The 288,358-nt window shown below is 40.4% G+C and overlaps 5 protein-coding genes across 10 annotated transcripts; 3 read left to right on the top strand and 2 right to left on the bottom strand.

Annotated features, from left to right (window-relative positions):
* Window positions 1-2,137: 2,137 nt before the first annotated feature.
* Window positions 2,138-18,217, bottom strand: METAP2 (methionyl aminopeptidase 2). Its single transcript, XM_065742665.1, has 11 exons — window positions 17,976-18,217; window positions 17,460-17,561; window positions 14,343-14,408; window positions 13,921-14,023; window positions 8,823-8,984; window positions 6,995-7,176; window positions 6,817-6,911; window positions 6,637-6,733; window positions 6,063-6,166; window positions 3,851-3,966; window positions 2,138-2,938 (listed from the first exon to the last, which is right to left on the bottom strand). The coding sequence occupies exons 1-11, from the start codon at window positions 18,133-18,135 to the stop codon at window positions 2,686-2,688; spliced, it is 1,440 nt and encodes a 479-aa protein (XP_065598737.1). The 5' UTR covers window positions 18,136-18,217; the 3' UTR covers window positions 2,138-2,685.
* Window positions 18,218-64,345: 46,128 nt separating this feature from the next.
* Window positions 64,346-109,841, bottom strand: VEZT (vezatin, adherens junctions transmembrane protein). The gene is made up of 12 exons (XM_065742664.1): window positions 109,715-109,841; window positions 95,205-95,339; window positions 89,190-89,279; window positions 87,425-87,600; window positions 84,612-84,887; window positions 80,064-80,201; window positions 75,612-75,759; window positions 74,546-74,877; window positions 73,860-74,053; window positions 69,216-69,316; window positions 67,878-68,085; window positions 64,346-64,981 (listed from the first exon to the last, which is right to left on the bottom strand). Exons 1-12 carry the CDS (start codon window positions 109,748-109,750, stop codon window positions 64,395-64,397), a joined length of 2,421 nt encoding a protein of 806 aa, XP_065598736.1. The 5' UTR covers window positions 109,751-109,841; the 3' UTR covers window positions 64,346-64,394.
* A 154-nt stretch (window positions 109,842-109,995) lies between these two features.
* Window positions 109,996-174,798, top strand: FGD6 (FYVE, RhoGEF and PH domain containing 6). Its single transcript, XM_065742662.1, has 21 exons — window positions 109,996-110,172; window positions 118,714-121,153; window positions 136,859-137,000; window positions 140,279-140,346; window positions 140,439-140,469; window positions 148,326-148,477; window positions 149,289-149,445; window positions 150,604-150,691; window positions 156,692-156,742; window positions 158,900-158,958; window positions 159,077-159,148; window positions 159,481-159,549; window positions 160,918-161,001; window positions 162,119-162,198; window positions 166,645-166,747; window positions 167,249-167,395; window positions 168,507-168,609; window positions 170,105-170,232; window positions 170,913-171,041; window positions 172,409-172,557; window positions 174,475-174,798. Exons 1-21 carry the CDS (start codon window positions 110,160-110,162, stop codon window positions 174,509-174,511), a joined length of 4,302 nt encoding a protein of 1,433 aa, XP_065598734.1. The 5' UTR covers window positions 109,996-110,159; the 3' UTR covers window positions 174,512-174,798.
* A 4,989-nt stretch (window positions 174,799-179,787) lies between these two features.
* On the top strand, window positions 179,788-270,558 carry NR2C1 (nuclear receptor subfamily 2 group C member 1). 6 transcript variants are annotated; one of them, XM_065742691.1, is made up of 17 exons: window positions 179,788-179,872; window positions 188,323-188,510; window positions 190,748-190,823; window positions 195,753-195,860; window positions 201,376-201,606; window positions 204,733-204,814; window positions 207,180-207,359; window positions 207,920-208,067; window positions 208,149-208,236; window positions 209,228-209,412; window positions 213,413-213,575; window positions 214,495-214,616; window positions 217,398-217,537; window positions 218,559-218,696; window positions 222,210-222,315; window positions 222,833-223,001; window positions 270,546-270,558. In XM_065742691.1, the coding sequence occupies exons 3-17, from the start codon at window positions 190,770-190,772 to the stop codon at window positions 270,549-270,551; spliced, it is 1,920 nt and encodes a 639-aa protein (XP_065598763.1). In that variant the 5' UTR covers window positions 179,788-179,872; window positions 188,323-188,510; window positions 190,748-190,769; the 3' UTR covers window positions 270,552-270,558. The 6 variants fall into 6 exon arrangements, with proteins under 6 accessions (XP_065598763.1, XP_065598761.1, XP_065598764.1 ...); XM_065742689.1 differs by lacking the exon at window positions 270,546-270,558 and having other exon boundaries at window positions 222,833-223,392; XM_065742690.1 differs by lacking the exons at window positions 179,788-179,872; window positions 270,546-270,558 and adding an exon at window positions 187,397-187,411 and having other exon boundaries at window positions 222,833-223,392.
* On the top strand, window positions 230,990-238,684 carry NDUFA12 (NADH:ubiquinone oxidoreductase subunit A12). Its single transcript, XM_065741215.1, has 4 exons — window positions 230,990-231,108; window positions 231,642-231,724; window positions 232,469-232,556; window positions 238,403-238,684. Exons 1-4 carry the CDS (start codon window positions 231,020-231,022, stop codon window positions 238,581-238,583), a joined length of 441 nt encoding a protein of 146 aa, XP_065597287.1. The 5' UTR covers window positions 230,990-231,019; the 3' UTR covers window positions 238,584-238,684.
* Window positions 270,559-288,358: the final 17,800 nt, after the last annotated feature.

Genomic DNA, 288,358 nt, shown 5'->3' with positions numbered 1-288,358 from the left:
CTTCCCGAGGGAACAGCAAAAGGGGCCTGCAGGTATGGGCACCAGGAGGGACAAGAACTAGCCTCCATCTTCCTGCTACATTTAGGAAAGAGCAGCTGGACACCAGAGGAAGGCTGGAATTAACAGGCAAGTGGCTGAGAACTAAAGTGTATTCAGATTCCTCCTCTGAAGCAGCACATGCAGTAACCAAGCTTGTTACAGAAACAAAGCGAGCTGGAAACACCGTGCAATATCAGAGCTGGTTGTAGAGTCAAAAAGCATCAACAGCACGGTCCTATTGGCACAAATAGAGATAGCATCAGCCACCCTATCCTGCAACCCTGTTGATCAGAGCTCCTTTCACACTGCAACACGCCAAGTGCATACACACTTGGTTGCTTGTTTGGAAGTTAGGAGCCCACACACTTCCAGTTCACTGCTGGGATGCCAGGACTCCCAAAGGGTGACAACAAACACGTGTCAGGATTCTGTTTCATCCCTTTCCACAGATTATGGCGAGTTTCAAACAATATACCAAGAAAAAAAATAAACCCAGGCACTTAAATCTACTATGCTGACAGTACCTGACACCGCTCCCCTCTAAGCAACCACTCACATACTGGGGCTTTAAAGAAGCACAGCTATTACCAAAAGGCAAAGTGGGAAAGAACTGATATCTTTAAATCAATATGAGCTCTGTAAATAAATTAAGGCTGTCACTACAAAGGAGCAGGTCCCCCTGCTTCCTCAACAGACACACTTCAGACACTGTTACTGGTCTGTTAAAGCAGCTGTCGTTTTTGTTAGCAGTAAGAATGGAAAAAAATAAAAAGGATATGCCAGTCATTAGGTGAATATACAGTGCTGGAAGACGAGCTGTGACCTAGGCCTGACCCATAGGGTTTAATTCAACTTCCCCCTTGAGATTCCCCAGCTGTTCAGCACGTCAAGGAAATACCAAATATTCTGGGTTAGTTATGGGAGATCTTCCAGCGGTTGGAAAAAAACCCAATAAAACATCACATTTTCATTACCCTCACAACTTGACAAACCTAACACATTCTTTAAGGGGACTGGGAAACACATAAAAGCAATTTCACACTGAGCAAAAGGACAAAGAATACGAGGAGGTAGAAAATAATACTCACAGGTTGGTTTCAGTCTGAAGTTGCATGCTGCTCATAATAGCAATGGAGTCCACAGAAATCATTTGACATATTCCAATACATAGGAAGTCAAAACTGAAGACTTGGCATACTCAGAACTGAATCATATCATGTATCTCTACTCATGTTATCCTATTGTCCTGGAAAATGGTGATGACTGATCACTCTGTAAATCAGCACTGATGCTGCTACTAAATACTGGTGCTCTGGCTCTGGGTATCCATCAGGTGGCTATAAAGCAACACTCCCCTCCACCAGCAAGGTACAGGAAGAGAGATGAAAACCAGAAGCAAATTAAAACCACTTTCCCCCCAAACTCAACTCCAATCTTGCTTCTCTTGCCTCTTCCCTCAAGTAGTGCAGGGGCACGGAGATTAGAGCTTCTGTCAGCTCCTAACACCTTATCTCTGCCATTCCTTCTTCCTCATCCTCTTCTGATCCAGCGTGGGGTGGGTGCCTCCCACAGTATGCTGTCCTTCACAGCTGCTCCTACACAGGCTTCCCACAGGTGGTAGCTCTCAAGCACTACTCCAGTGTGGGTCCCCGGAGACCATAGTTGCTAGCAGACAGCCCACAGGCTGCAGCTTCCTTCAGGCCATGTCCACCTGCTCCAGCATGGGCTGCTCCTCCTGGGGCCGCAGGTACAGATCTGCTGTTCCTCTACGTGTTACACATAGGGACAGGCTGCATCACCATGATCCTTGGCTGCACAGATCATCTGCTCTGGCACCTGGAGAATCTTTCTTCCTTCGCTGACTCTGGTGTCCACAAGGGTTTCTCTCACATTTTCTCACTCTCTCAGCTGCTACACAGCATTTGTTATCCTGGAGGTACAACCATCTACTGCTGCACAGCAGGGTCTCTTTCCAGCAAGGCCACCCCTTCATCCCCCACTGCTACCAGAGCTTTGCCACATACACAACACAGCAACAAAATCCAAGGTTTCAAACTAAGGGTAAGACAGCTCCAGTTTCAAGACAAGAAATGGCAAATCAAGTTTGTAAAATATTTAATAGAGCAGTTTCCCAGCAGACTCCTGACCAGAATCGTAACCAGACTTCTAAAAAGTATATATATTTTTAGATCTGAAAATTTGTCTTTATTTTTTACAAAATGGATTCCAGGAAGTTTAAAAGGCAATACCATAGAGGACTTAGGCGCAGAAATCAGGTGTAGTCATTCAAAGCATTCAAGTAGGAATATGGTAATATAAATATCTGAAAAGCATCTTTTTTTTTTCCATAAATGTTCAAAACAAAATGTATATAACTCATTCCAAACTAAAAATTGAGCTTTATAGCACGTATTTCCCTGAACAGAAAAAAATAAGTAACTTTTTGAAATATTTCTAAAGGCCTGAAAGCTTTTTTCCTTGGTTAGTTACATTAGAAGACTTGCCTTTGATTAAATTACTTCCTTTCCAAATACGGAAAGTATTACATCGGTCCACTGTTAAAACAGACAATACGTTGCAAATTAATTCTGGCATAGTAGGTTCCAACAAAGCCTAGTGTATAAAGGTGCTGAGGTGGCTTTGAGTTTAGTAGTCATCGCCTCTGCTGACGACCTCTTTGCAGGTGGGGCGCAGCAGGATGGTGTGCTCGAACTGCGCCGTGTACGAGCCTTTAATGTCGCACAGGGGAGGATAGGGATCCACGATGCCCAGGTCGCACAGGTTCTTCAATGCCATCAGGTATTTGCTCTCCCCCAGGCGATCCAGCCATCTGCGGCAGAAGGCAAGAGTACCAAAGTTTTCATTGATGACGTTTAGCAAGTGCTTGGCCCTCGGAAGCCTGAGGGAAGGAAGAAGAATGCATTTCAGACAAAGGCAGCGCCACCAAGCATTCACTGCAGAACTTCCAAACAGTAACTGAGAAAAAAAGGTTCCCATTTCCGAGTATTTCAGGGCCGCTGAGCCTTGTGATGCCCTTCTACACTGATCACATTTTGTGCTCGCAAGAGAAAGTGCATTTTCCTGTTGCAGAAAGACATCCTTCCAAACAAGCCTGCATGCTCCAAACACAGCGACCAGGCATTCCCAACAGAGGAAGTTACAGTGGGAGCACATCGCCATCTAACTACTGATGCCAAATGAAACGCAGTGACAGGAATCATTCCTCCAGCCCTTATTTTAAGTCTGCTCACACTCCCCCTTTTTTCACATTATTACACCGTTCCACGGAGATAGAACAGAAACCCCAGAGACCTACTGTGTTTCTAACATAATGGAAAGGGCCACAAGTCTCAAAAATGCTTCAGTGAACCCCAGAAAGCAATGCCCTGTTTCATTTCAGAGCAATACACCCAAAGTGGAACTTAATAACCACTCAGTATTTTCACAACACGAGTGACCCTGAGTAACTGATAAACTCCTGGAACAACAACACGACAAGGATTACAGCACACGGCCGTAATACAGACACTGATTTTATTAATTAATCAATGCATTTTATATACAGACTAATAGACCAAGAATGCCTGTAAGTCATTATAACTATCAAAATCACCCATGATCACGGACCTTCTCCACTTCCAGATACTCTGGAATAGCTCACGTTGTTCCATGTACGATCAGAGCACAGATGCTCATTCCAGAGCACATTTCCTAACACACCAACTTTGACAGCATCATTAATCAAAGAACCTGTACCATACAAAATCTGAGTTCAGAGAGGGCAGTACAATAAACTTAACAGCAACCCAACCTTATTGGCACATGCCCCACGTCGAAGTTCTTCATGTAATGGGAACACTCCATATCATCATGAACAACACCTTTTCCTGTGCTACCGAAGGTTTCTATAGCATATACTTCACCTTCCTAAGAAGGAGAGACAGGGAAAAAGAAAGATAACATGTTACAATGCAAAAGTAAATGACACCAAGCCACTCTGCTGTAACCATCTCAGTATAACCTATGAACAGAAGCAATTAAATGGAAATAGATTCAATCACCAAGTTAGAGGAAAAATTCAATATTGAGACTCCACTCAGTGAATTCACAGACATCTCAATAATCAGCTATTTTCATTAATACAATTTTATTTCTTTCAACCATAAATATCAGCATGTTTTTAGCCAGTCTGCCAAAGTCACTGGAGTTGAATGTTGCCAAAGTGTACATCTAAATAGCTAACAAAGGACATCCTACTGTGAAACATTTGCTGGGTGAAAGTAATTCTCCTTTCTTATTTACAGAGAAGTCCTCTTGGAAATGTACTACCCAGACAGAGCAAGTAGATACTGATGGCAGACTTATCATATTGAAGAACTTTCTACCCAGCTTCTGCAAGAATTTTGTGTTAACAGCTGCTAGTACAAACCCTTAACCTGCTCATTCCCACTCTACCAGATGAAAGTCACAACTCAAAAATAAGAAGTCGTATGAAAAAAAAAAAAGTAACAGCCTTCAAATTAAGGGCAAGCTCTTAGAGATGTCACTGAATATTCAGCTGCTCTAATCAAAGAAAAAAGACAAAAACAACCAACCAACCCACATACAAAATATCACCACCAAAACTCACATCCGCTTTTCAGAATAAAGACTCAGAGGCAGCACTCCTCTGTCACGAAGAACTCACGAGGTTGCAGTTTGGTGCTATACTTAGCACAGTACAGTAAAAGCCTGGCTATGCTCCACATCCTTCACTGGCAAAATGTACTGTCTTTAATGGTGCAAGGTTGTGTCCTAAGTAACCTCTAGAAGCTGAATAAATTAAAAGAGCCTTCTCCCCAGTGTCTGGATGTTCAACTAAAACAGACTCAATGCTAAGTTTTACACCAGTAATACCATTGATGATGATACAAGACATTGACAATGCCATAGTAAGATGGCTATGACACATGCAAGTGCTTCTCACACCTTGCTTTCTCAGTACTCTGTTCTTTCTGCACATCCTTACAGACAAGGAGATAACAATATGGATGTTTTTTGTTCATATTGTTAACAACATTCATAATTTTTGGATAATGTGAGTAAGCCTTATCTATTATAAAAAAAACTAACACCATTCAGCCCATATCTCTGCCTACTCAGCTCTCATTCTCTTCTGATAGGCTTACTAGTGATTATTGCTTATTGTTGGTCAGGCTTAAAACTAAATTGAAAGCTTCTTATTGTATTAACAATCTTTTAATTAAGTCTTCTCATCTTATTAGAACACAAGTTTACATCAAAATAGAGTTATGTATTTCAATACTGTCTTTGTGATGAGCATAGTCTGCTGCATCACGTAGAGCTATTTCTCTTCCCTTGACCCAAACTCCTGTCCAAACAACACCATCCACCTATCTCACATTAACTAAAAACAGGCTTTGCTATTTTGCAGCTGCAAAGAACACCACACTGGAAGCTTTCCAATAAAGGTACTGTGGTAACTTTATTAGTTATTTATTTATTTATTTATTTATTTACTTTATTTATAACTATATTTAAGGGTAGCTATAGACTAGATATTAGGAAGAAATGCTTTTCTGTGAGGGTGGTGAAACACTGGAACAGGTTGCCCAGAGAGGCTGTAGATGCCCCCCCTCCCTGGAAGCGGTCAAGACCAGCCTGGATAGGACTTTGAGGAACCTTGTCTAGAGGGAGGCATCACTGCCTATAGTAAGGGACTGGAACTAGGTGATCTTAAGGGTCCCTTCCAACCCAAACCATTCCATGTTTCATATCTAACTGTATCCACAAAAAGTCTTCCATAGCTACAACACGACATAGATATTTCCCAAGAATTAACTGAGCAACGAAAATGTGAAGGACCATCTTTATTGGAACCTCTGTGGTCCCTCTCTCAAGGTCACCCCAAAAATCTCACCTTCTGTCCTTTTCCCCCTGCATCAGGACTACATTACACAGGACAGTTATTCTTTCAGGGACAGTTGAGAAATAAAGAAAGAAGACTTCATAACTCCACTGACCTCCATTCTCGTGGCTTCTCCTCCTTTCACAATGGGCACAGTCTTTCCAGCATGTATCCTGTACGGTCCAATTGAGTGTCCATTCAAATTGCGAATTGGTTTCACTTTTGAAGGAAAACATTAACATTACAGGCAACCTCCTAAACACTGCTAAACCTCTCTGATGCAATTTATTTGATGAGTCCGTACTAGAAGCACAGCAGCGACTCAACATATTGCAAAGGGGCAAAACAGAATTATCCATTCACCTTGTACAAATTTCAACCAAGTGACATAGCTGTGTATGCTATAAATACAACTTTATCAAAGATTAGCAACTTCAGCAATGAGAAAAGTAATTTATAAAGCAAGAATCAAGTTATTTGTGAATTCTGAAACAGCTTTTTCATGCTTCATCTTATCAATTATAAATACATCACTTGGCAGGACGAGCAAAGAGCATTCCTTTGGAGTGCAGCAAGCCAGACAAGAGTGTATTTATGTGTTACTCACGTTACTTCTATTACAGAAGTCTTCTCAATACAAATACACGTGTTCTGAGAATCATTACTCTCACACAAAGAAAAGAACTTGCCTTGGTATGTTTTGCCATCAATTTCAACTTCGTAAGACTCCATAACTTCTTGTATGGCCTCCCCCACATCACAGAGACGTACATCTATTCCAGCACACTGAAAAGAAAGCGTAAATACAAACAGAAATTTGCAAGGCTCATTGAAGAAGACTTGCTAGATGATTTGCAGAATTATCATACCTTTATTCCTGTATTAGTGGCATCCTTTACAGCTTCTAATAGTCTGTCATATTTTGGATTGAACGTGACTGTAAAAGCGCAGTCAATAATACGACCTGAAAGCAACAGAAGCCACTTAACTCCAAAGTCTCTGCACTGAAACAGGTTTACAAAATCATAATCATACACGAGAACTAACCACTAATGTGTGTCCCAAAGTCTATTTTGCAAATATCATCATACTGCAGCACTGTTGGATCTCCGGCATTGGGGGTGTAGTGGGCAGCACAATTATTCAGAGAGCACCCGGTAGGAAATGCAAGACCTGCATTCAAACCATTTTCCTTTATCAGCTTACGCGAGCAGTCTTCTAGCTTTTCACTGAAGGGCAGAGGGTAGAGAGAAGAAAAAAACAGTTTTCATTAATACTTCTTATGGCAACTTCAAATAAACAAGAACAAGACCCCAGAAAAAAATAGAATAGTTTCAATCTGAAATCTTCAGGTACTTATGGGCTAACTACAAAGAGGCTCCAGACTGGAAAAATAAGCACAAGATAACTACCTCCAGTTCTCTATATGGTTTCTTCTACCCTTTAGCAGGCAAAATGCAGCACTTTACTTCATTTTTAATCTAAACGTAACTCATTCTTCCAGAGTAACAGAAGCCATACAATTAAAAGTTCGGGCAAATTAAACGCCTCGCTGTTTTTCCTTGAAGTTATATCCTGGTAACTGTTAAAACAATGCAACTCTCTCATTTCCTCATTAAAATCATTTTAAAGAAGGACAATATATTTTAAATTGAAAGATTACCTACAATAAAACAGCACCTTTCAAGACCAGCCTTTGCTCCTGGCTTTTGTCTATTCTCAAGCTTTCAGCCACTGGAAGACTACAGATGCATATCTATCAGTGCATACCCCTGTAGTCACAGTGAATGATTTAAAACTGCAAATCACATCAGTGCAGCATATTCTGACTTCATTTAAGAATTCTATTCACTCAGAGCAGTCTGGAAAAAAGAGTTTATGTTAATAGGTAAGTTCCCACAGATCTAAGTATCCTATGAAGAAAAGTCATGTTTTGAGAAAATTATTGCTTATAACTCAAACAGTCAAACTATGTAACTCAACATGACAGATTTGTTTCAGCCTGAATAACAATTACTAAGGTAGCTGTTTGTCTCTCAGTTTCCCTGACAGCATATTATTTCTTTCCTTTACCCTCGCAGTTACCTTAGGGGCTCAGCTCTAATAAGCTTTCTTTTTATCTTACTCTTGTCAGCACAGCCCTCAGTTATATCAGGCTGAAAGCACCTGACTTTGGTAGCTAAACTGCTCTGGAGCTGTGTAGTACTTGGGACTGTAAACATTCGCTCCAGATAAACTGAAGAACAGGGAAAGGAAAGTGTAAAGAGAATCAGTCTGGGCAAATTGTTTCTTTAAACTTGACCTTCACCACATTTATTTTAAGTAATTCATTCAACTATTTCTTATCAGCTGAGAACATTAGTCAGAGAAGACAGAATATGGACTGTTTCTACCTGCTCTGGACTGCATGTACACCCATACAATTTTCAAGTCTGTTAACCCACTCCAGTCTCAGACTGCAGCTATACTGCTTGTCTACACAGCATCTCACTTACAATACCAGCAAAGCCAGAATATCTACTGTTATCACTGCTTCTCTCTGAGCACTGCTGCCTAACTTAGGCACAAGAGTGGCAAGAGTACAGAAGACTAAAAAACAACTCATGCTCATAGTAACTGAAGATATCTGAAAGCTGTTTGAAAATCAGTACAACCCCAAGCCTTGTAAAGCTGTATAAGTTAAGAATATGACATAGGAAAAAATTAAGAAAATAAGGAGGGATACTGGTTGTGTATTTCAAAACACAAATCCCCACAACGATCCTAACACCATCAATTAAGTACAAATAGAAGAAATAGAGACCAAATTCCCCCCTGCGTGAGATAAAGACGAAATATCAACAGCACAGGGCTTTGAGAAGAATTGTGTCCTCACCAGATTTCTATCATTGTCATTCCAGGTTTTATCCAGCTCATAACGTATTTCCTCACTTGTCTGTGTGCCTCTGCAGCCTCCCGAAAATCATTCCAGATCTCCTCACTAGCCTGGTCCAGTGCCTTCTTCTCTTCGCTAGTTATTCTCCATGCTGCAGTCCGCCTTCAAAATAAAACACATCGTGAGAAGTTACTATAAACATCACCACAGTAGCAGTTATAACTTCTGAAGTGCAAAGGGTTTAGTTAATCAGACAGGCCTACACTTCCACGCAACAGAAGAGACCCTCTTTTATAAAGTCTTCAGAATAAAGGAGGCCTATAAAAATTAATCAGCACCACAAGCTGGCACCTGTACAAGGTGATAACCTTGAGGGAAAAAATTATGTATATGTACAAATTTAACCTATTTATGTTGTGAACAAAATTACTCTTTTACATTATCAAAAGCCTTACTTCCAAACCTTTTAAAAACCTCACAGTACTCCTGAAGGATGCACAACTGTCCTCAGAGAGATGGAAGAGACCTATAAAAATCAGTATCGATGCCCACAATTCTACCTTGAGCTTGACACTTTCACCCAACCTCATCATACTCAAGGAACAATACTTGATGCAGCGTGGAGCTGCTGTAAGAAACACCAGAAAGTCACTTTCCACATTTGCTGGACCACAAATTAACATGGTGAGAAAAAAAAAGAGAACTTAACACACAAAGTGAACTCCAGCTCATTGATGATTTGACAGAACAAATACAAGAATCATTCTGAAGACTGAATATAGTTTTGAGGGTTTTTTCTTATTCTGCAAGAGACCATACAACTACAATTCCAAGAGAAAAAAGGTAATTTCAGCATTCAATCATCTGTCAGAACCCAGGAAAAGGGCCACTCTTTTGACTACAAAATACAAGATAACCTTCAAACAAAGCTGAAGGAGTGCAGAGAGAGAAATTCCATGATCACTGTTCTCAGTGTGGCACAACAAGATGGAAAAGGCATGCTGCAGAAAAGTGTAGGGAGAGGGACTCACAGGTCCTTGCATGCTGCTCCAGACTGCAGCAGGGATCACCCTCTGGTATAAGGAGTGCAGGCAGTACTCCATCAGCAGCAATGGACTGCAAACTGGCAGGAAAGCTTCGCACTCTATTTTGGCACAGTCACTTTGTGAGAAACAACTAGGGGATGAAACAGCCTTTACATTTCAAAATACTTCATCAGACCCAAAGCCAGAGACCCTGCTGCAACAGATGCGCCACTTTCATCCAGGAGTTCAAGGAACGTAGCTACCAGAAGTCCTGCTTGGGCCTAGGCCCTTAGGACATGTGCCAAGGGGGAGGTGAAAGCCTAAAAATAAATACCAACCAACCAAAGGTCTCACACCAAACATTACATCTTCCAACAGAAACAGCGGAAGATAATCCTTCCTGAGGAGCTTCTCATTGTTCTGGCTACCACATAACTCAGTGTAAGAAGTCCACCTCCTGCTCCAAGCCATTTGTTGCCACCTTTCCACTTGAGTTCACAGTCTCCAGTTTACATGAGTGCAACTCTTTACAAGACTGTGCTGTAAATTAACAATAGTGGTATGAACCCTAGAAAGCAATTCCCTCAGATTATTTAAACCCAGATATTAGCAAAGGGACAGAAGCAAGGAAGCAAAGACAAGAACTTCTGCCAGCTTCACCAAAAATCAGTACATCATGAAACACTGCTCACAACTTCTCTGCCCTTCATGTGATCATTTCAGATTTTTAACAAAACACAAGCCTTTAAACAGAGCTCAATATCTAAGCTACAAAAATATCAAAGCTTAACCCACTGTCCATACAAAAATTGACTTTTTAAAACTCTTCCTCCTGAAAATTGAACGATTCTCATTTCTAGTTCAATTTCTTGTGGAATATATGCAATTCTAGACGGATGAGGAACTAATTTAGAAAGCACGTGACACCAGGAGTTCAGAGTAGAAGCACAAGTCTTTTTGAAAGCAAAAACAAAAGTCTTTCAATCTCTGCATGAGTAGCAGAAGCTGCACAGAAATGCCTTAACAATATTAAAAAACAAAACTGTTATTCAGAATAGGAAATATTCTGCCACTAGTATAGGAATAGGAAATATTCAGCTACTAATATAAACAATTGCTTACGGACCCACTTCCAAGTCCAATACTACAGCAGTGTGAAACTGCAGCCTGAAAGGCCAACAGTATCCTGGGCTGCAGCAAGAGGGGCAGCTGGCAGGGAAAGGGAGGAAGGTGTTCCCCTCTACTCTGCCCTTGCGAGGCCCCAGCTGGAGTACTGCATCCAGGTCTGGGACCCTCAGTGTAAGAAGGATGCAGAGCTGCTGGAGTGGGCCCAGAGAGATAATCAAAAGGCTGGAGCACCTACACTACAAAGAAAGGCTCAAGGACTTGGGATTGATAGCCTGGAGAAGAGAAGGCTCCAAGAGCCTTCACTGTGGCCTTCCTCTTGAAGAGTTTGTAAGTAGGAGAGGGACCACTATTTACACAGTCTGACAGTGACAGGACAAGGGAGAGTGGCTTTAAAAGAGAAGAGATTTAGTTTAGATGTTAGGAAGAAATGTTTTACTCAGAGGGTGGGGTGAGGTGTCGGAACAGGCTGCCCAGAGAAGCTGTGGATGCCCCACTGCAGGAGGCATTCAAGACCAGGTTGGATGGAATACTGACCAACCTGATCTCTAGTGGTTGGCAACCCTGCCCACAGCACTGGGGTTGGAACTGCATGATCTTTAAGGTTCCCTCCAACCAACACCATTACACAATTCTATGAGAAAAAACAAACATATTTTCCTTAACAAAATTATATATGGAAACTAACTTAAGTTCCTTAGAAGACTATGTTCTTCTTTCTCTCTTTTAGTACAGAGGAATATAATATAATTATGATATTCATACTATAATTTCCCAAATTGCTTACACAACATCTCTCTGAATGTGCCATATGCATATAAAGACACTGCAGTCTTAAGCATGAAATGTCTGTTCCTCAATTATCTCTTCAGGACTACCACGTGAGAGTCCTATCATGAGCAAGCTAACACTGTGCACATGAAGAACACAGTCATTTATAAATAAAAGCACACCTTGTGATCACATTGCAGTCATTAAAGGGAAGGCTGCCTCAAAAATTAACTTCAAAGAAGCAAAGCCATACTTTCTGTGAGTCCCTGACTGCAATGTGCTGGACTCCTAACTGCACTGCATACACTCCATGAGAAACTGGCACTGGCTTTAAGCAATCAATAAAAAGCATTTCAAAAATGTTATTTTTCAAATACTGTTCATCTTCTCCCCTCTCTCTGAACTTCTTTCTCCAGAGTTTTGTTCCATGGTTTCATGGAAAGTTTTTAGAATTATACTTGGGTGTTTTCATTCAGATTTTCCTGCAATTCAAGCTAACTCCCTCTCCCCACAAACAAGTTGGAAACCTCACTCAACTGCTATATCCTAGTCCCTAACAAAGCATAATAAGGAAAAGGTAGTAGCTTATACAAATATGTGAATCTCTGCTGTAGTAAGCCAGTAGAAGTTACTGCCTGTTTTATGATACTGCACATAATTCCTTTGTCACTAAGAACTGTAAAAAAAAAAACAAAAACTAACAACAGTGTAGGTTAGAGTATCTACATAAATAAGCAAAGAGCAGCAAAGTGCAAAAGATGCCACCCTGACTTCCACCTTTTCCTCTTCAGTCTAATCACAGATCCATTTGGGAACTACAATTATTTTTACTATCTCAATCAAACATTCAGATTAAAACTTAGTTTTAGTAGTAAAAAAACCATTTGTAATAACTAACTCTTCTTCTTTGGTCATTCCAATAGTTTCAGGGAATAAAAAGTTATACTTTAAGAACTTTTATTCCCTCCCATTTCTGAAAATATAATGTAAGAGGTATAACACAAAGGTAACAATTAAAAGGAATAAAGAGCATTAATGACAAAATACTACTTAGTGACATAAGAATAGAAGTCCACAAGAGAGCAGGGAGCTTGCAGCATGCAAATGCACTGCTCTGTATCTGTTACCACCTTTAAGATCTTCAAAACAGGAACTAAAGAGGCCAAGAGAACGACTACAGGACACTTGCATACAGGGAAAGTTCTACATATGGAAAAGTTTATGAAAGCTTTAGAAAAGTAGAGGTGAAAGGCACAGCACTTTTTCCCCATCTAAGATTATGCTTTACTTTCAGTTTTCATTTATGAGCTTCAAAACAGTCCCAACCTGAAAAAGTCAGATTTGAAATGTTTTCACTATCTATCTCACTCTGTTTAAACACTCTGCTACTCCAAACCTCAAGTTAGCAATTTGATTTGTGGAAAGACAGGCAGAAGTAACTAAAAAGAAGAAAAAAAATCCCCTCAGTAACAGTTCACAGCTAAGAAAAATACTGAGCACTGCACTATTCAGACTATCTAGGGGGTTTATAAAAAGGAGCTCATTTAATTGGGGGAAGATTAACATGTAGGAAGAATCTTGTTAACCAGGGAATTGGCTTTCATTTGGATCAACTCAAAGATACTGAAAGCATTATGTAGGGGAGGGAGGAAATAAAAAGCCTTAAAAAATAACAAAACACATAATCGTGTTCCCAGTCAGTTAACAATACTGTCTATACATTTTCTCATTCCTCAGGGTACACTCTACTTCAATAAACAGCAGGAAAGGGGGAAAGAAAGGAACGAAACAAAAATTCATCTGTCATGCAATAGATAAACTGCTACATAACTATCTCTCATCTCACTAAACTTCAAACCTTCAGCCTGTCCTACTTCATACTGGAGAACTGCAAGCTGTCTACTTACCTTCCTGTTGGATCCCTGGTCTCAAGGATCCCTGCCTCAGGGCAATTCTGTTCATAAAAACTGTACCTTAACTAAAGGGATGGGGATGAAAGACCCTGAAGTTGTGGCCTGCAGACTTTTATTCATTGAGCTGTTAGATGGTTCAGTTTAAAAAAAAAAAACAAAAAACACACAACTCACTTTTGAATTCGTCCATTTAGCTGCACATCGAAAGTCTGCAATCCAATACATGCAGATGACATTATAGCGTCCTACACTTGAAATACTTACCCATCTTGTGTTGGTGGATATTGGCATTCTTCTCCCTTCGGGTAAACGTTGCTGGGAAATAGATCACATATCGGAATAGAAGGTGGATCTGTCTGAACCTTAGCTGTTGAGTACAATTGTTAAGAGCATTATTTCTGGTTTGCCTTGTATCCTAAGTATGTTGTTTCAAACTTGAAAATTCAACAACACACATTACTTAAGATCTCCTTTTCAGAACTTGGGCTTCTACCCAGAGGATATCACGTCACGATGACCTCACATAATCTTATTTGGCCAACACTCAAGGTGGCATTCAGGGATACTGAAGAGAAGGAAACAGCCAAACTTAGCCTACAGACCCAAATCTGTTTCAATCGTCAAAAACAGTACAAGCTTAGCAAAAAAATGCAAAGTCTATCCTTCATTTTCTGTTTGATACCTACGTCCTTTCTTCTTTTTCTTCTTCTTCTTCTTTTTCCCTGCTGCTCCATCTCCTTCACCCTCCCCATCTACAGAGAAACAAAAGAGCTCAGATGAACGTAAAACAAAGAACCAATTTCAAACGACAAACAAAACCACCTGGACAATCCAGAAACATTTCTTCCGCAGTAAAATTTAAGAGATTAAATAAAGACATTTAGAAGCTGCCATCAAACCATTAGCATTTTCAGTCCCTACACTAAACATGCATGTAAGAAAATTCTTCAAAAAATGACTTGAACATATCACCAATCACGGAAAGAGCTTTCAGGAACTCCTACTTCAAATAATCTCTTCTTCATCCACCCCAAAAGATGCCTATAGGATTGGGGAAAGGCATGTGAGAACTGTACTAGGCACAGCTAACAAAAAACTGAGAACCACTGTTACAAACACATCTTCACCATTCTTCAGTTAAAGGAACTTTACCAACAAAAAACAGTTAAAAAGATAGTAGTATACAGGTCAGAAGGGGGTCAGTCTGGAGAGAACAGAGTGACCACAAGCACTGAGCGAAAGCACTGACTATGGAATATGTATCTTTTAGAGGCATTCACACAACACAGCTACAATCAACCAAGCCACATTACATTCACACTTGAGTGCTAACAATGACCCTATGGACTTCACATATGGTTGCCTCTAATGCTTAGTTACTTCATACACAAGGAGGCATTTATCTAACGTGCTACTGTCTAACTAAACCTTCGTGGGTAGAGTTCTAGTTATCCAAACAAAAAGAAAAGCTCTATGTGTGAAGTGAAAAGTAAAATCAGGAGAACTTCCGGAGACAAGCTAGTCCAAGCACTGCTGTTTGAACACACATATACTGAAATTCCTATTTGCTCATTTATTTAAAATAAACACAACAACAAAACTGACCAGCTGTAGCCACTACACGTCAAGCCTCTTGTGATGGTCAGTGTCATTCAAGTCCTTACATGACAGTGATTGTTGTAATCTTGCAGCTGGGGTAAATTTCAGAGATGCACCTATGCCCAGCTCATTTTATCATTAAGTATTTTTTTAATTAAAGAAACAACAACAAAAATGTGAAAGCATAAATACTTTTAACAACAGTGCAGTCCAGAAAACCAGGTTCTCCATCAAACCGTATCACACATGCAGCTGACAACACTTAATAGTGCATATATTAATTTTCTATAACATGGTACCTTTGCCACATTTCTTTTGACCTTGAGTCACATTTTAGACATGACTCCAGTTAATTCCAAGAGTGAGATTTAGATTTATTTCCCTGCCTACCCACAACCCTTAGGCCTAAACTGCAAAAAAATAAAATAAAAAAATACAGCATTCCTCTCTTAAATGTTCTCATTGTTGCCATTTGCTTATCATGGCTTTTTTGTACATCGCTGCACAGGAATTTGTCATTTGTAAGCAAAACTAACCAGGCCTATGCCTTCATGTCCTTGAAGACTGCTGCAGACTAACTGTGCTGCCAGGAACATCACTACTGCCTCTAACCAACATCCATCTGCCTTCTGCTTGTTTAGCCAGGATTGAAATAACTCTTCACCAGAAAAGCAACTGAAGATCATCGTGAAACTGAAGCCCTTCCTTATGCCATTGTGGTATAGATATTAATAACTTACTACCATGCATAAATGTTATCCCTCAGTATGTTTTAACACTGCTGCAGAAATCTGAAAAGCACTTCCTAATTTGCAGATTTCAAGAAGCACAGTCTTATTTCTGAGGCCACAGGGCTCCAGGCTCATAAAGAAAATAAAAAGGGAAGGGGGAGCATTGCTGGCTTTTATCTAAACATAGCATCACACTTTTAAGTAACACCTCTAGGATTACACATTACAATGGCAAATTGTGAGTACAGGCACAACACAGACCTGTTTTATAAAACAGCGTAGTCTTCTCATGAAAAAAATATCATTCTTCTTCTAAAAATATACCAGAATTTTATATGAGGAAAATAGGAAGCTTACTACTTCAGCAAGAGCATCACTTCACATTTTCAGTTTCTTAATCCTTTCTAATACAGTAGTGTGAATTAAAATAGTATAAAGAGCATAAAAGAACACAGCATTGTTATTTGTAGATGAAATCTTATTTCTCCTGAGATGAAGCTCATTCTCATGTGGAATTCTTTTAATGATACAAAACGTTCACCAGCCTCCTCAATACAGCCTACTTCAGTGGCAATAAAGACAAAGCACATGTTGGATTACCTTTCATTCCATTAGAACACGCTAAGGAAATCAGTAACACAGAACTGAATGCTGTAAACAGTTTAATAATATTCAGAGCACCGTTTATTTGTAAATTTCTGCACCTAATTTATTCATTTAAATGGCAAATCCCAAAAACAGCCTATTAAGTTTCCTCAGGAGAATGACAAGGGACATTTTAAGATGTCGAATGGACTTTTAATGCTAATTCTCAAGAAGGAAGCTAAACAACTAACTTGAGAAATGTATTTTTAAAACTCCTATTTCCATTTAACATCATTCATTAAAATAAATGAAGTACAGTATTTTTTTAGCTGATGATCCACAGAAAAGAGGCGTCCAGCCTGGAAATACTGGACACTCCAAGGGTACTTGGTTAGAACACCAGCTGTGCAGCATTGGCAGCACACGTGTATGCCTTGCTTACATATTCATCTCTCCCCAGGTCAGTTCTAATGACAATTCAGAACAGCACGTTTAGTCACCAGTAAAGACTCTAAGATGTCAACTGAAGAGCTCCCATGTAGTTTTCTATTTTTCTGTTCTAAATCAAGAATAAGAGATGTAAACTGGAATATAACTTTTTGTTGCCCCCAGTAATATAAATGAGAATACAGTACGCCTTCAATTTCTCTGCAGTAATAAGATCCTTGCAAACAAGCAGCTTTAACAAAGCTGTTATCCTAGATGTTTTTTGTTTTCTAATATTTATGGATGCCTGACAGCTCAACTGTAGCAACAGACGTACAAACCTAAACATACAAGAAGTATACAAATGTAAACCACGGGCCTCTGTAGGTTTGTTAAGACAGAGTCTAGGAGAGGGCTCAAAGTGGAAACGCTGAGTGAAAGAACTGAATGAATGCCACTTGCCTTCATCATCATCATCTTTGTCCTTCTCCTCCAGCACTTGTTTATCCAACTTCTTCGCTACATCATCAAGATCGCCTTCCATTTCTTTATCTGCTTCTTGTCCTGTCGGTACGACAAAAGCACAGCTCCACATTAGTACGCTAACAGCCCCCAAACCTTTCCTAAGCCAGCGTGCTCCGGCCGCCCTACAGACACCACAACACACGCGGGCGGGTTTTCGTCATCTTTTTTAAGCAGATGCGACGCGTGATTCCGCGCTCCCTCCGCGCTACGCAACCCGCGGCCGCGCTGTTCCCGAGCGATACAGCGGCCGTGCAACCACCGCCCTGCAGCCCAGCCCAGCCCAGCCCAGCCCAGCCCGCGTGCCCGCAGCTGCTACAGCTCTCCGCGCCTCCACCACCCCGCGGCCGCCCTTCCCCTCACGGCACACGAGCGGCCGAGGCACCCTCCCTCTCTGCGCCCTCCCCCGGAGCCCGCCAGCCACGAGCCCACGGCTCCCCTCGGCCCGGCCCCTACCCGCGGGGCCCACTTTGCCCTTCTTCTTCTTCTTGCGCTTCTTCTTGGCGCCATCCTCCGCGCCCGGCCCCGCCGCGCCGTCTCTGTCCTCGTGCTCTGGCGGCAGCTCGCCGTTCAGGTGCTCGTCCGCCTCGCCGCCCGCCTGCCCCACGCCCGCCATGTCGCCGCGGCCGCGCCGCCTCCACGCACGGGGCGAGCAGAGCGGCGGGGCCGGGCCTCGGCTCTATGACGAACGCGGGGCACGCCGGGAACGCTGGAGGACTGCGCCGGGAGCGGGGCGGAGCGCGGATCCCTCCGTGCCTTCCTCCTCGCCCCGCCCCGCTCGGGGCGCGTGGGGCTGAGGAGGTGGTTTATTGTACTTTCTATTAATGGATGCTGCGTTTTCCCATTTCATGCCCTACCGAACAGCGTGACAGTATCAAACAGCGGGCAGAAGTGATGCGTGAAAACTACCCTTAGCTGGAGGAAGATACTGATTTTTGTACTCCCTTACAGTGTCTGTTGGTTGTTTTTAAGCACCTGCCTCACGCAGGCACTGGCTGTGGGAAAGGTTGAGTCCAAAACACACGGTAACTAAGCAGCAGGACTTGAAGCACTGTCCGCAAAAACACCCTCCTACTATTTTCATTCCACGGAAGCAGCTCCCATGGCACCGTTTTCCAGGCAGAAGAAGATCTGATCTTCAGGAAAAAAGCTTCTTTCAGAGTGGGTTATGTTTTAATTTGTTGTTGTTGCTGCTGTTTTCAAGCCGTATATATGTGAGGAAGTGGCATGGAGTGGAGGGAAGACTTATCTCTGACAGCTGCAGGTTCATTGTAGAAAGAGGAGGAGGGAGAACTGAAGTGCACCTGTCTGAACAGAAGGAGGTTGTATTTGTTTTTCTGTTTGTATTTCTGGAGATGATGCCATTATTTATGTGTTTACAGCACTTCAGCTCTTCTTCCTAGCTTAGGCCCAATGCTCATAGCCCTTGCTCAGCTCCAAAAATCAGTTGAGGTAGGTGGGACAGTCGTTCTGACACACGGTTCAATATCAGGCCGAATTCCTTCATGTGGAAAAATTGGCACCTGCTGACATACACTGACACTTGCTGGAGACCAAACTGTGGATGTGAGCACTGTGAGGTGGTGGCTGGTGCAATTCAGCAGTGATGACAGTGGCAGCGAGTGACCTCTCCTAGTGCAGATTGTTACGAGCTCAGCATGGAGGCTTTTGTTCATTTTGTTCTTTATTTACAGCTAGTTGTGGTGACTGTGTTGAAAAATTTTGTAGCTGATAGTTTTCTCTAGCCAGTAGCAGTGTTGTGCTTTTTAATCTGTTGTAATTTCCATGGAAATAATTAGCAGGCATTACTTTTGGAGCAGCCTTTGCGGCCCTAGACAATTCCTCTTCACTCAGTGCAGTCCAGACAAGCCAAGAGGTTGGACACCCATTTGTTAGCATGAGCAAGATAAAGGGCACCCTTTCTTCTGAAACTATTCCTTCTCTTAAAAGCTTGATGAAGTAGTTTGATCAAATTTGAAGGTAACAAAAGCAGACGAATTATTCTCATCTAATACTGTTTACTGTGGACTTCTTTCCACACCCCATGGTGTTCCCTTTTTTCTATCAGTTTGATTACAGCCTTTCATCAATAATCCAAACATCCTGGCATGCATCAGCTAGTGTCACAACAGTGCCCCTGGGAGGCCAGACATTGCATCAAAGGATGCAATGAGTGCTTCTGAAGAGAAGCAAATTTCATGTCTTAAAGCTACCTTGAGAATCACAGAACATTGTTTATACACTCACACTGTGACATAGTAAATGCTCTCCATCTTGCATGAATTGAGATATACATTACCAATATATATAAAGTAAGTCAGTTAGTTGCCTCTGGAGTTCATTTTAAAAATTATTTCTAAATGACAGGATTCAAATAAACAGAGCAGTCTGATGTCTGAACCTGTGCTTCAAAAAGACATCTTACATTTCTGTGACAAGGAGCTTGTACTAAAGTTTGTTGGTGAAAACTGGAATGAATTAGGCATGTGTGCAGGTAGATTCATACAATCATAGCATCGTAGAATGGCCTGGGTTGAAAAGGATCTCAAAGATCATGTAGTTTCAACCCCCCTGCCAAGGGCAGGGTCACCAACCAGGCTGCCCAGAGCCACATCCAGCCTTGCCTCGAGTGCCGCCAGGGATGGGGCATCCACAACCTCTCTGGGCAACCTGTTCAAGTGGGTCACCACCCTCTGAGTGAAAAACTTCCTCCTGGCATCCAACCTATACCTCCCCTATCTTAGATTAAAACCATTCCCCCTTGTCCAGTCACTATCAGCTATGTGCATTAGAATGTGCTATAGTGAGGGATGCCCCAGATGACAAAACCCTGTGCCTTTGTGCACAGAGAGTGATGGAAAGTTGCACAGAATCAGAGTTTGCCACAGTGGTATCTTTGAAATCTGCTTTTAATATTCATGACAGTCATAAAAAATGTTTTTGAATAAAAGCATATTTAATGACAGTCACTGAGTCATACCTCTGGACAAAACCAGTCTTCTTTTTCATGTAACAAACTAACTGAGACGTTATCTGTTCTATAAAGTCACAGTTAGCCATGTCTCATAAAGACACTGTTTTGGAGTGGTATACATCTAAATGAACAAAAACTGATACTCAGGTTTTCAATTTTTTAATTGACTTCCTATAATTTAGTCCCCTGACATGTGAATGCATTCCTATTTGTACAAGTAGTGTTTCATATAATATTTGAAACAGATTTTCAGTACCTTACACAGAAAATAATGGCTCAGCTTCACTGCTAGTGTAAAAAGAATGAACAGTTTCTTGCTCACAGCCTGCTGATGTAACTGTATTCCCTTAGAGTGTTTCAGCCCTTGCTCATCTTTGGGCTAATGGAACCTACAGTACCTATAGCTGCAGTGCCAGAGGCAGGACCCATACTTCTTTGACTAGGTGATTTCTTTCATTTCCAGGACATTGTTCTACTTCCCTCCTCCTCTTCACTCATCCTCCAGGGATAAATTGGAAACATTTATTTTGTTTTAGATGAAAGCTAGAATGAAAGAGAGGGACAAGGAGATGTCAGAAATGTCCTCATATTGCAACGCACTCACTACAAATCCTCATCCCACCAGCTTTACTCCCAGGTAATGGTATCGCGCCAGTAGTGGTGGGAGCAGGCAAGTTTCTGTAAACTAGTTTTTCAGCAAAGATGCAAATGAGTCCCAAGGTAGATGTGGCTAAGGCAGAATGGGATAGCTGGGGAGGCAAATGGCCAGAGCTGACACCCCACCATGCAGTGGGAGCAGAGAGGGACGAGTGGGAAGGGGGTAGTGTCCGGTACAGACCCTTCACTGTTTGAGGTGTGTTACCTAATATTCATTTCTGCTGTCAGCATTTCATGAGTTTAATATATTTAACATAAAAATCTTGAACTAAGAGTCTGGAATGCTGCATTTCAGCAGGCATAGTCCAAAGTGTACATTGTCGGTGCAGATGCTCCTGGTTTGGCAATGGTTGCACTAAATCTCCTGCTGCTCTGCAAAGGTATTTCAGTGCTTGATCTAGGAGTGTCCTTGGGAGGAAATGTGGTGCAGTCTCAACTGTGAAAGGGGCACTGCCAGCCTGTCCTCATAGGTCTGAGGCAGCAAAACTGTTTTGTTTGCCCTTTGATTGTTATTACTCTCACTAAACTATTCATCTGTTTTTTCAGCCTGACTGAAGGCAGGAATCCCTTCTGCACAGGAAATTATACAGAAAGGCATGAAGATGGTTTCTTAAATGATACTCAGAAAGAAAAAGATCCAGTTTTGCATCAAATATCTTGTCATTCCCTGTATAAAACTGCAACAGAGGACTCAAACCCAAAGATCTCCCAATGTACTCTGATCCCACAGGCAGACAAGGATTCACCACTTAACATGTTGAATAGGTCTGCATCTGCCAACATGTTACAGGAACTTGGGGAGCTCCTGGATAGGTATGAGACTGGTCTCCCACGGGAACATGTAAATATGCTTACCTACAGCTGGAGGAAACTCATCGAGGGGTCTCATTTCTGTAAACAGCAGCGAAAGTTGTTATCATACAAAAGTGTGAGGTCCAAGAGAAGCCAGAGCTCGGAGATTAAGAATGATACTCTGGCATCCAAATGTAAGGAGCGTGAAATCACTGCCATCAGAAAAGAACAACACAAGAAAGGCTTCACTCTACCAGCCTGCACTACAAACGGAGAAAGAAATCCTGAGACCACATCAAACGCAACTCTAGAAAGTGAAGGTAATACAGCGCTGCACAAATGTGCTGTGTTGTGATGTATGGCCAGAAAAAAGAAAAAAAAAGTGCTTTCTGTTAAGACTACACACTCTATTGGCTGGGTAGGCCAACGTGCTCCAGCTTCTAACTTGATATATTGCAGTTCTTTGTAAAACATTGGTTTAGGACATGATGAAATAGCTTTGCAGCTGAAGCAAGAGGTATACTCAGAAGAACAAAGCCAGTGAAACTGGGCAATGTGTCAAGTCATTTAGCAAAGCATTTTTAGTCTCCTCTTTCAAGGTGAGTGATAGAGTCATAACATATTGCACCAGTAGAGAACATTTACATCTAAAGCACTTCATTTCACAAGTGTCGGTGATTGTCAGTGCTGAACCTAAGGTTGGGAGCAAGCCTGTTCCAACTCTTCAGGTGATACTGCATCTCGTTAAAAAGAAATTAATATTAGTTTCTAAAAGCAGACTTACCTTTCCACATGTCTTCCTAAGCACTGCATTCTGCTTTCCTCATGTCTAGCTCCTGTTGAGCAAAATGATGCTGACCAGTCACTCAACACAATCAGCTTCTCACTGTCATCCAGTGTTTGTGAGGAAGAAGGTAAGAGAAGCAGGCAGCTGCTCTGTAAAGCTAGCATTTAGCAGAGGTGGTTAGAATTATAAACTACTTGTACATGCTGCTACGGATGCCTGAATTAATTAAAGCATGGATTACCATGAGAAAGGAGAGATTTTCAAGTAATAATACTCTGCTTTTTCAATACAATCTGGTTTTAAATATTCAGTCCTCTGATTATCTGTCAGTAACATTTCCATACCTGTCATGTGTAGCCACTATGAGTCCACTACTCTATGCTAGCAAAATGCAGGACCAACCACTACTTTGGGATATTACTTTAATCCTTCCCTGCTGGGAACTGTCTGACCACATGTGTTTGAGTTAATAACTTCCTCTGAATGGCAATACTAATGCACCCACTGAAACGTTCATCACAAGGCATTATGTAAGCTCTGCTTAAAACGTATGGACAATACTGATGATGTAAAGGGAAGGACTGCTTATTCTGCACCTTTTATTTTAGTTATTATCTCTTTGAGAACATTGCTATGTGAAAAAAAAAAGCATCAGTGCATTGTTGGAAGTGCTGCAGAGACATCTAGCATTCTAGCATGGAAGAGTAGCTTTGTAAACCAATGTTTTGAGAGAGAAAGGATTTATAACTTCTGTTGTTTCATGAGAACGTGGCACCTGATTTCCTCTGGTTCTTACAAGGAAACAGCACACCTGAACCATCTGGAAATGTGTTGCTGTAGTGTTGCATGTCCTTGGTGTCACTGTGCTGCTGAATTGGCAAGATCATTGAACCCACCTTAAGCTTTTGTGTTCCCAGGCTGCCTCTTTATTCTCCTTGGTGATCTCAAGGTCATTGGTCATCTTGACATTGTATACTATCCTCCAGCACTCCACCAGAGGATCTGCCAGTGCACTGTACAGTCAGGCAGCTGTTGGAGATTTCTTAATCACAGATGAACGCCTGAAGGGTGGAGATAACCAGCTCCCACTGAACTGTCTCTACCCTTTCGTGTCTTATAGGAGAATTACATTACATCCTCTCCAGTGGCAATCCTGTACCTGTCTGGCTGCAGACCAACTAAACAGTGACACCCAGAATACATATTCCCTCTCTTTCTCCTTCTGTGTTCTTCAAGGCAAAGAATCTGCTTCAGAAAACAATTCCCAAAGCTACAGCACTATATATTCATATGAATGAACTTTACTTTCTGTAGAAGGATAACGTGGGACAGGGCTAACATAAACATTAGTCTTTACATATGCATCTATTTATAATCTCTCATTCTGCTTCTCTAGGTTTGATTTTCCAACTTTCTGACTCAAAGTCTGAAGATGTTGATCAGAAGCTGCCTTTTGTGTGGACACCGGAGAAACCTGAGCAAGTTCAAAAACAAATGTAACAGAAATTTTTCACTTCCATAAGCAAAACTAGAATATGTGGTGGTGTTTTTATGAAGCAGCAACAGACTATACAGGGGAGTGTTACTGCCCTGAAAACTCGCAAAGTTCAGCTTAGCAATTCACTATTCATGAGAAGGAAACATACTTTTACTTTTGTTACTGGTAATGGAAGATAATAATTATCCCAACAGAAACATTTTCAGGGATTAGTGGTGAGACTGTACTTTTGATTAATCTGCAGATAAACTTCCCAGTAGTTGTGAAAACCTGATTATATATCTTTTGCAATAGAAATCATGGCATATTAAGGCTATTTAGCATTGAGATATTAGTGCAGCCTGTAGCCTGTTGTCTTGTCAGGGCCTGAGAGATGGCTGCCATAAGATACTGTGGCCAGAATCAGGCCTTGAGACTTTGTGCTATTTACACTTAAACCTACTGTTTTTATGCAGCATGAGATGGACTTATAACCCTGAACACTCACCATAGTGAATTAAGCGTGTGTTAAAAACAGATGATGGCTTCCAAATTAGTCTGTCATTTTTTATACTGGTTATATTGCTAAAATAGTTTCAAAGTAAGGCAAGAGATGTCTGAAATAGCTAAGACCTGTCCTGCCTGGATCAGTTATATGAAGAAGAAGTGCTGGCATTTTATAAACCAGGCAAAGTTTAAATGAGAAAATATTCTCTGACAACTAACTATAAGCATTAATTACTTACATGGGCAGTTATTAAAATTTAACCTGTATAATTTATCTACAGCACAGTGCCTGAATTATGATATGTTGTACTAAATTGATAGTTCTTGTACAACAGCAAAAAAAAAAGCAATTAAAAACTTACTCAGACTGAGTGAAATCAGCATTGTGTTGCAGGTGAAAATTGGTGAGAATAGGTTTAGCAGCTAGTGGCTGTGTAAAAACTAGCACTTATAAGTAAGGATGTACATGCTACAGTGTATATAGCACATTGTGAAATACAGTAGTGTGCTGCATATTATTCCTGGAATGGATCATTTTCACTGTTTTATTCCCTGGGCGACTGAGTCCCAGAGTTCAAGCTACTTGATTCTGGAGCATAAAACAGAGTTTGCTTTATTTGACCAATCTCTATCTGCCTCCAGTAGCTACATAATGTGATTGCAAAACAAAGCAAAGCAATGCAATGTGACAATTAAGCTTAATATTTGTGGCTTATCCTGGAAACATTCCATGTTCAAATCATTAAAATAAGCATTGTTTTCTTCCCACTCACAAGACATACCATGTCCTGAACATGTTCTCTTTTAGAGAACACACCAAAATGTATCTGTTATTTGTTCTTCTAAACCGTGGGCTTTGATATAGCCCAGCCTGTAATTGTTAAGAACTGAGAGAGCTCATGCAGGCATTGAAAATACATTTCCTTACCTCTGGCACAACTATTCTGGAGTCTACCATATCACTGTTCCCAAAAGCTCTGCAGTCTGTTGATTTAATCATCTAATTGAAGGCAGCATTTATGCCACAGATAGAGTGGTAGGGTCTTCCAACAAGCAAGGTGTTCCCTTTCACAGGATCTGAGCATGTTTTCTTCTCAGCATTTGCAGACTCTGTTGGCCCGTTGGGTTGGAAGTAAAACAGTGTCCCTCATATTGCAGTACCCTGATGGTGTCAGTGCCATGGAAGTTGGCTTTGTGTTCCTGAATAATTTTGCTTAGCCTAGTCAGCAAAGAACTACATTCTGAGCAATATTTAATGGCAAAATTTAAACAGCAAGAAATTTTGGCTCAAAGACAAAAGTATCCCTTTGATTTCTATCAGCTAATGTTTTACATAATTATCTTTCCTCAAAATTGACTGCATTTTTTGCCCATTCTTTTTCTTTAATCTTTTTATTTCTCTAGTGCTACTACAATGACCTGCATGTTTTTGTTTTTTTTTTTTTGTATTTTTTTGTAACTGCTTAAAGAGCAAAAAAAGGCATGCATGGACTCATATATACATGTGAAACAGTACATATAGAAGGTCTAATTGCTGGCAGGACTAACGAGCTGTCTGCTTGGGGTCATTCAGCCAGCCTCAAACTCTGTCTCAGTGCTTCTTTATTGATCAGGGACTGAAATAGATACAAAGGAAATCTTGATGAGAAAAATTTTAAATATTTTAGTATTGTTGTTTCTCTGAAAGGTGAAATAAACAGTAGTAGAAAGGAATAGCAGAGTGGGTGCACATGATCCAGTACGGTGAAAGTGGCCTGTTGAAGCAGATGGACATATCTGCAGCAGAGGTGCCAGCCCTCGCTGTCAATGGATCTCTGCTATGTGCATGAGTAGAAGGTTGGTGCAGTCAGTTCTATTGCCAGCTTAACCACAGGTGACTTGTGCCATCTTGGGCAACTTGTCTGACTCCTTTGTATATGAGAGTAATATGTGATATTTATTGTGGAAGGGTCGTTAATGTTTACAGGTCTCCTTGAGGTTTTCATGTGAAAGGCAGTATAAAAGACTGCAAAGCTGTAAAGAAGTCCTTGTGAAACGTTATTGAAGAAACTAAACAGAAATCTGCAACTTCAGGCTGTGTCCTTGGGGAGGGAAATGTGAGATCAGCAGATTCTTCTGCATTAGATATAAAGGAGGAGATCTAGAGAACAAGTATTTGTGCATGCTTTACCCACAGTGTAGCTGAAGATACAAAACCAATGACTTGCTAAGTTATCTGTAACTGTACAATAGCTGGGACTTTAAACCAGATTTTTTTCACCTGTCACTCATGCTGGCCATGCTAATCAGTAAGAAATCTTAATGTCCACACTTTACTGCATCTCATGGGCTGAATCCACTGAGAAGGCACTGAAATGTCTGTAAAAATCTCAATAGCCAATGAGTCTGTTGGCAAATGTTTGTGAGCTTGCCTGAATTCCTACCTAAATTAGTAGACTTGATTTCTGTCTTAGCTGAGAAATTAATGCATGTTTTCTGCTTAGGTCAAACTTCATTCTAAATCAACTGAAGCCTTGCCCAAGGATTTCACTTGGCAATAACTAATCAGAGTTATATTTTTTTCCTCCCTCATGTAAACAGAAAAGAGCAAGCATCCAACCTGAACGAAGTTGGGTTTGACAAACAAATTATTCTACGGCATTATGGTGATTACAGAGAAGAAACTTTCCCCAGGACATGGAAGGTTCAGGCTGGTGAGACTGTCGCCTCAGAGCTGTCCTATGACAGACCTCAGACTCCGGGGGTCAGGAGAACAAACACAGCACAGAGAAAACTGCACTATAGACTGAATGATGGCTCATCCTTCATTTAATATCCTTTCTGTTTACATTGCTCTCCTGAATTCTGGTAATAGTGTGAGAGGCAAGGGGAGGACTTCTACAAGCAGAATACTTGGTGTGTAGCTGAACAGCTTCCAAAATCCAGTGACATGTAAAAGAATATGACTTTATTCTTTGGGCTTCTTATCAGAGTCTATTGACATTGGTACCACATCTACAGTCAGGTAGTCAGGCTACAACAGGAAAGCCCAGTATGAGTCAGATAGGCTGAAAAGCCTTCCCCTCCCCCCCACCCCCCAAAAAAAATCAGGATGAAAAATGCAGTTGTAAATTAACAGTATCAGACTGCAATCTATTTAGAGTATAGCCTTGTCTTGAACAAAGATCATTTTATCAGTCACAAACATCGGATTGGATTAGGAGCAGTCCTGTGCAAGTATGCTGTATTACAAGTCTGCAGAAGACACTACGCTTCATAAACATACTTCCGAGTCATACATTGCTCCTGCTAAGGACACTTTTGACCTGTACTAGCATGAGTTTCCTGCTACCTTGTATTTAGTAAGGTGAACTTTGTACTGAGAGTTTTGTCTGTCCATCCTCTATCCCTCCCAGTCCACTTATTCAAGGAAGGAGATGACTGAGTTGGCAGCTTCACTTTCTCTTATGCACCTGGACCCAATACCCAGTTCTAGAGCCAGTGATGTTAGTCCACATGTTCTCTGCATGGGCAATTAACAGAAGCTACAGAGTTGGAGAGTGATAACTTAACTCCTTGACTCTCTTTTTAGCTATCCGTCTGAATATCTTGCAGTTTGCCAGAGCTGCTGCAACCTCCCTTGTGGGGGGATGTATACCAACATATTTAGCCCTTCTTCAGATCATTCTGTTGTTGGAACTTTCACCCCTTTTGGACACGGCAGCATCTATCTTCCTAACAGGTAGGCAGATGTACTACAGGCTGTTGCTTGATTCTGCTGATTAAGAGCCAAGGGCATGAAGCTATACAAGGATCTGAGCAATGTTCAAAACCAGAAAAAAACATGGAAATGGTGATATGTTCTGCAACACAACTTTTTATAGCTCAGCTGTGTGTCTGACAGTGAGTTGGGTTTATTTTGGTTGGTTGTTTTTCATCTACTCTTTTTCACTAAAAAATTAAGGACCAAACTCTTGCATAGGCAGACTCATAGTCCATGGGGAGTCTGGCATTAGAGGAGACTGGCATCTACAGGTGTGGAAAGATGGAAGAACACCCCTGCCAGCTCGTTCATGTCTACTGGAGGTGAAGAAACCTGTCCTCACTGATTCCCCTCTAAGAGTCAAATGCCACCGGATGTTCAAGAAGCCCAAAAGCACTCTGCTAACTAAATTGCTGAGCTAGACAGAAGTCACTCAGAAAAGAGAATTCCTAATTTGTAACACCAGTGCTGTGAGGACAGGATGCACTTCGGCTTACTAGAAAATTCCCACATACAGAGGAGACAGTGTGCAAAAAGGAGCCAGCCTTCTGTGTGCCTTGAACACATATCATGAGGTGTATGTGTGGATGGCTGTTGCACACTGCCAAAATGCAGACATCCTCTTCCTCCACCACCTCATCAGCAGTTCTCTTCTGGATACTGTTATCTGTTTCTATCTCCCTATGTAGTTCTCTGCACCTGTACATGACGTGAGCAAGGGTTATCATTGATTCCTACTTACAACATGGTCTTTGCCTGATTTTCCTCTTCTTTCCTCTTTTAGTTGACTGCAGAGTATTCAAGATGTCTGGGATCAAAATTTAATGCTCTGCAGAGAGAAATAGTAGCTAAAAATGAGGAACTCTTTGATTTGAAGCTACCTTCATGTGTAAGGAAGTGAGGATCATTGGCTGAACTTTCAGGACTGGAGTTGGGTTTAATTGATTTGGATTTTTTTTTTTATTTGAATTGAATTGGATTGAATGTTTTGCTGGAGGTGTATGAGCAAGGATTTGTCAGGTCTGACAAACTCCTCTGAAGGGAGTTCAGTGCCATCACAGCAAGTGGAAGGAGCTGGCCCTTTTTGGCAAAAACTGTCTAGGTGTCCAAAAATACATACTTTAAACAATTCTCATTAAAGAATTTAAATCACACCTGCCCAACTTACCTGTACCAGGCAACTTTACATTACAGAAGAACAAACAAAAATTATAGAGAATATAAAGTGCAAAGCTAAAATCTCAGGATTCCTCATGCTTCTTTCTTTGTTCTTATTATGATCTATGTATTCATTTTCCAAAACACAGTGAAAACTCTATGTCTCCTCTATTAAGGCCATAAATTAAGCATTTTTTCAGTTAAGATTTGAGAGAATGCAGTAAACTTTGAACCATCAACTTTAAACCCATACAGTCTCTAATCCACTGTGCTCAGGGAACACCTCTTCACCAACACGTAGACCTCACAGAAAAAAAAAATGTTTTGATGGCAAAAGGGCATTTCTTCACTATTACAAAATTTGTGTCTTCTCTGTTGCATGCCATGTGTCATTTGCTCATGGAGGGACACAAGTTGTAAGTATCAGAATACATATTATTGTTAATAAATATGGAAGATAAAGAGACAAAAACATTCTTGAGACTTATCAGCTGAAGGCTAATGCATTTATACCACCTATGTGCCATTTTAGTTCATTTGTTTCTTCCTTTAAATTTACAGTCAAATTTGAAATGTTTTAGAACTTCCAGGATGGTAGCAGTAAGTGGAAATGGCAATTAAATCACACTGTTTGACCCCAGCTTCTTTTTGCTTTGAGTTATTAATACAAGAATGTAACCCTAACTTTTGTCTGTAGCAAAAGGACAATGATTTATACCTTCCTCACAAGCCTGTAGCATGAGAAAAGCTGGGTGAAGGAGTGGATATGCAAAGCGGTTTTTTAATTAGAGACTCCTAGATCAAAGAGAGATTCTTGGATTGTTTAAGGTTTTCCTGAGATACACCAGGAAAAACAGGTTTCACATTTCTGCCTATTTACAGCAACACTGTAACCATGATGTTTAATCAGGAAGGAGGTCTGGTGACTAATGAAGATGAAAAAATGGTCAGAAAATGGAAATGGCCTCAGGATGGCAAGCTTGCCCAGCCAGTTATAGCACAGGTAATATTTAAAGCTTTACCTTTGTTACTGTTGTTCTTACCTCTTGCTTTCTTCCCCCATATCCTTTAGTCTCTCTGAGGTGTCTGAATTGTACTAGAGCTTACAATACTTCTTCTCTAACAGGCTTTAAAATTAATAGTTTTCCCATCAGTCCCTATGTGAGTTACTTCTTTTTTGACTCCTGTTGCTCCTTTGGGGTAAGAAAGAAAAGCGGGTTGCCTACACCTGTTGTAATTCAGGATTTCAACAAGCAAGAAGCCCATCCTCCCTGGATGCATTTTGGAAGAGTCTTTTCTTTCTAATCAATATGAATGAACTATTTCTCTGGGGCATGTTCAGTAGCAGGTAGTTGTTTGCCCGACTTCAGTCCTGGTCCTACTGAGGTTTGTGAAAAGCCTCCTACTGCTTTGTGGTTACCAGATACCAGCCTAAAATGCTGCAAAATTACCAGAAAGGTAGGTAAAACATTTGCATCCAGGTCAGTAAGTGTGCCTTCAGGGACAGAGTTGGTAAAGACATATTATTTGGATTGGGTTGGGAGATTTTTTCTTTCTCTTTCTACTTAATACAGGGCTACAAGCAGCACTCTTGGTGCTCTGTGCAAGGCACACATAAAACTGACAGAGTGACACATAACTAAACACATAACAAGTTTTTGTCACTTGGCCCATACTGCCCAGGCTGCTGCTTATAGGAAGGAGTAACTTCAAATGAGCAAATGGCAATGGAAGTCTTACAGCTGCTATGGCTGATATAGATACACTTCTTTGGGTTTGATACTTTTTATATACTGACCTCTTCTCTGCAGTATGTGGTGATAGAAGGAGGGGAAATGGCCACAATGAAGCATAGGAAGTTCTGCACAAATGTGTGTGGGAACTTCTTCACAGTGCAGTGATGGAGCACTGGCACAGCTGCACAGAGAGCTGGTGGAGTCTCCTTCTCTGGAGACCTTCAAGACCCACCTGGATGCCTACCTGAGCTAGGGAGCTGCTTTGGCAGGGGGTTGGACTCGATGATCTCTAGAGGTCCCTTCCAACTGCTACAATTCTGTGATTCTGGGATTCTCTGTTTATTCTCTAAGGTCTGCAAGAGTTTGAGATGTCTGGAATATCATGCTTTATCTTCAGCTTTGACTTTGATAGAGTCTGTAAAGATTATAATTATTGAAACAGTTTGAAATATCAAGTACAGATTGTGGAATATTGCCATAAACTACATGCTGTAGCAAATGGATGTATTTTAGGAGTCACATGAAAACATATGTGAGTTTAGTAAAGCTGTTCGTATCTGCAGTACACTTCTTACATTGTTTGGATGAGTAGGAGTGTCAGAGGCTGGAAACAGGTGATGCAAGCTGGCCTTTGGATTAGATAGAAGATAGGAAAAGTGGTTCCTAGTGCCCTGCTTGGTGTCACTACACTTTTTCCATGGATGGTGTGTACAGACAGTGCTAAATGCTTTAGTGACCATTATTTCAATAAATTACATCATATGTGTCAAAATGCTAATTTTTTTCTCCTGACTGAACAGCTCAAACACTGCCTACTCTCACCAACAACAGCACTTACAGGGCAAGCACAGACTGGCTTCTCCTGAGTCTGTCCTTGTCTGACTCCACTGCTTCTCTGCCTCAGAAGATGTGAACACGCTTTCCCAAGTGGTTCCAAAAGCTTCTCGTCCCTTTCTGATATACAGCATCACCTTCCAACTCATGCACAGTCTCAGGATGTTTGCTCTGGACAGGAGTTACCCGGACAATGGGCTGGGAGCTATCTCTATCCTGAACTCATGTGCCAGAAGCTAGCTTTGCAAGATTCAAATGGAGTGTAACAGAACTGAAACTTGTTTGTATAGTAACTCATGATCAAATGTCTTAGATAACTAGCCTGCTGTGACTTCAGTCTGCCTCTTCCATCCACATAAATATGAAAACATGGTGGAGTTGGAAAGTCTCCTTTATTGTTCTTTCAGGTTAATGAATTCATCACAGTGAGGATTGCAGGACGCTTTGCAGTTAGCTTGATCTACAAGTGGCAACATGAAAGTGTGTGCTTGTCTTTGTCACCACCACGGGGTGCGGCTCTTCTGCAGTTAGAAGAATCGGTATGTTGTAACTGCTGTACTGCACTTTATCAAGTTTGCTCTGCAGATTCTGCAACTGATGAGCTTTCCTATAAAATATGCTTTCCAGTGTAAGCACTAAGAGCAGTGCTACAGAGTGATCAAGTTAGATCTTCCAGAGAATGAATAAACTCCAGCAGATTTATGCTGATGTCCACTTACTAGAGATCTGGCCCAAGGGGATACAGCTTGCCGTGTGCTGAGATTCCTATTTATGCTTTTTTTTTTCCCCCCAGGCTTAATTATGTAGTGTATTTGTTAACTCCTTTTGGTGATTATGTCCTTTTCAACTATATCCAGTGTTTACTCTGTAAGTGCAGTTGCATGTTCTAACATTTGCATGTTCATTTTTGCTCAGAAAGGATGGTTAAGTATTATCTGTAACTTATCTAGAATTATGTTGCCTACTAGATAGAATACTAAGTGCATGAACTCAGCCCAATACATTGTGCTGCAGATGGGGTACTGAATGAAGCCCTAAGAAATCCTAATTCAAATCTTCTTTTTCTTCACTTCTTTGTAGTGAGCTGGATAATTAACCAGCTAGGTTAATTATCCAGCCAAAGCCCAACATCTTCATGGCGAATACCTGGCTTCTCACTCATATACATTTCCACTGATGTGGGAAAGGAAACATTCTAAATGAGGGAAGGTAGTAAATGAACAAATACAAAAACTTATCTGTTTTTCATTTGTTTGGAAACAAAAATCATTCCATCTACGTTTCATAAGATGGACTGTTGTTTTTTTAACAGTTGTCAATTCTTTGATTAAAGAAAATGAGAGACTCCTAATACATCCTACAGTACCTTAGTAAAGCTGGGATGAGAAACAAATCTTATTCCTTCTAGTTCCAGAAAGCCTGGGCCATAACAATCATAGAGCTACCCTAGAGTTCTTGTAAGACTTCCATCTGAATTGCCACCAAGAACAAGGCTCTGCATGATTAATAGCTCACTGGATATCTTTCCCTGGTGGAACTGGAAAAGTCACTGCTCTGAGGGACTACAAGGAAATGGGAAGAAGTGGAGTAGCAGGAGTGTTGGACTCATTCACAACTCTGAATGTGTTCAGGATTTATTCAGTTACCAGTTCTGACCTCTTTACACTTAAAACATTCCTTAACACATTACTGAGGTGGAAAATTTGACCTTAAGAGGATGTGACTTGAAATAGCTTATGTAGCAAATTCCACCTGAAGAAATTTTATAGAAGAGATATGGCTGATAGATATGGTCTGGGTCAAACTGACTTCAGTTACTCTCCTGGCATGAGGGAGGGTCCATAAAAACCTAGGAAGAGGGAGGCATCACCAGGAGCTTTTACTGAGTCAGTTTAATCTGATTATGAGTCTTCTCTCTCTTAAGACTCAGCACTGACTCATTTATAGACACCTTGGTCATATACACAAGATGTATGTGGTACTTCACAATCTTACTGTCCTCTCTCATCCAAGCACAATTATTTCTCTTTAAACACCATTGGGCCAAAACAACTGATTATTTTGAAAGGTCAGAGTTTCTTGAAATAGGAAAAATAGATATAAGGTAACATTTGCTTACATCAGATTACTGGCTGCCATTGGTGGCATTTTAAATACTTGCATCTATCTGTACAGCATGAAAAAAATAATCTAAAATTTTAGGTAAATCAGCATTTGCATTTGTACCTCACCCTTTGTTTCTTATTCATTAAAATTATCTTTACCCTAAATTAAAAAGGGTTTTGCCGTTATAGTCAGCAAGAATCTCTTTATATGTATAATGTATATAAATCAATCATTTTCCCTTCCAAAAATTGAAGTAAGCACTCTTAAAGCAATTAATGTTGTTCTACTTTTTCCAGTTGTCAGCAATCCAAATAATTAAAGGCACTTCACCATAAAACTCCACCAAACAACAAAAATTTAAATCCCCAAGAATGAAAACTGAATCATCATCGCAGAAGTGATGAATGCTTTCTTTACAGCCCATTAAGCATGCTGGCTACTTGTCTTTCTTTGAGTAATAGATTTTAAGACTAGTAACTTTTTTTTAGAGTTGAGTTTTGTTAGTGGCCATTTTCACATCCCCATACACCCTCCATATTTAAGGTACGAGGAGGGAATTCTGTGTGGAATTAATTTTATATTAATTCAAACTTACATTTATATTTTTCAGACAGGCCTAAATCTTTTGGTGTCCATTTTCTTTTTCTGTAGTTATCAAGGACTCTTTCAAACATGTACCAATAGGTGATTTACTGTTTGTAAAATGTAATTACATGTGTTCAGCTGCTACTGTGCTGTTCAGAGCATTTGAGATCACAGAAACACCAGCATTTGTTTGCTCTGCCTTTCAGTGTATGTAGTCTCCTTTGCCCAGGATAGAAGAATTCAGAATTGCAACTATTTCTAGTGATGGCTCAGTCAGTTAAAAGTATATATTTTCAAATTACACTTCACTCAACAATTTGTAGTCAGGAGGTGTCTGTATCTCTGATGCATTTGATAATGTTGTGTTAGTGCGAGCACCACTGAGCACCAAACGGAACTGTGATGTTCTTCATTTTGTTTTTACACTGATATTTTTTGAAGCCAAAAAGGACAGAGCTGCTGCAGAGAAATGAAGTTCCAGAGGTCACCACCAGCCATGCGAATGACATCGATGTAACCAGAGAGCTGAGACGTTTACAGAAGAAGATCTGGAGCATTATGAATGACTGGCTGCAGTATTACCGGACAGCTCTAGGTCAGGCACAGTCAGAGAACAGCTAGGCTTTGGTTGTATGGACTTGGTTCTGTCACACCAGGTACTGGAGTAAACTTAAACAGCTCTCTGAAAGTCAGCCCTGGTCTGGCCATCCAAGAGCCCCAGCACTGCTGGCTTGAGCACCAAACTAGGCAGGAGGACTAAAAGTGGCCTGTTTCTCAAACTGGTGAGCAGGTACTTTGACATGTGGTTCCCTGAGGTCAGCAGGTATTTCTATGCTGAGCATTTCCATACAGTGTGGCATTAAAATTGCAAGTGCTGAAGTAGTCCCATCCAGTGTTAGAGCAGCACTGGTGCCACTGCATGTGAACTGGTCAGTCCAATGGGGATTGAGCAGCTTAACATAGACACGGCGGCACACTGATGAAGTGCTATTTCCAGAGCCACCTCTGCATGGTGCTGCACTGAGCCCAGTGCATCCACCTATCAGGGACCTCTGCAGTGAGGTACAGTGCACAGTACAGGCATACCCCGTGTAGAACCCTGAGATTATTCATGCTGACCACAGACAGAGAATTTCAGCCCTATATTGAGGCAGTTACTGGGGTACTGAGACAGGTAACGAATGACCTATCTGCTTTCCTGCTTCTCTGGTACTGGAGCTTCTGTTAGACTGAGATTGTGGAGAAAAGGACAAAAGGTTTGGAAAAGCAGAGAAAAAGTGTGCAGAAACCACAAATCTCTTTTGAAGACTGCTGCTCTATAGAACATGTATATGAACTGTCTGGTAGCATAATCCACTGTAAGTACATATAACCCCTGGCAGCATGAAAGCCAGGCCTGGGCAGAAGGCTAATGGAAACTTGATTGCAGCCTTGAAAGTGAAGGAACTAAAATGATTTAGAGAGCTTGTGCTGGTGCATTACATGTCATAGGAATTATTCTGTGAGTACTTGATACATAAAAGTCTCCTTAATAATACAGATAAAAGCTATATGCACGTGCTTTTGTTTACTGAGCATGGTTCAGTAAAACTGTTGCTACTTGAATTCTGTATCTTTCCTGATTAATTTATCAAAATACATTCCAAATACTGAAACATTTCTATGAGGAAGACAGATTGAGCATCACCATATTCCTTATACAGGATTCATTCTCCCTTTTCTGGATCATTGTCACTAAGTCATTTTGTGACTTATTTGTATGTTACCAAATCAAGGTCACTGATTTCAGCAGTGGTGGTGTGTTTCAGGAATCAAGTGCACACACATTAGGAAAATATCCGACCGTCCTCTTCGACCCTTAAGGAAAGGCACAGTTCAGTCTGCAGATTCTCGCCCAGTTACCTCAGTTATGCAGAGATCACAAGGGAAGAGGAAAAAGAACAGCCAAGCTCTCAAGTCAGAAAGTCCTCTCCTAGATCAAATGAAGTTGACTCCTCCATCTGGCATGCAGCGCAAGCCATGCTCTTACCCTCTCAGGTAATTACAAGGAGAAGAGAAAGAAATGAAACTATTCCCCCAAGCCACTAAATGGTTTTTTCTTGATTGCTTACTTATGCCATATAGAAAGAATTTACATTCTTTTTCTATATTATTAGTAGTACTTTAAAGTTTTCATGTGTCCCTGTATGATACGGTAAAAGCACAACAGCAATGACAAATAGCAGTTGGGAAGGTTTGGAAAAATGCCTAGAATAGATATTTAAAAACTCTTTCAGCAAGGAAGATTAACTTTTTTTTTTTTTTAATTATCTGTTACAATTGTGATAGTAGCTTCCAAAAAAGTCTGTTTGGGCACAGAGCCTCCCTGTATCAGCATTTATGAAGACACAAACCCTGCGTGTCATGCACTTGAATGATGCTTGCTCTTAGTTACAACATACAGAAAATCTGAGCTTCATACTGGCTTTCTGAGAGCTTGCTTAGATTTGTAACTATGCTATTTCATTTTGCTTCTTAAAAATACTCAAGGGAACTCACAGAAATTGAGGAAATGTTATTTCCAGCATCTTCCCAAAGTTTTTTCAAGTGCAAGACAGTTTGTATTTCACTTCAAATTATCTGCTACTCTCTGACAAATATTTTTTATTCAATCCATTAAACCAAAGAAGTTTGCATCTTTCTTTCCAATTATCTGCAATCTGTCTTCAGGCATCCAGACATATTTTGCTAATATTAGACCCTTTTCTGCTTCGTTTTGTCATTAAACTTTTGCTTATTTGCTGTTATTCCTTCCTACAGGTTTTCTGCTTTACTAAACAGCAATATAAAGGTAGAGAGGCTGCATATGACTCGGTGCAATTTAAGTAGAAGGAGGAATATACTGAATGTCAGTAATTCATGGTAAGGAAATCTATGTTAATATTGGATGGTGATGGCTTCAGTGTAAACATTGACAGTAACAGTTTACTAACAACTCATTTCTAGAAATTATTAGACATTTTATCCATGCCTCCAAGCCTTTACACCATCGTGTAGGATACATGCAGTGGCACGTGAAGGAAAAACAGAAATAACTTTTCAAACCTAAGTAATCCACAACAGCCATTCATGCTGTGCCTGCAGGTTTTTTTGTTTTTTGTTTTTTTTTTTTTGCAACAGGAAAACAAGGTGACACAATTTCTTACTGTATTTTTGGCTCAAGGCTCCCTTCTGTCTTTGAGACAAGTTTGCATTTATTGATAACTTTTCTAAACAAGCAAAATTAAAGGATCAAAGTACTTAATTTCATGTGACTAGCCAGTAGCTCAACTCACAAAGAAATATCAGAAAACTCAAGCATTTTATGATTGCTCCTGGGATGCTGAAACTGTTTTACATACACGTAGCTGAAAACCAACATTTTCCATGTTCTCCTGTTGTCCATGAGATCACTTATGTTCTTTTCTCTGGTCCATTTAGTTTGGATTGACTTCCTTTCTCCTTCAGTTCTCTCCAGCACAATAGATGTACAGCAAATGTTTAACACAAGGCTGTACTCCTCTGTTTTAATGCTTTTCTCTTGGCACAGCCATTAAGGAATTGATCCAACGTCTCAAAATACAGCAACAATCCTTCCATTAGCTTCAGAAGGCCTCAGGGGAGGCTTGTGGGCTTTATATTCTGTTTTTTCCCCTTCTCCCCTGGTTCTAACCTTACACAGGGTTTGCTCTCACTATGAAGAAGTGTTTAAAGATGCTTTACCAGAGCAGTGTGGCAGGGACTTAATGATGAAATTATGTCTTCACTAGCTGTGTGAAGGTAAGGCTCTGGGTCCTGGCACTTCTGCTGTGTGCCTTGGTCTATCAGCCCAAATAACTTAAAGAATCCTTCCCCCTCCTCAGAACCAAAGGACTTCCCAAGTAAATTACACACTCCACAACACTTCTTCACAATGCTTGGGAAAGATAAACAAAACCAACACACGTATGTAGCGCATAAAAATGAATATGAAATGAGTGTACAACAGTCAGCTGTTGTTTCCATACGCTGTTGGAGGTAAGAGGTGCCTATGAGACCTTAAATAATAAGGGAGTATCCTTTGACTTCTGTTCTTGGCTGCTACTGAAGCCTGCCAGGCTAGCTCTGCTGATTACAGCACACCACTCTTGTCTTCTGCGCTTGGTTTCAGAGGTTGGGCTTTTGCAGAAGCCAGCAGCTTCACAGAACTCATGGTTGCATCAGACCTTAAGAAATACCTGAAACATTTGGATGTCTGCACGCCTTAGGGCCTGGGCCTAAGAGATGATTGAAAATGATTCCTCAACTTATCCTTTATTTATTTGTCAATCTGACTTGCTAACACTTCCCCCTGTATTTTTCCCCTCTGTGACAGGAACAAGCTGTGGGTCACATCCCAGACCGCCTGTCCTGCAGTGCTCCGAAGAGTTGTGATGGGGGAGGAAGGGAAGACATGCAGGTGTAGCAATCGTCACATTCCCTATGTGTCAGACCTGGAGTACGACCACCTCATTAACAATACAGTGGCCTTCAAGGAGCAGATGATTGTGGTCTGTATCTCATCTCCTTCACAAAGAAAAGATCCCAGTGAAGATGAAATAGAGCAGTTATATGAAAGGAAGAACAAACACAGAAGTATGCCTTGTGCTCAGGTGGGTTTTTTAGACAGTTGCTTGTTTTTCCAACTTGTGGTAAACTTCAAGATTCTTTTTGGAATAATTGTCTGTTTATCTGGTTGCTAAAATATCTGAAAAGTGGTCTCCCTGTGAATTACTAATTGGCACCGACTCCAAATGTGTGTCCAACAGGAAATGTAACTAAAAAACAAAAGGAAAAAAATTCTATCCTCAGCTAAGAGAAATCCCTCACATTTTTCTCTGGAACAGCTGAAGGAAGAACCCTGAATAATCCCTTGATGTAGATCAGGAGTTTCAAACCTTACTGAAAACGCCCTACAACTGAGTGTAGAGAGGCTTTCCAACTCTGGAGCAGTACCAGGAAACCCTGAGGGAGTGTATCTGGTAACATGGCTGTGGCACTGTGGGCCCCAAGGACTGGATACCACAACCACTTTGCATCAGTTGATCAGAAACTTGTGAATTGGAGTGTGAAAAAACACCTTTTTTTTTCTTTTTTTTCCCCCAGACATTCTGGGTTCCAGGAATCAGCACTTTCTGACAAAAAAAAAAAAAATTCAAAATGCTCCACCCAGAAATGCAGTGCTAGAAAATTTAAAACCAGCTCACTTTCATTACCATATAAACTTATTGAGAACTGATTTAATGCAAGAGTGTCCTCACATTCCCACAGCTAGGAACTAAGGAAACATACAGCAAAAAGTGTCTATGTAAGTCAGTATTCGACGAGAAGTAAGGAGTATAACATTTGAAAGGGCAAAGTAAAATATAGGTATGGAATGCTTTTTGTTTCAGTCCCCAGGATACTGTTTTTTAATAATAATTACCTAAAAATGTCCCAGTAAAGCCAGGAGTGGAAGTGGTAGTATAGACTCAAGAGGCAATTTTATCATCTTTACTTAGTGGGCACAACAGTAAACATCAGTGTCTGCTGTAATCCAGATCTTGCCACTAGACATTAGTGGAATTTCTCCACTCAGATCAGTGCATTGCCTTTTTGTCTCAATGTGGTCCTGTAGGTGGCTCCAGCTTGCTGATGGTAGGAGCAGAAGAATTCTGAAAGACAGAATTGCAAAGGACTATGGCAAATCCATAAAGATGTTGCATGTTGAGTAGCTACCACTCCTGTTCTCCTAACTATAATTTTATAAATCAGGGGAGCAGTTTCTTTAGAGAGAAAACTCATGAAGAGAACCTGAGAAATTTAGAAGCCTGTCACCAAGTGTATATGGGAAAGAACAGCTGCTACTGGTTCTGAAAGAGAAAAATAAAAGCAATTGAGTTCATAAGGACTTGTTTGGAAGGAAAGCTGCTAGCTTAATTGGTCATGCAAAACTTTCAATGTACTTAATGACACCGTTGTACCTCCCTTGTTTTTTCAGGGCTGTCTGGATTCCTTTCGCCTCCTCAAATACGACATCACCTCTGCTGATGCATTTACAGATCATAAAGGTTCCTTGCTGGAGAAGAGACATAATGTAGCTCCTGGCATGTTTTTGGTATGTTAAAACAGTCAGTGATTTAACTTTGAAATGCTGTTACTGTTATCTGGTTACAAACAAGGGACTCTGGGATTGCCACATGCCACGAGCTTTTGAGCCAACAGGAGAGCAGAATGCTACTTCTCCTTCTGCAGAAGTACAGGCTGTAAGCACGGCAGCTCCACATTTGTCTCTTAGCAGTTCATGGTTTATGGTGCATCAGGTCACTCTCACTCCTCCTGCTAAGGGCAAGAAGCCCAATAACTTGCCACAGCATTAGCAAAAGAACATGATTTCTTCCTGCGAACGTCAGTAGATTCATAGATTCATAGATACATTAGGTTGGAAAGGACCTACAAGATCAACTAGTCCAACCATCCTCATATCACCATCCCTACCCACTGAACTACTAAATCAAATCCCTTAGCACCAGTAAGTAGTTAGATGTAGCCGGCTGTGCACTTAATCCCATACGCCACTTCATCTGTGGCAAAAAGTTTCAAGCGTATCACATGGAAGTGTGTTTCAGTATGTAAAAAAGGAAAAAAAAAACATTCTTCAACCCTTTAGAAATCAGGAAAAAGTCTAAGGTGAAGAATGGAGTGAGGCTGGTTTTGAAGTACTTTCATTGTTTTCATAGGTGGTCTGAAAGTGTTAGAATTTCTTGCAGGAGATGAACTGATTTTTCATAGGTGGTTTGTTCTATCAAAGCTTTGCGTGCAAGACATGTGTTGGGTGTCTTGCAGTACTCTGAAGAGAGGATCCTCCAGGTCTTGTTCACCTCTGTCACAAGCTATCATTAGGCTAAGACAAAGCAATCTTGTTTTGCATTTCAATCGGATGTTAAAAATCCTCGCATCTTTCCACAAACACTGCTCTGTTATTTTAGTCACTTTCTCCCAGTAGGAGAGAGCTCCCACAAATTATTGTTTGGTAAGTCTTTGTCCACTTCCTTAATAGTGGTGAGGAACAAGTGCTGCATCCTGTGTTTGCTTTGTACATTTTTAGCAGTGACCATGGCACTAGAACAGAAGAGCTTTCAGATATCCTCTCATCTCAGCTACTCCAAAAATAGGGCTATTTCTGTCAGTTAGAAATGAGCTATTCCTGCAAAAAGTAAAGCTCCTCTACATGACATCCATCTGTGATCAGCTTCTCTGTCCACTGGGTGACAACAGCAGGCTGCCTGACATTGTGTAGCAGGATATGAAACCATGGAACACATACGTGAAGAAGGTGAAATTCCAGGCACTCTGCTTTTTTTTATCCTCATAATAACATTTTCTTCCCTTCTTGATGGCACAGTGACATAAATAAATAGGACAAGCAAAATGCAACAAAAACACCCAATACTTCCAATGCCACTTCTTGTAGTTTACAGAGTTGAGGGATACAAAGCAGGAAAATACCCTGAAAAGACACAACGCACTGAGGGCCTGCTGCAAAAAAAAAAAAAAAAAAAAAAAAAAAAAAAAAAGACTGAGATGACAGATATTAGTACAAATTACCCACAGCTGATGAGACTGATTGCTAATGGGTCTGAGGAACTAAGTTAGCCAGCTACAGAGATGCACTTTGATTCTGTTCTGTTACCTTTTGCATTCCCACTTATAATAGCATATTACTTTTGAAAGGAAAAATCAAGATAACAAGCAGTGTCTTATGACTGATGAACAGACTATCCTTAGAACAGCTTGTAGCCTTCTTTTATTTTAAAAAGCATTTACAGACAGTAGATGGTATGTAGGCAGCACTGATTTTTTGCTATTTCACCCTTGACCCACTGCTTCAAAGGTAAGTCACTGGTACAAGCTCAGTTTCAGCCAATACTCAGGTACACACAGATAGGAACAAAACATTATGAGGAGCAACCTGAAACTCAATTAGCCTGTCAGCATGGCCTTAATTATGGCTATTTAAAAACTGAATGTAAAGACAAGATGGCCACTTCTTTTGCCTGAACAAAGCACTGTTATTTGAGGAAGAACAGGGTTTATTTTTAAAAGGAATGTACTCATTGTCATTTCTATCAGTGCTCGTAATGTTTCTCATATGACAAATAATCAGCCCAAGCAACTGAACTGTCCCAGGAGTGTGAGCCAATTTCACCTGTTACAACCCCCACAACCTTCCAAACGTTAACCGAGCAGTGAGCACCCTAGGCAGATGGAGCTGCCTGTGCTGTTTCCAGAGATTCAACCCATTCTCAAGCAATTCCCAGTCAAACTCACCCAGCTGCTATGGCACTCAACTGGAGCAGATTAATCTACCAACAAAATCTCAGCAGTTGCACAGGACTGGATTGAGAGGGCAAAGCTCAACCAAAGGCATACTGCATGAGCATTCCCTGGGGACCAAAGGAAAGCGGCCAGAGGCGGCAGCTCCATCTCTCCTCACATTACCTGCATAGCATGGTGTATGAGGACTGCTAAGTCACAGCCTGAAACACCGATTGAGTTGAACACTGAAGGAAAGACCCAGTCAGCCCTGTGAGCACAGGAGAAGGCAATTCACCTGTGTGACCAGAAGACCTCTTACACCTCATTTAAGGTCTTTCTGTTACGGAGGAAGGATCTCTGGTTGGAGATCCATTCTCTTGGAGTTCTTTCCTTGTGAGCCTAGATCCTCAGAGATGGGTGAGCATTCATTTTCCTTATTTTTGTAACATCTTGTTTGCACAAGTTGCTTTGCTTTTACGCGTGGTGACTTGCAAAGGACAGGAAGAAGACAAGAAGCTCTGAGCTGCAACTCTGCCAGAAGTCACCAACTGGAAAGCACTACAGCATTTTACATAGATATTTCCAGAGTAGCTCAAAAGTAAAAAGATAACATGAAGAAATTATGGATCCTACAATGGGCTATTGCCTTTTTCTGCTGGACTATGTCTACCAAAGAACCAGCATCAGCCTGCTTGAAATTTAGAAATAATGACCAGTTATGGAGAAAGTCACTGCATCCAGGGTAGAATACAGTTCTTTTTTGTAGTTCTGAAAAATCAGTAGTGTGAAAGACATTAGGATTCCAGGTCACAGACAGCTCCAGAGAGATTGTGCAGAGCTCAATAACTGCTGATCAGTTGTTGTATGAAATTCTGTTGATAAATTTACACGGGAGAAAACAATCGTAATTACTTATACATACATATAAAGTGATGGACGCAATAGCTGTTAATGCTAAACAAAGAGATCTGGGATTTGTTTGTAGACCTATCTCTTAAAACTCCAGATCGGTCTTCTGCAACAGACACTGTTCATGTTGAATGTTTAGTAAAAGGGTAAATACAGAGGAAACACTCTTCAGAGTGTGATATACAGCATATGGAATGTTTGTTCACTTAGGGAAGGACTAAGGAGGGTCATTACTGAAGAAACAGATGAGATACAAGAAAGCTTAATAATAAGAAAAAAAATTGTGTGGCAAAGGAATGAGAAATAATTGTCCATTGTTTCTTAAAGCACAGGAATGACCAAGCACCAATGAAGAGATAAGCAGCAGATTTAAATCAAAAGGAAATTCTTTTTCTCATGGCACGTCATTAAGTTGTGGAACTATTTGCCACAGGATGTTGTGGAAGCCAAAAGCATAAGTGTATTCAAGATGGAATTAGATACATTCCTGAAGGTTAGCTCCATCAGCTGCTATGAAACACGATGCCAGTGTTTGGTTAAAGGAATCCCATGGTCATTAATTCCTTATGGCTGGTATGGATCCAGGGTAGGACTTTCCTATAAGTGTTCTTCCACCCCTTGTTCAGCTCCTGGACACTTGCAGGGACAGGATGCTGGGTGGCCTCGATGAGCCTTTGACAGAGTGCTGTGCAGCTGTTCTTGTATCAGCACACACAAGGTTGTTGCTTTAATTTGGGTAAAGCTTCAGTAAGAGGATTAGGGGGCAAAAATGCACAGAGTTCACAAGAAGGTTCTCTGCCTCATCTTCAGCTGCACACATCAAACATTTCATTTTTGCATATTCTTTACTTTTGCTTTATTGAAGCTTGGGGAAGGTCTCTTTCTAACTGTAAAAGTAGGATTAAAAATTCACTGAATTTTACATGTTTTCTTTTGGAGGCAGGTAGCTTATTTCATCTGGTCTGACAGCTTTGGGAATCTCCTCAAATGACTGGGTAAAAAAACTTCTAGATAAAACATAATTGTCCTTTGTGCTTAATGAATCAAAAGGGTACCCCTAGGTCACTCCAAAGGACAGAATCCATCCTTAATTTCCCACTAAAAATAACCATTGTTCAGTTAAATAATACAAGTGAGTTTAAGAGAAGGAATTCATGGCTTCAAAGAAGAAGGATTAAGTTCACATTTTAATCAATGCATTAGGCAAGAAGGAAATGCTGGTTGATATTTCCCATTTGCTTTTAGTTCTGTGCAGCCTTAGATGCCTCGAGGAAATCATTTTGCAGAAGCATGACGACAACACAGCTGCTCTCAGGGGTAGCTGCTTTTCTCTGAGCATGGTGTGGGCTTCCTGCCACTGTGACAGTCCTCTCTCTCTTCTGCCTTACTTTAAGGTTTTCAGGCAGGACTCAGCTCCTGTGCCTGCAGAATGCTGTAGACTTGTGGGCAGTAGGCAGAAGGGAAACAAAGATTTGTTGCTGTTGGTATTTATTATTGTTTTCAAAAAAAAAAAAAAAAAAAAAGAAGGGTTTCAAGAGCACTTTTTTTTGTGCTGAGTTAAAACAACACATTCCAGTTAAAGATGAAATTTAAGCTGATACACTTGCTTTCATTCATTAGTACCATAATACACGGAGTGATAGTTAAATACCCTGAGAGCTAGCTGGGAAAACAAGCTCTGAATGATTACTTCTCTAATTACCTCTGGATGTGAGTGAGGCTCAGCAGCACCATTCTTACAGGAGAACAGTTTCCTCTTTCCAGAGCAGTCAGACTGAGAATGATACAACAGAGAGAAGAATGGAACTTGCATCTAAAAGCAGACCTGTAGGGCTGGGAACATGTTCCTGCACTCCAAGAATGCCACAGGAGATGGGAAGTTGCTTGCACTGGGCTACAACTTTCACTGGCACTGCAACCCTGTGGCCACAGATGGAAGGCAGCTGCTCTGATTTTAGGTCATGTGTCCATGCTCCTCGCTTAGCCCAGACAACCGCCTATGTAGCAAGAAGCCGTGTGCCTGGCAACCTTCCGCTGAGTGTGGAACAGGGGAATAATATGGAAGACAGAAGAGGACAAATAGAAAGGAAATAAAGCAGGAAGGGGACAAAGGTAGCCCTCAGAAACGCCTGGTAGATTTTTCAGTAGTGGTGAGATTCATATGCACAGACATTTGAAGATCAGATCATCAGCCATCCAAACATGGATACAAGGGCTAGGGTGAAGTACTGGGGAACCCACGTTCCCCCTTCCCACCCTTGAAAATGTAAATATGCACAAGACTTCCAGAAGAAGTCAAGTGAAGCCACAGCCTGGCCTTAGCATCTCCTTATGTCCCCATCCCCAGCTAGCATTCAGACACGCATGTCTCATAGAGTGGCTCGGGTTGGAAGGGACCTTAAAGATCACGGAGACTCGACCCCCTGCTGTGGGGGGGACAGGAGATGTAAGGAAGATGTCATGAAATTCATCGTTGACATGGTTGCTGCCAATCCCAGACTGCTGCAGGTTGTTAGCGTAGTGATAAGGGGCATTACATGTTTCTAAGTGGTTATACAAGGCAAGATAAACTATCGCTATAAGGAATTTCACAAATGAACTTTTCACAATTCTTACCCCATGGAAGAAAATAGCACTGCCCTGGAAAAGGTGAGGGAAAGTCACAGCAATCCATTTCATTATATCAGATTTCAATATCCAAAGCATTTAAAGGAAGACTGGGTTCTGTAATTGCATTTGCCTTGCAGCTGACTGAAGACTTGCCAGCTTCTTAAGTGCCCTTACTACGACACAGGCTGAATTTTTTGAGCTGACTCTGCAGCTTATCGACAGCATGAAAGGAATTTGTGCTGTTTCAGGCCATTTGGTGAATTTGAACTTCTCCGGATCCAAGAGTTGAATGAGAGTCTTCTGGGGACACCATTCAAAATCCTTTTGGCCATTTTCTGCTGCAATCAAAATGACACTGTTTTTGCTAAAGTAAAAGTAATGCTTATGAGATGAGCCTAGGAAGTGGAATCTTCTGTTTATACACAGAGCCTGACTAGATGCCCAATAACAGTTTGTGGCTGCTTTCAGTTTCACAAAAGCTATTCCTCAAGGGCCATAATCAGAAATTTACAGGATAATTGTCCTCAAAGCTTCTGCTACTCTTGATCTCTGATAATGAGGCCAATTTGCTCATTGATCAGACAGTTATTTGTTTGCTAAGTCACAATTAATTCTTCAATATCTAATTGCAGATTATTCATCCATTGAACAATAACATTTTTTTCATTGTTATCCAACGGAATGAGCAGCCCTTCTGTTCAGCTACAGTTAGGCAGACCTGCAGCGAAAGTTCTTAATTTCTGTCAGAGACAAGTGACAACTGGAGCCATCTCCATTCCTGTCAGCACACAATCAGCTCTCTGAGCCATTAGTGACAGAGAACTTTAGCCCTGAATGAGTTTTCTAGAGTCTTTCACAGCCCCTAGAGGGAATTGGGCATTCTCCACCATGCACCCCTTCTTGTCAGGGCATGGTGGAAGTAGGTCAGACAGATCACATGCTGGAAATGCCAGTTTCTCCCCTGTGGGATTCAGCAGTAGGTGAGGTGATTCCATTCTTGCTGTTTAACCTGTTTGTAAAGACACAGTTATAGAGCAGCTGCAATATCCTACCAAAAATACATCTCGTATTGCTTGATAGGTTATCCTATTTCATTTTTCTTGCTGCAGTTATAGCCCACTGGTCCTTGCTTTGTTTATCATGGCCATGGAAAAGAGACTGTTGTCTGTCTTTCTGTAGCAAATCATCTTCATGTCCCTCCTGTGCCCTGTAACTGTACTCCCACACTCAGCCTTCACTTCTGTATGCTAAAGAAGCAGAGTTAACCTATCCTTAGAGGTCATCATTTCTGGAGCTCCGCATATCCTTGGGGTGAATTCCTGTTGGTTGATAACCCCTTGGCCACGCCAGCCAGGTGGAGCTTACAAGTCATACTCTGCATTTCACAGCTTAAATACCTATTTGCACATGCCACAGTAATGTCAAAGTCATATGTCTCCATCAGCACAGGTAATCTGTAACATGAAAAGGACAGCTCAACCCCTTGTTGGTACACAACCAGCCCACGAAGGGTGGTACTACAAAACTTAATCAGATAACAAAGCCTTAATTAAATGTATTTCATCTCTGGCAATTACATTTAAATGAACTCTAGCATGGTAATTTTTTTTCCCTTGAACGTGTGAATATATGCATACAAATTTGTCAAGAGTTTGCTCTAAGGGGGCAGTCTGAATCAACAGAATTATTTCTGTAGTATAAATATGGGAGGTTTGCTAACCTGCATGAAATGTTCTTAGACAGAAGGAAAAAGGAAATTAACCTCGAGAATGACCATCTCAGTCAAAAAGTAGGGCAAGAGAGAAGTTACAGTAACTCCATCAGTCAGCTGGAAAGATGCAGAAGGGCACAGAAGGGGAAAAGTATGAGTTGAACTCCCCAGACCCTACCGTAGATTGTTTAATGTCTGTGCTTAATATTTAAAAGTTCCCATTCTCCAAAAGGTTATGAAGAATCAGGACTGATATATATATCTGTGCTTAGAAAGCCAACCTACTGTTGCCAACAAAAATTTTTTTTATTTTTATTTTCTTTATGTTCTGAAATATTACTGCTCTGAAGTTCAGGATTTCATTAGTATTAATGTTCATCTTTGACCTTTCACCCTTTTATGTGGAAGAATTAGTTGGGGAGAAAAAACATTCCTCTTTGCCCTAGCTTGCTTGTCATAGCTCCCTCAAGAATTTCAGTCCAAGGCCTTTTGCCAGAACTATGTTGAACCCTGAGAGGAGAAAGAACCTCCCCCCACTCCAAAATGCAGCCATCCATCCAAGTTTCTCTCTTAGCTTCCATTAAAAGCTAGAGCTTTATAACACTCTGGATTCAACACGCTCTGGTAGGGGTAAATAGGCTTTGCTACACTAGACTTATGCCGTGTAGAGAAGGCACAACCTGACTGCTTTTGATGGCAGGAATAACAAAATTCATCCATGTCTTAGCTCCACAGAATCAACCAGGAGAATCATAATGGAAGGGGGCTGCATTCTCCTGGCAGCAATGGGCAGTGCCAGAGGCAGCCTTCTCAACTGTGCTCTTAGAACAGTTAAAGGCCTTCCACGCTAATGTATCAGATTTTGCATCTTTGCAAGAGATTTATCCACCACTTCCATCAGCCTCTTCATTTTGTACAGTTACAGAACACGCCTATCAGAATGTAGCAACGCTATCTGTAGACTTTTAATGTAATTTGTGGGCAACCTGCAGTAGCAAAAGACTCCCTCTATCTGCTTGATAGTTTTCACCTTAGCCATGCTGAAAGGGAGTCAGAGCTCTAAAGAAAGTAACAGAAATGGTGCATGCCCAACAGGTTCTGGTAGTGGGAGGATGCCAGTGGCCTAACCACTGGTAAGGAGATGAGCCAAGGAGAAGAGTGTTGGGTGTTGCACTTAGGAGAACACAATGGCAGCAGGAGGAGAAAATTATTTCAATCATCACTATGGGGAACCCAAAGGCGAGAACAGACCAAGGAGCAATGAGCACGACAAAACAAATTCCTGCCTTGTGAAGCAGAGGCACAAAGCTGGGCTATGGGCAGCTGAAGACGACTTCTCTTGCACTCCGTGATTCCACCATAGACAAGGAAAGAGTGTGCAGAACTGGGGGAGAGCAATAGCAGAGCTATGGAGGAGAAGAATAAGAACCTGGATGTCAGATCAGAAGGACCTGTGCAATGAGAAATAGGAGACAGAAGGGAAGAGCAGCCTAGGAGTTGGTTATAGGAAGCAAGATGTGACTGTGAAAAATGTAATAAGCATAGCAAGAAATGTATGTACAAATAAAGTATGAGGAAGAAACTAAAATGAGGATAGGAAAACCAAGAAAGAGTCAGAAAAGTCAGAATGTATGAGTGCGAAGTTCATCTCAAGGGGAAAACTGACAGAACAATGACAACAGGCCATCGTGCCATTGTTCCTACACTGACCAAGAAAAGGCTCTCACCTCCATTCACACTATATCTAAAACTTTGACAGGCTTTTCCTCATGCCCTAATTTTGAGATCATCCACGAGGATATTCTACACATCACACAGCCGTGTGGAACAGTCTTTGCAATGTGTTGAAAAAGCTTTCATTCTGTCTTTTCTCTAATTTGCTCTGGGGGGCAGGGGGGAAGTGTTCTTTTTCCTATGCCTACCTTAATTGTCTGTTTGCATCTTCAAATACGTCACATTCCACCATACCTAAACTGAAATATTAACAGAGTACTTAGCGCTGTGTTTTGGCAGTCAGCAAAATGTTGAGTTACACACTCTAGTCAGTGGGGATTAGCGTCAGTGTTTGGAAAACTCGGAGAGACAAGGAAAGTTTTACCTTTTGATTTCCTAAATGAAATCCAATATTTTATTTAACAGAGTAAGTCATGAAAGGTGAAAGCTGTAAGCTGTAATAACGTTGTAAGTCAGACCTGCTAACAACTTTGCCTGTTTGTTTCTCAACCTGTCACTTTCATTTAGAACAAGTGGTTGCCTCTGCCAATTCTGCATTATTTTCTTCTCTTTGGCAGATGTACATTCAAGGAAAGCTCCTCTTTGCCAACTATATTTTCAATGGGTACAGCAAGTCAACTAAAGATCTCCAAAAACAAATAGCTAAGACAAGAAATGATTACCGCATGGGTTACTGTCTTCCGGCTGATTTCAAGTTCAGGTATTTACTTTCCATCATTTTTATCACTTTTAATCACTTCGTTCTGAGACCTTGGGCACCTTTCTTCAATGTCTTAAATATAAAGCACTGTGACCCAAAGTAGCAAATACAGCAGTTTGGGAAATCAAAGTAATTTTGGTGCACTTACAAGTTCTCCATCTTGTATATTCTTTCCTGCGTCATTCAGCAGTTAAGCCCATAACTGCTGAGCTGCAGAAACATTCTGAGCCAATCCAGACAGTTACTGAATGAAGGAAATAAGAAAATGGAGGTGAAGGCCCTAGGCACATCCTTCATTTCTTTTGCAGTATGGCTGACAGACCTAGTTGTTTTAAGGGCTGTTGTATTTACTTCTTGGCACTATCCATAAAAATTAAATTGCTATTAAATGACCAATTACTTTAGTCAGATATCTTCCAGCAACGAGCTTCTTCGTTTAAATAATAGTTGCAGGGAAGCTTTAGAGGCATAACCTGGAGAGACAGCAGCTGAGGGTTAAACATTTCACATCTGCATACTGAGCACAGTTCAGGAGGAGCACTCCCAGTAGCTAAAGCTGCAGCAGTTAGCTCTCTTGCAGCAAAACAGTTCCCAGAGAAGAAACAAAGACGGGGCAGAAAAGGGAAATAAGAGCAGCTTCTGCAATGTATTTATTACAGAGCTTCTGGGAGCCATATCATTATTTATAAGTTGGTGGTGCTCCAAACAAGTAATCAAGCCCAAACTGTAGAGAGCCCGGTATGGGTGCAAAGGGCCCCACATTCCACCAACCATTTAACCAGTATACTGGGTGTGATGCTGATGAGCAGTACTGTTAATAACTGATAAGCAACGATTTCAAATGCATTAATCACAGGCATGCTATGCTTTCCCTCAAAGTCAGTGATTAGCTGCAGCCAGATTAGCTTTAGGCTGTGTGTTTTTGCAAACGTTCCTCTGAATGACTGGAAAGGCTGCAATGGTGTGTGCAATTCCACATGCAGGTTCTTGTCTACATGAGAATTTTCCAAATGCTTCCCACTCTGACATTTTCCTTAAATGCAGCTTTCCAAGGGAGTGCATGCAGTCACAGACAGGCATTTGTGTAACCTACAGCTGAGCGTAACTGAAGTCACAGGTTGACCAGAGCCAGCACAGTTATTTGGTGTGTTTCTGCTCCTTGCTACCATAGCTCCATGACAAGAAATCCTCAAATGCCACCACTGGGACATTCCACAAGGGTCTTTTATGTGCAGTCTGTGAAGACGTGAGCAGGTGCAACTGGAAGCACAAAAACAGTCTAAATGAAGGAGAGGGTGATGAAGAGCCAGAGAGAAAGCCAAGGCTAGGTGACATAGCTGTTTCCATATGCTCTACTATATAGGCTGTGCTAAAGAGGTGATTAATTTCATCCTTCACTAAGTGCCTAATTACAGGCAAAAAAGGTTCTCCAAGAGAGGATGCTTATGGTATTTTCCTTCTTGTCAGCCAATACATGGACTTCAATAATTGCCAGATACTCAGCATATAGGTAGGCATACGTGCACGTTCTGTTCAACTGCTTACTTGATTTCATTGCCTCAAACTCCTTCTTCCTCTATACTATGCCATGAAAACAATAACATTGAGAGTAGGACAGCAAGCCAAGGAAGATCTTGCACTGCTAACTGGGGATTAGCATCAGTGAAATACTGAAGATTCTGCTTCTCGCAAGGATAAGCAGAGCTGTATCATTTCTCTAACAGTTCACAGACTGATTTATTGGTGGATGGCACTTTCTTCTTTGTGAAACAGTTGTTCCTCTAGTGGAAGTAAGCAAACAGATCCCGATATGGCCTGCTTCTTTTTTCTGCTTTGTATGCTTGGAAAATAAGTTAAGCATGGAGACAGCACAGAGAACTGACTGGCTTAAGTTGAAGGTCAGATTTCTAGAAACAAGGTGCCCTTAAGAGTCCTCTCTCATTCACTCTTCAAATCTTGCTTCACTCCATGACCACAGCTTTGCTGGCATACACCATCAGAAACCACCAACAGTGAGACTTAGCACATTTCATCTCTCAGTACATTTTTTTGTGTACTGTCCATTTGTTTACCCTGTAAGCAGCCCATTATAGATTTCCTCTTTTCCATCTTATAAAAGTGTGGGCTGCAAAACAACCCTAGGGAAGCTTAGCACAGTACACTAGCAGTGACAGTGTAAATGATTACCTGTTGGGATCAGTGGGACAGTATGATAGAGATCTGGATGACTGGCTTTTTGAGACTGGTTTGGCTCCAGCTCAGCCAGAACCAGTAGAGGAGACCAGGTCACCTGAAACAATACTAGTATTTCCAATATGAAGCAGCACAGGAGGAGAAGAACAGGTTTTAATGAGCGAAAGGAGAAACACAGAGGTACAGCTGATACAAAAAAGTACACAATATAACACAAGTGTCTAATAAATCAGCAGAAAACTGGAGAACAGGAAGAAAGTTCCAGATGGTTGAAGAAAGAGGCATACTCAAAAAGATACAATCTTAAGTCTTCATAGATATATATATACATTCGTGGCAGTATAGGAAACGTACAGTTCTTACATAGAAAATATTGACTATCTGAAGTGGTCATATCAATTCCTGAAGAATATTTGCATATGGTACAATTATGAAGAACACACAGAGGCAATTTAGCATTCAAAAAATCTCCAAGTTAAGAAAAACATTGCAAACTCCTCTTGGTAGACAGCTTCTCTTAACAGCAGCAATCGGATCTGTTCTGTATCACATGTGAAAACAAACAAGCAAACCAGGAAACAGACAAGAATAAGCAAGACCTTTCGTACTACCCAAAAAATAAAAAAAAACCCAAAACAACCCATGCACCAATTAAGCATCAATAGTAAATATGTGGGAATAGATAGTCCTGCCTCACTAAGCATCCCCTTCCCTTTCAAGATGAAACCACTTCCCTTCTTCTCTGATCATCTCTACAGATTCCTTCTTGGGGATGTGAATTAGGTGAGGGCGAGTCATACCAGTGGGAAGAGTGGTCAACAGGAGTTAACCTCAGTGCCAGCACAGGGAAGGCTTACAGGAATAGATGGGCAGCATAGCTCCTAACAGCAGAACCTATCTAGCATTCGCTCTGCTCATAAATCACACAGAATTGCAGGGGTTGGAAGGGAAACAGATCACTGAGTCCAAGCCCTGATAAGCAGGTTCCCAACAAAAGGTCATGCAGGTATGCATCCAGAAGGTCTCCATAGGAGACTCCACAGCCTCTCCAGGCAACCTGTTCCAGTCTAAAGCCTAAGCATTACAAGTGAGCCATGATGTCTGGCTAAGAGGAGCCAGTCTGTTGTCGCTATTTTGGCACTTCTGGAGCATACAGAAAAAGTCTGTTTTTCTTAGGAATCATACAGACAATGAGAAAAAGCATCTCCTGTAGGGCACCTAAGCTCAGTTCCTAGGTTAAAGACCTACCTGCTACTGGTCTTCCACTATTTTCTTCCCAAAGCTCCATGTACAGAGCCACTTACATAACGCCAAAAGGGATTTTGGTAATTATTACCACATGGTTGCACAGCATATAGGTCTCTGAAAAATTATGGGAAGGCGCAGCCAGAAGCATAGGACACCCAGAAAAACATCCATTCCTCAGTCAGCACTTATTCAGACAAGTGTAACCAGCGCTCATTACTAAAGTGCTTGTACTAACGAGCCAGCAAAATACATTGCAGAAACTAACTAGAGCCAAGACCGCTTAAAATGAACTTCATCTTCAGGATGAAAGTGGCATTACAAAGAAACTTCCGCGTAAGACACTGAAGAACAGTGCTGATGCAGCATTCATGCGTCCTGTAAAAGCATGCCCTCTTCCATTCAATCATTACTAATTGAAAGATAGGTAAACAATATTCACACCACCAAGACAGCTGTCAGGGATGAGATAAGGAGAAAGGGTCACACATGCAATAGTGAAGCAGACTTTTATTACAGATCCTGAAGAAATAACAGAAACAAAAAAATATTTTCAAAATGATTAACATCACAATTGAGAAAATGCTTTCTGAAACTGGGGCAGGACCTCAGGTCCTGTTTCACATCCTTGGGAAAAAGGAAGGAGGTAAAATGGGAAAGCAAGAAAAAGGGAAAGATGAGAATCTGGAAGAATTTCACAGACAGGAAACATTGTCACAACGGAAGGACAGAAGCCCAGGAACACAAGTGGGTCATGTCTTCCTGCTCTACAGGTATCCGACCCAGGACTTTAGTTCTCAGAGCCCTAGCGTGGACAGCCCCTAGGCTTCACACCTGCTTCAAAGTGCTGCTTATCTAAACCTGGTTGAGGCTGATCTCAACAACACTGTGCTTAAAGCAGTGCCAGCAACTCGCAGGCTGTGTGCAGAAGAGGCTCCCAGTGGAGCCAAACCAGATGGGTTTTCAGTGCAGTTTAAGGAAAGTTACTGACATCATACTCAGCTTTAAAGAAAGAAAACATGGAGATAGATTTACATACAACTCGATACAACAGCACAGCAGGAATCTTTCTGTGGCAATGAAACATTGCTAAAATATAGCTCTTTTTAAAGAGCTGCTGAAGACTACCAGTCTGGTGAGTATTTCCTGTCTCCACACTGAAGTGGAATTAGATCCTTCCCAGCATCTGAACTTCAGAGTGTATCATGTGTGAACTCCCTCTGTAGCCCTGCCAGAAGTCTCTTGTTGCAGTTTGTTCTTTTAAACATTTCCTCTTATAGCTTAGCTTTCATTTATTAACCAATTAAGAAGCAGCTTATCAAGATTCTTTCTTTTCCTCTGACTTTCTTGGAAATCTAGGGTGCCCTCAGGCCTCATTTTGGGAAATGCTAAGACTTAGGCAGGAAATGCTGAGTAATGTGTATTTGTTTAGAGGCTTAAGACAGGGCAGCTGGGATTACAGGCACTCACAGCAGCTCAGGTACAAAGCCTTGACAGAAAACTTGGCTAAATAATTTTTCTAACTAATGATGTAAAAGCAAGGGCGCATTTTAAGTAACTCCATGCAGCTTACTTGGTAGAAAATTTTTCCATTAGATGAACAAGAATTATGCTTTTGTCCATCTTCTGAGTAGTTAGAAAGTTCGATAACTTAAAAATACAACTTCTTCTCTAGACGAGACTTCCAGTGTGATAGCTGGCGATACACGTGTACAGTATGAAGTGTGTGTGTGTGTGTTTAAGTACAAAACCCTTTAGCAACAGTCCATTAAAACTGCTCAATAAAATTCCAGTACAGTCTGATTCAGAGGAGATTCAGTAGCGACTGTGTTCTGAAAACGTACGCTGTGGCAGTGGGAAAGGTTTAAGCACAAGGGCCAGATTCAGAGCTTCTGGACAGGCAGCTGTGCGGCCAAAGCACACTGGCACAGCAGCTGAGAGCGTGTTCTCTCCCCTGTTGCAGGAAGAAGTGAGTTTGTTTAGAGGAACTCCTACTCGGCCTAAACTGTGCTCCCTTCCTGTTGGAAAGAACAGGTAGAGCGCACATAATGATGAAAAAGTTAAAGGATCAGGCGTGCTGGGGAGACGTTACCATCTTATGATCACTGAGGAGAGAGGAGGGAGTGCTCTGAAGCACAGAAGGAATAGGAGGGCCAAGCTGAAACACAAGGAAAACTCTGTGGAAAGAAAGTCAGCAGACAAGTAATTAGCCATAAGAAACCTGTTCATGAGCTTATGACAAGGAATGCATAGCAGCACCTCCATGTGGGTTCCTTCTACTCTGCCGTTTCATCAGGTTTAGACCATGTGTTTAGGAACAGAGAAGTGCCCAATTTCCTAAAAAGTTTGTAGCAGAATGCTGGAAAAGAGCTGCAGCCTGCTAAGAGGGACCACTGGAGGAAAGAAAACACCTAGCAAAAGCTGGAACTTGCAAAGATAGCTGCACGATTATCTCAGCCCCAAGTCCTTCATATCAGCACAACTCTTCCCAGAAGTGGTCCAGCCAGGAGAGCTCCTCTGGCCCTTGCAAACCTTGACCCTATGCTTTGCAGTGTGGTGACTAATGTTTATGGTTCCATGGGGACGATACAACTTGGCGCATCATAGTGTAGTAACTAAGGTGGGAAACTGAAAAACAAAACAAAACACCATTGGTTTGCATGGCCTGTGGAAAGCTGAGAAAGGAATTTGATTGGAATTGCGTGCAACATGGATGCTGAAACAGAGACAGTAAGGCTCAAATGCTTCTGAAGGCTCTTGCCCCTTAACAGCATTCACTGAGTGCTGTTATGTGATGTGTGCAGAGCTCCACAACCTCTGCAGACCTCAAGCACACAGGTGCATTCAGACTGCGTGCATTCACTTGGGAATACTAAAAGCCTTGAGAACAATGCCATACTGAGCAGCACAGAAAATGACAGCATGAACTTGTTTAAGTTTGACCACCTGTGGCTTTGGATGAAAGATCTTGAGGACAATTCATAGACTTCTGGTTTTTATCCCGTATTACATTCAAAGCCTTTCATTATTATTATTTTTAGAAACACACATCAAACATTATAAACAATCCTAATTTATGGTGCTTCTCTTGAGATCAAATGCATAACTGCTAATAAAGACTACTGAAGAATTATATTGAGCACTAACATTTTTTTTCCTTTTCTATTTATATAGGAATGGATGCCTTTCTAACAGCACAAACTAATGCAAAGCATGGGCCATTCTGGATTTGGAAATTTGAGATTATTTTCATCTCTTCTCTGTGCAGCTGGAGAAGGTCAGGAAGCAGTCTTTAAATATATAAAGATTTGTGCACGGGTCAAGCCAACTCATGACACTTATTTTGGGACCTTGTATTAAAACCACTATTATTTCCAAAGCACAGCCTGGCAAGCCAGAATTACTTATAAAAGCTTGTCAGTGCATATTGACTTTGCTATACATCATCACTTCAGTTTTGACTGTAGTACTCCCCTCATTAGGGTGTCCATTTTCTATTTCAGATCTCCATTCAGCTGAGAAAGTCAGCATGCACTTCTAGATCTAGTCATTCCAACGCTGAAGATACTCACAAAAAAGATTTTGTATATTTTAAAACCTGAAACTTTTAAGAATAGTGGTATAGGGAAGGACAGCGGTTGTCACAGGGATCAGGACAGTGAAAATAGTAAGCAAAAAGGACTCAGATGATCATTTTAATTTCACTGGCAGAATAATAAGCATTTCATAGAGGCTCTCTGGGGTATGTGTTGGGTAGCCTAGGCCTTAACAAAATAAAGGAGTAGTCAAAACAAGTGAGGAAATGAATGAGTGCCATCGTCCTCAATCAACAGAAGATATGGAGATAAAGCAACACAAGGAGTTGAGTTTTTCCCACCTCAGTACAGACACTAACAATGTAATTTGTGGCACGTAAATAATTCAAATTAAAGAATTCAAATTCAATTCAAACTGATTTAAATTTGAGCTACAACATTCCAATTCATTGACGAGGCGTGTATTCCCTCCAAATCCCCTGAGAAGCTACCAGTGCTCTTTCAAGCACACAGTGAATTAGCTGAGGGGGCCAGCCATACTAAAAGTTAAAGCTATGGTACATTTTCAGCCAGGCTGGGCTCCTAGGTATCTGAGGGGTTACAAAAGCCAGACTAAAGCAGGCACTGAGATCACAGCCATGGCAAGACCATGACAGCCTGGACCTAGATTGGTTTAAACTGCTATAGAACAGCATCCCCTAAAGCAGATTGTCTGTGAAGCCTTTAAAATTTAAATTTGAGCAGGCATACAGGTCAAGATATGCTGACTGTGTGAAAGTATTCAAGTTTTGGTCCAATTCAACCCTTTTAAAATAAGCCACTTTGTAACAGAGAATCAAGCCTTTTTCTCCTGCTAATTTACAGTCACTTCTCCAAAATCCTGTGGTAATTTCATCAAGTGTGAAATGGGCTAACAGAGCGTGTAAGCTGTTGGATCAAATTTTATTCCTACAAACCTGCCAATGACTTAAGAGTTGGCAGTGTGACAGGTGAGGCAGACTATCTAAAACCGAGCATCTGTAGCTCAAACTGTACTGTTTTATCTGTACACAAAGAAAAAATTCACAGAAGGTAGATTTTACCCTACCTATGGTCAAGCCTTATCAGCACAGCTCCAGTACCAATACCACTTACCTGGTTACTGCACAAAATTTCCAAGTCAAATAAATCAAATTATGTATTTTTTTGGCATTTAAAATTCAAGGTGGCAGAACAAAAGCATACAGATTAAAGAATTAAATATAATGAGAATAAGAATAAAGCACACCTCCAAGCAGTTTACAAATGAGTCAGAAGCCTTCAGCTTGATCTCTGGTATCTACATATTCTCTGCCACATTTTTCTGTGATAATGTAGCCTTCTCATCAGAGATCAGACTAGCTCTGAAAAAATCAAGCTGAAATTAAAACAAGTGTTGTTTGGCATCTTTAGTTTGTGTTAGACCAGGTGGCAGCTGTTGGAAGATCATTTTGATTTAACAACTCCTTGTTTAGTTAGCAAAGAAAAACACTGTCCAACCAAATCCTGCTGACAGTGAATAAATATTTCTCCTCCATCAGACCAAATATTTTCATTTGTCATCATAGTATCTAGGGGTAAAAGATCTGAAAAGATTTTGTTCCTAGATGGACTCAGAAATACTTTAGTGGTTCTATGTTTTATGGGAGGAGATTTTTACTCCAAACTCAGCACTGCTGAGGTTACATCTGGAGTACTGTAGCATACTTTGGTCATTGTACATCAAAGCACAGGACAGATTTACTGAGGAAAGCAACCAAAAGGTGGAAAACAGGACCTCTGTGGATGAGCCAATAGAAGTGGGCTCGCTCAATTAAAAACCAACCAACCAAACATAATACTGACAAATCTAGCTCGTAGAAGACCATAAAAAGATAAGCACATATTGGCTTTGGAAGTAGTAATAATCAACCAAATGTGAGACTGAACAAATTTGTCCAACTGTTTGCAATAAAATTCCATCATGAGCTGTTAAGCTGACAGCTACCTCCACTGGCTCAAGAACTCCCTGAGAACAAGTAGTTGAGAAGTAGCTCATCACTACATAAGCTCCCTCTTTCCTGCCCTTCTCTCAGCATATTAGTCCACAGCACAGATGAGATATGAGAGTGGTCCAACCCTCTGCACTGACCAAGCGCATTTTCCATACTCTGCCCTTTTCAGATAAGACACTACAAAAAAACCTCTTGTCTGATGAAAATAGTTCTTAATTCTAAAGAGTAGTTAACCATGGGAACAAACCATTTGCAAGGCAGCCCTTCACTAAACGCTTTAAAAGAAGGCCAGGTTAGTATACTTGAGCCCTTGTTCCAGTTTGAAAAAGAAGGCAGATAACAAGACTAAAAAGTTCAGTGTAGGCCACCAACTCTACACATCTATACTTTTTTTTTTAAGTAGCAGAGACATTAGTAAGACAATTGCAAATTCTCCTATTCAGATGCACATAAAATTTCCAGTGCTGTAAACATAAATACACTCAGGGCAAAGTCTGAAATGCTGTTAAAAACAGACACCTTTCCAAATGTCATCTTGTGGTTTTATAACAAACTGCAGGGCTCAGTGACATCTAGAAACCCTCTGTCAAGAGTAAAACTGCCTCACTAGTGCAACCAGAAGACCACATATTTGCCAGTCTTGCTTACAGTACACAGGGGCACATACCGCTCCATCTGAAAGAGTCTGTATTGTCTGTAATTCTCAATATATGCTTCCATTATATCAGTGTTACATTTATGTCACAAAGACATACACTTAAAAAAAAGAACCATTGATGTCTTTATTACAGATCTTTGTCCCCATTTAAGCCTTTACCTACCTTTATCCTTAGCTGTGAAGTTATGCTACATAGAAGATGTAGATTGCAATTCAACGTAAGAAGCCAATACCATCTTTGGAATGCCTTCCAGGTAGACAGGATAAAAAGAAATTATTTAATTCTATGACATTGCTTGTTTCTTTACAGCTTCACAAAGCTCCTAACTGGGAATGGAATACACAGTTCTTGTTAGCTCTGTTCTTCAAAAATAATTTTGGCTGCAATATGCTTTGGCGTGCCTCATTATTTAGTGTGGATTTCCTGATTAACATATTTCAAAAAGCTACAAAGCTCTAAGAAATAAATGTTCTGTTTTTACAAAAATCCCTACCTACACTCATGAGCTAAAAAACATGGGACAGCACTCAGACCTTGACACACTCAATATATTAACACAACTCTTTAGCTCTAATATGTGGTTCAATGTGTTTACACATAATTTTAAATGCAGCAATATTACAGAAAAAAAATCTGTCAGGTTCTTAAAGGGATCTACAGCATGTACACACAGTCCTGTTAGATGACATTATCCTGAGGAACTCTGGATCATAATAGATTGTATGTAGACATAACCTATTCATGAAATAAAAGGAAGCCATGCTTTGTAAGCTTCATGCCACATTTTTATGTAGGAAGAAATTCTATAAATTAAAATGAATGACCTGATGGCAGTTACATATCATGCAATTAGAGGGAGAGAAAGCAAGTGAGCACAGGTGTTCATTTACACAACTTCTAAGACTCCACCAAGTAAGATCATACAAATCAATTAATTTTCTTGCAGAAAATATATCTGTTCAAGTAGAATCAAAGTTTGCCCCAAAAGGTCATACTTTCAGCACGCTCATCTCTAATGTCAAAATATAATTTCACAGTACATCGTCTCTGCCAACAACACAAATGTGAACAATGCTGAGCCTCATGATGCAAGTAACAGTGTATGCCAATACAGCTGTTTGGAGATGAATGCTGTAAATTGCATCATTGGAATAAGCAATGTAAAAGTAAACTTTAAAAAGGATGGGGTTTTTTTGGACCAAATTGACTCAGTAGGCCCATCAGTAACAAGGACACAAAAGCTCATATTGAACCCAACTGATGGGTGAAAGTGAACAACCAATAGAGGATGGGGTTTCTTAGGCCAGTTCCATCACCAAGGCCAGCACATTACAAAGCTACGTCCCAAATAAGCTTGCAAGGTCTGTTTTCCATCTTTTACTAAGTACTGCAGCAAAGGAATGAAGAACTAGCAACTCTAGCAGATGTAAAATCTGACATCTATTTTAGTAGTATTGCAAAGAACTCATGTGACTACTGATTTCATCCAAAACTGTGAAGAGAGTTGTAATTCATATCTTAAATTTGATTATTTTTCCAAGTTGGTATCACAGCCACCTACACTGTGAACTAAGATCTGAATCCTGTGAGAAAAGGTTAGGTGAAAAAACTGTCAGTTTTGGGAATCACAGTTCCAGATAATAAGATGTTGGTGGGTGACCTTGTGGAAAAGTATTAATGGAACATACAGTTAGGCAGTCAGAACAATTAGCTAGGAACAAAAAAAAAACCATCTGGGCACTTAGTGAAGGATCAAGGACATCAAGTCAAGGATGAGGAAGACTTATTTTTCAGAAGCATGGGCACTGCTTCAAACACCACTTATCCAAAGCAGTTGTCCTAGACTCAACTGCTTACCACAGAGAAAATAAAATAGCATTTCATCATTTTATTAACTTCCATGGTCATAGAGAAGGATATATCCTACCACTTAAGGAGGCTTAGCTTCTGGATATACTGTGAGAAGCATCTTCCCAATTCTACTCCCACTACCAGTCACCCATCCACTCAGCTTCCAGTTGCACTTAATTAGGGGTACAAAATCCAGCATTACTGGTTAGTAAAGTGAGTAAAAACATTCTTAGACCCAAATTTGTCTGTGAGGAAGAAGACAGACATTATACTGTAAAAGAATAGCTTACATCACATACAACCTTCTCTGTAAATTTATATTCAACTCTATAGAAACTACGGAACAAAATATGTACATACTTGCAGCATTTACACAAAATTACTAACAGACAGAGAGTGAGACTGAAAGAAAGCACATTTCCTGACAAGATCAAAAGTCCCATCCTGACCTGCTGACCTTAGTTAGCTTCCCCACCTCCCAAGGCAGCACCCTAGGAAAAATACTGCCCTGAACCACTTGCATCTCCACACCCTCTATTCCAAAAAATCAGCAAGCACTAAGAGGCAATAAATAAGTAACTGCTGAGGCATTCTGTAACTGGAAATTTATCCAGGTCCACACTAAGAGGCTGTTCTCTCACCGTCACAGACATGAGTCCTTCATTTTGTGTCTGAGAGCAAAAGGAAGAGAAGGCAGGGAAACCATTAACCAGCTCCTCAGAGATGTGACCACTGCCATATCAGTTTGCTGCTCTTCCAAACACTACTGCAGAGAAAAAAACAACATATGTAACCTCAAATAGAATCACCAAGGTTGGAAAAGACCTCCAAGATCATCCAGTCCAATCATCCACCAACCACCAATACTTCCTCACTAAACCATGTCCCTTAGCACAACATCTAAACATTTCTTGAACACCTTCAGGGACGGTGACACTTAGAAGTCAGCTAAGTTACAAGACAGACCTTAGAAAACAGACAATTCTTGTTCTCTCATGGATCTTAATCACACAGTTGTGATCTAAGGGAAAATGAAAGAACATTAGGGAAAAGCAAATATGTTATTTTAAACATAATACCATACAAGTTTACAGATAATTTTGCTTTAAGAAAATTACTTCCAGACAAACAAAAAAAGTACAAGCAATCATTATATCAAATCAAACATTAAGGCTCAATTTATAAAAGGTTAACAAAGGATTAATAGCTGTTTCATTAAATAGCTATTTAATTCTCACAAATCCAACAAACAGCTTCTACTTGTCTACAGTACTTTATACTGATAAGCTCAAAACTTTCCCTAACGCATACTACACATTTCTCTAACATGAATTACAACATTTACGAATCATTTATTAACCTTTCATAAAATCCAATATAAACCTTAACATGGATGATGACCAACTTCATACATTTCAGCCCCTGTGCCCCAAGACACATAGAATATAAGACCTTTCAAGTTATTACTCTAAGACTCTACATTTTAGCGAGGCGCATCACTACCCACAGATTCACTAATGTCTACGGTGGCTTAGCCAACTCACTGTGGACATGAGAAGTGGTGGGGGAAGATCACGGGGAACAGTTCAGCTTCTTCAAAAACAAATGTCCTGTTTTTTTAATTTTTATTGGAACTAACATTTGATATCAAGACAAAATCAGAGAGCAGAAGACAAATCTGTTGTAATTCAAAAACATTCTTTTTCATTCTTCTTAGGAAAAACAACAACAGCACTTCATGATATAAATAAATAAACTGGAAAACGGTATGGTAAACTCCAAAACTCATCGCTAAGATCTTAAAAAGGCAACAGCCAACTGTTTAGTGGTTGCAGCTTGAAGTTGTCTTACCTGCACATTTTCAGTACGCTTATAAGTCCCATTTAGTGTCTCAGACTTAGGGAATAAGACGTATTACACTTAGGTCTCCCATTTTTTTTTCCCCATTCAGTATTTTCAACTCCAAACCAATGTTAGTTATTTTTTTTCCTACCAAATTGTCTTTGTGGGTTTTAAAAAGTTCAGATCAGACTTGTATTTTTCCTTCACTTTCAGAGCCACTACCTTCATTCTCAAAATCTTCTGTCAGTTCTTCATGTTCTTGCCCCTTCTCTTCTTCCTTCTCTTCCTCTTCATCCTCATCATCATCTCCAAAAGTCTGTTCCTGCATTGTAGTAAAAGAGAAGGACCTGGCAGCAGCTTGTGCAGCCAGACCGGATGTGAAGTTAAAATCTGTAGATATGTGAAGCTGAGCCAGCCTATGCTTTATTTTTGAATGCAACGCATCCACAGAGGGAGGCCGTGAAACTTGTACTCTGTCCATATCACCTGGCTTGAGATCTTCAACTTCCCCTTCGTAATGATAACATATTATTTCTTCAGCCTCTGTAGAAATACCTTCTTCACTGGTACCGTCTTTGTTTCTCTCCGGATCTTCATACAAATATTCTGTCCTGCTTTTATCAGCAGCATTCACTTCTGAATTAGAGTCGTTTTCTTCAGATTTATCACAGCTTTGGCTGCAGTCCTGCTTTTCTGTATTTGAATTCATGTGTGATTCCAAATTATTTAGGAGCTTCAGTGATTCTACAGGAGACAAGGGTTTCACTGCAGCTTAAAAAGGGGAAAAAATGAATTGATAACTGAAAGCAGGCTGCTATGTATAAATAATATCTGTGTCTGAAAAGATGCAAGATTGAAAGTGTCAAAATGGATGAAAGAGCAAACCAAACTAAACAAAACAGTAATAATAACCACCACCAGCGACAATGAAAAAAAAAAACACCACAGAGAAAACCTAAAGCAAATCAGTGTTTTCTAATCACAGAGCTAAAATGAAATGTGACAACTGCTTGTTAGAACTAAGCCTTAACATTTGTGATAGAAAAAGATGGCACAAAACTGATTTTTGACAGTGGCATCAAGTGTGGACGATGCATTCCGTGATCAAGTTAAAAGCAGGGGAAACTTCTGCACTGGATACAGATTTGTTGTAGACAACGGTGTACCTAATCCAATAAAGACAGCTGGTACAGAAAAAAGTCCTCACACGCAATATCTGATCTCACATCACAACATACAGACACAACACATATTCACACAGCCAGGTAAGATGTCCTCACAAATTAAGTGTGGTTTAATTTAGCCTCTCTTGAAGTTAGTAGCAGCAGCGAGTCCCATTGCCAGCAACGGGATGCTTGCCAGGAAGTCTCTCCTCCCAGTGTTAAGGGTTAGTATAACTTGGTACAATCACTTCTCGAAGAACAGATGTCTTTCTTTTTAAGAAAACGATAAATGTCCATTTCCAAGTAACAGATTCCCTAAACTGCAGTAGCTCCATTAGAGTAGCAGCACGAACATAAATGAGCGGCAACAGCAGATTCCCAAGTAGCATTTCCCTTTCTAATTCCATTCTGACTTTACCCCTGTAAGCAGAGATGAAAATAACTCTGGGAAATAAAGGAAACTTTTCACAAAATGTACGGTATTAGGATTCTTTCATTGCATCCTATTGAAGTCATATTTATTTTAGCTAGTTGAAGTGTATCACTACAGTTGTCACATTGATAATTATTTTCACTAGCACACAAAGACTATAGATTAGAATTTGTATTCTACTGTTTGTTTTAAAAATTCATACACTGGAGGAGCACTGCACCAGACTCTTTTCAATTACAGAGTAGCTAACTTCATGATGTGCTCTTTAGGCGTATCAACGTGCTGAGGGCTGACCTCTTTTGTGTAGAAACCAGCCCCTGCCATCAATGAACCAAAAACCTTAATAAATGGCTTAGTAGGCACCTTGATTAAAGCCTCAACATCTCAAGCATCTCCCAGGGTTTTTTTGTTTGTTTTTGTTTTTTGTTTTCCCCAAAACAACTGCAAATTAGTTTCAGAGCCAAAAGAAGACAATATTATTTTCACAAACCATCCTCGTATTTTCAACTTTTCCACTATTTAGAAGAAATCTGGGATAAGTCCTAAGCAGCTGAAGGAAATCACACTTTCCCCACTCCCCATCATAAACCTTCTAATCCTAAAAAAAACAACCTGTAACATCTGTAATATGTGAAAAGGAAAGGAACTAGCATGAGCCACGAAGGCTTTCAATGGAATGGTTACTCAAGATTACAGGAGTAGGCTAACTCTTACAGGTGTTACAGCTGCCCAGCTAAGCCAGTCCATTGATTTATAGAAAGCTGTAACCACAAATGACCTAAAGAGATACTAATATGGACATGTATCAGCTGCTAACTTAGATAAAGAAATTTCCTATGCAAGCTCTCCTGGCCAAGAAGTCTTTCGGTAAGTCACTATATCCATGAAGACTTGAACTGAGGGTAGGACTTCTCCCTTCTGCTTCCTCTGGGAAGTTGTGTGATATCCCATCTAACATCAGAAGGATAATATAGAAATCCTACTCCTGAGCAGACTTCGATGCAATTTGATGTCTTTGTTTTTTTAATTCATCTAGAAGAGAAGAGCAGCCAATACCAGTGGTCGAGGGACTGCTTTTAACACAGTTATAGCTAAGTGGACATAACAAAGTTGTGAAGTACATTTTTGTGAGTTTGATGTCAAAAAAGTCTCATAAATAGGTATGGTCTGTTACTGTGCATTCGCACTAAATTATTGAGAGATGCAATCGATGGCTGGTTTTTTTTCTCTGGCAAAAACTGCAGAGGCAGAATCCTTGGATATGCTGCCAAACGTGAGGATTGGCTTTTCTTAAACTAGAATATGACAGTTTTCAGAGGGTTCCTCCTAACCCATCATGAAGAGGAAGGAATGAAAATAGAAAAAAGAACGGACAGAAGTAAATACAAATCACTCCCTATAATAAAGATAATAAATCAACAGCTCAAGCAGCAAAAGCAGACAAGCTGTATCGAGACTTGGTGGAACTGAGATAAATCGTCTTGCTGAGGTAAAGTCAATTTTCATATTTTTGTTTTCAGGTTCAAGTGGCTATAGCTACCCAGCAGTCCCCAGAATTAGTAAAGGTTACTTTGCAATTTGTTCTTTTTTTTTTTTTTTGTAAAACCTATTCTATATGCTTCCTCTCTCATGGAAACAAAAGCCTGTCTTAGTCTTTTATGAACCTTTAATTGTTTCCAAGTCTAACTCTTCACTTTAATCTCTCCATTTCTGTTTGTCTGGGATAAATTCTGAAAAATATTTATTTATGAACCCTCATTAAAATTCATATTTGCAAGAAAGCAATGGGAGAAAGTCAGTGTATTTTGTGAGGTTTATAGCCTGACAGTTCTCTCTACGCTGTGCTTTATATTTTGTGTACTTATACTTTGGCTTTCAATATTTTTGTTTGGAGCCAAATGATTGCTACAAAAATTTAAAGAGATGGAATAAAAAAAAATGAAGTTACACAGCTCTATCAAAGACACTGTTATCGCTGAGCCCTATTTAAATTCTATAACAGTCAGAACTTGATGGCAAACAGACGCCTACTCTTTCTGAGAAAGGGATTAATTTTCAAAGCAACGCTTACCGTGGTCACTGAATAGGAGCTGTTTCCATTTCTGTCTTTCTGCTTCTGAAGCTTTAAACCCCAGCACAGACTTCAATTCTTGCAACACCCTTTTAGATTCCTCTCTCTCTCGTTTTTGTCTCTCTCTCTCTTCCTGGGAAAAGCAGTCAAAAGCTTCCCTATTATATTCATTGTCCATATCAGAATAATCGACATATGCTTCCAATTCCTGAAGAAAGAAAAAAAATATTTTTCATTTTCACTTTCAGCATAGACCCTGCTGTAGAAGCTAATGCATGATCATGTGACCTTAGCACAAGTCAGCCATGGTGGAAGGATGGAGCATTGTTTGAGTAGAGCCAGTGGATCTGACACTCTTTAAGTCCACTCAATTTAAAGTTACCCAAGATTTACTCAATATTTACCTTCATATGCAAGCATGACCAAGTGATATAATTTGAAAATTGAGGGCCATTTCTTCACAAACACTGGAAATAAGCAATGCTGATTTTTTTTTAATATTTTAAATTTACACCAGAAGCAATTACTCCACAGTCAGACATCCTGCTAATTTACGTTACGTCAGTGAATCCTTATCAAAGGGATGCTAAGAACAGTGAACTCCGCATTCAGATTTAACAACATTGGTTCACAAAAATGAAAGCGTTTACGTTAGAATAGATGGTTGGTGAATTTATTAGTGCAAGCTCTTTGATATGGAGAGAACACAGAGAGAAAACAAGTGAGGTACGCTTGGGAGAAGGAGTATGAGAGATAGAGAAAACCACAGGTGTTCAATCTCTGTGTAGAATGTTTATGCCACTCAGCTTTGGGATGGACACAAAGCTCTCTTCAGGACAGCCCAATCATTACACAGGACTTCCCATGAAGTGAGGAAATGACACAAAGCTGTTCAGCACCACAATCTGTTTTAGGTACCCAAAAATGCATACAAATCTGAAGACAGACTTGTTTGCTCAGGTGCTTCTCCTGTGTCCATCTCTGTCAGCATGAAAAAAGGCATCGATTTTATATACTGCCTTATAGCAGTTCACACATTTTTCCGTATCACTCTTCACTGCTGCTGTTATTTTGTCAGTTATTTTTAGTAATATATAAAAATGAGTACTAGTGCTCTTCCTCCCTCCCTGCAAGGATGGGGAATACTTTCTCATAGAACAGCAGAAGGAAAATGCACCTATTTTTTTCCTTTCTTTGACAAGTCCATTTATGAAATGGCTCCTGCTACCTACTTGGCTTGCTCTGACAAGACAAGAAAGTCACTGCACAAGCAACTGAAAAAGGAATGGATATAGAAAATAAACCCAATTTTTATTTTGAATGACCCTATTCCTTTACCTGTTCTTCAGGGATGGGATCTCTGTCTTCTATGTATACAGCAGGCTGTACTAAAGGTGCTGAAGCATGCTGCAGGTTGTCACAGGAAGCTTCAAGCTTGCCTTCAGGGGAAAGAAAAAAAAAGGGATGAAGAAAAAGAAGAATTTTGAGTGTTCAATGATATTTTTAATTCACTCAGGCAGGGAAATACTGTGTTAAAACAGCTAAGACATTTAAGGGCTTTTTTGATATAAGCTGGGTTTCACAAAACTCACCGTGAAATACTTCAATAGATTTCGTATTTTTAATGGACTTTGAAACCTGCAGTTGGCAGGAGAAAAATCAGTAAAACGAGAAAACAGACTTGGTACCCAAAATTCAAGACAGATAAAAAATACGTAGGAAATTATATGCAAATCAGCTTCAAATAATTGGAAAATACAGGGAAAAATAATCAAGCAACAATTCTAGGCAGCTACCTGGAAAGCAGCAAGGAAGTGCCAGCCAGTGTGAGTTTGTTGAGAATAGAAGATGTCAGACCATTCAAACTTCCTTTTCCAACATAGTAACAAGTCTTATAAAAAGGAGTAAAATATTCTGCATTTTTTTTCACTATGGCTTTTGACAATATGTTGTGACATTGACTCAAGAAGTTGCTTCCAGGTGCATCAAATACTCTCTTGGATAAACAGTAAAGTTAGGATTTTCAGACAGGAATAATACATTTAGTGAGGATCTGTCCCAAGTCAAATGCTTTTCAATATTGCCACTGGGTGAAAAAAAAAAAAAAAAAGTATTTAAGCTGACATTGTGATAATCTGCAACAATAATGAAAAGTAGAATTAGAAAAAAAAGTTCTGGAAAGTTGCCCCAGGAAGAACTGGATTTCAGATACAGCAGTTCAGTGACAGCAGCTGTGGCATTTTGTGCTTTTGAATAATCAAATACATAAATATATGCTGACTGACCAGGCAACACCACAGAGAAAATGTTTTAATAAGGATCTGAGGAAGCCAGACAATTATACCCTGCTATAAGAAAAAAGCCAGACTACATATAAACAGCAGCACAGATTGCTAGACACAGGAAATTACTTTTCTGCTCTGCTTGGCACTGATCAGGCTGTGGATGGAACACAGTACTCAGGCTGGGACTCCTCCATTCAATGACACTGCACACCAGCTAAAAGATGTCCAGAGGAAAACACTGGAAATGGTCAGAGGGCTAAATAAAGTACAGCCATTATAGAAGATTTGAAGGATATAGGGTTATGCAGAGAAGACAGAAATGTTCTTAGCTGCCTTAAATGTAAGAGAAGGCTACAAGGAGGAAATGGACTTACACTGTGTGTGGTCAGAAACACTTTTTTTTTCTTTTTAATTGCAGCAAGTGATATTTATATTGAGTATCAGAAATAACCTTTTACTGGTAAATGAGATTTAAGTGCTGGAACAGATACCTGGAAATACTGTAAAATATCTCTATACAGATGTTCTTAGAACAAAAGTACAGATTTGCCACTGAGAAGAGAAATGGGCAAGACAAACTTAACAAACCCCATTCATCTTTACTTTCAATTTCTAATCTATATGCCAAATATGTGGAGACAGTATTCTTAAGGTAGGCAGTTCACACTGACAGTGACTGTAATGGTGCTCAGTTACCTGCTTTTGCAAACAAGAAAAAGCACATGATTCCCTGATTTCTTGGACTGAGCTACAGATTTGAAGTTCCAGATGTATTTATATGCAAAATGATAATTTAAAAGCAAGGTGAAGCACAAAGTGATATCTGACACAAGTGGAAAACTGATGTCCACTACACAACTGCGTCTTGGCATAAAAAACATTTTAGCAATAATAGCTACAATAAAAATACACTGCTGAAGGTATGAGAACAACTTTGGAAGTGTAATACGAAGTTTATCAATGAAAAGCTTGGTTTCCCAAATTAGAAGAACAAAACAGCTGCCATCTGTTTGGGGGTGATAACATTGCTAAAGAGATGCTTCAAGATCATGAATTCAGTGTTTTCAGTAAAGCTGCTGTGGCTTTAACTCCTCTCTGGTGGATCAAAAGACTGCAAGATCAGGGGCTTGCAGCAGGTTACTATGGTTCTATGGGAACATTTGAATATTCAACTGGTTAGACCTAAATGTTTTTTATTTGAGTTTAACAAAACGAGCTATTTAATATAGCTGCAATAAATCTGCTTTGACATGCACTGACTTAGGGAAATGTGTATGTAGTTCTTAAAATCCAGATGTTTATATAGAAAACAAAGATATGCAAAACATGGACACTGCCCTGCATGACATCCAGGTTGCCATTATTTGGGGGAAAATGGATTTGATGGATGGTCCACTTGTTGGATAAGGAACTAGCTGGATGGTCGCATTCAGAAAGCTGTGTTCAATGGCTCAATGACCAAGTGACATTTCCTGAAATAGGAAATGGGTGAAGAGTGGCATTTCTCAGGGATCTGTGCTGGGATTGGTGCTATTTAACATCTCTGTAGGCGATATGGGCAGAGGGATCGAGTGCACCCTCAACAAGTTTGCAGTTGACATTTATGAAGAAATTCTTTACTGTGAGGGTGGTGAGACACTGGAACAGGATGCCAAGAGAGGCTGCAGATACCCCCTTCCTAGAAGTGTTCAAGGCCAGGCTGCATGGGACTTTGAGCAACCTCATCTAGTGGGAGGTGTCCTTGCCATTAGCAGGGGGTTGAAATGAGGTGATCTCAAGGGTCCCTTCCAACCCAAACCATTCCATGATTCTCTAAGAGTTAAGTGCTACGCAGCTACCTAGGATGCCACAACTAGCACAGACCACAGTTCAAAGCAGTTCTTTAGTGGCTGGATTATTCTAGTGAATAATTCAGCAAAAGCATTCTGGTAAGTACCAAACTAAAGGAAAAAGTAAATTTAAACAATGGATACGCTCTGCATTTACAGATGAAGTGAAAAGGAAAGACGTTGTAATACTAAGCACAATTGGAAGTTATTGCTAAAATATTTAATATATACAGCTTTTAAATTATGAAATATTTCTTCTCAAAACCAGGTCTAAGCCCTTAACAACAGCTCCCTCCCTCAGCTCTGCTATGGTTAGTTGAACTAAACATCTACTGCACCAAAAGTACTGTTCATCCACTCTGACAACAATTAGGCTTTTAACTACAGCTTATGTAAAAAAAAAAACCAAAACATTTGATTTTACATAACGGTGAATAAAGACAAAATAAAGACATGTTTATCTGTAATATTATTTCAGCAGGAAGGTATCTTCTTTCAAAGAGCTTTCAGGAAGTAGTGAAAAAAACAGCCCATATATATTTCAATGAAGTAATTCACATAATCACAACTGACAGATGAGCTGTTAAGATGCATACAAAGAGATCAGAAGTTAGTAGACGGGTTGGACTTGATGATCTCCTGAGGTCCCTTGCAACCTCTGCGATTCTGTGATTCTGTAACAAGACTTGATTTCATGCATAGCTTGAAAAGTTCAACTCACTATGCTGAACTGCATAGAAATATGTTAGGAAAGTTGAATGTAGTCAGACAGAAAGTTATGCCTAAATTATGTTAAAGTAGTTTCTGTAGAGTGATTCAGTAAACTTACTGCAAAATAGAGATTCAAAACACACACATTTCCAGGTAAGTTACCAGACAAAACTGAAAGTGAAGGCCCTTGAATAAAATTTCTCCCGTAATCCCTCTTCTCTAAGTAATTTTTTACTTGATTTAAAAAAAAAGAAAGCAAATTTGAAGAACAGTGTCTTCTTTGAAATTTATACATGAAGTAAAAATATCACTAAAGTAACTAAAAATATTATGACATGCAATCTAGAAAGAATATTTAAGAAAACTGGGGAAAAACAGATCTGTGGAACTGCTGGTGGTAGAAGGCATCAACAAAACACAGCAGGCTAACACGTGAATGTACCAGACCACATCCTACATCCTCATGGGTTTTTTTACACAGTAGTGAATGGGAATTTGTAAGACTAGACTATAAGTCAAAGTACACATAAATTTTATGGTCAACTTCACGTCAAGAGCATTTAAGCTCACTTCAATCACTTAAGCTGTGATTCACAAAGATAACAACATGGACAGTACAGGTCACTAAGGTAAAATTTTGGTACGTGCTTTTTTAAGCACGCAGAAGATTCACTCACGGTCTCTGAGAGAGCAGGTAAACAGGTGTTATACACTCAAGACATCGATCTAAAATATTTCAGGAAATGCCATTATCAAGAAAGTTTCATGACAAGGTAATTGTCATTTCAATTACCTATCTAATTTTTATGCAATAGATAAAAGAAAATCTCCAAAATATTTCACCAAAATCCTACCCCCTCACATGCTGTCCACTAATTACAGGGAAAAAGCCACTACTGGGATAGACTTGGAAACATAACATCCAAAACCACACGCCTAGTAGACCGAGTTAGCACTTTTATTTTTACTGCAACAAAAGGTTCAAGGCTATCCCAGTAAAGAAGTCTGAAAAATAGTCAGCTTTTCAAAGAGAATGGTTTATAAACCTCTCCACCCAAAATTCAGAATATACAGTCTGAGTGCAATTTTTGATACATTTGACCATTCCAACTGTGAAGCATAACCCATCAGTTGCTAAATTAACCTCTCATATTTACCTTTTTTATTCGGGTTTCTTCCACCCATTCTCTCCACCTGAGAAATGGCTTCTTCCCAGCAGCTGTTGCTTGCCTGCATATGAGGCTGAATAAACTTTAGTTTTTGTTCCAGAACCTGGTGGGCTTCTGTTGTTAATTCAGGTGTCTCCTTGGTGCTAATGAGTTTTTCAAGTTCATCCTCAAGAATTATTACCCTAATAAAATGAACAGGGTAATGAAGGGTCAGACAAAAGTAAAGATAGAAATGAAAGTACTGCTTAGGTTTGAATTTTCACTGGATACCAAAAGAATAATCAGGAAACAATATTGGATTCCCCACTGTACCAAGGCTCTTTGACCTCATGCTATATGAAGATATACTTAGATGACAGCTGAGAGATCAGACAGAGCAATGGGAAGAGTGTGAGAATGTAAGTGGTGAAACAGAATCTTTCAAGCTTTTCTTTAGATAATTATACTGTCAGAGAACATCTTTACTACTTTAATTCAAAGTAGAGCTGCTATCGTAGAAACAGACACCTTTAGAAAAATCAATGAGGAACAGATCAGGCATGATGTACTTGCAGCGACTTTTAAGTATCTGCCTTTTTGGTTTCTAATCTGGGACATAAACTGACAACCCAAAGAACTCAAGTCTGAAGCCTTCTTCCCGCAGGCGTAGCCTCTTAATTCATCTGTAAACTTACTCATTCAGCAATGCCTTGAGATGAAGCTGCAAACTGCGTACTGCTGTTTGAAGGCTGTTCAACTCTCTTGACTTCTGTTTTGTTCTGGTTGGTCGCTCAAAACCTGACTGATGCTGAGTTTCGAAGTACCGATAAAACTCATAGCTTCTCTTGAGCTCCTCTAAGCAGGCAGCATGAGTATGAGGTAGGCCTTGAGTCACATCAGACAAGATATGATGAGGCAACCGTTCAGGGGAGATCAAGGGCTTGGGGGATGCGTTGGCTGGGGAGAGGAGCAGTACCAGTCTCCTGAAGAATTCTGAACTCTGCCCTACCCAGAGCTGAAAGAGAACCTGCAAAATAGAGTAAGGTTAGCTCTGTGCACCTGGAACACAGCCAGCGTCCAAAATAAGGGTACGCATACAGAATACAAAAATATTCCTCAGCCTACCACAGGAACACTGAAAAAATGAGAAAATCTACTGACTATTTTTGAAGGGTAGCTCTGACCATGCAAATTCAGATCTTGTGAACCTCAGATGACCATTAATTGTCTGATGAAGTACACTATATGCAATTATGTTCAAAAGCTTGACAGAGACCTAAATTTTCATACTCTCATCACACAGTCTCATTATTTCAAATACCCTACAGCTTAAAAAGAGCTGCCAAAATTCCAGAGGCAGCAAAGACATTTTTTCCTTTATTACATTAGGCTATAATTTCTATGATCTACTTACTAACTACTGGATTGGCCCATAACCAATCTTGAAACAGGAGTCTAATTGCACTCTACTTCAACAAAAAACATTCTACTCTGGAGAAAGCTGACCTAACTGCTTTCTTCAGCCAAAGTGAGAAATTTCTTGAATGCCATTAAAGAGCTTTAAGACACAAATCACAATGTTTTATATGGTACAAAAGAGGTTAGGCAAACTGGGAAGAAGCAAACCCACAACTTAACTTCTTAGGATCTTCCACTTCAAATGAAATGAACAGTTTTCTTTGTTCAGAGAAGACAACTGGCTGTATGCACCATAGATTCTCACGCTGAGCCCACATGGATGTGTTTCCTAGGAGCAATTACCTTGAGTGCAGGTAAGCTGAAGCCATCCGTGAGATTGTGTGCCTCCTCTTCAGACACCTGCTCTTCACTCAGTCCCAGACCCAGGTCCTTAAAAGGGACTACGCAGATATAGCTGGTCACATTGTCGCTCTCAGAGTTTAGAGGGTAGGTTTAGCCAGAGTTAAGGTGTCTAGCAAACCAACTTTTGCATTAAACACATAAGGCGAAACAAAACAAAACAAAAACACCTAAAAATGACAAATAATCTCTGTTTAATTGAACTTCCTATCTTTCTTCACAGCACAGATTTTAAAGGCTCAGAGAACGATGAGAGATAGAACACTGACTAAGCTTCCATGTCTAAATGCAACTACCTTAAAAGAAACAAATGAAATCAGACTGATGCAAAATCTCACCATTCCTTTCAAGTGAGGAAATCATCTTTAATCGGTAAATTCCCAATAAATAGCTCATGTCAGCCTCAACAGAGATCATTGTAACAGAGTGAAGATTTATGTTTTGATTTACAAACTGAATATTCTCACCTCTTAGGCCACACAAAGGACTTTAGAAATACTTCTCTCCTATCCAACTAATATGTTTTCTGGGTAAGCCACAAGTTCTACTCATTTTTACTCCCAAATTTTCCATCTACTAAATTCTCTCAGGATTGTACTTGCAATGGCGCTCAAGAAGATGTTTACCACTTGAGTAGAAGCACAGTGCATAAAGGGACATTTCTGTGGCTCAGCAAATATCAATACTAAGTTTCAGGCTCTGAACAAACACGTTTCCCACTAGTTTCTCCTTGAAGTCTAGGAAGAAGAATGCCTGTGAAGTGCACTCCAGCAGCATGAAAGCGGACAAAAATCTCCAATGCAAATGACTCAGAGACATACCATCTGCTGCTTCACATGAACGTGCTATCAGTGGGGTCAGCTAGTCTCAGTTAACCTGAAAGTGTGTCCAGCAGATGGAGCACAGGGACATTAACTTCACTAGAAACTGAAAAATTAGGTCAGAACACTTCACGAGCAATTACCTTAGAGACTAATCACATTCTACGTTAATCTTTTTCTGCAACACCATGAACATCTTAGAAAGCAGTCTGAACATGTGGATTTTTAAGTCATATAAAAAAATTACAGGTAATCTCTCAAACAGATGGTTTGACCACTTATGTGTAGTGTCTCTCAGCTAGGGATTCCCATTAAACTCCCATGCTGTCTCCTGCCATGCCCTTTTACTTGCAATAATTTTTGTTAAAAATATAATGATATTTCCTCAATGCACTTTGACCTAAAACATTGGTCTTTTCCTTCACATTGTGAGATTAACTTAAAAGATGCAAGTACAATAAACAAACGTACCTTATTTCAATGCTTCTGTCTTTGCAAAAAATACTTTTTTCATGTTTAACTTAGATCCTTTATTAGCTTGGAGGAAGAGAAGGCAAAGGTACTTAATAACAAACTGTCAAATCCAGAATAGAATATACATACTGTGAATATCTAACCTCTGCCTGGAGGCTGAGCATACTTTTAGAGAAGCAGAAGTAATAATGCACCCATGTACATAACAATTTAATAGTAGTACTTTGCTCTTCAGAAGTACATTCCCATCTGAAGATCTAATGAGGTTATTGCCAATTCCACAGTCTTCCTAATAAATCCAACCTGCTCCATTGTCTCATCAAGTTCTGGAACCTGCTGGAAGGGATGAGCGCAAAGCATGTGATGAACTGGGTGGTCAACAACAACAAATCTAATTGAACAAATCTAATTGAAAAATTCTCAAGCATCTTTACTTGACCTTCCAGAAGCAGATTTCTGATTTAGGCTTTTACAGCCCCAAAAGAGTACATCTATTTATTTAGATAGTTTTAGTGTAAGGTTTTCTTGTGTAAGTTGTCTTCCCCAAGTGAAAGTGTTTTTTCTAACATGTCATGATTAACTAGAATTGTTTTTCAAAGGAGAAGGAACAAAGCTTAACTAGATTTAATGAGAGCAAATTTTCCTGATCTCAACGCATCTCAAATACATAGAATGTATTTTATCATCTACTTAGCCATAATGAATTAACATTACATTTAAAAATATAATAATCAGAATATCCCAAGTGGAACAGGACACAACAACGATCATCACATCCAACTCCTGGCTCTGCACAGAACCACCCAAAAATCAAACCGTATGTCTGAGAGCATTGTCCAAATGCTTCTTGAACTCTGGCAGCTTGGTGCCCCAGGGAGTCTATGTCAGTGCCCAGTCACCTGCAAATTATTACACAACTCAGTAGAGTGGAGTGCAAAGGTTTCCTGCACTAGTAGTGATTGGTGTGTGCATCATATCCTGTAAAAACCCAACCCAACATCTAGCTTAAGCTAAAATAAGGATATTGCATTCTGCTGTATCCTTTTATTTTTTTAAAGAAGAAATACCCTTTTCTCCTGTATGGCTTCTCCTTATATGACTTGGAGCAATGCACTTGTCTTGACAAAGACAAACAAATCAGAGTGAGGATGACAGGAAAAAATGCTGAATAGTTTCTGCAAGTAACTAACTGTCACTTCACATTAAATGTAAATAATTCATTTCATGAAATATTACTGGCCTTCTGAGTTCAACAAAAGCATTTAATTTAAGCTAAACTATTCTAGTATATTTTTTCTATTTTACATGGGAACAGATTTTATTTAGGAAGATATGAATTTATTACATTCACTGAAGGCAGTTAGAAAACAGCATACTAGCCACAAGGAAATACTGCCAAACTTCTTGTCTTATTGAACTGAGTAATAATAAGGTTCCAGGCTTATGTGATTTGTACTACATATTTGTATTTAAACAGTAAAGCTGTGAGTCAAGATTTTTAATTCTCTGTAACAACTTCATCAGTCAGATCTCCCCCTTACTCATTTGAGATATGCATTATCATTACCATCACTAAGCTATGATCCTTAGTGTATCAGCTGGGAAGATACAAATTCTACTGTCCTGGAGACTAAGATGCATTTCACATGTTGAATTTGTTTCAAGCAAGAAAACCCCAAACAACCAAAAAACACACAACCAATTAAACCAGACAAAAACCAAAACACCTGTTCTCCTACAGAGACACAAACTAATATCCAGTAAAAAGCACAAAAAATTGTTTACTTAAATAGTATTACCTTTAACTGTGAAAAAAGGTATCTATGTACCTATCTTTAAATATTATTCCAAATGCTGAATGGTTTGAATGCCTCTCTAACATATTATCTCCTCCTCAAAGAAAAGTGTTTTGTTTTGCTGATTAACAGCACTACTAGACTCATGCATTTCACAATACACACAAGCAGCAGCTTTTAAAAATGGAAATTCATTAGTTCATACTCAAATAATCTGCAGGAGATAAAGTTGAGAATACCTACTGACATACTGCAAAGCAAAGCTTACTAGAAAGAATTGTAAAAATCTGAATTGGGCTCTCATTTCCATACTTTGGATGGAAACTGCTTTCCTTTAACTTATCAACATTCCTTTCTTTTAATTCATGACACCATTCCTTTATTTGATCTCTCCAGCTCCTCTTTCTGCTTGCTGTAGGCCAGATTTGTGCTAACAACCTGCTCTGATGATGGGCAAAAAGTTGCCACAAGTGACTGTTGTGAGTGCTTTTAATGTGAAGGAATCATATCACCCTCCAATATAAAAGGAGTATCTAATTGCATAAGGCAGTGGAATCTATTTGAAAGATGCTCTTTGCCATCAATCTCCATATAATACACATAGCATTTGCAGGAGTTTGTGATACACAGGGAAAACTACAAATAAAGATAACTGGGAACTACCTTAAAGCTGTTCTTACTTGACCTGGTGGGGAGGGACCACTTACCCACTTCTCTCACATTTATATTCCTAGCTTTCAGTTTTCATGCACTGTGGATTTGTTCAAGTGTGACTCTCAGCTCACAAACTGCCACTGTTTCTTCCACTACATTCTGCATATATAGTGCTTCTATATAATGTTTCTCTTTTTGTTTGCCAAGAATTTATACACCTACAGTTCCAATCAATTTTTTGGCCATTTATTTCTGCTACCATTACTACTATGACATAAAGCATTGCTATTTCCTACACAGTACAACAAACACCTTGAATTGCTGAGGAAATACAGATGATGATTCAGATTTGATTTTGTGAAGCAAGTGTTACAGTTTGATTTGGAACAGAAACTCCACTGGAGTTACTATAGTGGATATCACTAACTAGGGCAATGTTTTCAATGCACAGGATCCTATCTCACACTGCACAGTGTAAAAAAGGAAATATGTGCACTGTTCCAAACCAAGCATAAGACAGAATTTACTATGCTACCTATATGATTAGATATTGTATGTTTCTAGTCATGCCACCTCTAAACATTGGCACGAATGCAGGTAGAAAACATTAACAGAATATCAGAACAGATGGGTTCTTACAAAAAGGATATTTTTTCAGCATGTACAGAGTAGCCAGTCTTGAAGCTCGGAAGTTGGCTCTGACAGATCGATAGACGGCTTTCCGGAGACCAATAAGATGCTGACTAGGATGTTGTCCAGCTTTATTAAGTGGGCAAGCGGCACTGACCCTGTCAAGCAAACTTGAAAAGTAAAATGTGATACAACTGTACAGATGTCCTAAAGTATTTTTAAAATCATCAGTTTTCTTATTCTATCACTTAAAATTTCTTTTCACATTGCTCAGTAACTACGACGCGCACACACACAGAGAAGAAATTCATCACATCAGTGAATTATTCCATCAGAAATGTAGTTAAACAGCTAGGATTCCTCCGAAGGCAGCCTGACTCCATTCTCACCTGAGCCACAGGAAAATTTCTGAGGACATTTGTCTTCTCCAAAGTGTTCCAAAAGAACATAGTAAACGTAGGCAGGCCACATTATCTGCTATAAAGCTACCACAAGCCCATTGTAAGTTTGTAGATATTTAACATTTACCTCTTAGCATCCAAATTTGCTCTTTAAATACCTTTCATAGAAAAATGTGCTGCTACTTATTGTTTTTCATGCAAAACACTATTTTTGATCAAACTTCCTGCAGAAGTATTCTCTAGGTCAACAGAAATAAGTGGCGAAATAGCTTTTATCAATCAAGCAATGAATGAGAGCAGCTTTGTGGGAGTCAGTCAGATAAACAGATGAAATGTATGCAACTGTACAAAGCATTTTTGAAAATGCATATGTTCAGATGACTATACAATTTAAAATATGCCATTTTCTTATTAGACTGTACTTCAAAATGTCTGTAGGCAATTTTTTACAGTTCTAATCTGGAAACAAATTGGATTATGAACTGAGTAAATGTTAAATATATCTACAGAGTCTTAAGACATGCAGTCTGATGCCAAACCTATGGCTACAACACAGAAAATGTCCTAGGTGGACAGTTCATCCTCTCTTATTTGTTGGCACTGCATTTACTAGAGCCAGCTCAGGAATGGAAGTGGTGTGGACATCAAGATTGACAAGCTGTTAGGGGACTGTAAGCCTGCTTCTGCTCTCAGCTCACTCAGAGCTAAGTGATGAGTTCATTTCACATCTGTAACAGAGGACATGCCAATCTCTAATGTTTTCTTAACTTTCGAAGGTAACAATCAGTATTGCTGAAGGATAAACTCTTGCATCAGTTTTCAGACTCAAGGTTTGGTAAACTGACAGAAGCAGGCCCAAAGAGAAGAGTAAGACTATTCTACTGGTAAAAACTATTCCTTAGTAAAAAAAAAAAAAAAAAAAAAAAAAAAGAAATTTAAGTTCCACTACAGCAATGTAAGCATTTCCAGCTTCTGCACAGAACAAGTATAGCACAACCCATGTACTGTGTGTACTGCCAGTATTCAAGAAAACAATTTGTATTGCTTCCTGGGAGGCTTGTTGCAGTGTTTGCTTTTTTATGGAATACTTCATAATTCCAGTAATGATAATACAACTAGCTATAAATTTCTGTGTAACAGGCATGCCATATCCCTAGCTTCCTTGGTTTTCACTTATCTTCTACATACTTTAACTGAACTTATGTTATCAGCTTTGGACATCTGCCACAAATAGCAAAAATTTTGAAAAAAGGGTAGAAGTGGAATTCCTCTTCTCTACTGCTCCAAATCCACTTTCCTTGTAAAGAACAATTATTTATTTCTCCATTAGTTTCAGAAATCAAGTTTTAAGCAGAATCTCTCTTTTAACAAACCAATCTATACACTTGAATAAAAAACTATTACTGCACTCCAGCACAAAAGCAGTTTTGCAAAGATGCTATATACAACAATATACACTCATAGAGTTTGGTTCTAGATGAAAATACAGAAAGGTAGTACTTTGGAAAAAAAGTTAATTCTATCAGTGGCAGACAAGAAAATAACGACTTGCTTTTTATTGCTGAGGCCTTTCATTGCATATTCCTACAGTTTTCATTTTATAATTTAATAATGAACATACTTTCATTAGCTGGGAGAAAATCCAGGCTGCAACTAGTGATCAAGTTTCATTTGTCTAATTGCAATAGAGACAGAAATACTGCTGTTCTGCCTCAGCAGAGCACTTTCCTACGTTGGCTACGTAATTTCTGAAATCTAAATTACATTGGCAAAATCTTGAGCATCGCTGCACCACAGAGCTTTTACCATGCAGGCTTAAAAGCCAACAGAGGTGTTAAACTATTCTGAAGGTAATTATGAAATCAGAGTATTCAATGCCTTTGAAGGGCAGATAATATAAGAAGACATGATAGGGTCCTTAGTTGATGGGATTTTTTTTTCCTGTAGTGGCTACTGAGGCTTTTTTAGGTGGGATTAGAACAAAGGCAAAACAACATCTGAATCAGTTGAACACACAGCAGTCACTGTGATGCAGTAGTAAACCAGTGAACCAAAGGAGGACTGACCAAAATCTCATCAAGAATAATTCAACATTTACAGAAGCCAAATATCAATTAACAATGGGGCAAAGAGAGAATAAAGCAAAGCCATAAAGTGTATGTAAATTAGACTATCAGAACATAACAATGGATGGTGCAATACAGAGACAAAAAACAGCTGTGGAACACAAGAACCTGGGCTTGCAGAGTTCAGCTAAATACGGTTAGTCAAAATCTGGACTCAGTGTTATTTAATTGTCAGCTTCATTATCCTTCATTCTAAAGATAATTAATGCACAGTCTAGACTATGCTAAGCTAACAGCATATTCCAAAAACAGCATGTGTATCAGGCAACAGGATGCTGCACTGCCCAGTTAAAATCCTATTCCCTCAAAGATATGAAACAATACAAGAAGATACTCATTAACTTTCCTACTGCCTTAAGATCCTTCCTAAACAAGCATTAAGACTTTGACAAGGTTACTACAGGAAAACATATCAAACTTGGTTCTTTCAAGATTCACTGTAGCAAAATTTACCAAAAGAAGGGGTAGCTATTATTTTGGATCACACACAAAGCATTATATCAAGCAAAGAAGTGCAGTATTATATATGGGTGCTGGAGAGGACATTTCCTCTAGCCTAAACCCACCCAAAACCTGTAAGACTCTGACTTCTTCATAATGAGTAATTATTCTGATGAGAATGCTGACACAACATTCTCCCACTCCATCCACACTACAAAATCTTTTGAAAAGCCTGCCAGAATTTTAAGGAAAGGGGCTATGAGATCGAGCCCTAGCTTAAAGATCAGTCTTTTTTTTTTGTTGATTTATTATCTAGGATACATCGTAAAAGAAAAAGAAACCAGCAGTTTTTAACATTGACCACAAGTTCATTTGCTTAAACTTAGGAAAAAATCCAAATGTTTTTCTCATCTGTTATTTGGACAAGCCCTAACAATAATTCCTTTTAAGAACTCATCTGCAAAGATAAAACTGTCTATTGCTTAATGATATACTTCTTCAGAAAACAAAACAAACAAAAAACAGCTAGGCAGACTGAAGACATGCTTATGCATTCCTAAGGGAGAATAAAACATTTAGCTAAGTATACTGAAGGTATCTCAAACTCAAAAATGAATTCAAAATGCAAAGTCCACAGCGTAAAGCTTGCATGTAACAACATGTAACAGCAAGTAGAGCAGTTGGTCTGGCATGAGCCATTTCTTGGTGCACACTGGGGAACTTTTATTTGGTTTTAGAAAGAAGTCAACAGGATTTAGTTGCTGGCATTTCCCACCTTCTTTAATTTCAAGCCTAATTAACTCAGGTAACATGTGTAGAAATAGGCTGCTACAAGGGAAAAGGATAAATGGCAATGAGAGTGAGCCTTGGAACCACTGCACACACTGAACACGTTCTTATGTCCTTCAACACAGCAAGTGCAAAACTACCCAAAGAGTAAAATATTCCAAAGAGCTGAGTAAGTAGGAAAATTTCAATACCTTAAGTGAAGAGGCAAATCCAAAAGTAAATAACAAAATTGTTAACATCTTAACAATTGTAAGCAAGAAAAGAAAAAGGGATTGTAATTTTTTTGAGGTTGAAAATGACCTCTGAATAGGCTTTGTTGATTGCTATGTTATCATTACTTCATACTATTCTTTGATAATTTTGAAGTAATCTTGTTTTCTACGATATGAATGATTACTTGCAGATCAGTTTGGTTACATGGATTTGGCAAAATGAAATACAAAAAAAAAAAAAGTAAAATAAACAATCTAAATGACTCTCCAGAATGGAAACTAAATTGGTTGTAAGTCCTTTTCTTTGGGTATTTCATTGCTAGCACTTCTGGAGATTTTCAAAGGCGTAGGTGTCCAGTAAAGATTTCTAAGACTTAATGCTCCTTCAGGATGCATACTTTTAACAATGTCTTGTTAGGATTCATACTTGCATGTTGGTGTACATAGCTATGATAATTATACTATTTTACATAAACAAAAAACTTCAAGTAGTACGGTTTTCTGCAATTTTACTTGTTATGGGAGACAGTGCAACAAGAATATGTCAGAAAACATCTGGCTTAAATGGATCTGTGTATTAAAGCAAAACGTAGACTCACAGGGTAAATCCTCTGGAAATTACTTCAGTCTCTTGAATGAGCCGTAGAGCTTTCCTCACAAGATTAGTAAAAGCTCGACTATTTGCTACTGTTTCTTCCAGCTGGGTACAGTATTTTTGCAGGGACATTTGCAGCTTGGCTGTCCTCCATGTGGCCCACACTCGAAAGCCTGCATACACAAGCAGAACCAGTCCCCACAGTAGCCACGATGACTCCTTCCACCACGAAGGAAGCATAAGCAGGGCACTTACAAAGGCAAGCAACAGTGAGATATCCCTGCAAACAGAGAAACTAGTTTCAACCACGGACTCCAGAGGACAAACAAGCAAGAAGTGCATGTAGATTCTTAAGTGAGCTGTAAACACTAGAAAATACTAAGCTGCAGATTAAATGCACATTACATTATATTACACCTTCAGTACGCTCTAAGGTTTATCCAGCTACTCAATGGCACAAGTAGAAGAAAGATGTACCCCTACAAAAGGCCAATTTATTTTATATGACTTTAAAACAAAGCAAACAAAATCCCACAAAGCCAAACCCCAATGTGACTACTCAGCATTATAAGCCGGAGTGGGTAGGAATGGGAATATCTGTATTTCCTGGTTGAAAAGTACAGTAGGAAAGGGTATGGGTTTTTGGGTAACAAAATCCTCACGTAACACTAGCTTTATTTTTCAGAGTTTGACTCACTTAACTTGGATACCAACAGACCACTAGTTCTGAGCACATTCTTATGACACAGATTGAATAATTATTTTAGATGAATTGGCAGCATCTGAAAATCCCTAAAAAACAGTAATTAGTATCTCAGTTCAGTTATTTCTAAAAAAGCATTTTCAAAATCACATAAGGTGGTTATTTTCATCTAGAAAAAAAATCTACAAGAATAAGTAACTCCTGGAAAATACACTGTGTTTCACATGTTTTAATAGTTGCAGTTTTGTAAAATTGTGACAGTCTTCACAGAGACGGATGGGATACAGATTTCAACCTACATAAAAAAATTTCAATTGGAGGTTTTGAAATATCATTTTTCTTCCTCCCAAATTAAGACACAGCTCTGGATTTTCTGGTTTCTGGACAGTACTGCAGTCATTTTTCAGTAAGCTTTACAAAAGCTAACTCTTTAGGGCTAGTAATAGACCAGCAAGGATGCAGAGTTAAAATATTACACCTAAATAACTTTAAAAAACAAACATATTGTCTGTAAATTCATCACTGTATTTGGGAAAAAAAAAATTGCACCAAAAATCCCCAAAATGAAAGACTGGAAAGGGTCAAAGAGATCAGCTTATTGATTTTCAGTTTCTGGTTATCACCTCTGACAGACCAGAGAAGATAAGATTCCAAAAAGCACCCATGCAATTATTTCTACTACTAAGTATCCTTAGAGTTCCAAAGTTTTCCCCCAAATCCAGTCTAAATCATTTGTAAATTTATCAAATTATTTCTCTTCATATCCTTCCCTTCTCCACACAGATTGCTATCACTTTCTTACTGCCTTCTACTCCCCATAAGACTGTTTCAGCCCACCCAAGTTTTCCCATGCTGGTCAAACAATCCTTCCTACCTCAAATGCTTCCAAAAGATCACATTTTCTAAACTGACTATTTTCCTTGTTCTCTACTTAACTTTTTCCTAATTACCTGTACCTCACAAAAAACAGCATGAAAAAACAGAGTCAAGATGCAGGGAAACAGGGAGAAAAAAGTTAACAGGGATTGCTAGATGAGATTTTCCATTTACTGACTTTTTCAATTCATGCTGTGCAACAATATGAAGATCCTTCTGTGAAGTAGTATCATCTATCCAATTGTTCAGCCTCGTGTTGTTAATTTGATTTTTCCTTCACAAGGGAAGTATTATGCCCTTGTCTTTATTGACTTTCCTACTGATTTCAAGATATTTGTCAAGATATTTTTAAACTTCAATCTACCAAAATACTTAAAAATTGGTGACATACATATGCTAAGCAATATTCAGAAATTTTGTCAGTGTTCTTTATCATCTGAACAGTTAAAGAAACAATGAATAGTATTAGGACCAGGAACAAATCATAGGAGAAATGGTAGTTTAAAAGTTCTTGTTTGAGAATATCAATAATGACATATATCATAAACATTTTTCTTCCTTTTTTAATCTGCTGAGAATTTACAGTAATTCCATCTATTATCCTAAGGAAACATACCACTGACCTGTGCCACAAGATATTGTTACCTACTGTTGCCTGCCCATTTCTCAGTAAGTCAGTCTGTCAGACCATCCACCATTCCTACTATTTTTCAAACACAGGTGGCATTTTGTTTAGACACAGTTGCAGCAAGATATCTTCAGTGTTCCAAGATGAATTTCGTCAGCCTCTACTAATTTCAGTGTATTGTATTTAAATGTTCTTCTAGTATTCTAAACCCACAAAAAGTAATTGCCCACCTTACAGTTAACATGCTTTATAAAGACCACAGTGAAAAAGACACTTTCCAATTCAGTCTACACAGCTATATCTCATTTAAAATCACCACTGCGTGGCTTTTGAAACTCACAAATTCATCAATGTTAAGTTTTATTTCATGGCATGTGTTAGGGTTTGTAAATACCGTCTTATGCTTACGTAGCTATTTCAAATTAAATCTCTCGATAAAATGCCTGAGGCATAAAAACGTTTATCCATATATGTGAGTAGTATTGGATCAAATACTCAAAGATTTGAGGAAAAAAGAGTTACCACATCGCCGCATTTTACATAAATAACATCAATATTTTGTTGTTGTTGTTAACAGTGAATACTGTAACAGATATTCTCTGTACAATACCAAATATTAGGAGTTGCTAGGGAGCGTAGTGTTGGAAGCTGTCCATTTTCCTGTTGCTTACACTGCCCTGCAGACAGGATACTTGGGTCAAGGAACTCAATCAGTTCCACATCCTCCTGCAGCAGAACTTCCTGTTGCAGGATGGTACGGAGCGTGTCAAATCGAAATCCAACATCCTTACCAAAAATAAGCAGAAGAAAAAATAAGTGTTGTTAAAGAATATGCAAAACTTTTAAAATTAAGTTATAGTAATAAGGAAAACATCCAGACACTCTACACTTCACTGACAGCTAACACTTCTTGAAGATTACAGAAATATTTCAGGTCTTTCAGTAGTGGATATGTCACCTATTTAAAACATGCTTAAATTTAAAAACACATTTTCTATCTATTCCTTCAGCCTTGCAGAGTATATCACAATGACTTTATGATCAGATCTAGATGGTAACAATATCTGGAAATGTGTCACAATTATGCCAACATATTGCACCACACTATAATCACAGAACCCTTCCAATAGAAAACGTTGTAGAAGAACCCAAATCCGAACACGCTGCATCTTTGCATCTAGATTACAGGAAGGAAAGGAGAGTAGAAGTTAACAGAATTTTGACATTTCACATTACAGAATCTTTTTAGTCTGCATTGACAGAATCAGATTATTTATGCAAACGTAGGCTTTCACAACCAGCTAGTTAAATTCTTTACATTGGTATCAAATCAGACAACGTGAATTCTGCATTCATGGAAAATGCTGTTTTAGGGGTATGTTCAAGAGGAAACTGCCCTCCTTCAACATATCCTGCGTCATTTCATTACCCTAAAGTAGCACACAGCAGGAGATGCACGTTCTCCATATTCTTTGGTTGTGTTTCCACCTCAAGAAATTAAGGTTAAAAAAGCTGTGAAGACAATACCTCTGATTTGAAGAAAAACAAGGAAGAATGGAATAAAAAAAACAATGAATGATCAGAAATGAGATGTCATGGAGACTCTGTCTTCCTGGAATGAGGGAGAAGTGATAGCAATTAGACTTAGAAGAACTCTTAGAAATGGAAACTCCTAACTTCTCATATTGCTCAAAACATTTTTTCCTAAGCTACATATAATGATTCCTTCTTATATCATAGTAGAAAAAGCAAACAAACTACTAACTGTTAGATTCTGGGACAGTCTAACACAACATTTTCATGATGGTGCGTTAGTTTGCTTTGCTTTTCCTAAATGCAGAAGCATTATGGAGAATAGAGCAGAAACAAAGTGCATAACCCAGGAAAGGCCCTAGAGTGGTGAAGCTGCCCAAGTGCAGTGGTATGCCTGAGCTAAGAAGCTGTAAAAGAGGGCAAAGTGGTATCAGATGATGCTCTACAGCCTTTTGCACCTTGACCTGTGTCTACAAGTCACTATCTGCAACTTAGTGACTTTCTCAGTGTCTCTGCAGTGTCTTCCACTGAATAGGGCAGTTTTAATGTAAGCTAATTCCTTTCAGCTTTCAGAAATTTATTTAATTTCTGACCATCTCATCCATATTTTGTACATACTTAAGCTGGCTACTGACAGTTTCTTTTATTGTGTGTGTGCCCAACTTGCCTGGCATCCTACCTCTGAAAACCAGAATCAATATTACCTAAAGAATACGTAAAACCCTTAGAAGAAAAAACCAAGAGAACAAAGATGGTGCTTGGAAATGAAGGTACAAAGGAGGGGAAGACTTGTGGATTAGGAAAGGAAAATATAAATAAGGAAAAAAAAAAAAACCTCTTACCAATCGGTGAAGTATGTCATCATTTTTCTTATATTGTGGAAAGGGAAACCAACTTCTGAAGAACTCAACTAGTTTTGACAGGATGCTTTGCTGAAAGGAACAGAAATTATTTTCATTAGGAATGAAAAAAAGGAAGAAATAACAGACAGACAATTTCTTCATTTCTGCATTTGCTTTCCTTGTTAACTCAGACACATGTACCTGCAAGGAAGTTTCCCTTATTCTATTTGGCCTAACTTCAGAGTATGGGAACATCTGCTTCCGCTCAGTTTGCCAGTACACAAGACTGTGAAATGAAGCTTCAATCACCCCACCTACTGAATGTAAGGAATTGTTATGTTGTACCGTTAAAAATAAATACAGCTTGAATTTGTTTGATCTCAGGTTAGCAACAACTGCCTTGGTATGAAAGAATTTCTCTCTTCTTAAGGATAATAAAAAGCAGTGATGTTAAAAAGCTGACAAGAGACTGAAGAAAAGTATAAGACTGGGAGAGGAACAAACTCTTCTTGGAAGACAAGACTCTTAGAGATGAGTGAACAGAAGCAGGGATGCACATTTTTAACAGGAACTGTCTCAGAAAATCCCTGTCACACCAGCACTTGCTATCAGGTACTTTCTAAATGTAACTTTGAACAACACTAGTTAGGGGATCCTGCTCTCTGTCACTGCACATTTCACTCCTGTGTCCTCCTAAAATACATGAAAACATCACAATTAAATAGATGCATGATTCTGTTTCACTCTGCAGATTTTTAATGAAAAAGGCAGAGTTGTGGACAGACATTATATATCTACTTTCCTCAAACTGAGCTGTCAGGAAGTATTTTTAAAATATTTAGTAAAGACTGTTTCATGAATTCTGAGGCCCTACATCTTTATCTTCAAACTGCTGACTTATAGCACAATCAATTGAAATGCAGGCCAAAAAAAGTTTGAATTTTGAAGCACTTACATTTCGTGCCACACTGTTTCAAAAACAAACAAACAAACAAACAAAACCCCAACAAAACTAAGAAACCAAAACTGAAACAACCCCAAAAACGCAACAAACAACACCACATAAACAATATAAAGATTATAAGAGCTTAACCTATACATGGTATCTGCGATAAATCAGCTTCTTCCTTTTCTTCTCTTTTTAAGATAGAGAAGTGTAAAAACTGACATTTACCACATACAGCTGAAAGGTCACTTGCCCAGAAGAAGTGACATTCAGCTTCTGATTATGGGATTCCAGGTACAGCCCTGTTTGAATGCAAGCTACAGAAATGATTATCTTCCATGGTAGTTTCTTCTGAAGTGGTGCAAATAAAACAAAATTATCTGATGTAAATTTGTGAAAAATCGAGATGAAATAAACAAAACCCTTGCCCTATATTTGAGTAGCAGACAAATACTTTGTTCTATATATAAGCAGCTGGCAAATACTTTGTTCCGAAGTATTCTTAGCACAGTGAAGTACAAAAGGAGCTGTCCACTTAGAATGATGTCTCTGGGAGCCTATCATTTTCAACTGCTTGGCTTTCTGAAGTTCTTCTGTTTTTATCATAAGCATTTAAATCTACACCAAAGACAGTTTTAAACTACTACCGTGCTCACTAAACTAGACCATAGAACTACTGAAAAAACAGACCAATGTGTTACGTGTTTGGTTTATTCACCATGTTTCAGACTAAAAATAAAAATATGAGCTTGCATAAACGCTCAACAGGCATGTCAGTGCTTGAAAATAAAACAAGGCAACCCACTGTCTTGGGCTGTGACCCAGTAGAGCACAGTAACACATTCAATTATTCAGATCCTTGGAACAATGTCTCACAGTCTGCATTCCCATTGGGAGCGTTACTGACAAGTAAAACAACTTTCATGAGCACACAAGTCAGGTCATGTTGCCAGTGCTTCTGGAGTATTCTTCTTACAACATTAGAACACAAGTCAGTAAATGGATTCCCTTAATAAGCTTAATAAGTAATTATTATTAAGCTTATTACTAAGCTTAATTTGCAGAATTAAAGGTATCCACTGCTTAACATTAAAGAAGTAGCACAGGACACTGAACATTTTAGGTTCATTCATTTTGAACCTAAAATAAAACTCTTAGAAATATTTCTCTTCTGTCCAGGGTGAACTTGAAATGGCAATTGAGCAGTACCTAAAATACCATCATTAATATTGGTGTCTTCCAATTTTGCACAGTACAGCCAGATTGTAATACCAAGCAGTAAATACCCTTCAGCTATGCCAAGCTGGCATTATGTAGGTGGAAGTCATAGACAAAGGCAAGGATTTGTCCCTCCTTTCCAACTTCTGCGGATGGCCACAACACTAAGTATCTGCCTCCAGCACCTGCCTTGTTCTAGTGATTGTCACATTTGAGCCAGGATAAGGTGTGACAGTAGGATCAGCTAAGGCATTCAGATATGCACAGTAGTTTAGGAAAAATGTATATGCAAAGAAACATATTCCTTAAAGATCAAGCAGAATTACCCAAATAATTCTGGGTTTAAATCCAGAAAACAAGTCTTCTTTCAAACAGTGCTTCTGAATATCAAGTGATCAGAACTTTGTAACTTTCTCCTGATATTGGTATAGCCAGAAGCACTGCATCTATGATTACATGCTAACTCACTTCACTGCCTCAGCCCTCAGAACACAGTCTTGAAGTACCTTTTACAGCTTTTCAGTTTAGTGTTCACTTAAGACAATGGTCTGATTAAGGAAACAAAACAAAATAAAACTAACCAACCAAAAAACTAATCAAGGTGCACTTCAAATTCAGCTGATGCCTCTACTGCCTGAACCATAGCACTGCTTTTTAGGAAAGCAAAACACAGCAATGTTAGTATCAGTCAGTAGGAATGTTTTTATCTCCTAGATTTGTTTTTCCAATTCATTAAGACTCCACAATAGATATCAGCCTTGCCAAAATGCTGTTGCATGTCACAAGATTGTACCTGAACAGGGAACCTACTTGATCGAATACAAGAGGAGTAAACAACCCCAACTCAAAGACAAAGCAATACTGCAACTTTTCTAATGGGAGCTTTCCAATATCAGTCAGCTGGCAACCTAGAAAAAAATACTATTTTACTTCTCTCTTCAGGAACATTATTTGTCTCCTTTTCTAGTCAGAACAAATCCTATATTTAGTAGGATGGGATGAAGATTGAGAAATAAAGCAGAATCAGATGCTTCCCCTAAAAAATTAACCACCTTCTTAAAGAAAAAAGTATCATTTCAGATGACAGGGTGTTTCAGATCCATTAGAAAACCAAGGAATGATAGATGGACTCTGATAACCTAAGAAAGCCAAAACTCTTATTTGTTTATGCACCTGGACTGCATTAAACTCTAAAATATCTTTTTTTTTTATTATTTAAAAGTTTAATGCATTTGTAAACTTGCTTTTCAAAACAGAAAGAAAACAATACCCACATACTAGGCATTGTTCAGCACGGAACATCTATTCCCTGTGATTTTGTTATTTACGCTATACCGAAGACCTAATTAAGATCATTTCACATCAGGAGGAGGTACACATTCAGAAATTGGGAAGCATTTGCTTCACAGATATTTTATAATTTCAGTGGACTACATCCGCAAACAGTGAGAGAAGGGAAGTGATAACAGTCTGATCTAGAAATGAGGAAATGATTGGATGAGAATGGAAATGATTTGCCTGTACATCACAGAGAAGTTTTAACGAAGCCCCAGATCCTCCTTACTCCAGTGTACTTCTTTAAATATGTGGCAAACTGTCTCTCTCCTTTTGAGACAATCAGCCAAAAAAGGGACACAAAAACAGACTTTCTCACATCAGATTACAAAAGACATTCCCAAATTACTGAAGCAACAGTTAGAAGAACCTATGAAATTTTATCACTACCAATTACACAAAGGTTTCTTCCTTTTTCCCCTACCATGCATCTTCGTCTAGACTGAGATGAGACAGTATGAATGTCATCCTGGTATTTGTAAGAAATGTGCAATCCATTTTCACATTGCCTCTGCCTTCAAGCTGCCCAGCAAACCATGATTAATTACTTTTACAGCTGACATAATACCAGAGGATTTCCTTCCAGAGCAGTAAAATTAAGGGTAAAATACTTGAGGGGAAATGAAGGGGGAAAAAAAAATCCTTGAGTTTTTTTAAAAGCAGTACAACCTCACACTTTTAAGGTTCTTAAACTTATAGCAGTTTTTTATTAAATTCAGTGAAAGTTATATATACAAACACAGCATCATACTGCTTTACTGACTTCCACAGTTGTGAATATGCAAATAAAATAAGGCAACATTTTGATAACTACCTGTTCTTTCTCCAGATCAGAAAAAAGAAGGATGTTATCCACTTCAATTCACACACTTCTGATTCCTACCTACCTAACACCCTACACAGAGTGGCACAGATTAAAAAGCCCACAAGACATAAAATGAAGGAGGAAAAAGATGGAAACATTCAAAACTCAAAGTTTTATGCTGAAATAAAGCCTAGCTAATTGTGACTATTACTTGGCTCAGTCCTTGAAGCATCTTAAGAACTATTTAAAAAAAAATCCTAAGAAAAATCTCTCTCCTCATTTACTATATGATCCCCCATCCACCACATCTTGCAGGGATCTTCAGGAGATCTCAAGGCCACTTGTAACACACTGCTCCCCAGTTCATTGCCAGCTAAGCAGAAAGGTGGAACACTGTGGAGTAGGGAAACAGCAGAGGTTACAGACAAGAGGGAAGGGCGTTGTGAACCTCTGATTTGAGAACAGCTGTAGAGATTTAAAGCAGAAACAAACATAAAAGAAAACTGAGCTCTGAAGACTAAAATCCACAGCAGATGAGAATCAGATGGCCTAAAGAGTGCAAAGATGTAAGCCATGGAATATGGTGGGGAGAAAGGAGAAAAAAATGCTAATTCTTTAGAAACCTCACTACCTCAGCTCACAAGTTGTTTTGAGTTCTTACCTGCAAGGTACGGCCCAATGACCCCCCAGCCTGTGGTGGCCAGGACAGAGGAGTCTGCACAGAGGACCCTTTTCTCTTCTAATTTGCATGTGTCCACAGCTAAATAAACTCTATGCTGCAGAATTAAAGCAGGCAGGCAGAAAATAACTGCTTATAGCATGCTCCATCTAGGTGGTGAAGAGAACACAGACTGACTGACTATGGAATTTTCTATATACTTGCTCTTTTAGGACCAACAAAGGGATTCCTACGTAAGCTGCCTCAAGACTGGAATTTCCTCCCCCACATTAGAGATCATGAACCACATGGCCTATATATAATTAATAACAGTAAAATCACGTTTATTTTAATAAGAAAAAAAATGAGTAGACCAATGTAGGTATTAAGTGCAAAATTAACAATGTAAAAAATTTTTATGGCATTACCCTATTTCAGTAGTCACCAAGCTCCTAATTCTCAAGAATACTTTTAATTCAAAAATGATCATAAAAACCATTAACCTTCATTTAAAATGATAGAAAAATAAGTCTGAGCTAATCAGCTGATGAACCTTCTCAACTGTTACTGTTACAAAATTGCCAAAACCTAAGCACTGTTCTACTTTCTCCTTCAGATTGGCTATAGTATTTGTACTTCCCAGAAATCCTCTTTCTCAGTGTTTTGTTACGTAAGTGATATTTAGGAACTGAATGCCTGAGAAGGGCTGAGACTTATAAATATTTTGTTCCAGAAAATCACAGGTGTTGCTCATAGAATATCATGCTAAAGCCACAGTAATAAAATTCAGTAAATAATATCATTCACAATGCTCTAGGAATTCACTCTAACCATCTTTCTTCCCTGATTCACATAAACACAAACACTTCAAAACATATTGGTAAATAGATATTCCCAAATATATTTGCAGACAACACATGACAACTGCTATTACTAACCTTTTAAAAATTATTACTATTACAGTAAGAATTCCACCTTCCAATTGTGCCTATTTGTGAAGCAATGTGGTTTGTTATTGAGAGAATAAATGTTAAGAAAAAGGAGAACACTCACTTTCTGGGCAGTATGCACAGCCCTCTCTCTCTGGCCTTCCTCTACTGCACATTGCTTTGCCTTCTGTGACACAGATGAACATACTTCAAAATCTGTGTGTCCCAAATCCTGCAGGTACTCGTAGAGTGGTGAATTCTGTAAAAGTTAAAAAATAGAAAAACTTGAAACAAACCAACCAGAAAATAAAACCAAAACACAAGGGCAAAAGATATTCCCTTTTACCACAAAATATGACTGAAACGTGATGAAGCACAGTTAAACCATGCAATGAGCAATGAGGTTTCTAACAGGAAAATACCCACATAAGAACAAATAAGTCAAACCTTTGCTTTCAATCTTCCTCAAGTTTTATCTTGACAGTAATGAAAAAGGTTGCAAAAGTCAATATACAAGTCAGTGCAATGAGAAACAAACATGCAACCAACCAACTTCCTCCAAAGGTGTATTTTTTCCAGGTTACCTGATGTTTCTTAGGCTTAAAATGTACATGTAATCAATACATATACTAAACACTTGGCAATATATTTTAAAATATTCTTGCGTGCCTCCAGAGCCCTTGATGACTGTTTTCTTAAGTTCATAAAAATTGAATCAATACATTTTGTGTCACTTCTGTTGTACCAAACATGAAAACTATAGCACATTTCAATCTTCAATAAATGAAAACTCAGTACAAACAGATTAGGAACCTAAGCAGTCTTTTACACAAATGAGAAAAAAATCCTTAGAAAACGGCTTCTGATCTCTCTGGGAACAGCACTAGCACTTCTGGCAACTGAGTGCCACAGTTATTAAAAGAAAAAAAAAATCAATAAAAAACAAACAAACAAAAAATACAACCCAAATCAAGGGATGCTGGCAAAACTGCTAATAGAAGAAAGAGCCTTGTGGAAATTTCTGAGTAAATATGAGATTCTGAGGTATGAGATTCACCACAGAGTGGGTTTTTACATTTTTAGATATTTACTTCTGCATTCCCTTTTAGTTCCTAACTAGATATCGAGATTTACTTAACTGTTATTTGTTAGCATCCACACATAAAACAACATTTATGACATATTTGATGAAAAGGATATTTATGCTGACTCCAGTTCTACTCAGTAGATGTAAGGAGATCACTTTTTAAGAAAACCTCTCATCTTAGTTGCTTAGGAGCTCATTTTCATTTCTGACAAACTTTACCAACCTCCCACACTAATAGGCAACCAGGAGAGAATTAAGTAGGAAGAACTGAAAACATTTGAAGAATTGTAAATAACTATCAGTGAGACAGCAAGAACAGTGTAAGAAAAAGGTAAAAGCTCTACAGTAACTAGCACACAATTGTGGAGGACTGCAGAAACAAATTGTGAAAATGGTATCTATCATGACCCACTTGGGCAAACCTCAAATGACTGCCTGTTGTATAGAAGAACTGAAGCAATCATCAATTCTAGTTTAAATGAACTTGTTGCTGGAAGGGTAATTTTTAACCCATCACCAAAGTGCTATCTGGACCACTCTTATCCACTGATAGCATGCAAACGCACACTTACGCACGCTCCTCTTGAGTTACTCACTACAGATTCAGAGTCCACTCACAACCTGAAACTCAAACATTCATACCAACTCACAGCTCTGTGCAGGTGCAGGCAGTCCCCCCACCCATGACAATGATGCTGCAAAGCACTACCCTGTGCTAATGACTCACTTCCTTGTGGGAATTTTTCTAGTGTGACAACCCCAATTAGACAATGAAACCCCAGATAGGCAGGAAAGAAGTTATGTTTCTCTAAAAGTACAACATGCCTCTTCACCAGAAGTTCTTAATTAAAGTGGAAAAGAAAACATAATAGACTAGAATACTTATTTTACTCAAGGCAGTGTTAAATAATCTCAGTAACTTCAGGACAAAACTTAAAATGGAATGGACATGTATAACCTTGTTTTCTTAAATTAGTCTGCATTCAAAGCAGGCGGCACACTGCCAGCACACCTGAACAACTCAAAGCCACACACACCAGAGGCTCTTAGGGTAGTATGGATATTTCAGATGGAACCAGCAAGAACATTTCAAGTTTAGACAAGTGGGTGTAGACAAAACTGCAGGCAATTACAGGTCTATCAGTCTGACCTTGGCACCAGAGAAGGTAATGGAGAAGGTCATCTGGAGTGCCACCACTCAGCATACACAAGATGAATGATGTGAAGCCAGCATGGATTTATGAAGGGCAGGTCCTGCCTGATTAGTCTGATCTACCTCTATGACAAGAAGACCCACTTAGATGAGGTAAATACAACGGATACTTCAATTTTAGTAATGTGTTTCATATTGCTTCCCACAATATTCTGCAGAAACTGGCTGCTCATGGCTTGGACATGTGTACAGTTCTGCGGGTGAAGAACTGGCTGACAGCTGGGCTCAGAGTCACAGTGAATGGAGTTCAGTCTGACCACACAGCATCCAACAATGCTCAATTCTGGGTGCTACATGCAATTCATAACAACCCCATGCAGTGGTATGGGCTGGAGGAAAGTGGCTGGAAAGGTGTCCGGCAGCAAAGGTCCTGAGGGCATTAGCTGACAGCTGGTTGAATGTGAGCCAGCAGTGTGCCCAGGTGGCCAAGAAGGCCAATGGCATCCTGGCTTGTATCAGATGTAGTACAGCCAGCAACACCAGGAAGCGACTGTGCCTTTGTACACAGTGTTAGTGAGAATGCACCTTAAATACTGTGTATCAGTGTGAAAACAAACCAAAAAGTTTCACCTATTTCACCTCAGTAAACTGGAAACCCTCCTTTTTTTTGCTGTCTTCAGTTACAACAATCATCTCCACCACACCTGTCACAAACAAGACACAAGACTATTTTTCTCTTTAATGATACTCACCTAAACAAAGACAGCTGACAAAATACATACATCAAGGAGTTTTTCCACTTCTATCTTAGCATGTACCCTCTGTCTTCTGCCTTCTCCACTACAAGGGCAAGGTTAGACTGAACCCAACCAGCTAACCAAATTATGCTAGAGATGCTGGTGATATTAACAGTTCTCTGTCGGGGAAATAAGGTAAAATTACTTCTCCTTCTGGGTCACAGCAGAAAGACCACACAGCTGATAGCTTGTCATTACAATGGATTCAAGCAAGCACCAACCAACTCAACGGAAATGCAAACTACATCTTTGGTAATGATCCAAAACCACCACAGAGCAAAAATTCAGTATGAAAAGCAATCAGTCAGCATTCCAGGAGAAGAAAAGAGAGTTTTTTATTCTGACTGTGTCAGGTCACTTCAAATGTGCAGGGCACAGGAGGGAATGATCCACGATGAGATCATTTCTTACAAGCTGATCAAGAAAAACAGTGTAAAGCTGTTTAGATTGGTTCGATTTCCCCACAGGAATGGATAAAAGAAGGCAGAGAAAGAGACAGACAGCGAGAGACTCTGTCCACCAAACCCAGAGAGAATCAGTGAAGTTCTGAATGCCATATTTAGTAGGTGAAATATTGCATAGATCTAAGAATGCCTAGTTCTTCTCTCTTATTTTTTCACAACATCAAAACCACACAGTTAACTTAATCAGTACAATTTATACTGCATGGAAATAGTAACAGTCAAAACAAAACAGAAAAAAAAATACACCTCTTCAAATGTAAATGAAACATTAGACTGTAGTTGTGATAATTTCATTTGTTCTTGCAATCAAGGTAGAATACAGCACCTTACTAGGTTTTACATAAAATCCTCCTGATTAACTTTTCAAACACCTTTAAAACATCTCCATTATCATTCGACTTGCAAATTCTTCATACTGCTGGGATATAGAAATATTTAATTGTTGAGTTGGCGAACTATAATTGATCAAAATTTAATTTGATTGTCTATCATCTATTCTTTCAAGTAAATGTACAATGTTTTCTGAGTTTCTTAGGATGAACTTGGGCATTGGCAATCTTCTAGCACACCTTCTCTGGCCACGTATTTCCTCGCCCCAATTTTCTTAAGAGATTATTAGCTAAATTTACAGTCCACATTGTAAAACTTCATTTTTTATTAACTCAAATGAAGAACTATGCCCTGCTCCCTATGGAGAAATGCCATTTTTCTCTTTTCATGATACCATGTAAGATGTGGGTACAGAAAGAACTAAGAACTGGGTTGAAGCTTCTGTGAAATCAGATTACTAAGAACTTAAATGAACAGATCATAAAAATCTTCCATTAAGACTGCATAGTCCACTCAACTTTACAGTTCATTCATTCATAAAATTTGAGGTTTACACATCTTCTTTTATTAGAAAGATAACTTACGTCATGCATTAGCCTACACTAACATAAACTATTGACATTATATTTCATGTCCTAGATACTGTCTGATTTTAAATGTTACTGACAAGTCTCTCACTTGCAAAGCTGTGCAGTCTGTATAACTCACTGAGGATTTATTCAACCAGTACTGTCAAAGGATTAATATACAATTAATGTACAAGCATTACCTTGCAATATGATAGCATTAAAATATGCTACACTATATACTTCTTATGTTTCAAGACAAGCAACATAAACATTATAACTAATACTCACAATCCTCAAGAAGCTTTAAAAACAAATACTTTAATCTTATAATATGTATGACTTCTGATAAATCATAGCATTAAATTTACAGTATCTGTTTTTTTGCCTTCTAGCTTTCCTTCCTAATACTCATGCACTCCTTCTTCAACAGCCCCATATTAAAAAATAAAAATTAAAATAAACAACCTCACAGTTGATTTTGACACTTATCCACATATTATAGGTGCTACAGTTTTAGTTTGAGAAATTCTAGACATAACAGAAATGTATCTTGCAATGAGTGGTAGGCTGTAATACAATAAAATGTGAGTCTTGAAAGAAAGCTTTTATGTTAGAATGTTAGTTAAAAGGATAGCAACACTGCTTCCGTGGATGGTTTGAATGGGAAATGTAAAATATGAATTTTCATTTTTCTATTAATATGAATCATATTACCCTAAAGGAATCTATTTCTGTTTATTTTTCAGTCTTTAACTTCACATTCAACCACTCAAATTGGACACTATTAGAATAGTTAGCATTGTTCATGCTTGACAATCAGGTTCATTTATTCATTTCTAGTTGCCTCCAGTAGAATGACACAGTAATTAATGATTTACAGACTAGAAGAGAAAAAATAACATCATGATTCAGCCTGCTCTATCACCATCCTAGCACGAGGCTAACTCTGCCTCTCATTCCCACAACATTCTGACAGTGGAATAAATAAAAAAAGTAGAAGTTTTGTTACTGTAAGTACATTAATTATATATATTATAAGCAGCCCATGCCAATTCCTCTTCACTCAGGATGACCCAGGCAAGCCAAAAAGTTGGACCCCTGTGATTAAAGCAGGTGAGGATACCAAGGTAGGGTTTTCAGCAATATATTCTATTTATTTCTGAAGTTTCTTCAAAGTTGTGTCTTCTAATTTACTTTCTGAGATCACCTAGATACAAGAGAGAGGTGTTAAGGACATCATTTTATTATGCTACTTGTCAAAAGCACATTCTCGAAATGGAGAACAGCTCCAGGACAGCCAATGAGCAAGAAGCCATTATTCTTTTGTACACTTCTTACAGACTAGACAAGGAAAATCTGGTTAATAAGTGAAACAGCTTGTCTGATATGGTTGATGCACTTAACAGGAATAAGCCTTCTCAGATTTTAAGAATTTGGATTTTCTGGGAACAAGAACAACAAAAACTCCTGTCTATTTCTTTATGACTTTTCTAATTCACTACTGTAAGTCACAATGCAAAGCCACCCAACTGTAAACAGAAGTTTATAATATAGCGTAGGTTTATATAAGCTCTCACTTCAAGAAAAAAATTGCTTTCCTCCTTATTCACAGCTTTCTTAGCCTATATATATTATATTTCACTCAAATACGTTTAATGACAACTGTCTTTTTTTAATGTTGAAAGCAGTTGAGTCTCATTCTAATCCCAAGATTCTGTTCTTTACCCCCTCTTCCAAGGCTTAATTCAAAGACACTTTCCACACAGCACTGACTTAGAAAAAAACCCAGCTCCTAAACTGAATCAAAGATCAAACATCTTGTTCACAACTCTAAGCCTACAGCAAAAATAAATACCCAAACCAAGACAAATATTAACAAAAAATAAAACACATAACACTGTATGTGATGGAAAGGTTGTTATCATAGAGGATCTTTTTAGCTGCAGAAAAGAGCTTATTTTTTATTGATATCTCCCCAACTATATTTTATCCATTGAGCAAGCACAAACATTGCACTTTAATACGTAAAGGCATTTTATGTACATTCTCAGAAAAAAACTTTTGTAATCACACATAATAAAACATTGTTAGCTTTCACAGTTTTGTTACAATAGCAGCTGAATATGAAAGCCACACCCAAATTGTTTTTGCTGATGCATTGTGAACTACATGACTCAGGATTTCTCCATTAGAGATGGGGTCTTCCCACACCCAAAATTCTTTACTAAGATAACATTTACTACGTGGTAACCCCCTGCTCCAGTTTCTAACCATAGCTAACGGGGCAGAATAAGCTTAAAAGTAACACTGAATGTGATTGCAAAAAATAAAAGGGTTTAAGGATCACTTCTTAAAATGCAGGTATGTTTTTCAGAGCTGAGCATTCTAATAGTACAGGATCATCATCAAACAACCTCCAAAAAGACTACAAGCTGTGAATTCTCAGTTTAAAAAAGATTCTGCTTTTCTACAAAGCTTAACAGATTAGCTTAACAGGTGGCAAAACTCACAACCAAATGAACTGTATTGAAATCTCTCCATCCCTCTCAAAACAGAACTTGAAAAAGTTGAGTTAGCACTTACAGACAGAGCGATCTTTGTCTCCTGGAAGAGGGTATTCCATTTTTCTCTCCTGTACTGTTCCCACGCATCCGACAGAATCTCGCCCACCTCCCCGTTTCTTTCCACTCGTCCCTCCAGGATGAACCAAGCCGAGGATGAAGAGAAGCAGTCAATGCAATCGCACCTGTGCTCCTGCACAGTAGCATTTTCCTGACAGCATCAGCAGATGCAGTTCGAAACTTCCCAGGACTGTGCAGTTTCTCCTGACTAATGTGGCTTTATAACTGGGGGGAGGGAGGTGAGGATGACAGATTGCCAAATGCTTTTAAAAAGATACTGCCTGAAAGAATTACTGCACATCGATCTTGCATGAAGTCATTAATAAGATTTCCCAAACAACAGTATTTAAAAGCCTTGGACTTATTCTCCTGGCTGGCATCTACCTCCTCCTTTCATCTGACTGACAAGCAGCCAGTCACTGGCGGAGCTAATATTAGACCGACTTCGACAGTAAAAGAATCATTTACATTTTCTATTCTATTTTCACCACCACAGTAGGCAGGCTTTGGTCTCTCCAATGCTACACTACCATGTGATTTAGAAGCAGTTTCCGAGAACTACTTTGAAGCCATAATGTATTCCTGGATATTTTCTGATGCACGGTGTATCTCTAATTGCATGCACTTCTGCATTCTGAAGAGCTTTATAATCCATGCACGGTTCCATGTCACTGAACTCGTGGAAAGGGAAAGCTCTTTCCTTTGCATTTTCAGCAGGAGGTGGCACATCACTCCCATAATGGAAAAGTCTTATGGGGAAGCCTTACGTGCTAAGGAAAGCTCTGAAACTCATTAATCCAAAGCTCCCGTTGCTATTTACCCAATCAAAAGTGGACCTGTGAATACAAAAGCTGAGCAGAACCTCTCTGTCAAGGGCAGAAATTAATAATAACCGAAAAACTGAAGGCAGAAGTAGTAAATGCTATCTTCTCTGGAAGGCAGAGAAAGAGGCCTACTATGGACCTACAGTCTTGGATGGGTAGTCACTGATCATGAAAGCCACCACACTGAGCTGTCACGTGAAACTCATAGCTGGTTTTATACTGGTCACTAATGCTCACAGATTTTATCTTTCATTTAAATGTAAAATGAAGTTCATGAACTTAACGTATCTGTCTGGTAAGCTAATAGAATATTTCCCCATCCAATCAAGCACAGCAAGAGATTTCATATTTTATTTGAGTGTCTCAAGGAAGTTGGTCCATGACAGAATGGTGAAAACAGTACTACAGTGCAGAGGAGGACTCCAAATCTTTGGACCAAGAGATCTAAAAAATAAATTGCTGAGGATCATCACATGCTTTTGTCTTCAAATTGCCTGTTAGAAGTAATAATGGCAATATGGGTTTGCAAACCACACGGACCATACAATATTTTCCTCTGTCTGCTTAAACTATATATTAACATTATTCAAAAATGTCTGAAGAATATACTTGGCACCCACAATCACCAGAAGGTTTCTTACACAGTTTTAAGCTGGGAGTTCCTTCTGTTTTCACTCTGGTATCACCTGCCTCCCCCCAGTGATGTGATGAAAAGAGAACACACAGCCTGTCCTCCCCTTCCTCATAGTAGACTACTGAGAGGCAGAACAAGTGAATTATTCCACTTGCCAGTGGACTAGACTCTGTGAGCACAGTTTTAACAACTACCCAAATGTAAAATAATATTTCACAAGCTTGTTAAAATATAGGACAGACGACTTAGCTGGAAGCACAAGTACAGAGCTGAAAATGCCCTTATGGAATAGCATTTGGATCACCTTCATCCCAGTGTTCTGAAAGAATGGGCACATTAGATCAAAGATCCAGAAGAAAAGATTCTTTAATACATCTATAAACTCACCAAGTGGAAAACACCAAACATACTGCCAACGAGAAAAAAGCAATATGCCAGTTCTACAAATCTGATCAAAACCTGGCATGCTACTGCAAATAATTAATCTTCCTTGAAAAATTCAAAGACTAAGAAGAAAACAAATCATCAGCAAAGATACCATATGAGTTCACCAGAGGTAGATGGCATCAAATCCTGTGATGAGACGGCTCATTTTCTAGATAACGAAAACTGAGGAAATTCACATGGACTTTTGATACCGTGCCTTGTGGGGTCTGGGCTTTCAATACTATGCCGTATCAGTTAAGATAGGAAATGAACTAAATACATAAATGACAAGAGATAACAGTGAGCTGCATGGAATGGAAAACCATCAGGTCAGACAGTTACAAATGGAGTTCCTCCAGAATCAGACTTTGATCAAAGCTTCATCTTCATACCAAGAGAATGCTAATGAAGTTTCCTGATAACACCAAGGAATATCATGTGTAGAAAAGCGATGAAATATCATACATAAATAACCAGATGACCTCGAGTGATAATGACATGCAAATTAACAGTAGACAACAGCAATATCTTACATAGTGTGATAAATAAAACTCTCTCTCCATGAATGTGAAAGCTGTTGATAAAATTAAGTACAAACATGAACAGCTACCTTAACACATTAAAACTGAATCAGTGGTATGATCACCTGAAAAAGTTGCCTGCAGGCCTTGGATGCAAGGATCAAAGTATTCCCAACAGAAACAAGTGAAGATAATTATACAAGACCCCAGCAAGAACACCAAATATCATGCTGCAGGCTCATGTAAAGAAAGATGAACTCAAGCCTGAAGCAGTAAATAATAGGAACATCTGTTTTGTAAAAGGAGACTAAATATATTGGATTAGTCAGTTAAGCAAAATCCTTAGCCAAAATAGGATTGCTTTCTGTGAATACACTGAGAGCTAAATTCCAGAGATGGAAAAGAAGGGTATATGGTAATGGACAACATTAGCAGAAGTACAACTATAAAGCAGTCATGAATAAATTTCAAGTCAGGAAGTAGATGGAAGTTACTAACTATCCAAACAATAAAGTTCTGATACAGTCCTCCCACTGGAATAATGATGTACTTAATAAACATTTTAAATTTATATATTCAAAAATAAAAAGAAATGAAGAAACAAACATTGTCCAAACAAACAAACAAACCCACCTGACCAAATCAACAATAACAACAACAACAAAAAAGCAAGTCCAGTCTCACACCAAAACACAACAATTTTCCAGAGGACTCAAGGGTTCCATGGCTCACAGTCCATTAACTGACTTAGAAATCATCACAGCACAGGGTACACTATACCTTAACTACAGCATTCTGTCTTCTATGCCACTTTAGGTTATGAAAACCTCATCTCAAGAACTTATCATCAAGTTTCCTTTATCCTATGATCTTTAATAAAATAAGAGACACAAATAAAATGTTTTTTTTCCACAGTCTGCTCTACATTAAAGCAATTTTTGATTTGCCACACTGCTGGCAAACAAATACATGCCAGGCATATCAGGGGCACTTCTGTGTCATTTGAGTTCTGCTCCCTCTCCCCTAATATTTGTAGCATTTTCATTAGAAGAGAAACTGAATGTAAAACAAGGTCTGAAGTTAAAAAGTAAGAACTGAAGTACTACAAATGTAAAAACTTGGACAGAAGAGGGCTATGCAGTCAGTGAATGAGAATATCTGGGTGCTGTAGGAATTTACTTATAAGCTGGATAGAGGATGGCAACACTTATGGACCGGTAAAGTGACCATCACTCACTATTATTCAATCACAGTGATCCGTGATGGCTTTTGAACTTCTGCATGGAAAACACTTCTTTGCCAGGGCAGTGATACCTTCCTTGTGCTTGCCTTCCTTCAGAGGTATTCAATAAAGATCAATGGTCTTCAGAAGCTCATAAATGCCTCTCAGTGAACCATCATCTGTTTGATGCTGCAAAATTTATAATGTAGACCATTGTCATTGATGCATTTAAGCCTGATGGACAGAGCTATGACTTGAAAAACGTGCAGTAAATAACACTGGACGTAAGCGTGATGTGGAACAGCTGAAGCAAACCCCATTCTGTCTGAGCACAGAAAATGCAAAGGAGCTCTTCTTTCCTGATTATGTATTTGTTAGAATACTGACAGCAACATTTCTTTGATGTAAGAATTGTGATCAAGAATACTCACTTTCAGGAACGTAGGAATTTTTTGAAAGCTGTAACAAAAAACATTTTCCCCAGCCTGGTACACTTGCATTAGGTGACAGTAAACTAATTCTCAAGGATGTATGCTACTTCTAGCCACTCTGACTTAGAATACCAGCACACCAGGCATCTAAACAGGCCCAGGGAAAGACCTGACTATTAAGCAGGAAGAGAACAGCTTTCAGCATGCTCCTAACTGGATGAAAGGCCATACTGGAAAAGCCTCATGAACATAAGTAATCTAGCACATTGAGTTATCCTGCTGCTGTATGACGGTTTTTACACTGTATGTGGGAAGGGAAACAGTAAATAGAAAATGAATGAAGAAGTATAAATATTCCCAGGCAATGTCAAGGGTGTTACAAGAGAGCACTGAAGTGCTGTCCAACTGCCAGATGCAAGGAAGCACACCAATAACGTGGCAGAGCCAGGTAGTCTGCTTCTTCATGTTTATTAATGCAAAAACACAAAATGTCAAAGATTTAAAAAGCACTGCATCCAGTGAAAGCGTTATTTTTTTCATACCTGAAGACAGTATCAATGGCACTTCACCCATGCAGAGCCCGTGGAGCCTGCAAGAGCCTTATACCCATAACACAGATCAGCAAACCCACTGACCACAAAGCTGTCTCAGCCTCTCTCCGACCGATCTACACTTAAGTGACATTGTATTCATCTTTTCCTAGGAAAATTGTCTAACTTTTCCAGGTAATTTTAGTGAAGCAAAAGAAACAAGTAACTGATTACTTCTTCTCTGGTGACAGCAACAGGACCCAAGAAACAGCATGGAGCTACATCGGGGAGAGCCAGGTTTGGGAAGACACTGGAACAAGCTCCTCAGGGCAGTGAGCAAAGCCCCAAACTGCCGGACTTCAAGCATTTGGACAATGCTGTCGGACAAAGGGTTTGAGCTTTTTGTAATTCCTGTGTGGAGCCAGGATACTCTTCGACTCTATGAGCTGTTTCCACACTGGAAGACTTTACAGAGCAGTATCAACAGAAATTATTGTAAAATGCTGGCCATTCCTGCACAAGTCACACTGAACCAGAAACCCTGTCCTCTAGCATGAGTGAACAGAAGAGATGTTTAATCATGCTATCCTGGTACCTGAGTGAAAAGGAGGAGGAGAAAGAAAATATTACAGGTACAAGACAGAGGTAGAAGTGCACTAGGCTATGAGACCATACACTCACATATTTTCTTCACAGCAGTTTTGTTGAGATTGTATGTTGTCTTCGAGTGTTGTCTAACATCTTGGCATTTCTCAGTGTTCTTCCTCTGTCAGGAGTTTCTCTACTCTTACAAAAGAGGCTTCAGACTAGGAGTCGTCATGAACATAAAAAGATGTCCTCTCTGCTTTGTCCATTTCTTCTTTTCTGCTAATTTCCACGTTGCCATCTGATGTACAAATGCATTTTGAGGAAACTGGGCCAGCAGGAAGAGGGGGGTGATTGTCCCCCTCTATTCAGCTCTTGTGAGGTCCCACCTGGAGTATTGTGTCCAGGCCTGGGACCCCCAGCACAGGAAAGATGCAGAGCTCTTTGAGTGGGTCCAGAAGAGGGCTACTAAAATGATCAGAGGGCTGGAGCACTTCTCCTGTGAGGAAAGGTTAAGGGAACTGGGCTTCTTTAGCTTGGAGAAGATAAGGCTCTGGGGACACCTCACTGTGGCCTTCCAATACTTGAAGGGAGCGTATAAACAGGAGGAGGAGTGATTGTTTACATGGGTTGATAGTGATAAGGGGGAATGGCTTTAAACTAAGGCAGGGGAGATTTAGATTAGATATTAGAAGGAAACTTTCCACTCAGAGAGTGGTGACACACTGGAACAGGTTGCCCAGAGAGGTTGTGGATGCCCCATCCCTGGATGAGCTCAAGGCAAGGCTGGATGTGGCTCTGGGCAGCCTGGTCTAGTGGTTGGTGACCCTGTCCATGGCAGGAGGGTTGAAACTAGGTGATCTTTGAGGTCCTTTTCAACTCAGGTCATTCTATGATCCTATGAAACTATCCAAATACACTAAGATATAATAAGAAAAGAACAATTTGACTTAATACAACCCAGAATCAATAAGAAAATGGGCTAAAACTTCCACAGATGTCCTCTGGAATAAGAAGAGTTCAGCTGCTTAGAAGACTATCATAAAACACCTTTCTATGGTTTGAAGGTATGTGTATAAGACAGGAGGACTAAGAGAACATGACCAGCATTGTAAACAAAGACTGATGCAATGAATAAGGCAAAATTTGTCACCACTGCTTATCATGTTGTCCAATATTCTGCTCACAGAAGTGCCAGAAGCTCAGAGAAAAGCAGCCACTCACAGTAACCTAGGTCCACATGCTGAAGGTCTCCTTGCAGCACTGACTGCTGACTTGGGAGGAAGATAAGCTGGACACTGTTATGTGAAAGCACACAAGTAACATAGTAAATTCTGTGTACTCACACACACCAATGCTTGATATAGCAATGCACCAAGAAACTCAAATATAGAGAAAGAAATGCATTGCCAACACACACAGAAAATAGTCAAGTGCAAGCTCACATGCCAGGAGATCTTTTATTTCCTACACAGCAGAACTTCTCCCTGTTTTAATCAAAACTCTAAGCACTGCCTGAACTGGGAAACTATAAATCAAATGAAGCAGTAAGTTCAGAGGGCAAGTACCACACCTGAGAAATAAATTCTCACCAAAGATTTACACCATTTGAGGCAGTGATTTAACATCGCAGCAGCAGAAGGGACATGCACTACTGATCACACTCAAGGCTGATTGTGGATAACAACTCCGTGTTACAGATCAAAGCCACGAGCAGGCAGTACTTAACAGCTCGAAAAAAAAAGTATTCCTCACGTAAGGAGCTTGTACCATACTGGTAAAAAACAAAGGCTTTCTTATAATTAATTACTTTAAAGACAGTATTTCTGTATAACCTCATTTTCTGTATGCTTGAAGAATAGTTGTGGCCAGCACGGAGATGCACTCAGTGACCTACTGCCAATCGATCCCATTTTGTAACCGAGTGTATCTACACAACGATAGCCAACGTATTTACCCATTGATTTAAATGAGGTATTGTAGAGGTAATTAAGAAGACGGGCGATGCTTGATGCAATACAATGCTGTACGCAGTGTAAGCAACACAGCCGTTAGAAAGACGGGTGCGCAGCACTTGGACACGGGTGTGAGTGTGTGCACGCACCCCTCCCCCGAGTCAGACTGGGGCTCATCGGCCGCACAGAGGGCTCGGACCCTTTGTCCGTGCCCCATCCCGCCCCGCAGAACAGCGCGCTGCCCGCACACCTCCCTCCGCTCCCCGCTGCTCCGGCTCCGCGCTTCCCGCCCCGCCCGGCCCTGCCGCTGCCGACGCCCGGCGCGGCCCTCGGGCCTCCCAGGGCGGCGCTCCCCCCCCGCGGCTCCCGGCCGCGTTCCGCGCTCGGCGGTCACCTGGGGCCGCCCCCGCGGGCCGCGCCGCAACGCCCCGGCGAGGGGCGGAGAGATGCGGGCCCAACCCGCCCCGGGTCGCCCCCGCGCCCACCTCAAACACCACTTCTTCGTCAAACTCCGGTGTCATCCTCCCGCCGCCATGCCACCCCCTACGGGCACGCTGGGAAACGGAGTCCGCCCCGCCGCCGGCGGCACCTTCCCCGCCCGGCGGCCGGCGGAACTACAGCTCCCGGCGGGCACGGCGCGCCCGCTTCCGGGCGAGGGCGGGGAGGGCAGGGCGGCGCGGAGGCGGGCGCCGGGCGGGCCGGGATGGGATAGCGCCCGGCAGGGGGCGCCGCAGCGCACGGAGCCGCGGTAGCGGGGCGCGCGGCGGGCGCCGGCAGCGCGCAGTGTGCCGCACGGCGTTATGCGGGAGCGAGCGGAGGGCGCTGCCGTGGGGCGGCGCGGGCGGACGATGGACTCCCGCTGCCAGGTCCCGAGCGGGGCCGCGCCGTGACGGATAGGGGAGCGCGGAGCGGAGCGGTGCGGGGAGCGCCATGAGCTCCGCCGGTGAGTGCCGGGGGAACTGGGGAGCGGCCGGGGAGAGAGGCGGGCGGGACGGCGGCACGCTCCGGTGCCGGACTGTCCCGTCCCACTTGCGGCGCCCCCGGGGCCGCCCCGAGCCGCGGAAGCAGCCCGGCGTGGCCGCTGTCACTGACGAGCGGGAGCGGTTAGCTGGCCGGGAGCTTTGCTGGCAGGACAGCCCCGGCTCCGGCCCTCTGCCGGGGCAGAGGCGCTGCGTAGCGCTCGGAGGGTCCCCGGACGGCTCGAGCTGCGGGGAGCTGCTGCCCGGCCGGTCCCAGCCCCTGCCGTGGACGGGGACACCTCGCAGCAGATGAAGCCGCCCAGGGCTCCGTCCGGACTGGCGGTCAATGCCTCCGCACACGGGGCACCCGCAGCTTCTCCGGACAGCCTGTGCCGCTGTCTCAAGGAAAATCATTCTCTTAACATCTAACCGATGAGTCCTCTGACAAAGAGTCCCTCCCCAGCTTTCTGCCTTAGGTGCGGGACCCGTCCCGCTCCTGCCGTGCCGACCTGCTGCCATTCCTGCCGCTTTCCTTCCCGGTTTTAAGCGGGATGGCCAAAAAGGCTGCGAGGCAAATTCCTTCTTTAAAAGCAGAGTTCCCCGTGCGGGGGAGAGTTGCGGGTGCTTTCCTTTCTCTTTGTTTATCCGGTTGTGTGTCAGTAGTACTTTTGTTCGCCCATCTGCTGCATTAGCGGGTTCCTTTCTTAGGCTGCTTCAAGATGGGGATGGGAGTCATTTCTGCATTGAAAAGATGCCCTGTGGAATCGTGATGTATCGAGTGGAAACGCAACTAATTACAGTGCGAGCCTGAAGCAGCAAAGTGTTTCCTGTAAGGATCTGGGGGGAGGGCTGTTTTAAACCAAAAGGAATACACATTTTCGAGCAGAAGCAGAAGTCAGTTTCTTAGTGTTTTTCTCTCAGAGATGTCAATTTGTTTTCTAATTTAGCATTAGCTAAGTTTTTTGGGGTCTTGTATTCAGTCAGAATTTACTGGAAAATAAAAGCAGTTGAATGCATCTTTCCTCTCCATTTTTTCTATCCCCAGTGGAACTGATCTTGGTTAGTTCTGAAAACCATGTAATAAAGCAGTGTATCACCTCCACTTAACAGCTGGATTGCATGTTCACATATTGAGTAGTGCTACTGGTAGTACAATTGGCTGCTGCTGCTGCTTTTTTTTTTTTTTTTTTTTAAGAGTTAAGCAGCTGTGCAAATAGAAGATCTGTCTTAGGGGGTGCCCAAGAGCTTAGAGCTGGGCTGTTAAAATTAAATTGGATACAGCAGTAAGTTTCTGAATGCTGGGTGGGTTGCCAGCAGCTAGCAGTCACTGCAGGGCTCGCAGGGTCTGCCGTGCTGTTAAGGGGTCGTGTTGTGATAGAGTGTGTGGGGAGGGTGGAAAGGGGGGGTATTCACATGGGCATAGTCACTTGGAAAGCAAAAGAGAAAGCAGTAAGGAAAAAGTGTGAAGACTTTTGGAAAATGTGAATTTTAGCAAGCAATTAGAAGGGGAAGGCATAGGGAGTGCTGGCGGGCAGGGAGGTGAAGGTGCGAAGCTGTGGAGAGTGTTGAAGGGGGGTGAAGAATATATGCTGTGTGATGGATTATGTGAGGGTAAAAAAAAAAATATCTGGGGAACAGGCAAGATGGGTTCAGAGATTCATCTCGCTGACAGTGCCGTGACGGCTTTTGGCAGTTTGGATAAGAAGCTCACGGGCAGGGCATGGCTCAGGAGACCTAGTGCTGAGGAGACACTTCTAACAGTTGCATGTGTGCCTGTAAGTGTTGTCACGGAATTAAGCTTCTGAAATACATAGACATGCTTTATAAGGCTAGTGCTTAAATAGAAACGCACCACCTCCTATGTTTTAGTTTCAGTCCAGTGACCTTTGGGATCTATTTCCTATATTGAATTTTTTTTAATTGCAGATTTGGTCACTTCACTGTTTCTGTGCTATGTGAAATAGCTTTCTGATAGCTAAGTGATAATGCAGATTAGATGTACAAATGTTCATGTGAAGCCTTCAGATGGGACTCGCATTGCCTTCTGCTCTTCATCCAGGTCAGCCTGGAGGTCTGCAGGGTCTGGTATCTTGTTTTAACATATTTTTACAACAAAGCAGTCTTGTAGAGCATCATCAATATTTGTAGTTATGATTTTCAGAGATGAGTGACCTTGGCTTGGTAAGCAGGACTCTGTAAGGGACAGTGATACCTGAGGTGGAGAGAGAGGTACAGAGTACTGCTTCTGCCTGTTGTCTGAAGCTGCAGAAAGCAGCAGTGTCCCAGCCTCAGCCCTGCTCTAGGTTGCCTTTTGCCTCTCTGCATGACACCATGCTTTTTCCGTATTTTCTGCTTCCTCCATAAAATTGTTTCAGTTAAATCTCAGCCCAAAGCTGGCTGTTATTCAGCAATAGAAGAAACAGTTCTTTTATAGCTGTTGTCTTCATTTACGAAAATATATATGTAAACCTGGACTTGTTCAGAATTAAGTAACTATAGCACTTAAAATACTTGTAGATAATTTAAAGCCCATCTTGCTGCAGTTGAGAAACCTGGGGATGGTTTCACCTTTCAGTAGCAGCTAATGTTGCATTGCTTGCTCGTGTGCTGCACATTGTTGTATGTGATGCTGATGAATGTGCATTCACTCATTTTCTATTGTGCTGTCTCCAAGTATGTGTTTTGCCTTTAAAAGGGAAAAACAAAAGCTGAGTTATGAGTTTCACAGTTATTATTTCTTGCTGAAGAAACAGCCCCTTATATGTAACGATACGGATTATTTAATGTAGGCAGAACATACAGCTCGAATTCAAAATCTATCTTGACAGCAGCAATGAGAAATATGTAGTGCATTTTAATGTCAAAAATGTGAATCAAAGGAAAGAAAAAAAAAAAAGCAGGAACAGAATAAACAAAACCAATGTGACGTTTCTGATCAAATCTCATTGCTTTTGAGGACTGAAGAAATGGAGCCTACAGGGTTTAATGCCCCTTTAACCCTCCAATGTGTCAACTCTTATTATAGTTACTTGGCTTTATCTCCAGATGTGATCTTAAAAGGTTGTTTATGCGTCTCTTGCACTTACCCTAAAGTTTTTCCCAACTTTCCTGTGTTATTTCAACAAGTTGTGGGACAACCTGAGATTTTCAAATTAATGTTTTCCTTCTGCAGTTTGTTTATGATGTTTTCTAAAAACGTGGTGGCTGGAAACCATCGTGCTCCCTTGTATTTTAAAAACTACATATGTTCTCTTCCGGGATGTCATGACTCATTCCTTTTCTTGTTTACTTTTTAACATTGTGACACCTGAAAAAATCAAAGTCTCTGCTTAATGAAACAAACCCACATTCGCAGGAAATAAATTAATGAACTCAAAAGACTTTTTTGAGGTGTTTGTCTAATAAAACCTTTGCGTAGATGTGAAAGTAAAGTAACTGAACTGAAATGTCTGTTAGTGTCATGAAAAATTTAAGCTGCTCAAGAGCAGAAGTTTTGCAGCACTCTGTTTCACTGTATTAACTGCCATCACACTGATCTTTGTTGAATGTATGGCAATAATGTATAGCGTTATTCCTGTCTTCCTACACGGAATATGTGCATAGGGTCAGCTATTACTGAATAGCTGATTTATCAGATTCACACCTTGGCTTACCACATGGCAAATTGACTGTGTACCTGTACCTTCATTCTAGGTCCAGGTCCCATAAAAATCTCCTTATGCCACCCTGACCGATCACTTCTCTGTCTTCCTGCCATTCTGTGGTCGAAAAAGGAAATCACCTTCAGGCAGGCTGTAGGGCCATGGAGGAAGGTGGCCTTGGGCAACGAGCCCATCCCAAGGACCCTGGAACCCAGGAGAGATGTCCCTACCCGTGGTGACCATTGCAAGCATGACAGCCTGTGTTGCCCAACAGACAGGCTACTGGGCTTTTGTGTTTATTCAGTATCCTTTTGGCTTGGCTTGTGAAGGAGGACTGGGGTAATCCATCACAGACCACAGACTTGTTTTCCTGCAGCTGAAACCCTTTGTCCCCATTTTCTTGGCCAGATGAAGGTGAACATAACTTTTTCCTGTTCTTTTGCTGTTCCCAAGTGTGGTGGCTGTTCAAAATCACAACTTGGGAAAGTGTTCCTTTAACACCAAGGGGTTTACTGCAGAAGATGCAGTACTATGAGAGCTTTTCCCAAAGTTCAAATCTATAGCTTCTTTTCCCCTGCCTTTTTCCTGCATATAAATACTGAATGGGCAAAATTACCTGGTGTCAAAATCGCAGGAGATTTAGAGCTGTTCTGTAATGTTTCTTTAAGACTGCATTATTATGCTGGCTTTCTTGCTAATTCACTATGTTGCATAGGTGAATAGATGGGAGCGTTTTTAAGTGAAGTCCTTAGTTGCCAAATTCTATAATCCGAAGGATAGAAACAGGCACTTTAAGGCCAGAGTGCTCAGTGGAAGTTGCTCCAGGGCAAAGGTAGGAGAGGAGCATGGTTCCCTCAAACGAGGCTGAGTGTCACAGAGAAACTCAGCAGGATGGGCTGGGTGTAACGTTTTCCTCAGCACACTGGAGGAGATAATTCACCAGAGGGACAAACGTCCGCTCTGTACTGTGACCTGAAGGTGGACAAAGAAGGAGTGTATGCATTGGCCCACACTACTAATGGCTATTATTGTTAGAAAAATAATGCCCCTTTTCATCTTTTTTTTTTTTTAAAGCATGGAGTATTTTGGTATTTTTAAACTTTTTTTTCCCCTCTAGTGCTGTATGTAGTGTTGGGTGTTTACAGATAAGCAATAGATTTCCTGTTGGTGGTGGCAGTTTTGTTAGTTGCTTTATTTATGGATTTCTTCCTTTCCATAGCCAAGCAGGACAGAGTATCTCTGCCCACTTCTGTGGCTGCCAACCATTTAATCCACTGGTTCACATGAAACTTTGTTTCTGCTCTTACTCTTGGCTTTCTTTCTGGTGGTCCATGATGCTAGTCTGAATGCATGATTCCCCTCTGAACACTCGGTAAGATTGGATGGGAAGAAACAGCGATTCTCTGTTTCAGTCCCCTGAGTAACACAAGCAAGGGAATCCAATGTTCAGTCTAAAGTTTCCTCTGAAATCTCACACATCTCAGAAAATGAGTTTAGGTTGATTGTGAGTGCTGCTGACTCAACCACAACCATAGACAAGATGTTCCTGAAGTCAGTTATCCTTAGGTGTAATAGTAACTCTTCTTTCTAGTTCAGCCGTGGGATTTCAGTGTGTCTTTGTTTCTTGATTGAAGAGCCATCTATTAGGAAAATCTCTAATGTTTCCACAAATATATATGCTGTCACTGTCTGTACTTCTTGGCATTTGAGGTGTGATTTTTAGACTTTAGGTATTTGTTATAGCTATCTCTTGGTTTCATCCCAAGTTTTCCTTTAAGAATGCCAGTGGTGGTATAGCATATCACATATAGCAGGTGTCAATGCCCCTCAACTTTTAATATTTATCTTTTTCCTTTTAATCTGAGGGATTACTTAACCACTTTAGCTGTAGACTTGTGTTTGTCTTATATAAAATATCTATCTACAACTATTCCTGAATTCTCTTCAGTTTCTCCTCTCCTAAGTATAACCGACAGCCTCTGTTCTTAGGTGAACAGTTCATTTTGGCACCAGGAAAAACCCTGTCATTCAAACAAGTCACCACATTGGGCTTTTGTTCTGTAATGCTTCCTCGATTATATTTCTTGTTTTCCACAAAAAGGCTTGCTTTCACTTGTCTTTTAACAAGAAGTCATTCTTTCATGACTTCCAGTCATTCGTTACACCTTCATATGTATCAGTTGCCTCCTACTTAGTTTTTTTCTTTTCAGGGTGGAAAAAGTGTCCCTTTTAAAACAATGCACGACATGAACCTGGTTTGGATTTGTACACAGTGAATTAAATAAGTTCATAATCAATGGTACTTCAATTATCATCAATTTCTAATCGATATCTAGTAGTTACACTTTTACCCTAGATTAGCTACTTTTCTATTGTTGTTGTTAAGAAGTTAATCACCTTTATTTTTTATAAACTCAAAGATGTTTGGTTGAGCAAAATTGGTGTGCATTCCCTTTCTGGATTCTTCGCTTTTACAACATAAGCATATATGTGGGCTCATCACACAGCTCCTGATTCAGCCACCTACTGCAGATCTGTCTTCATGCTGAGGCTGTCACATGCCTGTTAAGACACTGACCCTTATCCATTCTAGTTGAAACTGGCAATCATGTGAAAGCAGATAGTGGGGTCTTTGTCTCTTCTTCCCATTTCAATAGTTTTTAACATTCAAGTCATTTGAAAAATTCTAGTAGGCTTTGAAAGTCCTACCGGATCATGCTTCTTAATGAGAGGGAATTTTTCTGGCTCTATTCATTGTCCAGGTTTCCAGTGTTGGCACATAGACGACTCTACATTCTCATGTTTTAGCTGTGAAACTCATAGTATTACATCATACCTTCTCATTGTCTTCCCTTATGAATGCCAGCTGAAAGCCCTGCAGGTTAATCTGGTTTGATTGCTCTCTGAAATATTAGCCAGTTCCACTATAGTGAAAGAAGCTTTAGAGTTTGGCAGACATCAGTTCACAGAGTGAGACAACTAATCTGTGGGATATCACTTACCTAGTTGGAGTTTCATCTCCTGAATCTTCTGCAATCTTCCCCTCTCATTAGGGGATCAGGAAGGATTCCCAAGCAATCTGTTTCTCTCTGTTTTCAGGGAGCTGTAGTAGCTTAATAAGTATTACTGAGCATGGCCCTGTAGATGAGTGATTGCCCATGCAAAGGGTTAATATTTTTTTCCCAGCAAACTATTGGCTTACAGCTCCCTGTATGGGAAATCCTTATCTTTGGAGAGGAAATAGAAGGTGGTACATCCTTTGCAGCAACTGATAATTGGGTCACCATGGCTCTCATTTTTGGCTACATGGAGCATTACTTTTCAAAGGGAATTCTATGCTCCCTCTTGCAAAATGTCTTAAAAATTGTCTCTGCCATGAGATTTATCTCTTCTTTTTTTAATAGAAGTGCAGCAAGGACAGCTATTCTAAGTCTAAGCAGAGTCAGTCTGGATAGCGTTTAATGATTCATGTCCTAGAAAAACATTGTTTTCCTGTTTCTATAGTGGAGACATTGTTCCTGCTGTCTGCTTGGAGCAGTGGCTTGGTGTTGGGGAAATGCTTGCATCTGAGTGCATCTGCCTCTTTTTTTTTTTTTTTTAACATCTAGATTCCTTTCGAACAGAAAGACAAAACAAAAAAACCACTCAAGACTGAAACTTTATTCTTATGTTTTCAGGCTAGAGACTTGAATAGAATTGAACATTTATAATAATAAATAATAAAAAAACAAGCCCATAGTTCAAATGAAACAATGAATAAATGGCTTATCCAATCCATTTGCTGTGTAAGATCAATTATATGTTTTCTTGAGACTTTTATTTAACACCTGTATGACTTCCTGAAAGTATACAAAAATATTGTGCAAAACACAGTTAACAGGTACAGAGGTAGTACATATAAAAATAGAGTGAGAAACTCAATTACTGTATGAGTGAGTCTTCACATATCAAAATCTCTCAGAGCACTTAGAAATTATTTTCCAATGTATGCACTGGTCATAACTTATCTCCTTCAATGTTAAAATCTTTCAGGCATATTAGAAATAATAATAATACAAAATAAAGCAAACCCAGAACACAACAGTGTCTAAGTTCCTCTTGTTCTTTTTCCTTCCCTCTCCTCTCTCTGAGCTTTGTCATCCACTCTGGTCAAGTGGGTCATAAGTCATAGATAGCAGTGGTGGCTGTTTCTAGGTCACAGTAACATGTTTGGAAGAGTGATTTTATAAGTCGCACAGAAATAACATTTTATTCGTACAGTAATAAGGCATTGGCTTTCTGCAAATTATTGCATTAACTTCACACCTCAGCTCATTGAGCTTCACTGGTACACATTTTACAGATAGTACAACAGTCCATCTAAACGGTGCTTGAGGAAAACAGGAAGGGAAGGGGGAATTTTAGGTTCTGGATTTCCATAGATGATAAGGGGAGGGGAACTGAACTGCCCTAGTATTTACCCTGTCTGCTCTGTTATCTGTGTTGCTTACTGTGCACTAGGCACTTAATAGATTTGCAGTATTTTTGAAAGGTGTTACAATAATTGAGACTTCAAAACCAAGCTAATCTGTTTTGTTTCCTTAGCATCATACTTCAGTATCTGATCAGGGAGATGCATTTTCATAAAGTTAAACTGTTTTTTTTTTAACAAATAAGTGACTCATGGACTTTTTTCCATCACTCCTTGTTTGCATCTATTAAAAAGAAGAAAGGCAACTCATGAAAAAGCAATGGTGGGGAAAGGAGGCATGCATTTTGGAGAAAAATATATACATATACAATATCCTGTTGATCATGTAATTTCAGTGTTACAAGACTGTAGTGCAGGTGAAGTTGTTCTGTAGGCTGATGGTGGCTAATGTATTTGTTTTCTATCATTTCTAGAAATTAAGAAGCCGCCCGTGGCCCCCAAACCAAAATTTGTGGTAGGACAGAAGGTAACACCTCCACCTGTGGCACCAAAGCCTGATGTTGTGCTTTCTGGTGTTCTACAAGCAGCAAGGAAAACTAAGCCAGCTATTGCACCAAAACCGAAGGTTCTCAAGAGCTCATCTATTCCAGAGGTTAAGCCTCCATCCTGTACAAGGAAAAGCACCAAAAGCTTTGAGGAACACAGAGGAGATTCTTCTCAAACACTGGACCACTTGAACTATAAAAATGAAGCCTCGGAAGGGAGTACTGATAACACAGCATATATTCTGCCAATGTCATCTTGCAAGTTTGAATGCCTTCATAAGCTTGGAAATGGGGAGAACACTTGTAAAACTCAGTTCATTCTTGAGCACTTTGAAAACTTAGAGAATATCAAAGTAGGTGAAAAAACTGCACTGGCTCTGGGGAGTAGTCCCAATGAAAAAATGGCAAGTAGAAACCAGGTTGTTGTGAAAGCCAGCATTTTGGAAGAGAAACTTAAAGACGTTCTAACTCACGGTGTATTCCCCAACAGTAGTCCTGTGAGGAAAAGGTATGCAGACAGACTTTTCAAAGTGGATGGCAACAGCTCCAGGAACGATGTTAAAATAGAGTTTATGGAACTTGTACAGTCATCTTCTTCTGAGGTAGCTAATGGGAGGCAACAAAATGCTGACAGTAAGCTGGCTGAAGATGAGTTTCGGACGTCTGAAACTTGTCCTGTTTTGAATGAAAATCACAACAGATGCTCCTGCCCATTGAACCAGGAAATAACTGAAAATGAAAATGTAAATAGCAGTTGTTCATTTTCAGGTGAAATGAGTATGATAATAGACACTGATAAAACTTCCTCTGAAGCATGCTCAGTCCTGAGCTCAAAAATGCTTCCTGTCCCTAAGCCAAGAAAGCCACGTATTGCGTGTCTAGTCCGTCAGGATGGCATAGACAGCACAGGAGAAGGAACAAAGGAACCATCTAGTTCAGAGAATGATTCCTTTGGTGCTGCTGAACACAGCTTTAAAAAGCCAGCAAAAATTAATGTCCTCGGTCAGAGTGTTTGTTATAACAATAGCACAGAAGCACTTAATCCTGAAAAATCTGAGATAATTCAAAGTGTTGCAGACGGGATGCATCTGAGGAAGGAGCCTGCTGATACTGAAGAGTCAACACTGCAAATTCTTTTGCCTCAGTTATCACACAAAACTTCTGATTTGGTGGAAAATGTTGAATGTTCCTTAGAGACAGACCGTAACTCAGGTAGCTCAGTGGGTAAGATGACAGATGATGCTACTATGCCAGGTACTGTGGACAAAAGGACTAGCTTTATCAGATGTGATACTTTGTCCATGAGTTTGCCGAAGCAGATAAAATTAACTGGCAGTCAGCACTCACCTGCTGCTAATAGCCTCCATGTTTCCCTACAAAAAGTGGAAGATCCAGAAGCTAAAAGGAAGGACGAAAGTTCTCCAAAAATCGCTCCGAAGAAGCCGCAGCGGCACAGCCTACCAGCTGCAGGAGTGCTGAAGAAAGCTGCATCAGCAGAGCTGGTTGAGAAAAGTTCTTATGCCTCCTCTGAAGACAAATCAAACAGCATTCTGGAGGGATCTCACTTCACACACGCTCGAGCCACGGAGCAAGGTGCACTATCATCCTGTGACATACCCAAACGTTCCTCTGAGAAGCCCGTCTGGAAGTTACCTCACCCTATTCTTCCGTTTTCAGGAAATTCAGAGTCATTAAAAACTGCTAGCATTGCTCCCAGCTTCAGCCACGTGAGTGCTGTGACAAAGCCCAGAGCCAAATCTCTCTCTTCTGTGGACATGGAAAGGACAGACAAGCCTTGCAAAGACCAGCAGAAGAAAAACAGTTTGAAAAAGTTCCTCAATGTGAAACTGTCTGTTTGCTTAATGAAAAGTGACTTCCAAAAGTTTCTGTCTAAAGGCAGCCAGTCAATGGATAGTTCTAGTGCTAACCTTTCCACTGGGGAAGGGTATGGGAATGGTAACAACCGGCACGTAGCATCTGTAGGCAGTGAAAGGAAGGCAAAATCAGCCAAGGCACGTTCCATAGAAATAAGCAGTCCTGCTCTGCAGAAGAAGAGGCAGAGAAACAGAAGCCAGCCTGAGATGCGAAGTAACCAAAGGCTGGAGTCTTTAGATGGGCACTCACTGCCAGGGGTGAATCTGTCCCAAATGCATTTGAATTCTGTAACCAGCAATTGTGCTCCTGAGTATGAGAACTTGCGTCACTATGAGGAAATACCGGAGTATGAGAACTTGCCTTTTGCTATGGGTGCTAGTAGAAGTCTGTGTTTGGAATGGCAGAATTCCAGCCGTGTGGAAGACCTGAGCCCCAGCTTATATGAGATGGAGGAGCCTTTTCAAGCAGCAAGCAGGCATGTGAGACATGGCAGGTAAAATAAAGAGAAAGGGCTGGTTAAACATCTCACCTACAGCTCTGGTGGTTGTAAAAACATTTAGAGGGTGACCGTAGAGGCTAAATCCCTTTCATTAAATGTCAGCAGAGCAGTCACTGACATGTATCTTTGCATTTGCTTTTGAAGTTCTGAAAACTGCACTTTGTGAAGAGAGTCAAGAGGAAAAATAAGATACTTTTTTCATAATGTGATCGAAATTTGGGAAATACTTGCATGCGCTCTCCCAGATTTAATGAAAGCGATTAGATATAGTCACATATTTGTATTCAAGAACAGTTAAATAGGGAGGAATGAACTTTACTCCAGCCTCAGGATGAACTGGAATAAATGTTCATAGAGTGCATAATTGCTACGTTTGTAGGGGGGAAATGAATATATTTTTAGATTAGCTGATACAGATGGAAAAAGCAGGCAAACTTTTGGGTATGCAAATTCTTCATTGGATCTTGAACATTTTTCTGGTGTAAGAAAATATATTGCCTCTTCCTGAGTGCACTGAGTCTTTTGTACCTTCCTGTGTCCACAGTTGCAATAAAATTAGTGGAAGTGCAGGTGTTCTGTGTGACCTGTACAAAACACTACTAAAATACAGGGTTTTGTGGCAGTAATAGAAAGCATTTGCTGCAGGGTAGGGAGTAAGCTGTGGCTTTGTTGTCCCAGCAGATGGGGGAGGTAGTTAGTATTGGCAGATTCAAAAAGGGGTTGGACTGATTCACAGATATGTCTAAAACAGATGCTAAATGAAACAGGCAGGAGCAGATCTTGTAACATCTGTGGTGCTGTGATTGTGGGTGTTGGCAAGAAGAGTGGGCCACACGGAGCAGCTCCCATGTTCTGAAATAGCATCTCTTACTGTGTCCGTCAGGGTATGGCAACAGGTGAAGCATTGTTTTGACCCAGCTTGGTATTAACTTTTTCAGCTCATCTGTCAGTCTTACAGATCCCTAAGGTTTGTCTCACAGCAGTGTGAAGGCAGCCTGTATAATTCATAGTTCCCAGCAAGTTTATTTATACTCTTGAGAGTATATGCATATTGATGAGAACAAATGAGCTAGTTTTATAATCACATTTAACATTACTTTTCACTTAGGATTACTAAGCTTCTTTCTGGATGTGTGCACAGCAAGTGTATGCTCCAAAGACTCTGAGAGCTTGCCATTCTCTAAAGGAGCATGTTCTGTTTGAGAGGAGGAGGCAAATATTTTAAGTGGCATCCTTTGTTGGTAACTGTTTATAGAGTTGATACTCTAAACATTTGGACTGATGGAAAGCATGACACTTTATTGTGGGAAGTAGGATTTCTAGCTATGAGCTTTTGGTACTGGTATATTTACTCGTATGTTTGTTGAATATTTTTCTTGTTTACAATATGTTGCTTCTTGTTTTCATCTTGGCATTCTTTTAGTGCTATGAGTTCATGACTTTTTGTTTAAAAACAGTTTTTGGGTATCTTCTGGAGGTGCTGACCCTGTTCCTTTGCTAATCCCTTGCTTTGGTTTACCTAAGAAGAGCAAGACCAAACTTAAAGAAGGATATATTTTGTGTTTGATCTGTTCTAGGTTTGTGTTGTGGTTGTGGCTCAGGTGTCTGTTTGTCTTTGCTTTAGGGAGTGAGGAGAAATATTTTGCTGGATGAATGAAGCACAATACACATGAGTCTGCAGTGGCTTCTGAGTTTTCTCACCTGGCAGAGTGTGTGAGATTTATAGCTATTTGCTCTCCATGCTTCAGTACCAACAGTGATTTAAGGGTTTAAGTGATCTTTTGCACCCTGGCACACCTGTGCCTGTGCTCCCTAAGCTGTGTGTTTTTGAAACATCTGGATTCGTGTTGTGTTTTTCTTTCGAAAGCACACATAGAAAAACGTAATCAAAATACTTCATTTAAGTATTTATTTTAAACTAAATTGCATAGTCAGAATCTACCGTAGGGAATGATTTATGCATGAAATTACTTCAGTAGGGCAAGGGACAAAGAAATCCCAAGAACAAATGGGAACATGTGGGTAGTACTGACCTAGATCAGCTGGAGATGGAAGAGCAAGTGCCAGGGTTGGTTTCAGCTCTGCTTGGGAGATGCTAGGGTCCCTGTGCAGCCGGAGCCAAGCAGGTAGTTTCACCAGTTTTCCCATCCATTGTTTTCCCACCTCCTTCGAAGCCTCTTTATCAATTCCATCTTCCCTTTCAGTGTAGCTCCTTAAGAAACCTTTATCATTCCCTGTGCCAAGTGGTGTTATAAAACCGGTTAGAGAAAAAGTGCCGATGTTAATGTAATAATCACTGCAAGCATTTTCTCAACCTGTCAGAACACGCACTTACCTTTTTTCCGTACAGTGCAGAACATAGAACTTCTGTAATGCACTGCTAATGGGATATAATTCTTCTTATGATTAAAGCCAGTGTACAGATTAATAGTCTGATTCCCTATGCTTCTAGTCATACAGCATATATGCAGAATATTCATTCTGAACACAAAGTTTACCATTACCAGAAGAGTTCAGTAGCATCTACCTAATGTTACATTTCTTTTGGGAGGAAGATATAGAATTCTCAATGCTTCAGCAGCTACCGAGAAGTTTCCTGCTGCCATCTGGTGAAACCAGTAGGCTTTAATGGAGAATGTGAATAGCTTCTGTTGCTTTTAGCCTAAATTCATGTCTTATTAAATTCAGATACTTTTTATTTGTTTTGGCCTTCCCCCAGGAATTTAAATCTAGAATGGCAGGCTCGAGTAATTAACAGTGTGGGTATCAGTTGTTGCTAGCCACTAGATTTTTGAGTTATTTGATGTTGGCCTTCTTGCTACCGACATGGAGTTTGGCTTGAGGAGGAGGGGAGTGAGTGTCCTGAGGTGGGCTGCGAGACATAGGGGAAGCACAGCTGGCAGGGGGAAGGCTGGTAGGCCCAGGTGGCTATCAGCACCTCAGGGGAATATTCTGAATACAGACAGTCACTTAGAGCCTCCACAGCAGATAATCCATGCATTGTTTCCACAGTAACATGAAGTAGTCTCTTGAAATGGTTGTTAAGGATTGTTTATTTTGCCCTGCTCTACCTCTTTGACAACCATTTTAAAATGGCTAACAAGGGTGCAGACCTCGTTATGAGGATCCTGTGAAGTGAGTGAGGAGCAGATGCTGTGGGATAGAAAATACACAGTTAACATGTGAAATAAGTTTTAAATATCACTATCTGCTTGCTGGTAACAGGAGGGAAAGCAGCTTTTTATTATTTATTTATTTATTCTTTTTGTTTTTTGTTTTTTGAGTGTCGTGGTTTTGAGAAACATGGCCCAGGCCTGAAATGTGAGTGAAAAGTCAGTGCTGCTCGTACCAATGCAGCCATTTGTTTTAGTATTGACGGAGATCAGCAGTTGAAACAGTTCTATATTGAAGTAACACTTCTTAATAAATGAGAAATATTTATATATCTGTTATCCTTCTCTTCTTAATAACAAACTTTGTGTGAAGGCAAAATCTTCTTTAAAACCAAAAGTAAAATTGTGTATACCTATGTCCAGTAATTTAAAAATGCAGAGGAAAAGCAAAAATGTGTTGAAACATACGTCATGGTGCAGAAAACAGAAACTTAAACTTTTCTGGATCCTGTGGGCTACCTTTTAGCATTTTTTGCATAGTTTCTTACAATGGAATTATTCTTCCGGTTCAGTGAGTCTGTTCTTTCACCCTTCAGGAAGAGCATGATGTATTTCCTGGCTACTTTTGACAGTGTTCCTTCGAGGCCTTGCATCTGTACATGGTTACTAATGGATTTGGATGAAATGTATAGCTGTGTCATTGTATTTCCTGCTAGGATTTTCCTTCTGAAAGGGCTGTGGAGGGGGAGTGCCATGTGACAACAATGCTTTGAGATCTTAACGTTGCTTTCTTTTATACCCTGCTTCCTATTTTCCTCCATCTGGGTTGATTTAGAATAGCCCATTGATTTTCCAGAAATGAACATCTCAGCGCAAAATTAAGTTTAGTTATCAAGACTAAATTCTGCTCTGATGACTGAGTCCCCAGAGGTCAATTGTGACTACATGAAAGCCTTCCTGGAATAGTGAATTTAGTAATGAAATCTGTTTGATTAAGCACTTGGCTTTAATAGGTATTTATTCCTCTTTTATGTACTGAACTTCATTAGGGTTTTGAGGCATGTCTCCTAGAATTAGCGTCACACCAGATAAACATGGTGTTTAGTGACTGGCTGTGTTAGGGAAATTTTTTTTTGTGTGTGTGTGTGCGTGTCTTGCAACTGCAAAGTTCCTGCTCAGAAACTTTTTAAGAGAAACATTAAATTCATAAAATATTGAGATATCTCAATAGCATTTGAAAATATTTTTCAAGCACACTAAGATTTGAATGCATGGAAAATACTTCTTAGGTATTGAAGTCGTTCTGTTCACATTTCTGTGTTAAAAATAATAATTAACATCACTTAATACAATTCAAAAAAAAAAAAAAGAGAATATAATTTCCTTATAAGAAGAGGCCAAGTGTGTAGATTTTGGATTTCATCTGCTTCCTTATAGTTACAGCTGGTTAGTATCTGATCTGCAAAAGTTAGGTTCCTTACTGCTCACCACCAGCTCCTCAGACACATCCACTTCTCAGCTCCCTCCTGTGGTTCCTGCTGGCTTCTGCTCACTGTGGATTTAGATGCATCATATGGTTCAAGGACCCTTTTCCTGAGGCTATAGACCACTGTGTGAGCTCCTTCTCTTTCTGCAAGGTCTGCTCAAGTCAATTGTCCTTGGGCCTGGGAAATACCTATATTGTATTATCAAGTTAATTATTTTGTAGTGCTAGGATAGTGCAGTGAAACTGCATACAAGATAGGAAAGTGAATTTTTAGCTCAAGAAAACATGTAGGGTGTGTTGTCTCTTTTTTTTTTCTCTTTTTTGAGGGAATCTTTGTGCAGGTCTTTATGCAATTTTCCGGTTGGAGGAGGAATTTTATGGAGTGTTGGGGTGGTTTTCAATCACACAGGTTTGTAATTTAGTCTGCTATGCTATATCACTTGAAATGAAATACATATATTATTAGAAGAAGATATATATATTAATAGAAGAAGATGCTCTGGGACAATACTTGTATCTTGTAAATCACACTGGGAGAAGTATGCCAAGCTTTCTTTCTGTCTTTTTTTTTTTTTTAAAGAAAATAAACAAAAACTTCTTTGCAGTAAAAGAATTTTATCACATTCTTGTGCAAATGACTTTGATATATGTTGATTTCATCTGTTTTGATGCTGGGAGAGATTCTGAGACCCAATCCTTTCTTGCCAGATCCATAGGAGAGAAATTAATTGGAAAAATGCTTTTGTCCGAAACCAAGTCTGTAATTCTCGTATGCAATCTAGTCTTGAAAATATTTGGAAAGTCTTAGGAAATTAAAACAATTCATGATCTCCAGGGTTACCATGAAAGAGAATTTTTGTCTCCTGAGTGGATTTGGTTTATCTTTCATCCTGTTTTGAAGGGCTCATGATTGACAGATAGAAAGAAATGGGTAGAAGCAAGTTGACCTAGACACCATGCATGATGAAACTTCCAACAGAATTGGAAGAGCAATAATAAAAGATGTCTCATTTATCCAGTTTTACAAGTGCTACATAAAAATAGATGATGTTTAACTTCTAGACATTATCCTTTTGTGAAGCCCAGCTTGGGCTCATTGTATTGGCATGTTTGAGGGAGCAGTGGTGGCCAAGACAAGGCCAGCCCTGCTGGAATGCTTGCTGCGTGAATCCCTCTGCTGCTTCCAAAAAGTCTTTGTGTGGTTCCTCGTGTCACTGTTTTGTTCAGTCTGGCAAATTATGGCGTGTTAACCTTGGAGTACTTGCCATCCATATGCAGTAAAAGAGCCATTTTGAATGTAAATGCATTACCTGTTAACAAGCTTAAGGTAAACTGTGCTATCTTTCATTTCCCACCAAAGAAGTGCGCTCCACAGACCGCAAAAATGCTATAGCTGTTCTGTTTCCTGTTACAATAGGAGGATGTCCTCATCCTTCCTCCCAGTGACGCTGGCTCAGGCTGGCGCCTCGGCATTGCGGGCCATGGGGCAGTGACTAGGCATTGGAAGGAGCCCTGAGTCCGTAAGGCATGGAGCTGCCCAGTTCAGCCCATTCCCTCTCGTGCGGGTGTGGTGGCTCAAGTGTCACTCTCAAAATCTACAAGGCTTTATTTTTTTTTTTTCTGTTTTTACTCCACACTTGCTTTTTATTTATTTCAGCATTCTTTCTACATGTTTCCTGTTCCTCAAGAAGTGGGAAGCTAACTTGACGCAGCATTTGTCACCTGATGCTGGCCTCACGCTCCGCATCAAGTGCAGGCCTCCCTGTCTCCAGTTACTGACAGTGCTGTATGCTGCAGGTTCCCAACACGTTTCTGAGTTGTATCTCAGATGGGAATTGATGAAAGAGCCATTTATGTGCTCAACAACAGCCTTTTCCTGTGGGTTATTTTCAGCATTGGCTCAGGAAACATGTTTGTGGAGCTCCTTAGTGCGTTGTTTCACGTGGTGATATCTTAACAGCAGCAAGGTCTAATGTAATTAAATATGTAAAACAGTAGGTTTTTTTGGCATAAAGTAAATGTTGGGAAACAAAATAGTCAAAATATTAACTTCAGTTCTTATTTAAATGTCAACAGTGATATATTATTATGCATAATTTACCCTTCATTTATATTTTTTTCAATTGTCTTAATAATAGACTTAGTGAACTGCATGCAGCTACCCTGTCTCAGTGCCCTAGACAAAATTTAGATTAAAAAATGCAGATCTGCTTAGATACTGGAATCCAGGAAGTTCCTTTTTAAAAACATTAATTTAACTCAAGTTTTAATTTGCCTTGATACTATTTTCCTTGTGCTTATGTAAAACTGTCCCACACCATCAAGCAAAAGTGGACCAAGTAAAACCATAAACTCCAGGTGTGTGTGAATAGACAAAAAGGAACTTTATCAAAACCACTGGTTCAACAGCTCCAGCCTGAGCTGATGATCTCAGTGATTTCAATGGTGAGTTGATATTTTTATTTTCCACTGGTATTCCTGGGGATCAGATGTTCCGTGCTGATTTTGAGATTAGCTGAAAAGTTTAGAAAAAAATGTCAAAATCCCATTCTTCTGATCTATGCCAAAGACTGGAAGAAGAGAGAGTGAAGTCTGACCTTATAAACGACTCAGTGATTCTTTACAGTGAGCATGTGCTGGTTTCAACCAACCCACTCCATCCAGTGTTTTTCAGCAGGCTGCCCAGGAAGCCGTGCCAGCTAACGTGCAGACAGATGTGTGTTTAAGAGTTAAGTCACCCTCTGTTTATTTTAGCTGTAAGTCACTAGCTTTTGAGTACTCTGATATTTAGCCTTCTTTCGTCATCTTGTAAGTATCTGACATGTAGAACTTGCACTCCGTTAGGCTGTGCGTTATTTTTAAATAGAACAAACAGCATTTTGAAGAGCCATGGTTTCAGAGATGGTAACCAAAAAAGTCATAAAAATCACGAACGGTCAATATGGAAGATGGACTTCGATTTTAATGCATGAATAGTAGTTAAACATTGCAATTTCGTGGTGGCCCTGGCAAAGTATAGTCAGTTTTGATTAAATTAGTGTTAAGAGGAATTTGTGGTGGACGTTTCCCCTTTCCTAGCTGATGTGTTTAGTTTGAGATTTTGTCACAGTTTTCTAGAAGTCTCTTCAGTGTGTGCTGGAGTGGTGTGGTGGTTTCTCTCTCTCTCTCTTTTTATTTTTTTTTTTTAATGTTTCTGGAGAAATTAAGGGTTGTTTTTTTTTTCCTGGTGCTGCTGTCCTTTCCTAGTAAGCACTTCTCACTGGGGTCTGTGTTTTGTATGGGTAAGCAAAGATGAGTAGCAAGTCTTGACTATAAATGATGCTCTATATTGTTTATTAGCACTTCCATGCCTGGAGCTTTTCTAAGGACTTGGCCACAAGTATTCTGGGTGTGCAGCTGTCACTTTGAGATGGGGGCTGGGAAATTCATAATAGGCAAAGGCAAAAGACACTTTACCCACCTTTGAAGGTGAGAAATAGCTCACATTCTTGGGTGGTGATGGGAAGAACTGATAGAGCAAATCCTTCCCCTGTGCAAGCCTCAAGGTCTGGTTTTAAATCTGTGCATTTTACTGCTGTGTTTCACTGTTCAGGACTAAGGCTGAAGGGCTGGCACATGATACTGGGGTGGGTTTTGCCCCATTAAGCCTGCACAGAGTCCTTTGGTGCACAGCAGTCACTCATGACAGCATAGGCAGAGTGATGTGACCACACACTCCACTCCTTGTGCATGTACTATAGTGCTGGGCAGAAAGATTGGGGTGATGTGGATCTCCATGATGTGGCAGAAGCTGTTTTGATTCCCCTATCAAGTTGATCACTGAGTCACATCAGAGAATGGTTTTCTGTGAGGCTTTTAAAGTGGAGCCCATTTTTTTATATACAGCTTTTCTGCGGTGATCATTGAAGCATCTGAAGTATGCATGTGTGTGTTTATGCAGAACTGCACATGGAGTGGAGAACTGTCAACAAACGGTCCAGTACAGCAGAAACTGAGAAATGCTGCTGGGTCATAGGAGGCTGCCTGTGGCTGGGGGCAGCCTCATGGCCCTCTGGTGATGACAGCACTGGATACAGATGCCTTGCTTCTTTTTACTTAAAAGCAGAGTCATTGTTTTTTCCCCTTCTTGCAGAGGAAACAAATAACTACTGTCCTGACCTGAGGACAACAACCACACAAATAAACCGTGCTGGCTGTGAGTGTTGGGATTGCCTGGTGCCTGGGAGCTGCATGCCCATCATGCACAAACAGTTAAGGTGCCTGGTGGGACAAGCCAGATGTGATGGCAGCCCCCTGCTGTGAAAATCCAGGGGTGAACAGGGGCAGATCAGGTAAAGGCCAGGACAAAAACACTGCTGCTTGCATCAAACACTTCCACTTGTGGTTGTTTCTGCTTTCTGTCTGTGATTATTGAGGACTTGGTAATTGTGTCCTTAAAGTTCCCTAACAAGCCCGGAGAGAACAGACCAGAGTAATTAAAAGTGAAGTAAATAATCATTGGTCTTGTTTCCTTACCATTTGTTTTTTTTCTTTCGATGATGTCTCATATAAAAGTCTGATTTTTTTTTTCTTCCCTCAGCATTGTTAAATATGGAAGGACAGCTCACAAGAGTAACTGATGGATCTTAAAGGAGCAATCTGTTCAGGCAGTCTGAAAAATAAAAAAATGTAGAGAAAAGGCAGATCAAGCTGCCTGTTGTTCTCCCTAGAGTCAAATCAATAAAAAGTGCTAATCTGTTGCCTTTTTTTCTTCCTATTAGTCTGTAAGGTGTGTGGTTAACAGTATGAATAATATCAAATGGCATTATAGCCAAGATATTTAATAGATGGTTAAATAGACAGATTATTTTAGTTTAATAGACGGATTAATATAATGGAAAAGAAACAATTGAAATAAAGGAAAAAAATACATGCCCCTGTACACACCCATGTCCTAGGCTTGCAATAGGAAACTCCCAAGGGAGCAATCTCCAACAAGACATCCTTCCCCAGTTGTGGTCAGCCCTTAAATGGGGTCTAGGAGAGGTGGAGCCAGATTCCACCCCTTCCAGTGACACAGGTGAATTGCCTTCAGCTGTGCTCCCGCAGCTAGCTCAGTGCTTGCCTCGGGTGATCTATCTGTGGTTCAGGCTGTGGTTCAGCAGTTCCCATACATAGCCCCAATAATACCAAGAATTTATTGAAACCAGTTAAATGTCATTGGGCAGAATAAGTGGTGTAACTTCAAACTACCTTGTAAAACACTTTGGGGAGGACATGTTGCTCTGTTTCTGGCTGCAGAGAGGCACCGTTTTGGGCAGAGGATGTGAGCCCTAGTAGTTTGTCTGCAAGAAGGCAAGCTGTGCCTCACACTCGCAGCCAGGATGGCACCACGGAGCCACAGCAGCACGCATAGCATTTCTGGCAGTGCACACCATACTGGAAAGACATGAAGTCAGTTTGTGCTCTTCCCATCTATGCACCTGCCATTAACCCAAGAGGTGACAGGTGCTGCAGGAATAACTTAAGAGAAGTAAACAGCCTGGCCCAGGCTGCAATTCTGATGTGCCTGAATGAGAAATGAAAAGTGTGGAGATGTGAAGAGGGCAGTGTGGGAGGGAAGTTCAGAGACAGCTAAGATGGTTGATAGTTACTGTCACCAGAAAATATCAAGTGTAAATGGTGAGATTATGGTAATTACAATCCAGAAAATGAAATACAAGCTAATGTAGCTAATGTCTTCATCAGGATGGTTGTGGAGCTGAGATATTACAAGAAAATAAAATGTAGCTGCAAAGTGCATTAATGCCTTTATTGATTTCTTGAGTTGATGACTAGTTCCTTGGTAGATTTCCTTAAGATTTCACAGGAGCTCATTAGTGTTCTCAGCTAATATTCATTATTGTCTTTGTGTTTTGCTAATTATTCTTGCTTTCTAGAGCTTATTTCCTTTTCAGAAAACTATCACAGCAAGTGAAGACTTTGAAGTTACTAAATAAAAACTGTTAAATTAAAAACAAAGGACTAAATAAAATCAGACAATTATTAATCAGTCAATAATTTTCCTTTCGCTTTGGTATTCCATGAGCATTTGACGCTGTCCTGAGCACTCAGGTCAGATAATTTCTTCTTAAATTGTCAGTAGTGCCTACCCAGGATCCGCTGAGGGGATCAGTCAGTGAGGCACGCTGCCATCCCAACAGCTATTTCAAGTATGTAGTTCTATGAAAAAAGTGTAACAGCCTTATCAGCTCACTCCTGGACAGGTTCACAGACAGCCAGTGTGCTTTTAGATCATTTGGGAAGGAAAAAAAAAGCTAAACTTTCCTTGTTTGTTGAAGTTGATTGCAGGGAATAGAGGTATTTAAAATAGAGGTGGATGAACAGCAATAGTAGTTGTTAGCATTGTGAAATTATCAACAGAGGATTTGAGATGCAGACTCACACTAGAGTGTGCTTATTTACTCTCTGTGTTGCCTTGATGTGTATTTTGCATTCGAGTATTAACTTATTTGCCTGTGTATTGAAGGCTTTCTAAAAAATAAAACAGATAAAAACAACAACAAAGGATGAAATATTGGAGGAGGAGAAGACAAAACAACTTTAAAGAAGGGAGCCACTCCTGCAAGAAACACTGTAGAATGTGTATCCTTTTCAAAATAACAAAAGCGTGACCAATGCATTTTACGCGTTGAGCAGAGTGTTGTGCACAAAGTCTGTTCATTTATTGTTCCTACGTTTGTGTTTACTTACTGGAAGTAGACAGAGCCACTGAAAAGTACTGAAAACTGTTTAAGTTAAAGTGTGTATAAAGGGGCAGTGTGGATGAATTTGTATTATGAAGTAACTTGGAGCTTTGGGAACTGCTTTCTATAGTCACGATGATGCTAATACATTGATTAATTCCAATACACTATAAAATAGTTCAAATTTATAGTACTGCATGGCATTGTATGGCAGAGAATTTCTCCAGGTCCTTGCAGCCAAGCTCACAAAAATAATAATTGCCTTCTGTATGATTTGGGAACAAGCACGGAAATGTTTATTGCAACTTCAGGCTATAGTGTCCTATGCTGTGTCTAAATCAACACTGCCTGAAAGCAAAGCCTCAGGCTTGTTTGGACCTTCTATCATAATACAAATAAACAGAACAGCCACCAAGCTCTTCCAGACAGAAAAATAAATCCTATCTTGATCAGCATAAACATCTGAATCTACAGTTCCAGTCTGGCTGTTTAAACAACTTGTTAAAAAAAAAGATGATGGTGGTTTAGGTTTTGATGTTTTTTCTTGTACAAGCCTCACTGGATAATGGAATACCTTAGTTTGTAAAGCTGCAAACCATGGAGCTGCCAGATGTATATATATATTTTTACATGAAAGAAAGATATGTGAAAGTGAACGCTTGCAGTTTTAAGTTGTATTGTTCTGATACAAGGTTTTTTGGTTGCACTTTTAAGCCAGTAAGTTATGGTTTACTTTTCAGCTGGTAATTCAAGTGGCAGTTGTGTAGGTTTTGAAAGTTTTATCTTGACTGGGACTGTCTTGCTTTGTTTCATTAATGTTTACTATTGTATTAGGAATGTACAGTGCAGTGCATATGCTTCATGCCATAAACTGCTTGATTACCAAAAAAATTGCACTTCTTTGGTTTTAAGTGTCAAAAAAGCCCCACATCTATATTTAGGTAGGTTGCTCACATGGTATGACAAGATGTTCTTACTCAGTGGGCAGCACAGTGAGCTGGCACTGATGGTGTTTCACATGACTGGTAATGCAGAAGTTTCTCTCGGTAGGGCAAAGAATCGTGATGAAGAGGGAGCAAGATAGAGATGTGTATCTGAGAGATACTGTTAACTGACAGAAGAGCTGCTTAAGAAATAACCACTAGGCATGCCTGTGTTATTAGGTCCAAACTTGTCTGTAGACTACAAGGAATTTCACTTAGTCCAGAAATAATTTTAAGGAAACTATATATATGTTTGTGATATAGATGACTAAAGAGGTAAAAATACAGAGATTATGCAGTATATACAGAACTATGTTATGGCTTTTCTGATAAAGAAATGTTTATGATGAGAGATTGAGGAGTAAGGTAGGAGGAGAGGCACGCATTCTCCCACATGTGGCGGCTAAAGGCCAGTCAACACAGGGACACTGCTGTAGTCTTTTTTGTAGAGGGCAAAACCACAGAGTATATCTGCCCACATTCACAGTATTGCATCCAATCCCTGAATGTGCAGTTTGTTGGATACCAGAAATTGTCCAGTGTGACTTTCAACCATTTGTCATCTGTTCATCCTCTATCATTACGTTTTATGTGGAAAAGTAATAATAATAGCAACCAACACAAAACAAACCACCTGAAAACTAAGTGTATCAGGTGGAAGAGCCTGAGGGCTACATTGGACTGTGAACTGAAGAAATGTGATGTGAACAGTAGATGCTCTGAGGTGCTTTGATTCCTGGGGAGATGCTGTAAAACTTAGTGGATCAGTTTCTCTCAGCGAGCACTGTTTCATTTGCAGAAATAGCAGGTGCATATGCTCCATGAATTGAAAAAAGGATCCAATGTGATTCACAGGAGGAAAAAAGAAAAATACTAAACATCCTAAATAATTTGTAGTTAATTATTAAAAAATTTTTTATTAAAAATTTTTTTTTTTACTAAAACTTTCTATTAAATAAGCAGCTTAATCTTGCATTTGGGAAATTCTTCGCCCAACTTAAGGTAGGTATTTTCATCCTCATGATGAGGATCAAGTGATGACTGGGTTATGTTTGTGCAAGCAGTATACAGCCTCACCTGGAAATATCGTTCTTTCTGACTTCAAAAAAGGCAAGTTTTGTGAAAGTTCAAATGTTAACATAGTTGCCTGGAAACATTTAGATTGAAAATGATAATAAAGTCTGGGAATCTTCCAGTAGAATATGCCTGGGCAAAAGATGTATGATTTCACAAGTGTGCAAATGATATTTTTTTAATGGGAATTGATCTGAGTTATAGAAAATTAAAGCACCAGTTAAAATAAATATGAAGGGTAGGAAAAAAAAAAGGCAAGATGTCTGTTGACCAAGATAAATGTTAATGAATAGGAGGCTAAAAGGTGAATTCTGCTGTGGTAAAAGATAAAAAGTTGAATACACTTTGCAGTTGCAAAAGTAAATTCCATACTAGATCTAGATTCAGTGCTAGATGTGAATGGTGAAATGATATATAGTAAGAAAGATGCAGCAGTAATTATTTCTTTTGCAGGTTTAAAATCAAGCAGGACGATAGATCTACTTTCAGAATGTTGCAGATTAAATAAAAATGCATGTCATCTGTAAAATAAAAGGATCAGAGATGGCATCTGCTAAAACTAAATGCTTTCAAACCTACGGTTCATGGGAATGTGAAGTAGAGTAGACACTGAGTTTTCTGAAATGCTGAAGCTAATAACTGGAAGTTGTAGAACCCAGATAATGCAGCTGCAGAAGGAGCTCAGCAGGAAAGCCTCTGTTTTTGCCTTCCTGGAGCCTCTGCAGGAGCCATCCCTGGCATCTTCTGCACCAGGTCTCTCTGGTGACCACTCACCTTTGCATGAAGTTGGCATGTCCAAGTTGAAACACCTGGCCATCTCCTGGACTTGTCTCAGACTCTTGTCTGAACTCAGCAATGATCCTGTAGGCTCTTCTTCCCCTTCCCCAGTTCTGACTATAGGAGATGATAAGTGCTTGGGTGTTTCCCTAGTCCTTCCTGTCTTGTTTCAGTAGAGCCAAGCTATTTTAATCTTTTCTGTGTCTTCATGGCCGACCAAGGTCTGTCTGCAGGCCAGCTTATCTCATCTTCATCTCTAAAACTCAGTCAATTTGAAGTCAGCTTTTGTTTTCCAGTCTGCCTTGAGCACTGACTAATCAACACCTTGCTGTAGCTGCCAGAGCATCCTAACACAGCTGTATTCTTTACTTCAGCAGCCACCCCCCATGGGATCCATGCTGACATGTTAAGAGAGATGATAGTTGCACAAGATTAGGTGTTGGTCAGTACACTAACATCTGTGATGGCTGGAACAGCCTTGGAGAAAGGGTTTCTGGATTTATGTTCTGCAGAACAGCTAATCGCATTTGTCTCATATTATATTAAACTCGTGGCATCTGAGCATCTTTTTGTTGTCTTTCAACACCTATTTCATGAGTTTCAACACTGCTGGAGTGTAATTTGCAATTATTAGATATTCTTAAGGATTAAAAATAGGAGCCTAGGGATTTGATGTGTTAAACATGACTTTGTGAAAAACTCAAGTTCTTTCTCTAGCCATTTTAGCTTCTTCCTTAGCTTTCCCTTCCCCCTCTTATTTTTTTCTAGAAATGCATTTCTTAAATATGTTAAAGATGTCAAGGCTAGTTAGAGGAGGAAGGTTGTGTGCCTGTCTCATGTAATTTCTGTGTTGCAAATATAGCTGAAGTTAATGAAAAGAGACCTCTATAATCTTTGTAAAGCAGCAAAACATGCTTATAGTTTATAGATTTGACAGCTACCTGGGAGTTTTTAATCAAAAGATTCTACATTTTGGTTTTGTTTTGGGTTGGTTTTGTTTTTTGGTTTTTTTTTGAGAATTGTTGGGCCATCCCAGATGCGTGTGTACAGCTAGCTTATGCATCGATAAATAACCTTATATATATATGTACATCTAAAATTCCAGACAGAGAGGTCCAATCTGAGTACTGCATCTGGATAAGTCCCATTGTTTTGAGAGAAGGAGGCAAAACTACTGTACTGGTTCCTTCTCCCTCTGGCACATGGTACAAATGTTACACTATACATGGTTGTAGCTAAAAGAGAACAGTTATTGAATTTGCTGTCAGGTAAACTCTGAAGAATAACATAAATACTCCAAAGTTCCTGTGGCTTATGGCTGCTGTCAGTGAGCATTGCACAAACACCAACTTAGATAAGACATTGAGAGCTGGGGATCCAGTGTGGAAAATGCTACCCTCGTAATCATTGTCTTCAGATGATGTGCGACTGTACTCAGTGCTTCTGACACCAAGCACAATTGCTATTGTGTGATAAAGCAGAAGGCTCTTTACCTCAATAAAATATAGTATCTTTATCAACTGTGTCTATTTTAATTTTAGGTCCTTAGAAGAGCACCATGATCATTCTGGCATGGTAATAGGAGACCTTCAGTCAGATGAGGAAGATCTTGTGAACAGTTCTGATGAAGACGATGACACAAATTCTGATTCCAGCAAAGGAGAGCCTGATTCTCAAGATCAGGTATCTTTTCATCTTTATCTTCTAGAGCTGCTCCTCAGTCCTATGCTGTTTTCTGGGAACCTGTTGGGATAATTCCAAATAAAGCATTGAGTCAGTGTAACTAGATATATTCAGTTTCTCCATTTTTATTATTTAGTGTGTTAATTACAAAAATGTGGTCTGTGTGCATTATCCTAATGTTAAGAGACTAAGTTTATACATATGCTACTGGAAAGTGTGTTGCTTGGCACATTTGTTCTTTGTCTTTCACCGAGTCTTGGAGCTGCAGTCCTGCCTGCTGTGACCCTCTAATAGTTAGATGCACAGATGTGTATTTACAGGTCTTCAGCTTTTTCAAAGATCAGGATTGTGAATACATTTTATGGATGCTGTCTACTCTCAGATCCTAGGGTGCATAATGTCTCCCATGCACGGAGTATAAAATCTTTTTACTTGTCAGCCTTGGCAAAGCCCAAAGAAAGGGGGCAGATGAAGGTTTCAAGGTCCAAAGACCTCCTTCTGAAAAGTCTCTTGGTAGCTGTGATTTTGAATGTGCAGTCCTTTATAAGGGAGTTGGCCACGTAAGTAGGCTGTGTTTCAGTAACCACTTCTTTTTCTGTAGACAGCTTTCTTGCTGTGATTCACGTGATCTGCTTACTAACCTGTGATTTATTACTGTAAATCTGCTTGGCACAAAGGACATATATGACCAAATCAATTTTTAATTCTTTATTTTCAACAGCCTGAAAAACGGCTCAACCTAATTTTCAGTATTTAGGTTCATCGATTTATTCCTTTGATGCTGAAGGGCGGTTATATCTGTACATGCAAGGTCTATCACTGTAGGGCTGGCAGGCCCACCCCTATGGCTATCAGAGGATAGTTGTCGACAGTGTGAAGTCAAGGTCTGACTTTCTGCTAACTTCTGTGAATGGCAGATCAGAATGACTGCCTGTCTTTTGATCTTATTTCCCAGTTTGTTACATGTTTAGGAGTTCTTTTTTGTAGTCCTGGAAGCTCTGACACCAACACGCCTGTAGAATATTACCTCTTCTCAGCACCGGTCCTGGCAGCTCTGGTGGCACTTTATGTCCTTGCAGGTGAAGAGATGTTTCCTACGATGGTAGACTTATATTTGGCTCCTTTCCAGAAAAAAATAAAATTAAGAATATAAGAATATTACAATGAGGCTTCTTAATGCTGAAAGAGAAGATTTGATGATGTGGTGTCAGTTCTGAATTTCGTTTTATAAGGTCTTCTGAGAGGAATAAATTGGGAAAGGGAAAAGCTTGTTTCTGTAAGCTTGGCAGGATTGCACCTGTACAGAGGCTTAATGCCCTCTACCTTCCTTGACAGAGTTTTTAGAAAAATGCCCCCATTAAGAGGCTTCTCAGACAAATTTCATGGGGCATGAAACCAAGTATTTCAGAGCTCACTGTGAAGCATCTGCTGGTCGGCTCTTGCCAGCCGGCCTGTGGCACGTGCAGCCAGCAGCTGGGGATTAGCAGCAACCCTCTCCTCACTTCACTTCCTCACAGCTCCTGCAGCTGCATGAGAGAATGAAGCAATCCCTGCCTTGGCCCTCCGCTGATTTTGTTTTTGTTTTTCCCCACCACAAGCATCTGGGTGTTTTGATGCTTTTTGTCTGTTAGAGAAGTCACAAGGCTCCCTTCCAGTAGTGCATCTGAGAGGGAGCCTAGTTCTGGTCCTTCACTTCTCTAATTTATACTCCTCTGGGCCCAAAGGATCTTTTTGGCTGAACAAATGCCAAGTGGTCTTTTCAGTGCCAGCTGGTATGTGAAAAGGCTTTCAAAGGGAGCTGAAAATGGACTGTGATGTTACATGTTGTAGTTGTTTAGCGTTAGCATCTTGTTCTCAAAATACTGATTTTCGTCTAATTTGCAGCTGCCAGAACCACAGTGATACCTTGTTTTGCATAATGGAAGTGTTTGTTAATTCAGTCTTGCAGTGAATGTATCAGCTGTACTGTCTAAAATGTCACCAAGACCTGACGACAAGCATTACAGTCCTGCCTTCATCTGGTTGACCCTCACTGGGTAGATATAAGCACTTTCTGGAAATTAGCTTAATTTTTGAAGTAAAATCCCAGCCCTGTGTGTATATAAAAATTATCAAATACACAATATATTTAGCATACATGTGATACAGCACTGAACTACTGAGTTTAGAAAATAATTCAGCCATTTTGGACTGATAATTAAATTTAAATTAAAAACAGTAATAAGAATTGTAACCATAGCTGAATCTTGCAACATTAGGGCTTCTGAGCCAAAGGTTCATATATGCTGTGCCACTGAGACCCGATTTTCAGAATAACTGTTTAATGCCTGTACCTGCTGTATTCAGTACTGCCTCCCCACAACTTTGATTCTGTGTGTTTTCTGTACCTCATGATGTTTTATTCCTCCTCATCCATGCTTTCTTTGCAGCCCAGTGAAATGGAAGCATGAATATGTAATAGACGTAGTGACAGCTGGCAATAGAGAGGCATATGGCAAACCATGAGAGCTGTGATGGAGAAAGGTGTATTTTATCTGAGGGACATTATGCTTGGGAGTTATTGTGCAGAAAAAAAATAATTGCATCCTGACACCTACCTTCTTTTGCTTTGCTATTGCTGTTGATTTCTATCTGGTGTTGTACAATAGCCTTCACTTTTGGAAGCTGTATTTGTGTATGTAAACCCAGCAACATCTAAACTGCATCACGAGTAGATTAAAAGGCTCACACAGCTTTACAGCAAGGTTGCTTCTTCTTATAGTAACTTCTTTAGCGAATTATCAGAAGCTGACTTTTTTGTTCTGTGTGACTTTTTTCCCTTTCATCTTTTTCAATAAGTAAAGTCTGAGTTTCTTTTAAGATGTTTGAGAAAGCCATTCGAGTTTACTACTGATGCTGTAATAATCAGGAAAAAGAAATATAATATGCACTTATTATCCGTACTTCGCTATTTTCACTTATCAATAATTATCACTTCCTACTGCTTCATTCATTATGGAAAGCAGTGCTTCCTGTAACAATTAAGTAGAAAGGCTGATAGTTATATAAAAACTGCTGCTAACAATTAGTGTTATTTCTAGCTACAAGTTAAATTGATTTTCACATGGATCCAGGAAAGGCAGGAGATTTCAAAGCAGTATAAAACGCTTATGACAGTTATTATTATTAGAAATAATTATGAGTGAATAATCACACTGGATTTGAGGAACTACTAGCCTGAAATAATCTATACTACAGTGTTAGCAGATGAATAGTATAATATATAATTATATTTGCAGAGCAAGGCAGCTGGAAAGAAGACAAAAGTTTACCATATTGCCAAGGAGATCATGAGCTCTGAGAAAGTGTAAGTGTCAATGCTAAGCTTAACAGCTTTTCAGTTTATTTTAACTGGGCAGTTCAGATTTAACTATCTGCCTTTTCTTGCTTTTCTGATAGGTTTGTGGACGTGCTAAAGCTCTTACACATTGTAAGTATTTAAAAAATTGTTTAATCTGTTTAAATTTGATGCTTACGTTTTATTGCAGTGAATGTGATTTTTTTCCCTACAGTGTCTGCATAATTTAAAAATCCCTTTTATAAGTTTGTTTAAATAATGGATGAATATTTTGGTGGCTCATTCTGTATCTTCTTTATTAATGTATGCAGTCTTCCCGCTGAGTTGGGGAATACTGAAAATTGATATAAATCCGTTTATGTTGAGCAGCACCATATCTATAAACCAATTTCTACTATAGCAACCTAAATAGAATCTTTGGTTAAAATGATCTTTAAAGTAAAGGAGAGAGGAAGATACCAATTTGCGACTAGAAATAATAAGTAAAAATATCCATTTTTTAGATAACCTAATTAATCGGTTGTTCTCTTGCATCCATCATATGGCATATTTTTTTAGGCTGCAGCTCTTTGACAGGCACTTGCTTTCTGGTAACAGCTGTGACTGCAGTACACATGACATGATGTCCACAGCTAGGGTTAAGTATTTAGTCCTTGCTTATGCAGACCAATCATGTGTTAAACGTGCTGTGTAGAAGATGAAAAAAACAGTAAATTAATAAGCTTTAGCTTTCTCTATCTTCATTCTAAGTAATATCTATTTGTACCATTTTGTTGCTCTGTGAAGTACAAGCACAGAATTTTTTCCATGAGTGCCAGAATTAGTTCCATTTCAAACAGATGAGTTTGTCCATGTCGGTCTCTTGAGAAGCATGTTCTGTGAAACTGGGAACAAAGACTCTTATGTATAAATGTATACAGTGCCATAATATGGAGATCCTCAAGGAAACAAAAAACTTCCCACAGCACTTGCTGATTCTTCTTCTGCCTTCTGTTTTTGTAATTGATTAGTAATTGAGCTTGTTCAGGCTTGATTTTTAAGTGCTAGATTAGGCAGTTGTGGCCAACGTATAATTTATTTGTAGTAGAGAACTCAAGCATTATTTGTAGTAGAGAACTCCAGTCTAAATGCTAATTAAAGGAAGAGAATTGTTTTAATGAGTGTAGACAAGTTTTAAGCTATATGTTTTTAATTATCACATTTTTCCGGCATCAGCTTATGTCTTAAAGGTGTCTTCACTTTTCGATGTGCCAGTTCTTGAAAATCCAGCTTTGGGTAACATGTATGGTATTTACCAGATCAGGCTTCCCAGCAGAGTAGCTGGTGCCCCATGCCTGTTCATATTCAAGAGACATGTGGATAATGTCCTTGGAAGCAAAGGCTGTCCATGTAGAGGATGCAAACAGAGGAAGAATGTGAGAGAAGGAAAGGTAATAGGGAGTTAAGGAAGTTTCTGGTGTAAGTTTAAGGTTGTCCAAGCATTGTAAACATCTAGTGTTACAGGATGTTTTGCTTTGTTTTACTGGATAGCTCACATGAATCCAAAATGCTAGTTTGTAGCTGGCAAGTACCAACAGGTTAGAAATGTTTCTGTCCGCTAGCTGTAACAATCAGCATGTATTCAGCATAGCCTAACAAAGGAGACTGAGAGACTTTATGTTCAAAACCTAGGCTCTGCCCGCACTGGGCTACTTTATGCATAGTAGAGTTGGTCTTTCTTGAGTTTGTCAGATAAGTCTCTATTACACCTTCTGAACTCTCTGCTGGTGGTTCAAGTAAATACCTGAAATGTGACTCATTCCACTAGTGATGATTCTGTTCAGTCTGCATTACCAAAGCCAGTTCTGCAGACTGTGGCTCTTACTACAGCCAGGGAGCAGGACTGTTGATGCTTATAGAATTTAAAGTGGAGCCTAAAGCTATTGAGATGGTGGGATGTGATCACAAACTGGTTACAAGCACCACTGATATTTTTAGAGGGTTTTTTTTTTTCTATTATACTAATACAGTTAAGTGGTGCAGCTCTTCCAGACTATCAGGGTGCCTCTTTGGACACTGCTGTGCTTTGTGAGTATGCCTGGCTTCTTTTGCTGAAGGCAGACGACAAAGGATCTCCACAAAATGATAAATGCTGGGGGACATTTCTATACCATGAAGTAAGCCCATCACAGTGGAGATAATGTACTTTAACTAGCTTGGGACAATGATGCTTTCTCAAGTGGGTTTGCTTGAGGGAGGAATCAAACATGAGTTGCAATCTTGAATTCCTTGTACTTCCCTAATTATTTTAAGTCTGTTTTAGTGGATGAGATTCCAGTAAAATACTTAAAAACTCCAGAAAAGCAAGAGACTTAATTCAAAACATCTTACCTGTATGCATCTTTGTGAGACGGCCCATGTGTAGTTTCTAGTGCGCTGAGAAGTGTTAATTCTTCCCTAAGGGCACTCAAAGAAAAAGAAAGGAGCTGTGAGGTGGATGTGAGGAAATAGGCCATGTTTCTGGGTGTGGTGATGCAGGGCCAGTGTTATTTGTGTTTCTTTGTCATGGGATTCTTTGGGAATGCTTTGCTTTGCACAAGTGAAAGAGACCCTCAAGCCAACCCTCTCACTGTAAAGATACACTTATTGGCCTAGTTACTGTCAGCTCTCCTATCCATTTTTTTTCCTATATATGTATAAGAACAAACGTATATATATTTATATGTATGTATGTGTGTATATATATATATATGTATATGTAAAGATATGTGTGGTTTTTTTCCCTAAAACCCACTACTCTCTTTTTCTTTCTCCTTCCTTTTTAGATTTTTCCCCCTCCTGCTGTGATAAGGGTAGTGAGGTTTCTGTTCCAGCAAATAAATGTGCTTTTTCAGATGGGTCCTTCTGCTCCAAAGCTCAGTGTACGCCTTTGTGCTATGTTAGTAAAGGATAGTTTAGGCCTGCAAGCTTTTGCCTGAGCCTTTAGGTCAGTGCCTCCAACTTACATCCCAGTTCTCTCCTTATTAGGACTCTGAGAGCCAGAAGGAGGTTGTCAGGAGGCACCTGCAACTTTTCCACAGCCACAAGGTCAACCTCATACTGCAGCAGGCAGATCAGAGGTCAAACATTTTTCTATTTTCTCTTCTGGGTCCTTACAGAGGCACTTAAAAGAATGGGAAATTCTGGTTTGATATGTTTCCATTTTCTGAAGACATTTACAAAATTATATATTAAAAAAATACACATCTCTCAGCCTCCCAAGTTGTGGTTTTTTTCGTTTGTTTTTGTCAACTTCAATATTTGATTGGCCTGAGGTGAAAAGATTGATAAATTTTAGTCTTATGAAGTGCTTTAGAATTTCTGACTGAGGCATTTGACAATGAATTACAGCTGTCATTATCTTCTTGAAAAGACTGATGAAATAGTTTTGATTTTGAAGGAAACATTGGTCCATTACTCATTCTTACTTGAAGTAGCACCCTTAGAATATGTCACAGTCAAATAATTATTGTAAAAATAGATGTATTATGTTATCAAAGACTTGTAAATGATTTCACTGAGAAAAGGTGTGGAATTCCTTGTCAGCTTTCCAGAAGCAACCTCATGGATTTGTAAAATGTCATGATCCATGCTCATCCATGGTCTTTATTAACTGTAAAGTTGCAGTTAAGATTACCTAATTATATTTTGCTTGAAATAGGTATTTGTGAAATCTTCTGCAAGCTTATTCCCGGCAGCCCTGTTACAGTTGATCACAGTGCAGCAGACTAGCTGCTCCTTGGAATGTGAACAGGGAACTTCGCTCCTTCCCCCCATAGGATGTATGTGTGTGTGTTCCTTGAAAAGCATCCAAGTGCAAACATATTTTTCTCCTTAAATTAAACTGATATTTGAGCTATCTGCAGGTGTATTTAGCTGGAGTTGTACTTCAGAGGAAGAGATTATGGCTTATTTTTGCTTTGCTGATGGTATGTTCTAGGAGAGCAGATCCAAGATGAATATTGGTTGAAACCTTAGGAGTAAAATATGTGGCCAAATTTAGATCGTGTTGTTCTTTCTCTTCCTGTTAAATGTATAAGAAAGTTTAATTTCACCCATTTTGACTGGTCTTCGTTCAGATGTTACATACATGAAGGTGCATTTAATCAGTCAGCAGCTGAGTGGGAATTTAGTCCCATTAGTACATAGCTAAAAATCTACTTTTGCTCCTTCTTTGCTGAGATGTGCAGGTTGTTTGGCTTTGCACCGGGAATCCTCCAGTGGAAAGAAAGGAATTGTGACTCAGGGCCTTTGCAGAGGGGAAGTGCGTGGGCTGTGCGTACATGATTCATAATGGGGTCAGAATTACTTCAGATATCACTGCCATTTGCTTATTTAAGGAAACTGTGTTGAAGGAGGGGTTGGAGGAGAGAGGGGCAAGCAGAAACAGCAGTGCTGGCGTCCTTCTGAAATAACTGTTTAAAAAATGGAACGGCTCTAGTGGGGGTGTATACTGATAGAATAAATAAAATTCTCTGAGGTTTTTGAGTTGAAAATGTTTTATCAGGCATTAATTCAGCAGCAAGATGTATTCCCAGAAGCCTTTGAAACTGCTTGAACTAGATTTTCGTATGGACACGTACTCAGTGGGATGCTGCCTTAGTCTAGAATGAATGAGATTATTTCTGGTTTTTGAACATTGTGCTTTCCAAGGATGGTGGTGAGTGTCATCCTCTTCAAGTCTGTGGGTAAAGGCAGTTGGTCTTTGCCCAAGTAGTGGGAGGTGTCCCTGCCTATAGTGGGGGGTTGGAACAAATGATCTTAAAGGTCCCTTCTGACCCAAACCATTCTATGATTACCCCTGGACCAGAACATAATGTAGGAACTCTAATCCAGTGCTTCAGAAAGCAGTTTTCAGGAAGTCTACAACAGCCTCTCATTTTCTGAAAGGAAACAGTAAGCTGGAAAGTGTATGAATCATCCCAGTTTCAGATTCATAATCTCTTGTTCTTTGTCATACAACGTACAAAATATTTGGTCTAGTGTTACAAATGGTGTTTTTCAGTGAAATAAACACATTAATTACTAATCGTGGCAGAGAAGTTTATGAGTATTCAGAAGGCTCGTTTATAATTATTAAGCTTTTATTTAAAATTAATTGCCATGAATCGCTGCATTGCTTCCAACACAGTAATTTCTAGGACAGCTCAGGTGACTTGTCTTTGAACAGACTGAAGAAAGCAGTGCTTGCCAGCAGTGTTATATTAGTACTATATGCTAAATATCTTTGTAGTACGAATCACTTTTTGCAAGTATTTATAGATAATAGAGTGATGTGTGTACTATTTTCAACAGTGGTTCTGTTTTTATTCTGGTTTTATAAACCTGCTGCATGGATTTAATTTTGGAAGGAATTAGACACTGGTGCATTAAATTGGTATTGCTGTAATTTCTAATTTTGAAGTCGCTTGTATGTAAAAATGGAACTTTCCCATATAAAAAGAAAAAAAGAACTTGACTGAATAGCTTCTGCCATTTGGAGTAAAGTTTCAGATTTTACTTTTTAAGTTAACCTGCTTTATGTTCAGTAATTAGAACAGACCCGCAGTAGGTTCTGGTCCTTTAGATAAGAAGTTACTTTACTGGAGTACTGGAATGGCAGCTCTGCTAGCTGGAGCCCCGCTCCATTTGTCTGGCTTTCCTACCCCCTCTCCTCAGGCATGTGCTCTCTGCCTTCACCTCCCAGGTTTTATCTTGAAATGAACTTGGCATGACAGTTACTTCACACCCACTGCCAGGTTATAAATAAATCTTAATATGATTACAGTGACAAATACATTGCACTGCCTCTGAAGTGAAGACTTGATAATTCCTAAAAAGAAGGGGGAAAAAAGCGCTGAAATTTATCGCCTTTGCTGTTCATCAGTCTGGTTTGCATCATTTGAAGGCTTCACGTTATCTTTCTTCCCTCTGTTTCCTTTCTGCAGGGCTTCCTCCCTTTCCTCCATTATGGAGGAAGACGCAGGGGTGAGGCAACAAAGTTTTGGTTGGCTGTGCTCATGGCCCAGCACCATCCAAAGCCCAATGAGGCTGATAAACTTTGGATCAAGCCAATAGAGAAACCCAAACCCTCTGCATTTGGAAAACATCCTGCAGGCTCTTTGAATGCTATATCTAGAAGTTAAATAAATGCTCTTAACTACAAGTGACATTCCTGTCTTATCTACTGGTGCTTAAACCTGGCTCCCTGCTCTCCGTTTATTGTGTGGCCAGACGAAAGCTGGGCTTGTTGATTTCATTACAGACAAAACTGCTTTTCTTTTCATCGTGCAAGTAGGTTTATAATGGTTGGAGAAAATTCTTGTTCCATCCCATGGTGAAGCATATACAGTATGTTGTGTGTGCGTGGGATTTTTGGGGGGGAATATTATCATAATATGATGATGCATTTTGCATGAAGCTCTTCAGAAAGCCTCATTTGAGCTTTTGCCATTGTAATTCCATGTATCATTTCAGTGTTAAGTAATGCCCTAGGGTCAGGAAAACCCATAAGATGCAGCTGGTAGTTAACCTATGTGTCACTAGTCTGCACAGAGGATGTAAAACAGAGCATTTCCATATGAATAACGCCATCTGTTTTTTAACTCCCTTGCATTTAGTTCTCAGCCTTCCCCATCACAGCCATCACCCTGTATCTCTTTTCAGTTTCTTGTCATAACTGTGCCCTGGCGCAGCCTTTGCAACCCAGGGTCACAGAGCAAGAAGCTGTCTGGAGCTCGCTGATGTAATGAGGAGAGGCCAGGAGAAAGCTGAGACTGGAGTCTGACAAGCCCTAAATAGTGCCAGATGCTGGGCTGATGAGATAGCCAGTGAGACTTGGAGCAGTAGACCTGTGTGTGTGTGAGCCTATTTTTTCTCTTCTCTTCTCTTCTCTTCTCTTCTCTTCTCTTCTCTTCTCTTCTCTTCTCTTCTCTTCTCTTCTCTTCTCTTCTCTTCTCTTCTCTTCTCTTCTCTTCTCTTCTCTTCTCTTCTCTTCTCTTCTCTTCTCTTCTCTTCTCTTCTCTTCTCTTCTCTTCTCTTCTCTTCTCTTCTCTTCTCTTCTCTTCTCTTCTCTTCTCTTCTCTTCTCTTCTCTTCTCTTCTTCTCCTCTTTTCTCCTCTTTTCTCCTCTTTTCTCCTCTTTTCTCCTCTTTTCTCCTCTTTTCTCCTCTTTTCTCCTCTTTTCTCCTCTTTTCTCCTCTTTTCTCCTTTTCTTTTTTCAGCAAAGGGCCCTACAAAATTTTGAAATCTAGATTTTAATTCCAACAAGGGCCAATAAGCTGAGCTCAGCACTACTGAGTGCTGGTTGTAGCATAAAAATACTCCAGGATCTTTCAGCAGTTATGCAGTTTTCCTCTTCCCTGGAAATGTTTTGAAGGTAGCAATGTGGTTTTGATAATGGACAACGTTTGGAATCTCGCAGTTCCAGTGCACTGTTAAAATAGCACTTTGTTAATGTGAATTTTCCTGTAAGAGATGCTACATATAGACAGTTCTTGTGACGTGGCGTTTTTAATCCAGGCAGCACATCTTCCTAGAAGGCATTTGTAAATAACTGGCAAAAAAATGTGGGTTTAAATTATGATTTTATGATTGCATCGGCTGATATAACGTTTTTACTTTTTAACCCAAATCTTAGCAAGAGGATGCTCAAGGCTACCAACAACTTTGCAGATAGAGGTGCTTTTTCTCTCTGGTTTCCTCATGTGTAGTACCAGCACATCTCTTACGGGTGTGTTAAAAAATAATGAACTACTTCCACAGCGTATGTCCAGGAGTGAGAGAGTCAAGCTTTGGAATTAAACTGAAAGGATTAAGGCTGACCCAAGGGAGTGAGTTGAAGCTGTAGGGAAACATAACCCAGATGGCACCCTCCTCTCTTCAGTAATAGGGAGCAGGGCTTGGAATGTCTGCAGAGAAAACTCTGTTGTCTGCAGTGGTGCTTTGAAGGCTGTTGGCTCATGGTGAGGGCTTCTCTTTGTGCTCCGGCAGGATTTCCGGGACGCGGTGGCACACGCCTCTAGGCAGCTCGGGAAGCCAGTGATTGAGGACAGAATCCTGAATCAGATCCTGTACTACCTACCTCAGCTGTACGAGCTCAACCGGGACCTCCTGAGGGAGCTGGAGGAGCGACTGTCTCACTGGTGACTATCAGTGAAGAAACACCACTCCTTTGATGTTGTTAAAATTTATCTGTGGGGCTTAAATGACTCCATGTGACCACAGTCCAACTCTTGTTTGTTTTTCACATGCCTTCTGAAATGGCAGAATTGGCTTTGAAGGTACAGGGGTACCTTTCTGTTTAGCTGTTTTATTTGGCACTGAGGGGCATCCAGAAGGCATGTCAGCACATGCTTTTAGCAACCACGCTTTTTTGTTTAAAATGTAGGTTTCAGTTGAAAGTTCTTGTTTCTACGTGTGCGTGGGCATGTTAAATGGACTGACTAAATGAGGGGAACAGGAGGCTCTTCTGAAGATCGCTTTGCCTTTTAAAGTTAGTTGAGGTCTACTAACCTGACAGTGCTGATTGACAGTCCTGCTGAAGTCCATTCTCAGTTACACTCGTGGGTGGACCTAAATCAGCTAAAGAAAGCATACAGATGGAGGCAATGAAATGGGTAAAGACTGTAATCCTGTGGTATGTAGACACCATTTTAAAGCTTGAAGATTCATTTTCTTGGAAGTCCAGCTTGTACTAAGGTGTTGAAATGGTTCCAGATCATTTGGAGCAGATTGTGAATCAAGCAGTTGCGATCTAACCCCAAATTAGTGTGTAGAAATGTGCCCAGTTAGACTTTCCAGAATAGTTTTATGAGCTGAATGCCTGCCTGCTGGACTGCATGATTTTTATTCAGAAGTAAACTGGCATATCTTATTGTAAAGACAATCAATGTCTTGCTGTAAGGTTAGGATGTATACCTTTTTGTGCACTAATTGCTCTGTTCTTGTTTCTAGGCTTGAACATCAAAGAATAGCTGACATATTTGTGAAAAAGGGCCCCTACTTAAAGATGTACTCAACTTACATCAAAGAATTTGATAAAAATATTGCACTGTTAGATGAACAATGTAAGAAGAACGCAGGTTTTGCCTCGGTAGTGAAAGACTTTGAGGTACTTTAGTCTTTTTTAAGATATAGCCTATTTTGTAGCTTTTCAGCAGTTATCATTTTTATGTAAGACTTTAGAGACCATTCTCTAATTTTATTTTTTTCTTCTGCTGGGTCTTGGCTTCAGTCTTTATAGGGCGAAAGTGAAAAGAAATTCCAATTTTCTAAAGTAACTGCTTGTTTGTTGCAAATTTTCTAAAGTAACCTTGATTTTCAGACAATTCAGTACTTGCTACAAGTGGCATCAAAGGCATACTAACAAAATCACCAGTTGCTTTTTTGGGTTTTGTCTCTTGACCATACTGCAGTGATTAACTGTCTTACTTTAAGCAGGTTGATTTCTCCACGACATTACAGGGCAGTAGCTTACTCATGGAAATCGTATTTCATTTCAGTTAGAAACATAGAAAAGTGACTCTTAACAGTCTACATATTTCTAGAAGCTTTTAAACCCAGCACATGCAGCAGTCAGTTGAAAGCTGATTCATGTAATTAAAAACAATGCCAGATTCTTACATAAATTAAACCAGAAAGGAGATGTGAGCTTCCTCAGAACAAGATCCACACAACATATGAATTTACCTCAAGCTTTCCTTTGAGTAATCTCTTCTCTGTTAGTTTACAAATCATTAACAAGGCTACTTAGAGTATGCAAAGGAAGAGCTTGAGGTAGTCTGCAAGTGCAGGAAGAAGTCTTTTCAAAGACTTTGTTTTTGATAGAAGTTATTTTGAAGGCAAACTCAAGATAATTTTTTTCAAAGCATGGATCTTTTAAATGTGTGTTGTCTTTAGATGTTTGGATTAATTAAATCTCCTGGAGCGACTACTGCTTCTCTGCCTTTCTTCCTAATGGACATTTACAGTGATTACAAATTAGCATGTCTTTGCAACTACTGTTTCCTTTATTTCTGGGAAGATTCACTCCTCTCCTTTATAAGCAAACTAACCTATTTTGAATCCACAGAGTATGAATGCTTACAGATGTCTTTTAACTCATGATTAATTTTACATACTTGCTTTGTGGAGCAATGCAATACTACAGCAGTCACACCTTTAAGATCAGCTTATCTGATATTACCGGCAGCGCTTTGTAGTTAAGTTTGCTTTTGCTGGAACCCTCGACTACCTCGGAATTGTTGCTTATGTTGGGTATTTCTTTCAGATGAGCCCCCGCTGTGCTAGTCTGGCCCTCAAGCACTATCTGCTCAAGCCAGTTCAGAGGATTCCCCAGTACAGGCTCCTTTTGACAGGTATAGTCAAGCTCTTATACAGTCTTAAGAAACCAGTCTTCATGTGTTCCTGAAAATGTATGGGCTTTAATTTAAACAGCATGGGTTTAGAGGCTTTCTTTGTTAATTCTGATTTCAACAATTTTTTTTTTCCCTGTGGTAATAAAAGACAGTAATTTCCTTAGAGGGCTGGAAAGCTTCTCTTTTTATTATTTTTTTTTTAAGGAAAAAAGTAGTATGGAAAACTAGAACAAGGAGAAGGAACTGGAAGATTTGTCTGTACAACTATGAGCTTTTCCTGCACGTAGTTTCTCCATTTCTCCCTTGCCCAGGTGTTTTGTCTTTGAAAACCAAACTCCTTGAAATGCAGGAAGTGTGGTCTTGGTAAATGTTAAGTGCTCAAGACTTGTTACAGGGGCATGAGCTGGTATGGGACTAGGAAATCCGGGCTCTTGTACTCAGCTTTGGCACTAGCATGTCTGGGTGACCTTGAGGATGCAGTTCTTCATTTTCTGTAAAAGGAGTGCAGCGGTACAGGCCTCCTTTGTGAAGCATTTTGAGATGTGTTAGTTGTAAGAGGGGGATGGCTGCCGTAAGGATTTGGAAATACTTAAGGCATTGTTTTTGAAAGCTGTTGATTCTTGATGAGCTATTTAAAAATAGCCTCTGTTTATGTAGTAACTGCAAAATAAAATGCTCTATGACCCTTTGTTTGGCTCTGTAGCTGCTTGTTGGCATTTCCCCAGTAAGTACTTGTACTAGTGATGCAGTGGGAGATACAAACATCAGTGTCATGGAGAAGTTACTGAGTTATGGACCTGGACTGTTTTCTTTTTAATTGTCTCACGAAAGTCACAGGTGGAAAAAAAAAGGGTTAAAAGCCTTTATCAAATGCACTACTTTGTGGGGGAAAATATGAGTGCCTTTTAATTGATAAAATTAAACCACAAGAAGGTATTAGAGGAGTTGCTTTATTTTAAAGACACTGGCTCAAGGCATTGTGTAGGCTTGTTATATATTCCTAAATCAGTGGAGATGCCATGGATAAGTTCAAAGGTTTCCAATAAAAAGACAGAACAGGGGGCAATTCCTTTGTCAATATACATAGCAAAGCAAGAGATGTCAGTGATGAATGGCACTGAAACACTGCTACTACAAAGTAGAAGGAGAGTTCTTTGTAACTATTAATTGTCATTGTGGCAGGGAGCAGCTGTTTTAGGCAAGACCTGAAAATCTAATCCTGTGTTGATGGGCGTTATGTGGAAGTCTACAGTTCTGCAGACCTAGCTGTGGCCACCCAGCTTTAAAATATCTGTGAATACACGTGCTATTTACATGAATTGGATTGCAGTACTGGTTACTGCTTTAGAAAAATAAATTTCTTGTGTCCTATGGGAGGAATGAAAGAGCTCAGACTAAGAAATAAATCACGCTGTGGCAGGGAGCTTTTGCTTTGGATCTCCTCCATTTTTGCTTTGTTCAATTATTCATGCCATTTCACACTGTCTTCTGTGTTCCTTGAGATTCTCGTTCTCCTGTATCTCAGTGGATGACTTCTCCACATTGTTACCTTCTATCAGTTCTGCATAATATTGACTAATCTCTGTACAAAGACTTTGGAGGATATACCAAGCATTTGGCTCTGCCGTTGGAGATGAGCAAAAGTTGCAGCGATGCAGCAGCAGCCCCAGACAAAGACAATGGGCATCTGTGTGTGGCTGAGGAGGGGGCAGTGGCTTAGAGTAGAGGAGAAAAAACAATCCAGGAAATGAAGCTGCGAGGCCTAAGTCAGCAGGGATTTCTTCCTATTTAGATGCTCTGTGTCGGTGGGACTGCTTTGTACTAGTAACCTGCTGCTACAAGATTGTTGCTGTGCTTTGAAGTGTAGCTGCTTTTGTGCTAACAAAAGGAGGAGCAGGTGGACTTAAAAATCAGGCAAGGAGAGGCACAGCTCATCTGTACTTCTATTTAATTATACAGCTTCTCCATCCCCCCATGGAAATTTCTGCTTTTGCACATAACCCTGAGCTCTATATAGCAAATATTAAGTGGGTTGTTGGGGAGGTTAATTAGAGACCTCATATTTTTACCAGAAACAAATAAAGGTGAGGTGAATCTCTCCTCTTGAAAATCTAGTTTGAGTAGAAGATTTGAGACTTGTACAATATGAGCAAGTGCTTCACTGTCATATGATAAGCTTCTCTCCTCTTTGTCACAACTCAAAGTTTGTAGAGACAGAGATGGTGTCCCTTATTATCCTCAGCTGAGGTCTAGTGGTGGGAGGCTGAGGGGGATTGAAAAATATGCTTTTGAGCACACTGCTCCTTCGCAGCTCAGAAATAGAGTTCTCAGACTTGAGGCCAATTCCATTTTGAGAATGATTGCTTTGAATTTAACGTAATGAAATTGGACAATTTGAGACACGAAGTAGTTAATGAAGCAGAAGATAATTTTTATCAAGAGTAGAAGCTGCTGCCCTCCTAGCATGAAAGGAAAGCGAGTTGCTGGCTGCTGTCAGGTGGATGGAAGGCATAAGAACGTTTTGTCATAAACCAGTGCTTGTGTGTTGATTTTTGTTGTGTCTGTGGGTATCTAGCAAAGTTATGAATGTTAATTTCTGTGTTTACCTTTATGTTTAAGGTCTGCCTTGAGAAAGAAGTCAGACAAAAATTAGTATGTTTTCTATTAAAAAGCCTTTCTCTGGTAGTGTGGTTATTTTGTCCTTCTTGAAGTGGTTTGTGAGAATTAATGCTGCATGCATCTCATTTACAGGAAGTCACTTATTCTACTGCATGAAATGCAGTATTTGGGTAACCAGGGATTTTGGATGGGTTTTCTGTTGTCGTGGAGATGTATTGATGTGATTTGTTTTGTTAGGATGGCCTGTTTGCCGTGTTGCCATCAATGGGAAGCTTGCATTGTCATGCAGCTGGGAGGCTGCTATCAGTTGCGAAACAGATTGCTCCTTGTTGAGGTGTTAGTCAGACCTTTGTGCCATATACAATGCTGCAGTTCTCTTTCAGTGCTCTGTAATTAAAAAAAAAAATCTTTCCACTTAATTTCCCGCATAGTCTCAACTTCTGTTTTATTGTTCCACCACTTATACTGTTTTTTATTTCCGGATCATCCTTTAGTTCTGTGTTATACTAAAGCAGGTCCGTTCTTGCTGTCAGATTTGCCTTAGGCATATACTGATTATCTCCTTTCTGTTTAAACCAACAGAAGGAAACCCCAGTGCTGAGGGTATGACGCTGTTGATAGTTGTAATATTATTAATATGGTCCATATTTTATTCTGCATTTGTTGAAAGCTGTCTGTAATATATATGCATTACATTTTTTCTCCCAGAAACCAGTGTGTCATGTAGAATAACTCTGAGTAAAATGTCTGAACGTCTGAAGTACATTTCAGAGGGGAAAAAATTTGGCAAAGACCGCAGATACCATTCCACCTTAGTATTTGACTTCTGTATTTATTTTATCTAGGAATGTTTTTGCTAAATCGTTACTGTAATGCTGTTCATGTCTGTGAAACACTCTTGTTTGTAGAGAGTAAGGCTGTACCTCCAGACTGCACAGAATTTCCAGTGCATATGTACAGAAACTAAAATAGTCTATTGCATTGCTTCTCTAAAGCTGAGTTTTAGCTATTCACTTGCCAGATACACATAAAGAGATCTAAATCACATATTTACCGTTTCCAGGATGTTAAAGCTACAAGTTTTTTGTCTGTTCCCATCTTGTAGTGCAAGATCTGTCTTCCTTTTTAAATACAGAATTTGAAGTGGTTGCAATTATGTTAAAATCTCTCTTTAATGTTCCCTCTGTCATCTGTGGATATTGTTTAAAGTGCTAATATACATACCCTACAAAACAAAACCCCACAAAAGGAACGGGGTGAAGTGTTGTTCTTTGGGGGGAATATGTCATAATGCATGAATATGCCAAAAAGCAATTAGCTCCCATGTTGGGTCTCTGGTTTTAAGTTTCCAGTGCAGTTACTTTGAATATTAAATTGGATGTTTCCATGTACTAGAAAGTGCCAGTGGAGCATTTGCAGATCAGTGAATTATACCCACCTGACCTCTTGTTCCCAGTCCTCAGAGAAGTGATTCTGGCTGGCAGCTTTAAGAAGCTGTAGTTTCTGTGTATAAGCTGTAGGAGCTCGTACTTTTATGCTGGGAGTTGTCTGCTGGAGTCCTTTGTTTTGGCTGTGGTGGAGGCTGAGTTGCAATAAAACTTTAACCTGTTTCTTTATGGAGGGTTCCCATAATGCTGGCTCAGCCTGGGCAGTAATGCACATCTCTTGTGACAATGACACTGAGGCAGGAGAGGGCAGCTGTTCTGTGTGTGAAGTGGGTTCCTGCAGGAGCCAAGTTAAAAACCATGTGAACTACTCTCAGTTCCTTGTAAAATACCTCCTGTTGGTTTTCAGTTGTACACTGGTTTCTTACAAACACAACCCAAGCTGAGACAAGGTGAACTCATTTTTAGTGGAACATGTGTACCTAAATATTGCGCTTGAAGGTCTGGTAGCTGCTACAGCAAGAGATGGGGAGCCATGTGAAGGATGTAGTATTATGGAGCTGGAAAAATTTGTTACCACATCAGGCTCATGTTAAAATCAGGTGTTGGCCATTCCCTGATAAGGATCAGCCAGAACTTGAAGTGGAGCAGCAGGCTGTGGGTGTTCCCAGGCCCAGCCAGACCTCCCAGCGCTCCCACTCCCAGCTCACCCATAGCTGTCCCCAGCAAGGCCCCGCTCCTTCATCCCAACCTGCTCGTCATGCTTCTCTTGGATCCTCCCTTAGGTCTTTGCCAAAAAATAAAGCTTCAGTGCCAAATGTTTTTCTTCCTGTAGTCTTGTTTTTCTCAAAGCTTTCATTAACTGACAAGATTTTTCACTCTTCATGGTGTTTCTACTGCAGAAACACATTTCATAATTCCCTTATTTTGCATAAGGAAACCATTACAATATTCTGAGTGCTCTCTGAGGGCATGCATGAAGCAAGACGTCCTATGAAGGCAGGAACAATTGGCTCCTGATCCTTCTTGAGTGAATGTGGGTAGGGCATACATCTGGGAGCTGAATTCTTTCACTCCTTCATGAAACTTGTACAGCTGCTGAGCTGAAATTGAACATTTCCTAGATCACATACAATCAATTTTCTCTAAATCAGTCGGAATCTGAGTACCTCATTTAAAGGACAATTATGAATTAGTATTTGTTGATATTATCAATCTAACATCTGTATTCCCTTGGAAGTTCCTTTTTTGTTTCTTTCAAATTTATGTAGTTCTGAGCTGTCCTGAGGCTGTGTGGTCATCTTGGAGAGGATATCGTACTTTCTGGTGAACTGGACACAGGACCAGGGAGTAGAATCTCAAGAGGGATGTTTTCTCATGTAATCAGACATTTGGAGTTAATTTTATCTGAGTATAATAGACAGAAAAACTACCAAGTCTCGAGTGTAATGAGGGTGCCATCTTGTGGTTGAGGAACTAAATTTAGAATTGAAAACCAGCAATTCCTGCACGAATACCTGAGGTGGCTTATAATTATTTTTTTTTAATGGTAAAATATTGATCATAATCAGATTTGCTGTCTTGGGTTCCTTTTTTCTCAGCTCCTGTAGACAAGTTAAGGCTGAGACAATTATCTATAATCTTCAGACTTTCTTGTGTCATCTTAAATGTAAATAATTGCGAGTATGTACTTGTCTTCCACTTGCTTGTTTTGTTCCAGAATAATACTTACAACATAGACCTTCCCTTTAGGGAAGGTCAATGCTTCTGGAGTATTCTCTTCCCTGAGCAAGATACCATTATATACTTCCACTGTGGAAATGCTGGTTTTCCTTATGTTGTTACCTGGACAAATTTAAAAGGTTATGTAGTAATAGACCTTTGTGGCATATTGGTGCCTGAAAAGCAGGTTGCTAGGAAAATGTTGGGTTTTACTGCTTTCTAATGCTGTTTATTTCTTTAATAAAAGTGCCTCTGCTATTTTTTCTTCATACAGATTATTTAAAAAACCTTTTAGAAGAATCTGCAGATTATAGGGATACTCAAGGTAAATGTCTCTTCATTCTAAATAAATAACAGCTCATGTAAATATAACGAAGTTTCTAAATTTTAAACGCATGCAGAATGCTAAGCCAGTAAGTAGAAATGTTCTCTGTTTAGTTCTGAGTTTCTCAGAAGAGACTCTGAAAGATTGCAAAGTTACGTTTAAAATATTTGGAACTTACAGTGGTAACAGCTTAACCCTGATTTTAAACTAAGAAACCAAAGTGATGATCCCCAAATAGCTTAAGCAGGAATTTTGGGCAGTGCTACTGCTGGCAGTCCTTGAATCCCTTGACGTTTAGTGACAGGCAGCCTGGTCCCCCAGCTGCTCTCCCTGGACAGATCAGCCTTTTAGCTTGAGGAGATCTCCAGTTTGACTTGTTGCAAGTTGCACAAACACTTTTGCTTGCATGTTAGGGGGAGTAGTGTTAGGAGAAAACAAGAAGGAATAGCTGATGGGGCAGTTCTATATGTTTTATGCTAATTCAGGGTTAAGCTGGTTTTAACTTGACTGTAGCAATGCAGTGTGCATTCATACTGCTTTCCTTCTGCCTTGTGTGCTGCTCAGCAGTACTAGAAGTGCTTCTAGTCAGTGTTTCTATTTCATTTGCATGAGCTCCTACCATTTATTTTGTTCTCTTTGATGACATTTGTGCAAGCCCATTATCTTCAGGAGGGCTGCTCAGATGTAGCTGGTGGGAATGCATTAAATGAGTACCTTTGGATGTGCTGAGCCAAGTTTGCTTTCTTACAGCTGTCTCCTGTTATAGTGCCATAAAATTTATGAATATGTATAATTCTTAGGACATTTAGATATATTTATTTGACTGTGTTGAAAACATAATCCCAAAAATGTTTTAAATTACTCTTTATGAATCAGAAAAGTTTGCCTCGCACTTCTTATAGTTGTGAACAAACTGATGCTTGCACTGTGGTAAGCAGCACCACTTAAAAGAAGTATGTTTTATGTTATAATTATGTTTAAGAATTATGTTTCTAATAATATTTATGTATTTTCTTGTGATTTCTCCAGATTCTGTGTTTTTGTTTTTCTTTTCTTTAATAATAGTACTCTCCACAGTATTTTTATTGTGCTGCATGTGCTGAAGACAAAAGCAGAAACTTAGTTGTAACAATGATAATGTTATGTATTAGATGTGTTTGATAGTCAGTCTTTGAAACTGACTGAGGAAAGAGAATCTAATCCCTACTAGGAAAATCTTTCTTGTGATAATCAAGTTCCCTTTGACTTTTATTGTGATTACCAAGTTCCTTTTGACTTTGCTTTGTTATTTAATTCATTTTAGGGGAAAAAAACAAAACAAAATAGACAGAAGTTTGGATATGATTAGCATTTTTGTGAAAAACAACACAATTCTTCCCGATGACCTTTGTTTGAATACCTTACTCCAGCTAAGTGATGTAGGAAGTTGAATGTTCTTCCAAAAAGCAGTTTGTCTGGGGACTTGTTGATACTATAGATTATTTTGTTTTGTTGTTTAGATTTGTTTAGAGTCTTGGCTCTGTAAGTAGCCCTGAGATCTTGGAAGTTTCTCTTAACTGCATACGAGTTACTCAGAAAGTGCTAAATTGACCTTTTATCAGTGCAGTTGTGCTAGCTTTCAATTATATGAGGTTTATTTTTCCTACACAAATCAATTGCAGGTTTTTGGATAAGATCTTTATATGGGTTCTGTGTAATACACAGACTTGCTATTCAATAATTTAAATAATTATTTTATATAACCCCTTTTTGCAGTTACACCTAAGTGTGTATTTCAGCAGAGTTGCTAGTTATTAAATATCAATACTTAATAAAATCCCTCTTGTAAACAGCTTTTATTAGCTATAGGAAACGATTGACATTGTGACAGCTGAAGCAATAATATGGTTGGGCACACCTGTTAAACCATGATGCAAAGCCTCTGGGATCCATGAGAAGTGCTCTTGAATGAAGTGGCTGTTCAGTCAGGTCCTTGAATCTTGCCACAATGTAAAAGGATAATATTTTTAGGGACACGGTTAGTGGACATGGTGCTGATGAGTTGACAGTTGGACTAGATGACCTTAGAAGTCTTTTCCAACCTTAATGATTCTATGATTTTTACCTGGGCTTTCCATAACACTGGTCTATATAAAACATTGTTTCTTCACTCTTCAGATGCTCTAGCTGTTGTCATAGAAGTCGCAAACCACGCCAATGACATCATGAAGCAGGGAGTAAGTATTTTGACTTAGGAAGTTGGCTGATTAAAGCCTTTTCTGTTATTTAAAAAGAAAAAAACAAAAACTCATGGATGCAAAAGCACTTACCTTTTTGCCTTTTTTTCTCCTGTAGGATAATTTTCAGAAACTCATGCAGATTCAGTACAGTCTAAATGGACACCATGAGATTGTACAGCCAGGAAGGGTAGGTCCTCCAGGTGGTATTCAAACAATCATAACAGAAGTATAGCACAGGTGACATACAAGCACAGTACTGAAGCTGATACATATGGAGGAGAGAAATGATCCATCACTTAATTATTTGGTGCTGACAGTCAAATAAATTCTACTTCCCTATATGTATAAGTATTTTCTTAAAAAAAAAAAAACAACAACATTTATCTGATGAAAACTTCAAAATTTTTAGAATATGATTCTCTGCCTAATATTGCAGCAGTATTTTTCCTCAATCTTAACCTTTTATTTGTCATATGCCTTGAAAAACTGAGTTTTGAATTGCTTGTTTTAACTTGTTAGATATTTCTGAAAGAAGGAACGCTGATGAAGCTATCTCGGAAGGTCATGCAGCCACGAATGTTTTTTCTGGTAAGATGGTGTGTATATTGCTGTGTGCCCAATGTCAGTGTAATTTTGAGTGGTTGAAATGCTGCACCACAAATGTGGAGAAGTAAGTTCAGGGAGGGGAAAAAATGACCATTTGTCGTTGCTATAATTGCTCAGTCTGGTTTAGAGAGATCATCTGCTGCCTGTGCAGTAACATTTTAATAGAAGACAATTTCTCAATAAAAAGCACTGCTCTGAAAAGTGCTTGTTTAAAATTGGAGCAGTTTTATGAGAAGACATGATCTGAAACTCTTAAACAGTTACTCGATTCCACTTGTACCAGACTGTAAAACCTACAGCTCAGCTGCTGCTACCATACCCTTTCCTCCCTCCTCCTCTCCTCCACTTGCTTCCCAAGTGGAGTGCTGAGCTGGAAGTGAAGTGCTGGCTTCTCTTCCTGTCCTGCTGCTGTTTTGTTTTGGACCTTTATTGCGTCTCTGAACTTTCTGTTTCCAGTTGAATCTTTTGTTTCTCTCCTCTATTTAGACACTATATCAAACTATTGTTACATGTAGTTTGTGACTTTATTGGCCCAAGGTCTTGCCTGAAATCTCACTTCGGTTACTGCAGAACAAATACTTCCCTAGGTGGTCATGAAGTTTTGCATTCTGAGCTTGGAAGTGCCTATTATATATTATGTAGATGACTTTGTAGCACACAGAGGACTGATGTATTAAACAGTGATTTTCACTGATCATGTTATATAGGCTCTTGAAACCTTTGGTTACGTTGTGAAGCGTTTCATAGTAAAAACTCTTGAGGCAGTTCAGACTCCTGATCTGTGTTTATATTTAGCAAATAAAGCCTGGACCCATGTGTTGGACAACACAGGAAATAAAACATCTAACAGCTGAGCAGTAGGTGTATCAAATGAAGCCAAGTCTGGTAGAATATCAGCTAAACAGCGGATTCACATTTAAACTGGTAAAATTTGTAGGGACAAACTTGTCCATATAATCATAAATTGGCAGTCTTAATTCTGCCACCTCCTTGTTTCTGGAGTTTCTTACATTGCTTCAAGGGTTAATTCTTTTATCCTTTTAAAGTAGTTTGTTATGCAGTGCAGTTGTGTACATAATAAACATTTCTGTTCTTTATAATAAACAGCCTGTTCTTTGACATCTGTGCACTGTTAACTCATTGCCAAATGTATATTTACACAAGGAAGGCTATAAATAGACACCTATTGTTATCTGAATTTATGTAAGAAAAAGCTTCTTGGGTTCTAAGATGTAGAAGATGCCCTGTTGGACAACTGAATTTAGTGCTTTGTACTTTCTGTAAAATGCATCTGAAATTATCAGTCTCTAAACAGTCTTTGGTCATTAATGAGTATTGCTTCATTTACAGTTTAATGATGCCCTCTTGTATACTACTCCAGTTCAGTCAGGGATGTACAAACTCAACAACATGCTGTCATTGGCTGGGATGAAGGTAAGTCATTTGCTAAAATAAGTCTTTCTCAAAATGAATCTAAACTCAGGTCTTCAAATCTTCAAACGACAGCTATATTTATTGTTAGAAAGAGATATTAAAGATGCTTGTATCACAGAGCTGTTCTACAGGCATAAAGTTTCTTGCATAATACTCTGTTGGAATACTGTCTTAAAAAACTGTGTTGTCACAGGATCATCTTAGCTGCATTTCATCCAGTGCTGGCCTACACAGATGTAGTCTGCCTAATTCTTTTTTTTGTATTATATTCTGTTTAAATTGCCTGTCTTTTGCTTTGCAAATGCTTTTCCTTGATGACACCCAGAGATTAGGTACCTTTGCCTGAAAACATTCTGATGGTCAAATCTCCATGGTTTATAGAGATCTGCTAACTTGGGGGGAAGATTTGGCTTTTGTTTCTGAGTCTTTGTGGAAAGCATCAAAGTTAAGCCCCAAATCCCTGTAGGTAGTGGCAAAGAACATGTATGCCAGATATTGACATGGTCTCTGGCATGGCAGTGGGAATAACAAGCCATCACCACAGGAATCAAGTGTCTCATCTCTGATTCTGTCAGAAACAAGCACCGAGTCCAGCCAGAACACAAATCTGGCTCCCAGGCCTGAACTTTAACAGGCAGAGCTGCAGCCTCTCTTCTGCCAGCAGATGTCTTGTCCTTCTGGCTCAGAAACACTCCTAACTTTCAAAATTTTGTGTTTGAAACTTGGTATCTCAGAAGAATCACCAGAGATCCAGCCCAAGGGGATGTGGGACAGATGCTGACCTGGAGCACACCACTGGCCTGTGTTTTGTCCTGCAGTGTGCTTTTTTGCATAGTTGCAGGAGAAGTTGGGAATACTGAAGCACAGCGGGAGGTGTCTGGGATCCCCTCAACTTCATTCCTGTGTACATCTCAAGTGTTCCTATGGTGCCACAGTGAAATAAAATGGTGGACTCTGTAATTTTACTGCATCTTGGCACTAAGGATCTTGTGCAATCTCATTCCTATGAGATCTGCCCCTTCTGTGGTAAAAATATGAGACTTTGCAATAAATAAAAATAATGCAGCATGGAAGTACCACATCAGTTTGAATGTAAACTTTTCTCTCTCAATTGAAGGTTAAAAAGCCATCCCAGGAAGCCTATCAGAATGAACTGAACATAGAAAGTGTAGAGAGATCCTTCATTCTTTCAGCAAGGTGAGTCTCACAAATCCATAATGATTTTAAAATGTGATTTCAAGTCTCAGAAGCTTTTTACCTAAGCTCTTTACAGCTTGTTTTGCACTTACATAATGAGAAGTTACTGCTGGCTAGAACACTAGCTTTTTACCTAAGCTCTTTACAGCTTGTTTTGCACTTACATAATGAGAAGTTACTGCTGGCTAGAACACCAGCCAACACTGCAGTGGAATAGAGGGACCAACAGATGGAATTCTAGAATTAAAGTGGGCTTCATTCTCATTTGCTTTTGTTCACAATTAAATACTGATTTTGAATATTTAGTCTTTTTTTAATGGGCTGTCAGATAGGAAACCTACTTGTATATCATCTGTTTTGTGGATGCCACATGAATTTGTAGGCTGTGATACGGACTGCTCTGACCTGTAAGGAGGATTCTCTGTTATAAAGTAATAGATGGAATCACAAAAACTGTAATCAGTGTGGCTGCCATTTGAACAATTTGGGCTTAATTCTCTGCAGCTACTAGGGTTTCTGCTGTCCTCAAGAGAGCTAAGTACTAATCAAGTTGAACAGAACTCTTTGATTTTTCTTCCTTTTCAACTTTGCTGCACATTCAGAAACTTTTAAGTAAATAGAAAAATTATTGTCTCGCTGCATTTCTTTGTGATGAAAAAGAATTAAAATTCACTTCAGTTAATGTTAGGCTTTGCTTTTTTGTATTGTTTTTTTCTTCCAGAGTTACTGATATTCTGGCTCAGTGCATTAGCAGGACAGGATATGAGACATAACAATACACTTTGACATTTCTGTTAACTGATAAAAATTGTAAGGCATCATTCTGGTCATCTAGCTAAAATAACAGTGTAATTCAGGCAAGAAATGGATCTCGTTGAAGCGCTGAATGAGACATAAAATTACAGAAATGACAGGAAGTACAGAAATGAAGCTTTTCTTTAACAAATAAATAATTTTTTTCATACAGCAGCTGCTAAGCTGGAGTGGTTCTGGTCTGCCTTCAGTGAGATGCCCCTAACAAAGAGCTTGTTTTGTGGATTGCTGTTTTCACTGTGTTTGATTTTTGATACAGTCTGTCACTTGTGACAGTGCTGATATCAATGAAGAAAGACATGTTTTCTCTTCTATTTAGCAAAGCTGAGCAAGGGTAGACTGCTGTTTTCTCTGTGACCTTGTAAATACTGACATTAGGACGTCTGCTCAGAGATAGAAGTATCTCTAGCTGGGGGGTAAACCAAGGTTAGCCTTGTTAGAGTGGCCAGAGGAAGCATTTCAGTTGTCTGAGCAGTAGTTATTTATAACAACAGGCATGAAAGAAGTATTGATGTCTTTCCCAACAAATTCTCATGTTTCTCTCGATTCCTTTGAACAAAGATGCATTGCACTGTGGTTCTGTACCACTGTTACATGAGCAGTTCTGTCCTGCTTAGGTGCCTTGGTCACTAGGTTTTGCACAAATACATAAAGATGTTTGTAATGTGAAAAGTAATGAAGAAAGGTTAATTTGATCTTGTGAAGAGATTATCATCTTGAAATATGTAATTTTTTACAGAAGAGGATAGCTTCTTCTTTCTGAGGAGCTGATTAAATGGTAGATTAAAAGTAACATCTATGAAATACATGCTGATGCAAGAGGGAAAACCTGTAACATTCCAACACACCGAGTGCCATTTGTGAGACTCTTTTCTCTTGTCCTTGAAATTACTGAAATTACCCTCATGTTACCAACTAAAACTGCTTTGACTTGATCTTTTTTTCTTACATTGGGAACCTTGCATATGGAGAGCATTCATTTCTGTTATTTCTATATTTATTGGACACTCAGTGTGTGTGCAAGAGCCCAAAGTTACACAGCCTTGTCATGGAGAGGTTGCATTTGCTTGGGATGAAAGGGGATCCTTTGTGTTGGGGATCCAGGTGTGAATGAGAGCATTTGGATTGTTAATTATTAATTGCCTGTAAACAAGGCCTGGGTTTATTGTGGAAACAATACTACTAGTAATAGTTGTTTGCATGTTTGTGACACTGCTTTTAGGATAAATAGCGCAAATGTGTAGAGAATTGGTATCGTGTTAATACAGACTGCACCTTCCATTTGATTCCTCACTGCAACAGCTTCTTAAATTAATCTCAGAGATATCAGGGACAAACATATCTTTTGTGTTTTTTCAGATATTAAGTGTGATGTCAAGTGTGCACAAAAGAAGAGACATTGAAATAACTCTGGGGGCTGAGTCGGGGGAGGGGAGCAATTAAGCTAGTGAGAAATAGCTAGTAATAAAACGTAAGCCAGTTAATGACAGAAGCACAGATTAATGCCCAAACAAGAGGCTTTCTTGCTTCAGATTTCAATTTTACTGACTGCACTAGCATTCTGCTTTATCTAGTCTGCACTGAAGTTTCAGCTTTCTTGGATTGTCTATAGGAAAGTGGGTTATTTTACATGGTACGATGCAGTGTAGCACTAGAAATCTCTTAATAAAAACAAAGAATCAAAACAACAACAAGTGAATCTACATGATACAGCACAGTGGAGAATAAAGTGTAGGTTATGAAAACAAGAGCCACTCCAGCCTGGCATGCTGCAAGGCCAGCTGGCCCTGCCTCCCCAATGGAGAGAGCTGACAGCCAGTGCAAGCAGCCAGGGCTCGGTCCTCTCCTGACTGAAGGGCAGCTCATGCAGGACTGGTACAGCTGTGAGAGGAGCCTGAGGACTCTGAGCCTGGAAACAACAGAGGTGTCCTCCTGGGGGCCCTCGTGGGACCCCACACAGTTTGGCTGCGTGGAGCAGATGCAGTGTGTGCTCTTCACATGTGTGCCAGAAACAGCAATGGCTGGGACTCTGCAGTCTGTTTAAATGTTCTGCTGTTTTATTAGCTAATGTTATAAACACAAAGAGATGGGTAAAATGAAGAGAACTGCAATTTTAGTGAACAAGGCAGCTTTAGGAAAGACGCAACCACTGCTGGAACTGCAGCAAGGGAGGTGGCAGTGCAGTGTGGCCAGGAGGGATGGCAGAAGGAATTGTTTGGAATTAAGAATGCTATGTAGCTAATGCTACATCCTTCTTAGCAGATGAGGAAGCAAGGGTAAATACACTGAACAAAATGTTCCACCCAGAGTGTGAGATATTAGGCCAGACAATAATACATTGCTTTGCCTTTGCTTCTTTCTTATTTCCTCTCCTTTTGTTCTGATGTTGCTGTGTGCACTTGATCATGCTTTCCCCTATGCCTCGCAGGCTTCTCCTGTGTTTGCCTTATGAGATTTATCCTCTCTGATTCTACATAGTACCCAATTTCATGCAGGTCAAAACCTTGGCTCAAAATATAAAGAATCAAAGCTTCCAAATTCACCAACAACATCCAATAAATAATAATAATTAATGTCACACACCTAAATGGTTGCTTTCTTCCCTCACTTCTGTTTTGAATGCATCATGTTCAATTTCTTGCTTCAAAAAAATAATAAATGTATGTGATACTATTTAAGAAGCAAGGAATAAAATATGTGGTTGGTAGACATATCTGGTTTAAATGTCAGAAGCCCTTTCTAAGCTGGTGTTGCATCTTAAGTAAGCAGTCTAGCTTTTCCACTGCCAGTCTGTGCCCTCCTTTGTGCTAGCACATGCAATTGCTCAGCTGTGTGATGAGCCCAGGCAGTATGCTGATCCTGAGGAAGAGCTTGCTTCAGTATGAATTGGCTTCCCAGTCCAATTTACTGTACTTAAAGTCCACTGCGTAGCCTTGTGTACATACACTCTGGCACAAGGTAGAAGGTAAGTCCCTGCAGCTGAAAGATAAGCTGCGCTTTGCTCATCAGACACAGGATCGTTTCTCTCTTTGGGTTGGCTATTCCAGTGGAAAATTTGGAAAAGTAAAATCAAAGCAGCATAATTCTTCTGTGAAGACTTTGTAGGATCAAACAGTCAGGAGCAGAGGGCTGGAGAAGAAACTGCATTTTTTGGGCAAAAGTTTGGCGTTTCACAGGGCTGGGTATGACAGACTGCACCATGAGATGGAAGGGGGGAAAATACTTAAAATACTTGCTGACATTTTAGATTCCTCCTTGAGAGGAAGAGCCTGTGCCTGTGTTCTGGGAGCTCCATTTACACCAGTGGCACTCAAGCAGTTTATGGGCATGTGGAGAAAATGATGTACAAACCTTGAAGCAATCGTAGGCTATGTTGGGAGGAAGAAAAAGAGGAAAGGAGTCCACATTATTAACAACAGACACAGAATCATTATTAACACAAATAATTAGCACCATGCAGTTGGTTTATATATACAATATATATAAATTAATACTAATTTTCATAGGAACTGGAGACTGGAAACGTCAAGAGAGTTAAATCATTGTGTAATAAAGCTAACAGAATTCTCAACAATACTCACTTCTAAGTTTGAAATGTTAATTACAAATTCTTTTTTTTTTTTAACCCAACAGTTCTGCTACAGAAAGAGATGAATGGTTAGAAGCTATCTCCAGGTCAATTGAAGACTATACAAAAAAGAGAATCACATTTAATCCTAGCAGAAGTCTTGAAGAGGTATATCACACTGTGATTATAGCCCATTTTGTTTTCTCTTTAAATAAAAAGTTTCTTTGTAGCTTTCTAGAGATGCAAGAGGCTTCCCATGATGAACAACAAAACAGAACAGTAATCAATAAGAGAATAGGTGATGATAGAACAGAACAATGTTTCATAACATTATCTAGTTCTGAAATCTAAAATTACCTACTTCCAAGAAATCCAAACCAATCTTTTCAGTTCTCTCTGTAATCCTGAAAACAGAAAGATAACAGGGGAATATTTTAAAACATAGCATCTGGTAAAGCTTGGTAGTCACGCTGCCTTTTTGAACTAATTAAACCACTCTCTTTATGCTTGCATTACAGAGGTCACTGGTGAAATAGTAGGTAACATTAAGGCCATGGCAATTTATCAGAGAAGTCTTCCCAACATTATGAGAGTTAACCTATGATCACTGATATGTATTTGTGTTGTTTTTCATCACTGAATGTAAGCGTTCTGCCTGTTGTCTCTTAGGCAGATACTGAGAAGCAGGAAGAAGCTAGCCCACTAGGATCAAAGGCTCCTATCTGGATTCCTGATACTAGAGCTACTATGTGTATGATCTGTACAAGTGAGTTCACGCTGACGTGGAGAAGGCATCACTGCAGGGCATGTGGAAAGGTTGGACAATGTTCTGATTACCTTTTCTTTTAGTTATTAGGGTTCCTTGTGTGATAAATACAGGCAGAGCCTGACCGCACCATAGAAGCTGTTTTGGGGAACAGTTGTATGGAGCAAAACCAGCCTGTTTAGTGTAGAGTACGAGGTTGAAACAGACCAATAAATCTGGTACCTCAAGACACTGTGTTTCTTAGTTTGCATTTTGAGATATTATTTATGTTTGTTTCCCACTTGTGCAATTGTACTATACAAACCAAGAATGCTAGCTGAAATGTTCAAAGTATCGTCCTCACTGATTTATAGGATAAATAAAAATTTGTTTTCTAAAGTTAATACTAAATTTATGCTGTACTTAACTGTTATGAAATGCAGATATATCTAAAGAATGTTTATTTTGGAATTCAATGCGGTGAATATGGAATGAATGTGAATATGGAATTCAATACAAGTGAGACATCTGTGTTAGAGAGAAAGTTTCAAGAGAGCGATAACTACTTTCAGTTATTCCTTTAAAATTTTCTGAATATAATGGTTTAGTTACACAGTATGCTTAATTTGCTTTTCATTAATTATTAACAATGGCTAATTAGGGGCTATAAGAAAGAAGAGGACAGACTCTTACCAAGGTCTGTTGTGACAGGACAAGGGGAAATGGTTTCAAAGTAAAAGATAAGATATTTAGATTAGATATAAGGAAAAGTGTTTTTTAATCATAAGCACTGGTCAACAGTGCTCAGAGATGTGATAGATGTGATAAAATCCCTGGAGACAAAGTCAGACTGGACGGGGCTCTGAGCAACCTGATCAGCTGTAGGTGTCTCTGTTCATTTAGGGGAGTTGGACCAGATGACCTTCAAAGGTCTCTTCCAACTCAAACGATTCTATGATTAACTCATGTCATTGAGTGTTTTTTTTTCCTGTTTTTTATTATTTAGAGGAGAGAGGACCAGTATATTTGAACATAAGAACAAGACAAGGTCTTAATCCATTTTCAGTGTAAAATAGTGCCTATTTGAGGTTCAGTTATTAACAGTACTGAAGTAAACATCTTTGAATATTTGTTGATTTACAGGTATATATCATGAACAATCATGCTTCTGTTTGTTTCCAGATTGTCTGTCAAGCTTGTTCATCAAATAAACATGGTTTAGACTATATGAAAAATCAGCCAGCAAGAGTATGTGATCATTGCTTCAGAGAGCTACAAAAACAAGGTAAAGAAAATGTGCACAAACTGTCTTATCTCTGTGCTCTTACTGTCATCACATGTGCCTTATCATTACAGCTGGGCTCAACTGCCTAGTTCTGCTAGTGCCTGGAAAGCTATAGGCAGCTGAGGTGACAGGAGCCCAAACACATTTCTGTGGAGTAAGCTAGAAAGTGAATTTGCAATACACTGGCTGTTCCTATCTTTCTGAGGTAACTTGTGTTACATTACTTTGCTTTTACTACAGGATATAAGTGTACACTGAAATCCTTGCAACTTACCATGACCTGCCCTCAGTGAGTTCGCATGTACTTCTGTCCTCTGTAACTTGTATGAATGTAGACTTCGTTTTTGCCATCGAAGCTGCTGAGACAGCTGAAGTTCTGGGTGAGGTGGGGGATCCAGTCCTGTCTCACAAACCTTGTTCTGAGTTCTGTTCAAAGACTACAGTATAGGATACACAAGCAGGGACTGAAAATGTTTATCTCTGGCAGAGGCTCCAGGTCAACAGTAGCTCTGTCAGGTATCTGAGGAAATCAGTGATGCCCTAGTGGAATAATTAATAATTCCAGCATGCTGGGAGTGGCGGTTGTCATGGTGATGTAGGAAGCAGGATCCACATCTCTCCTCCTCACGGTGACAGTCTGTGAAGTTAGGGTAGATGGATTGCCAGGGCCGGATGCAGGTCTACGCATTGGGCAGTAGGGGCTGCTATGCTGCAGGCGATTGCAGTTGCTTCTAACTGGAAAAAGCTGCAGAGCAGGTGCAGTACAGCTGGCAATCCAATTACTTTTCTGCTCTTCTCGTTAAGAGCCTCACCCGGTTCAGGGACATCTCAAGAAGAGGAGTCAGTGAAGCTTAGGGCAGCCCTGCTCTGTCCAGGCTGGGCTGGAAACTAGTGGTGCGTGGCCATAGAAAAAAGGAGTTTTATAGGAGTGAAGTACTGCAGATATCTTCCAAAGTAAGTGAAGGAACTGTGTAGTGCAGTGGAGAAAAAAACAGTGAGTACTTTGGAGCTGGGAACAATCTAGAAGCCTATGTGCATGTGGTGGCATAATGCTGGAAGAGAAAACCTGCAGCATCTGTGCTGCAAAAAGCAGAGAAGATATCAGACGGAGAGAACTGGAGGACAGAGTTGGGGAACAGAGATAATACAGACTGAGCTGCAGAGGACATTTCTGAAAACTTGGTATGGTTTTTTAAGATTTGAATTTTTACTCTGCATGTAGGTAAAGACTTTTGCATCAACAAAACAGACTTTGGAAACAAAGACGACCAGTCTGTTCGGTTTTAAATTTCTTGTGCTGTGTCTTTTTTGTTATTATTATCCTGAAGATATTGAAAAAGTTAACTCTGAATTTAATGTGATTAGGTGTTACATTTGAAACGCTGCAATCAGAATAAAAATACCAGCTGCTTTTTAGTAGAAAGTCCAGGAATCACTGCCTATGCTTAGTCATCTGTGACATTAAAGCAATATGTTCATCCTATGTGTGTTTCAGATAACCAGTGCACTCCTAAGACTGGATCCCCAGTCAACCATAAATCTCCATCAAGTGCCTTGTCTACAGTATTACATAGTATTCCCTCTGGAAGAAAGCAGAAAAAAATTCCTGCAGCCCTCAAAGAAGTAAGTGCTTTATTGACCAATTATAATTATATAATCCATTTTAACAATGAAAAGATAATTCCATATTTTAGCTGTCTTCTTTAGAATCCAAAGTCACAGTTTACCTGTAACAGGTGTAACAACCACTGTAACAGTGGTTTGGGCCTTGGTTTTACATAGGCAGGAACCTGAACTATGGGGCAGTGTATGAACCGTGTTAAGAGCCTGGGAGACTGTGATTCATACGGTCTGGAACTGTAATTTGCTTCTTGCTTCCCTGTGTTTCAGGGAATTCCCGCACCAACTCATCCGCTGGTTTACAAGTAGAAAAGATAGGACTCCACTAAGCCAGCCTACACTGGAGATTTTGGAAACAGGAGGAAGTAATATTGCCTTCTTATACAAGAATGTATGATATCTAGGTGTATGTGGGCCTTAGTGTTGGAGCACTCTCTTGTCCTACTGCATATAAATGAAGTCCCAGCAGCTCTTAGTGACTGCAGAATTCTCTCTTCCAGGCTGGATAGATAGTGGCAGACAAACTAGTCTTTCTTTCAGCCATCTGTGCTGAGTATCAGTGCTAACTTGAGATGAAAATTTGTCTTTGACAGAACAGTTCTGGAGATCTGTTACTTAAAAAGCTGTACAGCAAAAACCTGGATAGATGTATACATACTTTTGGGGGTTTCTTTTCATTTCAGGTTTCAGCAAATACAGAAGACTCTACCATGAGTGGCTACTTACACAGATCTAAGGGCAGTAAGAAACCATGGAAGCACCTATGGTTTGTTATAAAAAATAAGGTGCTGTACACATATGCTGCTAGTGAGGTAAGAGATGATGTAACTGAAATCAAATGATAATACCATATTGTAAAATCTGTTTATTTTTGTGATCTAGAAACAGGCTGTAAAGTTAGATCACCTCATAGTAACTGATCAGATTGCAGTGTTGAATTTTGGAAAAGCCCAGTGAGCTTGATACCATAATATAGATACAGCTGTGATGTTTCTGACTCCAGACTTCAGCTTTGATTGCCTCTGCACTGTACACTACTGCAGCTGTAGGTATGTTCTGAACCAGCTGAATAAACGAGGGGATTCAGTTTAGATGCATCATTCAAATACAGTGGCAAAGCCAACATGATAAAACCAACGTGATAAAAGCACCTGGAAATACCTTGTTTTGTAATTTCTTAAGGTACTTTGAATGCTTGGGAAATGAGCAAACTAAATCTCTTTGATTTCTCCTCAAACTGTGTACTCCAGCCAGGAATCTATGAATTATTATCTAATATACAGTGCTGCTATAGGAAATAAGAAATGCATCTTGTCTAATGGCATTGGCTTGTTTATTTAGAATCACAGAATGGTAGGGGTTGAAAGGGACCTCCACAAATCATCGAGTGCAACTCCTCTGCCAAAGCAGGCTCCCTAGACAACGTTTAATCCTACTGCAGTGAATAATAGTCTCAGCATGCATTGAGTATTCTGTGGTTTTAACATATCTTACAACAGTTTGCATTATATATGGATGTATTGTAGAGCTGGAGTTGTTTTTATCTCATGTGATAGCTTGATTACAGCTTTCAAGAACAAAATACATCAAGATCTGTTAAAGGTATTGCCAGCCCACTTTCAAGCTCTCAGCAGTATATTTTTTCCATCCTTTTAATTTTCAACAACAGAAAGTAAAATACATTTAGCCATCAAAACCATCTGGAGTGCGACTTCAGTACCTGAGAGCATCATCAACATCCATAGCTCCTGCTCTTAGTGTGTTTAGTGCAACTATGAGTATCCCATGTCCCTCTTAAGATGTTAGGAAGGTTGCTGGAGTGAGTACTGGGCTGTTTGCTCTGCTGCCAGGCAGGAGTTGATCTTGTGATGTAATGGGCCCTTACCAGGCAGAATAATGAGACCATACAGTAAAAGACAAGGCAGATGTTTTTAGGAAGAAAAAAAACAACAGCAGAATTGAAGATCACATAAATCTGTTATTTTCCTGTTCTTTAATGGATGTGTGGTGATTATTAAAAAAAGAAAAAGCAGAGTATTTTGTGCATGAGTATTTTTAACAGCTTGTTTGCTGCACAATCTGCTATGGTATAGTGCATGAAGGTAGTCTTAAATGCATTGTTTAATATATCTTACCTGCTCTAATTTTGTCTTGTTCACTTTTTTCTCCTATAAAATAGGATGTGGCAGCGCTAGAGAGCCAGCCTTTACTGGGATTCACAGTCAGTGAAGTCAGAGATGAAAACTCAGAGTCTAGAGTGTTCCATTTACTGCACAAAAACACTTTATTTTACATATTCAAAGCAGATGATCCCCATTCAGCTCAAAAGTAAGAAACTATTTGAATTCATTCCTGTTAGTTTTTCCAGGAATAATGTTTTGTAAATCATACGTGTTAGTATTAATGGATTAAGCATATGTACAAAAGGTGCATATTGAATAAAGTTTTAAAATAAATAACTTAAATTCAGGTCCTGGTTTCATTAGGGCTTTGGAAAATTCAATCAAAACCAAGTGAGATTGGGAAAAACCTTGGTTTTGTTTCTGTTTTTCTTTAAATGAAGAAGCTGACTGTCCTCTGCGGAGGAATAAATGTAGGACAATGGAAAAATTCAAGATAAAATAAAAGATCTTTTCATTTTCATAGCCTATTCTATCATCTCTCTCCCGTGTCAAGTGAAAATTGAATGTTTTCTTTCTAGAAATCTGCAAAATGTGTTCTAAAATCTAACTGACCTGTCCCAGTTTGCATTTTATTTCCAGCTGTACGTGTGAGTTAATTTATATGAATGTATGCACTTAGAAAACAAAAAGAGAAACCTAAAAAATAAGGTATGGAAGCTTGAAGTGTGTATGCAGCTATGCATGAGCATATTAGCACGTTTAATATGCTCAAATGAGAAGTCTGAATCCAAAGCATTCACACGAAACTGCTTGAAGTCCTGCAGCCACATCTGAATTTGGAGTTACCAGTTATCAGTGAAGCTTTCCCAAGTGGATTTTACATTAATACAATAGATTTCACTGGTTCACTAATTCATTATTAATCCCTAAACGATCAAATGGATGTAGGTAGAGTTTTGTGTAAATAGGGTCATTCTAAAGAACAACGTACCCATGACATTGAGCAGGAGGAGACATGCTTAATGATGCTTCTCTGCATGCAAAGTCTTCATTAGCTTTTTGGGGGTGTATTTTGTCTGGCAAATGTTTCCTTTTCTGTTAACTGGAAACACACAAAAGAATCCTCATTTGTACTATATAAAACAAAGCAAACAAAAAAAAAATCCAAGGCATCTAATAGCTTTGTTTTCAGTTCAGAAGGTGGCTTTTGTAATCAGAAGGAAAAATTTGAATTGAAGGTGCTCTAAGGCTAGGAATTGCATTAAGTACCTTAAATTGCAAGCTTTCTCCAAGTATTTAATATCCTTAATAGATTTATATGGAACATGCAAGATAAATCCTGCTTTGATAGCACTAAATTCGAAAAACAAATAACACTCTGTTGGCCTGTTCTCATTAGTGTACACTGTTTTTCCTTCTTAGGGCCAAAGAAATATCTGATGCGTTTTCCTAAGTTTTAACAGATGTTTACTTTTGCTGAGCTTTGAATTTTTTTAGTCTAGTGTTGTGCTCAATGCTGAGAATGTTTGTGAATTTGTTGTATTTTTATTTCTAATGGAATTTTAATTAATTTTAATGAACTAATGACAGTGAAAAATACAGTGAACCCTAAGAAATAAGAGAGTGGTTTGAGATTTTGGCATTCAGTTAAGTATGAGTGTTCCCTGTGGGTTCCTCCTTCAGCCTGGCAGTCCTTCGCTAATGTCCTTGTACCAGGAGCAAAAGCAGTGGGCCTGCCCTAAGCAGACGGCTGGCTCAGCTCTGGTAGTGTCCTTGTTTATCCTGGGCCATAGCTGCTGTGAAATCAGAGAAGGGTATACAAAGATATCAGTAAAGTTCATACAACCCTGACATGCCCAGCTTTTTTCTTTATGGTGTAAATTAAGTTAAAAAATAAAAAATAAAAAAAATCTATGTATGTATAACCTGGCCTTGTACTAATATTTAATACATCTTTAGCAAGCTTCATATGTTTGGACTCACTGGATAGATTTTTGGCATTTGCACTAACAGAACAACTGGTATTGGAGGTGCAATGCTACCTGTGTCAGTCTGCAGGGAGTGGGCAGCGTAATTTGCAGTCTTACCAGCAATTCCATAACAGTGTTTTGTTTTCCAATAGGTGGATAGAAGCTTTTCAAGAAGGCACTGTACTATAGCAGTGTCAGCAAGTCTAAAGCAAAATGTCCGAGGATGATGGTAAACCAGACTACAGAAACTGTTAAAAGGAATTGAATCCTTCCGTGTCAACCTACACAAAACTGTATATTTGTCAGCAGTAGGAGTTGTTGCATTTTTAGTGTAAGGTAATATTTTTTTAAATAATTGTGTGTATTTCTGTGTTGATACAAAATGTGTTATTTATTAAATTCCAATGTTTACTTTGATGCTCAAAATTGTTTGTGAGGTCTGCATTGAGGCCCCAAGTGCCCTTGTCCTCAGAATGGCAGGTAACCACCTACAATATCCTAGGTCAACATATCCTTGAAGTTTGTGCTTCTATTTAAAAAAAAAAACCACAAAACAAACAGCAACAAATCTATTGCAGTTGTGTAATTTCTCATGGTTTGTGTATAGGCCTTCACTTGCTGATACACAGCTTGCAGTTTAGCAGGAACAGATCAGAATAGGAATTTTAAAGGTTTTGGATCTTTATTGGCTATGTAAACTCCTTTATGAGAATTGTATGATAATGCAGTTCTTTTCCATGAGTAGCAGTTGAACTCTTGCATACCAACTAAAATAGCACAACATATTATATATCACAGAAACAATTACAAAGCACAATTCAGGTATGAAAAAAAGAGAAAAGAGAAAAGTATTTTAAAACAGATTTTACAAGTACAGAGATAAAGCACTAGAGCTTTGACAGTCCTACAGATATCAAAGTGACTAAATGAGTTGCATTCAAACAATTTCAGGATATGTTTTCTTTTTCCCATTAGTAATTTAAAGCAGTATTTTTTTACTAAAAATACATTTTTTGCATTATTTGTTTCAAAACTGTGTCAAATGACTTTTGTATGCAGTGTGAAAGACTGTAAACTACTGTTCAGAGAACACTAAACATGTGCTGCCCTTCTCCCAAAAACTTAAAACTATTTAAACTGGAACTGCCATACCAAGAAAACACAACTTTTTTAGTGCAAATGGCATGAAAGTGCATAGGATGATTTGAAACACTTGTGGTTTACACTATTATTTGTTCTGTTTGATGCTTTAAAAAAACACTTCAGTTGGTTTTGGTTAAGAAAATTGTCAGTATACCTCATTGGAAAACACTTGCTGATGATTCTGGTGCATTTATTCTACTTAAGTTTTTGGAAAATAGTTAACACTGTAATAGCATAAATGGAACTAGAACTATGAACACCACACCATAGGAAGCTATTTTTATGTCAAAAGCAGTGCACATGTAGCCAGTTTGTTATTCTGTATGCAACATTGTTCAGTAGTCCTCTCAAGCTAGTTGTGAAAGCGGGGTTAAGAGCCATTAACTTTCATATGAATAGTTTTAATCTGCATTGATAGCTGTATTAAAGCCTTGTGAAGGAAAGAAAAGGACGATAGAACAGAAAGGCCAAGAATGAAAACATGAACCAAAATTCATAGGCCCTCAAATACCTCATGATCAAGTCTAAGACAGTAACACAGGTAGCTCTGAAGAGATTTATTTTCCAGAGCTTCTGTTAAGTTCATGCTGGGCTTTGAAACCTAATGCTTAAGTATATGAGGAACTTTACTGACTTCAAGCACTTCAGTAGGGTACCTTTCTGCATCAGGGATTTAAGGCTATAGATCTAGCTTCTCTGGTGAATGCTAGAGATGTGACCAGATGATAGTGTTTGAAATTCAGCAGGAGTTGGAACAAAGCCTTTAATCACTTTTTTAATGCAAATATCATAAATGGATTTTCTTCTCTTTTAATATATAAAGGGCTTTTATTAAGTCTTTCAAAACCAGCAGGTGGCTGAAGCCAAGTAAGCTATCTGTGTGTCTCTTCAGGGTGATTTCTGACATGGGTTTTACTGCAGTCAAAATAAATCTGAACCAATGCAACATGCATGTGATGTAGCTGTTCCAGTTGATGTTATCTAGGGGAAGAGCTGCTTAATATTTTTATGTGGACTGCACACCAACTAAGATGGAAAGCCATGAAATGGCAAACAATAAGAAATCTGGCTAGAAGCAAGCTGTATTAAGTTTTAATTTATGTTCTAATACTGATTTCCTTGCTGTAAAACTGAAGCAGAGCAATAAAAGTCGTAACACAGGCGGAGTAGAGTGCCTGAGTTCTGCCTCCTGTGGCAACAAACTACCTCTTGGTGAGTAGGTGCAGTGAGAAAATAGCTCAGCAGTTCTGTAGAAATCAGAGGACTTCTTCCAGAAACAGTTGATCCATGAACAAAATCATCTGTGGCAGAAACAGATCTGAGAGCCTTAAAAACCATAGTGCGCATATTGCTGTCTAATTATGTGCGAAATAAATGAAGTTGTCTTTGTGAGCATGTTTGAATATTTCTTTTCCTCTTTCTCCAGCACTAGTGCTTCGTATCACGTGAAGAGCCCACAAACAGGCTTTTCATAACATTCTCAGATGGTTGCTTTCCAAACTGCTAGTCTGTTTCTCTGCCTTGCCTCCCGTTTTGATTCACTGCCCTCAGAAGTAATGTCACTCCTAGATTCCAGTCTTACATCAGCAAACTTACTAAGCAAGACCAGCAGTTTTTAAACACCTGGCTACCTCTTCTTACACGCATCTATAGTTAATAATTTAGGACTGGTTTGTAGAGAATGAGACAAACATTAGCATTGGAGATCAGTTCTAGGATCTTTATTCTTGCATAAATGGAAAGCCTACGATACTGAATTGCCTTTAAGAAATCTTTGACTTAAAGCTTTCTTTTATCCCCTAAGGACTTGAAACAAATGGATAGCTGAGCAACCATGGAACACACATTAGTAGGTATATTTTGTGTGTGAAAGTTGATTACCAAATTATGTATGTTACACCATAACGTTAAGAGATGTTTGGAAAGACAAATTCAGTGCATTTGTTCACCATAACTGCCATCCCTTGTATGTACCATCTACATATGTTTTTATTTGGAGTAGTCATAAACTGTGCTGTCTAAATGGAAGAATAGAGTTTTTATTTTGTAAACGAAAAACAGCTCAAAGTTGTTGTAAATACTCCTGTGTATATGTATCATTTTTGTATAAATAAATTCACATTAGCTGAGTCTGTGTTTGTTTTTGAAATATTTTCAGGTTTTTGTGTTATCTAATTCGTTTATTCACCACTTTCCAAACAACAAAATTGGCTGTCATTATCTTGCACATCTGTATTGAAGTCTGTACTATGTTTTGCCCTTAGAACCAGAAACAAAGTCTGAAAGGTAGGTTGTGTGCACAGACTGACAGCTCACTGCTGGATCTGACAGTCTTAAACGGCCTTGCTCCTGTCAGCCAAGACATTGCATGCACTCGTTAAAAAAACCCAATGTATTTGCTGTGAAAATTATTTCCACCTTTATGTCCTGCTGCTGCTTGGCTGCTTCTTGCTATTTAGTCCTTTTCTTCCTGGTCCCCCTTCCACAGCCCCTCTGAAAACCCACACCTTCACAAGTTCATGATATGGTCATGGTATTTGAGCTCATTTATTTGAAGCATCCCACAAGACAACCATCCTAAAGAATGAAGAGAGTTGCACCTATGTAAGGTCAAATGAAAGGTGTTACATTAATAAATCCTTTGGCAAAATCCAGTTCTACTGTGTCTATTTAAGAACACTTGAATCACAGTTCCTGTTAGCATAAGGACTTCATCAGGACTTGGATGGGAGCGATGTGTGTTCCAGGTTAGTTCTGCTGCTCCTTGTGCTTCCCCAACTGAAGTCTGAAAGTGCTTTTTTTGGTAATTTGCAATAGCAGCATGAAAAGGGTTTTAGATAGAGATGCGTCTTAACAACCCTTGCTGACACAGCAACATGGACATGCCTTGGTAATACAGAACAAACACGAATTGGGTCACTTGCTAAAAAGGTCAAAACATTTCTCATTGGTTACAGGGACAGTTCTGCTCTATGGAGAATAACAGACTACTCGTACGAAATGAGCTTCAGTGCAAGCTCCTCTCTATTTGTTATTAACAATTTGCAACAAGCTCCTTCATTTGGAAAGTGGGTGTGCAGGTCAGGTTTGCGTGGGAAGTGGTGAGCATTATACATTACATGCATTCTGTCATTCCGCACTTTGAGGAAATGCTGAGCCAGTTAATCACTCACATTTAGAATTATTTCATTGTGCCTTTTGGCATTTGCCTTTTGGGAGTGCGTATGATCAATAAGCAAAATGTGATGCTCGTAAATACTGAATTAGTGATCTTGAGATGGTGTGAGTTGTGCTGCAGCTCTGGGGCCGTGGCAGGAGAAGCAGCTAAGGAGCTGGCAAGAGTGAATGATTTTATTAACATCAATATAAAAATCACTTGCATTTTTTTATAACTCTCATCCAAAAGAATGCAGGGACAAGATTGCTGATGGCATGAGCTGAGTGATTCAGTTGATACAGCAGAAGGAAGGAATGCCATCCATAGGGGCCTTGAATAACTCTAAAGTTGGGCCTATGTGAACCTAATGAGGCTCAACAAAGCAAAGCACAAGGTTTTGCACTTGGGTTGAGGTAATTCCAGGAATGAATACTGTCTGGGAGAATAACTTGAGAGCGGCCCTGCTGAGAAGGACTTAGGGGTCCAAGTAGATGGAAAAACTTGAGATGAGCCAGCAGTGTGTGCTTGCAGCTTGGAATGCCAATGGTATCCTGGGCTGTATCACAGGAGGGGTGACCAGCAGGGAGAGGCAGGGGATCATACCCTGCTACTCTGCCCTTGTGAGGTCCCATCTGGAGTACTGCGTCCAGGCCTGGGGACCCTGGCACAGGAGGGATGCTTTTGGAGGGTCCACAGAAGGGTCACAAAGATGCTCAGAGGGCTGGAGCACCTTTCCTATGAAGACAAGCTGAAGGAGCTGGGCTTGTCCAGCCTGGAGTTGGCTGCAGGGAGACCTCATCGCAGCCTTCCAGTACTTAAAGGGAGATTGTAAACATGAGAGAAATCAACTTTTTACACGGGTAGATGACAGGACAAGCGGGAATGGTTTTAAACTAAAGGAGAGGACATTTCGATGAGAGGGGGAAGTTTTTCACTGGAGTGGTGAGGGGCTGGCAAAGGCTGCCCGCAGAGGTTGTGGATACCCCACGCCTGGAGATGTTCAAGGCCAGGTTGGGCGGGGTGCTGAGCATCCTGGTCCAGCACTTGACCAGTAGCTGGAAACAAAGGCCGCCTCGCCCCGCCCCTCCCCTCGGGCGCCGTTACCGGCCGAGCCCGCCGCCCCACCCAGGCTCGCAGTGCGCAGGCGCAGCCGCCTCGGCGGGGCGGGGCGGGGCCACGAACTCTGACCCCCGGAGCCGGAGCCGCCGCCGACAAATAAAGCGCCGGAACCGCCACCGCCGTGCCGCCGGGTGAGCCGTCTCTCGCCCGCGGTTGTGTCCGTCGGGCAGCGCGCGTTCGCTCCCGCTCGTTGCTTACCGCCCGGCCGCGTTTCCTGCTCCTTCGCGGGGCCCGGCTCGGCCCGCCTCAGGCATCGCCCCGTCCCGCGGCGGCCCCGCGCCCCCCGACCTTTCACCTACAGGAACCGCTTGTGCCGCCCGCATCCGGGCCGCGCCGCCGCGGTTCGCCGCTGCCGGCAGCACCATGCCGCGCCCGGGCAGCGGCGGAGACGCGGCGGGCGGGCGGGCGCTGCCCGCATCGCGCTCGTTCTGGGCCCCTCCCGCCGCCAGCGCCGGCGGCGTGCAGCCATCTTGTGCGGGGCCGGGCGCCGTGCGGGCGGGGAGAGGCCTTAGCGTCTCTGTGAAGATGACTGTGTCTTATGCAGGAAAGGGCTGGATGGCCTCTAGAATTAACTTTGAATGGGAATTATTTCGCAAATGTGTTTTGTAGTTAAAGGTGTACTGGGGACGGGGTGGGGGAAGGGCTGGGGCTGATGGCACAGCGTGCTGTGGAATGTCTCCTGTGCAAAACATACTTAGCACCTACCTAAATCTGTCGTGCCAGTCAGTTCTCACTAGGCTTTTCTCCCTAATGAAAGTATAAATGTTTACACTGTTAAGATTAGTTTGCTTGTTCTCTATGCTGATGCTCAGCGTTCGTTGTGTTAAGCAGTTAAAAATTGGGCGGCTGGGAAGGTTCCTGTAGTTCCCATACAGCTTGTGAAGGAAAGCAGATGTCCTAAGATACTAAAGGTAATCTACAGCTAAAGTCTGGGTGAAAATCTGTGGGGGAAAGAAACAAACAAAAAAAGCCAGCACCTCTCCCTTAAAGTAGGGAGTTCAGCTATGTGTAAGGAGTGGAGCAATGCAAAGTTGTTAAGCTTGCCTGTTTGCTGTATGAGCAGGAGGAGTAATGGATTTTAGCTGTCAGCACTACAGCTGGTGGGGCATGTGTCCTTTTCCTTCTGCAGCCAGCTATCCTGGCTTTTGGGGTTCTTACACAGGTTAGCAGGCCCTAAGATTATTTGGTTGAAACAGGTCAGGGAGCTCTTGTGCGAGTGCCTGCTTCCCCACAGCAGGGGGATGGGAGCATCCCCCTACAGGGAGGTGGTGTGGCCATGGAGCAGCAGTCTGGGCTGGCACTGCTGCCTGTGCTGTGCTCTTTTGTCACATGCAGCTGTCGCGTGCGGTGCAGGAGACTCGTTGGGAGAAGCGAAACTGTTCCTAAATCCAAATAAACCCTTGGGTAAATGAGTAAGCTTTTCTTTTCTTTCTCCTTCAGTTCTGCTTCTGGCTGCTTTCAGCAGTTTGCACTTGTGGCTGCATATTATTGGTGTAAGGTATGAGGCCATGAAATAGGGTGTTATCAGGTTGAAAAATGATGGGTAAAATTGCAAAGATGCAGTTAATCAAATCCTTATTCTGTTCGTAGTCTTACCCTTCAGTCATCAGCCTTTGGTTCCAGAGTGTGCATTGAGTGATACCAACCACAGGCTCAGAACAACAAAGGGTTTCTCTGAGGAATTGCTCTCTACTTCCAAATCATGGAGGTTGTGAGGATGGAATGAATCAAATGTCTGTTGATGTGGCACTACTTACTTTGTAAGGAAGCATGTTCCTATCAGAAAATCGTGGTCTAAGATCTGCCTTTCTGTATTAATGCAGAGTAATTTAAATTAATTGCAGTGTTTTGGTCAGGCCTTCCCTGGAAGCCTGTCAAATCTAGCCTGAATTTTGTTCAGCTTGATAGCAAGACAGACTGGGATAAGTCACATATTTCATTGCCTTTGTAGGAGGCTGAACCAGTAACCTGTACACAGAACGCACACAAAACAACTAAAGCCAAACCCTCTTGTATGTCATATTAGCCATAATTAGTGGTTATTTAGTTCCAGACAAGCTGAGGTCGCTGCTTGTAGCTTGGGAGTAAATTTGTGGTGTGAAAACTGCCCTATTTTTTGTGATAATTTGTTCCAAAGTATTAGGGCAGTGTAAGTGTCAATGTGACTAAAGCTTTCAGTCCTGATAACTCAATCTGAATGTCTTTTCCAGTGTGTCTTACATCCACGCTTACAGGAACCTGAAGGCCTAATAGAACCAAGTCCTGCAGTACTGTGAAGCTGAGAAAGCAAAAAAAAAAACAAAACCAAACAGCCAGCAACAAAAGAAACGACCAACCAAACATACACACAAATGTCCTTTGAAAGAAGAGGATTGATATTTACAATGTAGAGGGTTTGTTTTTTTTCCTTCTGAAGCTGTTGACACTGATTTACTGTAAAGGTGAACTCAGTTTGTTATTCCTGAGGGAGATGTCTGCAGCTAGGACCACGTGCAAGTTGCAAGGGGTGAGCTGGTGCTACTGAAGGTGTGCCTTCATCCATCAGCTGCCTGCCTGGGGCTGTAGTTCGGTGAGTGCTTGTAGCAGCCACTTCACATTGTACTTGTAATGGCAACTGAAGTATTGCCTGCAAGCTGCTGCAACAAGATGGGCTTTTTCCAGAAAAGTTGTCTTCTGCTTTCCTTGAGTTACACTTAGGATCTGCTAACTGCAGGTTAAATGAGTTCAGAAGATCAGCTTGCACGGCTGCAAAGATGAGTGCAGAACTGGGAGCAGACCCTCAGCCACAGTGTGGCTGCCCTGCTTCATGAAATGCTGCAGCCATGCTGTCTGCAGTGGGTGTAGTGCCTGCCTGTGTTTGGAAAGCAGGATTTGTGCTTGCTAGGTGTTAGTGCAGTCTTTGTGTGCCATGTAAGGGAACTGACCTGGCTGTAAGGGTTACGTAGCCGGGCAAACTTCCTGAGCTGCTTTGTTTCCCAACTTCAGCTCTGGTGTAGGGAACCAGCATGTTCTTGTTTTTCTTCTTGTAACGGGACAGTTTTGCCAGCTTCAAGCAGTCAGTGGCAGAAGATGTGTAGGACAGCTTGGCCTGGTTAATCAGAGTATCTCCTTACCTGGCTGTGTCCAGTAGCCAGTGCCCTTGGGAGCTGGCTCAGGTTGCAGACAGCCCCTGTACTTCTTCTTCTCCATACTGCCCCAGGGCCTTGTGGGGCTGCTGAGTGGGATAGGAGTGTGACCATCCCCTTTGGTGGCCCAAACTGTAAGAAGGACTCTGCAGTCTCCTGAAAACTCGCCCTTGCAGGGTTGTTTCCTCTTCTTTCCTCCCACTGTAGCACTTGGCTTCCATGAAAAATTAAACATAGCAGTTCGAAAGCGTCGAGAGCAGTGATTTTAAATGAACTGCACAGGCATGGCTGCCAGTGCATCTTTTACTCTATTGCAGTGTGCCTTGTAATTATTCCACTGTGCTTTGCAAGTGCCTTGAGTTCCCCTGCCTGCAGGTTTAGCTGCTTGTTTCCTGTGGTTATTGGTCTCTTACATGCATACTCCCTAAATCTTGATGCCATGCAGATTTAATAAATGCTCTCTGACTGGGTGTCATGAGTCACATAAATAATCCTTAGCTCAGGGATAAAGAGAATGTTACTCCTTGGAGTCTGCAACTGTTGTACTATGTTGAGCATTATGGCTCATAGATAATCCAGGAACAGCTCATTTAGTTCTGTGTTCACTGAGTTTTCAGTGTAGGAAGCAATGAGCGGAGTGGTGTCACGCACATCGCAGATGTGTTGGATGCCTTGGCTTAATTGATGATCTGTAAAGCATTGCAGAATGCTGCTCCAAAGTGTAAAGAAATCTGTTTGGAACAAGTAACCAAATCTCCAAACTCCTCCACAGTTAATAGTAGTGGCATTTGTGAGTGCTTTGCATTTTACATGTGGGTATTTGCTAGACAAGTTCGGCATTGGTTATGCTGAATTCATAATCATCGTGTGATGCTTTTGGGAATGGAAGTGAGGATTAGTTTCCATTTTAAGGTACAGATCAGCTGTAAGCCTGGTGTGATGACGTGCACTGAAATAGCACATCCTTAGTTTGTTTTCTGGGATTTATTGAAATCTTTTATTGCTGAAGTAATATGACTATAGAAGAAGATTAAGACAGCCTCTTCTATGAGGGAATTATTTTCTAGCAAGTTTTCATTATATTAACCTCTCAAGCCTTCCTAAAAAATCACATTGCTCTTATATTTCTTCATATGAGACCAGAAAGTTGTACATATTTACATATTTCCTATGCATAAATAATACATAAATACAGAGTCAAACTAGTTTGACCATTCCAAGAGAATACGTTAAAGATCTCTGGGGCCGAGGAGCTATCCACATACTGTGTCTTCAGACTGTTGCAGTCTGTTCTTGTTCATGTGAAGGTTGTTAGGTCAGAGCTGAGATGCTGTAGAACGGAGCAATTGTACCAGTAGTGCAATGCAATATAATGGCATAAGGGATGCTACCATTAATATTATGGAAAGTCTATCAGAAATTCTTTCTGCAATTGCTTTTGCAGTCCTTGGTTTACTCTGGTACAACCTTTTGGTGTGCAATTAGTAGGAAACTTGTTACTGAGATAATTAGGGTTGTATAACTTCTGTCCCTGGGGGAGGGTACGAGTTACCCCTGTACCGGCAGAGGAATTAGAGGCTGTCACATCTGCTGTTGCTTCTCAGGGGAGTGTTTCCTAATCCTTTTCTGTAGAAGTAAGCCAAAAGCAAACTAAATAATTCTTTCCCGAGTTACTTTGAATAAAACATGAGGAAACTCTGGCACCTGTGAGCAGGAAGGAGCAGAAAAGAGTGGTTGTTGAATTTTATGCAAGCTCAGGAACCACTGGCATTGTGGCTCCTGAAATGATTGTCTAAAGTAGCAGTAGGAAAACTATGGGTTGTGATGGCAGGTTCAGTGCTGGTGAGTTTGAGCTAATACTGAAGACAGTGGTGTATTTAAAAGCAATCTTGGATGCTTCTGTCAGCTTATTTAGTAGGACCATAAACTAATTTTTTTTTAGTATTTATGCACAGTAAGAAATTAAGGCTGTATTTCATTTAGGAACCTAAAGCTTAAAGAGGTGTAGTAAGTGTGCTGCTCAGAGGAGGCCTGATGCCTGTCTTCTTTTAGAATATCTGCTTTTAGGTACTTCTCATAATTGGGGCTGAAGGACTGAGGTTTTAGAAGAAAACTGGAGGATATATGAATTTACCTTCCCATGGGTTGGTTCCTCTTTCATAGGTTTTTTGGAAGAGTTTTCCTTTTTCACTTTAATGATATGGCAGATAATAATGTCAAGCACTCCACAGATAATGTGAAAGGCAAATGCAAAGGTTATAGTTGTAAAGTACATCTAATCAGTATAAATACAGATGCTAATATTTATCTCTGCACCTATGTTAATAGAGAAACAGCCTTCCTGTGTTATGTGTGAAGAAAATTTCTGGCCTCAGAAATTTACCACTAGTGACAAACTGAGAGCATGAAGGGTTAAAAATAAAAAAGAGAAAACATTGAATGGTTGGATAGAGGCAGTGGTCTAATAATGTTCACAGTCTAAATGTTGACTTTCCTTAGGTAACATCTCCTTTAAGAAAAACTAAAGGAATGCTTCACTGAGTTTTAAAGAGTGTTTCTGATCTTAATGGTAGATCTGCAGAAAGCTATTAATGGGAGCCATTTGGGACCTTAAGCAAGAACAGTGGTGTCACTGGAATAAATGATTATGGTTAAAGCTTTTATCTCTTCTTTTAGACCTTGAAGGCCCTGAAAAACGAGGGCAAGATCTGTACGTCTGATGTAAAGAAGTAACAATGATCATAAAAACAGCATATCCTGAGTTGGAAGGTGCCCACAAGGATCTTAAATCCAGCTCCTGGCTCCATACCAGATCACCCCAAATTCAAACCCTGTGTCTGAGAGTGCTGTCCAAACTGTGTTTGAACTCAGTCAGCTTGGGACTGTGCCCGCTGCCCTCTGGTGAAGAACCTTGCCTGACCTTCCCCTGACACAGCCCCATGCTGAACAGGACAACCCCTCCCCTCACCTGGCATGCAGTGCTGGGCCTGGTGCCCCAACACTGCACGTTAGGCTACAATTAGGAGTCATACTGATTACAAAGGAGGGATGTTTTCAAGTGCATTGATATGAGTCTTAACTTTTGTCATGTCAGGTAAATGAGGGAAGAACCCAATTTTCATCAGCCTGTATTTTAGGTTGTACTTGGATATGACATTTGCAAATGTCAGAGACAATGAGTTGCACCATTTTTTCTTTAAGTCCATGGAAATTCCTTCTCCTCAGGCCAAAATTAAGATTCTGCTCTTGAAGAGCTGTGCTTTGTAATCGAGGGCATCAACACAACTCCTGAAAAAATTAGTGCTCCTAGCTATCATCCTGGCTATAATGCAGAGAGAGCCAAGATACAGTTGAGTAGTTGGCAGTGTTTTAATACAAACAGTTCAGGCAAACTTCAGGAAAGCACACTACTGCTTCGTCATTGAGCAGCAAATTCAGAAGTAGCTCATCCACGTGTGCACTTGGAGTGAGGAGATAGTGTAGGTTGGAATGCCCCACTGAATTAATCCTGTCTCTGCTTATATGTACTGTTTAAGCAGTTCAGACTGGTTGCTTTTATCTAAACTGAATTGATGCTTTGTTGGCAACTGCTGTGGTGGACCCACCTGGGCACCTACCTGCCCGGCCTGGGCTAGGGAGCTGATTTGGCAAGGGGTTGGTCCAGATGATCTCTAGAGGTCCCTTCCAACCAGATGATCTCTAGAGGTCCCTTCCAACCCCTACAATTCTGTGATTCTACCTGCTGGTGTAAAACCAGAATTAAGATTGTAGCCTCATAATCAGCATAACTTCATAGACCAGGCCTGATGTAGTCACTGTGTTTAAAAAATAAAGTTTCCAGAAGGAGGTATTAGCTTTTATCAATTATAAATAGTCTTAGTTTTGTCTATGAACTTGTATTATCAAAATTCAAAAATTGTGGAATCTTTAAAGCTGGAAAAGATCTCTGAGGTCATCAACTGTCAGTGCATTACCACTATGTCTACTAACTGTGGCCCTCAGTGCTGCATCCACGTGGTTTTTGAATACCTCCAGGGATACTGTCTTCACCATTTCCTTCCTTGGGCACTGTGTTCCAGTGCAGCTCCAGTTTCAAAGAAGAAACTTTTCCTGATATCCAGCCTGAATCTCCCTTTTGCAACCTGAGGCCATTCCATCTATAGCTTTGGGGTCTTTTAAACTTCCCTGTTACTTTTCAGACCCAGGAGAATGTTCTCCCAGTTTAGCCTTCCTGTATTTCTCAGGCCAGATGTTGTTAGGTGCATAGTACTTAAACTGTGCTAAAGAAATGCAGAAAAACCCGGGGAATGTAGCAAATGACCTCAAATTCTTTGCCAAGTGAAGGATTTTCTATTTGTCCTCAGTGGTATCATGTATATAATTGTAAATAATTCCTGCATTTTGTTTTTTTATCCTTGTGGAATTTCAGACTTGAGTTTATGGAAGAACTCCAGTGTCTGGATTGCTTGGGAGTCTGCCCTGGGGTTGCTACAGAAAACTTTATTGGTGTAGGTGAAGGAAGCAGTCATTATTGAAAAGTAAGAAGTGAGGCAGGAATTGATTACATTCAGGTAGTCCTGTTAGAGTGGGGCAGTAAGTGAAGAAATTCCAGTTAATACAAAAAATTGAGAAGGGAAGAATATGATGATTGTAGCTACCTGAGATGATTTTTGCATCGTATAGAGTGAAAAATAACTCTTAGAATGAATAATTGATGATCATTTGATAAAGTTGTTTGTTTTAATAAGTATATTCCTCTTTGAACCACGATGACAGGCTTCTCGTATATCATTTCTCACCACTTTTAACAGTGTCGTATCATGTTCTGTGTATGCAGAGGTATGAGCATGGTCAGCTGAGGTTTGCAGCACACTAAATGATTAAATAAATGTTGTTTATTATTTAATCTGATAATACCAGACTTCACAGAATAGATTTTTTTTCTGTATGTGTTTGCTCTGAGACAGCAGCACCTTAACACTGTAAACTGAGCAAATGTTTGTGATACGAAGTAATACTGGACCTGCAAAAATGTGGAACCAAACAACGTTTAGTTCTGTGTTGGGACTTGAAAAGATAAGTAGCTATTAACTGGAGGAATAAAATCTAGTAGTAAGAGGTTTTAAAAAGTCTTTGCAGAAGAGTATCTTGCTGTCAAGAGCGAGGGTTAGCTGTGAATAAGCTAATGTGTCAGACACTTTATAACTGTACTGCTTTCCTTGCCTTGTTTTACAGAGTAACTTTAACTATTATAGTTCTTACAATTATAAAATTTTACTCTTCCTGGAAATAAGAAGTGGAGTGAGATAGGACCCTATCAGTCTTCTGATTGTACAGTACTTTAGCATGTGGACCAGAAGTGTGCTAGACCACTTCACAGTTGTGTGTGTTGCCTGTTTTGTCCTCGGGGCTGCCTGTTGCTTTTTTTCATCCTCTTTTTCTTATTTCTTCACCAGGTTCATCCATAAGATTCCAAAATAAGTGTGTCTAAACTCCAAGGCTCATCTTATAACAGTTTATAGAACTGTGGGAAAGCATGGGAGACTTCAGATGGCCTAAGTGGACGTAAATTCTGTGGCTGTGGAAAGGGGTGATCCTACAGTTCCACACCACCCACCACTGGTGCAGCAGTGGCATTTTTATGGTAATGTAATGAGTTAAGTAATTCATTGGGCTGAAAACTAACACAGACTAACATAAGACATTGCTTCTGGCTAAGAGGTCACACATACCAGCGCTGGCACCAGGAGGTGCAGGCAGGAGCACACCTCAAAAGATCTTTAGTCCAGACCCAATCACAAACCAGGGTCAGTTATGGAATCAGAATTTCAGAATTGTTCTTGCTCTCAATTTTTTACTCCCTTTTTTTGGTCAAAATATTGTCATACGCACTGTATTTTTGATATTGTTACTAAAGAGTAAAATCTCTTTGCAAAAAGTATGTCTTATCCAACAGTCTATCTGTCTATTGATTATTTTTTTATTTGCTTTTAAGACGTGATTTTGTTGGCTTTTTTTTAATCAGTACCGATTTCTGGTACTTATTGCCATACTGCAATGCAGTACTTTGTCAGTACTCTACATTCAGAGGGCTGGAGCACTTCTTCTGTTTAAGAATGGCTGAGAGAACTGAGCTCATGTCGGCCTGTAGAAGGCTCTGGGGAGGTCTCATTGCAGCCTTCCAGTACTTAAATGGAGCTTATAAACAGGAGGGAGACCAACTTTTTACATGCTCTGCAAGTGATGGGCCAAGACTAAACGATTTTAAACTAAAAGAGGAAAGATCTAGCTTAGATGTTAGGGGGAAATTTTTTGCTAAGAGAGTGTTGAGGTGTTGGAACAGGTTGCCCAGAGAATGAGCGTGTGCCCCACTCGTGAAGATGTTAACAGCCAGGAAGGGTGGGGCATCTGGGCAGCCTGAGCTGGTGGGGGCAGCCCACAGCAGTGGAGTCGGAGTGTATGGGCTTGAAAAAGGTCCCTTCCTGCCATGCCATTCTATTTGAGAAAACATCTGTTAGAATGCATTAGGTGACTTGAAAATCTTTCACAGTAGTTGTTCTGCAGCTTGCTGTATGCATGAGTGGTTTAATAGAGCACTCATGCAAAGATACTGGTACTGATTAGATTTTCTAAGGAGGGAATGCTTTTCAACATAAGGTTCAGTCTTATGTGTTTTATGTGTACATCTGTCATCTTCTGACTTAATTTAATGAACAGTACCGCATGCTAGTGGGAGATTAACAATTGTATATGGGCCCCAAGTATTTCTGTAGTCTTCCCTTCCATCAGTGAGCATGTAGTGCACAATACACACTTCCAAAGGCAGCAGCTCTTGCCTTAGTCAAAAGATATCTCTATTTTCAGTTGCAAGAACAGTATGGGCTTCAAAATAAATTACATTTTTTATTTGCATAATTGATTGGGAAAGTTTGGAGATCACTGGAATAGTAGGTAGTTCCTAGAAGTTCTGGCAGGGCTAAAGGGTGAAAATCAATTGATTATATTTGTTATAGAAAAGCTGTACACATATATATATATATAACTTTTGCTATTAACACTAACTTTGTCTGCAATGGGAAGGCTGTGTAATTCAAGTGTATTCTGTATTTGAAACAAAGTAAATATTCTGTATAGACAAATCCTTTAATGTAAGAGTACTATCTTGGTTTGTAGAAGAAGTGTTCTTAATACAACTCATGTCAGAAAATTACACGCAGTGCTTCATAATTTGTGTATGTTCCTTTTACATTGCCTAGTGGACATTTGTGCATAGATGCCCAGACAAACAAACAATCTGAATACTTAGTACTGCATTACAGCAGTATCTGTTAAATCCTAGAAAATTCTTCTTAGGAAGGTTTGGACTTCTTACACTATAACACTGATGGCAATCCAACATCTGTTTTTAAACCTGTATATTTTCTTCTTCCTGAGCAATATCTCATACTAATTATAAATTTGACCTTCAGGCACTCTTACTAGTACTAATGGGTTAGTTTCTATTCAGAAGTTAACATTTTTTGCCCTTGATTTGCATTGACAAAATTGTCTATGTTCCAGTTTTAAGGTGCTAATTATGTCCCTTCTGATGTCAGGGCCAATAATACACTTCTCAGAGAGTTTATTGTTTTGTAGCTCTTCGTGAGAGCAGTGAGGGAAAACTACAAAGTCTCTATGTGAGTGCAAAGATACAGAAATTTGCAAATAGAAAATAAGTTAATAATTTCATAGTATAGTTAAGCTTCAAATTCTACGGGGGTGTCACCTTTGGACAATTATGAATGTAATTTACTTATATGGGCCCTATTTTCCCGAAGGTGTTTTTCATTAGAAAGGCTATAGATGTTAAGCATCTTCTTTCCTTTTTTTTTTTTTTGACAGGAAATTCTGGTGATTAAGAGTCATGGCAACCATAGAGGAACTGGCCCATCAAATTATTGAGCAGCAAATGGGAGAGGTACATACATTTTTCATCGTATTTAGGAAACACTGAATAATGTACAGAGTAAGATGTAAAAACCAAAGTCCCAAGAGTAAATAATCTTTAGTACACCCCAGGCTTCAGGAAGCCCTCGCGTAGAAGATGAACTGATTGTGTCCATCTTAAAGTTATACCTCGTCTTGACAAAGTTTCCCCCACAGAAATGAAGCTAAAGAAGCTCTGGCAGTGTTTTCAGTAAGTGACAAGCTGCTCAGCTGTGCCTTTTGGGCATGTAGTGGTCTTCAGAGAGCTGCCTCATTATATAATTGCTTTGCTTGCTTTCACTTAGAAACTTTACAATTGAAGCTGTCGTTACATAGCTTTTACATTCCAATTAAGCAATTGCTTCATTTATTGTCATTGAATTCCTGTTTCTACTGACTCCTTTTTTTCATTTTCTGTGCCCTGTATGCAGAGTCTGTGTACTGCAGCCAAAGAACTTCCAGAGATGCACAGGCAATCTGGGAGCGTGGATCAGTGCACACGTACTTATCTAGAAAATTCCATCATTAGCACTGCTTGAAATTAGATAGGACCCAAAAACTTGTATTTATTAACTTGAAATATCCACTCTGGTTCCCTGTCTGGTACTGTACATAGAAGGAATTTTCAAGTAATTTAGTTCCTTACAGTCTTGATTTCAAATACAACAGCTGGGGGCAGGCAGGATGATAAATCAGTTCTGTATAAATTTTTAGGGTTTTCAGTATTGTAGCATCTGAGAATTGCTAAGGGAATTGTATTTTTTTTCTTTCTCTTCCTTTTCCTCTTTGCAGGTGGGAATGGTGTATCTAGTGTAGTTTTGTTTTTGTAGTATAATTCCTTGGGGAAGTCTAGGTTGGGCTGTGATTCTTGTTTCTTGTGTTTTGGAAACTGGCAATTAGTAAAACCCAGCTGAAGCATATGGTCCAGTTGGAGAAGAGGATGGCAGGTTTAAATGATGGTGCTTAGCCTCTGTAAGAACTGTTCTCAGTTTCATAACGTGGCTCTGTGAGGCAATGAGCTGATCTGGTGTCTCAGTGCCTGTGTTCTGTGCCAGCATCTGGCTGATAGAAATGGAGGGCTTTCTGCTGAAATAATGAGTTGAGTAGTTTTGGAGGAGGATCTAATGCGTTCCAGAGGCAGTCTGAAGGAGTTGTCTGGTAGCCAAAAGAGGAAAGACAGGGGAGGAGGCCAAAGGAGTGGAGGTGTAATGCTGCTGCTTCTGTACACAGCACAGCTGAGTTGTTTGTGATACCACAGCCTTACAGTTTTCCTGGATATCCTTGTGTCAGTGTGTAGGTCAGGATTTACCCTTTAGTGCAGTTTACTGTGTCTGAGCCTGTTAATTCTTGCTTGGCAACAGTGCAGATTAAGCATTTCCCATTCCTCTCTTATCCACTTACTCTCACACAATGTTATCTTCCTCATGTCAGTTCTCTGTGTTACTATTGGTTGACAAAACTGAAAAAAATTTATATATATATATATATATATATGTGTGTGTGTGTATATATATATATATATGTGTGTGTGTATGTATATATATATATATATATATGTATATGTATGGGATATTGGAGTACTGTCTTCTCTCTCTGGGTTGGGATCAGTTTCCTTATCCTGGTAGAAGGTGCAACCCAACCTGTCTCAAAGCAGACATGACTAGAAAGGTGAAAAAGAATTAAATAAGGCAGTGAAAGCTGGGATTCTGTAAACCAGGATTATGACTGTCGAAGAAGCCCACTGTCTGAAAAGTGGGGTCAGTGAGGACAGCCGTCCTACAGAGGCCTTCAGTTAGTGTCTTTCATTCCTGCCTGCCATTGTTGGACTGGCTGTAATGTGCTTGGTGATGTTCTTATTAGATGTGAACTTCAACAGCCAAATTTTGGGCTCTATGGAACTTCAGTACTTTGCTAGCGTTGTTATTCTCTTCGATTATTAAATGGTTTAAATTGAATTTAAAAGGAAACAATTACCTGAATAGAGCATAAAGGAAAAAAAATGTTTCAAATCTAAAGAAAATAGAAAGCTCTCCTATGTTGTGTTGAAATATAATAGTAAGAAGAGTTCTATTATAGGTTTTGATTTCTTTGTAATGATAATTCTTAGCATGAAACATTTTAAAATATAAAATGATCCCAAATGATTTTATGCCAGTTTTCACAAAAATACGTTTTTGTCAATTTGTAACTTTCCTTGCATGGAACAAAAATTTAATTTTAAAATTGTACGTTCTTGCCTGGATAAAGTGTTGTTTATCTTTTCATGCTGCTCATCATCTTTTGCTGAGTTTGAGATAATTGTCACTCCTACATCAGGGTGCCGTTACTTGATTCTTGTAGGAAATTCATTTGATCTGTGAGTGTTCAGCCTTTTGGATTGCTTGGGCTACACTTAGTGAATAGAAATTGTCATGGGCCGCATGTATACAGGTCGCTTCAAAAGTAATGCCTCCTATTTATTTCCATGGAAACAACAGCAGATACAGAGAGCACAATGACACCATTTGATGGAGCAAATTCTCAGCTACAAAACACTGTTTTTCAACATAGTCACTACCATTGGCTGTGCATTTTTGCCAGTGATGAACAAGAGCCTTCATGCCTCGCTCAGAACAGTCCACACCGGCTTAGGTGACCTGCTATCATTACTGCTGAAACACACCACTGTGCTCACATCCACCTCTTGGTCTCCGTGAACATTCAGCAAGCATCTCTGAATGTCAGTGGGTGCCGTTTTTTCTGCATGGAGGAAGTCAGTTCCATACCTTCACTTCATCTGCACTTCCACATCCAGCACCACTGTGTCAGACTGCCACTTTGCTGCCATCTGTCCTATGGCAGCTGATTATAATGGACTATTGGTGGGGAGGTTCATTGCAGGAGAGTTGGTCTAAACGGCCTTTAAGGGTCCCTTCCCACTCTAGGGATTCTTTCTGTTTTCACATTCCTTTATCAAAATGGAAAGTAGAGCTGTGTATTCTTCTCTGTTCAGAGCCCTGCATTTAGCCAATGTATCTAAACACATAGAGTGATTTGCCATCACTGAGTCAGCACTGCACAGCGCTGACCTCCCAGTGCCCTGCTTTCAGTCAACACAGCATTAATAGCACATGGATGGATTGGGCTCCACAGGGAAGAGCTGCTGCTTTACAACACAGGGAGAGAGTGGGCTGTGTTGCCAGCCATGCTGAACTGCATGCAGCCCGTGGGCTGTGAGTTGGGCTTACCTGATTTAATCTGTGGTTCTGTATGCTACATATATGATAGTTTGTTTCCACTGACCTTTCAGATAACAGAGAAAAGTTGTGTAATTGTCTAAGCAGAATCTCTCATATACAACGTATAACTTTTAACAACTTTGAGCTAGCTGGTCTAGTGGGAGGTATCCCTGCCTATAGCAGGGGATTGGAACTAGGCAGTTAAAGGTCCCTCCCAACCCAAACTGCTCTGTGATTTGCTCTGATGCATCTGCTTCTGAGCACTGTGGAGATCTGTCCTGAAAGTTTGACCTACACTAAGAATAGCCCACATCTCTGTTTTGCTGCACTATTTTTTGACCTTCAATGTCCTGTTTCAGATCAATGAATGACTGAACAACCCTACCAAGCTGAAGGGACAGGACAAGTAGGTTATAACAGCCAAGACTGGTGCCAAAAACAATGCATTTCTGGGTGAAACTAGGTTGATTGGAGTTTGTATTTCTACTGGAAGGGGAGGTCTTGCTTCCTACTCTTTCCCCTTCACACTCACCTCCTGTCTTCTTGCCTCCTTTCTTATGCTGACACTTCCACTTATGTGGTGGTGTGGTAGCACAGTCAGGAAGCTGATCCAAGAGGAGCAAAAAAGTGCTCTGAACCAATCACAAAACAGTACCTGTACTGCAGATGTGGATGTATATTCCTTACGCCAATTGCTGAAAAGAAAAGTTGAATAGGGACAAAGTGATGTAAACACTAAGAATTACTATTAATAGAGGAACTGCAGGATGTGTCAGGAGTTTTGATCTGTACAGTCATGCTGCAAAAGGTTAGGGGAGTTACTACGGACAAATAATTAAATCCAAAGGTGTCTGAAAACTCTGTGAAGACAAATGTCTTTTGTGCTACAAAACAAAAAACAAATAAACAAAAAAACATGTTTCACACCAAGCCTGTCTATGTGACAATTATATTTATTTTTTCAGGCAAATAACCTAATGAAATGAATGAAAGCCACATACATTTGGCTATAGCATGTGAAGAATTTAAACAAGAATGACTGATAGTTATTAAAGCAGTTCCATAAACTGTATCTGAGAGCAGGAGCTTAAATTTGTTCTTGGGTACAATGCTTGGTAAACTCACATGTTTTGTTGACAGGCTCTTACTTTCTTGGTAGTCCCCCAGCAGAAAATTCCATTGTTTTAGCTGTACCTCTCTAAGGCTCTGTGGAATAAAAAAGGCTGATTGCTGTGTTTCCACACCAAAAATTCTGCTGTTTTACGTAAGCCATTAAGGTAAAAATATGTTAGGTTAAATGTAATGCAGCTATGATGAAAGATACTATGTTCAGTGTTTCGTGAACATTGTCAGTAATAATTCAGAAAATACTCAGTCCAGTGGACTGAAATGAGTTTGTCAACAATTAATTGTTCTACTAGGTGTTTCTAAAGGTCTCACTGAAGGTATTTTTGAAATGGCTTTAGAACACTGTGATGAACAGAATTTCTTAACTAGCAAAATTTTGCTATTAAATTAGATTGCATTAGATGCAAATGCAAGCAGCTGTGTTCCTCAAGCAGTAAGTCTCACCTCTCCTTAGACTTGTGCAGAGAAATCAGAAGTTGATAAAAACCAATGGCAGTACATCCATTAAGGTGGTATTTCTCTCCCTAAGGTGTCCTATCCACTGCCTCTCTATTACATTTGTTTGTTCTTTCTAGATTACCCATACCCAGGGGGCTGTTACGCAGACACTAATGGATGGGGCAGCGCAACGAATACAGATCGTCCCTTCAGATTCAGGCCTCTCTTTACCACAGCGTATACAGGTAGGCTTCATCCAGTATATTCTAAAAGCACCAATGAAGCCTTTATTTCCACCAAATTTTGTTTATGATTCTTCTTTACTTGCTTCATTTTATTGTCTAAAGTGTAAATATTCAGTCTCAGGTAGCAGAGATAATTTCTTTATAAAAAGGAATAAAACATTATTCCAGTGCTTGTTTTTTGTTTTTGTTTTTTAATAAGATTTTCAAGAGGTACAAAAATTGTAACTGAATAGAAAAAATGTTATTCCTAAATAATGTAATGATACTGCTCTTCAAAAACAGAGTACTTTTTAGATTTGGTGATTCAGCTGAGTTGTTGGGATGTTTCAATGTTTTGGAGCAGGGATGGGAGGAATACTGTATCGCACTGTTCATGGGAAAGGAAGGCTGTTAATCTCCTAAGTGCATTAAAGGATGCTGGCTTTTGGCCATCACAGTCAATATTATACATCCCAGTAAGCTAATTTGTAGCCTAACCAGGTAATAATCTCCAATTCAAATGAGGGTAGGAATTTTTTGGCTGCGTGGGTAGGCAAACTGTAATAAACGTAGCTGTGTGTATATGGAGGTCAGCAAGATTTGGGGGATAGGGTTTTTAAATGTTGTACCTTAAAAGTTAGTGCAAGTCCTTGCAAGAGTTTTGTTCTTAAATTTTCTCCTAGAGAAAAATATTAGCTACAGAATATTCCAGGATACATGTTGTTGCATACAAAAACACCCTAGTGAGCCAGCTGCTATTACAGCCTTGGCTGCTTTTTCTTTTGCTGCTTCACTGCTTTCTCCTGTTTCAGTGCATTGCATTCAAGCTTTGTCCTACCTTTCAAGATTCTTCACAGGCATCCCATACATGATACTATGTTTTGTTTTACTGCTTCCTGTACTCTAGGCCTGGTACCAGCCTTACCTATTCAGTAGATCTTTATTCTTTCAGCTACCTTCACTCCTTTTAAATGGTTTCTGTACAGCTTTACCTTTTATTAATTTATATTAATTGTTTAAGTGCTGTCCTTTTATACTATTTTCTTTGTCAATATATGTATGCTGTTGTTGAGCAGCTAAACACCACACAGCTGTTCAGTAGCTTCCACAGGTGGGATGAGGGAGAGAACTGGAAGCAAAATACAACTGTGGTTGAGATAAAAACTTGACTTGAGATAGAAGGGGAAAATGGAAAGAAATATGCAATGATAATACAGCCACAATGCAATTACTTGCCACCTGCTGACCAGCACCTGACAACAACACAACTGCTTGCTAACCCATGGCCCACCAGCAGCACAGGGTCTCACCACCCACCATCTGATGCCCAGCCAATCCCCGAGCAGTGCCTGCCCCTGGCCCTTGTAGTGGGAAGCTATTTCATGTAATTCCAGTATCAGGGTCTGAATGTAGGGTGACATATAAAACCATGAGCCCTTATTGTTGAACAGCAAGACAGTTGTGCTGTTTCAAAACCAGTATCAGTTGTCTAAACCCTTGTTTCAGCTTTTGGGGCACAGTTAGGGTGGAAGTGAGAACTACATTTAGACTATAGCTACTGCAAATATTACGAACGTGGCAGAACTATTTATAGGGACAGTTTTGTTCCAGGGATTTTTATACACTTTTTCATCATCAAAGGCAGCTGGACAGACACTTGTTTCTATCGCAGATACTTTCTTTGTCCCTTGTCTTTTTTTACCCCACTCAACAATTCTTGCCTCAAAGTGGATGGCGAGTACTTTGGGATAGTGGTTTTCTCTTGATAAGTTTGAGACAGCACTTAGGAGAATTACGTCTTTCCTGCAGCAGGCATCTGCAAATACAGCAGCAATGTAAAGAAAACCAAACTCAATATGAGATAGAAATTGATAATGAAAACTTTCTACAAAACAGAATTTATAGTGAAAAGTAAAAAAAAACTCGTGCAATCACATATATCTCAGTGAAATCTTAAAAAACGTTAATTTTCAGCTCATAATTTCAGTTAGTATATTTTGCTTTGTCTGGTTATTTTTAAATGCACATGAAGAATTATCCAAGATCTTGAAATACAAAGTCATGATTAAAATATACTTTAAAACATATTTCAGTAGTTACTGTATTTAGGGCATGTTAGCACTTTGTTTCTGTGGTGGTTTCACTCTGGTAGGCAGTTCAGCACCTCCGCACTGCTCTCACTGCACCATCCACGAAAGGATGGGGAGAAACTGCAGTGAAAAGAAAGCTTAAGAGTTAGATAAGGATGGAAAGATCACTCTCCAGATACTGTCACAGAGAAAACATGCACAGAATAGGGAGATTAATATAATGTATTTGCTATTGATAGAAGACTAGAGTAGTGAGAACTGACAGCTAACTGCAAACACCTTCCTCCCTGTCCACACTCTTCTACCTTCTCCCCTCAACCAGGGGAATGGGAATGGAGGTTGTGGTCCATAATGCTTCATCTCTGCTGCTCTTCTGTGGTCCCTCTCTGCCCCTGGTCTGCGTGAGGTCCCTCCCACTGTATGCCATCCCTCCCAAACCGATCCCACATGGGCTTCCTGCAGGCTGCTTCTCTCCAAGCACTGCTCCAACACATCTCCATACCATGGGGCCCACCCTTTAGGCACAGCATCGCACGGGTCCTGCTCTGTGGGCTCCTCCATGGCTGCAGGTGGAGATTTGCTCTGTGTGGTGCCTGTGGGCTGCAGGGGGATGGCCTGTTCCTCCACGGGCCCCTCCTGGGCTGCAGGGAACTTCTGCTCTGCACCTGAAGCACCTCCTGCCCTGACCTTGCTGGCTGCAGGGCTGCTTCTCTCACATTTTCTCACTCCTCTCTCCTAGCTGCTGACATGCAGCAGTTCTTTCCTTCTTTTAATCTGCTCTTCCAGAGGCACACCCAGCATTTCTCATGGTTCAGCTCTGGCAGCAGTGGGACCCTTTTGTAGCACCTGGCTCTGATCTATGTAGAGCAGTGCCAGGCCCTTCTCACAGAAGCCATTCCCTGCAGCTCCCAGTTAGCATATTCTTGCCACCTAAAGCCAATGCAGGGAGAAATTGAATAACGTTATTAAACTGACAATTATTTTCAAATCTCTAGGTTTTTTTAGACTAGTGCTCTGTGTTTAAGCATGTTTTTGTTTTTTTTCCTAAAACAGTAACAGAGGATTATTGTGTTATTTAATTTATTGAAATTATATTCAAACGAAAGTCAAAATACATTAACAGGCGAGGCAATGAAGGAAAAGCAAATCATATACTATCTACTCTTACCATCAGGGCTCTTAAATGAAATAGAAACAAGAAAGATGTTTTTAAGCAGTCAATCCTGATCTATTACATTCCTGCTTTATAGCATGATCCCTTTGGCAACATTGAGTTTCGCATTATTAAGAAATATAATGTGTTGTCTTTGGGTCCGGATGGATTTCCTTGAGAAGTGGTTTTCTTTTCCCCTCTGATTATTTTCTCATACTTCAACATTTAAAGTACCTGAACTCAAGCTATTGTAAGGTTGTTGTACTTTGAGTTGCTCCATTTTCTAAGACCCACTGAGATTCAAGCGGAGTTTTTCCACGTATCTGACTATAAGAATGCAGCTGCACACAAATTGCTCTTAATTATTTAAACTGCTTTCTGTTACATCTGTCAGTTGTCAAACTTGCAGAGCTGCAGAAAGCTTTTGTGCAGATTGAATAGCTCTGCATGGATATTCACGTAACGATATACCTACTATATCATGCAGTGAAAACTACAGGGGCATCCCCCTAGAGTTCCAGGAAGCAAGAATCAAGACTGTTTAATAGTAGTGAAGTGAACTGTGTGAAGTAGAAATGGTTCTTCTGCCATATTTATCTACAAATACATAATGTTTTTAAAAATAAAGGGTGAGACCATAAGCTGGAAATCAGATAATTTAGCCTATATATCCAAAAAATAATTTCAACCTTAGCTTGGTAGGTGTTGTTTTTAAATATACTTCGTGTAAACCTAACTAGATAAAGTATATGCCTTTACTTTTTTTATGTTTACAGTCACACCTTGAAATGCTGATAATAAGACAGATCTTAAATATGAGTATCTTTTAAAGAGGTCTAGATATTCAAGACAGAGCACAGTTCTGGGTTTGACTTTGTACATGCTTGAAACCAGTTGAGGATTACGTGCATTGGATTTCTCCTGGTCCTGCTGAAGTAGAGGTGTTTGGAGATGGGGAGGGAACACTGGCTGATTTATTCAGAAATACTCCAGGTAATAGTCAGAAATGACACGAGAAATAAAGATTATAAAATGAAGAAAAATTGAATATAAGGAGTAGGTTAAGGAAAGAAAAGAGCTGAAAGGGGAAATAAAGGACTGCTATGGCCCTGAATACATGGATGTCTTGGAAAACTGAATGGAAAGCCCTTTATTCATGTTAACTACTGCTGTGGGTTTTTCATCTTACCACCCTACCCTAAACCCCAGTCCTGTGACAGCTGAAGTTCTTGGTTTGTATTTTTAGCCCTTGGAATTTTATGATTTTAGCCTAAATAAGTTTTAATTGTGCTTTGCAAATTAAAAAAGAAGTTGGACACCTAGAAGCATTAATATTAAGTTTGATCTGTGGTTAAAAGATAGTTTGCAGGAAACAGTCACTGCAGAATTATTTTCCTTAATGTCTAGACTAAACCGGGCAGTTTGTCATGAAGGCTTTTGGAGAGAAAGGCAAGAAGTGACAAAAAGTGAGTTTTGTGATGGAACATATATGGAATCTTGATTATTTTCTCTAAGGACTATAATCTTAAAACAAATTTTGCAAAAAATGGGTGTTTACTGGTGGGTTCTTTAATAAAAGTCTGCTTGAAAATAGGAAAAACGGAACAAACCAAACCAAAATCCAGCAGTGAGTAGGTTTATTCTTGATTAAGAAACGACACACGAAAATCAGTTCTTTGGTTTAAAAAGAGAAGGAAGTGTTGGGGGAGAGAGATTCTGTTTTACCTGCGTATTTCATTTAGAAACATGTATGTAAAAAACAGACCCAAAACCCTGAAGCATAAAATGTTCGTAAAGGTGCAACAGGATTTTTTTTTGCTGTTTGATACTTGTCTTTTTTTCACTTTGAAGTCTGCAGTTGGTGTTGAAGGATGTTTCTTGTGAAGCATCCAAATGCGGGAGGTGCTAAGCACTTTGCATGCTGTGCAGTGAGTCCAAGAGTTAAGATTTCTCCAAACCTTACGGGTCCTAGGACTGAGTTACACACGCCTCAATTTGTGGATGCTGTAATTGTTAGGGGGTTTGGTAGTACTGTAAAAGCATGGGCTGTTTGTAAAAGTTGGATATTAAATCAGGTTTTGATTTCAAACACAAGGGTGACTTGAGTGTATTGAAAAGAAAGTGAAATTCCAAGATTTTGCTTGAGTTTATGTATAAACTCTTGTGTGATGGAGGGGAAGACAGTCCTGCTTCACGAATGTTAAAGGCAAAATTCCAGTTTTCTTAGATGCCCAGGCTGGGCCCAAAGGTGATCTTAAATTACCATAACAATTTGAGATAAATGTATTATTAGATTGTCACAGATCAGCAGACGGGCCAGAAGATTCAGATTGTTACAGCACTTGATCAGAGCTCAGCAGGCAAGCAGTTCATCCTAACAAATCATGATGGCTCTACCCCAAGCAAGGTGATCCTTGCCAGACAAGATTCCACTCCAGGAAAAGTTATCCTAGCAACTCCAGATGCTGCAGGTGTCAACCAACTGTTTTTTGCATCCCCTGATATATCTGCACAACACATCCAGGTAGATAATGCACTTTATTTTGTAATTTTGATTCAAATGGAATAAGAAGAGATGTTTTATTTCCAAATATGTATGTCTGGGTTCTCCTTTTTTGAGGTTTTTGTTTTTTTTAATGCTATACTTTTCCTTGCATTAGGAGTTAGCATCAATGCTTAGAAATGACAAAGAAAACAGGTATTTTTGGTAAACATACTGCTTTTAAAATTTGTATCCTGGCATGTAAGATTAGAAAGAATACTGTTACTTTTATTGTTGTTTTCAGCTGTACCAAGTCCTTTATTATTGCTGCTTTATTGACTCCATTTTCATATATTGAAAAAATAGTCTTTTCATCCTTGTCTTTATCACTTAACATTTCCTTCTGCTTGTTTTCCTTTTCATACACCATTGTTCATAAGCTGTCCCCTGCTGCATGAATTGTACTCCAAGGCAGTTTCTCAGACTATGAGTAGGGAAGGTCATTACTCATTCTTTACTCCCACATGCATTGTATGTGCTGCTTCCTTAGTCTTCACCCCCCAGATTCCAAGTCTTCTGCCCCATATCTCCAGCTGACCCGCATGTGATGGCACTCATTCCAAGGGTGTGACGAACATACATAGAAGACCTGGGAGATGTGAGCTTCTTCTGCATGAAGTAGGGCGTTACTGCACTTCAGCTAATGCATAGTTATTGCATACTGATTTACCCTTGTACATCTATTCTGATGGTAAAGTACATTGGTGTGGCAGTCCAGGCAGCATGAGGACAGCTGCAGGCTCCTTAGTGCAGTATGTTACACCTGCACAGTGGCCAGGAATGAGTGCTTAAGTAAGTGTTAAAAACTGGGCAAGTAAATAATGGTCCTTCTGCTTATGTCCTTTCAATTCTGTTACTTGATGATTTAAAGGGACCTCCTGACCTGGAGATTGCAGTGAGACCTTCTTCAGTAACTGCCACTAAAGTTCACAGAATCACAGAATTGTAGGGGTTGGAAGGGACCTCTAGAGATCATTGAGTCCAACCCCCAACTTCTTTGTTATTTCCAACAGACTTGGTCTGTATAATAGCCTATGGAAGTAAAAACTGTGGTATAAAGGATTCTATTGCTGTTATAAATCGCTGTCATAGCCTCCTTCGAGTATTCTCTTTTCCCAAATGAAGACTCCTGATCTTTTATGTTACTGCTTTTCTGGGAGCCAGTCCACAACTCCGATTCACGTGTTGCACAAGTAGTAGCAAAAAGCAATCTGATGGAGGGAAATTTCAGCATGTGTGGTGGTTTCATACTCTTTGTATTTTAGGTAGACCTCAATAAAACTGAAGCAATCCTCAAAAGAAATTTATTTTCAAAGAGAATTTAAAAGACGAGAAGTGTGCCACACTGGTTTAAAGACTGAGGTATATAGGGGCAGTCTGGACAAGAAATTAACAGCTGTAGTTCTGAATGCGCAGTTTGGGCAGCACAGTCTAAGAAACAACAGCTCTCACTTCAGTTGGATTGGTCTATTGTCACCTAGTATATAGCTGCAGGGATTGTATTTCACTGACATTCAGCGTGGGTAAAAAACAGTGCCATTAATGAGTTTTTCAACTCCATATTCTTTAGGCTTTTTCATACCTTCTGTCCTAAAGAGTCTTTCATCTGCAGTTTTCCCCTTTTCATCACCCTTCTTATTTTGTCACCTTCACTTGAAATACTTGGTCATTTACTGTGCAGATAATCTCTCCTTTATTGCATCTTATCTTTACATTGACACTTTGCAAGGCTCTTTCTCCCATCATCTGTTCCACCTTCAGTGGTTCTTCACCTTAATGAACAAGTTTACTCTATATATTTGAAGTCAATTGGTGAGTTCTGTGTGTCTGGAATTTTTATCTCCTCCTGGGCCAAATTTTATAGTCCTTCCCTGCATGGAACTTACAGCTTCCTTCTATGGAAGGACTTTGAATCTGTTTACTTGTTTTATATACAGTCATGAACATGTGTAACAATTCTGTGGTTAATGTCCTTTTAACGTGTCACGATTATTTTTCTTAAGAAAATGTTATATTGAAAAACAAGAAGTTGAATTTTGGAGACAGTGTTATTAGTAAAGGCCAACTAGAAAGAGAGAGCCTTGTGAAATATTCCCTTATATAAGCCTGTGCTGTTTTCCAAACGAGTGATTTCTTAATTTTCTCTTTGGAAGACAAGGTACTTTCTCCTCCAGTAAGTTACCTTTCTTCTTATCAGAGATCCTGTTTTGAATAAGGATAGCAAGAATGAGGATGCCAGACTTCCCATTAAGATACTGTAGAAGTTAGAAACTCATAGCATTTCTAAATTATATCACTTTTTAATCGGAACAATGTGCTGTTTTCCACTTTACGTTATTGTCAAGATGATATTTGCTTGCTGCTTGTTGTTGTGATCCTTTGGATTCCTTTTTTACATGGATTATCTTTCTGTGCTTTGTTTATCTCAGTGGGACAGGTCTTTTTAAGGTCAAATAGAAGGCCAGAGTGCCTGCCTTGTAGTGCTGTGGTTCATGATGTGCTCAGTGAAGCCTTCCAGGGGCAAGGGAAAAATGAGTAAGACATGAATGCAGCCATAATGTCAAACTTACTGAAAACCAAAGCATATAGCACTTGATAACGAATGGTACTGTTCAGAATTCATTTTCTACCAGTCCACCACCTGTGCCTATTATAAAAAAACAACTGGCAGATCGGAATGTAGAAATAACAGCCTCTACACTGCATTTTTTTAATGCTTTTGCTTCTGTCATACTACGATTAAGCCATTAGAACATAAATACACAATTCAACTAAAGGTATGTATTCAACAAAATGAGTATGCAGAGCATAAATGTTTTTGAAAGTGTCAGCCTGTTTTGCAGAGTTATTATTTAAATAAAATGAAATCTTGAAACCTTTTTGGAAGCATTACAGGTAAAACTTTGGTTCCATGCAGTAGGAGCACAGTGCATGGCAGGTAGCTCAGCTCCTTTGTGTCTGTGGAGGCTGTACAACATAGCCAAGAAAACCTCAGAGTGTCAATTAGGTCCCTTATCTTAGAAGAAACCACAGACGTGATTTATTCTAATATTTCTTGATGGTGAGGGGATTAAAAATGACCTCATTTTCTACTTTTTTTTTTTTCAGATTTTAACAGACAACTCTCCCAATGAGCAGGCCCTAAATAAGGTGTTTGATCTGTGTGTAGTGTGTGGGGACAAGGCATCAGGTATTTCACTTTTGTTGGTTTTTTTTTAGTAAAGCAGTGCAATTTTATAAAAGCAGTTTCAAGTTCTTAAGGGATGTAACGGTTTGCATACATATAAATATATGTATTTACATACACTAATAGAAAAGATAGACTGCTTTTTTCAGCAGAGAATTAAAGTAAATGTTGTTCTAGTGTCTGTGGGTGGGACATGTTTACTTCTGCTTTACTTTAGAAATTCGATACGTTTTCTACCAGATAATTTTTGCCTTTTTTTCCTTAGGCTAATACATTTTATTTTGTATTGTAAAAATTGGCTGAAAAAATGACTTAGGTGACTTGCTGTTAAGAGCTTTTTGTTACTTAAAGTAGATCATGCAGTGAACTATGTTATTGTTGTCAAGTCAGAAACAGGTGAGAAACCTTTTAATTATTTAAAATACGAAACCAACAGGTAAAGAAGACATTGTAGGTATGCGAAAAAAGTGCTAATGTGAGATTCCTGTGGGACAGCTAGTTATTTGAAGAGCCATTATCAAAACTGCACAGATGCATTATAGTTTCAGTTAAAAATAAACACTGTATTCACTGTCAAAACAGAGCAGTAAGGTAGGAACAATGTTTCACTGACTAAATTCTGCATAATGATAATGAGATTGGAAATGAGTATGCTGGGAGTTCTGTACTGGAGAACTTTTACACCCATCTCCCACATTCCTTTTGCATGTGTGCCTGCCACCAGGCGTTTCAAATCTGTCAGAAATTACTTACTTTTAAGAAAGACGATGCCTTATCTTTCTTAAAAGGGTGAGCTGAAAGCTCCTTTTTCTTTTCACTTTGTTACCGAAGGTAACGTGGTGTAAGAGAAATGAGATGTTAACTCGACTCTTTACTTATTTAGCTCGATTTAGACTAGGAGGGGAAATCATTGTTCCCTTGGAAAATTATTACAGTTTATCTGGTTGAAATCTGATGTCCTCCAGTAATAATACCAAAATGTGATAACTGCAATTAAATACTTCTTTTTGGGAAGCAATGGGAATGGAGGGCAGGGAAGGATTTCATAGTGAAAGCCGGTAGGGTGGGTGTAGCAGGAACTGCTTAGAAAATAAAATAATATAAAAACTTGCTACTGAAGTCAAATGTAGCTTAAAATTATAGCTCCTCTAAACCTATGTCAGATATCACGCATCACAAAACAGATTTCCGCCAGCTATAAAGTATAAGATGACACGATAAACATATAATCTGGCTGGTGTGCTCCAGCTGGGAGGGATCCTATGGAGGACTGGGGCATACCATGAGGGGCAGGTGATCCCAGGAGCTGTTCACTCCAGCCTGACCCATGGTATCTAAATTCACTATCAGCCCTGATAGTGAATTTGGGCAGTGCCATGTTTCCCTGAGTGGCTGTAGGTTCTGATGTGCCCCCTATGCAGCAAGAATTGTTACACAAACTGCCTTGCAGGCACCTCCAAACAGTGCAAGAAACTGCATCAAAGAGAGGGAGAAGAAAGAAGGGGATGGATTCTTCGGCAGGGTCTGTTGTTGTAGGACAAGGGGAAATGGTTTCAAACTGAAAGAGGGGAGAGTTAGACTGGATATAAGGAAAAAGGTTTTCTACAATAAGTGTGGTGAGGCTCTGGCACAGATTGCCCAGGGAGATGGTGGAAGCCTCATCTCATCTCTGGCGACGTTCAAGGTCAGGCTGGAAGGGCACCGAGCACCCTCAGCTGTGGGTGTCCCTGCTCATTGCAAGGAAGTTGGACTGGATGGCCTTCAGAGGTGCCTTCCATCTCAGTGATTCTATGACTCTGTAAGAAACCACCCAGGTGCTCTGCAGGATGGATGTTACGAATGTGGATATATGTGAATGCTTATTCACCAGCCCAGCTGCTATTAAAATGTTACACTTAGAGATATTTTATATATGATGCTTTGTAAGTTTCACATTTAGTCCTGTGCCAATATGGTTCTGGTAAGGGAATCCAGAAAACCTAGAAACCAGAATTTCTAGACATTTCAGGCAGATAGGATTGATGCAGCTAGAGAAAAGTTTCCATTAGCTATAATGCATTACAGTTTATACAGATGAATTTGTAATGAATCTTGTATTGAAGAAAATGCTTTTTTAACACTGCTATCAGGATGGTCAACAAGAGCTTAATAAGCAACTTGGTTGTTTGTCCTTTTGAAAAATGTATCCTGGTGAAGTGCTTTAGAGCAGAAATTTCACTTATATTTGTGTTGTTCTGTAGCCACGTGCTGTGTTTTAAAGTCTGTAACCTCTGGAGAAAAACAGGAGTGTTTCGAGAAAAGACAGTGTCTAAAGAAGAGGAGATAGCATAAGTTACAACATTAATTTTACACTCTATTCCAAAACCAGGGCGCCACTACGGAGCAGTAACTTGTGAGGGCTGCAAAGGATTCTTTAAAAGGAGTATACGCAAGAATTTGGTGTATTCGTGCCGAGGAACCAAGGACTGTGTCATCAACAAACACCACCGGAATCGCTGTCAGTACTGCCGGCTGCAGCGATGCATCGCCTTCGGAATGAAACAAGATTGTGAGTATGAAAAGTACCCATCACTTCAGCTGGCAGCTGAGTTACAAAATGCCTGTTTTCTTGTAGTAGGATAGATAGATTATCTTGATTTTTTTGTTTTAAGTCATTGTATTTTTTTCCTTCGAAGAACCGTGCAGGTTTGGTATTACCAGAAGGCTGAAATGTTTTCAGGCAGGTGCTGTGCTTGACAAATTCAGTCGCTTTGCGTGTGGTAAAAGAGAATGAGTTGTTTCTATGTTGCAGATGTCTCCATGCTTGGTTTTTACATATTGCAGTTCTGTTTTCCTGCCTGTATATTAAGCTACTGAACTTTCCCAATCCCTCTACCTTCTTGTCACAGTTTCCACAACTTAGACTACTTTAAGAGTCAGTCAAGCATGTCAGTTGTTTTTGTAGCCAACTTAGAAGTGGGTTGGTTAGGTCGTTTTTTTCTGAGTTATAACTGTAAGCACTCAAAATCTTTAATAAAATTGAAGAGTAAGTAAAAAGGACAAAAATAAGGATAATTTCTTAGACTCTAATTTGTGATGTGGCTTAATAGTTGTGTGCTGTTCTATTAGCTGTGCAGTGTGAGAGGAAACCTATTGAAGTGTCAAGAGAAAAATCTTCAAACTGCGCTGCTTCTACAGAAAAGATCTACATTCGAAAAGATCTTCGCAGTCCATTAGCTGCAACTCCCACTTTTGTAACAGACAATGAAACAGCAAGGTAAGTGGATTCTACTCTAGACCACCTACCTCTGCTGCTGGAAATCACCCCGGAACTGAAATACGTGCTATTGTGTGTCAGGTCAGCAGGTCTGTTGGAATCAGGAATGTTCGTTAACATTCAGTCTGGAATTAAAAGTGAGCCTACAGTGCTGATGACTCCAGATAAGGTATGTGATGATGTGACTGATATATTAAGTGTTTGTGATTTGCTTGCTATAGTGATGTACATAGGGATGGAAGGTTGTTCTGTTTCACTTACTTTGCTTTCGAAAAAATCATTTTTAAAGCATTGCCAAGTGTTGCAGATGTCTTCTCTTCAAAAGAATGCTGTTAGTCCTCCATAGAAAGAATGCAAAAAGCTCTACAAAGTAAATGCCTCCCTCCTTTAAGGCAGCTTTAAGGGCATCTTTATTTTTCTTTGTATTTGAGAATTCTTACACTTGGAAGTTTTTTGGTTCAAGTAGAGTTAAGACACTTGCAAAATCTCACATGGCTATGGCATTATCACAGTGCATTTCATAAATACTGTTAGGTTTTTTTCCCCCTATATTCTTTTTCTTTTTTTTCTTATTTTTGTTTTTTGTTTTTTTCCAAAGCTAATGAGAGCTGTCTCAGTAGTGACCTTGTTTCTAATGTATTTCTGAGCAGGTTTTCCTTTGTTTCCATTGTGTTATGGGTACCAATCTGCTACAGTGATGTGATAATGTCCCTGCATATGCACAGCAGGAAGCTTCTGTATTTTTCTAGCCAATATTAAATCACCTCATACTTGTGGATTTTTCCTCCTTCTGTCTGCAAAATTTTACTACTTTCTTGTTTACATGAGGAAGATGGTAAAAATATAATCCAGTACAGTCTTATGGCTAAAATGATGGACTAATGAGTGGAGATGCTAAAACTTCTCTGTGTAGCTTGCCATCTGTAGCATTCTTTCTGAAAGCAATAGATAGCTGTTACTTGTAAATCCAAATGTCTAAATAGTTCATATTTTAGAAGCAGTGCAGTGTCTAACTGCTGCGTGATGATTACCCACTTATTGAAAGTAATTTTCTAACAGGTCTATTCTCAAGGTCAGTTTTCCATTAGTGTAGAAGAGTCTTCTGTTGCAAGCTATCTACTGCCAGTAAGAAAGAATTAAAAGCTATGTTTTTCCCTTAGGTTGAAGCCTGTCAGGGAGACTTAAGTACCTTGGCCAACGTGGTGACATCATTAGCAAACCTCAGTAAATCCAAAGATATGTCACAAAGCAGTACAGAGCTGTCTATGATTGAGAGTTTAAGTAATGGAGATGGATCATTATCTGAACTCCAGCAAGAAGAACAAGGAAGTAGTGATGTTACAAGGTAAAGCATATTCCTCTTGAAATGTTACTCTTATCAAGTACATCTCTGTCAGTTCAGAGCATTAGTTAAATTATTGCAGTTTAAGTGATTTGTCTGCATTAAAAATAGTAGTAGTAACAGAATGAGCTCATGTTAAGGTTCAGTCTTGTAAGGTTCTCCCAAAGGAAATGATAAGAAAGTTCAGTCAGAGACAAAAAGTACTTCTGTTTGTTTGTTCAGTTGGGATGTTAGGCAAAGGTTTTTCACCCCGAGGGCTGTGGGCATGGCACATATTTCCCAGGGCAGTGGGCACAGCCCCAAGCTGGCGGAGTTCAAGGTGCATTTGGACAACACTGTCAGGCAGGGTCTGATTTTGGGTGGTCCTGTGTGTGGAGCCAGCAGTTGGATTTGATCATCCCTGTGGGTCCCTTCCAACTTGGGAGATTCTGCGATTCTGTGAATTTCAACTTAAGTCTTTTAGCTGATGTTAAGGAGAACTGAAAGGTAAAAATGTGTTAGATTTTTGATCTGTATTCTTAGTACTAAGGGAAACTGTTTCTTGAAGATCTCATCTGTAAGTAGTTTGTCACTCGTAATTGTTAATTGCCTTAAAAGCTGTAAAAGAATTTTATTTTGAGGCAGGAAGACTCAAAGAATGCTCATTGCCAATACAGATATATTCGTTATGTATTTAAAAACTTCTGTCTTGTGCAGGTTTTAACTCAGCATACATGGGATGTATGTTTTATAGTTCTTCTTTGTTTATTCCTTCGATGAGAATCATGTTCTTCCTTGATTGTCACTCCGTGCAGGCTTCTGAAAGCTGTCCCAGAAGTATTCCTTTACACTCCACCTATATTATACATGTGGTACTGAAAATGCATACGTAGGATAAACCAATCAAGAAAAAAAAAGATTGGTATGTAGTGAAGCAGTTTGTACTGATGCAAAAGACATGGTTTCTCCTATATTCCACTCTCCTACTCAGTGTAATGTCAAGCAGAATGCATTTGTTCTGCTCCTTTCTTTTTATGTGCTGCTTATAAAGTTGATGTGACCTTTAATATAGCTGCTGATCCCAGACCTTTGCTGTGTTCTCATAGCTAAGTAGTATGCAGTGTAAGGAGTACTATTATGCTGTGCTGATAAGCACCACATAGCTGTTCAAAAAGGTGCAGTTAATAGTAAGGTTGCACGATAATCTTTCATTTCTTTGTTTCCTGGTATTTCCAGGTGCTTACTTTTGTTCAGCTTTAAAAATCCATCTGTGAAAAGCCATTGAGTTCTCTCAGCCAGAGAGCTTGACAGAGCTCTGACTCAGTGTAGACATGCTCTTGTCTATTGAGTAACCTCACGGATCTCCAGTGGAGACTTTCAGTTCAAATACTCTTGTGAAAGGGAAGTCATTACCCAAGCAGAAAGTGCACTTTTTATCAAATCTTTTATCTCCTTGCCAGGCCTTGTGCCATCTTGATATTAATGTCACAGGTGTGTTCTGAAGAAGATGAGTTTAAGGGGTTTTCAAAAGCAGGTTTTATGTGTCAGTGTTTTTTATGCATTCTGCTATATTCTGTTGCTTGCAGATACAGTAGTAGTTAAGCTTTCAGTTTTGCTGACACAAATTTAATGTATAAATTTGTTTCAAGAATTCTGCTGCTTTTATATTAGAACATTATGTGCTTTGTCCTCTGATGACTTCATTAGCAATGTTTGTATTTTGCAGCTAATCAGAGGTCCTGTTACATGTCTGTGACTGAGCTCAAGGAATAGAGAACCAAAGTTGTTTCAGACAGAGAGTGTCAATACCATGTATTTTAACACTGATTGTACCCTTTTTCTTTGTGAGCATTATTTCTGTAACTTCAAGGCAAGCTCTAGTCTGGATTCTCTTTCTCTTAGTGTTTTATATTGCAGCCATTGTTCATTTTGAAGCATAACATATGAAGGGGAACCTGAAGTGTAGAGCTGTTAGGAAACAACTCATCTTCTGCAGGCTTTCTTCTGCAAGTTTAGGACAAAGGAGTTAGAAGACCCTTTGAAAGCAGTAAGTTGGAAATAAAGTATCATTGGTAAGATGCAGTTATCGTGAATCACAGAATTGTAGGGGTTGGAAGGGACCTCTAGAGATCATCTAGTCCAAACCCCCCTGCAAAACAGGCTCCCTGCAGCAGGCTGCACCAGTAGGCGTCCAGGCGGGTCTTGAATATCTCCAGAGAAGGAACCTCTACAGCCTCTCTGGGCAGCCTGTGCCAGTGCTGCGTCACTGCACTGTGAAGAATTTCTTTTGCATGTTGGTGCGGAACTTCCTATGTTCAAATTATGGCCATTTCCTCTTGCACTGTCCCCATAGACCGCTGAAAAATGATTGGCCATGTCCCTTTGACTACCACACTTAAGACATTTATAAACATTAATAAGATCACCTCTGAGTCTTCTGTTCTCAAGGCTGAACCGACCCAGGTCACCCAGCCTTTCCTCACAGGGGAGATCCTCCAGGCCCTTTATCATCTTTGTAGCCCTCCTCTGGACTCTTTCAAAGAGATCCCTGACATTTTTATACTGGGGAGCCCAGAACTGGACACAGTACTCCAGGTGAGGCCTCACCAGGGCTTCCTGGCTTACATTTCTGTCCTTGGTACATGAAGGAGCTCTGAAGAATCCTCTTTTTCTTAAGCAGCAGCTATGGAACTGCTGGTTTTGTCTGTTATACCCAAGGCTGCCAAGAGGGAGCCACATAGGACCTGAAAGTCAGATTTCCTCACAGGACGCAGATCACGTAACTTCAGAGCCTTCCCTTTGTGCCCACCTTTGACATATTTGAGACAGAAAGCTTCTCAGGTACACCTATGGAGGCTCAGTCTCCCTCCTGTGTACACACAAAGGCGGGCAGGCTAGGTTAGGACACAAAACCACTGTAGCTCATTTACCATAACCTAAGACAGCATCAGGAGCTTAGATATTGTGTTGTTTCTTCAGGTTGTAAATGGTTATATTGAACACAGTAAGCACTTAGATTTCGGTTTTTAGTATATTTATAAATGTAAATAGCAAAGAGGTATGGAAAAAGAGAAGTTAGGTAAGGTTCTACTTCAGAAATTGGGAATTTTGATTGGATGTTAAATTGGTAATTTTAGATTCTGTGGCAAAAACATATCTATTCAAATTGAGAATCATCTCCACGCGTGGACTTACAGTCAGCTTTTGTAAAGCTTTTAGACATCTGGATGAGATTTTCATGCAACACTGTACAAATGATACTGCTCTCAGGGTATGTCATCTGCCTGTAGGCAGTAATCAAGGCTGTGCCTGTAGACATATCAGTTTTGCTTCTTAAGTTTGTTCGTGCACAAATTAGATGCATTTGTCAAGCAGGGAAATGAAGTTGTTCATCGGTGCTCATTCTGGGGCCCACCAGTAGTGTTAGTGCTCATGCCTTGGTCTTCATAGAATTCACTGCCCCACCTCAAGGGACACTAAGAATGGTACTGAATGATGTGAATGCTTTCTCTCACATATTTAGAGGTTGTTTCTCAAATTATGTTGAATTAATTACCTAACCGTAACTGATTACTTGCAGGAACTTAATCTTTCTCATTGTGCTTCTTAGAAGCAGAAATCTCCAAAATGTATGCATGCAGTAGTTGTTTTAACAGCAGTCTGATCTTTATGTGCCTAAAATGCTCATGGCAGCGCTCTCAGTAAACATCGCTTTCGAGATCTCAAGAGACAAACTGTGATTCAGCAGCACAATCAGTATGTCAAAACTGTGAATTTTTTGGCAACTAGTGTGAACAGGATCTGCTGCTAATTTTATTGCTTCAGAGACTCTAAGTTGGAGTTTTCAGTAATTTTACTTCATATGAGTGGCAGGAAAAGTATATTGCTTTCTTATATTTTCCAAGTCTGCTTGTTTGAAGCAGGCTTCTAATTGCCGGTTTCAGGTGTGCAGGTTCCTCCTAAGCTGAAGTGATCTCTCAGATGAAGTTTCCTTCTTTTCTTTTCTTTTTTCTTGATCTTGCAGGGCATTTGATACTCTTGCAAAAGCATTAAATCCCGGAGAGAGTGCAGCGTGCCAGAACTCTGAAAGTGCTGAGGCCAGCGTACAGCTCGTTGGTGGAGAAACAAGCATGAATATCGTTGAAATAGAGGGGCCGCTACTCAGTGATGCACATGTAGCATTCAGGGTACTTCATACCTTTTTACTGTTGGCTAATCTTCACCACTTGAGCGTCATAATACCAATTAATGATCTGATTAGGTTGTCTTTCGAATTTCTCAGAAGAGTAACTGTGCAGGTATTGCCATTCAGTGCTGATGAATGCGCTGCTCTTTGTTCACTAGTTGGCTGTATGCTTGGGAGAATTGGCAGCTCTCCTCAGCATTTCAGTAGCACTGTTTATTTTACTGCTGCTTACCTTAAAAACATGAGGTAACCAGTGCAGAGGGATTTACATGGAGAAGTGTCTTGGTTTGTGAACAAGCAGAAATTGCTCTTTATTTTTCATCACCACATTATTCAGGGACAAATCAGAAAGCTCACTTGTCTGAAAACTTCGATTGCCCTTAAACTTTGCCTCTCAACTGCGCATTGTGGTCACTCAGATATATTTGTAATATATTTGTAATGCAAATGTCAGGCTTGTTTTGTTTTAAATCCTACTACAAACTGTGATTTTTGAGGATAACATTTTGGATCAAATTTCCCTTTACATGTGCAAGGGAAAGTGGTGATGTCGCTGTGTCTGTATTTTCTACATATTTTTCTATATGCTGTCAGCAATGTTGTTTTAATTGCAGCTGTTATTCTAAAGCTTCTATATAGATTGTCTTAGAAGATTTATTTGAGATTCTTCATCTCCAGGTGTCCCACACATAGATCTTTATCTAAGCTAAGATTAAAATCGTTACTGTTTTGGTTGCTTTGTAGTCTGTAGGATATCACAGTGACTAGTAAGGAGAAAAAAAAGCAGTTGTTTGATTTTATTTCAGGATTATCTCATGGTTATTGAAAAAATGTTTCCTTTTTTCCCTTAATCCCTGAATGCAATTTTTCTTATTATGTTTCACAACAACTGACTGCACTTTTTTTTTGCTTTGTGCCAGCTCACCATGCCTTCTCCTATGCCCGAATATCTTAACGTTCACTATATCTGCGAGACTGCCTCCAGGTTGCTTTTCTTGTCCATGCACTGGGCACGTTCCATTCCATCCTTCCAAGCTTTAGGGTAGGTGTTCAGTTACTCTATTTGCTCGCACTGTAATCACACACCTTTTAATTTGTTATTTGTGCTGTCATTTCGAGGACTTTTCAAAATGTAAATCAGTTTATTAAAGTTGTTCTGTGGGTCTTAAACACAGAGCTAAATTCAATCAATCAAAATGATTCCCAGCTTCACTTCAAATCAAGGACTTGATTGAGTTTGGAAGAGAAAAGGGGTAGATTCATAATGATAAATGCCTGCTTGCTGCCCTTCTTTAATAGACTTTCAGTAAATAGGACTTCCTATCATTTTTGAATAGCACCTCCTGAGCTTAAGATGCTTATCAATCACCAGAGAGAAGCTCCTTTCTGGAGCTCCTAATACTGCTGTCTTTATTAGGTGAGTTAGTAATAATTTTGCATGTAATAAACAGTATGAATAAGATGCTAAGTTAATCCTGAATGCTTGCTGAACCTAAGTTGTTTAGTTGCAGAGGATTTTCCAGAAAGCAGATGGTTGCTGTAGCCAGAAAGTCATTGTTATTATTCTCTTTACAGTTTGTGTAACGTTGTCTTTTTATAAGCAGAATTTGGTGTCTCACTAAAAATTCTGAAGCTATATCTGATAGTATGTTGGTGATCATCATGAGAAAAGACATCAAGACAGCACGAGGACAAGTGATTTTTATTACTTTCAGAAACCATCAAGATTGTCACCCAATAAACCAGCTGTGTTACAATGTGATACACACCTATCAGGTGATACAGAGGGAGTACAAAATCATCTTGTATTCCACAGTAGATCAGGACCCTGTGTTCTTCTTTGGCTTAGGGTCAAAATAGCATCCGATGGTGGTAGCAAAGAGAAGTCCTGTTTATAGGGAGGGATTGTACCTTTACCAGGAACCTTGGCAGAGCGTGGAGGATCTGTATTTACACAGATGCTAAAGCCAAGTGATTCTACATTGCTTAAAATAGTGTATTGTGTATAACTGAAACCTCTGTTTTGAAGAGGAGTCAGGTTCTATGAAACTAAACGACAGCAAGGGGAGGAAAGTGGGTAAATATGATATTTTAGTGCAAATTGCTGCTGCAGAACTTGAAAATACTCAGCAAATTAACATGACGGACTGCATCACTGTACATTTTGTAAGGTTTTTTTGTACCGCAGATATTGCAGGTTAGTGTTGTAACAGCAAATAGGTTTTCTAAAAAACAAAAGATACAAAAGATGAGTCTGTACAAAAAGATGTAACAGGTAAAAAAGCATAGAAAGTCTGCTTTAAAAATACATATTACTTTTGTGTTAATATTCACCTGTGTGCTAAAGCACTTACTGTTTCAGTCTACATTATGGGCAATAGTGTTTTCAGTGTCACTTAACCATTTTCCTCTTGAAGGCTGAAAATCGTAACACTGTTTTTCAGGTGGAGGCTTATTTGAAATTACTGATGCTTTTTAAAGTTCAGCACATTATGCACTCTATAATTCTAACTTTTAGAAGAGTGACTCATATTAGAAATTTTAAACTGAAGGGAAATAGTAGTTGTGGGTAGTTGATGAGCCAAAGCAAAACCATAATCATAGTTTTGGAAGGAAGGTAGGTAATTGTATCGAAGAAGTTCCCTCCTCAGGCACTTCTTTCATTGGTCTCAGCAAGATAGCAGTCTTTGACAAACTACTTTAATTTGTGGTATCAAGATATTGCTGAGCTCATTTTCACATACAAGAATCTCAGTAGGAAACAGAAATTCCTACTGGAATTTCAGTCAGGCTTGTTGCAGCCACTTCATGTTTTGAGGCGACTGAGAGCGGAGCTAACTGATTCATTTTAGATGGTACTTCTGTGTACACGTGTGAGCCACATACCAGCTGAGTAGGCCATATGTGCTGTTTCCACTGTAGCTCAGCGTAGTCCTTTTGGCAGGAGCTGAAAGGGGATGGAACGAATACTTGTAGAAGCTGTGTGATGTAGAGTACACCTACCATGAGAGGAATGGGATCATAGAAAAAATACTGCCGCAGATAAGCTCTCTGTATCCCACACAGGACAAGTCTGTGTTTCTGTCATTTGGCAGATTAATAGTAGCAAATCGTAAGAAATCTTCTTGGAGATGACATTAACATTATTGAAAATTCCATTCCATTGTATTTTTTAGAATTAAAATCCTAGCTTTAGTAAGCTTTACTTCTTTGATAGGTCTCGAGTTTCTTTTAACTTTCCATTGTTTATATTGACTAGCTAAAACTGAGACACAGTACCTGAATCTGACTCCTCTCTGGTAGGATTTCCTTTTTAATGCACTGAGCTCTCGGTAAGTTCAGCAAGCTAGAAATGCTTGGTGTTACTGAAAGTTAGGTTACTGATACAGAGCTGCCTGAATTACTAGACTTAATTTTAAGCTTCAACATTATAAATTATTGACTGCGTGTGAAACTTAATTTGAGGACTAGTTCTTACAACAAACAAATCCTCACGATTTCTCTTTGTACTTTGAAGTCTCTTTCTCACCCAATTCCAAATGTGGGAGGGAGACAGTTGTTGTTTACAGTAACTTCAGCTTGCTTTTGTGGTAGAGATCAGACATTAAAACAAAAGCGATTTTGTCATTTAAATGTCACCTGAAGCAGGCAATTTAATCCTAGCACACAAATAGAAATACTTCTGATGCAGGACTTTGTTTTGGTACTATCTGCACTGCTTGAATCAGATCAGTGCTTTATGAAGTGTTCTTCAAATAGAAAAACTGTAAAAGCAAGTGACTGATTTCACTGAGTGCAATTATTGTGTTTTTTAATTTAATAGACAGGATAACAGCATATCATTAGTAAAAGCCTGCTGGAACGAACTTTTTACGCTTGGTCTTGCACAGTGCTCACAAGTCATGAATGTGGCGACTATATTAGCTGCGTTTGTTAATCACCTTCACGACAGCTTGCAGCAAGGTAAGTGCTGACTGAGTGTGTTTGCAGACTTGGGGAGTTCATGGTTTCTAAGATTTGAATAGAGCAGAAGCTTATCACTTATCCATCCGTTGTTAATGGAAATACAGCATTACTGGGAGTTAGCAGAATTGAAATCAGGAAACACAGTGTGTCTTTTTAAATCATAATTGTGTGTCGTATCTAATAGTATTCTGTAGTTCTGTTAGGATGCCTCATTCAAAGGAGGAGTCCTTCAGGCAGCACCAACTGTTAGAACACAGATGTGCTGTGAATGTGATTCCTCTCTACCTAAGGTGTAAAGGAGAACCCAGCTGCCCTTGCTATTTGTAGCAGTGAAACAGCAGCCAAATGATATCACCTTTGTGATATAATCCCTTTAAATAACTTGGCTTATATGCTTACATATATGTAGGTTGCTCTGAAAGTATTCCCATGGAAACTACAATAGATACAGAGAGCACAATAAAATGGGCAGAGCAGATTGTCAGCTACAAGACACTATTTTTCAACACAGTCACCACCATTAGCTGTGCGTTTTTGCCAGCTATGAGCAGGAGCCCACATGCTGCACTTGTAATAGTCAGCATGGCTGTCCAGAACCTGGCTTGTCTGTCACGTTGCTGCCACCACTGCTGAAACGTACCTCCTCATTGTGCTCACATCCTCTCACGTAACCCATGCAAATATATCTGACATACTTTATACTGTACACTACTCTTCACTGTTGAATTAAGTACAGCACCTGACTCTCACACAGATCTGCAATTGCATATTCCTCTTTTCTTACAAGTATCTTTTTTTTTCCTTTTTCATTCCAAGCTGCATTCCAGCTTTGATTATTGGAAATTTTAGCAACAGGAATTGCTGGTGTAAAGATTATTCAGATCTAGTGTATAGAGTTGATAGGTGGCACAGCTTTTCTGCTGTTTGAATCTAAATGATGTTTTAAAAACCCAACGTGACTACACTTCTGCATGTGTGTTGACTTTGGGCTTTTTATATTTTATGTGCATCAACTCAGATAAACTGCCAACAGACAGAGGGAAACTGGTAATGGAGCACATCTTCAAACTGCAGGAGTTCTGTAACAGTATGGTGAAGCTTTGCCTAGATGGATATGAATATGCATATTTGAAAGCAATTGTACTCTTCAGTCCTGGTATGTGATCATTCTCAATGTAAAACTATTCTTTTTCTGCGACCATAGAGACTTGAGTGGACAAAAGTTGACTTAAAGTCCATATCTGAAATGTTATGTTTTCCACAAAGGCACATTTTAGGTATTTTTTTTTCCATGTCCTGTTGAGGGGTTATATAGAAAAAAAAAAAAAGAGATGGAACTGCTTTAGAAAATGAGGAAGTAACATCAGATAAGTAGGCTGTGTGAGAACTTTGGTTTTGAGAGTCAGGGCTTTGCTAAGTACTGACACGATTAAGAAGGTGACAAAGAAGTATCTGTATGTATGTTATTTTTTGCCATAGAATTTCTGCTTCATTAAATGCTGCTGCTGTTAACTGTAGAATCTCTGCCTCCTCTGATGAGGAACCTGGGAAGGTGTAATGAATGACACAGAACTGTCGGAAGAAGGGGGTTTCTCTTTTAATGGAAATAGTTAGATGATTCTTTTGCCTCTGCTACTTTATTACTTTTAAATGTATGTCTCTATTCGGGGATACTTCTGAGGGCCTGGAGTTTAATTTTCAGAAGTGTTGCTGAGATGAATCGAAGTTGTGCTTTTAATGTATGACAGTCTTTCTGAGCCTTGATTCTTGCATATAAAACTACAGTAGCATATCCCCTCACTTCACATGAGTATTACAAAAATGAACATTAAACATAGCATTTCCTTTTATTATTTTTTCTGTTTTCTGGTCAGTATTTGTGGAATGTACTGGAAGTAAAGTCAGTGGCTTTACATTAAACAGTGGTGCTAAAATAAAAGAGAATTTGTTTTTCCCTCTGAGGAGTGAATTCTCTGGTTAAGACAGAATGAGTAGATTCTGTGATACAGGTGGACTGTAGAAAATCACAAAACTAAATTTCTTTATTTGCAAATTATAGAATTAACTTTTCAGCAAAGGATATTCTATCTTTATGCTGCAGGTCTTATACTCATCACTCAGAATTTAGGAATTTAATATAAAAACAAAGGAGTATATTTTGATAAAAGAAAATTATATAAACCTCTAGTATTTTCCGTATCTCCGGGACTTTTTCACTGTTACATTTAGAAGGTAAATATAGAGTTACTCTGTTTCACAATAGAAAATCTTAAAAGCATGAGGAGCTTCTCACTGCTCTGTATTTTCTAGATGCTGATGTTCTGTGGAAAAGATCAGGATAAACTCTGGCTGTCTGAGTCAGTAGTGTAGTCTGTCTGTTGTGTGGGATGTGGCAGAGAGCTGGGTAGTTCTTGCCATTTCTGCAGATGCATTAGGTCTGAGAAGAGCTGTCTTCTCCAATTCATTCGCAGCTCACCCTTTCCGAGAGAAATTAGTGGAGGTGAAATTACCTTTTGAACTTGAACACTTCAAAAGTATAAATTTTAAGCATGTTTTCTGATAGGTATGTAAAAGAACTCTGAAGTTCATCTTTTCTATAAGTGGTATCTCCAAAGAGTATCCACATCTTCCAGAGGCAGTGTCACCATCGGCATGAATCCATGACCTTTGGCTGAGTGCATAACAGAACCTTATTTGCCTTCCTTTTTTCCCCCCTTTTAATATTTTCCTTCCCTTGGGGACTTTGCACTTTCAGAAGACTTCTAAGTCCTTCTTGCAAATGAGAAGCCATTTAAGTAATGTCAGCACCCTCCGTTAAAGATGAGAAATTTGCAGAGGATATTCCTGAGTTTCTTTTATCCTGGATCCCTCAGAAAAATCAGACCCTGAATATTTTCACTGTAGAGCATAATCTTGCTCTCAGCCCTTATGACTTGAAGAATTCTGGATGGTTTTGTGTTTGCTTCTGTAGTCCAGAGAAGCAGAGGAACTATTTCAGTTTTCTGATGAGCAGTATCCTTTACAGGCCTAACCTCAATATTAGGAGTGCTTGAAAATGTTCATAATTTTTATATCCTGCTGAGGATTGATAAATGGCACAGACTCAGGGACTTCCTTTAAATAAGGGGAAGGAGTGAGTTCACTGCTTTTAATTTAGTTGATCACACTTGCAGGAGATTTAATTCACTGTGGAGTGTTCCTTGCCCCTGAAGCAATCATTTTGTGCCATTCCTATACTCATAACCGAGTAACTAAGCTTCCTCCAGGAAAGAATTTATGGCACAATGTGTTAAGCTGACTGAAGAAATCAGACAGTCCTGTTACAGACCTGAAAATATTTCCCTACGGAGCTTTCACTTGCAAAGCAACACTGACTTATTTGTTCAGCCTGAAGTTAACATGTTTCCTCCCAAAAAGCATCTGATGATTCAGAAAGTAGGAGGACAAATATCCCAGGAAAAATCTGTATCAGGTCAGGTGACCAGACTGACTTTTCTTTAGGTCACGTGGTTATAGGATGACATTCCTAAGGATGTGCAGCTGCAGTACATTGTCTCATAAGCCAATATTCTTGACAGTGTACATGAAAGACATAAAGCTTGTACCAGTACGCTGAACAGAAGGGATATTCTGGCAATGACTCATAGGCCAGAAATTACAGTTTCAGGGATTTTACTGCTCTGCTACAGGATGGGGCTGGACTGCACGTGCAGCAGTCCTAAGCTAGGAGCATCCGCTTTGGTAGACCCTGCTGGTTTGCTGCCTTCTGTAGCCGGAGATTTGAAGATCAATGAAAATCTTCTGTGCCATGCCAGCTGCGTGACTGTAGCAAGTCAACCTTGGGCAAAGAGATGAGTCCAAGGGAGTACCTACAAGCCTTGGCATATTTATAAGTTGCTGCTAGTTTGTTAGCAGTGGTCTTCAACTACTGTTTTGGAAGTAGGTTTCTTTCTTGCTGTTCCTGACATTAAAGCCTTGTTATGAAGCAATACATATTGCATGGCAGCAATAACTCTTCGAAATGTATTGCTTCCCTTGCTGACCTCTTGTTGTCTGCACTGATTTTTGAAAAATAACATTACACAATTTGTCACAGTATCATGACAGTAAAATATTTACATTAAGCCAGATGTATACTGAAGATAAAACTGTGTAAAGTGTTTGGAATCACCAGTTAATAATTTCCAAATGTGACTTGGCCATTAGATTAATAACCTTTGATTCCAGTGAAATTTAGGAAACAAATAGTTCATAGCCTTTTCTTTTTTTTTCTTTTTTTTTTTTTCTGTGGGTACTTATCTTTTTTTTCCTCACAAATGCTATTTGTGCATACTGTATTTCAATAAATAGCAGTGTGCTGGAACAATACTACTCTACGCAACGCAGAGAACAGAGATTTCTTGCCAGGAATGATGCAAACATTGCAAGCACTGCACGTATATGAACTTTTCCAAATATCTGGTTGTATTTATAAGCAGTAAAGTAAAACATCAGCATAGAGGAAAAGAAAAATAAGCAGGTAAAGCAGTATCCTTTGTTAAAACCATTTGAGAACTTGAAGTTGCTACAGCTATCAAATAATCATTTCACCATGCTTACAAGTAGATAATCTGCACAGCTTTTAATGCATCTTGGTGTGACAGGTCTAACAAAGTAGGGTGTCTTTCAGATCACCCAGGTCTGGAAAATGTGGTACAGATTGAGAAATTTCAAGAAAAGGCATACATGGAGTTCCAAGACTATGTAACAAAAGCATATCCAGATGATACTTACAGGTGTGTAAATTTACATGCTCACTTGATGGTTTTCTTTTCAGAGCATCAGTGATACTGATTTGCACAGTATTACTTATAGTAAATACGTATGTTTTCTTCTTACCTTCTTAAAGCCTGGAAATGACATTTAGAACACTTAAAATATAAGTGCTTGTACATATTATGATTATCGTTTATCTACTTATTCTTATTTTCCAAAAAGAAATACTGGAATTAAGATAGAGGAAGTATTTTCTTCATTTTGAATTGCACCTATTTGGAGTATTTCTTCGCTTAGTCCAGATATTGTACAGTCCACTGACTAATACATACATGTTTTTGGTATTGTCAAAGAAATGGATGACTGTAAAATTAATACAATTTTGATCTCAATATTTAAGCCTTTCATAAAGTAGATATAGCCAACTTCTCTCACTGTCGTCCCCACTTGATTTGTTGCCTTCTTACCTGTACCATGGTTATGAATATCACCAAAACGTGTGACCAACATTAACTTTCTGCCCTACTTACTTTGCAGACTGTCTAGACTTCTCCTCCGATTGCCCGCCCTTCGGCTGATGAGTGCTGCCATTACTGAAGAGCTATTCTTTGCAGGACTGATTGGGAACGTTCAGATTGACAGCATCATCCCGTACATTCTGCGAATGGAGACAGCAGACTACAATACTCAAATAATCGGCCATGCCGTATAAAAGCATCCATCAAGGATTCCGTGCCATGGCAGTCGTGGTGATGTAAATGCATACTCTGTCTCCAAGAGATGGCAACAAGCCTTCCCATGCACTTTCCTAAAGAAGACTCGTGTTCCTCCTTTCCAGTACCCTTGGGAAATGCGGTGGAGTGTCTTAAGGAATATAGGATCGCTTCCTATTTTTCAGCTGATCTTCAAGGACTTGTAAATTAACTTGATATCTGAAGAAAGTCAAGAATTGTCCATCCTATTTTTGTAGATAGATGAACTTGGAATATTTGTTTATGAAACCCAGGCTTGTGAAGAAACAGAAGAAGCTTTGACTGAACTAAGGTATCTCAACTTAGTTTGGTGTTTTAGACAAATAAATTAAGTTTCCTCTCTGAGTTGTGTTTTCAGTGTTTTGCTGCTAGTTCTTTCTTACTGATTAAATGGAGAATACATGATCAAACATCTTGAAATAGGCATTGTTTCTACAGAAGGGAGACCTTTATAACCAAACTTATTTTCTGCTCTTTTGGAGAGAGATTATTTCATGTTGAATGAAGCAGTGGATATAGTTACAAGAGCAGGGAAGGTAGAGGAATTTCACGCTTTAGAAATATTCTGCTTACATGTTGATGCTGTTGATAAAAGTAAAGCTGCAAAGGATCAGTATTGACTGTTCTGTGGACACAAAAGTATACTATGCTGTAGTAACTGTGTGTTGGTAGATATCAGCTGTTTTATACTAGGAAAAAAAGAACTATGTACTGCAGGTATTCAAAGAGAGCAGTCTCCTGTTTTTTCTGCTCTCAGAAGTTGAAAGTTTTTCACAGTAGCCTTTCCTCTCTCAAACTCAGCACACAGGCACAGAGGCATTCTAGATGTGTCTCAGTTTTCTTTCTACCACCTCTCTAGGTAACAAATCATGTTTTCTGTGCAAATCATGAATTCTGTGCATGTGTTCATATTGTTTCTCTTGCATAGGACTTTGTATTTTTTTTTCTTTTTTGTTATTAGCCTTTGCCTGTCTAGCTGTCTTTTCCTATCAGTCTCATATGACTGTTCGTTAAATTTGAAGTTACTGAATTCAGTACTTCTGCTTATATGAGCAAGGTTTCTGCTGCTTTGCCTGTCCGTGTTAGAAATGAGTCTAGATACTTCTGGTACATTGACTGAATCATACTTCACGGCTCCATCTAGGGATGCACTCAGATGCTTTCCCACCTTGAGGAGCGTGCCTCATTGTTAAGTAACACTGATGGTTGATTACTCCCAGCTTCCTTTTGCAATGAGAAACCATATATTCCTAGCACATTTAATATCTATTGCTTAAAATTAGAGATTCTAATAAAAATGATGGTCTGCTGCTGACAGTAGCTTGTAGTAGGTTTATCTAAATCTGGATTGAGGCCTAGTTCTATTTATGCTGAACTTTTTAGTTCTCTGTCAGCACTGAGTGAAGACGAACCTTGCCCAATTCTTTAGCCAAAAGATCAGCTTCAAGGGAGGCCTTTGTGCCTCTACCAGCAACTCTGAGGCCATGCTAACATTAAGGGGACGGGTAGATGAGACTTTGGCGGTTTCTGTGTTTTTTCTCAGCACCCAAGGATCTCAATCAGACAAAAAGAATCAGAAAACTGACACTGAATTATTGTGTCCTTTTTAATTCCGTTAATAGAGTTGTTTGGACCTTCCTTTAACCAAGCTCTCTAATCAGAGGCTGTGCTTCAGGATTGGTCATGAAATCCGAAGGCAAAGGATTTAGGCTCTGCATTCATGTTCTCTGGAGATCATGAAGTGTGAGGACGTTTTTTCAGTCTTAGGAGAACAGTAGTTACATAAATATGAAAGACAGTGGCTGCCAATATGCTGTGTTTGTCTCTTCCAAGTGGATACAGGCCCCGCTATCTTGCTGTTGTAGGACCAAATTGCAGATGGGAAGTGAATTGCCCTATTCAGCTCTCCTCAGAAATTTAGGCTCTGTCTTCCTGCCCTGTGCTATCCCTAGCTTTCCTCTGTTGCTAGCAGGGACACATGTAGCTGTGTTAAACCTTTTAAGGAAAGTTTATAATTTGTAGGTGGCTTACCAGGCATTCCAAATTCTGAAGGAATTTGACTCCCAATATTATCTAAATTCAAATAACCCATTTTCCTTCTAAATGCAGTACAGACTGTGAATCTCTCCCACATCCTTGCAAATTTGATTTCTTTTTAGCCTCTGGGACCTGTGCCTTGGGCGTGATAAGCAGTTCTTTGTTCACAGCTGGCCAGAAGATTCAGCAAATGCATGGCATTGTATAGCCACAGAAACAGTTAAGAAAAAACAATGTTTGTAGGGAGGTAAATCTTTAGGGATTTAATCCCTCAGCATATCTGTCTTTGAGAGCCATGTTTTGAACGACATGACCACAGAAACTTATTTTCTACGGAATTCTGTTTGTTCCCCCTTCATGCTTACAACTTGGCCGACTTCAGGGATGCATTGGACTGCTGTCATCACTGACTGCTAGATCAGGACAGCTTTGTTAGGCTGCATTAACTCAAAAGTACAAGAACCGTGGTCATGTTCTTTTCTGATGCCTGTCACCTCTGCGTGGCAGCAATAGATTCAAACCTCAGTGGCTGACTTTTCCCCCTCCCACATCTTCTAATGTTACTTTCCTGGCAAATCCCTTGGGCTTCATTTGAGATTTTTGCCAGGTCAGACTACCCTTCATGTGCTGGGTAGCAAGAAACGTGTCACACCGTCTCACGTGACAGAGACTTGCAGAGATGGTAGAATCTGGTTATCTCAGTCAGGTGAGAAATCAAACAGGCAGCCCATCTCCAAGCTCAGTTACAGGCTCTGTCACCACTTTTGAGAGCAGTATGGTTGAGTCACCTTTAGTAATCAGGATATGCTCCAGTAGTTTCCAGGCTGCGTTTGCGGCTTTGCTTGATATCTGAATAGCATTATTACAAAATGGAAATAAAATAAGAGATCTTTAGATTGCCAAGAAGTGCAATACATTACGTATTGTGCAGCTACGTGTATGAATATGCACAAAAAGACAAGGTACTTGTCCCAAAAAGATTCTAGTCACTTCTGCTGTCCATCTGTGAGATAACCATATGCCCTCCCTTCCCTGTGTATGGCTAACCAAACATTGTAAGCTCTGTACTGTCAAGTGAAACAAAAGGGGGAGATAGATAAGGGTACACATGAGGTATTATAAGGGCCTTCCCCCAAAAACAATCTTAGATACCTCCTATGTTTGGACTTTTACTGAGTGAACGTGCAGACGTACAACACACTGCAGAAAGCACTGCCCACTGGTAAGTAATCCTTTTCCCAAAGTTTCTTAGATTTTTTCCTCATAAAGTTCAGTGTAAGTTCAGTGCCAGTTTAAAGGCACAGTGTGGGCTGCTCTATGCTGCCTAGCATGTATTCTCTCCTGTCTTGATGATGATTAAGAGGATGGATGCCATAGTACAGGACATTGTGTCAGCATTATTCACTTTTCTTACCAAGATGTTTCATTTATCATTTTGGGTTCCTTGACTGTAAGTTGATGCTCTTGATGAGGAGTGGGACACAACTGAGCTTTCTCAGGAATGCCTTTTCATGCTGTTTAGTCTCGCTGTTGTTCAGCCAACGCAAATGTGAGCAGTGAGGTTTACTTCACCACAAATGTTAAAGTACCTCATAATTTCTTTTACCTCCTCTTTTCTCCTTTATTTTTTTAAACTGTCTGATCAGCATTCTGACCCTTCTCGTGCCTCATCAGAACACAGCCACACTGCAGCATTTACTTACTAGTTTACTTTGCCAATGAAAGAACAAGCTCTGCTCTGATAGCTCTAAAACGATCGATGTGAAGAAAATTCATTTCCATATCAATGATATGAATGGAAAAATGATACCTTTGGAATCCTGTCCCTTCAGATGGGAGCAGTGATACACAGAACTAATCAATTGAAAGCATATGTTGTGCATATATATATGGGTTTAGGCTGCTTGTTTCATACTGGTAGAGTTCCTGGTACAAATAACTGTTATGTTTTAAACTTTCTTCAAAAGCACTTTTCTTGCAGTACCGTCTGCAGTTATGAACATAACCCCTTGGTACCTCTCTTCTATGGCCAGCAGCATCAGTGAAAGTCACTGCTCCTTACTTTGTTCAGCAGCTGTGGTTTCCCAGTGCAGACATTAGAAAGTCACTGTACCTGTTCTGCTGTGGTATAAAATTCATTGTGTTCATGTCTCGAAAGCTGAATTTGTAAAGTCTATTTTGGCTGTATTTTTAAAAATGAAATGTAACTTTCTATTAGAGAAAGCTGATAGTAATCACCTATGTGTTAGTGTTCTACACAGGTTGTCTTACAGCCCCGAAGCAGTGTGTATGATTCCAAAGAGTCTGTGGATATTTCACTTCACTGTACCATGTTGTGTTGTCAATAGATTCAGACCCTGGGATTTGTGACCACTGCAGTATCTTGCTGTTCTCTACCCCCTGTGGCTATGAACGCTTTGTTTCTGTGCTTACTGATCCTTGCTGCCCTATGAATTTGACTATTTAAAAATGAATGATTTATTATAAAATGTAATTTACCAACATTTTTTTTCTTTTAAAACACTACATACAGACATTGCTGTAATGAATTCTGATCACAGATTTTCATGCCAAGTAAAGCAATAGTCTACTTTTTAGAAAAGTTTACTCAATCTGTGATGAATTCTGATAAGATGACAAGTTTTGGTCCTTTCCAGAACTGATTTCTCAGTGATAATTGAAAATATGTCCCCTTCATAGTCTTCTATTACAAGGGATTGTGGTGTTTGCGTGAATATGCAGGTAACTAGAAGAGCATCTTGAAAGAGAAATGAGCTGCTATTCTCTCCACTTAAATGTATTTATCATGAAGTAAATGGAGTACCATGGAGTAGATGTTTTGCAGGGTGAGAAAGTTTGGGGTAATACAGGGAGCTGATGGCTGATGAGAGCAGGTAATAAGCAGTTGGACTCTCCTCCTTCTGTACTTCCACAGAGCCCTGTTCTCTGGTCAGGCTGCTAATCGACTACCTGCTCCTTCCTGTACCAGTAATACTCCACAGCCCCCTAGTCACCTCTGAAGGAAAAAAGGAAGAGCTCTCTGGGAAGAAGTGCTCTTCTGGTTAATAGCAAAAGTCTAGAAACTCTCCAATGGGGTTACTAGGCAGCATCTTCAACCAACATCTCTTAACAGTCCTGCCTTTCCTCCTCATACTTCTGTATAAGCCCTTCTCTCCCGAGCTTTGTTGTTCCTTTGTGCACAAACCCACATTAACCCATGCCTGTAAGCAGCCCTGTCCAGCCACGTCAGTCTTCCTTTTACCCTCTGAGCTCTCCAGCGTGAAGTGCTACTCTCACCCTGAGAGCAACCGCTAATACATAACACAATCTTCTGCTACATGAATCTTTTATTGGAACTCAGGGTTGTGCATTTTGGCTCCAGTGTAGGAACCAAATGTGTCCTAAGTCATGGCACTGGAGTTGACCTCTGTTCAAAGTGGTCACATTTGGACATGTAGGGTTTTTGTTGCTGCTGATACTGAACACATACATAAGCCCCACTATGGAGACCTCAACCGTGCTTCAGCTTTGGGTCTTACCAGAGAGCAAGCTGAACGGACACACGCTTTGTTTTATGATGGCTCTCAGAAAAGTGGGATTTTCCTTCACACTATAGCCAATGGAATTCCACCATTGGGAAATGAAAGGTAAAGGCAGTTGCTGTGTGAGACGGCCTGAGTGGTTCCCAAGAAGTGGCATGAGTTTATTCTAAAAGTGCCAGTACAGTTGTTGAGTGTTTTAGTATTGTCACAGAAGTATATACACACCAGGATGTTTATGGGATATTCTGAAAATTACAAAATACCTCTGTTCTTCAGTAACATTGCACCTTGGTTACAGACTGTGAATCCATCTCTTTTAAAGCAGTTGAAGACAAAGTGAAAAACCTTTTTGGACTGTGCTTCTGGGAAATAATGTGGGTTATAGGACAGGCAACAAATCCAAGAGGGAAAGCATTAGAGATTGCACTGTTCAGACCTGAGTGAGAGAAACTATGTTTGGAGGCTGGGCTAACAAAATGTGGAGAATGGTGGTGAGAATTTGACATTGTTTCTGAGACTTAGAAGTTATAGAAGGATGGGGCAGATTTTCAAAATCTACATAGCTGGGTCTGTTGTGTGTTGGGTTTATTATTTTAATTACAAGAGGAATTCCAATTAATTATGCAAATGTATGTTCCTTAGTTGTGAAATCATTGCGGCATAAATTTATATGACTTCCCATACAAAGAGTAGAAGGATTAGCAGTGGAATAGACAAACAATTAAAATATGTATATTGTGAGGTAAAATGTAAATATTGAACTGATTTGTGGGTTGGCTTTTTACACTTTCTGTGAAATACCTGAACTTTAAGTTTCTCAAGATCAATTTATCACTGAATAAAGCTCTTTAAAAAAAAATAAAACATGTAGGATTCAACGAGACTCTTCTGTGCAATCTTTGATCATTCAGGAAAAGGATCTATCTTCTTGTGTACTACAGTGTGATTCTGTATTAGAAAAGGAGTTATCTGATGTGTTCAGGGCCTGTGTGGAATGGCATTCTGTCTCTCTGTGCGACTTGTTGGGACTGGGGGGGGGGGGGGGGAAGAGGCATTAAATTTGTTTAGCCAGAGTTTTAAGACAGTGAGGTTCAATATACAGAACTCTCAGGGCACAGCATATCTAACAGAGACTTAGCGTCAAATCTTAGAAACTGGGAATAAATGGGAATATTTATGGGACCATGTGGGACCAATAAATGGAATAATTATGGGACCATGAGTTTTACAGTCAAGCAAACGCTGTCTCCCAAAGGTGGTCTAGTAAATTCTTAGGAAAGCACTGTGGTTGTGTGTGCATTCCACATTATTCAGTTGTGATATCTGCACAGAGTTTGGGAGTGATGTTGAACAGAGTGGTAAGATATGGCTTTCGTGAGTGCTGACCAGATGTTAGCAAAAGCAGTAGGTGCAAGAGGACTTGAGCAGTTGGATTAATGGCATGAAATTCCTGGTAGAGGCTTACTTGGCTTGAGGAAAAATCAAAATGTAACATAAAGATGCTGTAAGAAATTGCTGCTTCTCCAAACGTTGTTCCATAAAAGCAGGATCAAAGTCACATCATGATGCTAATCTCTTATCTTTGAGTTGGAAAGTGCCATCCTCCACAGTGGTGTCAAGTCTAAATGTAAGGACACATGGTACCACCTGGATCCTTTAAATGACCTAGAGCTTATTCCTTGTAACCCTTGGGGAAAAGAATAACAACAATCCTAGCCAGACCACTGCCAGCAGAGAAAACGTTATCAGAATTAAACTGCTTGCTAGCAAAGGCGGTCCCAGCTTCATGAGTAGCCTTAGAAACTGTTTTGGGAGTTGGAGCTGTTAAGTGCTCCAGAATTTGGCTGGCCTCATTTTAACTATTCGTTTTTTCATTCTTCAGTAGCTTACAGCAAAATAGTGGTTTGTGAAGTCACAAAACAAGTGAATTCCGGCTGTAAAGGCACCTCCTCTGTCTTTCTGCCTGCTATGTGTACAACTACCTGAGCGTATTTTAATAATTTAATGCATTTGGTAAGAGTTTTGCTTGTGAAAACGCAGATAACAGCTGTGCGTGTGCTGAAGCCCGCAAAGCGGTGCGGAACAAATGCTGCGCTCACACAACAGAGTGCTGAAATAGCGCACTGTTTAAATTTAAAAAGGCGTCAGGAGGAAAATGTTGAGTGTGAGGGCAGTGATGCCAAGGCCCAGGTCACTCATTTCTCTGGGGGCCACGACTGGGCCCTAGAGATAAGCCCACACACCCCTTCACGGCTGCCCGCGCACTCTCGGAGCTCCGCGAGCCGCCGTCAAGATGGCGGCCGCACGGCCCCGTCACTGCCGCGCCGCCCCGGGCGCGCCAATCCCGACGCAGGGCGGGGCCGGGCTCGGAGCCGCTGTGGCGCCGTCCCAAGATGGCGGAGTACGTGCAGTTAGTGAAGCGGGCGTTCAAGCACCTCGGCGGCCACGGAGGGGTCCGCGGCGCTATATTGCAGCTCCTAAGGTAACGAGGAGCGCGGCCGGAGCGGGCAGCGGCCGGCTCCCGGCCCTCGCCGCAGCGCCCCATCCCGCGGGGTCACCTTGGCGGCCGCTGCCCTGCCTGTCGGCTGCCGCTGTGCCGGGCACTGTGGGTGGGCCGCGGCCACCGCGAGGTGCTGCAGGCACAACCTTTGCAAAACACTTTAAAGCGCGAGGGTACAGTACAAGTCGTAGGTGTGCCTGTGGTACTCCCTTCACACCGTACTGGAGGCTTTATGGGTGTTACGGCGTGCTTTTATCTGCCACAGTCAACTCGTGTGGAGCCCCCGCAGAGCCTTTCGGTATGGCTTTAGTGTCCTGGCAGCGAAGGTGTGCTGCTGTCAGTTGTGGGGATTGTTTACACTCCTTGCATCCGAATAGTTTGGGTTTTGTTTATTTACTTTGCTTTACCTACACGTGTTTGAGTGTTAAGTACGCGTTTTTGCCAACCTCTGAAAAACGTCTGTTGCAGTTTCACTGTGAGACAAAAGTAATAAAAGCTGTTCTGGGAATTCGCAGGGTCAACGATTTGAAGACTGGTACGCTGATAGGAGTTGACAAATACGGAAACAAGTACTATGAAGACAAAAGAAACTTCTTTGGTATGTGTACTGATGTGATTGAGATGGAAGGAACTGGGGCTGTTTAGTCTGGGGAAAAGGAGGCTGAGAGGAGAGCTTAATGCTCTCTTCCAGTATCTGAAAGGTGTTTACAGCAAGAGTGGGGTTGGTCTCTTCTCAGTAGTGGCAGTGAGAGGATGAGGGGAAATAGCCTTAAGTTGTGCCAGGGTAAGTTCAGGTTGGCTATCAGGAACCACTTCTTTAAAGAAAGGGTTGTTAAACACTGGAATAGGCTCCCCAGGGAGGTGGTTGAGTCACCATCACTGGATATGGTTAAAAACCATCTGGGTGTGGTGCTCAGGGACATGATTTAGTGGAGGGTTGTTAGAGTTTAGGGTAGTTTGGTTAGGTCTTGGTTCGACTTGATGATCTTTAAGGTCTTTTCCAACCTGAGCCATTCTCTTATTTTTTTTTTTAGTGGCAGCCAACCTGTACTGCTGGTGAATTAGGATTTATTGCCTGCCCACCTTCATTTCTCTTTGCTTGTGTGCGAGCACAATGTTCAGCAATGCAAGACTACAGTGACACCAGAGATGTAGAAAGCTCAGAAAACCAAAAGCCTGGTCTGCTTCCTACTCATAGCTGTACTTATCTTGCAGTGAGGGACCATAATAGCAGATATTTTTAGGCAAAATAATTTTCCTTGTGTTTTCAAGAACTTTATGCTTTACATGAAAATAATGTATTTTCTTAAGTTTATACAGTGTTTCTCTTCATTTAACCAAGGTCGACACAGATGGGTCGTATATACTAGTGAAATGAACGGCAAAAATACATTTTGGGAAGTTGATGGAAGTATGGTGCCCCCTGAATGGTAAGACATTTAACTTAAGAACTTGAATAAATTGTGTAATTGCATGTGCATGTTCTCATATTGCAAAGCAGAAGATGTAAAATGATACAGCAGTTTTTGACAGTAAGTTTTCTTGGATGCAGCATGACAAAAAAAGCTTCAGACTGGTTGGTTTTAATTTCACTTCAGAAAGGCTTTTGTTGGATGCTTAAGCTGCAGAAGAAGGGTACCATCTAACTGGGTTCTCATAGACTGTCATACATTAGTTAGTGAGGGAGAGAAGAAAGCTGATAGAAAACCAACAGTGGTGCTCCACTGTGGTCCAGGAGCTGTGGACCACAGCTTCACTGTGGTCCAGTGGTGTTCCACTGTGGTCCATGACCCACTGTGTCCAGGAGCGCTCTTTGGAGCAAAAGGTGCCTGTTCTTGTAGCTTCTCACCTCTTCAAAGCACCGTTCCTTTCTTGGAAGGGGAGTATTCAGCATTCAGAAGTGACTGTTGGAGCAGCCACTGGATCACAGGATGGGAGGGTTATGCTTTGGACACCGGGAAGCATCACAGCCCAGAGTTTTGGCTTATGTGTACTCCAGCAAAAAGAAACACAAACAGATACAGTGCAGCTTTCAGACACTGCATCTGAAATGTAAAAAGTTGTATGCATTGCTATATGGAATAGGTTTAAATGATGTGGGCATGAGAGACAGAGTGATGTGGCTCTTGTTAGAACATTTGAGCAGTGTGTGGGCAGACTGTCTAGGCAGTCAGTTTTGCTTCAGACTCTCTCTGTCTTCAGATTACGTTTAATGCAGTCAGTGCTTCCTTTTTTCATCTTCAGCGTGAGTCTTATAGTGCTGGGTTTTAGAAGTGGCATTATCATCTAAAAATCTCCATGACTGGCAAGTTCATGCCAGTGCAGTGCTGGTCCTGGCTGACTGTGTAACTGCTGTTTGGTTCCAGTTTTCATCCTTTTCACTGTAAGGCTGTGCCTGTTTTCAAGGTTATCCTTGTTTTGAGGCACTGTGTTCCTTCTTCTTTGCTCCTGCTTATGTAAGGATGCAGCTAGTGACATGGTCTTTGACAAAGAGTTTATTTCTGAGTATCGGTCATGTTTCTAGGTAGAGCAGCTTGTTTACATCACATAAAGCAGTGAGGTGAAAAGCTTTCCTGTTATTGTGGGAAAAAAAGCCCTAGAAGGAGCTTGTCATTATTATCAACGCTGATGGGTGCAATGAGACATGAAAGGTTAAGCAGTCCCACATTCAAAGATATTTTGTCAGGAAGTTTAGCTGTGCAATACTCTTATGTTGTTTTCCTGGGGGAGTATTGTTATATTTTGTTTTTCTAATTGGAGCACAAGCCTTATGGGGAGCAGCTGAGGAAACGGATTGTTCAGCGTGGAGAAGAGGAGGCTCTGGAATATCTTATCCCTCTCTGCAGTGACCTGAAAGGAGGTCATAACGAGGTGGGGGTGAGCCTTTTCTCCCAGGTATTTGTGATAGAATGAGAGACATTGGCATTGAGTTTTGCCAGGGGAAGTTCAGGTTGGATAGTAGGAAAAAATACTCAGGAAGAGTGGTGCTGCAGTGACACAGGCTGTCCAGTTGGCGTCACTGTCCCTGGAGGTGCTCCAGAAACGGGCAGATGTGACACTGAGGGACATAGTGGGCATGGTGGGGATGGGCTGATGGTTGCACTGGATGATCTCAGTGATCTTCTCCAACCTTAATGGTTCTACAATCCCGTGGCATCATTGGATATGTATTCTTATGTAGGAATCCTGGCTCTGTGGTGAATCTAAATCAGTGACCTCTTCTGTGCTCTTTCACTAAGTTTGTACAACTATATGAGAAACAATAGCTTTCTTGAACCCCTAAATCTGTTAGAGATTAATTAGACTCAGGTAACTTATATTAACAGTTTCATTTTGTCCAGAGTACAACAGGTAAATAATGTTATACATTTCTTAGTTTTAATCCTTCCTGAACTTCTGCATAAGGGAAGCTGAGCAAGCTCCATGTTTGTGGTTGTTGAGTACACCGTGCGTCTTAAAGGACAGCACTGTGGCAGCTGTGTGCATTCAGGATTATGGAATAGTGTGGGCTGCTGAGATGCAGTCAGGTGAACCTCGCATCCCATGCATGATGAAGTGGGGAAAAAACACCTTGGCATATTGGAAAGTTCTGAAAACAACTGTCTGGAAAAAAAAATGTAATAGGAATTAATTTTGTCAGCTTTAGCTTTCAGCCAGTTACTGGAGAAGAGGAAGAAGCAGCACGGAATAATGTCTCATGCAATAACGTTGCCCAGCACCATTTTTGTAAACTATTCAGTGTTTTCAGTGTTCTGATATAATTGGTGTGATGTCTTTTGACAATGGATGTGCTGAAACCACAGCGTGAGGGAAATCAAGAGCTGTTTTGACATACATGTGCTATGCAGGGAATTGGGACTGCAGCTGCTGTGGGAAGTTGCTGTAGCAGGATACGTAGCCTTCTGGTTTAAATGATCTTATTTAACCCTGGGGTTTATTATCTTATTATTACTCGGGGTTTGCTTTTCTTATCACCAGAATGAAGGTGACAGTATCTTCTTCGTTGGAGACACATTTGGTTTAGTCCTTTCAACACTTATGGAATGGTTGGTACTGCCCTTGCAATGCTGTGCAGCACAGTGGGCTGTAGGAGTGCTAATATCATAACACAAAATTTCAAATTTAAGTTAATTTTAATAATCCACCATTCTTGTTAGCTTATCTGGCAGCTGGAAGAGGGAGGTATAGAGCATGTGAGACTTCAAGTGCAAGCATATCCCAGAATGGAAAGGAAATGTGCTTCTCTGTAAAATGGGTGTTTTTCAAGTTTGCCTGTGAGAATAAGAGTTTAATCAGGAAAGAGAGGAGGGAGTAAAATTTTCATCCATTTAGTAGCCTCACAATCAGCTTGTGTTTCATAACTAGATTAAATGCTGGTGTGGAGTTTTTAGCTAAGTAGGATTCTGTAACATTGCTGTACAGTGGTATCTTGCAGTACCTTGCATGAGAAATCCGTTCTCTTCCACGGGTACACATGGATGTTTCTTGTCCCTTTTTCCTCCTATTCCCATCCACAGTCCTGGAAGGATAAATGAAGGCTGTCTTTAATAATAATGAAAAAGTCCCTCTAGTTAATGCTAGTCAGAGTTAAATCCCTGGTTTGTGTTCACTTGGGACAGCACTCAAATGCCCTCAGATCATAACGCTCACCTTAACCTTTGTCTTGTTGCAGCATGCTTAGCTTGTCTGGGGAAAAGTAAGTAGCTATTAGGAAGCTGGTAAGTAGCCTGAACTTAGGAAGCCAGCAACTGAAGCTTGCAGATGTGCATACACTAGTGACGCTGGGGTTTGTGCTGCACCAGTTCTTGACAGCTTGTACATCAGTGGCTCCAGTCCCTTGTGGCTTCAGTTTGAAGTCTCTTTGCTTTTAAATATTTGCCTAAGAATGGGGAGAACAGCCTATGTAGTTTTGACTGCACCTGAAGGTATTTTGAGGTGTCTCCCATCTCTTCATCCAGGCAGGAGTTTGAAGACTTTACCTACCTCAGCACTGGTGTTGCTGCTTTGTGTCTCAGGAAACTGCTTCAGCCTCTTCAAGCTGCTGCTATCCTCATTTTCTTTGCTTTTTATAAGCTGTCTGCTCTTTTTCAGGTTCTAAGTCATTACTTGCTTTTGAATCCTATTTTTCCATGCGTGGATTTATGGGCAGAGTTAATACAGAAGTCTGCCCATCTGCAACATGTCACATCTCTTTATTTCTGCTGTTCAGTCTGGTGTATGAAAAGCTTTCCTTGAGCATTTGGGAGTAGAGTCTGAGACACCGAAGCTTCAAAGGACTCTTTGAGGAATATTGTCAAGGGGAAAGTCTTTCCAAAGCGAAGCTTTCTGTTTCTGTGTATGTTTTAAGTGGGAAAGAGACCACAAATATTGGAAATATCTTCTGAAGATGGTTGTTTCAGCACCTGTAGCTAGCAATTTCATTTCTGCTTTCAGTGAGAAAATGTGACTTAATGGGGCTTTTTTTTGCTGATCCATTTAAACTTGAGCTCAGTTTTGTTTTGATGTTGTAGTACCAGAAAGTCCTGAAAGCAAATAGAGCATTACTCCAAAACACTGTGTTTTGGAAGACTTCATGGATTTAATCTTTGAAAGACTGCAAAGCTATATGCTCTAAAATGGAGAATAAAACTTTGTTTTCTGTCTTCTGAGCTAAATGGGTAAATAAACTCGGTATTATAATAATTTCACATTTGGAGAAGTGTGTGTATGTACACTTGTAAAGAAAGAGGTGCAAGGCATTTTGTAAGCTTGAAATATAGTCCATTTTATCTGAGCTTTAATGCTAATGCATTTCTTGTGCTCCATCTGCTCGAGCCTTTCTGTCAGGGCTTTTGTGACTGCATTTCTAGCCAAAAAAGCTCTTTTTTCCCTCCAGATGTGTATGGCTTTCTAGGGGGGCAAGAGACATGGGAGGATGGAGCGGTATGGTGAGAAGTACGATGCGTTTGTGTTAGCAATGGGATGCTGGCTATGAGTGTGAGTGTATGCCCGCAGCTCTCCCAAAATTACCCCTCTGTTGAAGGAAGGTGCTATGGGATCTCCTTCCTCCAAACAGAAATCCTCTGACTTTTGACAGGGTCTCAACAGTGATAGGATGAGGGGGAGTGGTTTTAAATGTGTTAGATGTTAGGTAGATGTTAGATGTTTGAGAGACTTTTTCCTCATAGGGTGGTGAGGTGCTGAAACAGGCTGCTTAGAGAGGTTGTGGGTGCCCCATCTCTGCAGGCATTCAAGGCCAAGTGGGATGGAGTCCTGGGCACCCTAATCTGATGGGTGGCAGCCCTGCCCATGGTGGGGAGTTGGAGCTCAGTGATCTTTAAGATCCTTTCCAGCTGAAGACATAACATAATTCTATATTTTTAAGTGATTTTTTTTTAACTGAAGTCATATCTGAAGTTATTATTTCTTTTTCTTTCTAAATAAATGCCTAGAAGTCACTCGACTGAAAAAATACCTGACCCTCTGTAGAACTCTTTAAAGGGTATCATCATTGGTCAATCACATAGAACTATTTCATACTGCTTTTAATGTGATTTTGTGTTGCTGTGTCAGTGCAGTCTGCAGGAGCTGTTGATGGAGGATGAAGATGTAATTTTCGGGCTTTCTAATAACAACTAATAACAGAGAACTTAATATTTTTAGCTGAAGTCTTTGACAAAAGCCGATTAGCAGAAGTCTCTTTTAATCCCATCTCAGTAAAAGTATACATAGGCTTGCAAAAAGCCTTACTTCTGTCTCATTGCATGAACTTCATGCTGCATGCCCAGTTAACTGCCTTATAACAAAATGATTCTGTTTTGAAAGTTGCTTTGGGCGCTGAAATAGAAATGGGATAAAATCAATTCAGTTTATCCGTGCTGAAGTGTTTCTGTAAATTATTATGGAAAACGTTTTCCTTGATCATTAATGTTATTTGCATGGGGTAGGGTTGACACAAGTTCATAGGTAAAAGGTAATGACTGAATCATGTGTAATTACTCCGTTACTGACTGGTATTAATCACTTTATTGTGGAGCCAGTCGACATTTATGTGACTGTTTTAGGTTATTAGGATTGTTCTAGGTTTTAGGATTATTCCGTATCCCAACGGCAGCCTCGTGAAGGCTTTGGAGGTGACAGTTGAAGTATTGATGTACAGCACAGTTTTCTGGTGATTAAAACACAAACCAAAAAACCCACAGCTTCTTTTTGTGCCGTTTTACTGTCTGTCTTCTCTGTGTAGATGATGCAGTGCTCCTTAATGTGCCTTAACAGCGTGTCTTTTTTTTCTCCTAAGGCATCGCTGGCTTCACTCCATGACGGATGACCCTCCAACTACTCATCCTCCAGTTGCTCGTAAATTTATCTGGGAGAACCATCAATTCAACCTGAGTGGCACTCCCAGGCAGTATGTCCCTTACTCTACTACGCGCAAGAAGATACAGGAGTGGATCCCACCTACAACAGCTAGCAAGTAACAGCCAAAGCATCAACAAACAGTGATCTGCCTCCACTTTGGCTTTGAGTGTAAATCGTATTTTCACTAGTTGTATTTAAAATACAAGCTTCCTCTAACTGCTGTAGTTTTGTTTATTGAACTGGGGGGGCAGAAACCAAGTGAGAAAACACTGGGAAGAGGTAGAGGACAGTACACAGCAAGTCTTCTGTTAGATACTCAGCTTTTTGTCATTTTTTTTAGTGGCTCTTGTCTTCACGTAAACAACCCTCACTTTTTTTAGCAGAGTAATCATGGCAACAACTTCAAAAAAATACAAGCAAGTGCAAAGATAGACCCCTGTCACAAAAATCTTTTTTTGTTGCTTCTGTGTCATAGAGATTTTCTCACAAGGGTTGGGATAGGATATTTACCCTCTTGTGATGTGGCTTTAAAGGTCTGCAGTCGTTTGAGGGGACCTAAGAGATGCAATGGAGGCAGATTTCTGCTTGGGGCAATGTATCTTGACTTTTCAGTGTGGAGAAAAGAAGGCTGAGAGGGGATATCATAACTGTCTATATCAGAATTGCAGGAGTCAAGTCAATGAGGGTGGACTCATTTTGGTGGCAAGCAGCAATAGAGCCTCTTCCTTCTTTGTCATGTGGGTTTTTGGTCTGCAACTTGAACACATTTCAGCACAGTTTTATGTGCTGCGCGCGTGGCAGCGTCCCGCAGGAAGGCAGGAAGATGGCTCTTTCTCCTGTCCCATGGAGCTGAAGCGAGCCAAGGCTTCAATGGCTGGAAAATGCTGTCAGTCCATCTCTGGAGAGCACCAGACCTCACCCATCCTGCTCTACACTGCAGGGACTGCATGTGCTGGGCTTCGAAAGCAGAATTGCACTGACGGCGCCTGTAAGTGCTTCCTCAAGGTAGACTGCAGAAGGTGTGTGCAGGAAATAAAGTGAGCTCATGAAGGAACACCTGCAGTCTTTCACAGGGCTCTCTGCAAACGCCCCTGTGATTCAGCTCAGTGTATTAGCAGCGTCCTACGCTTGTGGAAGTTCACCTTTGCTGATGACATCTGCCTCAGTAGATCGAGGTTGCTCAATCGCTTTCTGATCTAAGTGACACTTCAAATGCCAAGCCATCTGAGTGCTGCAGCAGATGGTGTCTTCAACCAAGTGCAACTGAAGCAATGACAGGAATATTCTCCTAAATGTGACTTTTAAAGGGGCAGCTATCTGACACACTAATCGTGTACCATTAAGAAGACAGCTACCTCCTCCAGGAGCCGTGCAGTACTCAGGGCTGCTTTGATATTGAAGTTGTGTCTTTGGGAGTACCTTTGCACATCCCACAGACCTGGCTGGCCCTACCCAGAGTGCTCCTTCCTCCCTGGTGGCTGACTGGGCTGCACCCTCTGCCCTGTCTCCAGCTGGGAGAAGAATGGCCAAGAAGGGGCTTCCTGAGACCAGATGGAAATCATCTCCCCATGTGCAAACCCCTGAACCCCTGGTTCATATTTGGGTTTGCTACACTGCTCTGCATCACAGACCTTACTGCAGTACCACGTGTGCCTCATGTATGCCACCTCCAAGGCCACTGAGCTGACTGGAGCTGTATGGCAGGACACCAGCCCTGCCCCCCTCCATGGAGGTGACTGCCAGGAGAGTTCACCATGTCCCTGGTAGTCCAACAGGCCAGGTCAGCACAACGTTACCATTACAAGAGGACACCATTGATGGCATCCATTGTCACCATGCCTCTCCCTGGGCCTGGCCATTTCCTTCTGCTGTGGTTTCACATCACTTGCACCCACACAACATCATTGCCCAGAGTGGAAGATTTTGCAGATGCTCAGGAATGCTACTTGGCCACATGTGATCAACACTGAGAACAGACACAAAGCAAGATTTTGAGAAAAAGGCAGTGGTTCTCTTAGTTTATATATCAAATAATCACCTACAGGTTTTGGGGATTTTTTTAGTCAACCCTTTGAGACCTTCATTTATAATTCCTTCTAAGCATTTTACTTAGAGGTTGTGGTTCAGGATTTTTCTCCTATTAAATGTCAGCAGACTAAAAAAAATCAGGACATGAACATGTGTGCTATGCAACCACTGGACACACAAGGGTGCATAGGTACATTTGAACTGGGAATAATGAGTGCTAAATTCTGTATAGAGACTAGTTAGTTGCAAACTTACATTATAGAATTTCTAACAAATGATGCTGAACTTTCATCATCAGATTGTGAAGATTTATAAAACAAGTAAAACGCTTGCTACTGAAATCACAAATCACTTCATTTAGATCAGTTTACCCTGCACTATAAAAAGGCAGAAGACATCGATGCTGCAGCCAAAGATCTTCTTTTCTGCTCATAAGTGTGTTTCTAAAATCCAGAGGTTTTTGTAATTTGGTTCAATTATGTAGGATTATGCAGCAGACTAAAATGCTAGGAGTCAATTTTATACCTATGTAAATTACACAAACAGCCATACTAAGTGCTTGGTGTAATTTAATCCCTGTAATAACAGCAATGGATTCAGGAGCCGTGTTAATAATCTGTACTGCTGCTGGCATCGCTTTGACAAAGTGCCACTGAAGAGACTTCTGCTTTACACTGATTTATATTCCTGGGATATTATACCTATTTGTTTCTCTTTTTGTATGGAGTAATTTATTTTCCACCCCTCTAATGGACTGCTTCATTTTAACCTGTGATTTATCTTTTAAATATTGGTTTTAGATTAAGTGTTTGTAGGACCGTTCTATTTCCTTCATTGCCTGAAGGATTTTCAGTTGATGGAACAGCAATCCATCAAAACACAGCCTGTACGTAACAGATGCAGTCTCATGTGGTTGAGCATTCAGACACGGGCCTATTAATAGTTTGTTTTTTGAGGGTAACCGTCCATAAGAATTCAATGAGGCAAAACCAAATTCAGCAATATCTGTCTGTGTGGCGCTTCCCTCCTGCCTTGCGGCAAAACAGTGTTCAGGGAAAGCAAGAAAACCCTAATGGGGTTTAATTTGAGGCAGCTGTTAATAAAGAGAAGAGGATTTGTTTACTGTGGATACTTGGGTGTTTGTGGGGCTGCTTAGTTTTTTACTTTGGAAAGGAAAGGGGCAGGTTTTCAGACTGTGGGTAGATACCACTTGCCCACAGAGCCGTGGGGATATCTCCTATATCACAGCTGAGAAGATGCAGGTGTCTCAGGAGTCAGCCCAACATCTGGGAGTCATTCTGGGTTCCAGAAGTCTCCCCTGCTGGAGTCTGGCCAGGCAGGCGGAACAACACCTCCTTCATTCAAGAATTTGCTATTTGCACAGTATGAAAGTGTTAATACCCTTGTTTTTATTATAAAAACAAAGAAACAAACTAAACACCCAGAGCTATTAGGTTTAAATCTATTTGGCTTTCCTGCAATTCTTGCTGTTCAGCTTGTGTTCCCCCTCAGCAGGATCTGGTTTCATCCTCATAAATGAGCAGTCCCAGTCTGGGGCTCTCTGGCCTGCAGTGCTGTTGCTGTAGAACTAACAGAGAGAGGGGTTAACTTGTGTTTTCTCAGCTTCAGATGATTTCTGAGGGACTTCAAATGATTGCTGATGGTTATTTTCTGATGGATTTTTCATCTTCCAAAAACACGCCTTACCCATCTGTTGTTTTTAAAGCCTGATTTATAGGCCATTAAAATTTACAGTTTGAAAAAAACAGCAGCAGGGGCAAACACATCCTGGCAGAATCACTTCAAATAGTGCAAGAAGAAACCATGCTTAATTCAGTTCTTCAGTCAGTTCTGATGGTCGGTAGCAGAAGAAGCAATTTGTGCCCAATTAATTTCTGCCCTCTCGAGTTCTGTGTGTGGTGCTGCCCTGTAGCACCTCTCTGCTGCCTGCTGATGTGGGATCTTATGGCCATTTGCCTCTCTAACAAGCAAAAGGCAGGCACAGAGGTGAAGCCCAAATGTAACAGCTGTACAATGCACACCACAACAGCAAGGTGCAGCTACAGCTTCTCCACAGCCACAATGGGCTGCTGGTGCCTCTGTCACATACCTGTGCTACAGGCCAAATGGAAACTTGTTTCCAAGAGTGAACTCTGAAACAGCCACATCTCTATCACAGCCAAGCACAGAACAGATCCTCCAAATCCAAGCTGCAAGTGCAATTACCTACCTACAAAAGCAAATTGGTGAGCAGTAATTAATCTGTGCTGTAGCAGCTGTCAAATTATGTTGGGTAAGTTTCTGTTTCTTCTGAAACCCAAGTGGAATCGTATCTGTTTGTGTCTTGTTTCCCTCCTATTAGCAGGGATTGTAATTGCTGTTGGTACTGAGCAACAGGAAAACTCAAGTGAAGGCTGACAGCGTGTCAGCTCAGGCCTGATGGCAGCAAGGAGACCTCTGCCCATTTGTCTGATGCTGCGTTGAGCAAAACGATGCTCAAAAAGTCATACCCTTGTGTCACAGCGCGTAATTATACGGTATAATTGACTTCATGCACTGCAATTAACAAAATAGCATCTTGATACTGAAATACACCAAGGAAACAAACAACTTTTATCACCTACCATATGCTGCCTAGCATCAGACACTTAAAAGCTGCTGAAGACTAGCAGCGGTGCACCATAATTCATATGGGTCGGTCAGAGAGGATGGCATTTCACAGGCACCTGGACAATATGAACTCCTGAGCACCTTGCCAGTACTAACAGGGAGCAGTAAGTCAATGGGTGCCACCGTCCTGCTCTCCTTTCTGCTCTTCTTCTGTGCCTCCATTAAAAAAAAAACTCTCCCAAGAAGAGAGACTGACATCCTAAACAGATTAATAAGCATACATACTTTTATACACACAAATGTTATACAGGGAATATTGGTACTTATCACTTGAGCTGCTTGAACCTCCAATCCATTTTGGTAGCTATGCATTTCATCCATAGGGGACCTGCTCCTACCTCCAACACTGCCCCCAGCTCCCACTTCTCTTCATGCACTCCCCAAATGCCAGTAGCTCTGTGCCTTTCTCCTTCCCTGTCTAATTCTGCAGGTTTCTCCTTCTCCATGTTATAATGCTGTGCTCGTCACCCATGGAGCTGAGTGCTTAGTGCAATTGCTTCAATCCAGTCTCCTTTCTAAAGCTGGCCTCTCAGTTTCTTTTCTGAAACATCCTATATCAGAGAGGTCGAACAGTAACATCACTACAGAGGAACTGAGCAGAAGATGTGAGGTTTCCACTTTGTCCTGCTAATTCATCATTCATAGCCATATATATGTGGTTTTTTGTGGTCCACAGCCGCTGGAAAGATTTCACCTTGTTCCCTTAATCAGATGGACACCCATGAATTGAGCAAAATAGACTAATAAGCACTTCAAGACAGAAAGATTTTTGTTTTTTTTTTAAATGAAGTGTTTGAGTATTCAGTCTCTCCTCCTGGAGATCACTAGCTTCCATTTGTATCTCTCAGAGTTGTATGAAACATCCCAGGTTTGACTAAAGCATATCTTCTTGCAAAGCATCCTGGCTGGCTCTGTAGAGGCATCTGTCCTTGGTGATGATCTGTCACGAGCAGTTGCCTGCATTGTTACAGAGCTAATTTCTAATTGAATTATCCTGTCTGCAGCTTTCAGCCACTGTATCCTCTTGTGTTTCTCTGCAAGCTGAGATGCCCAGCATTTTCTGCCTGGGAAAGTACACGTACACTGTAATCAAGTCACCTCTCACTTCTCCTAGCTGACAAGCCAAACAGCCAGGATCGTACATCTGCCTCTGAAAAGCACTTTTCCTGTATCATTTGTGTGGTTCTCTACACTCCCAAGTTTTTCATCAGATTTTTCAGAATGAGGATTATATGCCATGCTAAGCCTTCACACAGTGTAAAAACAGTTTGTAAAAATGTTCTTTCTCCTCCTGCTTCCTTTATTCCCTCACGTGTGGCAAGAGGTTAAGGATTCATCAGATTTTAGTACTGAGTTAAACAGTACAGAATTAAACTCCTTGCAATTATCTAGGTGTGTTACATCTCCATGTTTACCTGTACAAACCTGTAATCAAAAATGACAAAATAATATTTCTTTGGCAATTCTCAGAAAACCACAGTAAGACACTGCATGCCTACCATCAATTCTTTGAGTGCTGCCACCCCCTATTGCCTCAATTGGTAGTTCTTTCCATTCTGGTTGGAGTTAGTGTGTATTTATCTGTTTTATATACTTGTCCAACATAAGTGCTTTTCCAGTCTCCTGGAACCTCCCTGGTACCTTCAAAATCCAGGCCCATGAAAAAGAAGGATCTTCAGCCAAATCTTCCACCACACTTGGGGTCCACTGGTGCATCTGAGCATGCCAGGTTAGTAGCATCCGTCTCAACCATTTTCCTCAGCTACCATCAAAGAACCATTTCTCTCTACTCGATATGAACTCCTTGCAGTTCTGATCAGTCTACCTTCCTAAGACGCTTTGCTCTTCACAGACCTCTGTTGTGCCATTAGCAGGACAGTGTGATGTTCAGGCACATCAGTGTTTGTGTTCCTCATGCTGCTGCAGCCAAGGGGCAGGACAACTGCTCCCTCAGAGGTGTGATGAGGCTGATGACAGCTGCAGGGAAGAGCAGGCCATGGAGCAGCTTTTGCTCACTGCCCATTGCTGACGACTGTTAATCATTTCGCTGATGATGACCTGCTCACAAGCTCACGTGGTTTTAAAATGATCGATGACCCACAGTGCTCAATCTGGCAAGGACAGGTGCTTTTTCTTGGGGTGAGTGCAACCTGCCCACACTCAGATCGGTGTGGTGTGCTTTTCTATGTGATTGCTGGGTGCCTGATGTGCATCAGCTCTTGGTGCTCTGCCTTGGTCTAAAATCAATCCCATGAGCCATGTTTAGACACTGCTGACTGAACAGCTCTGTTGGGCTGGTGTTCAGGGAACAGTGTGACCCACTGCAGTGCACTTACCTTCTGAAAGAGGCAGAACTCACAGGCAAAGGCAGAACCCCAGGGCTCAGCACTACCTGGGCAGCAGGGCCAGGAGCTGCCTGCCCAAGCTGGCTTTGCCTCAGGCTCCCTGAACTGTGTACTAGCTCATACAAGCACTTGATGAGCATCAGGGTTTTAAAGAGCACTAGAAGCTCCTGCTGTCCTTTTAGTTGCCAGATGCTCTTGATTTTCTCCATTTCTACCAACTCCAGTGCTACACTAAGACTGTGCTCCTTGATCATCAGGGCAGATTGTCATTGCCCTGATCACCATCAATTAAAATCAAATGGGAAATAAGAATTCAAACAAAACAACAGCATCAAAATATCAAAGCCAGGCTTCTCATTAGACTCTGCTTCCTGTGATATTCTACACATTTCAGGTTTCATTTAAATAGAGCTTGATTCTCCTCTTGCATATGTTTTGTGGCAATCCTTTCAATAGCTTTACTGCTGACTGGCATCAGAGACATTTCAAGGGAATGCAGGTCTATTTTTTCTGTGTTGCGAGGCTGTAACAAAACTAGAGTGTGGGAAGCAGGGAAAAAGAAAATTGCTAAAATTACTCCTTGTTTGTCTATTTAGTGCACAATTACCCAGCAGGCTCCAGACACCCTAGCGCGTTTTGCTGGGGATTGTGTGCATGACTCCTGCCGGCAGGCCTGGGGATGGACCCTCTGTCTCTGCTCAGGACTGCAGCTCCCAGGTGACCCCAGGCTGCACTCAACATTTAGCACGTGGGGGTCTAGGGACATGGTGATTTATTGCTGCTTGTCACAATTCCCAGCCATGTTATGATACTGTACTCTGTACATCATACCTAGTCAGTAACACCAGCTCTTGTCTGGTTTTGTTACTGTAGGGTCAGTCTGTCATTCAGGACTTTCTGAAGGAAACCTAACTACATTTCCGCTGTTTCTGAATGTGCTACACATTAGGATTTTTTACCACCACCAGTGCTTCTTGAATCACCGGCTTCCTGACACGTGTGACCTATAAAAAATTTGGTGGCACTACAAGGCTGCATTTTTTGCTTTAAAGGTGCCAGGTCTGCTGTTTCACAGAGAATAAAAATATGTTGCCAAGCAGAAAGTGAGATGTGCAGGTAGCAGGGATGTCAAGCCCCTGCAAGATTTGTACACAGTGACACTTGGATGAAGGAGACTGAATGAAATTAAACTCCTCGCCCACAGGCAGCAGTGCCATGGTTGTGAGCCTACTGTGTCGCAGTCAGTCTGCACAGTCTGCATGCAATAGGGCCAGTGAGACAGCAGCCAGCAGCTCTGAGATCTGAGGGGAACTCAGGGAAGCACGGCATGCAATGGGGTCACATAGGGTGAAGAAACAAAGCTGTTTTGGTGACCACATGAGGCCATGGAGCACAGGCTCACTCCACTCTATAGTGCTTGTACTATAGTGTTTGTGTTTACCTACATTAATCAGCTGGACCTTCAGAAAATAAACAAATCATGAAGTGAAAGGTTGCCTCCCCATTGCCAGTTCTCCATGCTGTTGAAGATGCCACCTATTTTTTTCTATTTAGAAATAGACCTCCTATGGCTTGACTGAATGACACTGCAGTAGACACATGTCCTTTCCCTTCCCTTCTCCTGCCAACCTACTAGAGCCAAATTGGTTTAATGAGTGCTGTCACAAAATATTTATTTAAATATTTTCAAAATAAGAAAATGTAGTCTACTAGGTATAGTAATTGCTAAAAGCGAGCACACAGAAAGTCCTACATCAAGATACATTACATATTGAACTTGTAGTTCCAGTGTTTGATTTACTGTTCAACAGTCAGAACATAGGCAAACATCTTCTGTGCGAAAAATGATTTTTGCATGATTACGTCTAATGTTTCCTATTTCATAAAACCCATCATACATACTTGCCTTCTTTATCTAATTCAGTGCCATCCATGCCTTTCCATATTGCTCTGTGCGGCCCAAATTCCACTTGCAGCATAATACGTTGAGTTAACAGATAGGAAAATACCAACTAATAAAAGTCAGCTATTCCATGTCTCGTTTCTGAGTGCATTAGTTCTTGTGGTCTTCATTCTGGTCACAGTTTACATCGTTCAGCTTTAAAGGGAAATTTTCTCTGTGTAAACCTTTTCAAGTCTGAGAGATTCCATTTTTGAATTGAAATACCAGATGTTGTCCTGAGATTTAATATATTCTTTCATTCTAATCTACAGCAGACAAACTGTTTGATCTGACACTGCATGCTAAGTTATATTTCTTATTCCATGCTGTGAGCTAAAAATCACTTAAAAAACCTGTCGGTAGATGCCTGACAGCTTTATTTGTACCTGGTAATTAAGGGGCCCAATTTGATGTCCAGATGGCTCTGGAGAATGCTACATTTTCTTTGCCAAATTTGTGTTTTATTCTCTCATTATTCCTATTGTTTAAATTGTTCTCTGTTTGGTAAGAAAGAAACTGTCTACAATTACTGGCTTGAGGCAGGGGGTTGACTGAAGGGGATATTAGCGCTACCAACATTACCTTTATATGTTTTTGCCATATAGTCTTCCTATTGGCAAGGTAGAAGTAAAGAACATCCCAAAAGCTGAGCTAGAACCTCAGCATGTGTCACGTGAATATCCACCAAGAAATACACAAACTGGTAAAGGCAGATACATACTTCTCCATTTGGTCTAGCTTACTATGTTTTCAAATCCTTGCTGATAACAAAAGTAGGTCAGCTTTGAAGTGGCCCATGGTGCCTTACGTAGACATTTACAGTTATGTGCGGATGTTAAACCATATTTACAGTTTTGTTCAGATGCACACAGCTGTCCAGCACTGTGCTCTGTCTGACAGTCATCAAGAGAGGATCTTCTCCTCAGCATATCCTCCATGCAGAGAACGTACTGGCAGTGACTTGTGAAGGAAGGAAGTGCAGACATATTTCTAAACTTACATTTCTTCTACAGAGTCAGTGGGAAGTGTTGTTAAGGTAAAGTAATTTCAGGACAGTATAAGTTCAAGAAAACTTTTCAACACGTACTAAACTTAAAGCACTTTAAGAAAGGTTTTAATGGACTAAGATATACTGTTAAATACTTCCCTGAGTCAGAACCAATATCTGATCATTTAAATAAAATTCAGAATTCTGTCAGCAGAGCCAGAATGCAAAACTGAAGTCAAAACCCTCTTTGATAAATGATCTACAGCCCAGACAGCCCTCCAGAGGGCAGGCACTATCAAATGTCAGTGCCAGTCAAGAGATGCAATATATTTCCTTGCAGAAGCACCATATCTGAATTAGCCAGCTCTGGCAAAGGCTGGGCTTATTTTTAAAGCAGCTGGGAGAGAAGTATTTTATCTATAGAGCAGGTGAAGCCCAGTGCAGAAATATATTTATCTTTCAGAAAGTCTACAGGCTTGAAGCAGGATGGCAGTTACTGAAATTGTTGCCATTGCAGCTCGACATGCTGGGTTCAGCTAAATCACACTTAGACAGTCTCATAAAGAGCAAGGTTACTACCTGCCATCTTGCTATGTAAGTACTAGAGAAGAGCATCAGTTCTGGCTGAGTTTGTTTCCTTAGCCACAGGATAACATATTTCTGTTAATTCTGGTCTGTTCAGCCTGGAATACTGCAGTATTTTGTTTCTTTCAATACACTTTTAGCCCTTGAGACTACTCAAGTGCTTCAAAATATTGGCTTACGTGGTTTGACTGGTCTGTATTTGCTTTAATAATAAATGCTGGATACTGGTAGTAATGCTATCAGTGTAATAATTTTCATCTCAGGACTGACGGTATTGAAACAGTGACACTGAATATGCATACGTTCATTACATCTCCTTTGTATTTTTCCTGTCTGGGATCCTTTTTAATATCAACTCTTTTACATTCCTTATATATCTAGACCTGTCTATCTGTTGTTAAAAAACATCAAAATAACAATACTATAACCAATTATTAAGGAACAATATTTTATATTTGTTTCTCCTGCAAAAAGGCTGTACGTACTAGTTCTATTGTAAATGTGATACTTATTTCACAAAGCCAATCTCTTCTATCTTACAACAGCTCAAATAAAAATGTCCCCATGTAAAATTTTCTACTCTCCCACAACTTTCAACAGAGGAAGAAAAGAAAGGGCAGTTTCAAATTTTCTGCCTGACTGAAGCACTCAATTCCTAGCTGTTAGGTTAATTCATTTACTTCAAGTACGCAAAAGGATGAGTAAGCAATAAACCATTTCAAATCAATCCATCTGGCAGTAGGTAAAATAGCTATAATGAACAACATGTTTACAGAGCACGTTTCCTACCCAGTCTGGTCATTTGCAGGATCCAGGACACAGATGTCATAGGTTGCCTGAGAAGCATTAGATGCAAGGAGATGACTGCGTTTGAAAGGGGAGTTTGAGGATGATCTATGATGATGGATGTTTGCTGTTTACACACACTTCATTAGCTCAGTCAGTCTGGCTAGCACTCATGGGACTGCATAGCTTACCCTACTGCCTGCTGATGGCCACTTGATCTGGAGTTCATAGGTGAATGAGCATATTCTTTTGGATGGATGATTTGCTTTATGATGACTAAGGAATGCACAAGGCATCTGCTATGGAGCTGTCAGAAGTTGCCCTGCCCTTTGGTAGAGAAGCTGGAAAGAATACATTGTAGTATTTCTCTCTTCTGCAAGCAGAGGAAGGAAACAATTTATAAAGTTTCTGTTTAAAATACGGCAATTGTATTCTGAGTTCAGGTGCCCTAGGAGCAAGCATGATCTTAAATCCACTCTTAATGTGAGAAGCTTTGGATCTGCCTCAGCCAATGCTATAAGCATAATGCCTTGTCATTATAGATCTTTGGATTGCCCTCAGTGGGGACAAGTGCATGTAAATAATAACAGGACTTGGTTTTGTGTATGTAGAATTATTAGGGAAATCAGTAGGAGCAGCAAAACCAACCAAGTAGCCGTCTGAAAAGCAAGAGCATGAAGTGCCCTATGATGACCCTGAACAAGTGACAGTGACTTTCATAGCAAGTCAGAAGTTATACTGCAATTTTGCTAGCACGGAGGTTAGCAAAGGTAAGCCAATTCTTTATTTTGTGAGTGAAGAGCAATGCTACGTTTTACAGTAATAACCAAATTCCTGGTTGTATGGGAACTGTCGAATCACGGCCTGAAGCACTGATTGATCACCTGAGGTGAGCACTGAGTCAGCCGCAGGAGCACAGGTGAAGGCAATGCACCTGTGTGATCAGAAGGGGTGGAGTCTGACTGCACCTCTCCTAGACCACATTTAAGGGCTGACCACCACTGAGGAAGGTTCTCTTGTTGGAGATCCTTCCTTTGTGGAGTTTCCCTGTGTGAGCCTCAATCTTTAGAGATAGGTGAACATTTCCCTTATTACTGATTGCCTCTTTGCTATCTGGATAATCTTTCTAAATTACACCATCCATCTTTACTGACAATACAATTCAGTATTCTTTTTCCTTACCCTACACTGGTGTAAATACATTTGAAAACATTTATTCAGGCAGGAATAGAAACTGTTGTTGGATTAACATCACGTACTTTTCAGATTTCTGGGGAAAAAAAAGGATACTCTAAATAAATATACAGTTTACAGTTTTATCTATTTATTCTGAGTAGCTGCTTCTGGGAAACTATGCAAAGGAAGGTACAGTTCTGAACAGACAGCTCATTCAGGTTGCTTTGTGTAGCTCAAGATCTGCAAATAGCAAGAGAACTGAGAATATTACAGTGAAATGGAATATTCCAAATGATAAAACAAAGCCACTTAATAAACTCAAACTACTTGTGCACCACTTTGCCTTGTCACCAGGCACCTTTGCAGTCAACACCAGATAACCAGTATAAATCAGAAGAAACTGAGGCTGAAGGTCCATGGAATAAGCAGTTCAGTACTAAAGCAGCTTTAATGATGTACTCCTTCCTTCCTGTCTCTCCTTTCCCTCCATGTTTCTTTCTCCTGTTGTCTTGCACATAGGAAGAAAGGCAGAGGCAGATGGGGTTGTGCACACTGGATAAGAGAAGGCCCTGGGGAGATCTCACTGCGACTTTTCAGTACATAAAGAGAGCTTATAAAAGGGAGAAAGGTGCATTTTTTTTACGTAGTCTGATAGTAGTAGGAGAAGGAATTATTTTAAACTAGAAGAGGGAAGATTTAGGGGGAAATTTTTCACTCAGTGGGTGGTGAGGTGCTAGAAAGTTTCACCCAAAGAAACTGTGGGTTCCCCGTCCCTGGAGGTGTTCAAGGCCAGGTGGGATGGAGCCCTGGGTAGCCCCACCTGATGGGCAGCAGCCCTGCACATGGCAGGGGGTTGCAGCACAGTAATCTTTAAGGTCCCTTCAAACACAAGCCATTCTGTGCTTCCATGACAATTAGTTCAGTTTAACAAATTCAGCATAAGAACTAAACTGACAAAAAGCTCCAAGGTTAAGCACTATTGAAGTATTTGTACAAGTACTTGTACAAATGTTGGAAATACTTGACCTTGAAATGAAGCTAAGTATCCTGGTAGAAACTTCTTATACCAAATAGCTCCCCTATTCTACCCATATTTTTAAGCTGGGACAGCTGCAGTAGAAAGGACTCTTACCAGTTGAGAAAATGAGTTAATAAAACCATGATATTTAGAAAAGGCCTCAAGACATTCTTCCATGCTTATTTGGAAACACCTCCCTTCTCCTTGTTTGGGTGTTACCGTACACACTCTGTAGCACTGGGAACCTCTTCAGACCGAAGTGGGAAGCCAGTGAGCTGGTCCTCAGCATGCTGAGCACTTGGGTTCTCAAAGCCCTCCTTAAGTCAAATCTGAGCCTGGGCCGAGCCTGGAGTGTGTCCCTGCTTCTGAGTTAGCACTGCATCTGACAGAGCCCTGACAGCATGAGAAACGCTGAGGTGTTGCCATAACACAGGCCATCACCATTTCCTGCTTTAAATCCTACCACTGACTAATCAATATAATAATAATAATAATGCATATATTAGATGTGAATGTAGGCTGACCTGTAATCCAGTAAGTTACGTCACTATTATTTCCTACAAACCCGTAAGAAACATAAAACACAGATTGTGCTTCCTTATTAGTTACGAAGGAAAAAAACCTAGAGTGATGCTCAAATTTTAGTTTGTACCTCTGCACATAGGGTTATTTAATTTTTATCATGGGCCTTATGAATACACTGTCACTTTCTTTCTCCTTTGCACTGCTTCATAGTTTTAAATTGACAGCTCCTGGAGGAGAGAGACAGCTTGTGACATGTGTATGGAATCCAAGACTGATACGGTTGTGTGTTCGTTCATTATAATGACTAAGAAAGAATGAAGATTGACAGTTCAATCACTCATTAATGATGACTTGTTGTATTCTCATTCATGAATGTGTTAGTCAATTAAAATAATTTTTTGAGGGATATTGTTATTAAAGTTTGGTTAAGTATTTTTCCCTTACTTGACAGTGTAGAAAAATCTCAATCAATAAATTGAATTTTAACTAGTCTAAAAAGTACCACAAAATTGCTGGTATGTATCTTTTTCTTTTTTCCTCTAGAATGTATATTTTCTATTACAGACTGAAATGAGGCAGGACTTAAATACGTTTGCTGCAGTTTTACAGGTAGCTGGAGGTTGGGCCAGTCTGTGCCCCTGCCAGGCAGCTGTGCACAGCACCAGTCACTGAGGGAAGCCAATGGTCCCCAATACTTGCATGGTACAGTGGGTTGTACATTGTGTGAGAGCAGCCCACCACATCTGCAATGCCATGGGAAGCAGCTCAGTGAACGTGGAGCCAACTCATGGAAAGGAGAGCTGCCACCTAAAGCTGTCTCTGTATGCACACAGGGTAAATGAAGCAATCACAGAACCATGCTGGATCTCGTTTTCTTGCAACTATTCACCTCCCAAATCCTTTGGGCACCTCTTTGAGCAAATGCTTTCTCTCCTGTGTAAAGACTTAGTTTCCTTTGCACAGTTTGTGGTTTGAACAACTTCACGCCCATTTGTTTCCTTGATTTTGTTGCCAAGTAGGATTCATTTGTCAGTTCGAGTTATCACCTGTTCATGTTCTACAGTAAGATGGCAAAGATGTCAATCTCTTGCCCCTAAAAGGCTCCTTTTTTGTTGGGGGGGGGAGCAGAGGTGGGGAGGCCAGTGAGCTAACCATATTTTCCTACACTTTGACTGTGAAACTGGTTATTCCCAGTCTCATGCTGACTGATTAGGTGAAGTGCAGATATAGACGATCTTCATGTTTAAAAAATAAATAAATAAATCCTCTTGGTTTGGCTGATTGGGTGGAGAGAAGGTTTTGTTCCCATAGCAACATTTAGCACTGAGGCTGCCTGGAGGCACGTCAAACATGCTGCATTTAAAGAGCTGCTTGCGCTCCACAATGTGTTTTTGTTGATGACAATTACTTAGCAAACACCAGGGAAACAAAAAGAAAAAAACCTTTAAATCCCAGTACGTTAAATTTAAGCCTGCTGCTACTGTGGAGCATCACTTGAACTCTTCTTGGAATATGCACACAGGGAAGAACCTTGAAGCTTCACTATCGACTGTCGAATAGACACACGACTTTAGGTAAAAATCAGCCCAAAGCTTTGATGTCACTTTTGTAAAGAGCTCTTCTCCCACCTTCATCTGAGACAGCACTGAATGTGGTGTTGTGAAAACTAGAGTGGAGGGGAGCAGCGAGGAGGCTGGGGACCAGGAACCCATGTAGGAGGCTGTCTGACGTATGGGGCAGCAGCAGTGGAAGGGCTGCTTAATGCTTCCAGAGTGGTGAGACAGGATGGAGGAAAAAGTCTTTCCCAGTACAGGCAGGTGCTGAAGGAAGACACCAACGGAAAAGGAGTGGAGGACAAATCCAGACTCAGTTCAGGTTTCTGCACTTCATAGGGTGAGGTTTGCCCATGCATTAACAGGGATAGTGTTTGTGGCTAAAGAAGAATGAACTGAACTTTGGTGATGGCAGAGGAACAAGACAAGGAACGAATTTGACTTCAGATTATTTTTTTGTGAAATACTGGGAGAGGACAGGTCACAAGAAATTCAAAGGAGTCTTTAAGGGGGACCAATAAGCTGCCATCTGTCTGTGCTTTGTCAGCCAAACGCTCTCACTCGCCACAAGTCTGTTCAGAGAGAACTGGAAAATTCTGCACGTTTATCTAGGATCTCGTTTTGGGAGGGATGCAGATCAGTGGCACAGTGTGCATGTCAGTACAGACTTTTGATAGTTTTGTGCAGGAAAGCATGGTGGAAAGTCACCCAGAAACACAGAAGCACAATAGAATCAATGTTATGGTACTTTATGAACTATGTTGTTCATATACGGTGATATTTAATGGGATATTCAATTTTCAATTCACTGAATTCTCTGTCTACCTTGGCACACCGATAAGCAAAATAATGACGTGAAGTGTTACTGGTGCATACACAAGACAGAACAAATTGAAAGAGCACCATGTATTGTAACACCGTTAATAAAACTATAAAATGGCCCCAGTATTAGAAGGCAGTCAGTTAATACCCAAAGTTTTTGGAGGGCGGACAACAAAAGCAGAGTGGTTTCAGAAGTGGTTGTTGACTTAAGTTTTTAATTAGCACTTTGACCTTGTTATGGTGCCTTTTATCCACCCTAGCAGGGTGTATTGTACCTCCTCACGGCTGGTGGAATGTTGAGAGTCTGCTTTTAGGATCCAGATATCCTGCTTAACTAAGAACAAAAACTTTCCCAAGACAGAATATCAGTTTGCTGAGAAGTTTGAACTAATTGCTGAAAGCCCTGAATTTATTGCCAGGTATCAGAAGGAAGACACTTTAAAAGAGACAGAGGAAAGAAGAAGAAGGTGGGAACCCACGTTTGAGAACTGACCTTAGACTGTCTCTGGACCATCAGGAAAGACTATGAAACCTGAGATGCAGAACTCTCTTAGCAAAGTGGTGGTGCTGAGGATTGTGGTTGGGGTACACTAAGAACCACATGTCTGTAAGACAAGCATTGCAACACCCACACTTGGGAGTTCCAACTCTCTTAATTATACCCTAAGGTCTTCATAAAGGAAATGAATGTAGACCATGCATCTTTTAATGAATGTGACTGCAGATAAAGCAAACCAAATGCCCAGAACAGTTACCCAGGTGCCAACAGCCCAGAATCATTGCTGATGTTCATACTCTCCTTGATTATCCAATTTCATTTATAGGTAAACCAGTAATTTTATCAGGCTTGCACCATCAGTCCTCATGCAGTGAAGGCACTTGTGTTTCAGTAAGAAAGCATCTGGAAGAAAGGAGAGCAGAGTGAGGGGTAGGAGCATGAAGAGCAGGGTGTCCTTTACTACTTCACACTGCACACTGTGGCAGGCTTTATTCTTGCCAGTGCCACAGATTTCAGTGAACAGTCCTTTACACAGATTACGTGTGGTCATAGCTGCAGTACAGTAATTTTGACAAGGTAAGCACTTCTTCATTATCAACAGACAGGAGAGAAGGAAGAGGCAACCTGAGTAGGACCTCGTCTCGTCTCGTCGGACCTAGGGTAACTAAAACACAGCTTAGCGGGACACAACCTCGAGCACAGGGGGGCCCGGCGAGTTCGAGCAGAGTACACCACCTACGAGGCGACGTCTGTGCCACGTTTTCAACTGAGAACATCCCATAACACCGACAGCGCACTACAGATTGTAGGGAGAGTACATCGCTGCTGGGACAGGCAGGTTCATAAGTTCATAAGTTCATAAGTTCATAAGGTTGGAAAGGACCTATAAGATCATCTAGTCCAACCATCCTCCTATCACTATCTCTACCCAACTACTAAATTAAGTCCTTTAGCACCTCATCTAAACGCTTCTTGAACAGCGCTAGGGATGGTGCCTCAACCACCTCCCTAGGCAGGCCATTCCAGTGCCTGACCACTCTTTCAGAAAAGAAATGCTTCCTGAGGTCTAATCTAAATCTTCCCTGGCGCAACTTGTGGCCATTCCCTCTTGTCCTGTCATTACTTATCAGGGAGAAGAGGCCTACCCCCTCCTCACCACAACCCCCCTTCAGGAAGTGGTAGAGTGCAATAAGGTCTCCTCTGATTCCCTAAGGTTCACTGCCCGAAGGAGAAGTTCCTCCCTAAGGTTCCTTCGGGCCGGACCTGTTTTGTTACAGGAAACCGCTCCAGGAACGCCAGCACCGCGCTCGGCGTTGAAGCACCCGAGCGGAGCGCTTCCCAGGGCCGGATCCGGGCACGGCCGCGGGTCCACCCGCCCGGCCTCCCCCTCCCCGCAGCGGGAACCCGCCCCTCGGCTCTTGCCCCCAGCGGCCTGCGGGAGGGGGCCGGGCGGAGGGGGCGGGTGCCTCGTGCCGTCGCTCCGCCGCTCAGCGCGAGCGGCGCGCGGAGGTGCTCCGGGCACGGAGCGGCCGTGCCTAGCCGAGCCGAGCCGAGCCGAGCCGCGCCGCTCCTCCTGCACGGCCGCGCCGTGAGCGGCGGGGAGCGCCCGGCGCCGCTGCTCAGCATGCTGCGGAAGGTGAGCACCGCGCCGAGAGAGCCGGGAGGCGGCAGCAGGGCGGCGGGGAAGCGGAGTGCGGGGCGGGGCGGGGCGGCCGCCAGGGGGCGCCACAGCGCCGGCAGCGGGGCGCGCTGGGGGCGGCGTTCCCGAGGCCGGGTGGGGCGGCGCTGTCCGTGGTGCCGAAGGGAGAAGTTTGCCGTCTCCGAGCGAGCCGCCGTCGGGATGGAAGTTGCCGCAGTAGCATGAGCTGAGGAATGACACACAGAACTGTGCGGTCTTCCACTCGTCGCACTCCTTTGCCTACCAGCAGCAGCGCGGAGATGATGGAGATCTGAGGTGTAGTGCTGTAGGAAAGTCAGAATGACCTGGGGATTGTGGATGCAAGGTATCTGAGCCATGTTCCACTTGCACGCTTAGTTCACAGGCTGCCCAGGGGCTGAATCTATCTCTGAGGGTTGCTGTGCCCTGGCAGCATGTTCTGTGCTGCACATACAGCGACCTGCCTTTTCCAGAATAACCTCTGTGTGAATTCTGGGCCACTCGAGCTACATTCCTCCGTTGTACCAGAAGTAGTGCAGCACAAAGAGAAGTCGCGCTAAGCTAAGTTTAGCTCAGAAGTGCTAAAAATAGTAATCCCTAATTCTTGGAGAACACCTCAGGGCTAATGAAGGCTGCAGAAGAAACCTTCAAAGGGAGGGAGGCTCCCTTTAGGAAAGGCAGCAATAAATAAAAAGAACAATTGTAGACCTCACTTTGAATCACAAGTGACCAAGAATCCACATTTTTGTTTTGGGCATCTCAGTGGAGAACATTCTTACTGAGTTCGAGGTTCGTGTTCTTCACGTGTCTCAGTAAATTGATAAGTCATCCAGTATCCAACAGATAAAATTAATTTCATGCCATGGCTCTCTAGTCTGAAGTATGAAACCTCTGTGTCAGCTGTTTTGTCTCCTCTTCACTCTCCATGGTTCCAGAGGAGGGTCTTTCACTTGTGACTTAGCATCTTCTTTTTGCTTTTTTATCTGTTGGGAAGGAAGGGTGAAACCCCTGTTTTTTAATTATTCCTTCTGTTGCTTGATTTTATGGTAACAAGAGGAAGGCTGACATTTAGGAACTCTCTGACTTTGCTGTCCCTAAATGCACTTGATGCTTCATTGACTACTTCAAAAATTGATTACTTCAGCAATTAGCTGGAGAGAACTGGGCCGCTGAGATACGAAGCTGAAATGTTTGCATTGGGTTTAGTATGGGTCAGCAGCTCAGTGTTAAATTCACATTTTCTGTTTAAGTCAAGTTTTCAAACACTGTCTGTGCTCATAAAGGAGCAATAAAGAAAAGTCATTTCAAATACCTCAGAAGCGTAATCAAACCCTTTCAGGGTACACTGAATTTTGTCTCTAGCATGCAGCAGATGGGCTGATCAGAATGGGTGATGTCAGTGACATTTTGAAGTCAGCCTTGATGGTCTCCTGAGCCCACCTACTCTCCAGGCTTCAGTCACTGAAGCAGCACAAAGCCCTTCAGTCAGGGGTGACCCGATTTCAGCTGGAGTGTGCAGGTGCTGTCAGTCGTGTAGCTTTCATAGTGACCCAGTAGGGCTCTGTGTCTGCTTCTGAATTTCTGCTCACCAGCACAAAGGTATATGTTAGGCAGAGAACCCTCCTTGTGTTCCTCAAGTTCTTGCTGTGCTCAATGTTCTTGCTGTGCTCAACAGCAGAGTAGCTCAGGATAAGTGAGATGTGGTGCTTTGTGTGGTGGAGAGCTATGTGTTTAGGAGGACAGAACAGCATGGAGAAGGACAGGCAGTGGCATGACAATGCTGATCTGGTTTTAGGGCTTTCTGCTGAACTTGGAACCTAGCTGAAACAGCTCTCACTGTGTGCTCCAGCTAGCAAGCAGCTGAGACCACTCTGCCTGATGCCCACTTCATTCTGCTACTTCCAGCTACACATGCTGAAATTGAAAGGAGTGTTGCTAAATTCTCTGAGTGAGGTCAAGGGATTTCCACATGCTTTATGTTTATACGAATACACATTTTTAAGAAGACCATTGCATAGTATCTAGGTTCTACAGCTGGATTTATAGCTAATGTCAGCTGAGGTTGGTCCACTTTTCCTGATTATGGTTGTAAAACCTGATTCTTTTTCTTCCGTATGCCCTTCCTTTTTGTTGTGGTTTAACCCGGCAGGTGGCTGAGCACCACACAGCTGTTAGCTTACATCCCCGCTTCCCAGTGGGCTAAAACAATTTCCTAAGACAGAGAAAAGGAAAAGAACAATAGTTATGACTGTTTATATATATGAGTGTATATAACAAACATATATAACAAGCAAGCACTTGTTCACTGCCCACTGTTGCCTAGCTCATTCCCCAGTGAGCAGAAGAGAGCAAGCTGAACTCCCACCCCTTCAAAACTCTCCTTCTGTGTGATGTTGTATGGTATGGAATATCTCTTTGGTGAGTTAAAGTCAGCTGTCCTGATTCTGCCCCCTTCCAGCCCTTTGTTAGTATGAGCTGAGAAAACTGGAGTGGCCTTGGCTCTGTAGGACACTGCTTAATAAACACTGGTGTGCTATCAACATTGTTTTTCTCCTAGAACCAAAACACAGAATCATACCAGACACTCTGAAGAAAACAGTTCCATCCCTAAAGGAACTAAGACAACTTTTTACTCAGTTTCGTGTTGGTATGAAATTATGAATGCAAATATAAACAGGAAGAAAAAATCTTGAGTTTTTCTCCTCTTTTACACACTTCCCTCCCCACCACTCAAGTGAATTGGCATTTTTGTTAATTGAGGCACTGTCTGTTAGGCAGTGCAGGAAGGTGGCAACAGAGTTTAGAGAGGAATGACTACATTCCTAAGTAATGACTGGAAAACCAGTTCTTCAAACCTTAGCATTCTTAACTCTTTGAACTTGTTTCTTTCAGCTTCTTTTGCCAGATGTGTGTGTCTTCATCTACCATAATAGAAGGTAATTTATTCAGCCTAGGCAGTCCTTCAGCAGGTAGCTGAAGTACATTTTAGATATAAATTCACATTGGCTGATTTTATTCTCACCACTGTGTATCTTGCTCATCTTCACTAGGGAATACGAAAGCCCAATTCACATGTCAAATTCTGCTGGAGCTATTTTTCAGGCAAGATGTACCCATGGGAAATTAATAGAACTCAAACACATCAACAAGAAATTATAACAGTATCTAGAGACAGCAGAAGGAAGAAATTACTATACTGAGAATATGCTGAAAATCCAGACTGGTCTAAATAAAATGCATAATGAAGACGAAATTGTGTTACTTCTGTTTTTATTATAAGTAATTTAATGTTCTTAGATTTGTTAATGTTCTGACTTTCAGTAATCAGTAGTTACAGTTATAGATAAAAATGAGGAGGGGAAGAAGACAGCCTGCTTGGTAACGCTGTGTTTAATTCATAAGGCAGTTAAGAGGGACATACATATCTTGACAGGTACAGTGCTACATCTTGCTGTGAGCTGTAATCACTATGTATTCGAGCAGAATGAAAGATTTATTTTTAAACAAGTTGTCTTTGTCTGTTCTCTACAACTTGTTGTGCAGAACTGTACATACTGGGGTAAGGGGAGTGGGTGGCACTGTATCTCTGCTGGGGAAGGAAGTACCCTTTTAGTATTTTAAGTAGCTCAGAGATGGTCTTCATAGCACCATCAGTCAAAAATGGCACTTCAGGGCTGAGGTAATAAAGAGATTTTCCTTATTCAGTGATTTTAGAGGCTCTACTATGTTGGCTGCCCTCAGGGAATATAAAATATGTTAACAGTTAAATGCATGACAACAGATAACTTACTACAGCAGTAGATCTAGCTGATCTAACATGTAGGCAATTTAGCTGGATAAGACACAGACCATCCTGAATTGAGGGAGTACTGAGTAAATTCTTGCTTCAGGCATAGCACTGGGATTTGAGTACAGGTCTCCTGCCTTCCCACTGGGCTGCGGGGAGAAATGAGGCAAATGGGCAATGGAGATTCCTGCTAGAGCTCGGGCAGGCTGTCACTGGGAGGGTTTCAGTGGGTTCTGGCAGTTCTAACATTGAAAATACAGCTGACTGGAGGAGTTTAAGGGCCTAAAAGATCACAAGGTGTGTAAGCGAGGATTTCAGTGGGATACTGCTGCTGGTTTAAAAGCAGGAAAGATAAGAGGATTTCCAGTTTTTGCCTCAAATACTCTTAAAAGCTAAAGAGTTCTGTTTTCCCATCACTGTTTCTGCTGTTGCTTTTTTTTTTTTTGCATCTGTGACTCAACTGATCAATAGTGGGATCCATCTATTCCAACAGTGTATATGAGGCAAATATAAGTGTGCTTGCATGCATTGAGAAATTTGTGTCTCGAAAAGCCCTTGAGGTAAGAAAGAGACTCAGAAAGCCCTGAGCAGCTGGAAGGTTTTCTAGAGAGCATTGTTCTATGATTGTTTTGTGCTTAGAGTCTTCCCTAAGCATCTGCCATTGGCCACTTTTGCAGTCAAGATACAGGCATGAACGTAGTGTGATCAGGCATGCTCCATACAGGCTGTCATCTCAGAACTCAGCCTTGTTTTCCCTCAATTTGTTTGTGAGAAACTGAACCTGCTGGAGTCACACACTTGGCTAAGCAGGTCAGATAAGAAATGTTTTGTGAGTCTAAGCTGAGAGCGTTCACATAACTTACGACTGAAGCAGCACGAGAACAAACAGAGGAAGATTAAAATCTCTTACACATGCTGACTTCACTGAACTAAAAGCAGTAGGATTTTTAAAAAGTCATTTCTTGTGTTAGTGACCTGGCCCTGACTCCTGCTCAGGGGCATGGAGGTCAGAGTGTCTGTATCCAGGCTTCTCCATTGGCTGTCCTCACCAAGATCTCCCTGGCCTCATGTTCTGAGTTTGTGACAAAGCAGAACTTAGCACAAAAGACACAGAAAAGAGCAGTTAATACCTCTTCCTCTGTATGTTCTCCACTGCTGGAATGTTGTCCTGCTAAGAAAACAATAAAAATATGTATAACAAAAGTCTCCAGGCAGACATGGATAAAAAAAGACACAGATGTGTTGATTTACCTTTTCGCTAGTGAATAGAGGGAGGAGAGCTTTGCCTCCTCTAACAAAGCTTGTTTCCAGGTCTGCCCAATGATAAAACTGCAGTTTCAATTTTTTTGTTTGTTTGTTTTTAACTGTGTTTATTGCTTGGGGATATGGCTGTGCTGGATTGGGTGACTAAATAGAATTAATAGCTTCACTGTGGTATGAGTTCCTGATGAACAAGCTACACGTCACTTGTTTTCCTGTCAGACTTTTCTGCAGTAGTTAGCAGTCAGTGTAAAAATGGATTTCTTCAGTCTGCCTCTGTAACACATGGCAGAAATTGGCACTAATGGTTTATGTTTTTGCTTCCAAGGCTGCCTGTTTCCTCTTAGAGAAACGACTCCTGCTCTAGTGAGAGTGCTGCCTGCTGTTTTTGCCCAGAACGCCAGTCACTAACACCCCTCCTTCAAAACTATTCAGCTGAGATTGAGCAAATCTGTGTATTTCATGGAATGCTGCAAGAATGACCAGATCATTTCATACTGAATGTTGTGTAGTTTGATTGCAACCGAGGTCTCTGAGTTGAAATATTCAGCTTACAGATGCACACTACCACTCTGTGTTGAGACTTCTTGGCCAAATATCCCACACGTTTCAGACCAGAGGATTACTGTGAACCATGAGCCACTCTAAACCTATACTGATTGATTTTCAGTTGGAAAATGCCGCCCTTTTCTGTTTTGTGCACCATTTTATGTGTCCTTAGCTATGTTTTCCAGGGCCTATAAAATGAAGATACCGTCTCTTTGGTCACAGGTTTCCTGCTTCTGAACGACTGATTTTCAGCTATGGTGTTTAACATGGTGGAGCCTGACCTTGAGTGTCAGAAGCCATTTTAAAGAGAATGCCACACTAGCCCACATTATTTTTGTCAAAGTTGTTTTAACAGAAAAACAGAGTTTTGATGTAAAATAATAAAATGAAATAACCCTGCAGAAAATGTTTTTGTTGAAATTACAGAATTTTCCCTGAAAACACAGTTGAAAAAATGACTTAAAGCTCTTCATTCATAAAGGAGAATAAAAATCTTCTCCAGAAGGGAAAAATACAAAATTTTCCCAAACAGCAATATAATAATAATGCTTGCTAATTCGATTTGGATAGTCTACTGTTTTGTAAATAACTGTTTACATCTTTGTTTTTTTTCCTTCCTTTTTATTATTATTCATCTTGGATATCTGCTAGCATGTTATTATTCATACCAGTAATTGAATTGGCAAATCCTTCTGTAGTTTTCTGTCTTTTTCAGAAGCTCTAAAAAACATTCCATTAGATGTTCTCTTCATCTTTTTCTGCTTATTTCTAGAGAGATGAATAAGTACACTTTTTAATACACTTCAGTTATCTTACTTTTTGTTGAGATATGTTTTCAGGTAACACCATTAAAACTCCATGAACTGTTTTAAAATGAAATATCCTGTAGTGGCAGTTCTTTGGTACTGGCCAACTTGAGTTAGCAATTACAAATTGATGTATAATGTGTATTGACTTGCTCAGAATTAAAAGAGGATTTTTGACGTTTTCATTGCTCTTTGAAGTATAAAAGAATCCTGAAGAGATAGATAATCCTTCCTCTGCTTTTTATCACTTAGATTCAGTTCATTCTTGTCTTTCTGCCAGTTAGGTTTTAGGGCTAATTCATACTGTTTTGTTGAAAGCAGTGCTGGTTGTATCGATTTGTGATACCATTTTAGCAAATGGATTCTCTCTCTTTAATAAGAAAGAATTAGGGTATTTTTTCCAAGTTTTTTGATTTGATTTGATCTCAGCAGAGGTGCCAACCCCCACCCTTCTGCAGATTGAAATGTCCTCAGCTTTGGTAGATAATAGACGGCACATTTTCCTGATGGATAATTAGCTATCCCTCCTACTTTTAATGTGTGGCAAGAGGATTGTTTTAGCTTAGCCCTACAACAGATGAGTTTTTTCAACTACCATTTTCAGATATTAAAAAGTAGGGGTGCTTGACCAAGGATGTGCATCTACCTACCTTGATGCTCTTGTAGTTCACACTTGCTTGGAGAAAAATACATATTTATATCTCAGTTGCCTGGCATGCCACTCCCAGAGGTGAAAGCATGTAGTCAAGACTTTTGTATTTGACATCTCTGCTGACAGACACTACAGAAATTGAAATAATTAAAGAAAAAGATAAAGTTACTTTTATTTGGTATGTCTCCTACAGAAATACTGTGATGGAGAATGGTGGAATCTAGAATTTCTGGCAGTGGCTGGCAATCTGATGTAAATCCTCAGGCAGGTTAAGCTAGTCTGTTCTCGGCATGGTGCCCGGAGTGGGATGGGGGGGCAGGAATGGGAACGGATGAATCAGTTCTGGTGTTTTGCAAAATTCTGCTTTCTAGTTCAATATTGTCTTGTTTTCTTTGCCTGAATTTATTTCTGACAGGTGGTGACAGAATGTTTTCATTAAAGAAATGCTTATACCTTCCTAGAATCATAGAAATAAAATAAAATCTCTTGTGGCAAAGTAGTAATCACTCTGACAAGCAGCCAGATTCTCTTCACTAGTTCTGCGAGCTTTGGAAATCCTCACTGCTGTACAACAGCGCTCAGCCCCAGCGTCCACCAGCACACATAAGCTGTTCCTTTTGTTCTTCTCCTTTGCCCACCCCTGCCCGCTGCGAGCAGGCTGCCTGCACTTGGCCTGTTCACAGCAGCCCTCAGTCTTTCCACTACAGCTGCATCCAGGATGAGCTCTGCTGGGGCTTCAGGCAGTGCCCACCTCCCCCAGTCGGATCTTAGCACTGCTTGGCTCACTGTCAGGCTGCAGTGTGGGGGGCAGAGGAGAAGGTGGCTAGCTGTCTGCTCTGTGCTGGGAGGGCAGTGAGCCAAGGAGCTGCTATTTCCAGCTTGAGGGCCATTTGCAGGGACCGAATGTGCGCTGGGTCACTGCACATAAGGCGGGAAAGGGCATGTGTCTGATGGGTTATCAACCAAAGCTGGGGATGTTTCATTCTGCATTTTGCCATATTCCACAAAGGTACTGACTCTGAGAGGTCTTTCGTGAAATAAATAGGGTTCAATGGAAAGAGTGAGGTGAGAAACCTCTGGTACCCACTGCAGCCACGTGCCTGCAGAGAAGATGGAGCAGCACTGAGAGCCAGGGAAAGGAGCAAGGGCCATGTGACTAGTGCCTCGTGTGCCTGCCTCTGAGACAAGTTACACTGTTGGGATGCTTTTCAGATAATGAGCTAGGAAAGAGCTAAACAACTTACTCAAAGCCTTCTAACTGCTAAGAACTGGATTAGATTAATGTATCACCTGTAAACCTGCCTTCCTGAAAACAGCTGGATCTGATGTCCTGATTTTTGCTCGTGGTCTATTTTCAGACTTTCTGTTAACCAGCAGGAAGCGCTGGTACCTGAGAACCATTCTCCTGTGATGCTTTTGCAACTGGACATTTCCTGAGAAAACAGAGTGACTGATCAGTGAAGTGCTCTGTTTCATCAGTTGCGTGTCCTGTGGTTTTGTTTCCTCTCCTAAGAATGCCAGGCAAGGGTGATTAGTGAGTATGACGTCTCAGTAGTTTTGTGTGCTTTTGACATAAACTTAACAGGACCGATTGCTCTATGCAGTCAATCTTCTCAGGCTATGGGAAATTGTATGCTGAACTCATTTTGCCTGAGTATCTTGCACTGCATTGTTACAAGAGACTAACAACTAGTTAACTTCATGTTACATTTTGTAGTACTAGTTTAAATTAATTGAACTGTGTATGATTTGCCTTCTGGGCTCTCACTCCTCCTAAAACCAGCTGATAATCAGTGCCTGTGTAAGTCAGACATTAGTAAAATGCTGTTCAGCTAAGCAACTTGGATAAGGTAGCAAATGGTGCCATTCTGTATGCCTATTCAGAGCACAAAAAATCAATCTGCTTCAAAGCTGGAGCCCTGCCACTTGATTTGTTGGTTTCTAGAAGTTTCAGACATAAAGCAGTTTACATTATAGTTAGCATAATCATGCTGTCCAGTCATCAGCATATGAACTGCACAGATTATGCGAGAGAATTACACTGTAGAAATACAGATGGATCTGTTTAATGAGGTACAAAACCTATTTTGCATGAAATTTATAAACCTCAATTATCCATATGCCACAAGGGACAAATAATAATTCTGATACTTAAGCTTTCAGAAAATGGAGAGAATATTCAACATGATAAGCATTAAGAACAATGACCTCATGGGGTAACGCAAGACTTGGATAATTGAAGTGCTTTCATATTGGATTCGAAGAACACAATGGTATTTTACATTTGGGCTTTAGTTAAGTATCCAACTCAAAAACATGTGTAAGAGCCATCTGGGTCCAAGTGCTTCTCACCACCACTGATCAGAAGTCTTTAGCTATTACTGGAGGCAGAAAAAGAGGATTTTATGACCTTCTTCTCAAAGAAAATCAATGTAAAATTTTTACATTGTATCTGCTGACTAAAATAAAAAAGAAATAATAATGAGCTTAGCTTTCTCTGAATGTTGTGTTTTATATTTAAATCTTGTCTCTTTTTTTTTGGCTCAGATTTTAATCTTAGAATGCTTTGCAATATTTTTGTTGCTCATCTAGAGTAAATCCTTCTTCATTTGCACTCTTCTCCTGTGGTTATATCTGATACAAGGATCTCTTTAATGCTCAGAAGTTGAAAAAATCAAACTAAAAATCATCACAAATCTTGCAGTTAAAATGTTGTCAATTCTGCATGCTGATACTCACAAGTTCCTGCCACCCTTCTGCTGCCCACTATCACCACCTGTTGTTTTATTTTTTTATTCATGGAAGGTTTTTTGGACTGCTCAGATGTCAGTAACCTTCTCTTTGCTTTACCAGAATGGTAGAAATGAGGTAAAAATCAGCTGAAATGGGACACACTGAAGAGATAACTATTTACATTCTTGGTATGAGTTAGCATATTCTCTTGTTTGAGACTCATAGTAAATTAAGTCATCCTAACGTTTATATAGGTAGAATCATGGAATCTAATTAGAGTTGGAAGGGACCTTTAAAAGTCATCTAGTCCAACTCCCCGGCAATGAACCGGGACATCCACAACTAAATCAGGTTGCCCAGGGCCTGATCCAGCCTCACCTTGAAAGTCTTCAGGAACAGGGCATCAACCACATCTCCAGGCAACCCATTCCAGTGCCTCACCACCCTCACTGTAAAGTTAGACCATTCTGGTGACTTTCCAGCTATTTTACTTCACTGCCAGGCTGTGTGTAAGTATAACCTGCTCCAATGGCAGTAAACAGGTTATTATATAACAACAGACAGATGAGCTAATAAGTGGATGCTGTTTTTCTGCTAAGGAGAGTCTGGGTCTTCATTGGTTGGCAATTGCACTGTCCTGAAGACAGTCTAGCTGGCAATGCTGCATTATTTAACCACCTAGTGTGCCTGGAAAAAGGTGTGTCACTGTCCATAGTCTCACTGGCTTTTTGAACACTTTAAACCATAGTCGGAAAGGATGCCAGTACATCACTCCTGGGTTGTAATGCTAGATCAGAAGTACTTGTAAGAAAGAAAATGTCAAAATTTAGGCTCAGGTAGTTATGCTATCTGCCCCTGATGTTCTTTTGCATAGCATGTGGTAGCTGGAGGTGGACAAGCCATGCTTTGTGACAGACTGCAAAAATAACTTGTTCAGAAACTTACATGTTCATAGTAAAGAGCTGCATGAAAGCTGAAGCATTCTTTGCAGAGCAAGTGACCTGAAATCATGGCCTTGCTGTTTTGGGATCAGTTGGTTTCTTACATGATAAACCTTCAGAAGGTTCTTCAGTTGGTGAGCATTTATCTTCTGACCCATTTATTTTCCTTACTCTCCAAATAACTGGCACTATACACTGAAATGCAACAACTGTCTCATCCTCTGTATGTGCACAGGATATTTGGCCAACAAGGGGCTGTTTGGGCAGGATCCTTATCTTTGCATTTGAGAAGATGTGTTAAGACTGATAGTCTTTCACTGCTGTCTCCTAGTCTGTCATCATCTCCTTCCTTCTCATATCTGCATTTAAAATAGTGCCCACTTTACTGTGCTATTTCACAACAGCAAATCACTAGCCACAGGGAATCTCTGTTTTTTATTTTAGCATAATCATTGATTTTGAGTAACTTCCACTTGCTGCTTCCCTGCTCAAATCCTGCTTTCCCAAGCACTGTTCCAGTCTTGTCCTACATGAGATATGAAAGAGAAAATTACTTATTAAAGTGTCTTTGTTGGATGTTAATGTGGCACAGAAAAAGAACAGAATCTTTATTGTACTACATGCCAAAGGACAGTCAGAGGTACAAAGCAGGCGAGGAGTGGGGGAATGCTGTTACCCAGGCAAACACTTCAAAAATACATTTTGAAATTGGAGATATGGTATTTGAGCTGAGGTATTTAAGATTTTGTTTTCCAGGACAAAACTTAGCACTTTAAGAGTAAAAAATGTACGTGAACGTAAAAACACTGATGTCCACTGTGCTGATGTGATCAGAAGGATGGCTCTGTTCACTTGGTTTCAGTGGGAACTACGTGCTAGTGGAGTGCAGATAATGGCAAACTGGGAAATACTCGGAGGTAATGTTTCTAAGCAGTGCCACCTAATGGTACGTTTCAGAATAGAAAGAGGTGGCTTTCATTCATGAAAAATATAGCCTGAATATAGCTGGGCTGTCTGCCTTCCTTAAATATTCACCTTCTATGTTTCCTGATTGTAGGAGTCAGTGTGACTTGTGCCTATCCCTATTAGGGCTAACTGCGGGGGAACAAATACAATTATTAGCCCGCTTCTCAAAGGGCAGACATTCCCTCTGTACAATTAACCATTACCTCCTACCTCTGGGTCCCTCCTTCACACACTGCTTGCAGAAGTGCAGTTCCTGTACAGGACTTGCACTCCTGTGACATTTAATTCCAACCCAGGGCCACAGTCTATAAGCCAAAACTACTTGACTGATAGCTTACAGCAGCCAGCTTCTTGGTGCAGGAGCTCTAGGAAAACAAGATGTTTCCTTGTGCTTAAGGACCTCAAGCAAAGAGGGAAGGGACAAGATCATTAAGTAATTTACCCTCCACACAATTCTGCTGTACAGAGAAGCAACTATGAGTCTGGCTTCCCAAAAGTGAAGTCTTTCAGGCTGTGGAAACTGATCAAATAACTACCAGCCCTTCAGTGGGCTCTGTACTGTGCCACTAGGTACCGTGGGCTTTCTCAGCCCAGCCATGGGCTGAGGGTAGAGAAAGAGTGCAAAAAAATCTCCCACTGAGGCTGGTGGTCAGCAGTGGAGGTAGCTTCTGCAGCTCGGATGGAGGAGGGCATCTTGCAGGCTGAAGAAGGGGCTGCTGTAACCAGGGAGCTGCCAGCCAGAGGTTGATAAGATCAGAGACACAAAAATACTTCATGTAGCCTAGGAAGGAAATGTTACTGGAAAAATATGTTCCATGAGCATTTCTCCTCCTCCAAATAAGCACACAGACTTGACTGGTCTTAAAGATCTCAAGCTTTCAGCTTGGTGCTCTTCACGTTAGCATTACTGAAACTAAACTCCTATTACCACTGGGTATGCTTTTGTCCTGAACACTGTGTGAACAAATAGGAAAAATGCTGACAGATTGAAGCAGTATTTTAGTGATGTTCTCCCTGTTGTCTTTTGTTTTTGCTTTCTGCATGTAATGTTTTTGGCATGTAAATGATGCCAGATTTAAGATTACAGACTTTCTGGATCACTCCTTGTAAAATAGTGAGAGATGCCACCCAGAAACATACTGGAAAACACACTTTTCAACTGAGGATTTAAGAAGCCTGATCCTAGAGATGAAGAGTAGAGGGACAGTTTCTGTTACTCTGATGGAATTCTGGCGTATGCAGGAGTCGTAAGAACTTTTCATTATGAGTATTGGCAGTGTTTTCTTGATAGCTGCAGGTTGAATTCATCATACCTACCCCTGCAGTCCTGTTACTCTCACCGCAGTAAAAGAGTTGCTGACTGGTCAAGAGTGGGAGGAAAGGTTCTGAAGTACTGCAGCCCTGCTGCTCACTGGTGCCAACATCCCTGATCCTTAAGCAGCAGGGCTTCACAGGCCTGGAGGTGATGCTGCACCAAGGGAAGATGATCTCAGAAAAATCCTTGCAGGAGTAACTGATGTTACCCTTCTGTTCTTGCTCTCATTCCAGTTTTGGGCAGGATAAGCAGCTGCCAGGATGCCAGAAGCTTGTCAAAGCTGTCTGGTTGTGTGGCTGCACTGTGAAATCAATTTCAAATTAATGTATGCTCATGTGTTAATTACAGCTACTGTTACAGCTTGGAGACCTCTTTTGCCCACAGTAGCCATAACAGCTTGCATGATGGTGGTTAGCTCGAAAGAGAAGGGTCTCTGAATGACAAGAAAAGTGCTACGGACACTTTAACTAAACTCTAGATTTAAAAGTAGCAGTGTCTTCCAACAAGCAAAATGCATAAAGCACAGGAGGGGGATTAAGGAAGAAAGGATTTCTAACTGCCCTACTGAATGCAGAAGAATTCAGTTTCATGTGGGAAATACTGTTTGAGTATTGGAAATGAGAAGCAGCAGAGTACTGTGGCTGGAGCAGCTGGGATGCAAGTTAACTATTGCTGCAGTGCTGCTCAGTGCAGTTTTTCAGCCAGCACCCTGCTGTCCTCCGGGTTGATCTGCCTTCAGTTGCAGTGTGGGTAAAATGGAATGCAAGACATCGGCTAGGCTTCGCCTCATTCTGATGGACCACTTCATTTGTATGCAGTCTTTTCTTCTTTATTTTAGGTACCCAGAGCGCACAGTAGCTTCCCCAAGTACTGTTCAGAGACAGACAGTCCAGCAGGACTGCTAAATTCCCTCAGATTCCAGCAAGTCTCATTTATTGTAGATGACAGTAGAGTTTAAAAATCTCATCAGAAATGTTAGCTTAAATATAGCTACTGTTATGAATGTAGCTTGCTCACAAAGGTGTGTGTGTTATGTCCTGAGACTACAGAGAGCTGTGAAGTCAACAGACAGTAAATCACACTCTCTTTGACCATTAAAGGTAAATGTGAAGCTGTTCCTGAGCAGGGGAGCTAATGAATCTTGGTTTCTTGTGGTCTTGCACACATTCACTTGCAGACTTCCAAAAATTAAACTATACTATTATTTTCTGTTCTCACCACATATGTAAAATTCCTACCCTTACTCATACAGCCTTTCTTCTGCCAAATATTTTGATAGCTCTGTGCAGACTGCCTCATTTGATCCATTTGTCCAACGGAATCAAAACCTTGGCCTTCTCTTGCTGGTTTTACAAAACACATAGAAAGTTCACCATGTTTGAGATCTCTTGTATCTGTCTGACTGGTCTGAATCTAACATTAATAGTTTACTACAGACACAGACTGATTCGGACAATCTGATTTCCATAAGGTGCCAAACCAGCTAGGCCAAGTAAAAAATATGGGACTTAAAACACATGAAAGATGAAAATTATGAGAGTGGAGAGATATTAAACTAGTCTTGAATGAAAGTCTTGCTACTTGTAGCAGAAATGCTAAGTCAGGGCTTGAACCAGTGACTGAGCACCTGGCAGGAAGGCAGAGCCAACCTAGTGGTGCTCAGATGTGTGCAATGCATCTGAGTGATGAGAAGGGGTGGAGCCACGATCCACTCCTTCCCAGACCTCATTTAAGGGCTGGCAGTGGAGGCAAGGGTATGTTTTACTGGAGATCTCTATATACCTGAGTTCTTGTGAAGGTGAGCAGATTCTTTCCTTATTTTTATGCCTATGGCTGTTGCATTTGAGCGAGCCCTTGCTTGCTGCACCATAGGGCCTTGCTGCTCTGCTGTCATTGCTGTGCTTTCCATTGCATTATGCTATTCCAGCAGTCTTGTAAGAGCACCTGGAAGTTCACTGTCTTCCATTATTTATGGCATCCTGCCCACTTTGTTAATAAATGTCTTGACTCAGTTACTAGGGTCATATTCGTCTTAGGAATAAGCTGTTACCATTTTGCTAGTAGCAGATTCACACTAGCACACTGCTGAGTGCTAGCTGAGGGGGACTGCATTTTGGAACAACTTTGTAATATATCTCAAATCGTGTACATCCTGTATTGCTTTAAAAGATCGGTGCTACTCTGCCTGGGGGCATCCATAGCAATTTTAATACACAGTACCAGTTTGGCAGGCCTTCCTGTAGTTTATTCTTCTGCTTGACATTTTTTTTTCTGTATAGTTTGTTTCCCTTTCACTGTAATAATTTTTTTTTTTTTTTTTTTTGTTACTAGTGATTGTATCTCTTAAAGATTTATCCTATATGAGGGAAATCACTGATGAGGACAAAGATAAGCATATAAAGTTTTTCAACGTAATCTTTCAACAGTATTTTCTGTTCATGAAGTGTACTCTTATTTGGGTACATGATGGGTTTGTGGGTGTCACATAAACTATAAGATACTTAGTGATAGGACAAGAGGGAATAGTCTCAAGTTTTGCCAGGGAGAGGTTCGGGTTAGATTTTAGGAAAAAAGTCTTCTCTGATTGTGCCAGTGCCTCACTGCACAGACTGCCCAGGGAGGTGGTGGAATATTGGCCCTGGAGGTGTTCAAAAAAACATGTGGGTACGATACTGGGGGACATGGTCAGTGGGGAAATATTGATGATAGGTGGATGTTTGGACTGGATGATCCTGGAGGTCTTTTCCAACCTTGGTGATTCTTTTTGTTGCTGTTGCTTGCTTTAACTTTCCCTGGCATGTATAGTTTCAGGTGTGAAGCAGTGAGGTGCTAGCTTTCAAATCCTCTCATTGGTATTTGTGGCTGGATTTAAAGATGTGCAGATCTTCAGTTGCCTCCAACAATATCTGCGGGCTTAGCATACCTCTAATTCTCAAGCCATGAATGCTTGCTTTAACTCTCATACAAGGTCTTACTGCTATATGTGTAGTTGAATATTTTCAATCCTCTGCATTAGAAAGCATCTCAGCTTTGTGCAAGTCAAGATGACTGAAAACCATGCTGTGTCTTGCAGGTATTTTTTACATCTGTCAGAGTGCTCTTGTGACATCTGAACCATGATTTGCTTCTAGCCTAATAGCACAGCTGGAAAATATTCATGGCTTATTTATATGCTGTTTTTTTTTTTTTTTTGAAGGGATCTGAAGCTTTTGTATTCTCGTGCTTAGTGAAGAAAACGTTGGTTTTGGAAAACTACACCATAAAAGAAGCAAGCCTTTATCATTATTTTAACCTTGCAGGTGCACAAATACACAAACATTTGTGTACAGTGATTAAGCATTCAGTGCATAGAATGATGTATTATGGATGCTTCTTCTGTGAGTACATTTTGTTTCAGTTAAACCATTTATTGTATCCCCTGGAAAATCATTACGGATGCTATCAAATGTGGAAGAAGTAGTGCTGCTAAAGAGTATAGGGTAATGACTGTTCTGTAGGACTTCATGCTTACCTGGCTCCTGCTGTAGGATGAATGTGTGATGTTGATATGGTAAGCTCAGCCTGTGAAGTTAAAGTGCCAGGTTTAGGGGCATAAGATGGGATATAAACTCTGCCTTTCAGTTAGTTTTTCTTTTTTTTTAAGCTCTGCAGTAGCTGCTGCTTGAACACTCTTCACTCAATTTCCTCTTTCTTAGGTGCCAAGCAGGAGTGCATCAGAACTGTGCTCTTTAGGTAGCTGAGGCTTCAGCCTCCTGTTTTGTTGAATCCTCCTAACACAGCAGGAGAGAGAATTATTTATGAGAAATCATACTAGGAGTGAGGCTCCTGTAAGAGACAGGTTAACCCCATCTTCTTGCAGAAACCAATCATGTCTTTCCTGCATCCTAAATTTCTTTTATACAGAATGACTTTAAGCTGTCGTGAGCTCTGCTGCAATCAGTCTCATTTGTTCCTGTACACTCTGTTTTCAGAGACTCAGATTTTGTGCAGATGTTACTCTCAAGATCCAAGGCTTACAAAAAATCCATGAGGTACCCAGTGACTTAAGTGAGCACTGATGCCTTTCAGAGGACTACAAGATTAGGAGGGATTTTGAAATAGGAAAATCAGCAGGATCTCTATGCAACATACAAAACAAGACACGTTTTTCATCATGTGTTCTGAAGGTACTGCCTTCCCTCAGGTTATGGGATGTGATTTCATACCTAAACTAGTCTGTGGTGGGAGAACGAAATACGGCTTTCTGCTTTCTATATCTTTATATATAGCGTACATAATGTATAAAAAGAAATACAGTGGTTATCCAATCAATCACTGAAGTCAAATGGAGTAATTTTTCTGTCTTCTCTAATACAAAAAAGCAGTGATTGTTGAGAGGGTTGGGCTGCAGCAGCTAGCTGGGAGCACAGGTCTGGGCACACTGTGAAGCAGGAGAGGCTGTTGGAGCTGGGAGGAAGGACTGAGGAGCTGGGAGTCCTCCTGTCTTTAGGAGTGGATGGCTGTATTCTGAGAGATGTGAATACAGATTTCTATTTCAAAATAATATGAATTTGTAAATTCATATGGTATTTATTTTGTAAAAATAACAGACTTGTGTTTATTTCATACAACGCTAAGTATACACAGATGAGAAACCTGTACATGGTACTTGTACAGTGGGGCTGGAAAGTAACATTTCTCACTGTGAGCATGTGTCAGTTTCAGAAGAGCTAGTACAGCAGTGAGCTGTCAGCTGTGCTCTGTCCTTTAGCAAATGTCCTGAGATCAGCAAAGTAGCAATTATTTCTTTTATTCTTGCTCAAAGACTCCTCTGGTAATGCATAAAAAAGCAAAAGTATATGAGGAAATGCAGTGCCATTTGGAGGTTTTAATGGTGGGATTTTAGTAGATTCTTAGGGCAATTTCAGTGCTGTGTTCAGGTCTGTGGGGAGATCTCAAATACCAAGGCTATGTAAATAAGCTTCAGATCCAGCCTGGCTCTGTGTTTTTCAGTGAAAGCTTGGGCTCTAGTTTTATTTGGTCCTCTTAGCTCATAGCTAGGATTTCCCACCACTTGGCCTGCATGCTACAAGCTGGCCATGGGAAGAGGCAGCAGCTGTGTGGGCAGTTGTGCTGAGACTGGCCAGTTCCAGCTGCAGTGCCATGTGCCAGCAATGTAGACCCCATCTTGGCTGTGCCCCATGGCCTGGGCCATGTCTGACTCCTGTGGTTTTATGGAGATGCTGAGGATAGCAAGGGGAGGCCACAATGAGCATCCTTCAGGAGGCATCTCTGAGCAGCAATCGCTCATGAGTTCAGACAGCGGTTCCTGCTGTGTCCCCTGTGCTCTGTTAAGCACCAGTCTGTGACTTCAGGGGCTTGAAGGGGACAGCAGCTAAGGGGAGGAGGGAAGGTAAGTTCTTGACTTCTTGGGCGCTCGTGCTGTCCCATGGGTGCCTGGTGCATCAAATATGAAGTCTTCCTGCCCTTCTTGGGTTGATTCTCCTGTACACTGAAGTCAGCAGAGCTTTGAAATAATTTTCTGAATTTCATTTTTCTGTTCTGTTGTAGTCCCAAAGGAGCCATTGAATTCTTGCCTTGCTCAGACATTTAGCTTGCATATAATCACAGAAGTTGTAAGTCTGCTTCACTAAAATAGACACATTTCTCAGTTCCTGTCCACAGTCTGTGAAGAGGAACAGCCATCCTGGGGTCGTGGCAGCGTCCTCGTTGAGGCCCAGGGATAAGAAGGGGTCTTGTCTGAGTGCCGCCATGCTGAGACTTCCAGGAGGCAGTTTCATTGGCTTTGCACTGTATGTTGAAGTCCTTAATGCAAGACAATCTGCAGAAATGGAAGATGTTTACCAGCTGAAAACTGAGTCATTTCCATCTTGCTTATGATGCAAAATTGGTGGCCTTTTGTTGCAGGACCAGAAGCATGAAAGAATAAGAGTGCCAAGATAGCTAGTTTGAAGATTATTTTATTTTGAACATTATGCATATTGGAAAAGCTTTGTTGGCTTGGGTTGGTTTTGAAGCAACCTCTTCAAGTTGTGGATCTGATCTCAATTTAAAAGCACAAGGTTCAATAATTCTTTCCACCTGTTCTTGAAGTTCAAAGGAGGCTGCTTCACAGTTTTTTGATCTGATTTCAAGGTCTGTTAGCATGTGGAGTTATGTTTTTTGGGGGCTGATGTGAGGGTTGTTTTTTTTTTTTCAGTTATTGTTGCTCTCTGGACAAAGTAGCGACAAAATGTTCAGGTACTGCATTCCTTTCTGGAAAAATGTTCAGATGCTGTTAAGTTATCAAATAAATCAGCACCTAGCAACAGGCTGCTTAGGATATGTATAGATTTGATGTGATTTGTTAATAAACAACTCAGCAATATGTACACTACCAAATGTTTTTTCTGCACTACACGACAGCAGTGCTAGCTCTGGATCTCAGCCCTTTTATTTATTTGAGTTGCAGGTGATTTTGATTTCATTCTTATTTCCTATGGCTAGTAAGGTTTTTGCATGATCTGAAAAGAGGAAGATCCCACCACATTAAACTGTCTTATGGCTGAATTGGCAACAGAAAAGTAGAGCTAGGTGTCAAAATGTGCAGAGCTCAGTTGGGTGCTACTAGGTAACCAGCAGCTGGCATGAAAGGTTGATCTTGTTGCTGTGCCAATCAAGGATTCATGATTTTGGGAAGGCTAAGAGCTAGTAAAGGGCTGGACAGGTGTGGAAGATTCCTCCCTTGCTTAAGGCTGCAAGTGTCAGCACAGGGAGGTGTGATGTTGGGCTTGGCTGAGAATGTGGATATGACAGCCTCATTGCTACCATTTCTGAGGTGCTTGCTGCTGTGCGGGAGCAGGGTATGTTCTGCAGGGAGCAGGGATGGGAGGCAGAGACCTGCTGGGAGCAGCAGTGCACAGGGAACATATGATGAGTAGTCAGCAGGCTAGGAGCACAGCAGCCAGTACCCACGTGGACAGAGGTGGCCCCAGGGGATGTTGCAGCCAGGGTAGATGGTCAGGGCATGATGCAGGAGGAGATGCCACTGCAGCTGCCTTTGTGTCTGTCACCAGCTTGAGAGAAGCTCCTGGTGGCATCTGCCTAGCAGAAAGCCCTGTATTGTGTCCCCTGTGGGCTCTCTGGCCACAGGAACCAACACAACTGCCCAGATAGAGCTCCTGGGGGAACATATGACCAGCAAGGCATTGGGCCACAGGGTGTGATGACCTTTCTGCCAGAGTCTGATAGCAGCAGTGAGCACACCTGTGGGAACTACACCTAGGGAGAACTGCTCTGCCATGGGGACAGGGGCTGGTGAAGGTGAGCTTTTCCATGAAATAACTTAGTTTTTAAGCATTCTTTGTTTTGAAGAATGTGAGAAAACTTTGTATTTATCTTTTGCTAGGAGCTTAGAAAGTGCTTTTACTCTGTAACATCCAACTGATCTTCAAAGTGGAAAAAGAAGGGGGGGGGAAGAATTCATATTCTCAGTTCATCATTAAAGCACCATCAAATGCTATGGGAATGATAGCTTTCTATTAACTTGTTCCAACAACAGAAGCCAGCACAGAGATGTGCTTGTGTTATCCAAGAACTAGCAGCCAAATTTTAGAGGATCCTATGACAGCGTGTCTCAGAGTCCTTGTGGACTGGAACACAGGGCTGGCTTTGCCAAGAATGATGCCTAGATTCTGGAGGGGATTCGGTTGATATCTAAGAAAGTAAAGACACTCTCTGCTTGCGAGTTAACCAAGTTAGCTGAGTTGAGATGTGTTTGCTTTGAGCTCTTCACATTGTGGTAATGGCTTTATTTCCTTCTGCTGAACATTTAGCTCAGAAGCGACTGTTTCTGTCATGCAAGTGACATCTGAACCAGTTAAACCTAATTCTAAATGTGCATACAAACCACTTTTCATCTTCAAAGATGAGTCTTGGTATGCTTTTGAATACCTGCTTTAATCTTTCATCAGTATTTAAATGCAGGTCTCAGTGTTTCTCCTGTAGAAATTAAGGAAATAAGGTTTCCTGTAGGAAAAAATGTTGTATAAAAATGTTCCTAGTTACTACTATCTTGTTTTCATTATCACTGTATGCACAGATGTGAGTTCATAAATAGCTTTTGCTGTACTGTGTTGCTCAGTACAGCCTAACATGCTGTAGTAGAAGTGCTGTAATTGAGGGGAAGGGAAGAGTGTAGCTGCATCTGTTGTGCATCATACTCCAGCACAACCTCAGGTGTATTTCCTTGCAGTTTACATATCTCCTGTGTGTTGGGAGCCGCAGATGTTCAGTCTTTCCTTAAGATGAGCGAAAGAAAGGATGGAATAAACACCACTGTCATCTCTCACTGTGCTACACCGTATGACATAAGGCAGTATTTGCTTCTAAAAGCTATCAAGAGAGGTCTGGAGCAGATTGCTTTGTCTACTCAAATATTCTCTGATTTCTGTGTTTTAAATGAATTAAGTTAAACCTAGTTCACCTGCAGCCTCTTATTGCTTTAAATCTTTTTCAATTTCAATTGTTTTTTATTCCAGATTATAGAGATTTCAAGCCATTAGTGAAAAGATCTATTTCCTGAAGTCTTACTGCCATTGTGTTTCTTATGTTTTCCTATGAAACATCTAGAATCCTATCCTGAGGCAAAGAAACAAGGTTTGATTTCAATTTTGTGCTAATTATTTAACTTTACCCTTTTGCTATTGCTGTCTCATGGTAATCGTTCCCAGATTCTTAGAACGAGCTCTGCAGGCGCCTGCAGGAAATAGTAAAAACAAACCAAACCCTTCAGCCAGTAATTTGGAGAGGAGTACAGTGACAGCTGACTGTGATACAGAGCTGTGCCAGTTGAAGGGAATGTTTCTGTATGGGGTGGAGATACAACTATGTGACTGCTTGTATGCTTTCAAACCACTTTTATTCCACATTATGTGGGTAAAAGTACAGCTTAAAGTAAAAACAGTAAAGCAATTTTCAAGGTCAAGAATGTCCATCAGCTCTTAACATGGCTATTTTAAGTTGAACTTGTTAGACTTGTGTGTAGGCAAGCTCCAAGATGTGCGCAGAAGATGCCCTAAATAAGCTGGTATGTTAACAGGACACCCAGGGAGCCTGATGTCTCTTCCCTTTGCATCCTGTACATTTCTTTTCACAGACATGTGAAATGAATGGTAGTGCTGTGTACTGAGTTTACACAGAGCAACACGCAGTCTATGAAGCCTCCAGTCCTGCAGCTCTCTACTTCTATCTTCTTATGAGCTCACACTTCAATTTAAATGCGTGGATTCAGATTTTCATTTCCTATCCAGGCCATATTTCCTCAACTTAATTTCTAGGCTGTATTAAGGTATTGCCTTCAACAAGGGATGGTGAAGGGGGAGCTGGGCTTGCACTGCTGCAGGAGGACCACCACCACTATGCTCATGCAGTCTGTTGGTTAGAGAGTCAGGAAGTCTAGGCCAGAGGGACCTGAAGCAGGAGCTGTAAGACCACTGACCTTTCTCCTCTGTGTTTAAACTGCCAGTGCTGCCTGTTAAGAGTGAGAGCAGTGCTTGCTTTCTCATACTTTCACTCCCTGATCCTTTATTCCAGGATAGCAAGAAAATCTACTTTAGTCTCTGGCAACACTTAATATGTAGGTGTGAGCAAAAATACTGAACTGGTAGTGAAGTGTGCTGCCAGCTACAGACTGTGAGAAAGGCAGAGTCCCTAGGCACAGTTAAACCTACTGACAGTCTGTACTATTTTGCGTTCATAATATTTTACCAGTGCTTAGGCAAGCACATGTTGCTTTAGACAAACCAGAACTCATCCAATCATACATTCTTTTTAAGTACATTGTTACTATGTGGACTGCAAGGGGAAAATTTTGTTGCTCCCAAGTAGAGCGTGAGTATCCTGCAGTTTTCCCTGTGTGGCCAGCACCCACGTCATCTGGATCCCTACTGCAACAACAAACACAGCACTTGTTTTCCTGGCAGGTAACCTTGCTGATCTCTGCATCACACACCTGCTGCCAGGATGGATGAAATGGAAGGTGGGACTGCTTGCTGCCTTCTCTCTAAACCACAACAAGATGGCACTGTACTTCAGACCTTTCCTGATGTATCAGCAGCTGGCAAGCCATTAGCTGCCCCTTCCCTGTGACTCCTCTGGTGTCCTTATGTGAAGCACCAACTGCTTTGAGAACAGCCCTATGTGTGCAGGAGCCATGAGAAGAAATGTTATTCATTAAAGTACCTGACAGAATCATGGCCATACCGTGTCCCACTGCAGGTTTACCATGATGGTATGTGTGTTAAGTCAGATTGCGTGGGTATGTGCTCCCTGATGGATGTCTTCTCTGGCTCTTAAAAGCTTCATCTTTCCTTCCAGCCTGCTGCCCAGGCACCTGCCCTGCTCTGAGGCACAGGGAGCACCGGGCTGTGCTGACTGTGAGCAAGGAGCTCATGGCTGGTGCAGTTACAGATGAGGTCTGAGAGCTGTCAGACTGACACCAAGGTGTGTAAGCACTAGAGACATAAGGAACATTGTGATCCTTGCACCCTTCCTAAAGACATGTCTTCATGCGAGTTTCAGAGGAGTAAATCTTTGGGCTTTTTGACTCTCGCTGAATTTGCTCAGCTTGTATGTAGGTCCAGAGATGTAAAATGGAGGGCGAATACCCTATCAGCATGTAGAGACAAACATTTTATTCTTCTGGACTCTTTTTTTTGTTTGTTTGTTTTTCCAGCTGGAATACAAGCTTTTTGCTCTTTGTTGCATATGCAGTGTGGGAAAGTACCATTGAATGTTTTAGTTAAAACAAGATTCTTATCTTTCGCTTTGAAACTTCTCAGAGTCAAGGTACTTGCCTTCCTCTGGAATTATATTCTTGTATTATTTTTCAGCCTCATTTAGTGCTCAGAGTTTATCTGCTGCTTTTTTTACTTAATTTTGATCCTGGGACTTCGTGTGGACAGGGCAAACTTTCTGGAAGTACTTGTGGAATGAAATGAGCTTAAACTGGTGACTCAGTTGTACAGCATTTTCTTGTAGGGATCTTTGTCCTTAGCAAGAGGTCCTACAACTGGTGATTGTGGAGTGAATTCAAGCCTGAATCTAACTGCAAGTTCATTGGTTTTACAGCAGTTTTTACTGGTTTTAAATGTTGTCACAGCACTTCAAGATTCAATAAATTTCCTATGCTAGAGCCACTTGAGGGGGACAGCCCTATTCAGAAGAAATACTGCTGAAAAATTCTGGTAGCATGTGCCAATTTGCTCTGAAGGAATGCAAAGCAGATCTAAAGTTGTCCTTAGCCCTCTGGGAAGATCAGATGGCCAGGACACTGGCTCATCTTCCCTGAAGGAGATGTTTTGTTGGGGAACACTGATTTGCAGTGAGCTGTTTCTTGAAGTCTGATTGCAGATGAGAAGGAATCAATGTCTGGCCCATAGACTGGAGAGGAAAAAAAAAAGGGGGCAGTGGTAGGTAAGTGTATGCAGTCCTTGGCTGAAATGGGTACCTGCAATCAGGTTGGCAAGCAAAAACATCAATCACAATATGACAAGTCTCAGCACTTGCACTTGTTAGTTGCAGAGTGTATTTCACTGCTTTAAACTGCTTGCATAACAGCGGGAAATCAAATCCAACTCCGAGGTTTAAAGTGTTTGCCCCAAGAAAATCCTCTGAGTTTAATCTTCTTTGGAATGTATATATGATTCAATGAGAAGAAAATCTGAGCAGATTTATGAAGCATGAATGTATACATAAGCAAATGCACACACTTGGATATGCACATCTGCACATGCTGCATCAAAGTCCTGATTTTTGTACTTAAAGAAAAAAACAAAACATTATTTGGCTCAGAATTATCAAACTGAATTGAGTTCCCTTGAAATAATTAGGGCAGAGCATGGGGCTTTTTTGTTTTTGTTTGCACATCTGTACAATTGTATGAAATCATAATTTCTCCTTAATTTCTAACTCATTACGAGATGAGGTGTACATATGCATTGGTTCACTTGTTTTCCAGTGGTCTTCAGGGGCTACAGACTTAAGTATCTTGCCTAATTGGAGCTGCAACTGCTTCAGAGTACAATAACAGTTCAAATGGGACCTCCCAGACCTTGTTCCAAATGGATCAGATCTATTACCTAAAGCTAAGAAAGAGGGAGCCCTATTTGCTCTGCACAGGATAGGGTACAAGGGGACTTAAAGCATGTAATTCTTTCTTCAGTACTGCTTGTGTACTTTATGCACAGAGGGAAGATACTTTAATCCTCTGTGGAAATCTTCTACCTTTCCTCTTTTTACTCTTGCGTTGAGGGGTGTAGTGTTAATCCTTAATAACAGCTGGGGAAAAAATCCCTGTTTAAAAATCTTTTATCCATTTATATTAGCAGTTTTAAGCTCTTTGTGGCATACTGCATAAAAGATGCTGTATGAACAGTACATGCAATGGAAGCAAAAGATAAACTGAACTGGAAAAATGAGCAGACTTGTCTCAAAGTGATGCTAGCACTTCCAGGTTCCAAATTACTTACGCATACTTTGTAGTAGTCAAAAATTATATTGGAGTAATTTCCTGGCATTCAAACATATCTGAGAACTACTAATCTAATTCTAGCTTGATGCTTCCAGTGAATAGACTCCAATAAATGTTACATTTTGTTCTCATTTTTTTAATACAGACTTCAGTTTAAATTTACATAAATCATATGTTGTAGGCTGTTTTGCTCCTTCCTCTGTCATTTTTTTGGTATATTTTCCTGAATGTTGTGATGCTGTGAAAAGATCTAGTCTTTCTGAGGCATAGTGAACTAGGAGACTTACTCCCCAGATTTATTCTTCTGGTGTTAATTGCCTTACTTTATAAAATCAGCAAGCTGAAGCCAGAATATTACATTTTATGTTGAAGATAATGAAAACAGTCAAGTGAATTGGTAAATGTGTAGGTCTTTTTTTATTCTGTGCTTTGTGGTATGTGCCTGCCACAGTGTTCTGTGGTTATCTGTGGTTATCACAGGTTATCTGTGGTTATCACAGGTTATCTGTGGTTATCACAGGTTATCTGTGGTTATCGCAGGTTATCTGTCAAAATATGGTAAAAGTTTGTTTAGACCATGTTATGCTTCTGACTGCTTCTATCTTGCAACACACGCAGTGCATGGTAGGCTGTGAGCCTGGTGTTAGAGAATTGCTTGTTTGACAGTACAGATGGATAAGCTAATTCAAAAGTTGGTTCTATTGCATTTTTCCACTTTCCTGTGACTTTTGATTGCTTAACAATTGTACCTTCCTACTGTTAGTTCGTACTGTTCCTGCTAATCCTTGGTAATGCAAGTATTATCAACAGATTTAATAGCAGCCAAGAGAAGTATGAGTTTTAATTTGAATTCTAGTGTAGGTGTGGTGCCAGAAAATAACATCATGCAAAATCAAACAATTGATAGGTGTTGGACACACGTTACCTCCAAAGCCTGACTTTCAAAGGCTGATTGTCTTCTGACTGAATCTGTTGATTTTGTCCCTCTGTTAGAGCCCATAGGATCAAGGTGCAGACTGAGCGTTCTCTCAAAACCCTAACAGCATACCAAACAGCCTCCATTCACATCCTAATTTTGCAGTTTAACATGGAATGGTAAAATACTTCTTTGCTAGCTCTTCGAAAAAGAGAACATGATCATGTTGTGCTTTAAAAATAGGCATAATTAAATTGTTGGTAACCGAGGAAACAAATTAAAAGTTCTTTCACTAAAATAATTAATTTGCAGTATTAATTTGCAAAAACCTGGGGATGATGGGGATTGCTCTTGTGATGGGTGTTTAATTTGATACTTCTGGTGCATGCAGCTCTCTAATCCTAATGACTTTCCAAATGATGGAAGAAATGAGTTGTGTTCATCTGCTGTTGTCTCAGAAACTTGCCTGCATAAATCAAACACTGCCATCAGTTGAGAGGACTAATGGAAAATGACAGCACACAGTCTTGTTTCAGTGAATCTGTATGCTCTCTGCAGGTTACTACTGAAGTTTCTTTCCATCCCAGCCGATTCTGCACTTTTATTTTTGTGTCTGCAGTTTCCCAAACCTTCCTCCCACGCCTGTATCACCATAGGGCTCTGATACCAGCCAGCAGCCCACTGACTGATGGGGAGGAAGGGGCAAAGGGCCACGTGGCCCCCTGTGCCCTGTGAGTAGGTCTTAAGCCTGTAGTCATAAAAGCTTCATATGCTAGTGCAATAAACTGGAAAACATCATGTTTTTAATATGTATCAGTGTCCACTTTTATTATTTCTTGGCTCATCTCTCATTTGTCTTTAAAACAGCAAGCCAGTAATGAAGTAATTTTGCATAATAGGCCAGAATTGCACTGATGGCAGCTGTGTATTAAATGTGCTGCTTTATCCTAAAGGTTGAAACAGTCTCCTTTGGTGCTTGTGGCAAACTGCAGGAGGGCCTGTGTTTGTCCTTCAGGCCTGGATTGCGTCAGTGAGGAGTGGAAGATAGAGATGCCTTTGTAAACACAGCCCTTCCTCTAGGCTGAAATGATACTGCTTTCCTTTATTGCACAGTGGTATCTGAAGCAAACAAAAAGGACTAGAAGATATCTTGTCTGACACGTATTCATACTGAAATTGCTGTGGCCTCTGGATTACCTTTGCTTATGTAAGGCAGAAAGGGCAGTGAGGTGGGAGCAACACGCTCTTCACCCAGCAAGCACAGATTGAGGGTGGCAGGGGAAACTGGCAGGGGCCAGGAGCTCTCTTTGGAGCCTTCCCACACTGCATCCCTGCCCCGGGTCTGGGAGCATAGCCAGCCCCATGGCTCCTAGCAGGCTGACACTGACAAGGATGAGCTTGCCTGTGTCAAAAGGGCTTCATGGTTTCTTGAATAAATACAAAACATTCACAGGGACAGTGTAGTGTAGCCTTAGCTTCCTGCAGGCATTGTAATATTGAAACAATGGTGATTTAGCTTCTCCGTTCAAGAGAAATGTATATTCTCTGGGTGTTTCTATAACTTTAACTCCTGAGGAGCTGAGATTCCTAAAACAGCACTCCCTCTGAGGAGGGGATAAGTAAGAGAGGTTTAGTGCTTCCCAGGCACTTAGTGAGCTGAAAACACAGCTATCTGCAGCATCTCACAATAGGAAAGTATTGAAGCCTTTTGATTAATCTCTGTTTTTCATATGCCAGTGCAGTATCACAAACAAGAATGAATCTCTGTGAAGTCTATTGCTGTTTCTAAGGCTTCTGTTGCTTTTGATTTGGTGTGTTTGGTTGATATTAATTGACACTAAAAGAGATGCTGTTAGATTTATTTTGGAGCTCATCTGGTGCTAGAATAGCCAGTGAGAGCACTTGGACTCTGCAGGACTGTCATATGCTGGGACTTCTCCAATTAGCAGCTGCTCTCTCTGCTGGCTTGTTTGCTTTGTCTCTGTAAGTATGCCACTTTCATTTCTTCTTTGTCATCTGAATATTCTTTCTCCCTGTCACTTTGCAGTAGAAGCTGTAATGTCACTCAGCTATGGCTGTGCCTCTCTGTCCTTTGTGTCAATCAGTTCATCTGTGAAGATAAGGAGGCAGATTTGCTGGTGACATAATGTAATCCTTTTAACATCTGGAAATTTACCAGCGGAGATGTCACTCACTTTGGAATTTCTGTCCATCTTTGGAATGTAATGAGTATTAATGTGTTATGCCTTTAAATGAGTAGTCGTTTCTCTCTTCAGTGTGCATGTTTGGTGGAGAGATCCCCCATGCACCCAGCACTGTAATAAAAGGGAATACCTGCTTGACATATTTCAGTGGTGTGTCAAGTTACTATGTCAGATTTCTCGGCATCACAGCGAACGATAACAATCTGCATTTTCACAGAAACTGCTTTCCACCTATATTTTTCACAGAAGATTCCTGGCAAGCTTACTTTCAATAACCACTGAAAACAGTGTCCTTTATTTAGTGAGTTATTACGGCAGTGACAAATGTGGCAGTCTACTTTTCACACTAGTGGGAGTTAGAAAGCAGAATCCTACTGCTGACGCAAAAGGATTTATGAGTCTGTAGCTGTTACTACTAGGACTTCTACATACATCAGCCCAATTCATCCCACGTAGTTTGAAGCTTAAGTGCTAACTCTTTTCTCTTTGCACAGAATATAGAGAACTATTCTATAGCAATTTAGGTACTACAGTAAAATAACACAAGTTATCTGGACAAACTTGGGCTTCAGAGAGCAAGTAAATACATTTAGAAGTCAGTGACTTATTGCATGCATTGATGCAATCACTTAATGTTCTGGAAGAAAATGCAAAGACTTCACTAAGATTAGAAAGGTCTCAGGCAGACTGTAATCAGCTTTGGCCAAAATGACAATGACTGTGGCTATCCAAAATGCTCAGACAAAAAGACAGTCTGATCAGCCAACTAATTTAGGTTGAGATCCAAATTGGTCTAAAATAAATGAATGGACTGCGACTTCATGAAAGTTGGATTGAGCTATAATTGTTAAAGGAATTCACTAAGAAAAAAGGCACGTCAGAGTATTTTTATTGCTGTTCAGAAGTTATATTTAGTTTAAAAGTTTCAGTTCTTTCTTAAAATAGCATTTGCCTATGGTGAGTTTTAAATATTACTGGTCTGGTTTGCAGTAGAACAGAAGTTAATGAAATCTTAGTTTGTTCTTGTCTCAAAATAGGATTTTTTCCAAATGATTACCCTAGCAAATATGACCTCCTTCAACTTTTGCCTTGGTTATTTTTTTAATGTTAACATCTCAGAGTTTCAGCTTGATTGTCTTAGGAGAGAGGTGAACCACAGAATCAAGCAGGTCGGATGGGATTGATGGATGATTCTAGTCCCTCCTTCTGCTCAAAGTGGGTCTGGATAGAGCAGAATGCTCAGGTACTTAGCAGCAGAGTTTTGAACATCTCCGAGAATAGAGACTGCACTGACTTTCTGGACAGCCTGTCCCATGGTTGGCCTAAACAGAGCTCTGTTGAGCAGATGACATCCAAAACAGAGCTCTGTAAGAAAGGCCTTGCTGTGGACCTGAGCACATGCACAAGTATCCTGGGTTTCCTCCAGCAAGAAGCAGGCATTTGTAGTTGTGAAGAGGTCCAGACAGTCTGTCTGCACAAGATATACTGAGTCCTGGTACTCTTGGCAGCCTCAGTTAGGAGTTGATTAATGGATACATGGTCCGTGGTCTTGTTGGAGTTTTTCAAGCAAGGAGAAAACCTGACCTTAACTTGATTGCTTTGTTTACCATTAAGTTTATTTTATTTTTCTGGTTGTAATTCTTTCTTTTCTTTGGCTGCTAGAGAAGTTGCTTTCTAGGGTTGTTCATTTGGATTAGTGAAGAAGACCTCCAGCAGGCTGTGATGGATGTGGAGCTCACTGAGATGGCTTCTGAGCTTTTTTACTTTGATCTTGTCACTGTGGTGCTTTCTCTGTGTGTATTTGACATGGGCTCGGTAGAAGGCCTGTCTACATGCAGGCAGGAGGGAGATCACTCTAATTACCTTTCAATGAACATTTGTAATTGAAGTCAGCTGTGATAGTAGTCTCCTTCCCTGCTGTTGTGATAGCTGCTGATGTGAAAATCAGTTTGAGGGGATCAGAAAAGCCCAGAGGAACAGCACAGCCTAGTCATAGAATTAAAGATGACTCCTCTTCTGTTCCAACAGTCTGTGTTGGCATGAACTAGCCTCTTTAGCTTCCTTATTTTGTGAGGCTTGGCCCCATTTTGCTAATGTGGGACTGCAGGCAGCTGCCTCCTTTTCCCCCTCCCTGTCTGTAAGCTTGTGGTTAGCACCTGGAGGGACTGCTTTTTTTCTTTTTCTTTTCTTACAGCCTCCTGGAGATGCATCAGTAAATCATGTACATCATGTTATGGGAAACATTAGATGCAAAACTTTATTACTATATATATATATATGTATATATTTGCTCACTGAGCATTATGAAGATTAAATATAATATTGGTTGAACAGAATCTTTCTGTTGCTAGAAGCATGTGCTCGCAGGGCCACTCACACTGTACTGTGCTGGTTTCAAAATGACTTCTTTTTAGAATGACTATACTCAGTTCTATTAAATACCATGTGTAGTTTCTCAAGATATAGAAGAAAGCTATGAGAATAAGAATTAAGAGACCCTCTAATCAAAAGACAAAAGCATAGTCTATAATCTAAAATCTCCTGAACATTTTCTAAATCCAGGTCTTGAATCCTGGGGACTCCTGTCAGCCTTTTCTTAAAATACTGCAATCCTGCTTTGACCAGCCTTGCTCTGCAACTTCCAGCTGTCTAGAGCAGCT

The sequence above is a fragment of the Cyrtonyx montezumae genome, unplaced genomic scaffold, assembly GCF_038088225.1.
Source record: "Cyrtonyx montezumae isolate F1298 unplaced genomic scaffold, pur_monq_1.0 scaffold_3, whole genome shotgun sequence".
Taxonomy (NCBI): domain Eukaryota; kingdom Metazoa; phylum Chordata; class Aves; order Galliformes; family Odontophoridae; genus Cyrtonyx; species Cyrtonyx montezumae.
This window is presented reverse-complemented; position numbering and strand designations above follow the sequence as displayed.

Coding starts and splice junctions, on each gene's coding strand:
- METAP2 (XM_065742665.1), bottom strand. CDS start 18,135: ATGGCGGGCGTGGGGCAGGCGGGCGGCGAGGCGGACGAGCACCTGAAC. Junction 6,734..6,816: donor CCACTAATACAGGAATAAAG/GTATGATAATTC, acceptor CTTTCTTTTCAG/TGTGCTGGAATAGATGTACG. Junction 6,167..6,636: donor TGATGGCAAAACATACCAAG/GCAAGTTCTTTT, acceptor TTCCTTCAAAAG/TGAAACCAATTCGCAATTTG.
- VEZT (XM_065742664.1), bottom strand. CDS start 109,750: ATGACACCGGAGTTTGACGAAGAAGTGGTGTTTGAG. Junction 87,601..89,189: donor ATGACATACTTCACCGATTG/GTAAGAGGTTTT, acceptor ATTTTTGGTAAG/GATGTTGGATTTCGATTTGA. Junction 75,760..80,063: donor ACTCTGTACATGCTGAAAAA/ATATCCTTTTTG, acceptor CTCTGGCTAAAC/CTACCCTCTAAACTCTGAGA.
- FGD6 (XM_065742662.1), top strand. Junction 150,692..156,691: donor GTACAGGCTCCTTTTGACAG/GTATAGTCAAGC, acceptor TTCTTCATACAG/ATTATTTAAAAAACCTTTTA. Junction 166,748..167,248: donor CTAGCAGAAGTCTTGAAGAG/GTATATCACACT, acceptor GTTGTCTCTTAG/GCAGATACTGAGAAGCAGGA.
- NR2C1 (XM_065742691.1), top strand. CDS start 190,770: ATGGCAACCATAGAGGAACTGGCCCATCAAATTATTGAGCAGCAAATG. Junction 195,861..201,375: donor CTTTACCACAGCGTATACAG/GTAGGCTTCATC, acceptor ATGTATTATTAG/ATTGTCACAGATCAGCAGAC. Junction 217,538..218,558: donor TCACGACAGCTTGCAGCAAG/GTAAGTGCTGAC, acceptor GCATCAACTCAG/ATAAACTGCCAACAGACAGA.
- NDUFA12 (XM_065741215.1), top strand. CDS start 231,020: ATGGCGGAGTACGTGCAGTTAGTGAAGCGGGCGTTCAAGCACCTCGGC. Junction 231,109..231,641: donor GCTATATTGCAGCTCCTAAG/GTAACGAGGAGC, acceptor GGGAATTCGCAG/GGTCAACGATTTGAAGACTG. Junction 231,725..232,468: donor AGACAAAAGAAACTTCTTTG/GTATGTGTACTG, acceptor CATTTAACCAAG/GTCGACACAGATGGGTCGTA.